This window comes from Drosophila suzukii, chromosome 2L (assembly GCF_043229965.1).
Source record: "Drosophila suzukii chromosome 2L, CBGP_Dsuzu_IsoJpt1.0, whole genome shotgun sequence".
NCBI lineage: Eukaryota > Metazoa > Arthropoda > Insecta > Diptera > Drosophilidae > Drosophila > Drosophila suzukii.
The window spans coordinates 14,505,613-14,781,012 of record NC_092080.1 but is presented as its reverse complement, the minus strand read 5'-3'; the positions used below and the strand labels follow the sequence as shown (position 1 = coordinate 14,781,012).

The 275,400-nt window shown below is 41.4% G+C and overlaps 42 protein-coding genes and 1 pseudogene across 60 annotated transcripts in view; 20 read left to right on the top strand and 23 right to left on the bottom strand.

Annotated features, from left to right (window-relative positions):
• Positions 1–42,430: 42,430 nt before the first annotated feature.
• On the bottom strand, positions 42,431–63,754 carry drl (derailed). Its single transcript, XM_017090438.4, has 4 exons — positions 63,288–63,754; positions 44,154–45,483; positions 43,539–43,835; positions 42,431–43,405 (listed from the first exon to the last, which is right to left on the bottom strand). Exons 1-4 carry the CDS (start codon positions 63,400–63,402, stop codon positions 43,294–43,296), a joined length of 1,854 nt encoding a protein of 617 aa, XP_016945927.3. The 5' UTR covers positions 63,403–63,754; the 3' UTR covers positions 42,431–43,293.
• Positions 63,755–65,807: 2,053 nt separating this feature from the next.
• pigeon (protein) lies at positions 65,808–69,755 on the bottom strand. 3 transcript variants are annotated; one of them, XR_011604292.1, is made up of 9 exons: positions 69,597–69,755; positions 69,128–69,532; positions 68,765–69,066; positions 67,518–68,681; positions 67,226–67,458; positions 66,952–67,166; positions 66,667–66,891; positions 66,137–66,328; positions 65,808–66,104 (listed from the first exon to the last, which is right to left on the bottom strand). XR_011604292.1 is itself a non-coding variant. In XM_017090472.4 (9 exons), exons 1-8 carry the CDS (start codon positions 69,658–69,660, stop codon positions 66,459–66,461), a joined length of 2,733 nt encoding a protein of 910 aa, XP_016945961.3. In that variant the 5' UTR covers positions 69,661–69,755; the 3' UTR covers positions 66,187–66,328; positions 66,435–66,458. The 3 variants fall into 3 exon arrangements, 2 of the variants coding, with proteins under 2 accessions (XP_016945960.3, XP_016945961.3); XM_017090472.4 differs by lacking the exon at positions 65,808–66,104 and adding an exon at positions 66,435–66,583 and having other exon boundaries at positions 66,187–66,328; XM_017090471.4 differs by having other exon boundaries at positions 65,808–66,328.
• Positions 69,756–70,173: 418 nt separating this feature from the next.
• gammaTub37C (gamma-Tubulin at 37C) lies at positions 70,174–72,477 on the top strand. The gene is made up of 4 exons (XM_017072073.4): positions 70,174–70,332; positions 70,388–70,590; positions 70,891–71,481; positions 71,902–72,477. The coding sequence occupies exons 1-4, from the start codon at positions 70,284–70,286 to the stop codon at positions 72,430–72,432; spliced, it is 1,374 nt and encodes a 457-aa protein (XP_016927562.1). The 5' UTR covers positions 70,174–70,283; the 3' UTR covers positions 72,433–72,477.
• Positions 72,478–72,726: 249 nt separating this feature from the next.
• On the top strand, positions 72,727–73,324 carry LOC108012909 (male-specific sperm protein Mst87F). Of its 2 annotated transcripts, none has more exons than XM_017078431.3 (3): positions 72,727–72,870; positions 72,927–73,006; positions 73,065–73,324. In XM_017078431.3, the coding sequence occupies exon 3, from the start codon at positions 73,068–73,070 to the stop codon at positions 73,209–73,211; it is 144 nt and encodes a 47-aa protein (XP_016933920.1). In that variant the 5' UTR covers positions 72,727–72,870; positions 72,927–73,006; positions 73,065–73,067; the 3' UTR covers positions 73,212–73,324. The 2 variants fall into 2 exon arrangements, with proteins under 2 accessions (XP_016933920.1, XP_065724315.1); XM_065868243.2 differs by having other exon boundaries at positions 72,756–72,870; positions 72,931–73,006.
• Positions 73,325–73,708: 384 nt separating this feature from the next.
• On the top strand, positions 73,709–74,271 carry LOC108012530 (uncharacterized). The gene is made up of 2 exons (XM_017077947.4): positions 73,709–73,866; positions 73,947–74,271. Exon 2 carries the CDS (start codon positions 74,046–74,048, stop codon positions 74,196–74,198), a length of 153 nt encoding a protein of 50 aa, XP_016933436.2. The 5' UTR covers positions 73,709–73,866; positions 73,947–74,045; the 3' UTR covers positions 74,199–74,271.
• Positions 74,272–74,513: 242 nt separating this feature from the next.
• On the top strand, positions 74,514–76,402 carry LOC108005944 (zinc finger protein weckle). The gene is made up of 3 exons (XM_017069373.4): positions 74,514–74,771; positions 74,831–76,188; positions 76,246–76,402. The coding sequence occupies exons 1-3, from the start codon at positions 74,625–74,627 to the stop codon at positions 76,274–76,276; spliced, it is 1,536 nt and encodes a 511-aa protein (XP_016924862.3). The 5' UTR covers positions 74,514–74,624; the 3' UTR covers positions 76,277–76,402.
• A 200-nt stretch (positions 76,403–76,602) lies between these two features.
• Positions 76,603–118,680, bottom strand: brat (brain tumor). 6 transcript variants are annotated; one of them, XM_017085109.4, is made up of 5 exons: positions 118,231–118,680; positions 104,368–104,429; positions 90,059–90,330; positions 84,897–88,089; positions 76,603–78,744 (listed from the first exon to the last, which is right to left on the bottom strand). In XM_017085109.4, the coding sequence occupies exons 4-5, from the start codon at positions 88,036–88,038 to the stop codon at positions 78,665–78,667; spliced, it is 3,222 nt and encodes a 1,073-aa protein (XP_016940598.3). In that variant the 5' UTR covers positions 88,039–88,089; positions 90,059–90,330; positions 104,368–104,429; positions 118,231–118,680; the 3' UTR covers positions 76,603–78,664. The 6 variants fall into 6 exon arrangements, with proteins under 6 accessions (XP_016940598.3, XP_016940628.3, XP_016940588.3 ...); XM_017085139.4 differs by lacking the exon at positions 104,368–104,429; XM_017085099.4 differs by lacking the exons at positions 104,368–104,429; positions 118,231–118,680 and adding an exon at positions 98,366–98,567.
• A 309-nt stretch (positions 118,681–118,989) lies between these two features.
• Polr1D (RNA polymerases I and III subunit AC2 l(2)37Cg) lies at positions 118,990–119,537 on the top strand. Its single transcript, XM_017085176.4, has 2 exons — positions 118,990–119,143; positions 119,201–119,537. Exons 1-2 carry the CDS (start codon positions 119,126–119,128, stop codon positions 119,501–119,503), a joined length of 321 nt encoding a protein of 106 aa, XP_016940665.3. The 5' UTR covers positions 118,990–119,125; the 3' UTR covers positions 119,504–119,537.
• Positions 119,448–120,259, bottom strand: DCTN6-p27 (dynactin subunit 6). The gene is made up of 2 exons (XM_017085164.4): positions 120,140–120,259; positions 119,448–120,070 (listed from the first exon to the last, which is right to left on the bottom strand). Exons 1-2 carry the CDS (start codon positions 120,154–120,156, stop codon positions 119,530–119,532), a joined length of 558 nt encoding a protein of 185 aa, XP_016940653.3. The 5' UTR covers positions 120,157–120,259; the 3' UTR covers positions 119,448–119,529.
• A 317-nt stretch (positions 120,260–120,576) lies between these two features.
• Positions 120,577–122,686, top strand: AsnRS (asparagine--tRNA ligase). Its single transcript, XM_017089922.4, has 2 exons — positions 120,577–120,735; positions 120,849–122,686. The coding sequence occupies exons 1-2, from the start codon at positions 120,702–120,704 to the stop codon at positions 122,489–122,491; spliced, it is 1,677 nt and encodes a 558-aa protein (XP_016945411.2). The 5' UTR covers positions 120,577–120,701; the 3' UTR covers positions 122,492–122,686.
• Positions 122,681–124,738, bottom strand: l(2)37Cd (general transcription factor IIIC subunit l(2)37Cd). Its single transcript, XM_017089923.4, has 4 exons — positions 124,568–124,738; positions 124,307–124,508; positions 124,117–124,246; positions 122,681–123,757 (listed from the first exon to the last, which is right to left on the bottom strand). Exons 1-4 carry the CDS (start codon positions 124,685–124,687, stop codon positions 122,767–122,769), a joined length of 1,443 nt encoding a protein of 480 aa, XP_016945412.2. The 5' UTR covers positions 124,688–124,738; the 3' UTR covers positions 122,681–122,766.
• A 280-nt stretch (positions 124,739–125,018) lies between these two features.
• l(2)37Cb (lethal (2) 37Cb) lies at positions 125,019–128,036 on the top strand. Its single transcript, XM_017090133.4, has 4 exons — positions 125,019–125,419; positions 125,476–125,612; positions 125,674–127,243; positions 127,312–128,036. Exons 1-4 carry the CDS (start codon positions 125,070–125,072, stop codon positions 127,937–127,939), a joined length of 2,685 nt encoding a protein of 894 aa, XP_016945622.2. The 5' UTR covers positions 125,019–125,069; the 3' UTR covers positions 127,940–128,036.
• Positions 128,037–128,126: 90 nt separating this feature from the next.
• Phb1 (prohibitin l(2)37Cc) lies at positions 128,127–130,141 on the top strand. Its single transcript, XM_017079260.4, has 3 exons — positions 128,127–128,280; positions 128,482–128,916; positions 129,368–130,141. Exons 2-3 carry the CDS (start codon positions 128,485–128,487, stop codon positions 129,764–129,766), a joined length of 831 nt encoding a protein of 276 aa, XP_016934749.1. The 5' UTR covers positions 128,127–128,280; positions 128,482–128,484; the 3' UTR covers positions 129,767–130,141.
• A 2,594-nt stretch (positions 130,142–132,735) lies between these two features.
• Ddc (aromatic-L-amino-acid decarboxylase) lies at positions 132,736–136,786 on the top strand. Of its 2 annotated transcripts, none has more exons than XM_017079235.4 (3): positions 132,736–132,898; positions 133,743–133,828; positions 135,078–136,786. In XM_017079235.4, the coding sequence occupies exons 2-3, from the start codon at positions 133,749–133,751 to the stop codon at positions 136,423–136,425; spliced, it is 1,428 nt and encodes a 475-aa protein (XP_016934724.3). In that variant the 5' UTR covers positions 132,736–132,898; positions 133,743–133,748; the 3' UTR covers positions 136,426–136,786. The 2 variants fall into 2 exon arrangements, with proteins under 2 accessions (XP_016934724.3, XP_070852650.1); XM_070996549.1 differs by lacking the exon at positions 132,736–132,898 and adding an exon at positions 133,546–133,669.
• LOC108013394 (protein anon-37Cs) lies at positions 136,690–138,615 on the bottom strand. Its single transcript, XM_017079249.4, has 2 exons — positions 138,474–138,615; positions 136,690–138,374 (listed from the first exon to the last, which is right to left on the bottom strand). Exons 1-2 carry the CDS (start codon positions 138,479–138,481, stop codon positions 136,856–136,858), a joined length of 1,527 nt encoding a protein of 508 aa, XP_016934738.3. The 5' UTR covers positions 138,482–138,615; the 3' UTR covers positions 136,690–136,855.
• Positions 138,616–138,917: 302 nt separating this feature from the next.
• amd (alpha methyl dopa-resistant) lies at positions 138,918–143,357 on the bottom strand. Of its 2 annotated transcripts, XM_017071632.4 has the most exons (3): positions 143,149–143,357; positions 142,851–143,085; positions 138,918–140,266 (listed from the first exon to the last, which is right to left on the bottom strand). In XM_017071632.4, exons 1-3 carry the CDS (start codon positions 143,226–143,228, stop codon positions 139,049–139,051), a joined length of 1,533 nt encoding a protein of 510 aa, XP_016927121.2. In that variant the 5' UTR covers positions 143,229–143,357; the 3' UTR covers positions 138,918–139,048. The 2 variants fall into 2 exon arrangements, with proteins under 2 accessions (XP_016927121.2, XP_016927129.3); XM_017071640.4 differs by lacking the exons at positions 142,851–143,085; positions 143,149–143,357 and adding an exon at positions 141,019–141,488.
• Positions 143,358–146,922: 3,565 nt separating this feature from the next.
• Positions 146,923–180,490, top strand: Lim3 (Lim3 homeobox protein). 3 transcript variants are annotated; one of them, XM_017090486.4, is made up of 7 exons: positions 146,923–147,844; positions 177,369–177,543; positions 177,662–177,864; positions 177,934–178,126; positions 178,195–178,346; positions 179,055–179,249; positions 179,317–180,490. In XM_017090486.4, exons 1-7 carry the CDS (start codon positions 147,472–147,474, stop codon positions 179,622–179,624), a joined length of 1,599 nt encoding a protein of 532 aa, XP_016945975.3. In that variant the 5' UTR covers positions 146,923–147,471; the 3' UTR covers positions 179,625–180,490. The 3 variants fall into 3 exon arrangements, with proteins under 3 accessions (XP_016945975.3, XP_016945977.2, XP_070852645.1); XM_017090488.4 differs by lacking the exon at positions 146,923–147,844 and adding an exon at positions 175,415–175,815; XM_070996544.1 differs by lacking the exon at positions 146,923–147,844 and adding an exon at positions 177,251–177,269.
• LOC108021673 (uncharacterized) lies at positions 151,601–152,261 on the bottom strand. The gene has a single exon (XM_017090489.4). It carries the CDS (start codon positions 152,259–152,261, stop codon positions 151,734–151,736), a length of 528 nt encoding a protein of 175 aa, XP_016945978.3. The 3' UTR covers positions 151,601–151,733.
• Positions 152,281–152,661, bottom strand: LOC108021674 (uncharacterized). Its single transcript, XM_017090490.4, has 2 exons — positions 152,541–152,661; positions 152,281–152,475 (listed from the first exon to the last, which is right to left on the bottom strand). Exon 2 carries the CDS (start codon positions 152,473–152,475, stop codon positions 152,293–152,295), a length of 183 nt encoding a protein of 60 aa, XP_016945979.1. The 5' UTR covers positions 152,541–152,661; the 3' UTR covers positions 152,281–152,292.
• A 256-nt stretch (positions 180,491–180,746) lies between the features above and the next one.
• Positions 180,747–182,730, top strand: LOC108013806 (apoptosis-inducing factor 3). Its single transcript, XM_017079820.3, has one exon. The coding sequence runs from the start codon at positions 180,839–180,841 to the stop codon at positions 182,441–182,443; it is 1,605 nt and encodes a 534-aa protein (XP_016935309.3). The 5' UTR covers positions 180,747–180,838; the 3' UTR covers positions 182,444–182,730.
• A 1,061-nt stretch (positions 182,731–183,791) lies between these two features.
• Positions 183,792–184,402, top strand: LOC108012348 (uncharacterized). The gene has a single exon (XM_017077701.4). The coding sequence runs from the start codon at positions 183,923–183,925 to the stop codon at positions 184,196–184,198; it is 276 nt and encodes a 91-aa protein (XP_016933190.2). The 5' UTR covers positions 183,792–183,922; the 3' UTR covers positions 184,199–184,402.
• An 889-nt stretch (positions 184,403–185,291) lies between these two features.
• On the top strand, positions 185,292–188,862 carry LOC108009280 (chymotrypsin-like protease CTRL-1). Its single transcript, XM_017073504.4, has 6 exons — positions 185,292–185,496; positions 185,798–186,172; positions 186,481–186,589; positions 186,667–186,851; positions 188,125–188,426; positions 188,672–188,862. Exons 1-6 carry the CDS (start codon positions 185,424–185,426, stop codon positions 188,783–188,785), a joined length of 1,158 nt encoding a protein of 385 aa, XP_016928993.2. The 5' UTR covers positions 185,292–185,423; the 3' UTR covers positions 188,786–188,862.
• A 1,307-nt stretch (positions 188,863–190,169) lies between these two features.
• Positions 190,170–195,615, bottom strand: LOC108021110 (uncharacterized). The gene is made up of 2 exons (XM_017089651.4): positions 195,252–195,615; positions 190,170–190,479 (listed from the first exon to the last, which is right to left on the bottom strand). The coding sequence occupies exon 1, from the start codon at positions 195,526–195,528 to the stop codon at positions 195,274–195,276; it is 255 nt and encodes an 84-aa protein (XP_016945140.3). The 5' UTR covers positions 195,529–195,615; the 3' UTR covers positions 190,170–190,479; positions 195,252–195,273.
• LOC108021109 (insulin-like peptide receptor) lies at positions 190,978–195,251 on the top strand. The gene is made up of 6 exons (XM_065862942.2): positions 190,978–191,987; positions 192,505–192,746; positions 192,831–192,956; positions 193,013–193,366; positions 193,424–193,727; positions 193,798–195,251. The coding sequence occupies exons 1-6, from the start codon at positions 191,613–191,615 to the stop codon at positions 195,223–195,225; spliced, it is 2,829 nt and encodes a 942-aa protein (XP_065719014.2). The 5' UTR covers positions 190,978–191,612; the 3' UTR covers positions 195,226–195,251.
• A 233-nt stretch (positions 195,616–195,848) lies between the features above and the next one.
• Dus4 (Dihydrouridine synthase 4) lies at positions 195,849–197,253 on the bottom strand. 2 transcript variants are annotated; one of them, XM_017072595.4, is made up of 2 exons: positions 197,086–197,253; positions 195,849–197,026 (listed from the first exon to the last, which is right to left on the bottom strand). In XM_017072595.4, exons 1-2 carry the CDS (start codon positions 197,174–197,176, stop codon positions 195,927–195,929), a joined length of 1,191 nt encoding a protein of 396 aa, XP_016928084.3. In that variant the 5' UTR covers positions 197,177–197,253; the 3' UTR covers positions 195,849–195,926. The 2 variants fall into 2 exon arrangements, with proteins under 2 accessions (XP_016928084.3, XP_065719017.2); XM_065862945.2 differs by having other exon boundaries at positions 197,099–197,232.
• A 233-nt stretch (positions 197,254–197,486) lies between these two features.
• On the bottom strand, positions 197,487–201,809 carry Phlpp (PH domain leucine-rich repeat protein phosphatase). The gene is made up of 5 exons (XM_017074956.4): positions 201,234–201,809; positions 200,980–201,133; positions 199,714–200,510; positions 198,858–199,484; positions 197,487–198,723 (listed from the first exon to the last, which is right to left on the bottom strand). Exons 1-5 carry the CDS (start codon positions 201,432–201,434, stop codon positions 197,635–197,637), a joined length of 2,868 nt encoding a protein of 955 aa, XP_016930445.3. The 5' UTR covers positions 201,435–201,809; the 3' UTR covers positions 197,487–197,634.
• A 643-nt stretch (positions 201,810–202,452) lies between these two features.
• On the bottom strand, positions 202,453–207,150 carry LOC108013718 (zinc finger CCHC domain-containing protein 2). The gene is made up of 3 exons (XM_036822780.3): positions 205,660–207,150; positions 205,158–205,601; positions 202,453–204,903 (listed from the first exon to the last, which is right to left on the bottom strand). Exons 1-3 carry the CDS (start codon positions 206,374–206,376, stop codon positions 203,662–203,664), a joined length of 2,403 nt encoding a protein of 800 aa, XP_036678675.2. The 5' UTR covers positions 206,377–207,150; the 3' UTR covers positions 202,453–203,661.
• A 346-nt stretch (positions 207,151–207,496) lies between these two features.
• On the bottom strand, positions 207,497–209,255 carry Rpn3 (regulatory particle non-ATPase 3). The gene is made up of 2 exons (XM_017089786.4): positions 208,962–209,255; positions 207,497–208,899 (listed from the first exon to the last, which is right to left on the bottom strand). The coding sequence occupies exons 1-2, from the start codon at positions 209,123–209,125 to the stop codon at positions 207,579–207,581; spliced, it is 1,485 nt and encodes a 494-aa protein (XP_016945275.3). The 5' UTR covers positions 209,126–209,255; the 3' UTR covers positions 207,497–207,578.
• Positions 209,256–209,520: 265 nt separating this feature from the next.
• l(2)37Bb (lethal (2) 37Bb) lies at positions 209,521–211,242 on the top strand. The gene is made up of 2 exons (XM_017089785.4): positions 209,521–210,001; positions 210,060–211,242. The coding sequence occupies exons 1-2, from the start codon at positions 209,603–209,605 to the stop codon at positions 211,203–211,205; spliced, it is 1,545 nt and encodes a 514-aa protein (XP_016945274.3). The 5' UTR covers positions 209,521–209,602; the 3' UTR covers positions 211,206–211,242.
• Positions 211,203–212,022, bottom strand: LOC108021198 (calcium load-activated calcium channel). The gene is made up of 3 exons (XM_017089787.4): positions 211,868–212,022; positions 211,739–211,816; positions 211,203–211,674 (listed from the first exon to the last, which is right to left on the bottom strand). Exons 1-3 carry the CDS (start codon positions 211,926–211,928, stop codon positions 211,262–211,264), a joined length of 552 nt encoding a protein of 183 aa, XP_016945276.1. The 5' UTR covers positions 211,929–212,022; the 3' UTR covers positions 211,203–211,261.
• A 407-nt stretch (positions 212,023–212,429) lies between these two features.
• Acn (apoptotic chromatin condensation inducer acinus) lies at positions 212,430–215,964 on the bottom strand. Of its 2 annotated transcripts, XM_017089867.4 has the most exons (6): positions 215,880–215,964; positions 214,230–215,794; positions 213,780–213,990; positions 213,485–213,719; positions 213,313–213,425; positions 212,430–213,251 (listed from the first exon to the last, which is right to left on the bottom strand). In XM_017089867.4, the coding sequence occupies exons 2-6, from the start codon at positions 215,747–215,749 to the stop codon at positions 213,069–213,071; spliced, it is 2,262 nt and encodes a 753-aa protein (XP_016945356.3). In that variant the 5' UTR covers positions 215,750–215,794; positions 215,880–215,964; the 3' UTR covers positions 212,430–213,068. The 2 variants fall into 2 exon arrangements, with proteins under 2 accessions (XP_016945356.3, XP_065725073.2); XM_065869001.2 differs by having other exon boundaries at positions 214,230–215,946.
• A 397-nt stretch (positions 215,965–216,361) lies between these two features.
• Ttc19 (tetratricopeptide repeat domain 19) lies at positions 216,362–217,815 on the top strand. 2 transcript variants are annotated; one of them, XM_017089901.4, is made up of 4 exons: positions 216,364–216,973; positions 217,026–217,189; positions 217,272–217,419; positions 217,471–217,815. In XM_017089901.4, the coding sequence occupies exons 1-4, from the start codon at positions 216,440–216,442 to the stop codon at positions 217,732–217,734; spliced, it is 1,110 nt and encodes a 369-aa protein (XP_016945390.3). In that variant the 5' UTR covers positions 216,364–216,439; the 3' UTR covers positions 217,735–217,815. The 2 variants fall into 2 exon arrangements, with proteins under 2 accessions (XP_016945391.3, XP_016945390.3); XM_017089902.4 differs by lacking the exon at positions 217,471–217,815 and having other exon boundaries at positions 216,362–216,973; positions 217,026–217,198; positions 217,272–217,401.
• Catsup (Catecholamines up) lies at positions 217,732–219,381 on the bottom strand. The gene is made up of 2 exons (XM_017089899.4): positions 218,951–219,381; positions 217,732–218,894 (listed from the first exon to the last, which is right to left on the bottom strand). The coding sequence occupies exons 1-2, from the start codon at positions 219,297–219,299 to the stop codon at positions 217,927–217,929; spliced, it is 1,317 nt and encodes a 438-aa protein (XP_016945388.3). The 5' UTR covers positions 219,300–219,381; the 3' UTR covers positions 217,732–217,926.
• A 593-nt stretch (positions 219,382–219,974) lies between these two features.
• On the bottom strand, positions 219,975–227,720 carry mib2 (mind bomb 2). Its single transcript, XM_017089425.4, has 6 exons — positions 227,385–227,720; positions 226,571–226,682; positions 223,760–223,927; positions 222,691–223,360; positions 222,469–222,631; positions 219,975–222,406 (listed from the first exon to the last, which is right to left on the bottom strand). Exons 2-6 carry the CDS (start codon positions 226,635–226,637, stop codon positions 220,325–220,327), a joined length of 3,150 nt encoding a protein of 1,049 aa, XP_016944914.2. The 5' UTR covers positions 226,638–226,682; positions 227,385–227,720; the 3' UTR covers positions 219,975–220,324.
• A 73-nt stretch (positions 227,721–227,793) lies between these two features.
• LOC108020976 (uncharacterized protein C1orf50 homolog) lies at positions 227,794–228,736 on the top strand. The gene is made up of 4 exons (XM_017089426.4): positions 227,794–227,967; positions 228,025–228,182; positions 228,237–228,398; positions 228,463–228,736. The coding sequence occupies exons 1-4, from the start codon at positions 227,913–227,915 to the stop codon at positions 228,652–228,654; spliced, it is 567 nt and encodes a 188-aa protein (XP_016944915.3). The 5' UTR covers positions 227,794–227,912; the 3' UTR covers positions 228,655–228,736.
• Positions 228,737–228,883: 147 nt separating this feature from the next.
• Positions 228,884–231,619, top strand: hook (hook microtubule tethering protein). Its single transcript, XM_017089851.4, has 6 exons — positions 228,884–229,886; positions 229,998–230,558; positions 230,618–230,736; positions 230,889–230,941; positions 231,004–231,180; positions 231,233–231,619. Exons 1-6 carry the CDS (start codon positions 228,996–228,998, stop codon positions 231,469–231,471), a joined length of 2,040 nt encoding a protein of 679 aa, XP_016945340.1. The 5' UTR covers positions 228,884–228,995; the 3' UTR covers positions 231,472–231,619.
• On the bottom strand, positions 231,515–235,275 carry Sidpn (similar to Deadpan). Its single transcript, XM_017089852.4, has 3 exons — positions 234,883–235,275; positions 233,836–234,147; positions 231,515–233,179 (listed from the first exon to the last, which is right to left on the bottom strand). The coding sequence occupies exons 1-3, from the start codon at positions 234,929–234,931 to the stop codon at positions 232,011–232,013; spliced, it is 1,530 nt and encodes a 509-aa protein (XP_016945341.3). The 5' UTR covers positions 234,932–235,275; the 3' UTR covers positions 231,515–232,010.
• A 19,387-nt stretch (positions 235,276–254,662) lies between these two features.
• robl37BC lies at positions 254,663–255,249 on the bottom strand. Its single transcript, XM_017077011.4, has one exon. The coding sequence runs from the start codon at positions 255,220–255,222 to the stop codon at positions 254,878–254,880; it is 345 nt and encodes a 114-aa protein (XP_016932500.3). The 5' UTR covers positions 255,223–255,249; the 3' UTR covers positions 254,663–254,877.
• Positions 255,250–257,283: 2,034 nt separating this feature from the next.
• RpL30 (ribosomal protein L30) lies at positions 257,284–258,305 on the top strand. Of its 3 annotated transcripts, XR_011604316.1 has the most exons (3): positions 257,284–257,376; positions 257,440–257,868; positions 258,051–258,305. XR_011604316.1 is itself a non-coding variant. In XM_017089720.4 (2 exons), exons 1-2 carry the CDS (start codon positions 257,464–257,466, stop codon positions 258,217–258,219), a joined length of 336 nt encoding a protein of 111 aa, XP_016945209.1. In that variant the 5' UTR covers positions 257,434–257,463; the 3' UTR covers positions 258,220–258,305. The 3 variants fall into 3 exon arrangements, 2 of the variants coding, with proteins under 2 accessions (XP_016945209.1, XP_036673525.2); XM_017089720.4 differs by lacking the exon at positions 257,284–257,376 and having other exon boundaries at positions 257,434–257,630; XM_036817630.3 differs by lacking the exon at positions 257,284–257,376 and having other exon boundaries at positions 257,602–257,868.
• Positions 258,306–258,441: 136 nt separating this feature from the next.
• On the bottom strand, positions 258,442–263,274 carry LOC108021147 (probable multidrug resistance-associated protein lethal(2)03659). The gene is made up of 6 exons (XM_017089718.4): positions 262,930–263,274; positions 262,487–262,741; positions 262,263–262,416; positions 260,396–262,200; positions 258,708–260,334; positions 258,442–258,648 (listed from the first exon to the last, which is right to left on the bottom strand). The coding sequence occupies exons 1-6, from the start codon at positions 262,995–262,997 to the stop codon at positions 258,628–258,630; spliced, it is 3,930 nt and encodes a 1,309-aa protein (XP_016945207.3). The 5' UTR covers positions 262,998–263,274; the 3' UTR covers positions 258,442–258,627.
• Positions 263,275–263,463: 189 nt separating this feature from the next.
• Positions 263,464–269,463, bottom strand: LOC108013616 (probable multidrug resistance-associated protein lethal(2)03659). 2 transcript variants are annotated; one of them, XM_065867577.2, is made up of 10 exons: positions 269,324–269,463; positions 269,042–269,142; positions 268,898–268,983; positions 268,541–268,830; positions 267,499–267,723; positions 265,881–267,439; positions 265,355–265,824; positions 265,037–265,302; positions 264,055–264,984; positions 263,464–263,997 (listed from the first exon to the last, which is right to left on the bottom strand). In XM_065867577.2, exons 2-10 carry the CDS (start codon positions 269,116–269,118, stop codon positions 263,953–263,955), a joined length of 3,948 nt encoding a protein of 1,315 aa, XP_065723649.2. In that variant the 5' UTR covers positions 269,119–269,142; positions 269,324–269,463; the 3' UTR covers positions 263,464–263,952. The 2 variants fall into 2 exon arrangements, with proteins under 2 accessions (XP_065723649.2, XP_036668598.3); XM_036812703.3 differs by lacking the exons at positions 268,541–268,830; positions 268,898–268,983; positions 269,042–269,142; positions 269,324–269,463 and having other exon boundaries at positions 263,466–263,997; positions 267,499–267,773.
• A 299-nt stretch (positions 269,464–269,762) lies between these two features.
• LOC118876803 (probable multidrug resistance-associated protein lethal(2)03659) lies at positions 269,763–271,083 on the bottom strand (annotated as a pseudogene).
• Positions 271,084–273,884: 2,801 nt separating this feature from the next.
• Positions 273,885–275,400, top strand: part of LOC108007181 (keratin-associated protein 10-6) — a 2,819-nt gene continuing 1,303 nt past the window's right edge. The window contains exons 1-3 of the mRNA XM_017070818.4: positions 273,885–274,010; positions 274,069–274,179; positions 275,181–275,400. The exon at positions 275,181–275,400 is cut by the window's right edge and continues 662 nt beyond it. Of these exons, the coding sequence (XP_016926307.3) occupies positions 273,935–274,010; positions 274,069–274,179; positions 275,181–275,400 (407 nt within the window). The 5' untranslated portion in view covers positions 273,885–273,934. The remainder of the gene's footprint in view (positions 274,011–274,068; positions 274,180–275,180) is intronic.

Genomic DNA, 275,400 nt, shown 5'->3' with positions numbered 1-275,400 from the left:
AATTGCACCATGGGACACTGCAGTCGATTAATTGATTGTCTAAATGCACTTGTAAGCAACTCGGCAAATCAATGAAGTGTGGAAGACAACCTAAAGTCTTTCGACCTCCCTCGCATATCAGGGATTTCATGGATGCGGAGGCCAGTGGAGCTGACGGCGACTCCCAGACGAGTAAATACATGAAAAAAAAGGCGAAAAGACAGCAATAAAAAAGGCGAACCTCGAGAAACAAAGAACTCTTGTCTGGGAATTGGATTTTGCGGTTTCACGTTTCAAATTACCATCGACAGCAGCTGACAGATATACCAGGGGATAACCGAGTGGGTAAGAGATTCCCGGGAATGCCGCACCAGAGTTAGCCACTGTTAATTGTCACTATCGTTGTCTGGTCGGATCTGGCTGGGCTGGTCTGGTTGGGTCTGGTCCCACCTCCGAGTGTCGCAATTATGCCGGATAGCATTTCAGAGGGCGTGTGTGGCGCTCTTTTTTTATAGGAATCGCTGGCACGTCACTGAAACTCCTCCATGCCGGCAACCAGCGAATGATTCCATGGTAATCGCTTGGAATTTGTCTGGAATTCATCCGCATCTAAGCCACGCTTCGTTGGCTCTTGAAAGTCTTGGGCAGTGAGAAGACGACTGCGAAGTTATGTTGGCGAGTTCATCAAGTTGTTAAATGTTTAAGAGTTGATATACCTGATACCCTTTGGCATTAAGGGTTAATTTGTTTGAATAGCCTAGGTGGTATTTTTATACAGACAGTAATTTTGATTATTTTTGATGATATGGAAATTAGGATTACAAATTATTTACTAAATATTACAACATTTATAAAAGTAAAATAAACGATGATAAATAATGCAAATACAACACTTTGAAAAATTCCTTAATCCTTTTACCTTAATTATGAACTTAACTAGGAATTATGTATTAAGCATAGCCTTAAATATATGACTACCATAATAATACAAAAGACGCCTCTTTAGTTTCTAAAATCTGCGAACTTTTATTTAAACAACCTTTGATTTGATGTTTAATTTAAGTAGAAAGTAATTTAATACAAGGTCCAAAAACCAAGCCGTTATTACCCATTCCTTGTCATCTTTCTTCGTTGTTTCACACTGCAGCAAAGCTGGTTTAATCATGTTAAACATTTTATGGACAAGGCTCGGTGAATCTGCTCCCGGGGCTGACTCTTTTTGTTGGTGCACCAGAAAAACCTTTTTGCGGTTGTCATAATTGTAATTTTGGTCACTGCAGGGCTGCGGCACAAAGTGCATAAATTTATGATGACCAGCCCGGAGCTGGGAGCCAGGATCCTAGGAGTCAGATGGAAAGCAGACCAACCATTCCCGGCTGCTACCCCTGACACAGATTCGGCAATGTCCGCATCATAAATGTCACAGGATGGCTTAAATAAATATGTATGTACGTAGCTTTACCCCATCTATATGCTAAGTTATGGACCAGTTCGTTCGCCGTACATTTCCATTTCCAAACTGGCCGGAGTCTAGTCAAAGTTGCCGGAGACTTGTGGTTAAGTGCATATTGAGCAGCCTTTTTTGATGGAAAGCAAAAGTTTTCAACATGATGTTGCTGTTGCTGTTACTGGTGCTCCAAGTTAAGTGCTTGACCGTTGGTAGGAGGATGATTCAAAGTTGGTTAATAGAATGGCCAAGTGAACTCGAGACTCGAGTCCACCAGGATCTTGAGTATCAATAGCCGCATCTTTAAACTTCCTCTCAATTGATTGGCCCCCCACATATAGGTATATATATTTACCTATATAAAACTTGGCAACTTGTTGGCCTGTGCAGTGAGGCAATAATTTTGGGGCCACACTTTGTTAGATCAAGTCCTCCCTGGTGCCGATTTTATTGTTGACTGAACATTTACACAATTTATACGTCAACGTTTATTCTATTTAAAATTGAAAACAATTTCCCCCGGCTTAGTGAAGAACAACACAGCCAAATGTAAGGCCACAAATAAAGGTCCATCAGATACGTAGTACGTACATCAACCGAAATTGTTATCCACATTCGGATGGCTGGATGGCTACTGGATGGCTGTTATCAATGCATATATGCATATGCAGCCGAAAATATATACATATCTAAGCCTGGCTGAATCGCTCTTAAATAACCAAACAATAACTACAAGTGGAAACACACAGCAGGCGATTGTCGTTGCTGCTGCTGCATTTTTTATTTACTCCAGCACACGCCACAAAAAGGATTGAATTCGGGGAAAAGGGCAGAAGTCGACAGAAGCCAAAAATTGAAAATGCATTCTGTTTGTTAGATTTTTATATACATATAGCTGGCAATTTTTGGCCAAAATAAACAAAGTAAGTATATTCAATCTCGGCAAGGGTTGGCTTCGAAAACAATCCCAAGTCACATTTGGCCTACATTCTATGAAACTTAATCAACAATCAAAAAAATCCTTAAAAAATTTATACATTTTCCCCATTTCAGAGCTTTGTTTTCTCTTCATGTAAAAACCTTTTAAGTTTTCCATACTTCTCATGATAAATAACCCTTTGTAAATATCACTTATTTTATAAAATAATACTTTTTTCTGCGAAACACAAACATCAGATTCATATTAATGATTATTCGAGCATGGGAAAAACATTTGCGAAACCTTTCTCATCGTTTTCATCCAATTAGAGTATTTTCCACTCCCGCCAACCTTCACGTGATCAATTTCATTTCCTGCATCGGCATCATATGCATCCAACCCCATAAAGTTGTAGAGCACACCGCCAATAAACATAACAATGGATGGTTTTTTCCGGGGGACCGGATAGGGGCCACGGCCCTCCCCATGTAGGACCCGCTTAGGAGTAGGACCTCAATTTGTTTTAGCGCTAAAAATACAAATAAAACACAACCTCCTCATGGCATCGCAAGTGGGATGGGGTGACCCTTGAAAAAACCACACCAATTTGCAGCTGCAGCCAACATTTTCAACGCCAAAAAACAACAAATGAAAAATCGTTAAAAACAGTAAAGAAATATCGCTGGAAGGGGCAGCAAATGGGGCGAGGGAAGCTGGCCGGCGAAAAAATATGTCTATTTAAATTTGTTTTGTGGTCTCGTTGTGTTCGTCTGCGGTTCTTTTAGGTAATTTGCACATTTTACACGCAGACAGGACGCAGGACGAGCCCAGGACATAGATACATATTGAACCGTAGACACGAGAGGGACCCAGCTATAACGTAAATATTGAAATGTATTTGGCAGCTGCGCTCGAATTTCGGCCAAAAGTAAATAAGTGACGACGCCGAGGGTCGGGCAAAACATATCTATGGGTATGGGATATACGTACGTATGTTGGTATATCCCCACTCCAAACCAAAATTGGGTAGCTAACATATGGGCTTGTCATACAACGGCACGTGATTTGCATTTTAAAGCGATTGCCTTCCGAAGCCTTTATAATGTGTAATATGTAATCATAATGCAGCGGGAATTAAAGACGATAAAAATATTTATCATACGCCGCGTGGCGCTCATTATGCGCCACTTGAGGAAAATTCCAAGACGCAGTCACCGGCAACGGGGCCAAATAAAGAAATAAAAGCCACTCCCCGAGGAGAAAAGCGATGGTAAGCTGGAAAAGAGTAAGCTCCCAGATTCGAGCTCCCAGTTCCCAGCTTTCAGCTCCCTGCTGAATGGAAAGTGAAAGGCACCACACCGAGTGGGGGCGTAACGGTCCAAAGAGTCCTAGTCCTTTCCCCAGCCCGAAACGGAAGTTGGAAAAATTTAATTAAAGCTGACTACGCTGTAGGCGCCCCACAAACACAAGGGCGTCGGCAGCATAGGCAAAGTGGGGAAAGTTCCTGGCCAAAAAGTTTATTTTATTTAAGACTTTTGAGAAAAAAAAGGGAAGATTGTGTTAGTCAAACGGAAGCAGAAAGATCGATGGGGAAGAAAATAATAAAAGAGATGACTTAATCGAATAGTGCACTAAGCCATGGCTTCAAAGAAGTTTGCAAGGGCCTAATTTTATCATTTTATGCAAGGCAAAAAAATATATGATTTTGTTCAAGTCCATACTACCATATTTAAGTCCAACGGAAACCAAAAGATTAAAGGAAAAGAAAATTCTTCTGAAGATACCTGTAGATAGGTTGTTATTTATTTGCTCTATTGTTTTTAAAGATAAGGTTTGTTTAAATAATCGATAACATTATCGATATTATCGATGATTTTTTAATTTATCAAACATCGATGGTTTTGGTCAACCATTGATAAGAACGTCTAGCAAAATAATTTATTTTTAAAGGTGACCCTTGGTACTACTAAAAACATAGTTGAATTTTTACTACAATTCTTTAGGTATCCTATTTATAGGGCGACTGAATTTTAATCGTTAAGTTTGAGTATTAAGCTTCGTTTCATTTTAACCTCAGTTAAATTTTAATATTTTTAAAATGTAGGGTTCTACAGTAAAGCGTTCAAGCTTTTCGTATTAAAATATGTTAGGTTTCCGTAATTTTTTTACATTTGTCATTTATATCCTGTGATGTAAAAGAACTTTGAATAGTATCGATAATATCGATGGTGGTCACTATCGATAGCCAAAACTTTCGATGGTTACCACTATCCATGTTTCCCCAACTCTACAACGGATGCAATAATAAAGTTATAGACTGGACAAACAATGTTTATTGCACAGTTTAGCTTCTTAAATAAAATGTTATTTTAACTGCGAAGATGCACTTTAAATTTATATAGAGCAACTGGTCGCCAGTTTTAGTGCCCAACTGCAGATAGGTTAGTGCTTTTTAAATTCGAGTCGATAAATGCAGCACATTTGTTGGGAATTCGCGGTACTGTCGCTCACTAAGCGAAGCGATGGTTTATGGAGTGGCCTCTTTTATGTCCAAACCAAATGCCTGGCCTGGCCGGGCGTCTTTATGTCCTGACATGTCCTGTTCTAGTCCCTGGTGGATGTGCATGTGCGAGTGTGCATGTGGGTTAATAACGTCATTTATTATGCACTTCTTTCCGGCATTTCCGGTATTTACCGCGCACGCGACACGACACATAAATGTTGCCATAAATTTTGCACTGCAGCGCCACAGGATCCCTGTGTGTGTGTGTGTGTGTGTGTGTGTGTAAGATGTCCTGCGATGTGCTGCTGTGTGTGTGAGTGTGAGTCGAATGCAGTTCACGTTTGCTCGGCATTCCTGGTTACGACTCCTCCGACGATGTCTTCACTGCGGTCTCGCGAGGTGGGTACTTCTGCTCAAATAACTCGCAATTTATTTGCCGTATATGTGTGTTGCGAAAAGCAACTTCCGCCGACGCCTCCGCCATTTTGTTGGGGCGCCGCAAACGCCATTTTGCAAGGGCAACAACATGGCGTCGAAAGAAATGCAAATGCAAACTGCAAACTGCACACTGCATGCCACCTGCCACCTGCCCAGAATCCTGTGGATCCTCTTTCCTCACCTGAGCTGTATTTTATTTTATTCCGTTGCCTTGGCGGTTTATAAATTTGTATTTCCCCCTTCTGCTTGTTTTTGCGATTTTACGGCGCAAAACTTTACGGTTTACGCGGTGAAAGTGGCTTCGGTTACCCCGGAGTTCTTTCGCTGCACATAAATTTCCATTTCGTTTCAGCCATTGGTTTTGCCCAGAAATTGAGTAGCTGCGAGTCCTCATAAATCTCAGCCAGTTCAATAAGGTAAACAGCGAAAGAAAAATAAAAATCCCCAAAGCTTGAACTTTGAAAGTTTTGGCCCTGCGTTACATGATTTGCATTTATATGCAGTTTGGCTTTCTACCGGAAGTATATTAAATGTACATGCATGGGGAGTGAATTGAGCAAGTTTGTTCTTGTCTGGTCCCTTGGCAGTCTTAAGTGCTTGGAATAAGCTGCTTTTGTGGTGGCAAGACATAATCTTATTATACCATCTTTACATTGTCCACATGCACATATAGGCACCAACCACATCGCGGACATAGCAGCTAATTAATATCAAGGGCGACCACCAAGAGTGTTGCTCAATTAGAGAACATCAATATATAGATGGGCTGGAGTTCCACCGCAATAAGCCCCAAGCCACCCACCACGAAGAAATTGACATAAATTAATAGCATCAACAGTGGCGTTGTAAGGGACACTCAAGGGGTTCTTCTTATGAAGAAGAATTTTATTACCCAGATACAAATATTTTTTATTACTCTTCTAACTACATATATAAGATATCCATTAAATACTTAATATGGGTTATAATTTTTTAAGATTTTAAAAATGTAAATATTATATTATAATAGATTTGATAAACAAAACATACCACTAATACTTTGTTTCTTATAAAATTTACTCATTTGATAAATCCTTGAAAACTATGCCCTAAAATCCGAATTCAAGAAATGAAATCCATAAAAGTACGGTGGGTAAGATACAAATTTTTTCTAAGTACTCGCATTGGTAACTTAACAATCCATGTATAACCTACATAATTAATAAAATATTAGATGGTATAGTAAATATAAACTCGATTAGTTCTTTTCTTTGGCCAAACTGATCGTCAAGATGTTGTGAATTTATTTTTTGACACCATCAAAAAATCTTAAAAATATACATTTTAAATGCTGAATTAAAAGATTTAAAGCCATAAAAGTATGGTAGATCCCCACAGAAATTTTCCATACCTACGCCCCTGAGCAAAATAGAAAACTTCGACAAGCTCGGCGCCATCCTCTGTTCGCCGGCTGCACTTGTCCTGTTTATTTATTGCCATAATTCAAACTCAATTTTTATCTTTCAATGCTCGTGTTCCTCGTAATTTGCTAGAATGCCGGAATGGGGGGGGGGGGGGGGGGGGTTTTCATGGGTGGGACTGGACAGGACGGACTGTAAAATATGCAAAAATAATTATGCGCAAAGTGCAACCAAACAGGCAGGACTGTACCGCCTCTCAATGAATCGCCGAATGCAGTTGTAAATGTGTCCGTTTATTTGTTCGCCTGTTTGTTTGTCTATTTGTTTGTTTGTTTGCCGCTCCTGACAAACCCGAATGGTGAGATGAAGTCTGTTTATTTGCTCGCCCGCCTGTTTTGCATAGTTTTGTTGGGCGCCTGCTGAAGGGCGGCGATTTCAAAAATTTAAAACTCATTTGATTTGCATGAAATTTCATTGGCTTTTCTCGGTTTATTTACCTCACTTTGATGTACATGCACAGTAACTAAAAAGTAACCAAATTTTCTAAGCTTAATAAGTAAAATAATATCAAATTATAGGGATATTCTTACCGCTAGTCTTTCCTAAATTTAATTTTCAAACCTTTTTCAATAATTTATCTTGTATACCTATTTTAATTCATTTTTATAGAGGTAATAATGAGCATTATAAAATTAGGTTTACTTGTATATCTTAAAATTTTAATTAGTTTAAATCGAAGTCCCTTCAATATTAGTATCACCTCCTTCCGGAAACATCATTCTACAAGTGTACTACCAATTCGGAACTATAACTACATAAATTGATGTGCATTTATAATTGTTTGGAATGCACACACAGAGTGTGTGCTTTCATTTTATCATCAGCAGAACAGAGCACGAGCCATGCCCGATTCCGAATGGGAATAATGAAAATGTAATTTCATTTCTGGCCAAAAGACCCATCACTTAAAATACCCCAGCCAGCTCCTCACCATTTTCCCCATGCTCCCACACCCATCAAATTGTTTGTCGTCTGTTTTTCCTGCCCGCGTTGTTGCTTTACGCTTATGAAATTAATTTTCATTGATTTGGCAAACGTTGAATTCATAATTTTGACGCATTATTTTTGCGTGAATTTCGAATTGTGTTTATCTGAATACATTTTCGCATTAAAAGATAATGAACCGGTTTGGGGGAAGTACTCGGATTTATCGTTTGGAGGTTGTCAGTCCTGGTTATTTGTTTGTGGCACTCGGGGAAAATTTGCACATTAAGAGGAGATGGGGCATGGACTCGATTCGATAATGAAGAACGTTCTAAAAATCAAACTGTGAAATGTGATAATCAATTACCCAAAATGAAATTTTCATTTATTAGAACCGAGTGCTTAGACTAAGAGTAATAAATAATGATGTTCGCTCATTATGGATAAAAATATAGCATTTTGGAAATTTTAAATAAAGGAATACCAAGATAATTGCATTGCTATTAAATAATTAACACTGTGCTACAAAATGAGGCATTTATTTATTTACCTTGCTAAAAATCAAGAATAATTGTTACCCCATCATTTTTAACTATCCCACTAAGTATGTAAGTAGTAAGATAAAAATCCCAAAATTCATATTGTTATTAATATTTAATAAAAAGTAGGGATTAATATTTGTTATTCAAAATAATTAAATTAAAATTAATGTTTAATTATTCTAGCAATATTATCATTTTTAAAGCCTTATTAATTTCCAGAAGTGTACAGAAATTGAATTTCCATTTTTTTAACACCATCAACAGCTAAGCCATCAGAGAAAAGTCCGTAATTATAAATGTAGCCACTTTGGGGCCACTTGCAGAAACAATAACCTTGACATCTTAATTAACCAACTTGCCATCCACAGAATTGGCACTCGAAAAGCCAAGTACGAATCCAACGAAAGCCAGCTGAAAATTTCAACAACATTTAACACATTGCCAAATCTAGCGAAACCCCCTTTTCTCTACCATTTCAGCCCCGGAAAAGTGCAAAGCCTTTGCCAGAGAGCTGGACTGGAAAATCTGGGGAGAAAACTACGAGGAACACCCACAGCAGAAGTTCATGAAAATTTTATTTACACGCTACCAAACGGTCCGAATTAATCTCTTGGCAAATTTATTTGAAAATGTGCCATAAAAATGCATGCAAAAAAAAAAAAGAAAAGAAAGAAAAGCCAGGCGAGCGGTGAGAGGGTGAGGGTTGAGCAAACAAGCTCTATACAATTTTCCCTCACTTGACGCTTTTTCCAATTTCCACCCAGCCTTCAAGGTGATCTCTTAGCAGATCCCACTCCAGTTTCTTCTGTGTGAGCTGCTTGATTTTCGATTTGTTTCTTAATTTCTGCGAATTTGTTCGCTGGCTCAACGATTTGGGCAAACACACACCCAGAAAAATAGAGGGAGTAAAGTCCCTGGAGCGTCCACCCAGTCGAACCATAAATACTTCCTACCCCTCTGTCAGCAACTGATTTCCCTCTGATTTATTTGCAAATGCGAAATTTGCTTTTTATGTTTTTATGTTTTTATTTACTTTATATTCGCACCACGAATTCGGTAAGCAGTCCGCACAAAAATCTCGAGGGGCGAATGTCGCCCCTGCCACGCCCACCCCATTGCCAACCGCCCCCTCAAACCCTCAACCCCTCGGAGGTGTGAACATGTTTTCTTTTCGACCCCCCACCCTCCAGAATCAGAATCCGAATCACCCACCTCCCCGCAGTTGGGTAATTTTTCTCTATTTTGTTCAGCACTTTCACTTGGCTTCACCGCATTTCGAGTTTTTTCCTAGCTGCCACCGTTTTCCCTCTTTTCCGGCTGCCTTCTCAGCGTTTTTTTGCTCTGTTCCCTTTCCTAGGGCTGCCATTTACTATACACACAATAATCATTGCAATTTTGATGCTCCAATAATTTGGAAATAAGTTGGCAGCGATGGAAGGGTTGTTGTTTACTTGGGAACCTCGAGCTGAAGCAGCTTGTAATTTTCGTCAGGGAAATTTGGGTCAAAGACACTTTATTTACTGGGGAACGCTTTAAAATTAGGTGCTTAAGGGTACAACTTAAGTAAACTTAAAGATATATTTAAATACGTTAGTCATTTCAAGGTAATTACTCAGTTTAAGCTCAAATACATCTTATTATTTGGCAAGTGCGGTAATTTTTAACATTAGGTAAAGACTATAAATAGTTTTAGACGGTTTATGAAATATAAAAATTTTGCTAAGATTTTTTATAAGCCCCTGTTCTACATTACTGTCTATCTGAGTCAGAACCAACACGTTCTGTAGAATCCTATAATAAATAAGTCAACGAATTGACTGCTCGTTTGGCTTCTTTTCACCCCAGTCGCCAGCACACCTAAACCAGTAACAAATCCCTCAGGAGCTCTTAGGCAACACCCACCAACAACTGGCAGCTTTTCCGGGACCATCCATACCCAGCTCACACCTAATGAATCAATTCACCTTTATCCACCACCGAGTTACTCCTCAAAGACCACCGCTCGCTTATCTGCCAGGCTCGAAATGAGTCATATGTGAGTTGGACCTGCCCACCGAGAGCGGAAATCACAGTTCCGTGGTAGAAGCACCCAAAATACCCGTAACATGCCCATATCTCCAACCCCGGGAATTAACCAAAAATCCCTCGCCAGGCCATGAATAAAAGCGACAAATGTCAGTTAACGCCTAACGCCTCGTCGCGATGTCTATATATAAATTTGCATTAGAGCCCGGCGAAGGGTCGCATTATATCGTTTCCTATCAGTTCGGTTCAGTTCGGTTTGTATCCCTCTAACCTCCTGGCGGCCTTCTTCATATGCATAAATTATCTGCAGAAAAGGAAGTGCGCAACGTTTTCATTGCTGTCAGAGAATCCGAAATGGCAGAGTGCGAGAACTTGTTTATATTTAAATTAGTAGGCAACGCAAACAAGGCTGCCAAGGACATCGGCCAAAAGGGTGATGGCACCATCAGCATCAGAGTCCTCGCACCACCATAACCACCATTATAAGCAGACCCCACTCCGCTGAAAGTCACCACCTCTAGAGAAAGGACCTTGAATTGTGACATCTGATTTGCTTTGGTTGGCGCGGTAATGAGCATTTTATGAAGATGCCACTGAACTGACAACTTAATTAAGTTGCTATTGTATGCATAGGCCTTGGTTGGGGGTGGACTTCGGATGTCCGGGAAAGGGGATTACCAAGGGGTGAGGGTGCTAAAGCCAGGGCTCTGTAGTCCCATTTCGAGAAACATAACCATAACCATTTCTTGGCAATCAGAGTTCATTGTGAACAAAGTGTCACAGCAAAATCAGAATAAACCGCTTCCAAACGCCCCAATATGATCGATCGAACCGAACCCAAGTCGAGCTGAAAATCAGACCGCTGACTGTGCAACAAATAACTGCAATTAATTTCAAGCGTTCCGCTTATTAATTAATAACTGGGCTGGCCAATGGTTCTACACTTTAATACATTTTTCAAGTTATTTAAAATGCAAATTTAATAAAGAGAAAATTACACAGGAATATTTTACCATGGGATATTATATGGTTTCTAGCAATAGTTAATCTATTTATAATATAAGGCTCAGTACATTTTTGAAATATATACTTTAAGTACAAATTGGCATGCCTTGTTTATCTTAGTGTAGGCGTTGGCATCGCAACTTTGGTCGATACTAAGACCAAACTTGTTCCCGGCTATCTTGAAGCTCAATAATCTAACCAGCCTCCTCCATTTGCCCCTGCTGACTAATTTGCGGTTGTTGCAACTCATTAGCGTGCAATTTTGGTGTGAAATTGATTGTTGGTCGCTGCAAGATTTTCAGTTAGTCGATCAATCAACAGGAAAACGAGTTTTCCGGCGGAGGTGAGCGCTTGATAAGTTGTTCGGCATGATTTAGATATGGCAACAGCCAGATTGCCTGACTTATGGATTGAGGAATTTATTTTGGGTATCAGCCTGAAGTGAGTGAGCAACTTATCTTCTAATTTCAAACTGGTTTTTCCTTTTTACCAGACTCTTCAAACTTTTCTGTTGGTAAGAACGTTACTAAAAATAGTTTATACTAAATGACATCTAAGTCATTTACAATAGTTTCTCTCATTTCCTGAGCCCTTCTCTCTGCAAACACCCCTTGCCGATTAAACATTGTCGTAACATTTTCATTGTCATACCCATTTCCCGTTGTGGTAACCCCAGCTTAATCCCAAACAGAAACCGCCTTCCAACAATGATTACCGGACTCATGGCCAGAGTCAAATATTTTAATAAAGTGCCCAAAAGCTGTCAGTGGCAAAAACTCAAATTACACTTCATTCCGCAGTAGATCCCCTCAGTTACCCAAAACTCAACTCAATGTTTTCCCATCTGCTGTTGTTGGGGGGGGGGGGGACTTTGTAAAATGCAAAGGACCCATTCCATGCCATTCTCAAAGGCATTGTTTGGTGCACGTTAGTCTCTGCTTGGAGTCGCCTGGTGGCATATTTATTTAAGCAATCAACAGACCGCTGCTGGAGCTCAACTCATGCCTCATTCCGCAAATCAAAAACACAGAACTAATTCCTTTGACAATGCCACACGCAGGAGCTGGGGAGTTTTGAGTGGGAAACTGGGTCCTAAAACTGAAAACCCCGACTGGGCCTTGGCTTAAATTCCCCCCTCTGCTCGCAGTCCGGACTGATGATGCTGTCAAAGATGCATTCAAGGATTAAATTAATGTCACTGCCACTGGACAATGGAACAGGATGAGGGGTCGGTTTTGGGGGGATGGCCATAGGAATAGGGTTCCGAAGAGCCTGCAGTGCCAACGCTTAATTGTTTGTAGGCAGCGCGGAGAACCTGCTACCGAAATGAAGTCATAAAGAACCTTTTAAATATGGAAATGTATTCCCAGGGCCAAGGGTCTTCATCTTCTCCATCTTCATCTTCATCTACATCTTGATTCTGGTCGGTTCTATTCTTTAAATCAAATCGCATTAACATTTCTATACAATTTTCTGGCCAGCTTCGTGACAAAGCAGTGGAAAAAAAAGAAGTATTCTCGTTGGAATATAAAGTGTTTTGTTGTTGGTCGGCCAGAAAGTGGCAGGGGCAAAGCGCATAAAAAGGATATTTGACACTTTTAAATGTGCGCTTATTGTGACTGCCTGCCGCCCTTCCTTTCCCTATTTTTTATATAGAAATATATTTCTCTTTTTTATTCCTTTTGTCTGTTGAACTATTTGCTGCTGGGCTGCCTTCAATTTTTGTTATATTTCTTGCGCTGCTTCCTTGTTTTTTATTGTTTGCTCTGTGTGTCTTGGGTCTTGACTGCCATCACGGCAGCAAGCAAAAGTCCCCGAGGTCCCCCTTTCCTCGCTGGTAAAATCAAATCTATTGTCATTTTGCCAGCTTCGTAGTAGTGTTTATCCATGCACTGAAGGAAAAAAGTTTAAAACTTCAATCATACAGCTGTCTTTAGAAAGTTAAAGTTACTTTTAAGTCTTACAACATTTTCTAAAATGTAATTTTCCATTAATAATGACCCTTGGTATTTATAGTTCTAATATTAAATCATTGCTTTATTATATGATCATAGAAAAAAGGTCAAACTGCAATATAATACATTACCTAAAATTTCTTTAAATTTCTTGTTACTTTTGTTAATCCAAAAAGTAATTGACTCTTATAAAAATATTTAATTGATGGAAAATAAGGACGACATATTATATTTTTTTAACGTGTGGCTCCTGAGGTCCTTCCATCGAAAGGGCCTGCTCTGCGCTTAGCACTTTGGCGGTGTCTCCATCCATCGCAACCTTCGTATCCTTGGGCTGTGTGGCATGGTTTAAAAGCCCCGAGCATTTGCTTTTATTGAGTTTTTATTGTTTTTTATACGCCCTGCCTCGAAATCGAATCCTGCCTGCCTGCTTGCTGCGGACTCGAGATGCGGTACGTCATTGCTGATAGTTTTATTATCAAGAATCAATGATCTATAAGTATTTTCTTGCCACGTTTCTCGTCGTTTCCGTTTCGTTTCTTGTTGGTTGCAAACTGTCAGCACGTACAGTGGAATCAAGAGTACAGGGTAGACCAACTATATGTACCAGTTTTTCGTAAATCCTTATATATTATTTGGAATTTAAAAAAATGATTTACTACACTGCAATGGAACACTTACTCATGGTGATGAAAATCAGGGTTAAGTGTTAGAAGTACACATTTTAAATCCTTACAATCTTTAAGTTATTTTAAAAAATTTAAGAGCTCTAGGGCTATCATGTCTCTAATTTAAAATATTACAGACATGACTTACAGTTAGCACACGTTCCCACTGTTGAGTTTATAATCGAAAAGAATTTACGTTGGTATTAGCGGGAAAATCCATTTCGAATAGATGAAAGTTGTAGGATGTTTTGGCCCCCTGCGAGACAGTTGGCAACATGCTCAGAACATCAAATGTATGTCAATAACACTGGCCAACACAATTCGCATTGCTGTCAGCACGACTAGCTACCTTGTCTACACATATTCCCCTTCCCAAGACATTCGGCAAATCGTATTTCAAAAATTCATTCTATTTCCCCGGAAGAGAATGGTAAAATAAAAGCAAAAAATGGCTGGATGGAATAAAGAAATATACACACAACGCAGTCGCAGCATGGAGCTCTAGAAAATTGAGAAATGGGAAGTATTTTCTGCAATCGCTCATTGAAATTATGACAAACGCATTTCTAAGCTGTCGCAATGATTGAATTTTCCGCCATCCACTGAATCCCTCTTTTCCGCATTCTATTCATTTCTCATCTATTGTGCGTTCGGAATTTTGCACCTTTTCATCAGCGCGCGACATTCATTCAGATTAAGAAGGGCTCAAAGCCGTACAATTCGATTTTCAGTACGGTTCGGTTTGGGGTAAAAATTAATTCTCACCTACAGTTGGCAATTGCATTTTCATTTGTGTCACCTTTGTCACCTTTGTCGACACCTTTTTCCCGTCTTTTGTTCGTCAATCAGTATGAGCGACAGCTACAAGCGCTTAGAAATCAATTAACCAAATCTCCTTAAGTCCAACAAAAGGCACCTGGTTTTCAGCAGTTCTTGGAATACGTTTTCCAGTATATCAAGGTGGTTTTAAATACATACAGAATGGAATGGAAGAGATCATATCGATTTGATTAGTATTTTCTTGAACATTAAATTGTCATTTTCTGATGATACTTACCTTTTGAAGAGGGATGGATTTTAAATACAGTATTTTGTATCATTTTATCCTATTGGCACTCTCCATCCATTACTGCATTTAATTGACTTTGACATTTGAGGGTTTTTTCGCTTCGCTTGAAGGCACCGAAATCAATTTTCATAAATATTGAGACAGGCGCATAATTGATGCCGGAAACCTCAAACAGTGCGAGAACTATTTTCGAGCTCTTTGCATAGTTTCGCAGTTGATTGATGGATGAAACCGAACCCGAAACCGAAATCGAGAAAACAAAATTGGAAAATGTATGTGTGGCTACCAAAGAAGCGCCACTGTCCAAGTGGTTATTTATTATCTATTGCAGAAGCATTTCCCCCATAAATTTCGACATTGCCCACTCCACTTGGCCGACAGATCTGCTTATCGGGAATGATTACTAATTGACTGATTTCCCCGCCCCTCGTCGTTTCGGCTAATATGGTTTGCCACTTTCCGGTTTCTTTTGTTTTATTAATGCCCCAACTAGGCGTCAGATCAAAATCTTCTGCCCACACTCAAATTGGATGCCAGGGGGAGGTAATCAAGTCGATCAATCATTTGATTGACGCCACACAGCACACAGCGTGAAGGATATATATGGTTGTATGCATGTGGCCGTCGGCTGGTGTGAGTGGGAAATCGGGAAAAGTGTGGAAAAGCGACGGCACAGCCTTCCACCTGTTTTCGATGTTTGGTTTTGTGTGGCGAAAAACAGGCAAAAAGTTGTTTGGTCAGCAAGCTGACGCTCGTTACAGTTGCGAAAAAGAAGGCATCGCTCATCTGCTAAAAAGCAGTCACTTTAACTCTCGCCCACCAATTGCAGTTTTCGATTTAACCCACCGCTCAGTGAAAAATAGTGCAGCCAAACATTTTCGAAACCTTTGCGGCTGACAGCTTTTGATGAGCTGCTGTTTTACGCTTTCGCAACTAATCATCAAACAAAACCCATTGACATGTAAACAACGTTTGATTAATTCTTTCATTTGTGGTTTCTTTTATTCTTTTTTGCCGGGTGGAGTAAATTATTGGCCAGAGTTTGGACACGCCATTTTGTTGTTAGCCTGTCGACATATTTTTTGCACTCCCTTCGCGGGGTAAGTTAGATCAGGTGGGTAAAAAATCAGATAAGGTCTTTACAAAAGGTAATATCAGCTACTTAAACAACAAAATATCGTTTCCCAATTTTTAACAAAAATCAGATATATTGATTAAAAATTTTCATTGGTGATAAATATAATAAATTGCTCTCTGGTCACACCATAAAACATCTTTCTAACGGTTACCCAAAAATAAATCAAAAAATTTTACAGTCTCTTAAAAATGTATATATATATGTATATATTTATATCTTAATAATAACTTTAGGAAATTCAATTTTAAGGAAAAAATACATTTTTTTATAAAAAGGGAACTACCTGTTATCACCCTTTCCTTACTTTTATCGATATGTTTTTAACACCATAGCATTCCAATCGAAATGTTAATTTTTGGTTCCAAATCCTTAAAAATTTTATGGTCCCTTAAAAACATCTGAATTATAAAATTATAGGCATTTATTTTTAAAGAAAAAATAAATAATTCTTAAAAGAAATATCCCTAAAATGACCATAAAGGAACTTTCCTTACTTCCCTCTCCCTTCCCTTGACCCCGTTCCATTCCAATTAAAAACTCAATTTTCTCCTTCTCGCAAAGCCAAGAAGAAGTAAAAATCTCTGAGTCACTTTTGGGTATCTTATAGTCGGTAGCGATAATTAAAGTCTTCCTTCTCCTTTGAGGCTTTTTGTTTGGTGCCAGTAACGACAACAAACCAGGCAGCAAACCAAACAAAGGCTTTTTTTTGGACTTACTTTTATTATTGAAAATCGCTGGCCAAACAAAAAGGAAGCAAAAAGACGGGGTAAGAAAAACAAAAACAAATGGCGGAGCCAAAAAATTCGCTGCTAATTGCTTTTAAAATGCAAAAGCTCAAAGGGAGGCGGACAGAGGGAGTTCGTCCTTACAAAGGACCAAACATTGACTTTGCCATTGGACCGACAGACTGACAGGCGAATAATAAAAACCGCAGCTGGCCGAACAGGCGGCACAGTGAGTGCAAAAAGTAAACGGTCCCCGTAATTGTTTATGGCAAGAGGCCCAAAAAACCAAAAGACCGGTGCTCCGGTTGTACCGCCGATGGATGTGTACCAGCAGGATACATACATAAATCAAGGATAATGGCCAGCGTCGTCGAGTCGTCGTCATCCGTGCGGTTTGAAATCCGTAATTCGATGCCGATGCTGCATTGGATTCAATTCGCTTCGATTCCCGGCTAGCCCAGCCGATCCGCTCGTTCATTTCTGCTTTATTAAAAATTGAAAACGCATTCAATTTATTCATTCGAGAGCAAGGTCGTCCCTGTACCTCCTCATCCAGCATCCCATTCAAATCGATTCAATGGCTTTGCCCCTCGGGGGGTGTGGATATATCTCGGATATATATGTGTATGTATATCGGGAAGGGGTGGGGTGTCCACCGCCGTGGACTTTTCCTAGGGATCCGGGATTAGGGCGTTGTCTGGCCTGACGTTTCGTGGCAGTTGTGTGAAATGCCGCCCCGCTCTGGGTTCCTTTTTTTTTCAACGGCACACCCCGAACCGCCTTGTCTTTAAATCAATGTTAAAGCAATTTGTCACGGCCGACGTTCCCGGTGACAATGAGACCAAGGAGCGTTGAGTGGTTGACAGGGCAAAGGGGTACCAGCACACTCTAAAAAAAACGGAGCCCTTTTGATTGAGGCATTTGGTCAAGGGATTCGCCCTCATGGAAAGCCAAGATGTGATTGACATTAATGAACTTGGTTCACAATTAAAAAGAAATGTAGTTCGTTGCTCTGTCAAATTAAAAATGTTGATTACATTGGTCTCTATTTGTTATATCAATGCAGTTATAAGCCCTCAAGAAAAGATTGGAATATTTTATACACCAAGTGATTAGATCATTATTATTCAGATGACGATTTTCAGAAGCCAAAGTTCCGATAATTTTTTCAAAATTACGATTTCCTTAATTTGAATTAAAAATGTATTCTTTATATCATAAGAATCTCTTTAAAGTCCTAATGGAATGTGACAGGAATAACATTTTTATTTCAACAAATTTCTGGAAAGGTATTTTTTGTGTGCCAAATTTTATTCCTGTCACATTCCCTTTGAACCAAAAAGAGGGCTTAATGCAAAAAGTGAAGGAAATTATAGAAAAACCAGCTGTAAAAAGATCTTGCAGAACTCTAAAATCATTTAAAATCACCGTTTAAAAATTCAATCCCTCTAACTAAGATCTTTATGGATATAATTCTGAATACAATTGTAATTTTAAGATTGGCAATTTTCAATCTTACTTTAAGGTCTACTATATATTCTATTCAATCTATCTATTCAGTAGCCTAGAATCTGTATCTTTTATATTTTTCCCGCAGTGCAACTTCAGCGGATGGCAGGGAACTTCCAGTGGGCTGCCATTACCTGTCAAGTGAGCTGAAAACAAATCGCAATGGGAATGTCAATAGGCCAGGACCAGTAGAGACGAGTCGAATCGAATCGAATCGCAATGCTCCCAATCGAGAATGCAAAGTGGCGGCAAAAAGGCCGACAACGTCGTCGGGTCAAGTCAATTGAGTTAGTGGTTGACGGATAAAATCAATTCGCATTGCTGAAATTCGAAAGTGAATTTGGCAAAGTTGAGTTTATGCATTTTGTGGACCGGGCTTACTTACCGCTCGTTCGATCGGGGCCTGCTCAATGGGGCTTAGTGCAACGCATTTAGTGCAACGCAACGCTCTCACCCAAAACTCGCCCCTCATGTGTAATGCGCATAATTGAGTTGGCTTTCGTCTAGTAGAAACATAACAACTCCATTAGAGTGCAGCGCAGGCGGCGCGGGGAAATACTACAGTAGTGTCCTGTACTCACAGATAATCCAATTAGAGCGGTCGGTAAACGAAAAGTTCAATTGAATAAAACTGTACAGACACAAAAGCCGTGCCATACAAAGCTAAACTGAACCACAGCTGGAAAATGCAAGAAAATTTGAGGTGGCTATCGGAAGCTATGGTTGGATGGATGGATGGATGCCACACATTTATCTGGTGAAAGCAGCAAACCATTCGATTGTATGACACCGGTTTAAATATCCTTTCAGATGTTTTTGACTCTTGAAGTCTTAAAAGGCCTAGATCTTAAACGTGTATGTTAAAAGATATGTATAATGTTGTGAATTAAAGATGCTTGCCGAATTTACAAAATTCTTTTAGTCTGTTAAGAAGGAATTAAACTTTGTATTTTTTGAATGGATGTTTTTATATTTAATTAAAAAAATTTTGTCTAGTAAAATTAATAGTTCTTTATAAATTCCTCCTATAAAAATGATCCATTTCATTTTCATGCTTGGTTTATATTCTGGGCAATTTTTTAGAAAACAACATTTGTATTTAAATTATTTAGAGACCTTTTAAATGTCACATTTACAAAGATATTGAATTAAAGACATATACATTTTAGCGGTCCTAATTATTAATATGTCCGTCCTTTAAAATAAAGAAAAACAATAGGTACTTGGAAAACAATTGTTTAGTATTTTTTTATACCCATTATATTTTTATTTTATTTTGAGACTTTTTAAATGTTATGTATACAAATACAAGGAACCAAAAATCATAGATCAACAAACAACAGAGGTTGTTAATTATTTAGAAAATAATACAAGTACGAAACATGTTACAACTGATAAACTACACAATGAATTTTCTTTAATCCACTGACAACAAAGTGAGAGTGTTCAGAGCCAGAGATGGGATTCGGGTTCAGGTTTTGGCGCGTGCAGGGGGGTCGAATCGAGTCGATAGCGATAATTATGTGGGCGTGTCGGTTGCCAAATAAAGCTATAGCCAAGGCTTCCCTGCTTCAAACGGGAAATGCCGCACGTGTCGTCCATGGTACACACACATATATCCTCCGTCGTATACCCTATGCCATACCCATGTACCATATACCAGGGCCCAACTTCATAACAACCTCCATTACCGGCGTGTGGGCGTACGACAATTGCTGATAATCGCGCCTGATCGGCGGCGGCCTTTTTGCAACACCCCCGCGGCACCTGCCACTTGCAACCCATCCCGGCTGCACTTCACTTAATTAAATTGCAACGCAGCAACGTTCGCCACGCGGATGTAAATGTGGATGTGCCGCATTCTGCTTGAAAGTCGCCGCACCATAATCGAATTATGCGGCAAGTCGGCACTGAAAAGAGAATTACGATGGCAAAAGGCGAACGACACAAAAAAAAAATGACAGAAAGTATAAGGAGTATAAAAAATATATAAGAAAGAAAGGCAGCGGCAGCAGAGGAAAAACATTATTAAAAGCTCATCAGCAATTGACATGCTGGGGAGTTGACGAGGCAAGCGGAAAGGTTAGACAGCCGCGACCCGCAATTAAACGGAAGCAGCAACTTAAAAATGACTTCATTAACTAACCTTTTAAGAGAACAATAAGTGGGCCCATCCCCTGCCATCATCTCCATTGGGAGGAAGTAATGAAGCAGTGCGAATATGGAAATCCAGCTTAACAAGGTTAACTTGGGTTCAGATCAATAATCAACCTCGATTGTAATGTAAATCCTTTTTTAATCAAGCGCGTGGAGAAAGAAAATTGCATTAGTTAAGACAGGACAAGTTGGTTTACAGTGAAGTGGATGGAATATTGAAAGCATGAATGTAAACAAGAATCAGCCAATATGTGAGAATATTGCGGTTGAAACAACCTTTACAGTGACTAGCAAACGATTTTATAAGTTCACATTTATACAACAAATATTCATCTTGTACTAAAAATTGTTAAACAATTTTCTTCGTTTTACCAATTTATTCTGGGATTCATGTTTATTTTTCATCTATTTTCCCTCTTCTACCTTCAATATCTCAGAAAATACTGCTTGCATGTAAATTCAAATGTCGCCATCCCATTTATTGTCCAGATATATCATCCACTTGCACTTCCATCGCCATTCCCAGCCAAATCGCCCTCATATCGCTCACATCGAGATCCCTGAGAAGTACTCAGCAAATGTTCAAATAACGTGTGCACATTGCCATGCCCATTATCGGCGACATCAGGACCCGAGTGCAACACTCTGAGGTTCTCCGGTCTCCGGACTCAAGACTCAGCACTCCTGCATCTGTGATGCAATCCACGTGCAAGTTTTTCAAGCTTGTTGTTTGTTTTTTGTGTGCGAGCATCTCATATTGAATGCGACAGGAAAATTATGTCCACACATTAAATTGACGCTGGTCGTTTTTGGGGCGACGAAGCACCCAAGAAGAAGGGCAGATATTCTGAAATTACAGGGCAATTCGACTGTAAGATACCTAGATTTTAAATAATAGCATTATCCGATGTATATAAAAAGTTAGAACAAGTACAAGTTTTAACCATCAACATTTAAGTTAATTTAAGGAAGAATATTCCAAATACTTTTAAAAAAGACATACACATATTAGAAATATTTCGATTATTTTGCATTGAGAAAATCTTAAGAACCACAAGTAATATTCTAAGTATTATTTTTTTAAGTTTTGGAATGTCTCATTACTATAAATATTATCTTAGATGGATTTTTGTTAAACTAGAAGTTAAAGTAAACTCAATAAAGAATATGAACCTCACTTAACTTGAGTTTTTAATTGGAAATGGAATTCTTCTTGATGTATCAAAACATTATAATCTTTTGAAATTCATGGAGACACTAACTACTTCATAACAACTAGTCTGATATACCCGTAGACTCTAAAGGCAAAACAAGGGGCATTTGAAGCAGAATGGAGTGTGGAACTACGAGTACTAGTACAGACACTCAGTCACTCGATGTGGCAGGGAGCGAATTCGAACGAGGGGCCTCCACATCTTGCAGCCCGGGCGCTTGTCAACTTAATTTATGCTCAATTCCGAAAGCAGGCAAACAGCCATCCCAGCCATCCTGCACACCTCCTTTCCTCCGATGTTCACTGCATTTGGCAAAGGCCATCGATCGACTCGAATCGGATCGGATCGGTTCGGTTTTGGTCTGGTCTGGCTGGCAGATCCAAGATCGGAGATCTCGGATCGTCATCTCATTGCTGTGGCAACTTGCGGCGACATTTTTCATGTCTTCATGTGATCGAAGGCATAAATTATCGCAGATCGCTCCGCGTTGTTTGTCTTCTTATGGCCTCCAGTCTGCGATTCTCCCTGCCGCAAGAGGCATTCAATCTTTGTGTCAACAGAAATTATTTTTAACAGCAACTACAACCAGAAGACGCGGGCAAACTCGAAGCAACGGAGAAACGAGTCTCCAGATTAATTGGACCTGATTACAAATGTTTTGTATGGCAAACTAGCTGCAACTGCCACTGCAAGTTGCCCACTTGGATGGGGGGTATTTAAGCATTGTAAAATAAACATTTGGATCCATTAAGGCTAAAATGTGATAATGGTTAATGGTTGGCATTGCAAGATATTCCCATTTTGTAGGGTGAATTTGCAATGCTAAAGTTTCGATCCGAAAGGTCCATATATGTATGTAAGTCCTTGGCAGCCTCCAATGTTGAGTGATGAGAACGTGATCTGAATGAGATATGTGAGGATGGCACCTGCAGAATGAAGGAATGAACGATTTCTTCTGGATCTTTTGATGATAAAGTGGAAATGTCGGTTTATGAATTCTTTGCAATCTTTCGGCTATCTTATTTTGATTGTGTTGATTGAATTATTTTTGGAATTTATGAAAAATTTCTGGGATTTCATTTTATCTTATTTTGAGGAAGTGATCGATTAAATATTTAAGCCGTCTGATTCATCTTATTTGATTTATTAAATAAATGAGATGTAAGGTTAACCCACTTTATTAATGACTTAATACCTACTATTTTTTCTAATAATAAAAGCTTGTTTGTAAAATGTTCCTCCTTACCAAACTTCATGAGTAATCCTCTTTAAAGGATTCCCTTAATTCTATAACTCCCGATTAATCTTCGCTTTAGCCAAAATTTTCGTTAAGCTTCAGAAAGCCCTCCTACCCAATTTTCATTCTTAATGGGGATATTTGTGGCTTCCTCTAGGAGATCAAAATTCCGACGTCTGCCGCGAAACTTTGCTCCGGGCTTCGAACTCGGGGAAATCCCAACCCAGGCCACTCCCAAAACTTCGCAGGGCGGGGAGAAATACCTTAATAGTTTATTAATGATTTTGCTGCTGTTGCCGTCGAGGGCTTTTGTTGCTCTAGGTGGAAGTTTATTATAAGCGGCTCGAGTAAAGTGGAGTGCAGCGAGGAGGGATTTATCTGCAAGTATCAAACCAGCCAACACTTTCTTTTCACGTTTTTAAACCAATTATAAAAGTATTCGGTGCAAGAAGTTGCAAATGGGGCGGTTAAGGGGGATTGGTTGGCTGGTTGGTTGGTTGGATGGTTGGGGCCAGAGTCTATGAAGCCATCATGTGGAAAAACACTTAATTACTTTAGAAGAGCTGCTATGTTGGCACAAAAGTGTAAAGTGCTTGGCCACGCCCCTTCCGATGCCCCTGCTAGTTCATAAACAGTTAACTAACTAAGGCAAACTGGTAACTCTGGTCGGGGCTGTCGGGAGCCGAAGCCATCAAAGGTTGCCCCTCGGATCCCGCCCCTTGGATCCTTAGTTCCTAGTACCAGCCTGACGTGTATTCGTATTTAAATTAGATTTGCCTGAAATCGTGCGTGATTGTCAGCGTTCCAAGGGGTTCGAGGGGAGTTCGCTGAGTTCGGAGTGGTAAGGAGTATGGTAGTATGGTGTAGGTAGAATACCTGAGCAAACACCATTACCTATTGCCAAGGAGTATTTCTGGGTGGGTGTGCGTGTGTGTGCCACTTGAGAAACTTGCAAATTGGATTTCGGTTTTTTCGCCCCACCCGACGCCCCTAAAAGTCGGCGCCAACTTTGAGTGTTAAAGTTCGTATTTTCCACGGCCCACGTGGGTGCCTCATAAGTGGCAAAAGGCCTTGAGCAGTGCTTTTTCACGTTCTTCCCAACTCTCGAGTCCAGTCTCCCGTTCCCTGAATTTAAATCATTTCTTTCGTTTGGCCCTGCTCTCGGCTGGTTTCTGGGTCAATTAAAGTGAAGCATTTGCTCTTGATCAATTAAATAAAGTCCAGTGACAGGCCGTTGTCTGAAGAGGCCCTCGCGAAGAGAACGCAGCATTGTTAATTTAATTCCCATTCCGAATTTGGCCCTAGATTTGGGGTATATTGTTTTAGTGTGGAATATTATTACTATCGGGTGTATTTTGTATGATATCTATATATAAGCATATATATAAAGTTAATTGTAATTGCCATTCCGAATTTTTCCTTAGGTCCGAGGTATGTGTTTTTAATTGGAATATCATTACCTCAAAAGGTACTTATGATATGCTATTTTATAGGAACTTAAATCTCTGAGTTGTACTTTTGTATATTGTTAATAATTTAAAAGTTAGAAAGAGGCGTTGGTACATCTAATAGTAGGTATGCTTTAGTCGTAAAACTTAATAAAACTTTCCTATATTTGTTCCTTCTTTTTGTTTATTTTATTTAAAGTTCTGTGTTGGAAAGGAAATGAATCATTTATGGGTCTTGAATGCTTGAAATGAATTGAGTATTTGTCTTAATCAGCGTTTGAGTGGTGGGAACTTCACTCCCCCTTCAAGAAAAAAAGTTCCAAATTCACCAGCCATTACAATATCACGTAAAGAAATACCCCCACTGCGTTAGATCCCAAAGCGGAAGTATAAATAATGAAATGAAATGGCTGACAATTAAAGCCGTTTTAACGCGCATTTGTAGCCCGAACACCGCAGGACATTTATCCCAGCCAAGGACAAGGATCCGGGGCAGAGCAGACCAAGTCCCTGCATAACATAGATAATAAATGAGCCTTGAGGGGCTGGGGGGCGGCGGCGGCGGCTAAACTGTTTTGACTTTGTTAATAAATTGAAAAATTATGATAATGCCAACGAGACCAGGACAACTGTGTGGGCACATTAAATTAAACAAAAGCAGCTCCTGGAGGACTCGGACTTGCAGACTCGTGCAATGCGCAACGCAACATTAAGCAGGCGACGCGTCGCTCCAGGACATTCAGGACATTAAGGCCACCGAGGCAATGATGCAACACATTCCGCCGACCGTTGAGGACTCCAAGACGCCGCAAATGCGCAATTACAATCTCCCCGTGTCCTGTGCCCTGAGTCCCGTGTCCTGAGACCCCAGCCCCCTCTTCGGATAGGGTTCTTATATATAGATACATATATACATTCGCATCCGTGTGCGAGGACGAGTGCGTGTGCATATCCTGCAGCCGTTGCCGGTGGCACTGCAATAAAGTGTCACTATAAATAAATAATAACGCCCTCAAAGAGAGGCCAACAGAGATCTGGCAAGCACCCTCCTTTGAAATATTGCAACTATTTGATACCTTGTTGTAATACCATAACGTGTATTTAATAATAATATTCGAAAAATATTTAGACCCTTAAAAAAAGTTTGATAAAATTAAGCAGAAATAATTTTTTCTAAGCACCTAATTAATCAATATTGCATGTCATGATAGGATATTTAATGTTTTGAGTTAATATTTATAGGTAATATTTTCAAAATATATAGATCAGAAAGAAGAAGGAAATTTAATTTACGAATAAGAATTTATATCCAAGAATTTTAAATAGTCATTTTTTCTCATTTAAAAAAACATTGTCAAATATAATTAATAATTTAAATTTTCAAAAAATGTTTCAAAGTTGGTTTTAATGATTTCATGTCTGACATTACATTTTCATTATTTTTTAAGAGGTAGGGACATATGTTTTCATCTTTATTTTAATGAAGATTATATGATGAGAAAGTGTTTCGATCGAAGATCATAGGGCCTTTAATTTTTCAAGTCTTGCATTCCTTAATAATTTATTTTAAAACAAATTTACATATAAAATATAATTCGGAAACAGCGGAATCATCTGTAGAATCAGGCATACCCCAAAACTATAACGAGTGCGCGGTACGAAACTGTCTCCCAGCGCACGCTCGTGCGGCAGGGCGCCCGCTGTGCGAAAATATTGAAAAATTGTAATTGTATCTATAAGATACAATTACAGAACGGAGCCTGACACGTGACCGTCGCATCGCGTCGGCGGATCGAGTGCGAAAAGTCACCAGCGGCGACGTCCTTCGACGGCACTTAATGGACCAGAGTTCCGAAAAGCAAACAAAAGTAACGCTTGATTGCGGGCGGATCGGTGAAAAGGGCAAATGGGCAGCGCGAACTGGAAACTGGGGGATTCGCTGGCGAAAAGGGCAATGCGTAAGCCCTTGGCGAATGCAAACAAACACATTCGAGGGCAAGGGGGAAAAGTGAAGGGGAATGAGGAAAGGGAAACTGGACAGGAAGACCGGAAGCGACTAACGTGCCACTGCAGATGAGAGATGCGATGTGATGAGTCGGCGGACGAGATGAAATGGGCTGCCATTGGACTGGGTTAAACACGCTCGAGGGCAGGACAACGAACGGCTCCTGCTAAATGCGAAATGTTCCGAGCCAGCGAAAGTGTGAAGCTGAAAGCAGATGTCAGTGGCAAGCACTGGGGAAAATTACAAAAAGGGTTTCGGGGCAGAACAGCAGCGTGCGCCTGGGTTTCACGGGGTTTCCCTTTAAAACTAGTGGTAATTTGGTGAAAAAATGCAAGTTTAAAATGCCAGTTTATTGCAGTTCAGAACAGTTAATGCTGGTTTATAAAAAATATTTCACTAGTTGTTGCTTCTATAACTTTACAGACCGAAAACCATTTATAATATTACCTTTAAATTGTAAAACATAAAAGGTAAAATAAGATATACCATATTATGTATACGGTATTCACAAAGGTGTCTTAAAAAAATTATAAACTTAAAACACTTTTACTAATAAATTCTTTATCCCATATATAGTAGATATGCTATTATTAAAACACATTCCTTACCTTTTTTTTCTATATGAATCATAAATCACTGACAATCAGAAGGCTTCACATTTCCAAACATAATCGTCTTAAATCTCAAAAAAAGTAATCATAATCTTCAACCCTGCGCCACAAAAAAACTCAAACTTAAAGTTGCAACCTCCCCTCGACACCACCGCCACTATTAGTTACCCCATTAGCAAATCTCATTATACAAAACGTTTGATTTATCATTGCAATCTATGAATGTGAGAAACGCACACAAAGCGTTTCCTGCTGTCTGTAAAGGCGGATCTGAAGGACTCTCGAGGAGGGACGCGTGTCCTTCACATGGAAGGCTCAAAGCCAGGCGCATAAGCAAAGGCGCAGGATCAACTTAAGTACAGGCCACAAGGACACACGAGAGACGCGTGTCCCTGGGCCAAAGTCGCATAAAGTATATATAATCTCTTATTACAAGTACGACAAAAGCGACCCGGCTGTGCCATATGCTGCCACGAAACCCCCTCCCCCCACCCACTGCCCCAACCCTCTTTATTCCGAACCATCCGCAATCCTGGTCTCCCATTCACTGCAGGCAGTCCGAATCTCTGGGCCCGAATTTATTGCCCCTGCAGTGCAATGCGAACTGGCAACTGGGAGTGCAACAAGCGGTGCGGCTCGGAAAAGTATTTATAACTAAGGCATAATGAACTCATATTTTATAACCGCGTTTATTAACCCATTGATAACCGGACGGACCAAAGAATTTATGCGTCTGTCCCTGGGCCAACCCATTTAAGGGGGTTGATAGATGGCACAGAAGGCGAGCTGCGACTTATCGGGGCAGTCCTAAGCAGGCGGGTCTTGTGACAAATAAATGTCATATTAATGTCACAAAACCCACAAGCAGAATTGATTCGCTGCGGTGCTTGGACCCCAGCATATATATATTCAAATCCCAGCGATGCCCAACTCAAGAAATGGGTCGGCAAACTTCGTTCAGAGGTGGAAACGTGAGGCATGTTTAAGGTTTGTTGGCTTAAAAAGCACACAGACCTTTTTTTATTAAAGTAAAATGTTTTTATATGTTAAAAAAGTTTTCAATTAAAAGAAAACTTAAGTTCATAACATTAAATAAATATAACAAAGTGTATAAACTTAGAAATACTATACAAAAAAATATAGTCATAGAAATGCAACTATTATTACAAAAATTCGAAACTATTAAGATAAGTACAATAATAGTTTAATATATTAAATGAGTACTATCCAAAGGATTAAAGTACAACTTTAAAGCCATTATTATTAATTATTTACTGAACTATTATGTGTAAATGGTTTTAAGATAATACCACAAATCCAAGTTTTTTTATAGGATTCTTTGATATATAAATGAAACTGTAAGGAATAGATTTCTTATAATATAGTCTTGAATTTATACTTCAATTTTAATACTCGGTATACTTTTAATAAAACCGGTATTAGATCTTAACCTTCTGTTTTTCTTTTGGTGTACTATACATATTCCATTTATAAATCAGCATCATAAAATGGCTTAAAATACTATCATAATCATACTATCATATCATAATTATGTTCTTATTTAAAGCTTTAATCGTGTCACGCTCTCATCTCCAAAAACCACCAGTACGTGTTTATCCTGCTTCAAAAATTTCATGCATGCCTCGAATGGCAGGCGTTTTATTTCGAGAATATCTGCGATAAGCATCCATTATGGCTTTGGGATAGCCATGAAAGGATGTCTTGTGTTCACTTGTTTTGCTGGGACTCGGGACTACTGGATTAAGGAAACTACTGGCTATCGCAAAACAAATTGTTCGCAGATATTATAAAAGAAATTAGGGGATAATACGAGTATAGAACAGGAAATTGGAAACGTCTTCATTCAGCCATCGATGACTCGCATTACCCATTGTTTCTTTTTGTGCATTTTGTATTATGCCAATTGTTTCAGGTGCTACTTGTGTGGCTTCGTGGGACGGCTTCTTCAGTTCGTGTTACCCAATTTCTCAATAACCGAAACAAGGGAAAACCGAGACCTATTGACCGCCTGCCAATTTCACGTTAATAATACCCGTAAAACGAGCCAATCCCCTAATGAAGCCGTCTGGTCCCAACCCACCTGCTCTTTAGCCGCTTCTAACTGTGATTCTGCAAAATAGGAGAGAATAACTAAGCCGTGACCGGGATGACCAGATAGAACCGTATTGTTTCTGGATGAACGCGTGTGGTCGAACCGAAACGTCGGCCCTCAGACAAAAGAAAAGCAAACAGGGCAACAGACAATAAATAAACAATAGATCTGTTTAAGGATTGCTACCTCATGTTCCTCGCTACCCGTACTACCCCTACTACCACCACAAGACCCTCTGACTTTTCTTTGCCCAGGACATGCGTTTTAAATTTGTCGCCTGCATAAATTTTCCATCCGCCTTCGATTATTCTTTCGCATCCATTGTTGTCCTTTCTTGAGTGCGTGTTTGGCCTAACAAATTTCTAGCTAATGCCTATTTCCTTTCCCTGGGCTCGGTCTTATCCTATCCAATATCCAATATTGTGTAAACAAATGATGGCTGTAGGTGTCACCTTACAGTTTCCTCTGTCATACCATCCTTTTTCCCTCTAGCCAGTGTGTGTGTCTCATTGATCATGTCTCAGTGGCAGCAGCCTGTTGGATTCGGTTCCGCCCATATCTTTTCGTATCCTGTTTATTGAATATTTGTAGGGATAAACACATTTTATGCCCATTTTAAATTCAATTAATTTAAATATTACCTTTATAAGGTTTTTTTTTTATAAATTAAAATTTGTATCTAAAATTAAAATTGAAAATTGCATTATCTTATGTTACTCATATTAAATTTGCTGGTCTAAAGGTCTTTAAAAATTTTAAAAACTCTACATCAATTATACTTTATATTTACTTTAAATAAATCACCTACGATTAGACTAAATGTTATTGTTTTTAGTAAAACACATTTTAAAATTTCATTTTAAAAACCTATGATGCATATATAAACGGTGTAAAGGGTACTTAATATTCCATACCTTCTGTGCACTTTGAAATTTCCAACTTATTTGAGTCAGTTGACAGTTGCCAGCAGCTGTTCATGACCATTATCATTTTGTGTTTATCTGTCTCCGAATGCGGGCGAACCTATTGACACAATTGTTTTTGCCCAGAAGAGACCAGGGGTTGGACCTTCTTCCTTGGGATACTTGACAGTCGTACAATTTGCGCCATTGTCTCTCCCTGGGCTATTTTTAATTATTTGTATTATGTTTCAGTTGTTTACGTTGATGCATTTCGAGTGTAGCTATAACCTCAACCTCTCTCCATTTCCCCATAAATTTCTCCTCTTTAATGGCATAAGAAATTAATGTTCTGCTCGTTGAGGATAGATAGATGGTTAGTGTGCGGCAGCTTTTTCAATATTTGCGCCTGGTTTGGGTTTGGTTTCACTGACATGGTGGTCTGTCACAGATATAGGGGACATAATGCGGTTACCGTGTTAGGTCAGTTGGGTCAAGCACTTTTCCGAATGACTTTCACTACGATTCCAGCTGCCTGAATCTGAAACCTTAAATTTCAATTATCCAAACTCCCCCCGAATCATCATCCATCATTATCCACGGGCGTCTGGGAGGCTTAATATCAAGTTAATACCTTCAAAATGACCAAGAGCCATGGGAAGGTATTACGCTTTATTGCCAGATAATTTCATTATTTAGCCAAAACATAATCAAATGTGCCCATATCCATATCCATCACCGCATCTACCCCTGCACACACACACACACAATTAATTTCATAAGCCTGTAAAAACGTGCCAAGGCAAAGGCGAAAAAATCACACACAAAAAAAGTATATACCTAGCGGATCTGATAAACCGGGAGGTGCTAAAAAGGCAGAGGGTTGGGTTTTACTGAGGACCGAAAAACCGAAGAGAAATTATACATAATCCCGTCGTGCAATCAGCGTGTAAATTATAAGGGACGAAGTCTGTGCCAAAGGACCGCAAAACTTGCTAGCGGTTCTGAAAATAAAGTAATGCGAAATAATCCTTGGTCTGTTATCACACACACACCCGTGCACAGAGAGAAAATCCTGGCCCAGCACGACATTCGCCGTGTGCCACACAAAAGCCTAATATCACCGTTTCCACAGGCTTCGGGGGGAAAACTGGAAAATGCAAAGTGGAAAGCGGAAAGCGCAGCCCACGATATGGAGACAGGATATTTACACAACGTACAATATTTGCTTGCCGTATGTGGGCGCCTCCTTTAATCTGATGTGTGTAATTCGACCAAGGCAATAGATATAGCACAGTACAGTTCGTAATCGTAAGGAGAGAAAATGTTACAAAAAAAAGACATAGTTATTCCTAAGGGCACAAACCTTTTACAGTAATCTAATAATACTAGTTTCGGATCTATACTATAAATTCTATACTATTATCATACAATGATACAACCTATTATATTTTTCATTTCGGTCGTTTGTCTATCTTATCCTATTATTCATAACTCTTGTAAAAGATTTAAATGATACATCGCCATTGAACAATTTTATCATGTATCCATAAATTTAACTGTACATTTTTGAAACGCACTGTAAGCCCGTACACATTGAATACATTGTGTCCTCCCATCCAAAGGGGATGATATATGGGATATACGATCCGATGTGGGCGGAGTTCGATAACAGGCAAAGATATTTATTGAGTACCAAGTTTAATTGGTGGTTAGAAACGGTTTATCTTCAATAAAATGCCGTAACCGATATCTACCGAATTAAATTGATTTAAATGGAAGAGATCCTTCTTGTGATAAGCAAATCGATTGCCATTGATTGAGGCCAAGTTTCAATTGGGGATTAGGAAAGCTTACGTTGAAGATGAAACAATTAAAAAGATAGGGTTGAATTTCGTTCACCAACGATCAACGGTACGACTCGTGGTTACATTTAATAAAAAATTTAAATACATCTTTTTAAATACTTTATTTAATACCCTCCAAACCGGAAGTTAACAAGGAGTTCTCAGTATGGATTTCTTCAAAGGATCCCCTCATTATCCGGTTAAGTGTAGAGTTTGATAGGCGTCGAATGGAGGAGGTCTGCTCTTTCACTTGGCCCGCTCAAATTGTAAGCCCTCTTTCATATTCCCTTTTTATTTTTTGCCTGCAACAAAATCAGTTTATAATGGTTTTAATGAAAATTTTTATCTTTTGTTCAGCAAACACACACACACAAACTGAAGGCTGGCGAGGCGATGAAAAGCCGCATTGTCATCAATTTTGCCTTTGAAAGGAAAAACACAGTGGAGTGGATGGAAAGAGATGGCTGACAAGGCAATCTCCTTTGGCAGGGCGGCTTTGGCACCCGTTTTTATGGCTCTATAGTTTATGTTATGAACCAATTTTTTAATTTATGCACAATTTTGCTCAGTCGTAAATGTTTAGGATACGGTGTTTGTGTGTGTGCGACCAACAAGTAGGTCATTGTCACTAAATAGTTGCGGCAGCACAGGCAATTGCCCAAGGGTAGAACCTCTAAAAAATAAACCCATCCGGCCCTTTAAATCCGATTATGTGCTCATGCAACAATTTGGTGACCCTGCTGCTGTGGACCAAAAATGGATTAACGCTTCAATGGAAATTCATTTTCGGAGAGGGGAACAAAAAGTGAGCCATATACCGAATCCTTTTCCAATCAATTGTTCACAATGGCCCCTGGCAAAGTTTCGTGTTACTGGGCTGTCTGAAATTTGAGCTCGAGTAATTCTTCAAAACATCCCAAGATACAAGATTCGAGATACCAGATACCAGATACGAACTTCAGGGCCCCCGAATTCTCTTCGTATTTATTCGAGCTCGCAAAATCTGTTCATAATTCGTGGAAGTAACATGTTAATTGAGTTATCTGAATGCACACACACCTCACAATGGACCTCTAAAAATTAATCTTTCATTCGAGTGTCGTTTTCCGCACTCGTTTGTATTGAATTACATGGGATGTGACAGCTGTGTGTTTTATCGCCACTGATTGATTTATTGGATCTCAGTTCTCCTCTTACGGCTGCAAAAGGTTAAACGGAGTATTCCTCTGCCGTGACCCAAAACATATTTTTTATTAAGATACAAAAATATATACTTGGCGTACCATGACCATTCAGTCGAAGAGCATGAATATATTTGCCCACACACAAATAGCTTTCAGAGCCGAGAAGTCAAGCGTATCGGGCAACCGACTACCCATTGTACTCCTTACCAATCTATCTGCTTATCCATCTATGCAAAAGAAATAACTCGTGTACCGCAGCATTTTATTGATAAACTTCTGCCCACACTCCTCGGGAAACTCCTCTATCCCCCACAGAAAAAAAGGCACACTTCACTGGGCACAAACCAGCTCCATTCGGAACATGACGGCCAGACTAGGACTTCCAACTTTTTCATCATTGCATTGGCCAGACCAGGAAATGCCACCTCCAGTCCCCAGCCCCAAGATAAAATGAAAAAATAAAATAATATATAAATCTGGTAGAGCAATGCGTTGTGGAAGTTTAAATTGGCAACGTAAGCCACCGTTTATGAAATCAATATCAATCTTTTAATAAAATAATTAAATTGTGAGGCAGTGTGCTAAATTATATACATTTACAGATTAAAAGAAAAGTGATTTATAAACCTAAATACTTTCTAAAAAATTCCTAAGTCATTTATCTCCCATAAAGATTCTCTATCCCAACTCTTAGGAGTATTTCGAATACTTTTTCCCCTTAAATATTCTACTGATAGTATAGAATAAAATTGAAATGAGGAGTAAATTTAAAAAACACACAAAACGGTTAGCTTCATTTTATATTTCCGAGATGCCCCGTAAATTTCTGCAATAAGTGCCGAGCTCAAAGTTTATGGCTGTGGGTCGAGGAGCAGCTGGAGGAGAGCCAAAAACGGAAGACACCTTTTTGGAAATTGATTCGGACGTGAGCCAAAAAACTGCAACAACCATATAAATACCATGGGGAAGTGTTTCGGGGCGAAAAGACCAGGGGGCATAAATGATTAACTGCTCAACTGCAAGCTGGGTGAGAACGAGTAATGCGAATAATGTTGTCGCAGTCGGGTAGCTGGAAAAGAAAAATGAATTTAAATCAATAAAATAAAATATACACATACCATTACCAACCCCGTTGAATGTGTCTCAAGGAGTTTCGATTCAATACCCCCCTTCTTTGCACATAGCTGGGAAAAACTAATGAGAAGTGCCTACACGTTTATGGCCAAAAGCCAGAGGCAACTGGCAGGTGGAAGTTGCCTCGCCGGTACGTGAGCCAGTTCGTTCTCCTCGGCACCGAAGGAGTGTTTAATTTATGCGCCGCATATGTCGCCATACGACAGACTTACCAGGTATTCCGTATACCATATACCATATACCATACTTGTGTGTGCAGAGAAGAACTCGCCGCTCGCTCCTCCATTTCTGGGCACGTAGTCTGGACCAAAGTCGGGCAACTCGTACCCCAAAACTAGACCAGAGCAACAGCAAACAAACATACACTGGCCCGGGCCAAAAAATTTAATTAAATTGCCCGTTGCGACCGACACCATTACAAGTATTATTGTTTGCTATTGGAGCTTCCTGGCCACGGTTTCTCCTCTTGGCTATCTGAATCTAGTTTGCTAAGTTGCCATAAACAAGTTGCCAGAATTAAATGCAAGCCTGGCCATTTGGCTCAGATTACTGGGGTGGCGAAAAAGTTAAGCCTTTAATTCATTATGATTAAAAAATGTAGCTTATAAATAAATAATAAACTTTAAATGAAATAAAACATATATTTAAGGTCTTATGACACTTGCTTAAGTTTTGATAAATTTAATGGATTTATTCCCACCACTAAACAATTTATGATAAAGACAAATGCCTTGACTTTTTAAAAATATTTTAGGTAGCAAGTTGAGAGTTAATCAAGTTTTTTAATATATGATAATAAATAGAGGCCTAACCTAATTTACAAAAATATGAAACTCATATGCATTACAAAATTAGAGCTAATTTGGGGTAATTGCTAAATACTCGTATATGAGATAATACATTACTTCAGTTTTAAAAAATCATACATTCCAGTAAGAAACATTTCAAGACTTTTTTAAAGATCTAAAGGGAGAAACAAGTGTTTATATAAATGTAGAATATTGTGCACTTAAAGAAGAGTTAACATTAACCTTTATAAAATCAGTAGCTATACGAAAATTAATTACGAAACCCTAAAGACAAAATCATATCATCCCTTTACGACTTTGCTTCCCTCTAAACCTTCAATCGAATGAGATTACGAAAAATTATTCAACTTTACCTTACGGATTTGCACAATTTAAAAAGCCAAACATCAGTTGCTATTCGTTCCACAGCCAAAAGGAAGAGTAGGAAAATTTAATCCGGTTTATACTCCGCAAGCAGACTGTACGACACAACATTTATGGTCTGGATGGTCTGGGGCAGCAATCGAAGATGGGGCAGAAGCCTCATTAATCTCCGACCACATTCAATAATCATGCAGAGTACGGGAAATGGAAATGAAGCTGGGGAACTGAGGAAGCCAGAGATACGGATACCGATACTGGTCCGAGAATCCCAGTCATGCATGGCACTTAACCCCTTGCTGCCCCATGGCCAGCTAGCAGAAGGCCCAAAAAGTGCGGGAGAAGGAGAGGGGTGCCTTAAATTATGCCAATGATTTGTTGCATAAAACCAAGTGGCAAGTGGCAATATGGCAGCAAGTGGATGCCCCAAAAACGGAACCCCCAGCCGGCAAATTGTGCAACTGCAGTCAGCCAAAAGCCAAAGCCAGAGATGAAGCTGAATCTTTGGCCAAAAATCCAGAGTCAGAGTCATAGCCATAGCCAAGTCAAGTAGAGTTAGGCCCCAACTCCTGTCCCTTTTTTGGGCTGTGCTGATTTTGGCAGCAAGTGGCATTGCCACATTTGTCGGTTGAATGAAGCTACACACCCATTGCCACCACCCACTGCCTGCTGCCTGCTGCCCATCGTCCTTGTTTCGAGTCTGCATAATTTTTATTCGAAGCCTTGGCAACGTTTCTGTTCCATTTCGAGTTCGGCCATCTGCCGGCCATCCTCCTCGGGGCTCTCAAGTTCGGTTCCAGCTTCCAGTTCCGGCCATCCCATCCTGACATTGCATCGAAATCTCTATCCCATTCCCATTCCCAACCCCATTTCGGCCTTTCAGGCAACAGCATCGAATCGGTAATGGCCAAAAGGCAGCCGCATTGCATTGACAATGGCAAATGATTAAGTTGCTTATTCGACAAATTGATGTAGCGCTCGCTGCATCCCAAAGAGATGTGGCTTTGTGTGTTTGAATGTTTGAATGTTTGTCTCTGGGAGTCCGTATTTCGCCGATATAATGGCTCCACTGTCGCTGCTTTGTGCAATTGTTTCAAGCTGATGCCAACGGGGAAATCTGTTTTGCAGAATTGGATATAGAGCAGAGCTAAAATGGAAAACATGCATATAGATCAGAGCTAGAGTGGAGAATCTCACCCGAAAATGGACTTTAAGAATGGCACAAAAAAGTGGAAAACATTTTGCTTGGAAACATTAATGTGATTAAGCATTGGATGAACTAAAATATGGTAAAATACAAATGACAAAAAATTATTTTGAACAAATCCATTGCTTTTTTCTTCCTTTATGTGTTTAACCTAAAATAACTGAATTATAAAATAATTTAACAAAAAATCATCTACTTCAGCAATCAGCAGTTTCCTACGCTGCAGGCATAGCTGTTAGCACTGCTCATTCTCTGCCGCCACACGCACCGTATGCCCCAGCAGTTTGAAAGATGGTGTATCTCCCACTTATTTACTTAGGTTTCCACTAACATTAAAAAAAAAACCTAATACTTTTATTGATATATAAAATTCTAAATAAATGACTAAAAAAAATATGCCAAGACCAAAACAAGAAACCAATTTATCGAGTTTGACAGAGACAGCAATTCGAGTAACACCAGTTCGACAGCGCTTGATTAGCCAAGTTTATAAATCACACGAGTGAAACTTGTCACTGCCCGCTTAAAGTACAGACATTCGATCCCAATTCCCCCCAACCAATCGCAAGTTCAGCCTGTGTTTTATGAGCCCTGACTGCAGAATTTAGCGTCAACACAAATAACCAGCAGTAACCCACAAACTCACTTGATTCTCGCAGAAACTCGTACATAGGCAGCCTGCCATACTTGCGACAATTAATCACACCGTGTCCGGCATATGTGGGAAATTTTCGGCCAACTTGCTGAAGGGAAACTCACAGTCCTTGCCGAAGTGGAAAGTGGAAATGAAGGTGGGGAAGCTCGCAAACAGTTTGCGATGAATAATGACAATTGGCAGAAAGTCAAAGGCAAAGTCAAAGGCGCCAAGCGACGAAAAGTGGCGGTGCAAAATGATAAATGAATGCAGGTGGTGTCGTTTTTTCCTTTTTTTTTGTAAGCTTGAAAAAGGAAGGCAGGAAGGCTAATCGATTGACAACGTCGGCAAAAAGTGGGAAAAAAAAGTTTTTAATGAATTTTCAAAAGGCGTTATAATCAAAAGGAAGACGAACTTCCTACACAGTTCGGTTCGGCGAAAATCCTCCAACCACTCGAACAGATAGACAGTCTGCGACTGGAGGCACGCCCGAGTAATTCAATAAAACTTTGCGACAAATGAAGCGGGAGCTGGAGTTGGAGCTGCACACTGAAAATAAAAGTGTTATTGATAAAAACAGTTCTACGAAGACTTCTGGAAAGGTTTATAGGAGTTAGCTTAAAATTAAAAGCATAAAATTTGATATTTTTGTAAAATCAGTAAAGAGATATTGAATATATTTATCAATTCAGGTGGCTATAAATGACTTAAATTTGAAACAGATCAAAATATTATACTCTTGTAAAAGTAACAAAAATGTAATAAATATATATATCAATACAGGTTACTATAAACAACTAAAATTTGAAACCGAAAACAATGATTTTATTTTTTTTAAAACAAATAGAACATGACACATATTAGGGTTGTCATAATCAAGCTTAAATTAAAAAAAATTACATTTTAGTTAAGGTATTCATTCTAAAAAACTTACCCCTTAAAAAACATTTTGTTTTTAAAAATATTTATTCATCTAACACTTATTTTCTAAGTGCAGCTAAAGTTGGGTAACCGTAACTCCAATCAAGCGATGGCTGGCAAATGAAAATCATTTCCTTCCATGTCATTATTATGTATTTTAAGCCAACTCGCGATGGTTTTCACTTTTCAACCATTGGCTTTGACTCATCGACACAGCGCCAGATCCGGTGCTACAGATACAGATAGAGCTACAGATATAGATGCAAAATACTGAGATACATCCCTTCGTTACACCACCGAGCAAACGAAATTTTCCTTTGGCGTTTGTCTGGCGTTGTATGCTTTCCGTTTCCGCTTCCTTGGCCGTTTGCAGTTTTGTTGCTGACGGTGCTCCCCCTCTCCCCCTCACTCGCTCTTTTCACAACCCGAAACTCCTTTCCCATTTCCCATTTCCCAGCGACGGCGGCAATTTGGAGAATTTTTCACATAAAAAATAATAAGAAAAGTTGTATGCTAATGTTGTTCTCTGTTCTGTTCGCTCTCCACTCCTTCGGCTTCGTTCCGCTGCGTGTATTGAAAAAAGAAAAGAATAGAAATTGAAAAACAATTTTTGCATTTGGCATTTTCACAGCGGGCGGGAAAATCGGTTGGGGTCGCGTGGAGAAAGTGGCTAGAGCAGCTCTCAGTTTAGAACTTAAGAACTGTCTATGAACGCTTACTAACCCTGGAGGAAGATGCTTTTAGTTAAATAAAAATCAATTTTTACCAAAGGCAATTTTGTTAACGCTGTTAATTTATATAAGAGAGATTAGAAGACTTTCTTGGAAATAGAGCGATATTAAATTCGTTGTATTAAATGATAAAATAGGCTAAGAAGCCTGATAAAAAGCGTAGATATTTTCCTAAAACAAATATTAAAAACATGAAACTTAATATTTTGTAATATTATATTACTTAAAGGTTAGTTTAATTTATTTCTCATTATAATTTCTCTGATTCTGACATTGCCAATGACAACCTTTGAAGAAATTAACCCTAACTCTTTCAAAGAGTCCACTAACTTCCATTCTCCCACAAGGAACGAATTAAATCTTTAAAAGTAATTTCGAGCGGCGAACTTCATCAACTTTTTAATTAGTTTTGCAATCGAAAAAAAAAACTTGTTGAAGCGAACCGAGCTGATGCAACAATCATAGGATTCATACCAGAAGCTGGCAAACTTTGCTTCATAATTTCAAAGGTAAATATTTATTTTTCAGCTAATGCCCCGTGGCCATAATCAACAGCTTGAAAACGCCAACCGAACCGCACTGAACCAAACTGGACCGCGTCGCGCTCTCAACAAAGTAATCAATTTTTTGAGGACATGCCTGGCCCCCGACCGACCGACTTTGGCAAAAGTTGGGTTGCAGTTAGCAAAACCATCAGCAGAACCGATGCCTATCAACCTACCAATCAGTGCCGCCCATTCTGGCTATCAATAAAAAATAAAAAAATATCAAAGTAATAATAAATTAAACTTAACAAATGGTAAATCAACTCATCTCATAAATAATCACCACACAATTAGGTATTTATACAATCATCAAGAAATTATAGCTGAAATATATATCCTTCGGTTGTGAAAACATAACGTATTTTTAATCCAAGTCTTAAACAAAGTTAGCAAAAAATTCAAGAGACCCATGAATGATTTTTCATTACCTGATTTGTTTTAAAATTCTGAAAACTTGGCACTACTACTTACAATATTTTATTAATTTATATAGAAAGCCATGTTTATAAAAAAATCCAGTCAGTTTGTTAAAAATCAAGTCTTAAAATGAATTTTACTGTATAAAATAATCTCAGGAACTTGTTGTTTCAATTACCTTTGATTCTAGTTAAATGAATTTATATTTGAAAATGATTAAAAACATGTTACTTGCTACTTTTAAATATAAATAAACATTGAAAATCCTTACATCAAGAAAAAAAAAGAAAAATTAGAACAGATGTTTATCTTGTTGAATTTGTTTAGTTAGCTGTTTTTGGTTGGCCTGCAAAAGTTGTCATCACTGGCAGTTACTCATCAGCCCACGCCAGCTCATCCAGCGAAAAAGTTCAGACATCAGGCAGCCGCAGGGAGAAAGGTGGGGATCTCGGGAACCCAGGAACCCAGGAACTGAGGAACTCGGGGGCAGTATCCAGAATGGGGCATGCCCGATGGCCTCCCAAATGGCACCCAACGGACTCCACTCTCGCTGACTGACGACCAAAATGTCGCCCCACTCTCACTCACTCTTGTTTTCCCGCTTTTCCACTTTTTCCGCTCACCGGTTGCTGGTGTTTTATGGTAGCGGTGGCGGGGGGGTTTTCCCCCCAGAAAACTTTCAGTGCGCTAAAAAATTGAAATGCTGCCTCACGTGCCACGAAATTTTTTATATTTGTTGATTTTTGGCTTAGAGTGTTGACCGAAAACAAAGTTCCAGTTGGCTTTTGTTTTTCAATTTCAAGTTTTTTTTTTTTTGCCGCACTCACTTTTGCGATGGTTTCCTTTTTCCGCCCATTTCTGGGCTTCGGTTTCACTGCGACCTCTTTGACGTTTTGGATTGTGGGTGCGTACATACCTCTGTGGCTTCCATTTATTTGGCCATGCTGCCAGCGTTTTTAATAACTTAATATCCTTTGTACTCCCCCGCGGGCAGTTCTCTAGTTTAATTTGATTGAAACGCAACTATTCGAGTTCACCGATTTTGTGCCCTTTGATTGGGGGTCCTTTGACTCCATAAATCTTTGTCGACCGCAAGGCGATTTTTATGGATATTAACTGACTACTGGCAATTTGTTCGAAAAGTCAAAGGGATGCCCTTTTTTTCCATCGGTGTCACTTGAGTCACGAGTTCGCTGCTCTTTCATCGATATCACTTTGAAGTTTTGAACTTTTAAGAGTTAGTAGAAAGTTTTTTGTTGGATTTGACTGTCTTGCAGATTGGCCACAAAGTACTTTTTTGAAACATTTTAAATTTCTACTTGGTATTTGCTTTGGTGTCTATAAAAATTTGAAGAAGTTATGCAAGAAGTATGCAAAATTTAAGTCCAACGAGGTGTGTGTTTTATGTTTGCTTACTTTTAATAAACAAATTGTAATGAATTCTGGTTTAGAAAAAGACTAAAAGTAATCAAAGCTTCTTTTTAAAAAATTTTTTCTTTAATATGTATATAATAAGACCAAAGCTGGCTCTATAAATGAGAAAATATAAGCAGGAACCACTTTTTTAAATGAACTGAATTTATGCATAAAGCTGCAGATTTGTGACTCTGTATAAGCCACTTTCGTGGAGGACTCGAGTTGAGTCCTCGGTGGCATCGCTCTTATTAGCTTTCGATTTGCGTAGTGGCTTTAGCTAAATGCCTGGGTTGCGGGCACGTGCCAAGCGAGCAGCCCACTCGGAGCGTTTTTTAAAGGATCTGGGGAGGTGACAGCGGAAGTGGAGGTGGCGGTGGTGGCCGACAAAAACTAGTCTCCCTCGTTGATGGTGTGACGGGCATATTAAAAAGGACGCTGCCAACATCATGTCCCCAGCATGACGTGCCAAAAACTAAGTAGTGTCAGCATGGCAATCAAAAGGCATGCCATGACCTGGGCTTTTCCCTTGTCCCTCTGCAATTCACGTGCAGGTGTGCGGGAAAGGACCTTACCAATGTAGGTACAGTAGGTGCTCTCTAAAATGGAAATTCGTTTTAGAACATTTGTTTTTTCAGGGATTTCCAAATTTTATTTTACAGAAATAAAAAAAAATAGACAATAATTAATTTAAAATATTTCAACTCACGAACTTCTTAAATATATTACAAAAATGTTCAAGGAAAAAAGTTCAAGACCCTTATTTTTGGTCTAGTAGAAAAAAAACCTCAAAATTACTACAAACTTTGTTTCCCCCTTTATAACAAATGTAGAAAATAAGAAACTCACCAAATCAGTTATGTTACCACAATAAAATTGAGTTTAGAAAATGTCTAAATGATAGTTCTTTCAATCGAGCAATGCCTGTAGCAGAAGGTAGGGGTATCGTCTGCTCTCAAATAGGCAGTTGGTATTACATGCCTTTTGTGTTGCAAAGAGATTGGTTCGGCTGCGTTGGGTTTTGGTTAGGTTCACTTGGGGTTGGGGGCTTGGTTTTGAATGGTTTAGGGAGGTTTGCGGAGGCGGGTAGCCAAACAACACATTGCTCTTAGAGTGCGTTGTTTTAGGCTAAGTGACGGGCGTGGCCGGGCTCAATGAGAATGCCTTACTTACCAGGAGCCTTCATAGAGCGCTTCTCGTTCCATTTCCCATTTGCCAACTTGAATAAAAAGCCACCATTTAGTTTTGTTTTTAAATATTATGCACGGACGTTTATTGAAATCGTTTTTCTTTTGTGTCTTTGCCATAGAAAACCATAAGAGTAACTTAAGAACTAATGCAAACTGCTTAAGTATATTACACAAAAACTTACAACTCGAGACTGTAAGGGGCAGTAAACTTAGGGTTAAGGATTTCGGGTCGCTGGTGCTCTAACATTAGATAAATATTTCGAGTTCTTACTAGCACTACGGTTCTTAGACATAAACACACACGTGAATACATTTACATAGATATATGTTTCGGTATCGTATTGTAATCCCATTATAATGACAAACTTGCAACGCTCTCTTGGAAACTACGACATATTTTTTTTGGGTACCTATCCTAGCACTGGTTTTTTGTGGGACTCTGATTTTATTGGATCTGCTTTAGCTACGATTAGTATATCAATATTTTCTATTTCTTTCTATTTTATGATGGAGTCTCCTCTTAAGATAACTTTTTACTGGGTTTTAGCTCATCTCATTGTGAGAACGTGTGTGTGTGTCTTAACAGGGGTTTTCAGTAGGTGTTTATGTTCTGTTTATAATCCTAATTCTTGCATTGAAATGTCACATGTCCTTACTGACTAATCATATTACTAGGAGTTATGCGGATAGAAGGTATCAGGCCGTTTCACCCTCTCTCTCTCTCTGTTGAATCCATGTTATCTCATAAGTCATTCATATATACTTCTGGGGATCTCGTACTAACCCCAATATCTAGGCGCTACCATTTAATATGTCTTTGGGAACAGAGTGGACGACGTGGTCTGCTGGAAAATCTTGCGACGTCGCCTCTTGTTGTATTTACAGGTCTTGGCATGCTTCAGCACCGCTGGTTAAACATATCTGGTAATCTGGGTGTGGAACTCCGATAGGCAGATCTGTAGTTGACTAAACGAGGGTCGCTCGGTGGGCATGGAAGCCCAGCAATAAGCCATAATGGTAAAGCTGTAAATGAGAAAGATTTACATGAGCAACATGATTTATTATACAAAACAAAAATAAAATACGAAAAGGTTTAAATAACAAAGTATAACAATCTTAAAAGTAATGAAAAAAATATAAGGTTAATACTACTTACAGCTCATCTGGGCAGTTAAAAGGCTGGGCCAATCGATAGCCATCCTTTAGATAGTGTTCCATCTCATAAGGATCGATCTCGGCATAGGGTAGTTTACCCAGTGTGCACATTTCCCACATGAGAACCCCGAAGGACCAGACATCACTGCCCTCGTTATAATGTGACTTTTGTAAGGCCTCCAAGGAAAGCCACTTGATGGGTCGGTACTCGCCATCGCCGAGAGAATTATAGTCACCCGGGAAGAGATCGCGACTTAGGGCACTATCAGTGAGTTTAACACGCAACTGATCGTCAATCCTGAAAGAGAGAAATAAGTTACGAAATTAATTAAATTTTAAGTACAAGTTTGCAAGGTATATTGTATTACCATAAGCAATATGCAAATATAAACTGATAACAATTATACGATTTTAAACTTGGATGAAAAATGAAATTCTTTTTCTTGTGCCTGAACTCGTATATCATATTTTGTATTTTGATTCAAGTTATTTTAGTTTAACCATGTAAATCGAACCCATTACTGAATATTTCTAGAAGTCTTTTTACTTTGGGTATTTATAAAAAAAAACCTTAATTAAAATGGATGTTCTTGTTCCATTTCAGAGTAATACTTACACACAGTTTCTGGCCGCAATGTCCTTGTGGATGACGCCGTGGTTGTGCAGATGCTCCATGGCCATGGCCAGCTGGGAGCCCATAAGCACCGTCTGGATGGTGGTGACGCTCCTGGCGTACGACGGATCCTGCAGGAAGCTCTTCAGGTTCCTCACACTTCCGGTGGCAGCATAGAGCACAAATGGCGTGGCATAGTCCTCGATGGAGATGCCCAGAACGGAGAGGACATTCGGATGCGAGGCCTCGTAGAGCATCATGGACTCCTGGAGCAGGAGATTCACTTGCAACTGGCTGGCGTGCTGGGCCACAGTCTTGACCAATACCTCCTGGCAGTCGTTATAAGTGCCGCGATAGATTCGCCCAAAGTTTCCCTCCTGGACGAGGCAGGAGAGCCGGACGCGGCACTTCTGGACTGTCAGCTCTTGGAGACGGCGGTTGAACTCCTCAGGCTCATGCTCATATTCGCGAAAGGGCCGCGTCAGTGTGGCATATGTGGGTGTGATGGTCGATGGGCAGACATAAATCGAATTGTGGGCAGTGGAGGATATGGTGGGAAGTCTCTGAAAGCTGGAGGTCTTGATCAGATGCACCCCGTTCGAGGGATGTCGCTTGGAGGGACCCTTGGCACAGTAGGCGATCAGGATGAGTGTGGAGACCAGCACCAGGGCCAGAATACCACCCACAATGAGAGTGACCAGTCCGCTGGCGGGTGGAACCAGGTTCTCCCTTAACATGGGATCAAAGTCCCGCTTAGATCCTCCCGAGTTTCCACGGCCAACATTCACCGGCGACTCGGTGACCACCGGGCGCTGCTTCTCCTTCTCCGGCGACTGGTGTCCATTGGCCACCACATGCTCATCGTTGCGATCCACATAGTGTACATCGCTACCATGTCCCTTCCGCGCCGTCTGCATCAGGTCCACATCGTCATCGTCGTACTCCTCATGCGCACTATCCTGCTCCTCTCTCAAACAGATCTTTTTCCGCTTAAAGATCAGGTTCGTATTGTTGTTCGTGGCCCGGTCCAGGATGACCTCCACATTGATGGTGACCGTAACCTCGGCATTTCTGGTGCCCGAGCACTTGAGGGCAATGCCCCAGGTCTGCGGCTCCATGGGCACATCCCCGATACGGGATATATTCAGGATGGGCCGGGGCAGCACCTCCGTATCCGAAGTGGCGATATTGATGCTGTAGGGCAGCGGGTGGTCCACCAGCGATTGCCACGTGAAGGTCACGTCGCTAATGTTTGCCGGCACGGGTACGGCAAAGTTCAGGGCGTAGTCGTTAATGGCACCCTCCCGCACGTAGTAGAGTTCCGCCGAGACTCCTGTGAATAAATGGAAAAAAGGGTTAACATATTTAGTACACTCGGAAAAATTATTTTAAAATGTATCCCTCCACTTATATTTAAAAAAAGTTTTTTTTTTTAATTTTTACATATAACTATTTATAAAAACCTTAATTGAAAGAAAAAAAATGTATACAAATAATAATGCACATTTTAAGATATGGTTTTGATACTCTTCTTTATCATGAGCTTGGAATTTGTAATTCAAACAGAATTTTAAAAAAATATACGTATGTTTCTCAAAGAAGTATCTACAATCGCATTTATCATGAGAATTGAGTTTTATATATGTATCTGTTTCACCCAACACATTAAATTTCCTTAATGTCCAGGGGTATTATGTGTCCAAGTTTCTCTAAGTGCACTGCTTGTTGCACATCACCTTACGGGCCATGCCAATGATAATCCCATTCAGCCGAGGCGAAATTAATGATATATTTGTGGGCCAAGTGAATTGAAGAAAAACTTTTCGCTCAGTCACTCGACGCGACTGCATAATCAATCACAGGGGATAACAGTTTTCTTCTGCTCATTGGGGGCGTGGAAAATTGATTTTCCTGGAACTGAATCGGGACTCGGGAAATATCTGTCCTTCGAGACACTTTAGTGACATATTGAAGGAGTTAAATGGCATGCTGCGCGCTCCTAAAGTGATTGTCAATTTTCTTGGCCCGCCTTGGTCCTTTTTTTCCTTCATTGTAGACAATCATCAAATAAGTTGGCTAACAATGACGGAATGATGGACGGACTTAAAGACATTGAGTCGGTAAGGAGTAAGGAGAGTTTTAAATTTTCCACCTAAAATGAGGCCTATTTAGGGGCTTACCCACGTCACACCTGCTGGCACCTGTCCAGGGTTTTCCCCGTGCCTACCCCTCTGTGCATTCTTATCTGTAAATTGATCAGATAGTTTTGACAGCCCGTGTGTTTGTTCAACCTGCAACTGTTACCTGTCCAAGAATGCATTTTTAATTAAATTAGCCATGCGTTTTGTAGGAAAAAAGGGATCCCCCGCACCCTCGTTTTATTGCATCTGCGAGGCGCCTCCATGGGATACACAATAAATCAATCAAATTATAAAAACCGAAGGTGGACCCTTGGCTAAGACACGCGACTCCCTCTAGAGGTGGTATGAAGGGGGCGTGGCCGAGTGGGCAGGCTAAATGTTCATGCTTAATTAATGCTGATGTTGCTGCTGCTGCTGTTGTGTGCGTTGCATGTTGCTGCTGCAGCGTGTTTATTTTAGATTTTTATCGCAGTCGTATCCCGGCCGCAGTTACATTTCATACTTGTACGTTTTATTTTAATTTATGCCACTTATTCCTCGGTCTATTCATGCCACCGGGAGCCAGAGGAGCGCATAAAGCGGTCCGCATTATAAGCACATATATATCGTACTAATTAGTGGGGCAAACCCCCAGACAAACCCCCGCCATCGCCGCTCGCACGCTTCGTTTGCACTCTTGAAAATGTAATTAGTAAGCCCAGCGAGTTTATAGGGGAAATCGGGGAAAGGGAAGGGACTTCGAGGTCTAAGGGTAGCAGATATGGGAAACTGTCGCATAATGAACCCAGCTAAGTTAGATAGAGAGCTTGTGATAACTGCAACGCCAACATGGGTAGGGGGTCAAAGGGTTAATGGGTCTGCGACATGTGAGGTGCAGCTCATTAAACAGAAAAAGAAATGCCCGTTTATACAAAAATATGAGCTAACTGTAAGCTTTTAATTCCTTCATTCTGAATTTATGCAGCCCCAAAATTAATGGTTTGGAAACAACATTTAATAATGCCAGCTTGATTTCACTTACTATTCAAGTACCCTTAAAGTTTCCAAAGACATTCATTCTATTTTTTTTTCTTCAAATTCCAGCAGTCACTCATTCTAACATTCAACTTTGAAAACAATTACAATTAAAATTCCGCAGATGCAAAACTTTCACCCAACTCCTAACACAATTATAGACAAGTAATAGCAATTTACTTTGAACAACCCATCTCACCCAGCCACCTTCAAACCCCTCAAACTCCCCTCGCGACGCGTTTTGCATTTCAACTTGGTCTAGTGCTAATTAGAGCTGATTGCCCAACAAATGAAGTAGATGCTGTGGATGTGGGGATGCTGGGATGTTGGGATGCTGGGTGCCAGGTGCCTTGAAGGAAAATCGATTTGGCCAACATCAATCAGAGGGGGGACTAAAAGACGAAGGGGAAAAGCCGGGTAGACGGCGCCCAAAAACTTCCACTTCAAGTGCCAGTGACACATAAATTCAACGCTTGGAGAAAAGTAAAAGTTGTTCAAGCTGTGCGAAAATAGTTACCCAAGTGCAGGAAATAAGTCTGTAGGGGAGGAAAAAGCAATTGCTTTTCTCGCTGGGCGTTGATAAAAAAATATAAAATTCTAGGGGAAAGAGTTCAGTTTAAGTACACACATTTCTGCTGCAAATGACGGAAAAAGGAGAAATTTCGGTTAAAAGCATATTTTACTATCTAGCTGAGAACTTTCGCCACTTCTAGACTAAAATTTAATATTTCTTTAAGACTTCCAGTTTAATCTTCAATTTTGCAAAAAAAAAATATATCATCTTTAACTCTTTAAGACCCCCATTTTGCAGGCCAAACGAGGGCGATTTGAATTCATAGCACGACATCTATTTAATTTCAATTACAACCCTAAAAATGCCATAGCAAACGCATCAACGCAAAAAAAGAGGAAAACTCTTCCACACACGCAGGCAGCTTTGGTATGTGAAAAAAAGCAAATGGCCATTTTTTTGCGCCACCAACTGAATATTTTCCCCGCCCAAACTTCCTTTTCCTTTCAGCAACCCGTCCAGATCCTAATTTATGCAAACCCAAGGCAGACATGAGCGAGATTTCCAAACCAGACCAGACTCAAAACCCCGACCAGATCATAGTGGGTAGTTCGGATATCATTTTATGCTTTCTTAACATATTTTTTGTCATTGTTGGGTTGTTGGTTGTTCGCCCACATTGCGTCATTCGTTGGTTCTCGTTTCGTTTCTGGGGGGGATTTCGCAGGCCATAAATCCGAAATTGTCTTTTGACACATGAATATGTTGTGCATTAAACCCAGACAGAGGGACCCAAAGTCGGGCGGCGAGAACCCCAGACGTAGACAACCCCCATTCGAAAGTCAGACGACATTTTTATTACGATCTGGGTATGGGGTTATCTGCTGAAAGTCCCGCGGCCGATGATGACATTCAGTTGGTTGGGCATTTGGCCTAGAAGTTGATGCTGATTTAGGGTCATTACCGCGGGCTTTTCGGGCATCTAATGGGCTCTGCCATTTCAATCTGCATACTAGGGCGGCGGTGCTGAAATTTATCTAAGCCAAAGGCAAGTACATCATAACCCAAGCGGATTCAATTTGCTGGCCTCCTTTGAAAAGGAGATTGCTTTTCAGCCTGGGAACTATGTGCATGCCCATTGTCCCTATCATGCAGCTTGCAATTCACAAAATTATATGTTAGCCGGCGAGGCTGATTAAATCGGAGGCGAGTCGAGTGGCAAGACGAGAAACTGAGACTCCAGCTAACCATAAAAGGTCAAGAGGAGTCTGCAAGAGGCTGCACTGAGAAAAATAATAATATTAGCCAAATATAGATATGAAACAATTGTAAATAATTTAAATACCTAAATAATGTTTTTAGAGATTATAAAAAGTAACTAATAATACAGGCAACAAAATTGTTAATATTTTAAGATAACCCCTATATAAGAGCTATACAATACTATAAATAATATTGACAAACTGAATATATTTATTAAGAAGGAATATAGAATATTTGTAGGCAGACCATATTCATTATAAAAATCTTTTAACAACCAATAGAATATCTGTAACTCCCTTTATAAAATATTTTCGAGATGCTCTTTAAAATGAATTTTAAGCAAGTGATATACGATCAAAAGAGTAAAGAATTTAAAATATTTTATTTTAATTTTAACACTGTTTGATAAACAATTTGTAAGACATTTCTTTCAGTGAACAATTGGCTAAGGAAAGGTAATTTTTATGCCCGAATGGTCATGATTCGTGCCCGGCTGCGTTGGCCCGACATTTGGCCAAGTCTTGTCTGGCCAAACAACTTTACTTCACCCGGCTGCGATCCACGGAGCGTCAGAGTGTAAGACAAACAAGCCAAAGGACATGTGAAGTGACTGCGACTGACAGTGTGACTCCCATCCCGAGTACCCCCCATCCTGCAAATCCACCAAGTCTGTGGCGACTTCATCCAACGTCCAGTAGCTGCCAAGTATTTCTATTTGTATTTCATCGCCCCGCTCGAGCAGCTGCAATTTATTTGCCTTGGTCTTTGAGTCTGTTCTGTTTCGTTCTGTTCTGTTCCTTTCTGGCCTGGTCTTTATACCATGGATGCTGTGGCTCTTCTTATAGTTATGGCCTTATATTCAGCCTGCAGCTCAAACGCAATCCCATCGTGTGTTTTCCCTTAACATTATCACCTCGACGAGGCCCGGCGATGGATGCTCTCCTCGGGCCAAGACCATAAATTCCGCGCAGGAAGGCGGGCTGCGGTGCATAAATTATGTTGCCAACTGTTGGTGGATTTCTATGACAAAGCCCATAAAAGAAACGCATTACATTTATGGCGTTTGCCTGGCCTTGGCCATCGGCATTGGTAATGGGTATAGGAATGTACTGCAGCCTGTCTTACCATAAGCTTCGTTAGCTGATTCTCGTTCTTCAATTAAAAATGTAAATTTCCCATGTATTGCAGCAAAGTTCTTAACTAGTTAAGAGAGGGTAATGCCTTAAAAACATGTGCTCCTTAAAAAAGCCTTTAATGATTTTTGAGCTATCTTCAGGGTAAGTGTTAATTAGCACATCCTAGCTCTAAAAATGTTAAAGAAAGGTATAACATTGAAAACTATTAAATTTAATTGCTTTAAATAGCTAGAAGTTTTTTAATGAACTGAATTTTAAAAACCATAAACATTTTTTAAGACAAAAATAAAAAGAAATTCGTGTCTAGAAACTTTTTTATGTCGAAGGAAAAAAGTAAGATTTCAATATTTTTAGATCCTTTTAATTTTAAATGATATTATATAGTTTTAAATTTAATTATTTCATTAAAAATTCTACAATTATTCCCATGGAAATGACCTCCATCGCTTTCAAGTTATTTTATCTTAGGAGCCCCGTGAAGGAAATTCTGAAGCACACTTAAAAGGACCTCTCCTGACTGAAACCCATTTGGGTCAAGGCAATTAAACAGCTTAATTATTCCGCCACTAATCGGTAATTAATCTAATGCCTGAGCTACTTGGCTGATATCCAGGAGTAATAAGCCCTTCGGTGAGCACTTGGCCAGGTGCGCAGTAGAACCGCAAATGTGAAGTTGGTACATGGCTGAAGTACCCTTTCTCCTTTCACCTCCATTAAAGGAGTGATTGGGAGTGAACTGAACTGAACTGGAGTGTAGTCTTATTGACTCATAAAAAATCAAAAGGAGCATTAACTGGCGAGCTCTTAAATTTAATGTGATTATCTGGAGAAGTTAATGTGATTATTATCCGACCGATAGCAACCGACACCTGGCAAAGACAACGGGGAATCAGGGTATAGATGTGGCAACACCCACCTACATCCATCAGTCCTGCCTCCGGGCACCGCCCTCGACAGGGATTTCTGCCACAGTGTTGGCCATTAAGTTGCCACTGGTGCCAAGTTTTCTTTCAATTTCTCAGGGACTACACTGAGGGAAAAAATCGTATATTTCTAAATCCTTTTTATACCATAAAATACTAAACAAATAATACTAATTTAAATTGATTTGAATCAGTTCTTAACAAAAACTGAATTTATTGCAATGTGTATATTATATATATATATTTGTACTACTTTTTTAGAGTCTACTTAGAGTACATTTTTCTAATATCTATAGTTCTAAATGCTTTTAAGAAAATACTAAAAAGGCTAAAAATATACTAATTGAAATAGATTTAAATAATGACAAATTGGAATGACATTATAAATTTAGATTTAAATCAGAAAACCAATACAAATTTTTCTATGAATATATATTTTTTAACTCCCCTACTTTTCTCTGTGTTAGCTTTTTGCCCTGGCTGCATTGCGTGACGTAATGAAATTTTTATCACCTCTGGTTGAGGGATCTCCGAATCCGTCTGTATATCGGTGTCTAGGCGCTGTCATAAAATTTATGGTAAGTCATAAAGCGAGGGCGGTGGGTCGACCACCACGAGACAGGGACTGTTAAAATGGTTAGAAATGGCTGGGTTGGGTTTTTGGGGGACAGGTGGCACCACCTTCACCTGAAAGACGGAGCCCCAAGCTCTGCCCTGCGGTTTACGGCTGGGTCTGCTTGGGTCAGCTCCTAATGTGCGTTGTGGATTTGGATATGCATGCAGCTTCCTCCATGGGTGGCCAACAGCCAACTGCCCGCAGTCAAAAGACAAAGTCACATGTGTCTGTGTTTGTGTGTTAAGTAAACAGCAACTTCCTGTGCTGAAATTTCAGTTCAGCCACTCGGGTGGAGCCAACAATTTATGAACAATTTTTGACAAGGCAGTCGAGAAGCAGCCCAAAATTTTGGCCAACGGCGGAGCCTCCTCGGGGCATCGTTGAGGGCCGGTTCTCGAGCCCCGGTCCCAAACAAACAGGCAAAGAGGCGGATCGTCAGGGAGCGAAACGCACATATTTTTCAATAGCACCCCAGGGATGCGGTAATTTATGACTCTGACCGAGTGAGCTGCTACGTAGTCCTTGGCTCTCGGACCCGTACTATTGACTTTTTTGTGTATTTTGCCGAGCAGCTGGCGGCAAGGCAAGGCAACAAACAAATAAACAAAAAACAAAAAAACACAGAGCAGAAAGGCAGCAGGAAGAGCAGATTAGCATTGTTGCATTGGCGTAGGCGTTGGTCCCACTGAAGTGGACATTGTCACCCATGCCCCCCCCCCCAAAATAAAAAAAAATCGCACCGAAAAAAAGTAACACCCCAAAAAGTTTTCAGCTTTTGTTTGTTTCAAGTGTTTTTTGGGTCAGGCAAATATATCTACATATGTATATTTGGGGTTTTGTTTTCATTCGCCGTTGAAAAGTGGTTGAGGCTTTATCATCTTGTAAACGTGACGATGCAGAAGGGGTCGAAAAATAAAACAGAAAATCCAACCGAAAAAAGTGTAAACTTTACCACACACGAAGCTGAAGCTTTTGTACGCTTTTTCCCAGTACTTTTCTTTATTCTCTTTGGCGGTTTGTTTTACTCATCAAGTCCGGTGGATAAGTGGAATACGGAAAAAATACATATATATGTTAAGATCTGTGTAATTAACACAGCTTAGCGGTGGGATAATTGTGTGTGGGGGTTTGTAAGTAATTTACAGGATGTTAAATAAATGTTTATTTAAGTGGTTAAATGGTAAGCATTATAATGATGTACCATTTAAACAAGAACTGGAAAAATATAGCGAATTAGGTAATTGGGTATACAATACAAAGTATACAAAAAATATTTAGAACCCTAATTAAATGAGTAAATTATTTGCTTGGGAATGCAATATAATGGGTCCTATTTTATTTACAAATTTAAAAAAGGAAACCATATCAAATTCATTCATAAGACTGCTACTTTAACGCTCACTTAATATATTTCCATTTGAATACATTCATTCACTTATTTATTCATTGGTCGACACCCCCGGCTTATCCCACATTTAAATATGTTAATGACAATGTTGCCAATGGCCACTCACCCTCCAGCTAGCCAACATTTCACGCTCCACACCGAAGAAAACCCAGTCTATAAGCATTGTACAATGTAGATACATAAATATTATAAACGAAGAGGGGAACAGACATGATAATAACCGCGACTAATTCACGGAAGAACGCAGAGCGAATTGCATTCGCCGTGGAACGAATCTGGCAAAAACCCCTCGCCATTCCCCATTCGCCACCATATTTTACCCTCGTGGTAAATGAAATTTATAAATATTCCATATCATCGCTTAATTAAACTTAAAATAAACCGCAGAATAATCAGGATTCTGCTGTAGCTGTCCCCTTTTTCCACTCTTTACGTGCCATGTGGACTTTTCATTGGGCGTGACAGGAAAATTACAAACGCAGATGGAAAAAGATCTCTCTTCACTGTCGTCGGATTGCAGACATAAATTATATGGCTATGGTCAAATAATACCCGAGAGAGGGGTACACATAATGTTTGGGTTATTTCGATTAGCGCGAAATTGTTGGGGAATGATTGGCGGCACATGTCCGAGGGTGTTGAGTTCCATCATCAGTGACTGACAAGGCGGGTCCAAAAAAAAAATAGAAACGAGAATTGGGTCAATCGAACGCACTGCAATTTCGGAATTTTCGTCGAGAGTGTTTTGTATGAGTTATGGGATTTAGTTTGTGCACGCTTTTGGACGAAAGTTTGTTTTTTATGATGCTGAAGAAATACGCTTGGAAGTTTAAGCTGCTTTGCAAAACTTTTGTTAAACGTGTTAAACTTTGCAAATAAAATGGTTTTATTCATGCTTCAACTTTTGTTTAAGGAATTTTTAAAAATATTTTATAAAATGCAGAATGCTATGCATATTAAACAATCCAGATCTCTGTATTTTCTGGATTATAAAGCATTTAAAATCGCTAGACACAGTTTTATCGATTATTAAGAATCAGATTATCCAGAACTAGATAATATTATATTATATTAGATTTTCTTGCTGGATGGCAGACTTTGGTATATATTTAATCTTAGCTGGGGATTGCATTAAATATTTTCGTATGGGCTTTCCCCGGAGTGGTTCCCCCTCCCATCTGTTAGTTTAAGTTTGGGATTATCCCCCCCGAAAAGAAACTCATTACGAGGCCCCACATGTATATCGTTTTTTTCGGCACTTAAGTGCTCCAGAAAATGGTTAATTGCCATCTATGTTATCAGGACACAAGCAAACACACACACACACACTCTCGCCCAGATGTGTTGTCATAGAGGGAAAGTCCCCCACTTTCCCATATTTTCCTATCTTTTCCCTGTGCGTGGGAAGCTGGTGCCACTGCATCTGTGGAAGCTGACTTGCTGTGCGGGCGTGTGAAATTTTCCAATAAGCTGCATTCGTGAAATATGTGCTTATGGATTTTTGTGCTGGAAGCAGATAATTTTGCGGAAAGTAATTAGCATTTTGTTAATGGATCCCTGACAGACCCCATAATACGCTTAATTTAGGCAACTTTAGTGCTGAATTGTGCCTTGGCATCTCGTTGATTATCGATTGGCCGTGGCTCCCTTCTTCTTTTTATACATACATATATTTATCAGACCCATCAGATTCGATTCCCACAATCAATTCCGAATATCAAATGGATGCCACACACGCGCCGTCATTTTTTCCCTCTTCCTGTCGGTGTCCTGAATGTAAAGGAGTAGCGCGAAGGAACAATAGCGGCCAATGAAAAAATTAAATACGAAATAATAAAAAATAATTTACGGGCTCATTACGAGAGTCAGCTCGAGATGGCGAGGGGTGGTGGGTAATCAAGGGAAAAGGGAGGTTCGCAAGGCGCCCGCCGGAATTTGCCAGCAATAAAAACATGGGAAGTACGACAGTGGTACTGGTGGTATCGGAAATACAGGAGAGAAAAAATATGGGAATAAAAAAAGGTTTTAGGATAGCTAACTAAAATATCACTTTCGATTTTGTACTCTTCAGAAACTTTAGAACAATATTAGAAACGTAATTTGTATTTATTATTAATGAATGGTAGTCTTAACTATAAAATAACATTAGATAATAAGAATTAATGACTGACATTGAATTTAATAAAAGCATGCTTGTTTTAATTATATTATGGTGAACCTTTTAAAAAATAATCTACTTATTTTTTTACCTTAATTTTAGGAATTTTGTAAACGGAATATATTACATTTTTATCAAAAGGCTTACACTGAATTTTATGTCATGCATATACATTTTAGGAAGTGCTACAAGGAAGCTAAATATAAGATCAATGGTTAGACATTATTAGAAATTTGTGCAAAACCATAGTACAGATAAATTAAAACTATAAAATATTTATTTCATATTTTATTTGTTAAATGTTTTTATGACAGATTAATAATATATAATAATAATAACATAATATGCTATTATATTTATATTACAATGTAAAGATACTTCAAAGAACGAATTTTTTTGAATATTAACCCGTTGAGATAAATTTTCATTGGGGCATTCAAGAAGGTATTTTTTTAAAAGGGATAATAGAATAATATACTTATTTATCTTCCATAAATAATAACTTATAAAACTCTATTACTGAGTTCAGATGTATTGTGTTAGGTGCATTATAAACCTGGTTATTTCCTATTGAACACCACTGTGCCACTGTCATCATTGGTAATGTCGGCCTGCAGTTTGCCTGCAGGCGAAGGCTTCTGGCCCTGCTATGCACAACCACATCCCCATCCACATCCACATCTACCCCTGCCACCAGTGGTTCGAAATAAAGCACTCAACGCGGGTAGCTGGCAGGGATGAAAGGAGGAGGAGCAGGAGGAGGAGATGCCCTCCCTGGCCAGGGGTGGCTGTCTGCCGGGGAACTGGCTTTGAGACCCTGCTTCAACACCGGGAGTGGAGGCCACGGCGTGCTCAAGTGCCGGGTCCGCCTGCTTTTCATTCAGGCCGTAGTGCCGGCGTTTTCCCTGCCTGCAATCCTGGCTGGCATTTCGCTTCCGGGCGAACGTATTCCCCCGCCACCCGTTTGTTTGCATACGCAGGACGCAGGACGCAGGGACGAGGATCAGGGACGAGGGTCAGGGACAGGGACACCGAATTGTGATTGTGGGGGAGCTGCTGTTTGCACCACGCATTTCTGGTCCATTAAGTAGCGAAGGTAGAAGGCCATACCCCATCCTCCTACATTTGACATTGTTGTGTGCGACTTTTCTCACTTTGGATTAAAGAGGTGGAGGGTTGGGATGCGTACCTTCGTAGGTATCCACTAGATACAATTGCTTTTTGGCCAGCACGCGTCGCGTGCATTGGCCTTTGTTTGTTTAGACATTTTATTTGCAGCTTAGCTGATGCATTTGCCGAATGAAAAGACAACCCTCTGCTAATCACCCATCATGATTGTGGGAAAGTGATTTTGCCAGCAGCTTTGCCTTAATTACCCTTGAGCGGTATTTTTTTTTCGTTTTTTTTTTGGTTTGCCCTTAGGTTATTTGATTAGCTTTTCGTGCAAAGGGTAAGATGATTTGGGCATTTTCCCAAGGATTAACATAAATCCAAGAGGCTTTTTCTTTGATTTAATCCCCGCACGCAATCAAAATTCGCTTTTGTGAAAACTCATGAATTATTTCCAGCTGCCCACATGTGTTTGCCATCAAAATCCGCCGCATAATGGACGCAACAATTTGTCTAGGCAGATAATTACCGGAAAAAGAAAAAAAACACGAAATCATAAAAACCAAATGATATAAACTCCAAACGTAATAAGGGGAAAAAAGCTCAAGTCGACTGGAAGTTGTGCAACTCATTCACAATCCGCTTTTTGGGGGTGTGGAAATTGGGCGGCAACGGAAAACTCTCCCATTTCGTGTCTGACCGCCACCAATCATGCAAAAATCCAAAAAGAAGAAAGTGCAACCGAAAATGGAACCCCCAGTAAGAAGTCCAAAAGAACATAAACAATTGAAACTGATTAAATTAATTTGATAACAAGTCCGGACTGACTGACAGACCGAGCATTGAAGCACTTTAGATATGACTGGGGAAACTCAATTTTTCTCTGAGGGGGTGAAAATGGACTTGATATGTGAAGCACTTTGGGGAATTCGTGGCGTTGCTAAATTGGAATGTGAAATATGATTTTAATTTAAATAAATTTAGTTTAATTGAAAGCCGGATAAATGGGCTGGCCCAAAGCAATTACAGATAGTTTAATTTGGTTTCGTTTTTTCTTGGCCTTTTTTGGGGGCAGTTGATTGCCATAAATTATAAAGATTGACATGGAAGTGGGCACTTGAAAGAGTTTATATTTTTACTCATCTTAATTTCTTTAAATTTCTAGCTTCCTAACCTTTTCACTTTTTTGCCAATTTCCTGCTTTTAAATTGTTTAAATATTCAGGACTAACTTTTCTATAAGCTCTTTAAAAACTAGTGGCCTTAAAAGCTTCTCTTGAATTATGCGTATTTCAGAGGGATAAATCAAAAACATCATTAAATGTTTATGGCCACTGGCGACGATTAAGTTTGCATAGCCAATAAATTGTAATAAACATACAAGATAATAAACGATTTATTTATATGTCGGTATAAAATCCGATTATATAATATATGTAGTACGCTTTAAAACTAAAACATTAAAGCTTTTAAGAGTTTACACTGAGAATTAACTCAATTTATGTATATGTATATTTAAAATAAATTTAATCTCAAAAATTAGATTATATAAAAAACTTTCACAACTTTGGGATTGGGAAATCTATTTGTAGGTGTGGAAGCGTGATGATTATGATTTCTTGTTATTATTGTCACCCATAATAGCTCCTGAACCATAATTAAACAAACATCAACATCCGCAAATCATTTAGTGATTTAATTAAGCGCAAGTGGTGGCTTCAATTACGTAGGCGTGGTCACCTAACCATAACCGATTTTTTTTTGTTAATGTTGCATAGCGATGTTTATGCAACACACGGGGGTGAAAGCCTATAACGGCACAATGACTCGTCAATAATAAGGGGATAGAGATCAAAATGCACACAGAAAAAGTAGTATACAATGTGGTATCTAATATTATCACAAAAATGGATTCTTTATATGATTCATAATTACCTAATCTAAACCTCAAAAATAATATATAAACATGAGAATTAAGTTCTTATTAAATAAGTAATACTTTTTTCTTTCTTATATACTTTTATAGCAATGCAATATTTGTGACACATAACCCTAGTTTAAAGACCTATAGATGTAATGCCAGTGACACGTGAGTAGCATTCCCAGCTGGATTTCGAGTGGCAACAGATATTTCTGGCCAACTCGCAAATAGCTGCACATGCTGTTGCCACAAAGTTGCTGCCGCTGTTGTTGCAGCATTGGATGTTGCTGCTGCTGTTGCCACCGCGGCTGCGTCATCGTCCTTGTCACTGCAACAGCAGCATCGACTTTTCTGCCTTCCGTCCGTGTTGTTCATTTGCCAATTACGCGTTTAACTCTGCATGAAGCCAGACATAACAACCTGGCAACTGGATGGATCAGTACACCCAGAGAAAGTATCTCAAAATGTTGTGAACTTACGATCTTTAACTTTAAATTATAAAAGACGCATTCCGACTAAAGATTTACCAAGAAAATATAATAATCAATAATTCTATATGCCAGTGATAAATAACAGGCAGATAATAAATACGAAAAACTGACAAGTTATTTAAATGTTTAGATTTCTGTTTGATCCTTGATGGTCATAACACGTTAAAAAGTCATGGGAACCTCGAAATGGGATACATCTCCACAACATTTTTACATTTTTATGTAAAATAGTAAACAAACATGGTATGTTGCCATGGCTTTTAAAATAAATAAAACCCATCCAATTAGTAGAAGTTTTAGCAAGTTTCACGCGGCTATTCCAAACAATTTCAGTATTAGTCCCAAACCACAATTTAACTTTTAAAAGTAATTTTTTTCTTAGATGAATTTATTTTGGTGATTTTTTTTCTCCGTGTAGACAGGAGACAGGTGGCAGGGGGCAACGACAACCGCTTGTTTATGGTGTCGTGGCAAGTTGGCAACACATGCCGCATGCTCGGGCAAATCTAATGCCTTCGATTCCAACTGCAGCATTAATTATTCCGAGGGTGAAACATTTTTGGCCACGCACACAGAGATTTCCCTTAAGTTCTGAGCTCCCCAGGCTTCCCGGGGATGCTGATGATGCGGCTGCTGCTGCTGCTCTCTAATTGAGTTCACATTACTTGCCGAAAATATGTTTTGTATTTCGGCCAAATGTTCTTTGCTTTTATTAGCCAAACGTGAGTTGGCAACAATTTCCATTGTGCGCCGGAAAATCATGTTCAATTCGAGATGATGAATCTTTTGGCCCGCGCCAGTTGAAAGTGTCAAACCATTTAGAGAGATGGGGTTGAGATTAGCAAGTGTTGATAGACAGACCCGAAACGTGACTGGCAATGTCCGTGGGTTACGTGGATCTAAGGATCTGCTCAGACAGCTGCCAGGGATACAAAGTTGGGCAACCCTGAAAGCCTCGGTGAGCCAAGTTAGAGGGAAAAGTTTTTCAACTGTGAAAATTGGTATGGTGTTATGCGAACAATTTTTGGTGGCTCTGGGAGTACAATTTTAATTGGTTTTCTAGGTTTTAGATCCATTTGTTTCATACATCTATGCGGAAATTTATAGATTATTATTATATATAGGGTTTTTTAAAACAAAACATTAAATTTATTTTTAAAGTCCACAGAAAATTTAATTTATATAAATATAAATTATATAAATCTTAAAACATTAGGGATAGAATAATGATGATAATAATAATAATGATAAAGGATATTTTTAGTAAAATACTAGTTTACCATATGGATACGTTGAAAAAGTCTTCTTTGTTATCTATTTAGTACAAAGCTATCGAGTACAACTGGACTGTCTAAGATGCTCTAAAAATAAGGGGTCATAATCTTACGGAATTGTATTATCTGAACAAGACTACCAAAAATAAAAGTTAAATGAGTTGTAATACCTATAAATTTGAATTAGTTATTTCTATCTCAAATGAATTTTCCAATCAAATCATACTGTCTACCATCTTTCCTTTCATTATCTCATGGTGTTCCCAACTTGTAACCATCATAATTTTTGCCGACACTTGGCAACTTTTAAGCGTCTTTCAACCAGACCCTTCTGGTCACTCATTGCAACCGCAAAATCCATCAACTGCACCGACTTTACATATCCGCTCATTTCGCTAACGAGCTGAGCCACAGAACCACCGAACCAAGAAGACAGCACCACGCCCCCTTTTTTGATCCACACCTGACATGGTTTACATAGAGCCCAGCAATTTGGGGCGCACTTTGGGATGAAAAAAAAAGTGGGTGGCAATACGGGTATGTGGTGTGGTATTTTATGGCTTACTATGCTATATGGTGTGGATGTTAACCTAACGAACAGTGAATGCCATGCCGCAGCTGCAAGTGCATAAAACTCTTCTTCGGGCGATTCTCCTTCACTTTGCTAGTGCTGCTGCTGCTGCTGCCCGGGTTGACAATTTAATTGATGTGCACTCACACAAAGGCTTTTGAAGCGACCGCTAAAAAAATAAAATAAAATAAAATAAAGGTGACACCTAGCTGGCGGATCGAAAAGTAGGTCAGGCATGCAACCCGCTGTCAGTGTTGAATAATTGGAGAGGGTGTCGTCGTCACCCGAAACCCACCCAGCACCCATTTTCCACATTCTAAAATCCCGAAAAAAAAACCCCCGAAGGGGAAAGTGCAATTGGAGGAGTCAGGAGAAAAAAAATGAATAGCGGCCACCGCTTAATGGGTTTTAATTCTGATTTCGTTTGACATACGGCTGACACAACTAATAAATTTCCCGGGGCCATGTCAAGTGGAAAGCCTCAACTAGCCATCCATCCCCATTCCAACCCAAAACCCATCACACCCACTTGCCATATCACCTTTGATTGATTGTCTGCTGGCGCTTTTAACTGATGATAAGGTGCAAGTTGGAGTAGTGAAGAAGTCAGAACCTGGTATATAGAACCCATAACCCAGAACTCGAATCAAACATGAATTACGACGAGTGGCAAGCGGTGATAAGCGACTAGATAAGCGCCTGATTAGCCCTGCACTATAGAGCAAATATTTACCCAGTTATTCACAAGTGACGCGATGCAATCTGTGGACCCACTCCAGAACTCCAGAACTCCCGAACTCTAGAACCCCTGACGCCCATCAATCACCCAGCCTGTTTGCACACTCACAAACACGCGAGTGTTGTAAATTTTACAACATAATTTTTGATAATTTTTACCCTATCTCCAGCTCCCGAACCCACCTTGTACTCCCTGTTTATATATATAAACAAACACTTTGCATGTGTTTTACGATTCCACATGGATTTTGTCCCAACACGACGGCCACCCTTTCCTTGGGCTACTGATTTATTTTTTATATTCACTGGGTTGTAAATTCTTTGTCTGTGCTTGTGACACATTGTAAAACAATCTTCCTCACTTTTATTAGCTTGGCAATCTTTTCTATGGGATTATGTGTGTTTTTTTTCTGGTTGAAAATAGCTTGAGCTGAATGAGCTGTGGTAGAGGGAGGTGAAGAGGCATAAACTGAGAAGTAGATTAAAGGTACTTGGGTTTTGGTTTGAGGCTATCTTAAAGCCGATTAGTTTGCTCAAGTGGAAACTTCGTTATTAGCTGGAGATTAACAAATCAGTTTCGATAAGAACAAGAAATCAGTCAGTCGAATAAAAAGATTAAAATAGGGGAAAATTAAAGTTAAAAATAACAGCGTGTTATTATTTTCCCTAAGTTTACGATAACATTCAGCATCAGTACTTTAGTACTAATTATGAAACTACACACAAAATATCTTTTAGGTAAGTTTTACCAATATAATAATTAAATGGTCCCAAGCCATCAAATTGCCAATTGGACCATAATACACGTCCCTATTTTTAATAGTTTTTAACCTTTTTTTACGGTGACCTAACTATCCTTATTGGTCCATTTTACCCATACAATTTTTAGGTGTGTAGGTTTAAGGCTATCTTAAGCCGATTAGTTTGCTCAAGTGGAAACTTGGTAATCAGCTGGAGGATAAACAAACCAGTTATGCTAAGAATACAAAATCCATCTTAAATATTTTTTTAAATAGTTGAAATTAAAGTTAATAATAACAGCGTTTAAATAATTTTACTTTACTACTAATTAAAAAACTAGTATGACTATAATGTATCAATAGATATACTATGGTAATGCTTAAGGGAAAACTTTTAAATTTTAGTTTTCTTATATTAAAAAAAAAACACAATTTTAATAGTGCTATAAAATTAAAATAAGATATAAATTGTTATTAAAAATTAACTTGTTTATTTTAAAGAATTATTGAATTCCTTAATATGAATATGTAATTTTTTGTTAGACATGTTTCTTGGCTTAGAAATAAAGTTTTTCATAGAAAGAGGAGAAACCTGCATGATAACTAAATAAAATTATTGGCGAATTTGTTTTCGGAATTTCTATTCGGTTTAAGTAAATTGACCGTTTAAGAAAATCTGTCTTCCAAAAACGAAAACACTTAAATATTAATTGACAGAAATAAAACTCAATTTTTGATGAAAAATCTACAAATTAAATTAACTTGGCTTTCTTATTTATCGAGTTAAATTTACCAATAAATTAAAACAAAGAACAAGGCAACCAACTTAGACAAATATCAACATTTCCGAATAAACTGTCCAATTTGGCAAAAGAAAATGCGAAAGAAAATTCTTAGCTGGAGGCCAAGAAACAATTAAAAGCATATATTATTTACAGGAAAAATGAGTAAATAATCCAGGCAAATCTCTGCCTATTTGCCCAAAAGCCAAAAAGGAAAGCTTGTCTTGCCATAAATCAAATTCAATTTTAAGTCGGACGCACACAAAAGTGGCAAATAATTGGCCAGTTAATTGAAAAACCATGGAGCGACTTAAGCTTAGAGAATTTCCCTGCCAACTTACCGATTAAACGCAACACCTCGTGCAGATTGAGGAAAATGTTTAGATGAGCCTGACCGCTGGCGATCAGGGTCAAAAGTAATCCGATTGTCAGGAAATTGCCACGGCTGTTGGCCATTTTTAGATTGGATTTCTAACGATTTAATCGCAATAAGAGTTTGAACAGTGTTTCGTTTTTCTCCGATTTGGTTTCCCTTCTTTTTTTTGTTGATTGGCACTCGAAAAACAATTAAATTTTTACTACACTTTTCTCGTTGGTTTAAATGCCGCTGATTATTATTACAAGAATTATCAGAATTATTTGTCAGAGCATTTGGCACTTTGCCTTCTGGCCGGGAAACTCAGGCGCACATATTTCCCAATCAGCCTCTGCACCCGTTTTTCCTCGCTTTTCTCGCAGTTTTCCGCGTTCGAGTCCGTTTGATCCGCGCACCGTGACGATTTTCCACATAGTGTCAACTGGATAAACAAACAGTTTGCCAAGAAGCGAATGGGTTCCGCCGCGTGTGGGTTCTGTGGATCTTGTGGACCCATTTGTTCCCGAATGGTTATGCGCTCTCGCATGGATTTCAGAGAGTCGAGAGAGCCCGTGAAAACGCAATCCACAAGAGAGAAAATTTAAGGGGAACACGCCAGTAATGGCCAGTACTCTTTTTATTATTTCTTAACCATTAAAATATATAACCTAACAAAAATCCTGGTGTTATCGTATTTCAAGTTTTTGGATGGGCCCGAGAATAACATTTCTCTGGTATCATTCTCGAAACGCCCTAGGCAGTCCCACTGATCATCAAGAGTGAGAACTCCTCAGAGCTTATAGCAAATCTTCGCTTGAGAGGTTCCCTCGCCAATAGGTCGGCTTCGGATTTTGATATCACGTTTTTTTTTCTCTAGCCAGCTATCGTCTCTGTTTTCAATTTTTTCCAAGCAATTTGTCGGATATTGTAAATATCTTTAAAACTTGATCTGCCCGCAAATATTGCATAAGAAATGTGAAATTTATTCTGTATTTAATCCCTGAGTCCTTTAAAAAATTAGTTATCGAACATAACAATTTAAATTTTTTTTAATAAATAATTCAACTTGTCTCGCTTCATAACGATCAACGATGTGAATCCGTTGACTGTGAACTTGTGACCCCAATATATATTGAAGTTAAAAAAAGGTTTAAATGGTTTTTAATGTATTATAAAATATTTATTATTTACTATCCATTGCAGTAGTAAATAAAAGCTTACGAATTAAAAAATTTATTTTTTATTTTTAGACCTTAATTCACTTAACTCACTGTTACACGAAGACAAAACACACTTTTACTTTCTATCTTTTTTTAAATGACCGAAATAGAATGACTTCCTATTTCTAAAACTTAAACTTAAATGTTTATAAAAGTTTTGTTTAATTCTCCACGGTTTTGCTCGAACATATTGACGACTACGCCAAAATGAGTGGCGGTTCGGTGAACTCCTAAATTCTTCTGCAGAATGCTCCAGCTTTAAAAGAGGAGTCCTCAAACACGCCGTTCATCATCATGCTATCACATTTTCTGTTCTCAATTGTATTTTTGCAATAAAAAATTGATAACTTCTTGCAATTTAGTCTACCACTGTCAACATCACATCAGTGCCAAATTGATCGCAATGAAGTTGAACCCATTCATAAGCTCCTGGCAGAATTTGGAATAGAATTAATTATTTTGGTTAAATTATATATATTTATAATATTATTTTATAAAATATCTTGCATATAAATATGTAAGCCCTGTCGAATTTATTAGAAACATATTTTAAAAGTCCCGCGTAGACATCGTGGTCATGATGTCCACATGTTGCAGCCAGATTGGATTCCATCAGGGTCCACACAGCAGCTGATTCAGGCGTATAACAGTTCGCTTGGGAACTCCCACGAGTTGCAGTTGCAGTTTGATGTTTGGTAGTTCTCAGCGGTTCAATGTCGACCGCAATCCCCCTCGAACACAATCCAACAAGCGGGCTTTAACAATCCCAATCAGAATAATATCAAAGTAGGCTAAGTATTGTTTTTTAAATGTTTATAATTTTTTTTTAGCCTTCTACATAATTTTTTTGAAATAAAGATACTTTAAACTAAATATCTATAGGTAAAATATATCTTGCAAAGCTGAACTTAGCTAACTGAAGCATACATTTTATCGAATGGAAAATTCGTTTTCGTTTTCTCGTTCTCCCTTTAAAACTTTAAGTGACTCTATTACTAATCCACGTTCAGCAGCTGAAAACCTCTATAATGCATTTCAAATTTGCACTCGAATTTTTAAAAAGCGTTGTATTGGTGTTTGGAAAAGGAGATTCCCAGTTCTATGTTTTTCTGTTCCACAAAAATTCGTGAAATTGACCCAAATTCTACTTTGGTACACAAAAATAAAAACATTTTTATTAGTTTAAGACTCTTTTTCCTTAAGAAAGTCTTAAATTCAATTTGCAATTAAAGCTACACTTTTTAAAAAGCACCCTGTCCAAAATCCAGAAATTGAATTCATACACATATTTAATAAATCGTTAGTTTATTTAAGCCAGAAGCTCTCATTGGTTTTGCACAAACATAAAATAAATACAGTATAAATAAACACGTACACGATTGTGTGGGTACATTAACTTATAACATAAATTACATAATAATAGACATGGAATGTGTATATATGTAAGCCTCTACATATAATAGGAACCGGAAAGTGATACAAAAAAGCACACTGAACATTAAATACATTTAGCTGCACGTGGAAAATCTTAGTGCATAAACTTGACACATCAAATCTTTGGAATATCTGTGAACTGGCCTCAACTTAACAAAACAGAAAACTGGATGGCCCTCACGTATATAATACCATACTCCTCTTAATTCTACTTAAAATAAATTGCAAGCACGTTAACCCTCCACCTTCAGCTGATCGATGGAGCTCAAAGTCGTTTCAATAAGCAGATTGTAGTCCAATTCGTTGAGACTAGCCTTGGCAGTCAGCAAGTCAAGAAAGGAGTCCAGTGGCGTCAGGGCTTCGGCAGTAAGATCTTGAACAATAAATGTGATAGTTAGAAAAGTGAATTGATTTTTATTGAAAAATACAAATTGTGCAAATGGGACAATGACAGGCGAACACTGATCAGCGATTCTTACCGGTCAGTGGTGGGGGTATTCGTTCTACCAAGTGAGCGCACGATGCCTGAACACAAATCTCAATATGCTCAGGACCATCGTGATCAAAATGATAAGCAGAAAAACCAAAAGCAGCGAGTGGCAAACAACAGTGTTGGGCTTGCCCAAAGCTGGACGAGATGTGTGTGTGTGGGTGAAGAGTGTGTAAATTAAAAATGATGAAGTTTGTGGGGATAATCCAACTAGTTCTTACCGCTACGCGCATTGTTCCGCGATTGGTTCCCACAGGCCGATGGTCTCTGCTGGTGCAGCACCTCCTGCTGCTGGCCAGAAAGAATATTGGCCGCATGCTCACGGCCTCGAATCATAAGGCTATCCGGATGCTGCCAGCACTTGAGCAACCGTTGAGCCCTCTGTTTCGGAAGAGCTGATAAAAGAGACAGCTTTCGCTCAATACCTAGTGGAGAGTCTTCAATATCTGTAAGGGAATAGTCAATTATTAAACAATCCTCCAAATGAATCACTTCAAAAAACTCACCAAAAACAATGGCCTTCATCACATCCACTTGCAGTTCGAACACATGATTCTCCACATACTGCAGGAACATGTCATAGCCCAAGGCCCGATAGCCCAAGTAGGTGAAGAACGAGGAGAACCCCTCTGGCAGGGGAAAGGCAATCGACTCCACAGCCAGACAATAACGTTCAAGGATGAGGAACAGCGAGTGCTGCTGGTTGGCAGCCATCTGGTCACTGCAATTATCACGTATTTGAGTTACAAATGATCCGATTGAAAGGCAAAACCAACCCACATTAACTGAAAGCCCCGCAAGGTTTCCATGCGAGCATCCAACCCCACAGCTCGACAAACCAGGGAGCACAGAGCCCTCGACAGCTCCAGCTGCGACGAAACAAACTGTGAGGCCACCGCATGGACATGAGCCGGAGCCTGAGATCGCTCGAAGAAGGTCTCCTTCAGCCAACGGAATCCAGTGTGAGGTTTCGAGGAGTGCTTCACCAAGTGGACGCTCAGCTCGCGCAGATACTGAAAGATAGATCCGTCCTTCAATAAAACTAATATCTTAGGTTTGTATACCAACTCACCACAGAGATGACATGCTCCTGCTTGCTGGCCGTGCATCCCTCCAATTCGATGAAGGGCAGAACCTCGTTACTGAACGGAAAGGCACTTCCGCTGCTATAGTCGCCAAAGCCACCAGTGCCCGCATCCGGTGAAAGTGGCGTGGTGCATCTGGAAAGTGCCTCCGGCTGATAGCAGGCCAGGCTAAAGATTAACTTCTCGGTTACCTGCTCAGCACTGAATCTGGGCTGCTCCTGCTTGGCGGACTCGTTGAGCAGATCCCATAATCTGGTCCAGATATCCGTGCGATATGGCGAGAGTCGCTGCTGTGGCGAAAGCAGCATCATGCTGGTGTTATGCAGCGTTTCAAGTGACAGACCCACGCTTATATCAGCTACTTTGGCGTGAATTGGTCGTGAGGCTACAGCCGTAGTCAATGGTAGCAGTCTCATCAGTGGCTTGGCCTCCTCTGGCAATCCGCGAACAGCAGCTGCATAGCTGCCCGCCACAAGGGCTTCTTTCAGCAGGGCCACCGTATCCAGGGAGAGTGGTCGTTCCAGGATACTATTCAGTAACTCGGCCAGCACATCCATGTCATTCGAGTGCAGCAAGAAGTAGTGAATTATGCTAATTCGATTATCCAGCGAACTGTCATTCCGAAAGGCCTCGATCAAATGGGATTTGGGCACGGACAAGGAGACAAGATCCAAGGTGGCCACATCATAGGCCAGGGCTCCCCACTTTCGCAAAGGCACTAGGTGGGTGATATCGGGGCTTCGATTGTGGGCTGCACAAACGATGTGGCAGTTGGGTTCGTGCTGTAGTCCCACGTCCAGTAAATGCACAAAAAAGGCGGAAGACACCAGCAGATGATGCTGACCATGAAGCGCGAAAGTGGGCCTGAGCAGACGAGCCTTTTGCCAGGGCACTCCTGGCATGACGCAGTGCACCACACAGCCGTGGTGAAGTAAAGTCACCGAATAGGCAAAGTGCACGTCCTTCTGCTCCGACTGCATCGGCTGGTATAGATAGTAGTGGCACACGAAAAACATTCCCGAGGTGTCTGCCAGAATGATGAGATTCAGCGAACTATCGTGCACGCGCAGGGGAACCGCATCGTCATCATAGCTTGGATTTTCTTCTTTAGAGCCATTTGGCAGCTTCGGCAAATTGAGGGGTATGTTCAGCTAGAAAGGGAAAGGGTAGGCACATTAGATTTTAGCATAGATATCGGTAGGGATTGGGATTTCACAGCATCTTAAGCACCCACCACAGTTTCCGTGGGTTGTTTCTCGTTGAACTGGAAGGCCGAGAGAGTGGGACTCAAAGTGGGGGCAACCTCCTCGCCAGACTCCTCCCTTTCGTCCAGCAAACTAAGGCTCTTGGCCTTCGGCTTCAGGTGGATGTAGTAGAGCGCCTGACATTCGGGATCCCACTGGGCCCAGCTAAAGTTCTTGGCCAGAGTTTCGTGGGTGAGAATGCTGGTGTCAAGCCGCCAGGCACTGCCCTCGCCGCCGCCAGTCGAAGATGTGGTGGAGCTCTGTTTCACCACGCAGCTATACTGCTTGATGGCTGGGGAAAGAGACAGGATGTGGGTTATACAGGTAGGGTTACTAATGATTGGAACACCTACATTCCTCATGTGTGAGTACCAAGAGCTTGTCCTGCCAGCAGGTGCGCGTTGCGCTCTCCACGCGCCACAGAAACTGGGTCATCACCTGACGGGGAGTGGGCTCCGGGTTGAGGGGCGTGGCCGTGCCGCCCTCAGAGCTGCGCACCTCCACAATAAATGCCTGATATAGTTTTCCCTCGGTTTTCTCCACAAAGGATAGCAATGTGACACTACTATTGATCGTTGCCTGGACAATTTCACAGCATTTGTCCAGGGTCCAAAGGAGTCGCAACTGCTTTTTGGTGGCATGAAAGTGGCCGATGCAAGTCTCCTTCCGCTGATCCTCATCCGAGTACTCGAATATCCAGGACGTGAGCAGGGATCCATCCTGCTCCTGACCCAAAATGCGCCACTCGTTTGCCTTCTCTGCAATTTGAACGGAACTGTCTGTCATGATATCTTTAGTAAATAGAGTGTCAAATCAGCTTACCTTTGTAGCCCTGGGTGGCCAACAGACCGCAGAAGTTGGCCGCCAAGTTCTCCTGCCGCAACATTTCGGTTTTTATTTAATATTCTTAAAATAACATTGGGTAGGACTTTTCCAAAACTTTTCGCAATTTTGCAATTTTAGTATGAACGTTGCGTGGTTCTTCAAAAATACCAACCTCTTAAGAACCGTTACACTAGGGCACAGGGTGTGCTGTGCAATTTAGGCGCCAAATCAAAAAATTAAATGAAATTATTTTGGTACCAAAAATATAATACAAATTACTTGCTAAACAATATATTCATAAATTATCATGTTTTCGTTGTTGAATTACAAAATGTATAAGTGGAAGAGGATATAAACTAATCTAGTAGAATATTAAAAAACAAAAAGTTTTGTTTTACTTGAGGCCAGAGCTAGTTTGACTAATAATAACACTAAAAAAATAAACATTTCTTGTTATTCTGTAAAAAATTAAAGACTAGAACCGAACACCCATATAGCAATACTAATCAAATATAATTGACTATAAATTACTTTAAGAAATCCATAGATCTTTATAACAGTTTCGATCCTTATCGATACCAAAGTGATCTTTTACCATCCTCAGTTGGCATTTATTAAACAGTTAGAATTCGGTGGAAGAAAAGATCAAAGATAACGAAAAAAGGCGGCTTAAACTTAAACGAAATGCCAAGTGAAATTATTACCCTTCAGTTGGGCCAATGCGGCAATCAAAGTAAGTTTATAAAATCATGAAAACTAAAGCTTTAACAGAGATCACTTTCACGCAGTTGGCTTTGAGTTCTGGAAGAGATTGTGCCTGGAGCACGGGATCTCACCAGATGGCGTCCTCGAAGATTTCGCAACCGATGGACAGGATCGAAAGGATGTGTTCTTCTACCAGGCGGACGACAATCACTATATACCGAGGGCTGTGCTTATTGACTTGGAGCCGCGAGTCATAAACAATATCATGACCTCTCCGTATTCCAAGGTTAGTAAAAAATTTGACCTTTTTAACCTGGTATTAAATTTAACCCAATGTGGACTGAAAAAAAGCTAATATGGATGTGCAAATGTCTATAACTTGATCTTATCTAACTTCTTTCTAAGCCAACTTATTTTTATAACCAGTACAAGCTATTTTACAAAATTCTATTCCATTTCTTATTTTCCTATGACTCGTTTTAATAACTTAAATCTTCAAAAAAATCAAAAATATTAATTTTTAATTTTGAAAAAACATTAAATATATGATGCATATTCAATTAACTGATTTTTTCCTTACTCCCAGCTGTACAATCAGGAAAATGTGTATCTTTCAAAACATGGTGGCGGTGCAGGCAATAACTGGGCCTCTGGTTTCAGCCAGGGCGAGAAGGTTCAGGAGGAGGTTTTCGACATCCTGGATCGCGAGGCAGATGGCAGTGATTCGCTGGAGGGATTTGTTTTGTGCCACTCGATTGCAGGCGGAACAGGCTCCGGAATGGGATCGTATGTTCTGGAACGGCTTTCGGATCGCTTTCCCAAGAAGCTTATCCAGACGTACAGCGTGTTCCCCAATCAAGACGAGATCAGCGACGTGGTTGTCCAGCCATATAACTCGATCCTCACCCTAAAGCGACTAACCAAGTGCGCTGATAGCGTGGTTGTGCTGGATAATACCGCCTTGAATCGCATCGCCACCGAGAGACTGCACATCCAGACGCCCACTTTCACACAGATCAATAATCTGGTTTCCACCATTATGAGCTTGAGCACTACCACGCTAAGGTATCCCTCTTATATGAACAACAATCTTATTGGACTGACGGCTTCACTTATTCCAACGCCCCAGCTGCACTTTCTGATGACTGGATATACACCACTGATCACTGATTATGAGGTAAGATCCTGAAGCTTTTAAATAGAGGTGTGCTTAGAAGTTATATGTTAAATATCTCCTAAGCGATACTTACTGTTTCAAAATATTCTTTGGCGTCAAACAATTTCTAAAAAATCTTACATTTAGAAAAAATATATTCTCAGAACCGTTTTGTCGATCTTATAAATAACCCGAGATCGAGACTACTTTCATCTTTATTATATAATCGCTCTACGTAGAAAAACAAACTAGAGCAGACTTTGCTCTTGTTTTTAAGAAGATTGATTCTCAAATAATTGAGAAGACGAATTCTCAAATTGATATAATTCGATCTTTTTTTAGTTCTCCTTTTTTTAAAAAAGTTTTTTCTTGGTGATCTCTTAAAATCTCTTAATGATCTTTATGATCTGAAAAAAATATGTTTTTTTATATTATTTGCAGACCAAAACAAACGTTCGAAAGACCACTGTGTTGGATGTGATGCGTCGCCTTCTGCAGCCCAAGAATATGATGGTCTCCGCCACGAGTGACAAACAGAACCGCCACTGCTTCGTCTCCATACTGAACATCATCCAGGGCGAGGTTGATCCTTCGCAGGTGCACAAGTCGCTGCAGCGCATCCGTGAGCGAAAACTGGCCAACTTTATACCATGGGGTCCGGCCAGCATCCAAGTGGCTCTGCCGCGTAGTTCACCGTATGTGCAATCGGCCCATAAGGTGTCCGGACTGATGATGGCCAATCACACGGGAATCAGTGCTCTCTTCAAGAGGGCCCTAGCCCAGTATGATAAGCTGAGGAAACGCAACGCCTTCCTGGACAATTTCCGGCGCGAGTCCATGTTTAAGGAGGACCTGACCGAATTGGACTTCGCACGGGACACGGTCGACTGCCTGGTGCAGGAATACGAGGCGGCCACCCAGATCGACTATCCCCAGTGGAGTCCGCGCATCGAAGCTTCCAAAGCCGGTTAATTTTCTACGTATTTCAAAATTTTTCTGTTCAAAATATATTTTAAAGTGTTTCTTACCTAATTAGAAAAAACTTTATTTACTTTTTGATTGGGGAAGTTAAAGGGGATATTTAGGAAAGACATTTAGATAACCAAATATGTATTGCCAGGAATAGCATCAAAGTTTGATTACCCTCTTTTTTCACCACAATGGGAAGTTCCAATTGCAATAGATTTGTTAAATATTTCAACTTCTTGTTTCTGTTCCTTAATGATTTTTAAATCATATAAGCCATGATTTTTACTGTCAATTTAGATTTCTCAGCAACCCAAAGAAAACGTTTTCCTCATTCGTTTTTTAAAATTCGTTGTGTGAACACCTCTGAAAACAGTTTTTGTCCAACTTTTTTCAGTACATCTTTTGTTGGTGTTAGATCCTGTTTCTGTAATTAAGCTTAATGTAAGTTTTGATGTGGTTTTTAATTTTTAAAACACAAAATTCAAATGTTTTTGTAGCCAGTTCGAGTGGCTTTTTTAGAAGGAAACCAGGATTTACAGGGACTTTTGGCAAAAGGCTAAATAACTTTCAAAAAATCGTAAGTATGGAAATTTGTAATGATTATATTCAGACTACTGATATGTTTTATTCCTCAGATCATGTGCTGCGGACCCTGTGGACCTCGATGCTGCGATCCTTGTGGCGGATGCTACAACTGCTGCGTTGAACTTTGCTGTGTGCCGTGTACTCCAGCCTATATTCAATCCACTTGGATGCCCTGCGGTCCCAGAGGTTGTTGCTAAATACTAGTTTGCCAAAAGGACGAAATGAAGTTTAGAACCTGTGCTATCTCCAACAAGATTATAACCTCTTAGGTTCTAACATGTCTTAATAAACGAATTTAATTGTAAAACAACGCCATTTGATTTCAATTTCAACGTTGACTTTTATTTATCATGAATCTCTATTTAGTAAAGAATCTTTAAAATGATTCTTTTTATACGTTTTGAGATTGTATGCAAACTTTTATTGTTTAGTTACTAGAACTAGTTATTTTGTATGAAAACATAGGAAAATGTGAACTCCAAGAGGCATAGCGTTTGATAGGCAGGTATAGATTTTTATTTGGCAGAAAAAAACGAAAAAATTATTTAAAAAATTAAGTATTTTCTATACATTTTGTAAACGGAGATCCTTGTGATAGTGACTGTTCAAATCATTAATTCCTAGAAAAATTCTGTAATCTGAGTACCAACGAAATACCCTTCGGAACCCATCACTAATTTTTACTTCATCTAGTAGTTTCTGGTTTTGGTTATCTGTCAACAGTTTAGAAGCTGTTTATTTTCCACAGGGTATATCATCATTCCATCTTCGAGCACCGTTGTGAACACAACAAAAATAAAACAAAGAAAATTCCGATGAAAAACACCTATTGGAAATCGCTTTTTTGTTGTAGTGAGTATCTAAAAAAAAACTGTGTTAAATATTTTTGAAAAAATAATTTTGTTCGTTTCGTAATGATATCTTATTTGCAGTACACACGTAAATTGGCTCCCCGTAGTTTTTCTTTCTTCCTCTCTTCCATCCTACCTTTGGTTTAATTTAATTCGATCCGACCCGTCAACGGCTCCAAAATGTGCTGCAATCCCGGAGGCTGCTGTAATCTGCCAACTTGCATCCAGTGCACCAACTTTTGTTTTAACTGCTGGACTGGAACTGCTGCCGTGCCATGTTGCCGAAGAAGTTGCATTCCTGGATGCTGTGGCAGTCCAAGTTGTCGTTGCTAAAAAAAAAACCCTACATAAATTTCTGTGACTAAACTTTTAATAACAAATAAAACAAGACTAAAAGAAAATTAAATCTTTTACTGTAGTTTTTTAATTTCCAAATTTGTTTTTTTAACCGTAAAAGGAAGTTATTTTGATATTTTAAAACCATTCAAACCGCAATCCCTATTTTACATAAGGGCTAAGTAAAAATACCATTTAGTATTTTTGGCAGCCAGGCTTTGACAAATGAGAACTGGTCACATCACGCCATGGGAAAATACTAGAAAATACTAATTTAATGGTATATTTTAAAGGTAAATAACGTTTGATATCGAAGAAGAAGAGTCCCCGATAGGTTTGCTAAAAGTAAACAATCTGATATTATTTTAGGGTGATAAGTGATAAGAACTCACTGTTCTGCACTGGATTTTACTCCATTCCAAAATGGAGGGCAGCCACTGGCTGAACTGGTGTCGCCTGTGCGCTAAGGACGACGCCCGTGGCAATGTGAAGGTGCAAATGAGTGGGAATTCGCAGGGAGCCTGGGACAATGTACTTATAATGGCAATTCGAAAGTACTTTGAGGTGCACGTAAGTTCTCCAGGAATAAGATATATGTTTGTACTGATACCAATCCATATTACACCCAGATGGCAATGGAGGACGAGCTGAGCAACGTACTGTGCACCGAGTGCTATACCCTCATCAGCGAACTAATCGATTTCGCCGAGCATGTTCAAAAAGTCCAGGCCATTTTCCAGGTTCTGCGACGCACGGAGTCGGAACCCGGGAAGTATCTGAATGCGGCTGAGCTGCGTCAGCAGTATGGCCTTTGCGAGGGCGACTGGACGCACATCATCAAGCCCATGCAGGTTCAAGAAATTGACTCCGGCCAGGATGCCAGCGAAACCCTCCAGAAACAAGCCAAAGTATTAAACGAATCTCCTTTAGCGGAGGAAACATGCTTGGAAAGCGAAATATCTGGGAAGGAAGCTACTTCTCACCCAATTGAAATCCAAAACAGCCTGCCAACTGAGATACCCAAACAGGAATTCATTGACATCGGTCCCAATCTGTTAGAGAAGAACACAAATCAACTGGATATGGACGACGTGCTAGTTGAAATGCCAGAAGGGGAACTATCCGAATCCCGCGTAGATAGCACAGCGTCTTCCGTTTTCCAGGAGCAGGATGTCAAACCAGAAATGTTAGACAGCTTTGAAGAATTCCTGCCGGAAGGAAGCCAGCAAATGAATCTCGTCATTTTGACAGCCTCACCAAATACCCCAGACTCCAGAGCAGAGGAAAAGACCAAGCGGGGACGCATGAACTGCGAGAGATGTGGCAAGGTATACAGGAATCGCGCCTCCTACGAGAAACACTTGGAACGCTCGTGCCGCAGGATCGAGCGGCGGGTGAAAGTGGAGAAGGGAACAACCACCTGTGATATCTGCGACAAGAAACTGTCCTCCGCCACCGCCCTAAAGCACCACAAGGAGGGTATACACCAGAATGTTAAGCCATATATATGCGATGGTTGCGGCAAACAATTGAAGACAATTACAGCGCTAAATGAGCACAAGCTTGTGCACACGGACAACCGTCCATTCGAGTGCTCCGTTTGCAAGGCGGGCTTCAAGAACCGGTCTCGTCTGAAGGCCCACCATCAAATCCATGCGGAGCCCAGTTTTGTCTGCAACATTTGCGGCAAGAAGTTGCAAACGCGTCGCACCTGGAACATGCACAAGCTGGTGCACAGCGAGGAGCGGCGCCTGAAGTGCGATGTTTGCGGAGCTCTCTTCAAGCGCTCCAAGACCCTCAAGACCCACCTGCTAAGTCACACGGGATTGCGACCTTACGTTTGCAACTACTGCGGCAAGTCCTTCGCCTGCAACGCCAACTGCAGGTCGCACAAGCTCAAAAAACATCCGCAGGAAGTTCAGCAGGAGGATGGCGCAAAGCTCTCCTCGCGCTTGAATGTACCCACGCTGGACGAACTTCGTGTCATGTGAGTACCGATTCGTAAAACTTTTTTATGGGATTCATTTCAATATTTTGCTTTCAGGACCCAAAAACTACCGAAGGGAACAGTCTAAGATGGTTTATTTTAAGAAACAAAAGTTTTTAAATATTTTTTAACTTTACACTAATGAAATCTCAGTATGAGATTAAACAGAAGATGTATAATAAGGATCATAAAGTAACCTTACGGACTTATTTTACTTGTGCTGCTGTTTCATTTTAGTCAAGTGTCAGGGAGGGTGTTTAAAATTATACCAGGCAGATGAAGAAACATTTCGCTCCATCCTTAACAATCCCTGGAACCCATTTGGCGCCTTTTTATGTACTTTACCATTTTTAAATTAATAAAACACCATTGATTTATTTAAAAACAAAATAATTTTATTGTGGTTTAATGGAAATAGAAATTCTTACAATACAATTGTTGTTGCTGGTTGTTCTTTTTGGTTGGTTTAATATTAATGTTACACAACATTTTTTAAATGTTAATTAATACCATATTTTAATATAATAATAATTTAATGTTTTTTTTTTCATTTTTTAATTACTTCGAAAATTGTGGCCCCTAAGCATTAAAAAGACTTTCATTTGTTTCTATTATTATTTCCCAAGTTCTCGCTGACGCTCTTGACTTTGCTATTCGATTTTTGGGTAGAGTTCAAAATCTGTTATATCAAATTCAAATAGGTGTTCCCGAACTCGTCACTTTAGCAAATTGCAGCTTTTAATAAATTATTATGATTTTATCTTTGTTTTACGTTTTCCACATGTATAAAAATATTTATATATAATTTACGTAATTATTTTTGGTTTTCTCTTACACATTACATTAATGAGTTGTTATCTTGGGTTCTCCCTATTTTTATATATAAGTGTATATATATAAAATGCGCATACAGTTGGAATCTTAGTTAATAATAATAGTTAATGAGTTAATAACGTTCACATTCAATTACATCGTATTCGATTTAGTTACGACTATGATTACATTTTAATTTGCTGTTTGTTTTTCCTTGTTCTTGACGAATTCAAATGTAATACAAAAAAAAACAGTTGGTGTTAATTAAAAATATAGAAGATTCAAGTTAAATGCGTATTTGGTTTCGTTTTTCTCAAGAAAATTGCCACGGTTTATTGGTTTATTACATGAAATTGTGCTCGAGTTGTGGGTAATATTGGTAGAGTGTTGAATGACTGATTGAATGGTTGAATGACTGACTGAGTGAGTATCATGCAGGGTGTCTGAGGAGCTGAGCTGAGCTGATCCTGGCAGTAAGTTGAGTCAGTTGCAAACTTGAACCAAATTGTAATTGTTCTGTACTGTGGTTAAATCTTTGTATGCATATTAGAAACAGTATATAGCATATAGTATGCATTTGGTGGGCGTGTATATATTTTTTATTTTCCTTTTCATTTCAACGCAAAAAGTTAACAATTTCCTCGTTCGAAACAGCTGAGAATGGCCTGCCTGACAAAGTCTACATGTAATATAGATTTATATATATATGTATTTATAGAATAAAAATGCCAACCCTCAATGATATACATTATTTGCTTGTCAGTCCATATTTTCCACATTTTCTTGTCCTTTACTTTAACATTTTTTTTTTTTTTTTTTGGTTTTAGTTTTCCTTTGTATTTCTTAAATGTAAAACAAAATTTGAGCGAAATATACGAGTTGTAACTGAACGTACAGTGTAAACAATTAACCATAATGAAAACATATTACTTTAGCTGATTACATTCCTTATTTTCATATGACTATTTAGTATATGAAAGCCATTTAAGCAACACCCTGTATACAGTATACTTGTTTTTTTTATTTTCAAATTCAACTTGGCTTTAGCAGAGAAATTCAAATTGCGGGAGACGTTAAAATCAATCCTTACACAGAAAATATATAAATCGTTCGCTAAAACATAATATATATGTGTATATAAAGAAAACTTAATTATAACGACATTTAACATTAGATTGGTGTTATTTTTCGGTTTCGTTTTTGTTTTGGTTTTTTTTTTTTTAATATTAATTATTATAAAAATACATATATGTATGCATGATGACTAGATGATGATTCCATGATCGGCTTAGTTGCACTATATAGCTTTATAAATATTAAAATCTATATTGAATGCGTGATTATGAGTAAGATGAGCTAACATTTATGCATATTCAATGATTTAGCAACGTTGATTCATGTCTGTGTGTATTTGTTTGTGTGCGGTTCGACCGTAGAGACTCATTTCCACTAATTGCAAATATAGTAATATTTATATAATTTTTTGAGTCCCAAAATTGATTTAAAATAATTGCGTAACGTAAACTTGTCCATGCATTGCCATCAAAATGAATGCGTACCATTCATTAAATATTACATCTTCCTTTCTTCAATAACAATTTTAACATAACACAATTGAATGGGGAATGTTTGGTTATTAAAAATATTTCTTTTGTTTTCGCTTTCAAATGAAATGTTGCTGTATTCTGTCTGCCAAGTAGCTCTTGTTGTTGTCATTGATGTTGCTGTGCAATTTGTGCAATACTGTAAGAAATAAAATTAAAAATTAAATAAATCAAATGGTTTTTCTTACAAAATAATATTAAGTATAAATTTTCAATAGTAGAAAATTAAATTTTAAATCAAATGCAAAAAACAGTTATTCTTTGTTAAAAAAAAAATGGAAAGTAAAAAGAAATTTAAGTTTAATCATCCTATTTAGTTATTGCATAATACATTGCCCATTTGGTTCTCATTTAAAGTTAGATTAACTTTTGCCTTAAAATGTTCGACTTAAAAAATTATTTTTTTTTGTTTTTGCTTGTTTTTTTTTATATTTTTAGTGTTAGTTTCAATATGTTGCTTTGCTTTAAAAATTACAAAAATGCTTGGGATATGAATGTGTTTTTTTTTTTAGTTTTTATTTTTGATAATCTTCAATAGGAAGAATAAGCAGCTAACAACAAACAGTTAATATGCCTTATATTTTGTATATGCATTATAATTATAGATTATATTCACGGATGTATATAAATATTTTATTTTGCAGCTAGAAAAATTAGCGAAAATATTCATTTTCCTTGTTCTTGTTGTTTGTCTTGCGCGCTTAGAGTTTTGTTTTTAGTTCATCAAAGAGTGAAAATCAGTTTTTAGCTTAAAGTCAGTTAATTTCTCAGTTTAAACAAGTGCATAGGGAGAAAAAAAGCGGAAACGGAAAAATCTGTTCAGAAAAATTCCCTAAACGAGTCTTATGTTCATTTTATTTCACAAGAGTTTTTTTTATATATATTTTTTTTTTTTAGTTTCACGTTTACGTTTTCGAAGCAGTCTAAGATTTTGTTGTTTTTGAGTGTTAAAAAACTGTTGAGTTCACTACTAAGTGGTTGGTTTTCTTGCCTTTAAACACACACATAAATATATTTTTATTTACTCGTAGATTTATAAGTATGTAGCGTTAAGTAGCCTAATGTGTAAAATGTATTACAGATGGAGAGGTCCAGGACTTTATCCGGGGCTTCAACTTCAACTTGATTTATTTTAATATAGTAGCAACATTATAAATATAAATATTCATATATATTTATGTATATGTGTATAATTTGTTGTGTAAATCTTTTTTTCAATTCGTGTATAAAATCAGTCATAGTTAATTATTTTGTTTGGTATTTATCATTTATGTTAGTTGTGGTTTGGATTGCTACTTGAATGTTCGGTGAAGTTCTTAACCAAGCGGTAAAAATGTCTATATAAATTATTTATCGAATGAATTGATCTTGTTCCTCAATTTCTAATCTAATAGATGTATCTTACTCCTAGTGAGAAAAAAGGGAAATCAAAAGGGGAATGAACCGATCATTAGACATTAATTCTACATTGAGTTACATACAAATTACAGACATTCAAACAGACACTACTCAAGCATGCATATTAAATATATTTTTTATTTCTCATAATTTTTCGTATTATTCTGTTAAAACATTTGACGGACTATAAGAATTAAAATCCTACTTATTGAAAGGGTCCAGCCACGAAGGCAAAACGATTTCGAATCGGTTTATATGGATTGTTACCTCTGATCTGATATCGTTTTGCATTGGATGCTGGCCGAAACATAGACACACACACTTAATGATTATTCAGTTAGCTGCATATATCTATATGTTATATCCATAATAATTTAGTGGTTCAAGCATTTTGTTCAGAGCTTTCTTTATGCATAATCTAATAATACTTAAAAACACTTCTACGAAGCCAGTTTGAATTTTAATTACTTTTTGGATTTGGTTTACACTCATTCATAGTTCGCTGCTATTTTGCCATTCCTCTATCGTTTTCCAATCCGAACTGCCGCCGATCTACTAGAACTTGTACAAAATTTAAATTCCATACAAATATGCTCAACAATGCCGACAAATGACTTTGATTTACGTTTTTGTTTTTGTTCCGTTCCTTAATAACATTTATCAAAAATATAAACTACAATTAAAATGATTTTTTAGATATGACATACAAACACCAATATGCTTGTATCTATATATCCTAACATCTAGTTCTGTTCTGTGTAACTTGTGCCTGACAGTCTCTTAACCAACCCCAAAAAGAGAGAGAGACCGATCCGTAGATGGATCGATCTCGTTTCGATTTCGCTTCGATTCCGTTCAACATTCATAGAGAGCTCCTAACAATCACAAAAAATAATAGTAGCAATATAATATAATATGATTAATAGATGTTTATGTGCTGTTTTTCCAGCACCAGCATGCATTGCCATTTATTAAACAACACTTACACTTAGCACTACTCAAAATGTCTTAATGGTTTCCGACTTCCTAAATGGTTTACCTTTACCTTTTCACGTCTGGTGGTGTTACTTTACTTTTGAATTTCCTTTCAGAATTTTCATTACATTTTTTTGGCGTCTTTTCTTCTGGGTTGCACGAGACTTTGCCCCAAAAAAAAAACTAATCACAAATGGCGACACACGCAAAATGCCCAACTACATATACTATATCGGCAATGTTAACATACATAAATCGGTTCATATATATATAGAGCAAGATATACCAAAGCAAGTGCCAAAGGGCATTGACGCCTATTTTTGGTTATTTAGAGGGTTAGAGCACAGTTAATTGGCGGTATAAATCGTTTACATATCGATCTGGAATATCGGAAATAAAACTGCTAATATATAGTTAGTTTTGATAGCTCACTGTGCTTAGTTACACAATTTATCTTATGAGTATATATAAATATTTCTTGTTGTTCATTTTTCCTCTAGGGTTGTGTTGTGTTGCTCCTTAACCGATGGTTCAAATATATAGAAATATATATATTTAAAAAACTTTCTATCGGTTTTCCATTTTTCTTTGTTGTTGCACAGTCTATTAGATTCTCAATTCATCAATTTGTTTATCAACATACATTCACATATATATCCATATAAAGATTAAATAGTTTACCACTACTATATATAGATGTCAGAGACGGAGAAAGGGGGACGGGGCGGGAAGAAGGGGGTTAAGGAAAAGCGGAAGGTTCTGCATCAGGGGGTTAACAACATCGCATCTGTTCAAACCAATATACAAATCTAAAAATGCTAAGAAAATAAAAGAAAATAATCAAAACAAGTAAATAATAAATAAATCAAACAGTTGGTTGGTTTTTTTTTTTATCAGAATATGTATAAAAATCTTTAATTGTTTTTCAGTTGGTTTTTGTGGCATTTGTTGGTTTGTGTTTTTGTGTAGGCTTTACAACATTTTCGTAGAGCAGAGTTTGCTTGTCTATTGTTTAGTTGTAGTTTATATTATTTGTTATCATATTTGTTGTGTCCCACGTTGTGTGTTTGTAGTTCGTTTGTTTCATAACATTTAAAAATGTAATAATAATAATAATAGTTGATAAACATAAAAACAAATTTATGCAAGCACAAAATACAAATAAGGGTCCTTGTCAGAAACTATTTGTGCTAAAATGCTAATAATAAATACAATTAAATAGTATGCATTAGGCCATAATAAATACCATCAATTAGCAGTTTCTTTTGTGTTTTAGGTTTTTTTTTCAACAATTTTTATATAAAAAATTTTCAACAGTTTTTGTATGTTTTTTTTTTGTTGTATTTTTTGGTTGTCAAGTAAAAAGTGTTTCTCACACAGAAAACGTACAATACTTTTGTTTAAATCCTTCATCGTTATTACAGCTACCATATTACATCGATACATCGTCTTCAATACAATAAGTCAATTAAAGACAATTAAGTTTACAACAAGAAAGAACTAAAAAATATATTTTCGTATATTTAATAATCTCACTTAAGTAAATACACACAAAACATAATTAATTATAGAATAATTCAAATAATAAATCAAACCAAATCAAAAATTACACAAAGCAAAGCGTTTTTTCAAAACAAACAAAGAGGAAACTATTTTAGTTAAATACTACGTTTTTAATACAATAAAGTAAAATTATATTCAAGAAATCTAATACCTGCTTATGTGTGGGTGTGTTAATGGGGGGGGACGACATGGGTTTTAGGGGGCGGGGTTCGCGTCGCGTTCCAAGCAAAACCAACAAAAATAGTTATTACTTTTAAAATTACAAAATAAACATTTTTTAAATGCTGTTCCTGTTAATGTTGCGTTTGTAGTCTCAAAAAGTTTTATTTCCTTGCCTTAATAGTACATTAAATATTCACTTTAAATGTCTAACTTTTTATTTTCCTTTTTTAACTAACCCTTAAAGAACACTTTCGTTAGGTTTGCAATCATTTGAGGCCTATCAAAATAAATGCTTTTAATTAAAATCATTGCAAGCAAAAAAGTCCAAGAGCATACAGTGGGTAACAGAAAGAAAAGAGATTAGGAATCCAGCAAATTGTTTAAGCAACTTATTAGATCTCAATATCAGATCATTCTGTTTCCCACTGCATGGGTTTCATATTTAATACCTATTTCTCTCGAAGAACAAAACAAAAAAGCGATTGGTCTGGCTTGGCTTGGTATGTTTTTCCCTCAGTTTCTTCTTTATAACTATTAAATTATTTGAGATTTGTATGTTTTACTCATTTAAGTGTTTATCGTACTTTAATATATAAATACATATGCGTATGTGGGGACATAGACATATTTAATTGTATAATTATAATAGTTATAAATGTTTTAAGTCTTCTGCGCTGATTGCCAACTTTTAGTTAAATGTTACTTTTGAATTTTTCAATTAGATTTATGCACACTCTCTATATAATTCGATTTCGTTCTCGAAATTGCCACTAGGCTTGGGGGCCAGAGGCACAGCATCAAAAACATTTGGATGATGTACATAAATATCGCTTTGTTTTTAGTTGATATACACATTTCAATATTTATTTAAATTCAATTTGACAACAAATAATTTTTTGCATATAATATAGTAATATAGTTTTGGGCAAAACAACAAATTCGTCCGTGTTGCTTTCAAAACAAAGATATTATTTTAAAAAATAAATGCCTAAACAAAAAATAGTTCAACAATTAAGAACACAAATTTCAACTATATTCAGTGCTTTTAGTTGGTTTTGTTTAATATTAAGAAACGGCAAAATGATTTTTCGTCTGCATTATTATTAGGGTTAATTCATCTTTTCTTTCTCCTGTCGTGGTACAATAAAACAATGAAAAAACATAAAAACTAAGCGAGTATAAAAATTGTGAATTGTTGTTTGTGTCGCGGTTCGGTTTTGGGATCGGTTGATTTCGTATAAAAGTAGCAAACATGTCTTAGAAGATAATTAATTAATGTATACATATAAATAATCAGTAATCAATAAGTGGTATAATCAAAAATAATTTATAAACGTAAAAAACAGTTATATAATATATAATGTATCAAATGTTTATGCAATCAAAAATAATAATAACAAACAATTTGCGCAATCATATATCTAAGAATTACAATCAATTATTAATTAATTAATGCTCGATACGCGGCTATCCTTCCTTTTCGACATTGTGTAAGCAGTTAAATGTTAAATTTATATTATATTAACTTCTTTTTTCTTTTTTTGTTAATTTTTTAAAAGTATTTTTTATTTGTTTGCAGTCTGCAACGAACATAAAAAAGTGGAGGGATTTCTTCTGGTATTTATATAGTTAAAAGTGTCATTTCTTTTGTTTGTTTCTGGTGTGTTTTGTTTTTTGTCTGGTGCGCTTTTAATCGACAGCCAAAACGAATGAGAGACTTGCACGCGAGGGAGGAGGGTTTTGAAGTGAGAAGTGTGCAAAGATATAGAGAGGCGGCGGCACTATCCGATTTGAACATGAACATGAATACACAATATATATATTTATCATAAACAAATACACACAAAATAAAAACTAAGCTTAACAGTGTAAATATATATATAAAAAAAAATAAAACAAAATTCAACAATAATTTAAAAGATAATAAAAATTATTCCAACAGTGTGCGTGTGTGTTATTACATAGCGAGCAAAGTCTAAGGCTATGAGAGATGACAGATCGGGGGAGATAAGGGGCTTATAGATTTCGCTTTCGATTTCGATTTTGTAGATTTAGAATTAGAGCTGGAGAGACCGCGCAAGTCAGACTATTGAGAACTTAGCTTAGAGCAGTAGTGAGAGCCGGACCACAGATCCTCCTCCATTCCGGACTCCCATCCATGGAGTGTGTGTCTGTGTGTTTCTGTTTACATACCCACTGGCGCCAGTTGGACATAGCGATAAATGTAGAGCCGGTAGTCCTTGCTGGCCAGCACCACACTGCCGTCGTCCATGAGCGCCACATCGAAGCACTGGGCGTGCTTCACCTTCGACTCGAGCGCCGAGATCAGCTGCCCGTCCTGCGTGAAGATCGTCAGGTTGAAGTTGTTGTGGTTGTCCGCGATGAGGATCTCCCCGTTCGAGTTGATCCCGACGCCAATTGGGTAGTTGGTAATGCCCTCGCCGCCAATCTGCCGTAGATACTGCCCCTCGTAGTTGAACACCTTGACGCAGTGCGCCCGATTGTCGCTGATGAAGATCTCCTGCTTGTCGTTGACCACCACGCCATTGGGGAACTCCAGATGCTTGGAGCACCCGAACTTGTGCAGCACATTGCCGTTCTGATCGAAGATAATCACCCGCATCACCTTGCACTCCACCACAATGATGCGTCCCTTGTTGTCCACGGTCACGCCGCGAGGATGCTGCAGAATGGTGGCCCCGAACTTCCTCACAAACTGGCCGTACTGGTTGTAGATCTGTATTTGGTGTGTGGGCGAACGCTCGGTGACGATAATATCGCCGGAATTGCGCACCACAGCCACACGATTCGGGTACAGCAGCTGGGAGTCACGCTTGCCGCACTCGCCAAACTGGAACTTGAAGCGTCCCTCCTTGTCGAAGATCTGGATGCGATGGTTGTTCGTGTCCGCAACAATGATGTCGTTTTGTGCATTCACAGCCACACCGCTGGGCTCCGTGAACTGGCCCTCCATCACGCCGAATTCGCCAAACTTGCAATGGTAAATCATCTTTTGGCGCTTGATTTGCGACTTGGGCGGATAGATAGTGGCCGATAGAAGTTTGTTGGTCAGGTCAAGCAGGGACTCAGAGCTGACGGTACTTCCGCCGGCTCCACCGCCACTCACCACGGTTCCTCCGACCGAAGACAGGCTGGCAAAGGCATCGGCCACTGCAGAGCTACTAGCTCCTCCGCTTGTAACAGACGAAAAGAGATTATCGCTGCCGCCGTTGCTCCACTTCTCGTATGGGTTGTAGTGAAGCGCCACGGTACTGGCGGCTGATCCATTGCTACCGCTGTAGTTACCGCCTCCTCGCTTGGGCATCAGTTCGCCGAAGTGCTGTTCCACGGCCAGGGCGTTGCGATCACGTCCGCTTAGCAGGAGTCCTCCGTTGCTGAAAGCTCCTCCAGCTCCGCTTCCGTTAGAGCTGCTATCCAATAAACTGGCACCACTCAATCCAAGACCCAAGCCATGCAGCGATGATTGCGCCTGCAGTTGTTGATGATGTGCCGTCTGGTGATGGTTGTGGTGGCCATGGTGATGTGACTGTTGGTGGTGACCATGGTGGCCACTGCCCGCGCTGCTGGCGCTACTGTTGCTGGCGCTCTGTGTGGGTCGGGCAATCGGGGGCTGCTTTCCATGTCCATTGCTGGTCAGGCTCAGACCAGCATGTCCTCCATCCGAGGTGCTTGCCCGAATGTATCCAAAGGTGTTGCGTACTCCGGCCTGAATCGACTGGTAGTTGGACATGAACTCCATCTCGAAGGGAAGCTGCATCTCCTGGATGCCGGTCTGTAGCTGCTGCTCCAGGGATTTGCGCAGGAGCAGGGCCTCTGCCAGCAAAGAGGATGGCGGAGCTGGACTCCGCTCAACCGCCTCGCAGGTGGCCAGTCCCTTGTCGATCAAGTCACGGGAGCGTTGCTGCCACGAACTATTGCTGTTCACCTTGGCCGAGTACAGAGTCTCCAATTCCTTTAGCAGTTCAGTCTTGCGCTCATCCAGCATGGAGGCGAAGAACTGGTGCGTCTCGTTCAGCTCGTTGTGCGCCTTCTGGTACTGCAGCTTCACCTTGGTGAGAATCTGGTCCGAGTTTCCGGCAATGCCGACAATCTCGCCAATCTTGCCGCGCATGTCGGCGAGCAGAGTCTGCAAAGCGGTGTCATTGGCCGTGGATCCCGTCGAGGTTGTCGTCAATCCGGGTGACTGCACATTCTCCAGTTCATGGAGACCTGTAGAGTGCTCCAACACAATGCACTCTTTGCACACAAGGATGCAGCAGGTGCGGCAACTGAACTTGAGCAGCTCCTGTTTGTGTCGTGGGCAGAAGAGTTGCCTCTGCTGTTGCTGCTGCTGCTGCTGTTGTTGCTGCTGCTGCTGCTGCTGCTGTGGGTGCAGTGAGCCATAGATGCTCTCCTCTCGCTGCTGCTCCTGGGAATTTGCCTGAGCGGCAGCTGCTAGTACAATCTTCGAGAGTTGCGACATAGGCTGCGCCGGCAGCAATTGTTGCTGCTGCTGTTGCTGTTGTTGCGAGTCCAACTGTTGCTGCTGCTGCTGCAGCATCATGGTCAGCGAACTGGCGTACTTGAACTCATTCGAGGCCGGATTGTTGCTGGGCGAACCCACGGACAGAGGAGTCCCAGTGGTGCTCGCCTCGAAACCCTTGATCAAGCACACATTGTGCCCGTTGAAGCAGTGCATAAACTCGTGAGCAGTCACACAATTGGCGCACAGATAGCTCTGGCAATCGAAGCACTTGGCCACCGCATCGCTGCACTTGCTCTTGCAGGCGGTGCAACGCGGCGGTGATCCATTGGCGGATGTGTTGCTTGAGGAGCTGTTGCTGCTGCTGCTGTTGCTTCCCTTGCCGGCTCCCACGACCAGGCTGCTGATGCCTGAGTTGCTGCCATTGTTCGAGCCCTGAAGATTGCTACCAATCACGCCCGGTCCATTGCTGCTGGCCACGTTGTTCGCGCTGATCACACTGCTGCTAGTACTGCCGCAACCGCTGAGGCCGCTGGTCGAGGAGCTGGACGAGGACGATGACGAGGATGAGGATGAGGACGACGACGAGCAGGAGGAGGAGCTGGCCGAGGAGCTGGACGAGACGGAGGCCGAGATGGGATGGTGGCCATTGATCACCGTCACCTCGGAACGCGACTTTACGCTGCTGCCGCCCGTGTACTCATCACTGCAGATTGCCGAATCGCTGGCCGGTGGCGAAGAGCCGCTCAACGTGAGCGGGGAGTCTGATAGATAGCCGGCGTGTTCGTACGATTCAATCGAGTTCGCCCCGCCCCGCATCGAGTCCAGAGATGGTGTCGGTGAGGACGCCATCTTTGTGCTATAATTGCCGTCGGTGGCTCCGTTTACCTTTAGGAGTAACAGCTGCAAGGAAAGAGAGGAAGTAAAGACATGGATTAGATTCGGTTTTACTAAGTTATGTACTTATTACCACTTATTAATTACAAAATAATGTATAGCACGTGCTCCCGTTCCCTCCTGACTTTTTTGCCTTGTTTTTTGCTTTATAGCAATCTCGTCTTTTATTTTTATGCTGCCTGTAGCACCGCATTTTTCTTCCTAAGCCGACCGACTGCCTCCATTTCCGCCCCTTAAATCGACTGACCCATGAGTCACCTGCGGTCCTTGTCTTTTATCCTCATGAGTCAGCAGCTCCTCCACTTGAACCGAAACGTTTGGCATTTCCATGGCCCCGCAAACAAACGAATATATGCCACACCCCACAAACGGCCGCCTCTTTCTTAGTCATCCCCCTTTGTTTTCATAATTTGTAGTTAATTGCCTCCTTCCAACTGGCTTGGCCCATCTAATCCCCTAAAGCGCGACAGCTGTGACCCGTGTTCTTATTAAACATCTTCGAAGACAGTTGAAAGGTATGTGTTTTTCCCCCCAGCTTTACTATATCCCACTCCCCCAACGACAGAATCGAATCAAACTAGGATACGCGCCCCCATGGAATGCTTTTAAGGCACAATTCCAATTTCTTACGGCAGAGTGGAGAAGCGAAGCTAAAAGGGAAGCTGTACTGTTGGGTGCGGGATGAAAGGACTTTGACCGGGAGAGAAGTCCCACAGCCCCTGTCCTTCCATTTCGACTACCCCCTAACCTTTATCCTTCGCTCAGGAGACGGACACAAATGCAATAAACGCACGCACAGACAGAAGGACACCCCGTAATAATAATTTTACTTCCCCTTTTTGCTGCCATCGCGGTTCGTTGCCTTCGAGAAAGGTACAGGAGTTGGGTGAAATGGCAATGGCAGGCAAAAACAGGATAAATAAACGGGGAGTTTCACAACAAACCCTCGGTCGCTGGAAAAAGTAAACAAAAAAAAAACAAAAACGGGGAGCCCTGTAGAAACTTCTCTAGATTTCCAGAGCAGGCGAAACTTCCGTCAACAAGAAAATCAACGTAAAAGGCAATAACCAAGTGAAAGCCAAGAGAGCCCAGCGAAACGAAACGAAACTCAAAATCAACCCCGAAAAATGCGCCCAAGGGGGGAAAATGTTGTATGCCAGGGGGATGTATTTATGGGGAAGGGGGGACTGCAACTGTCTAGACTGGATGTACATTTATCATGCACACACACACACACACCCACCAAACCAATAGCCATTCACAGAGCTCCCTAGAAAATCCTTTCTAATTTCAAAAAACATTCTCATTTTCGTTGTGAAGGAAACTAATTTGGTATTCCTAAACATGGTTATTGGGTGGTCCAAAAATAAAGTATACAAAATAAGACAGATTCGGGTAAACTATGAATTCCTGTTTACAAAGTACTGAATCTAATACATTTGTACAAAACAAGTTATGAGTAATGTTAATATTTGACAATGGAGTGATCATTTTTTAAGGATACCAAATATAACACTTTGTTTATTACATTTATTGTAATCCTTACTTTTATCTTCCACATTACTTTCTATGAATTCCTGTTTACAAAGTACTGAATCTAATACATTTGTACAAAACAAGTTGAATAATGTTAATATTTGACATTGGAGTGATCATTTTTTAAATATACCAAATATAACACTTTGTTTATTACATTTATTGTGATCCTTACTTTTATCTTCCATATTACTTTCTATTTTTTCGAACTTTAAGTTGTTTTTTTTAAGATTAACCAGATATTGTGAAATACTATTATATTTAACAACTTTATTTTGCACCCGCCTTATCTGAATTGCTTCAACCTCTGTAGGCTCCCGTAATCCCTGATAAATACCCAATATCTCTACCGGTGATTTTCCCAGCAAAGGGAACACTGTGAAACAATAAAAAGTAAAACAAAAGGTAAAACTCATTAAATGGAGATAAGCCGACTTACCTTTACTGCTTTGTTGTTATATTTTGTTGTAGAATTTTCTATATATTCCAGTTTTGTTTCCTTGTTTTTTGTAGTGGTTGTTGTTGTTGTTGCTTCTTGTTGCTAGTTGCTGTTGCCTTCTCGCTCGCTCTCACACTACGCAGGTCTATATAATAAAGTGCGTGGGATGGTTGCCGTTGTTGTTGTCTTTGTTGTTGCAGTAACAAGTTGAAACAAATTTGTGTAGCATACTTTCAAGTGCTGTCAGTTAATTGCGTTGCGCGCACAAAAGGCTGCAATGAAAAAATATCACAAATTTATGATTAGTAAGGATAATAATGAAAGGCAAGGTTAATTGTGGGGGCTTTGTTGTTTTAATTAATTATTACAATGACGTCGTCGTGCGCGTTGCTCTTTTTCCCGGCAAGGACACTGCAAACTTAAGTAATGGTAAAATGTTCGCTATTTATATGTACAAATCGCGTGTGACGTGAATGCGACGCGGCTCCCTGCAAAACTAACTCTGCGCATAATGCAGCGACCCGGGTAAAGCTCAGGTCCCCGAGAAAGCAGCGACGCCGGCAGAGGCAGAGGCGGAGGCAGCGACTGCGTCAGAGGGGCAGCAGAGAGCGGCAAAATGTCCTGGGAATTTTGCTGCTCCAAAAACACCAACAACTCCGCAAAAGTTGCAGCAATGCAAGGCTACACACACTCCAGTCCGTGATTTTTTGTCTGTCTGCCTTTTAACCAACAAACTGCCAGAATAATAGAGGAAAAGGCACTACAGGAAAATCCGGGAAAAATCAATATATCCTATTTACATTCACAAAGCAAGAGAGAGCGACGACGACAACGACGAGTGCCCAAAAGAGCGCTCATTTCGCCGAACTGTTGAATGCCGGCTGCAAAAGCAACAATACAACTGCACATCACATCACCACCCCCTCGATGCTTATGTTTTAGCCACCCCTAAAACAATATGGCGGCCACTCACCCACAACAAAATAAATAAAAGTAAAATAAGGAAACCACCACCCCCAGAAAGAGCAACAATTTTCCACGGCAAAAAACATTTTTTGCGCGCGCTACAGGTTGCGTGTGAGAACCAAAGAAAGAGAGGCGGAAGAGAGTGGTCGAGAAAGAGAGTTACCCGGAGAGAAGCGCAACAAAAACAGGAAGCGATAAACGATAAATACACTGAGCCAAATAATTAAAACGAAATGTTGTTAAGCTTGGTGTTAATAAATATTTGCTATCATTTTTGAATTAACTAAACACGCTTTTATAATTTCTAAAAGAAAAATAATTTGAATATCCTATTTCAAATAATATCTGTATAATCATATGTCTATCATAAAGGTGTCAATATTGTTTCATGCTAATCATTTCTTTCTGTGTACGCTATGCGCATGTTTTTTTCCCAGTTTGGGCAACGACCGCATCCAAAAGCAATAAAAACAAAAAGTTCTCTCGTTCTCCCTCTGCCCCTCTCTTTCTCCCTTTCTTTTTCTCTCTCCATTCCATTCCATTTCCCTGTTCTATGTTGCCGCGGAACTTTCGAGAGGAAGAGAAGAGACAACTATGCTTGAAATGACGTTGCAGCAGCAGCAGCATCATCATCATCATCGCATTCGCATCTCATCAACATAACTGCATAGCGAAAATTTCTGTACACCGGCAGATAAGGCGGCGGGAAAGAGACAAAAGACAGCAGGGGGCGGCAAGCGGAAGAACTGAGAGGAAAATAGCCAGACGACAGGCACATAAATCCGCACACATACACACCACCACACATGCAAAATACAGATTTACACGTGTAAAATAGCGGCATTTTTTTTTTTTTTTTGCAACATTACCAACTGTTGCGAAACGAGAAGAATGAGAGAGGGCAACAAAAAAGAAGCGGAGATCTTCAAAAGGAATCGATCACTCACTCACTTTAGCACTTTCCGTTCACACCTGGCACGCACACAAACACATGCACGTAGAAAAAAAAAACCTGACTCATAAATTTATCACCGTCGATTTCAACAAATTAGTTAATAAATACAAGAATAGCACCAAAACGTCACCTTTCAAAGGGAAAACCTGATTTGTTGTATCTGGAAATTAGTAATACCCTTCCAATCCATGTATTTCGATTATTTTTCAATATAAAATCAAATATATAGGTATTTAACTAAGTAGTACATAGCATTTTTAAGACAATACTATTTTTTAGTTCCGTAATAATCTCTATAAACATTTGATAATATTATCTTTAAATTGGTTTCTAACGAATTTCCAATTAACCACTTGACTACGAGAGAGAACCACTTCTAAACCCAAATTAAAACAATCTATACAGATAACTTGTCTTAAGTAAATAACCTCCCATATCTTTAAATGATACTTGATAGAAAATATGTTAAAAGTGCAGTACCCTCAGTTAGAGCATTAAAACCCACAATTAAGCCTTGCTAGGCAGGGGGACTGAAGAGGAATTGATAATAATCAAGTTGTCTATCGATTAGATTAGCAAATTTCGGAGATAGTTGACGGAAAGCAGGCGGAAGGTTATTAAAGTGGTTCGGAACAAATCAAACTGACAGTTGGATTCTATATCATGACAAGATTAATATCATTTGGGGCCACAGGCCCGTCAGAAGAATTGTATCGTCTCCGCTTTTCGAGAAGAGGGTGTGGAGCTCAATGTCTGTGCCATATGTTTTACTTAGGATTATTTGGGAGGGTATAAAGAGGGGTGTACGAACAAATTCCAGACCGCTTGTAAAAGTGTTTAAAAATAGAGCGGGCTAATAATCAGAAATGCGAGTGCAGTGCACTGAGGGCGTGCCCGAGCCCCCCCCTCTATCCCAAATCCCCCTTCTTCCATAATTAAGCACAAAAAAAAGAAGAGTCGAGGGAGGGCGGAAGAAAGAACAAGAACAAGAAAGGGAGCAAAGCAAAGCGGAGCAAAAGAATCGACGTGGACGTGGTTACCCCATGTGAGAAGTGGAACAAACTGCGCACAGGCATTACTAATGCAAAACAATTTGTACAAGATTATAAATTTCATGGCTCAGGAGAAGTGGAAAGAAAACAAAACAAGGCATTGCGATGTGCTGCTGATGACGATGATTATGGAAAATATAATGATCAAGAACAAGAGCGGACAGCACCAAGTTCAAGCCAAATCTAGATGGTGTGTGGGAGCAAAAAAAACACAGGGGGATACCTATAAATTAAAGACAGTCGAGCCTCCCTAACTGAAACTCAAAACCAGTTTTAGACGCTTCATATTATACTGTTCAAACGGAATTTATTAATACAAATCTTTTGATTTTACTGTACTTGAGTCTGGTGATTTATTTGATTTAAATGAAATATTTTTTCTTATCGCTAAATACATACATTTTAGTACTAGCGTTACAAACGGCCATTTCCTTTAAAAATTATAATTTTGATAAGGAGATTGGTATTGTAGCGATATAAACACTAATATCAAATATAAATTGTAGAAATATTTAACAAAACATACAAAAACATTTCAATTATAAAAGTGTTATTCAAATTAGTACCCACTGTAATTCCGCAAAAATGCATAAAGAGAGGAAGAGGAAGCAGGAGGGAATACGTTCTGGTTGTGCAGCAAAATAAACAAGGCTGTGTTCAACTTCCATGCATTCCCCTGCGGAATGAATGCTTTTGGGGTTGCAACTGCAGCAGAGAGTTCAATGGTACCAAAAGCAGCAATAGCAGCAACAAAAACAAAGGCAATTACCATAACACATACACCCACAGACAGTGGTGGTAAATAAAATTGGGCACTGCCTAAATCTAAACACCAAAAAACTTATTCCAGATAAATATTGTTAATGATTTATTGATAATTCGATTAGCTGTATGCATATGCATCTTTCAAATTAAATAATTATGAAAGAGAAACCCGTTTTGTTTGCTTAATAATTATGTATTTGCATTTAAGCCTCTTATAAGCATGCTACTGTGTATAAATTAGTTTATTGACGCCTTCTCCATTTTACGATTTTCCGTTCAATACCCAAGTGCTATAAAGCCATTCATGTTATTAAAATTAAAATTCTATTAAAACAAAAACTATAAAATTAAAACCAGTTACGTTCATGTCGTCTTTTAGTGATTAGTGATTAAAGCATCAATAAAAAGCTTAGAGCTATTATTTTGACCGCAACTATATGCAGAGGATACAGACACTCAAACTGCAGCGAAAAATAAAAGAGACGCCCAGCACAAAGAGCAAGCCATAAAACAGAACAAAGAAAACTACCTTTACCTGCTTGCCACACACACACACACACACACACACACACACAAACAGATACACGACTTCTTCTAACCGAGACAACAACAAAAAATGCTGTCAGTTGGCAGATAAAATATCCGTCCCGATCCCAATTCCAATCCTCTTGCCATCCCATAGCAACCAGCCCATTCGCATCCTCAATTTCATCGCAAAGGCACCGCCAACATCACGACCGCTGTCTTGGCTCGATGCAAATTTCAGATACAGTGGATATTGGCGCAGAGCAACTGCGTGAATTCTACAGAGAAACGATCTGCACATTCATCTCATTATTTTCATTATCTCACAGCTATTCAACCGTAAACATTTAATATCGATTAAATGATTACAACGTAATACAGCATAGTCATTTACCAAGTAAAACCAATTATTCAAAAGATACATATCTATTATATTAAGTTCAGGAAATTGTTATCAAGTTGTTAAATTTATACATTTTTTGGATCGGGTTCTTATTTCTTGACAGCAATCTTATAAACTAAGAAAGGACCTAAATATTTAAAGAATCTTTGAAGTTTTTGGAAGTATCTTTAATATCCTTTTGCAAATAGTAAGTTAAAAATCCATGAGTTTAATATCTATAGAACTTATAATTTTTAGCTCAGCACCAAAATTATTGGCATATCTCTCTTAACCATCCCAAAATATTTTAGGGTAGCGTGACAAGAATATATGTATGAATGGTTTTCTCGTAGACATTGGTCTGTTTAACCGATCTTCACTGTAATCCCCCAGTGAAATTCGGCGAATTCTGCGACGTTTGCTCCTCCCGCATTTTTTGTAGTTTTTTGTTAATTTTTTCTCCTTTTTTTTCAGACGACGCCAGCTATGCGTCAGCAGCGAAGCGACCCCCAAAGCAGCAGCTGCTGCTCAATGAAATTGACTTGACGCATTTTATTGAAGGAGACAATGGACAAAAAAAAGGGAAGAACAAGAAAAAAATCTGCACAAGGGAGTTTTATTGTTGCCGACGAGAGAAAGAGGAAGAAAGAAGAACGGCAGCATCCAATTTAGCAGAGGGTCCCGAGATCCCAATCCCAATCCCAGACGCTCTTCCTCCTCTCCCTCGTTCACCTTCTTCCTTCATTCGCTCTTCTTCGCGGGTCGTTCTCCCACGACCATCTCCCTCTCTTTCCCACTCGCTTCAAAGGCCCCGCAGGTCAACGGCGTCGTTGCAGTTCTTGTTCTTTATTTTCTGTTGTCTCCTCATTTTTTCTCCTTTTTTCCTATTCTGCACAACATTTTTCTTTCTTACTGCGCTTTGTAGTGTCTGTGGTTCGTTAGCTGCTGCTTATTTCACTGCTCTCCTGCGAGAGCGAGCGAGAGGCCAAGTGTCTGTGTGTCCTGCACAGTGGTGGTAGGAAATATCGAGACAACCTTGCACAGGTACAGTGTCGGCCGGGAATATTCCATTCCATTCAGAAGTTGAACATTCCAATGACAAATTTGGGATAACCCCAAAAATTACCCCTACATGGCCTTTTTCGATCTGATTACTTTAAAATCTAGAACCTATGTACAATACAACCATAAGTTACAGAAGCGCCTTAGTTCCTTAGTTTTGACTATCACAAAACAAAACAAAAACATAAATAATCTTTAAATAGAAATCCCAAAGTGCGCACTATCTCACAAAAGAAAAGACAGACAAGAATCTAAACGTGTAAATAGAAGCCCCATTTGAGTTAATACGAAATTAATATTTTTATAACTTACTATAATTTCCTATTATAAAGGAATTTCAGCCGTAGATGCACATGCTATCTTTTAGAGCTGCAACACCACATCATCCAATCAAGTGGAACGTGTTCTCAGTTCGCCTCGTTTGCGTGTTAACTTTCGATAAATATTTACTATCTGCTTTAACATTTTCAATTAGAGATGTACCAATTTCGGGTTCCCTGCGTTATCTATTACGTGGTGGTGGCGAAGCCGACGCTCTCTGATAATGGAAACTCAGAAAACACAACGCAAAGCAGGGGAAAACACAAAATTGGTACAGCCAAAGAAGACCTAGCAAAGACTGGCGGGAACAAACGAGGGAACGACCCCGACCGAGTTCTAGAAAATCTCAGAAAGTAACAAAACAGTACAGGAAATGCATTTTACATAAGACATTGGGTGGCGATGGCGAATCGATTGGAGATGGCCCAAATCGCTGCTGATGAAAGGATCGTATCTGAATTGTAAATCAGAAAATCTTCGAAACAGCAGACAGCTTACAGTGTTCACTGGTTGAATGATAATGATTTATCGATGGTCTGTTGTTGTCTGTTTTGAAATTCTGTAGGTTCTTTAACCCGACGAATAGCCATAAACAATTTCAATGTTTCAATCCCCAGTAGGTACAGTTGTACTTATTTTTAAATTTTGAGTTGTGGAAACGATATCGAGCTGAAACACACATTTAGATGTTGTTTATACTTTAATCAATCCGTTGGTCAACATTAGTAATATACGTTTTTTGTTACTAGGGGCACAATTTGTGGATTTTGAAATATAATATCTGGCTTTTTTTCTAATTCCCGCTTCCGAGTGCCCACTGCAATCAGTTCGACACAAAATAAAGCCCAGCGGCAACAGCTTTTTTAATCAGTAAGCGTAGATTTTAGGTCCGCTGGCGTCACCAAATCGAGCGTGAAACAAGACACATGGAATTATATATATGTTATATGTTTTGGCTTTCCGTTCTGAACGTATTTATGTTTGTACACCAAATACTGGACGCAGAGATAGGAACAAATTTTAAACACGTTTTTCCATTTTTTTTTTATTCATATCATTTTTGTAGTCTTGTATTTTTGCTTTCGGCGTAAATAAAACAGGCATCACTCCACACAGACCGGCAGTTTGTATATTAATGAGAAGCCCCAAGCGTGGTTTGCACGTCGATCAGTCTGTCAGTCTACAGTGATTAAATTTTAAGAACATTGCCGTAATAATTTCTGTTTAAAATACACACAGAAACAAGAAAACAAACTCGTGTTTTATTCTTCCGCATCGCAGCGGCGGCTGCAACAACAAAAACAATAACGATATCGACATCAACATCAACAACAAAATGAAACAACAAAAACCCATGAACAAAGTCGCCAAGAGTTGAATGTTGGGGAATTGTTTAAACAGTTGGGTCGCGATAAATAGGCTCGACTCTCGGACTTTTTGGACGGGGGAAGGTCGTCGCGCATTGAGTTGAAGGAAGTGCGCACCCTCTGGGCTTAAAAGGTTGTTAAACCGTTTCATCATTATGGGATATTGTTTGCTTGGCAATTACAGTGGGTATTGGCCAAGAGAAATGGCGAAACAAAGGAGATATACATGGTTAGATAAAAGTGGTATGATTTAAAAATTTGTAAGACTCCTGATATGGACCGTTTTCATTTGATAAAAATGTTATACAATAAACACTGATAAAGAATAAACTTGTTTTTTTAGTAAATGATTTTACGGAAATCGACTGTTTTTATTTAGTGTTCTTTCCATACCTTTCTCATCTGGACTCAATCGTCTGGCCGGGAGTGTAGAAAGCATACAGTGGCGCAAAACGAAATAAGAAATGAGATAATAATAACAAAAAGCGTAGAAACGTAAAAAGTTAATGCAAACAACAACAATGCGCGCGGCCGTTGAAAAGAACAAACACAGATACACATAAACAGACGCCAAAGGAAGCGAAGAGCCGGAGGTGGGGGAATAGGCAAGAAAAAAATGTTTTGTTGCATTGCAACAAACAGCAGCAATGCAAGTGATGCGCCGCCAGAAAGAGATAGACAGCTCCGAACAAGAAGCGCAGCAGGAAAAGGCAACACTAACACACAATCATCATTAACGCATACATACAGTCGAGCAGCACTCACGTACGCGATTCTAAACAAGTTGATGAACTCTACGGCATCGGTGGAAGAAGAAGAGTGTGCAGCAGAACTAAACAATTTGTTCGTTATTTTCCTGCTGTTTTGAGAAATGCAAATATTTTTTTCATATTCATTGCGTTGCATACGTACATAGGCTAGGTATGTGTATGTTTCGGTTGCACTTAGATTTACTTATTATTCCACTAGTATTAATACTTTTTATTGCTTTTTTTCGCACAGTTCACACGCACACACTCTCGCAGCAGTAGCAGTAGTATATTCTCTCTGGACGCGACGGGAAATGAACGCGAGCGAGCGCCAACGTTGTTTATCCGGCGAAGTTTTTTTAAGAACTGAATTTCAAAAAGACCAGAATATCAGAAAGTAAATCGGGCTTGTTTCTTGGCGGAACGAGAGAGCTGGAGGAGAGCGAAACCGACTGAGAATGGACCAGCGTGGCAAAGAAGAATTTTTACAAGAAGCGGAACGACGGAACGAACGGCAACGGAACGAAACGAGCCAAGCCGACAAAAGCGGACAACAACAAAAAAAAAACTCACTCAACCAGTTATCGCCAGCGGGAGAGAGACAAAGAACCAGCCAGCGACTGGCAGAGAGAGAGGGTAAGAGAGCGGCAAATCTAGTTTCTGCAGAACGCCAAAGGGAATGGAGTGGCAATTGGAACGGCTACGCACAAACATACATACTGCGATGAGACTGACCTCTGACAACCTCCTACACTGGCACACGTACATATGTATTGCATTGTATGTTTGTATGTACTTGAACAGAACATAAATTGCGCGAGGGAGCAGTGCACTCCAAGTATTCCGGGCTCTGTATGTACATATGTACATGTGAGTGGGAGTGAGCTGCACTTCCAAAGAGAGTGGCAAGGGAGAGGACGATGACGGCGAAGAAGAAGAAGCAGAGGAGCTCGAAAAAAGGGCTGCGAAGAGCGGAAGCAGCGGAGAATGCAGAAAATAACACTGGTCGTGGGGCAATTGGTAGTATCTCTCGATTTTTGGTAAAACCCCATGCATAGAACCATTCCAGTGAGTCAAAAGATTATCATAAACATTTATTTTTGGGCTTGTTTCGCAATAAACGATTATACGGTTTTAAATTTGCATGAACTCAGATTTCGCGAAAAAGTGTCATAATACTTATGAAAGGAACCAGAACTGGAAATAATTACAGGTCTTTCGGTGTGGTGTGTTATGGAGCGTTTCCAAAAATGTTAATTCTTTGAAAATTCAAATTAGTTGTATGTTTTCCAATGAATTTCAGAACGGGTATGATTTATACTTAATTTTGATTTAAATATGCCTCTAATAAAAACAACATTAAAAAGTATCTTAAGGTTCTATAAATAAGTTGAATCTTTAAATCTATAAAATAGGAATCTAAAGAGATCATTAAGCTCAAACTCGAATAAAACATACTAATTTCGGTGTCCAAATAATAACACCCCACTTTACAGTAAACACCCATCAAACTAACTACATTTTAAACCCAACCGAACCGAACTACTTCATTCTCCTGCTCCAGAGAAAGGAAGAACCAACGATCAAGACCAGAAATGCTGGGTCCGTAGTAAATGGACGTCAAAACCTGTGTATAAGCAAGTTTAGCTCTTTATGGTCATTACCAACTTGGCTAGTTTACAACTGGTGACTTTTCTTATACCGCTGATGCAATAGAAATATGTGAAAGATAGAAGGGGGGATTAAAAAAGGAGGGGAGGGGAGGGTGAAAGGCAAGGTAAAAGTCTGCGCGCTTGCGTCATGTGCGTTGCCAACGTTTTCTGATCAAAAGAAAAGAATAACGTGGAATGGCAACCGCAGACGTCGACTTCGCTGCCACAGAGCTCTACGTCCGGGGACTTTGGAGAATAAACCAGTCTAGAAACGCCGCTCGGCTCTATAATTATGCTGCTTGTTCGAGTATGTATACATGAATACAAACACATCGAAATACACCTATATACTGGCGGCTACAAAGGGCCTTAAACTTTGTTTAAAGTCAAGGTCAGTGATTTCTTGTGCGCCAATTGCGATGGTATCGTATCGCACGTGAAGCTGCGTGACTAACGCACCGACCCACGGATTTACAATCATTGTTTATATCATCAGAATTTTTAATTCGCCCTGTTCCCAAAGGGATTTCTAATTATCATGGGCAGATGGTTAGTTACTATAGTAACAATAATTATTTGTTTCAATGTATGTATTTTTCTTAGAAATATCTAATCCGATCTTTTTTTAAATACATACATAAATTGAATGGATTAATAGAAAGGCAATAGCACATACTTGACCATACTAAAACTATACTCTGAGTTTTTATTTATCAATATTCTTTTGATCCCTAAATGGGACCTTGGATCCTCTAGGGTATTTTAGAGCTTCCATACCCGAATATAACCTTCCCTCTTTTTTTGCATTCATTCTTGTTTATCCCGCCTGAATTCCACGAATTGATGGGTTCAAGTGGCTTTCTGGGATGGGAAGATAATGCCGCCGCTGCAGGGAAACAAGTGGAATAGTGGGATATGGTACGGGCATCAGTATGTGATCGATATGTCCATATATTTGTATAGCCCTCTCTGTCCCACCACCAGAGCCGCAACTTTTGTCCTTGCCGGCGGTTCATGAACCTTCGACTTTACTCCTCTGACGAACGACGTGCTTAAAGTAGCAAAAAAAAGATACGGCCGCAAAAAATCCAGCAAATACAAAAAAAAAAAAAAGAGCCAGCCGCCAATGGCAAAGAAAAAACAATTACGCCAAGCGTTGAAATATTTTCGCTACGGCCAGAAATACAGTCGTACCTCGCAAAACTGTAATACATCTGCCACAAGAAGCATTTGCTAACGAACCGACCATAAAAATACAGAATATTACCCGCATTAAAGAGCCATTTTTAAGTTGTTCTTAACAAACAAGCACATGTAAGACATAAAAACGTTGGACTTGTAGTAAAATTTGTATGCCAACTGAAATATTTAGGTTTACATAACTTAATGACAATTGGAAAAATATGCGTTTAACATCTTAAATAAACCTTGACACAACCAAACAAACATAAAGGTTTTCAAGTCATTGAGTCATATTTGCTAACAAATAAATAATAAAATAAATAAAAGAAAAAATCTTTATTATTGAAAAAATGTACATTAAAATCAGAGAGCCTGCAAATATTGAATTAATACGATTAATATAAAACTTACAATTATATTGATAAGAAACTGTGATAAGATTCTTTATAGGAAAAAAAAAAAACGTCATTGAAGACTGTAAATCGAAAAAAAGTACAGAAACCATAAATGCTTTAAAGATGTTTTCTTAAAAAACAAATAAATTCATTACAATATTATGATTATAATGAAAATGTGTTGACATGTGAAATACGTAGAATGAGTTGAAGAAATGCCAAATGCTGTATTTTTCTACCGTTGGAGGGGGGATTATGTTAGACCCCGACACGGCAACGTTCATTAGCCCACCGACCTCAGCCTCAAATGTTTTATTGCCATATTGACAGACAATTCAATCGAGATCGTTTCAATAACCCAGCCAGGCTAATAATTTCCATGGGTGAGAGTGAGAGGAACAAAAAAAAAAAAAGAAATGAGGGAGGGGGATGGCGATCGAGCGATCCCTTTAGCAGCTGTCACACTCAACTACCGCCGCCAGATGTTTCCCTTGATCGGAGGGGGAAAAACCCAACCCATAAACCATATAAAATACAACGATCACATATTTGTTATGGCTCTTTCAATAATTTTTGGAAAAGACGTTGGGCTGGAACAAAATGTGACACTTGAAACCGGAAATTAGCAGCAGCAGGCGATGCAGCTGTCGCTCCCTCTCTTTCCCTCGTTCACTCTCCATCCCTTTCGCTCTTTCGAATGCCAGGTGAAGCCGTGTTTTAAGAGCTCTCTATATGAACAATGCATTCAGTCATTCGATCGAGCCTCTCTTACAAGCAGGAAGTGGTGAAAATTCAGAAAGTGTTGCATGTTCTCTTCCCATCTATGGACACTCATTTGTCAGTTCTTATGTCACTAATGGATCGGCGCATTGGTATTATAAGCAGTTAGTTACACCTTTTTGTTCCGGAACACGAGCGTTTTATGCATGGTATAATCAAGAAAAACAAAAACGGGGATTAAAAAAAATGGAACTAATTTCCTTCATAAGCTCTCTTGATTGTCGATTTTATAACCTAGATAGAGACAATGTTTTGGGCTAAAGACATTATTTATAAATTGTTAACCACAATTTGAGATACAATTATTTCTTAAATCGACCTTAAATCAGTCAAGATATATGAGTTAAAAATATTTACAAATCTTCTAAGTGATCTATATACATATGATATATAGTTATTATGGAATTCATATAACATGATTCTCTAGCAAAGACAGAAGAATCTGAAAAGACAACATTTATAAGATTTTTTATAGTCTTTTTTTAAATATTTTTCAACAAATTAAGTGGACAACAGAATACTAAGAATAGGAATTCGATGAAAGGCGGTTTTTTCAATTTAAATTTTGTGGAGTACGTAACTTTAGCCACTTGGCCCGCATACGGTTGGGGGATCCGTTTTTTTGAGACACTATTAAAAGGTTCGAGGCCGATGGTTCTCGGTTTTCAACGCCCACCATATCCCATTACATTAAAGCTAATGAGGGCACTTTATTGAACTCTCTTCTGTTGTCTTTCTTCATTTTTCGGTGTCTTCCCGCTGCGAATGTGCACTGACCTCATAATTCGCATTAAACTAATAAGCGAAGAAGACGCCCCCTCAGGAAATTTCAATCAGCTTGTTGAAATCCGAACTTAAGTCTGAGCTTTTTTCATACTGTTCTCCAATTCGTATTTTTTTTCCTTTTCTTTATTTTGTGATTCTCGGAAAGTTCACGGGTTGGTCAAAATGTTGCGAAAATATTGTTGCGAAGGGGCGAGAGACTTTTTAACTAGAATGGCGAATGGCGAAACTGAAACCGAAAAAAAGAGATGGGGTCTCTAACACAGAGACACAGCCTTTAAATGACATTAGTTTGGACATAATAAATAAAACGTTAACAGACATAGAAAAACAACAGCGGCAAGAGTCAACGAACGGCTAAAAAATTCACGAACTTGAAAAAAGTGTGTGGCTAACGCTAACGTCGACGCAGGCAGAACGGCGATGTCAATAAACCAACTAACCAGCGACCTGCGGACCATGAATAGGCAAAAAAAAAAACAAAAACCAAAAATAAACCCACAAAAAACGCACAAACTTGTTGCTCTTGCACAGCAACAAGTAATTTGGCTTTAATACAAATATAAAAAAATGAGAAATAAATCTGTGATTCCATCAACCAAATCTCTTGATAAATGTCCTGTGGTGAAATGTATCACGTATACCACAAACTTCGGGCGGAAGTTGAAACAACAAGCTAGAACTATATTATCAAGTGACTCGACTAACAAGATATCCTTCCTTCAGTTCGTAATATTTTTCCAAATAATATAAATTAAGGAAAAAGTTTTGCCTTCAGAGCGTAAATACCTTTAAAACTCTTGGTTCTACAGACTTTTGTGCATATATTATAGGTTCGTAATCCCATTCATAATAATCCCGTTACGTATTTTTCTCCGAATACAATATACCCTTTAAGTTTACGATTGCCGGGTATAAAAAGATAAATAACAACAGCATTAGCACATGTTTCGCCTTCGGTATGTGGGGTCCTATATCTTCTGCCATCTCATTCACTCTTTCCCTCTGTCTCGCTCTAAAGGGGACCCGCATGGCATATCAATGAGAAGAAGAGGAGCTACTCCAGACATCCGACGCGTACGTGAGATATGATGAATAAGCCAACGTCCGTCCCCTTTTCCGGCGTCCCCATCATATCTCACTCCATTGAGCTTCACTTCACATGCTGGCAGGTATTGGGTTTCTAGTACGAAGGACACACGGCGGCGAAAAAGAGAGAGGGATTTGCCAAAGCGGTCTCAAGATAGATTTATTGTCTATGCGGATGCATAAAAGAACCCCAAAAAAACATAGACTATAACGAAAACTTGAATACCCTTAAACAGAATAGAACAACTTAATGATGTTCTGATGTCAAGTTTTCCAAAACTTACCTCATAATCATTCCAATGTCAGCCGTGAGATTACGATCTTAGGTCAAGTCTAACAGGTTTTTCTAAAAGTAGATAAAAATCAATCATGTTTTACTACAAGAATCATATTTTGTCTTAACTATAGGCAATAAAAATCTTAATTTGCTTGGAGCTTACGAAAACTCATGTTATAAAGATATAAAGTTGTTATAAAATACTACGTGTGTTGGTTATACCGACTTCCAACTTGTTGGCAAGATAATGAAGACATTTGCTAGGGTATAAAAGCCCTTAAGTACACGCATTATTTCCAACATGTCCTTTGGATCTCTTGTACCTACTCCCCCACTTTTTTTATTTGGTTTGCCCTGCGAAACACTTTACGTTAATTATGCACTGTACACAAAAAAGAAGCTTCCCTGCGGGGTACGGTGGTTGGGAGTTGATGGGAGGTGGGTGGATGAGAGACCACATTTAAAAGCTTTGTCACTGAGGTCTGTTGTTAAAGGTGGGATTTTCTTTGTGTGTGGGCGGTTCTCATCTAATTGATGAACGCTGTTAATTATGACCGGCTTTAACTGTCACTTTTTGGGCAATTTCTCAGCTCAAGTGGTTTAATGAAAATGGGGTGGTGGGTGGCTGGTTTCCTGCCTAGTGGAATGAGGCATAAAAGTCAACTTTGCCACCTGAATTCAACGCTAAGCTTAAATTTGACTTTGTAAAGGGTGTCTTCCCACGGAAGCTTGAAACAGCAAAAGTTTATAGGTAGATCTTTGATTTTCTTGACCTTAGAATTTAAAACGGTTTAACGACCAAAATTTAAAAGACAATGAAATTAAAGCGGGTATAGGAGAAGTCTTAAAAAGACAAGATTATTAGTGTTTTGGAAACAATCTTTTAAACAAATTAAAGCAGTTCCAAGTAATTTTGTAACGCTTCGATAGTTTAAGAAACCGAAACGGAAATTTAATAACTACATTTTAATACTGGCTTATTTTAATAGTCAATAGTAAAGTCTAAACTCAAAAAGTTAAAGTTAAGTGTTGGTTGGTTTTGTTTTCTTTTCTTTGAAAAGATTAATTTAACGTTTAACATAAGGAAGACTATCCTGAACATTGGTTAGGACTCCTAAAAAATAGTTTTCCCAATGAATTATTTAATTGATTTAAACGTGTTTCAAGTTGCAAGTTATGATGGATCCATTTCAGATCAGCAATATCATCATAACCTGTGAAGAGGAGATGGCGGAGGAGGATAATTGGTGCCCGGAGCTTAATAGCCTTCCTTTCTGGTTTTCTACACGACTCGGTTCAATGCCGCAGCGTCTGTTCCAGTTACCATTCCGTTCCACAGTTCGCGATCTTCACACGCGCAAAAAAAACAAAAAGGGGGTGGAGAGGTCAGGGAGGGGGAGACTGGGGAACGGGGGGTGGTAGATAGGTTAGCTAAGCGTCTGTTTCTGTTCTTTTGTTTCAAACTCGTTTATTGGCTCTACCTAGGCAAGCATTTCAACTTTCAAAAAGAGCCAAAGTCAGCGACCAGGTTATAGTACCCACATCTATGTATATAATATGGTATTGTGGTATATAGTATATGTATGTGCTTTAGACCCCGTGACTCCGGCGAAGAGTCTTTTGTGTCTGCGCTGTTGGCCAAAAATTCGCTTTGTTTTGCACTCGACAGCGCGCGCCTTCTTTATTATTATCTGCCTCTCCTTTGCCTGTTTGCTTTTGAGAACTTTTTGTTTTTCTGGCCTGGCGCATTTTCATCTTGGTATTCTTGGTTCTTAACTCACGGGTTCTTGGCTCTTGGTTCTGGGGTTATTCTCCGTCCCCCCAGCTGTCGTTAGGTTTTCTCCACATTTCGCTGTCACTGCTAATGTCTTTGTTACCTTCATTTTTGGGGTCTCCGGCCGAGTGTGTGTTCTTTCACCTTTTTCGGGTAGTGGAAACTTTTTTTTGGCAGAAGGTCAACGTTCATAATTGCTTGTGATACACTCTTAAAGCCAACGAACCGCATGCTTTTAGACCAACGACTCCTTCTCACAACATCCAAATTGCGAAATTAGCTGCGGCAAATTATTATACTTCGTACAGTCAAAGCTCGCTAGGGAGAAAAATGAAGGTTCCATAACATGATTTAATCAGGGTTAAGGAATTTAATCTATAAAACCCCAGAGTATCGTTATAATTAATATTATTATTTGTTTCAGAATATTATATTTTTAGAATTCTTAGCCATATGTTAAGTAAATTTGTATTATTTTTCATGACTTAAGTTGAAAGATTTAAAATAATTTATTTAAAATTAATATGCCACAAACTTAACTTGTTTAAGCTCTAATTTTTTAAGTCCGTCTGTGTATAATTTTTTTGCTGTTCCAACGGAAATGGCACTTTAGGGTCGGTTCAGAAGTTTTCTTTGCTTTTTAATTTCGCCTTACCCCTTCCTCCGTAATCCACTCACCATATTTTGCACGCCCCTTGATTATTTCTTTAATCAGATGTAGGAAGTTCTTTGAACTGAACTTGGCAAAAGCGACCTCCCTTTCTCTCAGGGGCATTTGAACGTTTCCTTTGCCGATTCGAGTGGGTTATTCCCCACTAATTTCCCCAAAGAACTTTTTGACGGAGACCCGCGTTCTCTGGGGAGAGTTATGTACTCAGGACAATCAGAGGGTTAGGGTTAGGTCGGTCAAAGGTCCCGCCAGATTACCGATGGGGCCAGGCCCGGAAAACATTAGTTTTAGAGGGGTGCCCCAGTGCAGTCATCAGGCTCAAAATTGAAACAATTAAATTATTCCATAATTATATGGATGGTCTAATGCTGTATGAAGAATTAAATGAACGGAACTCCAGCTGAGAGCCACGCCTGCACAAAACATCAAGTATCATTAACCAACTTTATGGGTTGTATTTCATTTGGAGTTGTTTGTACTTAAATGAACTCGAATTGGTCAAGAAAAAGGGGAGATGGAGAAAAGTCATCAACTCAAAAAGAAACATAAACAAGTAATAGAAAAAATTTAATGAAATGAAGACTATGCTTTACTTGCTAACATTTTTAAATAAAAATTTGGTTTAATAATGAAAGTAAACTATTAAACAAAAGTTTAAAAAAAAATGTAAAAGGTTTAATTATGATAGAAAAATCGCGTTTTTTTAAGAAAAACAATTTTAGAATTAAGCGCGGCAAACCTTTTCGGTTGACTTTAGTTATACTTATCCATTTACTTTAGCGGTCGGCAACTTCTTATAAAGCGGGCATAGGGAATTGCTCTGCTCGATCTCTGCCGCCACACAAACAGTGTAGAACAGCGGTCGATAACGACGATAAGCTCTTCCGTGTTAATTATTTACACAAATAAAACAGATAATATCATTGTATTAAGTGTTTTACTTTGATAAGGTGAAAAAATATTAAAAAAAATAATTTTCTTAGCTTTTCTTCAAGCAATTATGCTAGCCTTTTGCATTTTAATTTAACAAGAAACATTAAAATGAAAAAACAAAGGTAGAACTTGATTTTTAAACTGTTGTAACATTCTCAAATTTATTTTACTTCTTTTTAAAGTGTAAGCCAAAAGCTGAACAAAAACAACAAAGACAATGGCCAATAATCAAGAAACATCGACAATAAAGCAGCTGAAGAATCAGAGAAGAACGTCGACATCAACTGAAGAATCGGAATCGGTGAAGAACGTCGACAGCGGCGTTGGCGTACGAACATTGACCTTCATTAAGAAAGAAGAAGCAGAAGAGGTAGAACCCACTGACGGCAGCAACAACACTTCAAGCTCGCTCTCTCAATCTCCGCTTGTTGCTGTTTTTTATTGTTGTTTTGGCCATCAATCAGTCAGTCATCTCGCTCTCTCACTCACTCGAATGCAGTTTCCTTTAAGTTCAGGCTTTCTTTCTCTCTCTCTCTCTCTTTGCTGCTCCCCCCCTTCTCCATCAACTGCATCTATCGCTTACTCACCGCCGACAACGGTAAATTTGCTTACGTTTTTCTGGTTTAATAAACATAATATTATTTAACACTGACATTTTACAACCAAGGAACTTAAACGCCAAATGCAAAATAAATTACACTGTGATTAAAAAGTGGTTCTGTTGGTAATCATTTTGAAATATTGAACATTGATATATTTTTAAAGACCAAAAATAATTTTCCTTCGATTTGTACATTTTGAAGATATTGTTTTTGGAAGATTTAAATATTTCTCCTCAGTAAATTTAGATTGTGTGATGAAACAAATTCTAAGAGTTCTATACCTCCTAAGAATCTATCTATATGATCAGAGTGGTACAAACCCAACTCCCAATTTGTTCTGGTATTTTTCAAATAATAACTCCAAGCCCTGATTTATAAGCAAGCTTTATACTTACTATTTTTTTCCAAAACCGAACCCCATTACTGAACCGCTGAATAAGACGATACAAAACTAATTATTGGGTATAAATGTATGTTCCATTGAGTTTTACTTATTTGAAAGTGTCTTCATCTTGATTAAAAGTTACTCCTCATTAAATTTAGATAGTCTGGTGAAAAAATGTTTGAAGATTTGAAAACCTCTCAAAATTTAAATGGTTAGAGTGACACAAAACCTAAACCTAGTTTCATTTTTTTTTCATTAATATGTTTAAGCAACTTATATAAGTAGGTGTTCCAAAACCGACCCCATTACTGAATCGTTGAATAAGACGATACGAAACTAATTTTTGGGTATAAATGCATGTTTTTTTGAGTTTTACTTAATTGAAAGTGTCTTCAGCTTGATTAAAAGTTGCTCCTCATTAAATTTAGATGGTATGGTGAAAAAATGTTTAAGGATTTGAATACCTCTTAAAATTTATCTGGTTAGAGTGACACAAAACCGAACCCGAATTTCATTTTTTCCCTTAATATGTTTAAGCAACTTATATAAATAGGTGTTCCGAAACCGACCCCATTACTGAACCGCTGAATAGGAAAACCTCAGTAAGTGTATATTTAAAAAAAATATTTTTTGAAGTGTCAACTGGCGTCGCTGTCGACGCCTACTGCTCTGCCAGCGTTAAATGAGCTTTGGGAGGCGGGACCGGGGGGCGGGGGCACATTCACTTCTCGTTTTGAGCTGAATCACCATAAACCAAAAGCCACGAGTTGCGGGCCAGCGAAAGAATAAATAATAAGTGTCTTTGGGGCGCGAGAGAGTGAGCGAGACGGAGTGCTGGCTGGGGAGACCGGGCCAGGCAACACAAGAATATCTAATAAGAAATCAGCAAAACCGAGTCTGGAAAAAAAACGTGTTTTTGTGTTTTTCGTTGTTATTCCTTATTTTTATTATTTTTAGTTTTTTTTTTTGTATGTTGTTTTATTTCTTTCTTTTCGCTGGATTTAAATGGGTGGTGTGCTAGCGGGGGGAAAAACCGGGAGGTGGTTCGGGGAGGTTGGCTGAACAGAACGAAACGGTCAACTGAAGCTCTAAGCGCGACACCAAAAATAAAAAAAAGTACATTGTGAAATCATTTCTATTTCCAAACAACAACAAGCAGAAGCAACAATAAAAACCACAGAAGAATTTGATAGGCTGGTCATACATACATAGGTCTATCGGAAACGCCTGGTTGGCGAAATCCGGAATCGCACTTCTATATACCTAGTGGTACATGAATCATCTTATCAGCAAGTCTATTTGGTTTGTAACTAAAAAACAATAGATCAGTTTAAAACTTCCACATTAAGGAACTCTGCTATTGTATTAATCTTATGACCTCAAGATACAGCTAATCTTAGATCAAATAAGGTTTATGAAATATTTGAATATTCCGATCTAAAATTACACAAAGTTCCGGTTCTGAACCGGAAACAACCCAAATTTTTATAGATATCAAGTGAGTTCCATCAATAATTGTATCAACAAATTTTAAAACATTTATTAGAGCGTTTACTGTACATGTGTGCAACTGGCTGTTCACAAAGACAGCATTTGCTTTGTTTTATCAGCAATTTCAGTTTCAGCTGAACTATACTCTGAATATTTCTACATACAATGTTTCAATATGGAATCGAGTCGTCGGCGGGCTGTGAATTCTCGTGCTGTTCTTTTTGCCCGCTCTGTTTCTTCTGGCTCGCTGTTATTGTTATTGTAGGTAGATTAATTTGCTTTAACAGCTGTCTTGTCGTCTGGTCTGCGAACATACAAATATACTCGAAAGCCAAACAAAGTCAAAGACAATCCCGAAGACTCCAAAAGCGAGCAGCGTGTGAACTTTTTGTGGGGTGGAGAACCCAATGCGAGAAGAAAGGAGGGGAAGCTTCCAACACCAAGTGCAAGAAGACTCGAGGCGGTGAAGAATTTAAGTTGAGGGGAAGAAAGAAAGGAAAACAGAGCTCTGGGGGAATCCAAAATATGGCTACAGTAAAAACACGCTAATTGCTTAAATGTAATATTTTTTTAACGATACAGAAAACCTTCCAAAATTTTAAAAATGGTAAAGCTTTAAGTGAAAAAAACTTTACTTTTAACAATTCATCTTTCCATTTAGATTCTCTTAACTTTACCTTGTACCCTTTGTACCCCGTATTGCAGTAATCTATAACCGAAGTTTACTGTAGTCCCTTAGTGGAAAACTTTACATTTTCGAACAAAACAGCAAGAACAGCGAAAAAGCCAGAAACATCACATTAAATAAAGAAACACATGCTGCTCTTTGTATTCCAAGAAAATCACACAAATGGAGCTTGAAGGAGACAAAATTCTCCTAAAAGATTTCTGCCCCTCATCCTACCCACCTCTAAAAACTAAAGATCCCGGGCAGACCTATTATGATAATGGAATCTAACTTAATAACAAAGGCCAACCTGTTCAAGCAAAACGGAAACATAGGTCTGAACCCATTCCAAAGACATTTCAAAACAAAAGTTTTGACAAAATTCCCACGAACCCTGACTTGCCTGATACCCCTCGCCCAGCCATTTCCAACCCTCTTTACAAGACCCATAAAGATTCATTTACAAGACAGTTTTCTTGGGACAATTTCCCATTTGCATGCATATTTTCGCATATTCATGAGGACGCAAGGAAACAGGACACGGAGAAGGGAATGATTCGAACCTGAAACTAGAGAGAAAACTACCCCTTACGGTTAACAAAAGTAAATGACCTTTAATAATGTTGTTCGGCAAATTTCACGGACAGAACGAAAAACGGGAAACAAAGACAGAATGGTTACAGGAACTGGAGAACCGGTCGTCCTCTCAAATCATTCAACTAAAAACCATCAATCTGTATACAAGAACCACACCCAAAATAACTTTGCGGAGGCGGGGAAGGCAATAAAACCGTTTTATATGCCATACCCCCCAAAGGTAAAATAACACTAAAACAAAAGCCTGGGGGAGACCCTCTACATAGAGGGTGCAATTAGAGGTGCTTCTTGACTTTATGCTGTCATAAACTTGTAATCGAAGATGCCGCGCCTACACAGGTAAAAACTATAGCAAAAACGGTGGAAATTCTTGAAGGAATTAATTTAAAATATAATAAAATTAGGTCTTATGTTAAATTGTAGAACAATGGCAAAAAAAAACACTTTTAAGAATCTGATATATTGTTATCTTTATAAAAACATTGTTTAAAACCATATTTTAATATTAATAATAGTATAATATGTTTGTATAAGTTTAAGTAGATAAATATGTACTAAATATCATACGCACATGTCAAACAGAAGGTTGGCTTAAAATACCTTTTTTTTCTCACTGTAAACATACTTTGCAGCATGCATATTTCAATATATAAAATCGTAAAATATAATATACCAAAATTCATAAAACTCCTATAAAGGTGTACACCAACGAGCAGAGGGCGTTGAATCCGAATCCATTCCACCCTCAAATTCCGTTCAGCATATGAAAATCAAATCAGCGAGGGTTGCCATTGTACTATGCAAACAAACAGATGTGCGTGTGTATGTGTGTGTGTGAAGGGGAGGAAAACCTGTATGTGTCTGTGTGAGGGTGGCCTGGGGGCAGGGGGAGGGGCATGGTTTGGGAGTCTTCCGTCTGTCTGGGGTCAATGCACAAAAATGCGTAGAACGTGCTAGTGTCCGCCGTTTTCAACAGGGGGGTTCTGCGTTGAACTCTGCTGGAAAATCGTTCACTTTTCGCACTCACCAATACGCTCCCGCACGCACACACACACACACACACACGCACGCAGAATTGATGCTGGGGGCTGGCCCAAAAGTTTGTTGACCCCAAAGCGAACAGACAGCAATGCGTAGATGAATATATATTCCGTACAGTGAACGCCCGCCAATTGTTCTCGGCGCTGATTTCTTTCTAGAGGTGATTCTCGATTACCTTTTAAAATAATCTGATTTTGAAATTCAAACAAAGCTATCAAGGCTAAAATTCAAACCCACACCCATTAATGATTGAACATATAATAGAAACTTTAGATCTTTGTTTTAGGAATTAGGAGAAGTACACAATTTGGTTTTTGGTACATTTGAAAAGCTTAGGCCAAAAAATAATCAGGGTATTCCCTGAATTGTTGAATTGTTGAAAATTCAACAGAAAATTTCAGCAATTAAGGGAACGACCCTAAAAGTTCCCTGTTGAATTTTAAATTTTAAGATGTCTGCTGTTTGTCAGATTGTCAAATTGCCAGGCTGTGTTTACCAAAGATTATGTTTAAAATTAAGGAAAGCGCCGAGAATAAGCCAGAAAACTAAACTATTAGAACTGCTAACAGGCAGCATCCTATCAGATATCCTTTACTTGCATATTTTCTACGATTGCAATTCCTCCATGTTTACAAGTGACCAGAGTTACCTCTAACTTTGAGTCGAGAACAGCGGCAACTCTGGTTTTCAGCAACTAAACTAAATTTTTTCTGACTGTTGACTTTGTATGGAACAGCTGATTAACAGCTGATCAGAATTCAACAAATAGCAATTTAACAGTTTAGGGAATACCCAGATTGTTATACGTTGGGTTTGTGAAAACAAAGTTCTTTAAATAACCATATATTTTATGATATACTTATAAAGAACAGTTTTTAACTTTAGCAATCTTAATTATGATCCAATTTAACTGAAACGGGGTTGTTTTTCAAATATTTTTAACCATTAAGACCTCGTATCAATGAACCTATATCTATTTTGGATAACCCCCATTGACAAATCTAAAATTCTTAAATCAGAGTGCCTACTGTATTTGGTGTTCCTGTATTTCGGAGTAAGATGCGTTCCCCTTTTCTTCGCCGGCAGCCCAAGAGGGTTGATTAGGCCACCCCCTCGTCACCCACCACCCAGCCGCCCATGTGAAGGCAGACCTTAAGCTACCTACCTTCCTTCCTTCCTTCCTACCTTCCATCCATCCATCCATTCAACCATCCGGGGCATTAATAATATGGCTGACATGACTATTTATTTATTTGCAAGACACTTTCCCTAATGTTGCCGAGGGGGTGGCCAGACGACAGAGGGCCCGAACCGGTCCCACCCCCCGGAAAAGGGATCAAAGTCAGACGCATACACAATGCTGTTGTAAGTTCCATATAAGTTAAAACCACCCCTGCCAAAAATAAAGCCACAACGAGAGGGGAAAAATGCAAGTTGGACAAAAAAAAAAGAAACGATGAAGTAAAATATAAAATGAAAGCGGCAGCTGTAAAGTTCAACAATAAAAGTGGAAAGCAACAGAGCAAAAGGGAAAAAAGTGAAACGAAAATGAAATGAAACTAGGCACAGGACACACAGGACACACAGGGGATGTGATGTGAGGCGAGTCCTTTGAGGCCAACAGCAACCACCACCGAAAGCAACAGCAGCAACATCAACACCCATCAGCAATATGTGCGATGTGCGATGGCAACAGACGGCATCGGACACATTTTACGGCTGCTCTACGGCGTATTATGCAAATCCCTTCGAGCGTACTGCTAAAAAATGTACAGATAATACACGACTAAAATGTGCATTTCAATTGAGAACCACAAGGAAAGCTGCTGGTTTTCCCTTTTCCCTTTGGCATTTCCCTTTCTATTCACCTGAAACTACGGGCCGGAAATCAAAAGCAACTCTTTGAATTCCGGAATTAAACATATATCTTGGGACCAAGGCTCAAAACAAAGGAGTAAGGATTTTTTATTTTAGCCAGACTCTTCAGGGCTTTAGCTTCTTTAATGACTCTAACAATTTTATGTTAAATATTCGTAACAGGTAAAAATAAAGTTTATTTTAATAAACTAATCGCTGGTCCGAAGCCGATGCCCTTAGTTACTAAATTGTATCTATACTAACTAAATAAAAAGCTATATTTTTCCTTCGTTTGTATTATAATTTACCTGATAAATAAATTTTTTAGGACTGGTTAATCATATTTACTAAATATTTAAAAACCATAAAATATGATTAGTTCTGTTATCTCAAGATGCATATTTGAATATAAAAAAACCTCTGTTGATATAATATACTCTTTACAACGGCAGCTGTATAGCAAAGAATATATGATTTATAATACCGATTTCCCTGATTGGCAATTACTGCTGAAATATCTACGGCCTGGTATCCTTTTTAAACATTGCAAAATTCTGATACCATATCGAAGGCGATAAACAAGGAAACCCAAACAAAGGCGAAACAAGAGAAGAATGCATGCGAAGGTTTTGTTTGTTTTATGGCTCTCTGCCGGCGTCGCTGCTGCTGCGTCTGGGCTGCGATCACGAATACATAGAAATTCAGAAAGAGAGGAATGGGAGGGGGAGGCGCTAGCCTCAGCTTCCTTTTGACTTGCTCTTCTGACACTGAAACAAATAGTCATTTTAATATTAACCATTTTTAAAAAACTCTTTCCAAAATTGAAAAAAAAATTTTAAATTTAAATTAAATTACAACAATATTGTCAATATAATTTTCCATTTTAATTGTTAAACTGAATTTCATCTTTATAGTTTTAAAAAATTATTTGTTGTGTATTTTGTCTGGCTATCATCGTTCATTTACTTGGTTTTTTATGTTGATTTTGGGAATTCTAAAAATGCAGTTTCATCCTTTAGCGTCTGTGTCTCCTCTTCTTCTCTCCACCTCCTCCTCCCCCTATTCGTGGCCCGTATCGAATGCAGCCGGCAGCAGATGACAGGTTTTTGCTCTCCTCCGCCTCCTGCTTCGCCGTCTTCTCCGGCTTTATGGCGCTCCCCACCTCCTTCGTGACCCGCTGCACAGGATGTTGGAATATCACGTTGTCGTGTCCGTGTTTCCGTCTGTTCCTTGTTCTCTGTTCTCCGTTCAGTGCTCTGTGCTCTCCATCTTCTTCGTCTTGTGGCATTGCCACTTTGCCTTTTTTGTCTGCTGTTGAACCCGGCTCCCCTTTGCCCCCTCCTTCTCGTGCTCCACCTTCCATTTCCTTTGGCCCCCCCAAACTGTCTGTGTATTTTATTTTATTTCATTTCGTTTGGCTTTCGATGTCTGCAGCATCCTTGGAAATTTCTAGCACAGTGGGCAGTTCCAAAAAGAAAAGCGAGCATTTTTAATATTGTTTTATAATTTCAGTTACCAATTTTTTTTAACAGTGTTATTATAATTGCCTAAAAACCTATGTGTTTTTATGGAAACACCCTCTGAATATCTTATTTTCAATTTCCTTTACAAATCTTATACATATGCTTGCTTATTTTAGAACGTTTTCTCTTAATACGACACCACTGTAGCTCTGGGTTTCAGCATCCCGACAGGTATTTTGTATCTTAGTAGATTTGTGCAATATTCATGGGACAATGTGAAAGATATTCCACTCTAGGGAGAACTCACAACTTCGTTTCCCAATCCACCTTTGCCATTTATGTATTTGTGCGTACACAGAAAGAAAACATAGGCGTAGAAAACTTAACTTTGGTAACCAAAAGAGGCAATAATCCACTACTTTAATAAAATGCCATACATCATATTTTTATATTAACATTAGGTTATAATAACATTAACAGATCCAAAAGGATGTGCTATCAAATAGATCATATGTTCATACATATACATAAATATTTTTTGGTTTGTGTATTATTATTATGTGAATTTTCTGCTGGGTTGGCTCTTTTCAGTTTATTGTAAGTTAGAGTACAATATTACACACGCGTGCGGAAATTGTTTACGAATCAGTTTCGCGAGTAAATGCTAGGGAAGTTATTTTTCCTATATACAGGGCCTTATATCGGTGTATGTTTGTGTTTATTTACACGGGCCCAACGAGACTCCCTCTTGTATCGTATTCCCAGAACCATTTCGCACTTCTCTTTCCTCCTTTTCTTCTCCTTTTTTTTTTTTGCAACGATCGTGACGATTAAATGCATTTGTTGTAACCACTACAAAGCCAAAATAATTGCCATCTCAAAAAAAAACATAAAAATAAGAATAGAGTTGCCCCAGGAGAGAGAGAGAGGGGGAGAGAGCGAACCCCTTTTTCGGCCAGGAGAGAGCAGCTGCCTCACTCTCACACACACACACAAGTATGTCTGTAAAACGCCGGCACTGAAATGTACATACATACATTGCAGCCCATGTAAAAACAAAAACAACCAGCAAAAAAGGGCGCCCAGGGGAAACGAAATGGAATCGGAACGCAGCCTAGACCAAATTGCAACAACTGCAAATTGGGGGGAACGCATGGCGCCAAACGAAACGTGAGCCACACTCGCACACACACACACACACGTGTACCCAAAAAGCGATTATTACAACACAAGCTTGAAAGCGCGTGGGCGCAGGGAGGGGGAACGCATGAGATAACGGAACATGCTGCCGCATTAGTCACCACCGAAAGACAACAACAAATGTGTGTGCGAGCAACCACCAAACAAATGAGCGCAAAGGAGCCAGCAGGATGCCAAAAAGGAGGGGGAGGGGGAGAAGAGGGAGCATAGCAACCAGTGGAAATAAAATACAGTGTTCACCGGCTAACAGCTATGGCAAAGGTGTGACCGAAAAAAACATACAAGTTCTGCGAGGTGAAGATTACAAATATAAGGTCCTAATAAGATCTTCCATAAAAACAGACTTGCCTTGTTAACTTTACATATACTGGCCAAGATTCCAGTTTTTCCTTTAAAATAAATAAAATCTTATTTTCAAACTCTTGATTTATTTAAACAGTAATACTACTGTTTTAATAATTTCAAATAAAAATCCAACAACTATGTATATCTACTTCCAAATTTATCAAAGTGAAAAAAGTATTGTTCTTTTTTATTTACAGTATTTTTTTTTTTATTTCTAATCTGACGTTTGTTTATTCAGTTTGAACGAAAAGCTGTGCAAATAATATTTGATTTTTTCATTGGAAAAAAAAGTTATGGAATTTTTGTTCAAAAATGTATTTTACACTAGACACTATACATTTGCGACAAATTGAAATTAAAAGCTGTGTCTATTTTAAGACAGTAAATCACTGTTTTCAAAATTTCTTAAAACAGATTGGGTTCAAAAATACCAACTGTCATACAATCCAAAAACGGGTAATTGTTTGTATCGACTGTCAACGCAAATGCAGTGTGCTAATTAGGTTTTTCAGCCATTGCTTGTGTACCAAAGTTAAATGTATCGGCAATATCTACAGCAAAAAAAGAGAACAGCTGGCGAAGTTACGATAAAGCTAAAGCTTAAGCCTCCGAACTGGTATTTTTTAGCCATCACTTCCGCCTTCGCGGGCAGCGACGTCGACTGCGCAGCGGCAGAGGCAGCTGCCTTTTTTGCGCCTGTGTGTGTTCAAAAGTGATGGATGAATTTGCATAATTTTCGGGACCGAAAGGGGGCGTGGCCAATAATAAAAATTGAAATGACATTTAGGTGCTTTTCATAAAGGTTATTTTTATGTGGTATTATTAATAAGCACATTGAAACAAACCTGTATTGCAGTTTATTCCTGATGCAAAAGAGCATGAAACGTGAAGTGCCGTTTCTTCGTTGTATGCGTTTTTTTTTGGCCGAGTGTCGGTGTTTTTGGAGCAACTTCACGTTGAATGCATTGCAAAAATTATTATGTTTGCCGTTGCAGTTTTTTTTTTTTTTTGTTTTCTTCCCTCCTCTTTGTGCCACTCTTTTTTGCCGCCTTTTCTGCTGATGCTTTCAAACAAACCAGCGCACACACACTTAAGCAAAAGGCGGCATGCAATTATGCTAATGCGGCTGTTTGCGACACTTTTTCTCTTTTTGGCCCACACCGCACAAAACTGATTTCGCAGCTGGCCCCCAATAAAATTGGCCACAGAACGAGGCGAATTAACAAACAACACACACAAATTCAATACTGTGAGTCAAAAACCGCGTCCGTGTCAGAACGCGTCAAGAACTAGGGCTGGTGGAAAGACCGCGGCGGTATCGATAGCTCGATGAGATTTTCTGACATCGATAGTTTTTGCGGTGATAAGATAATTTAAATTTAAAATTGATTAAGAGTTGTTGAAAATAACAAAGGTATTGTTGGGTTTGCTCTCAATTTATAAAAATATTTAAAATGTTCACAAAGCGTGTGAAATAAATAAAGCAGAATTACACAACAAATATTTAATTTAAATTAATCCTTTATCACTTTTTCTCTAAGCTCTCAAATTTAAAAATTGAATAAGAAAACATTTTTAGCCATTTCTAGCTATCAGCCATTTGTATTAATTTTTTATTTAAGCTATTTCCAGCTATTTGATAGACAGACAATCGATAGGCCAACCATCGATTGTAACGGCATGTGCCTTGCACGTTTTTTGTAAACAAACCAAACGAAGAAACATTAATTTATATTTAAAATGGGAGCATTGGCAGAGGTTCCTATAAGAAGAGTATATAAGCTCACTGTTTATTAACAATTAATATTTCACCAGCTGGCTGGCGATGAGAAGAACGGCGAAGGATCCCGGACGTTTGTCTTTACCAACGAGGGCCACACGCTGGGAAATGCGCTGAAAACCATTATAGCCCGCTACCCGGAGGTGGATTTCTGTGGCTACACCATTCCTCATCCCACCGAGCAGAAGCTGCACTTCCGCATCCAATCCCATCGAGATAGGGCCATAGATATTCTCAAACGGGGACTGGAGGATCTGGAGGGACTATGCGATCATACAATCGTTACTTTTGAAAAGGAGATGTCTAACTTTAATGCCGTGAAGGTGGAGAATACATGAAGGTTGATATTAATATAGACTACTAACTAGACAACGCTGCGCGCCTTTTTGGGATCGTAGTTGGGCTTGCGGAGATGATGGTAGTTTGGCAGGACCTTCCGGAGAAAGTCTATTTGCAGGGTCTGCGATCCCTGTTTATCAATCGCCTCGCGCTGTAGTCCCTGCTCGCCATATACAATGGTGTTCTCCGGCAGTAGCTGACTGGTATGGATCTTGATTCCAGCCCCCACCACGCAGCCACTGGAAATGGTAACTCCACGACCCACAAAGCACTTGCTTTCGAATACGTTCTTGTCGCCAATCCTGGAGGCTTCCACTTGGCAACCCACTTCGAAGACATTGTGGGTGCCAATGCTTAGGATATTGTTTACGTCCCACACTGCTCCTGGTTCCAAGCGATGGGCTATGGTCGCATACTCCTCGATGATGCAGTTTTCCCCAATTATCACAGGTCCAGCGTCGGCAATAACAGTGGCACTCGGATGAACCACACAGCCCGACGAGAAGGTGATGTCACCGCGCAGGTTGCTTTCCTCGCAAACCACCGCTTTGGGAAGGATTTTGATCCTATAGGGACAGGTTGTACTTTAAGATATAAAGTTTTCTTATTTTCGGGCTCTCTGTAGGGAAAATCACCTGTTTTCCGGGGCCATTTTCCTATTTTCCAAATTGTTTACGTTTTTCTCCCAAGGTGAAATGTACTAAATAATACCACCCACAAATATCGATTGCCAGGAAGAACTCTGAAGCTTGACGATATTTTATAGCTAGAACTGGCTATTTTTTAACAACAAAGATAAATCTTAAATCAAAAACAGCACAAAAGTGATGTGAAAAATGTTATAGGATAAATTCTGTCTAAATATCTTACATTTAATTATTTGTTTTAATAAAAAACCCCCTACTACGGGCAAGAGTAAATTAAGTGTTATTATTCAAATTTGTATTATTAATTACATAATAATTAAAATATACTTTCTTTAATTTGTAGATGTTTAAAATTGGCGCACGAGCCTAAAAGTCTAGCTATTTATAGCCTTTGCTGACAATCGGTGTTTTGCAGCACTGTGTTCCAATCGGTCAATCGAGTATCCGGCACAAGGTATCGTTTGGCATAGTTGTCTGATGCAATTTTGTGCGTATATTTACGGGATTTAAGGCCTATTCTCAGAAAAATCTTAGTCACAAATCAACAAAGATGCCTGCCGACCAGTTGGCTGAGTTAACCTTGGGTAAGAATGTCGCTTATCACTAAAATAATGGGACAACTGTTTCGTCCACGTTGCCAGTCGGCTGAAAGTATCGATCTATAATGTGCAATATTTATATGTACGACCATGTGCAGGTGCTATCTTCACGTCGGAGAAGAAGGGCAGCGATGAGTCGGGCGATGGCAGTGAGTCAAAGCCCTTCAAGACCATCCTGCAGGCGATGCGTCATGCGGGCAAGGAGCCCTTTCCTACCATCTACGTGGACAGCAAGGATCCCAATGCAGTGGAGCAGTTCGAAGTGGCTGCCAAGTCGCAGCTGAAGAAAATCCAGAAACTGTTCGTACGGGAGTCGCACAAGAACGCGGAGAAGCAGCAACGCGAGGCCGATGATGCGGAGAAGCGCCAGCAGAATCTCGAGGAGGCTCGCAAGGTGAAGATCACGGAGGACGCCAGCCTGCCGGTGGCCCGCAAAATTCGCATCCTCGAGGGCACCGCCAACCGGGACTCGCGTGTCAAGATCTACGGCTGGGTGCATCGCCTGCGTCGTCAGGGCAAATCCCTGATCTTCATCACTCTGCGCGACGGCACCGGTTTTCTGCAGTGTGTCCTCAACGATCAGCTTTGCCAGACCTACGATGCCCTCACTCTGAGCACGGAGAGCTCTGTGGTGCTGTTCGGCACACTGAAATTGGTGCCAGAAGGCAAGACCGCTCCTGGGGGCCATGAGCTCAACGTGGACTACTGGGAGCTGATTGGTTTGGCTCCGCCCGGCGGTGCCGATGCCATTCTCAACGAGGAAGCCCAGCCTGATGTCCAATTGGACAACAGGCATATCATGATCCGTGGCGAGAACACCTCGAAGGTGCTCAAGATGCGATCCGTGGTGACGCAAGCATTCCGTGCCCACTACGAGGCGCGAGGTTACAACGAGGTGACGCCCCCCACTCTGGTGCAGACCCAGGTGGAAGGTGGCTCAACACTCTTCAAGCTGCAGTACTTCGGCGAGGAGGCCTACCTCACCCAGAGCTCGCAGCTGTATCTGGAGACCTGCTTGCCGGCCTTGGGCGATGTCTTCACCATTTCCCAGAGCTACCGAGCGGAGCAGAGTCGCACCCGTCGGCATTTGGCTGAATATTCTCACGTCGAAGCCGAGTGTCCCTTCATCACGTTCGATGATCTACTGGATCGACTGGAGGATCTGGTCTGCGATGTGGTGGATCGTGTTCTGAAGTCCCCCTGGGGCTATTTGGTCAAGGAGCTTAACCCTGACTTCAAGCCGCCGCAAAAGCCATTCCGTCGCATGAACTACGAGGATGCCATCAAATGGCTGAAGGAGAACAACGTGACCAAAGACGACGGCACCTTTTACGAGTTCGGCGAGGACATTCCCGAGGCTCCGGAGCGCAAGATGACCGATACCATCAACGAACCCATTATGCTGTGCCGTTTCCCGGCGGAGATCAAGTCCTTCTACATGCAGCGTTGCAAGGAGGATCAGCGTCTGACCGAAAGCGTGGATGTTCTACTGCCTAATGTGGGCGAGATTGTGGGTGGATCGATGAGGATCTACGACAGCGAGGAGCTGCTCAAGGGTTATGCACGCGAAGGCATTGATCCTAAGCCCTACTATTGGTACACTGACCAGCGCATCTATGGAACTTTGCCCCATGGCGGCTATGGTTTGGGATTGGAGCGCTTCCTCTGCTGGCTGCTCAACCGCTACCACATCCGAGAGGTCTGCCTGTATCCCCGATTCCTCGACAGATGCAAGCCCTAAGCAGTGGAGGAGTAGCTTTTCCATCAGCCAGCATTTACTACAGTTGAACAACATCCTGCAACGCATAATTTTAGCTTCTGCTATTACGAATGAAATTTATTACACTTATCTGTATAACAACTATCCAAGATAAAGGCCGCGCCTAAGCTTCATTTAAATGAATAAAAATTCTTAAAGAGCTACATAACATCGAAAGACTAGAGTTGATTTTATTTTTTATTAAAAGTAGTAAGTATATTAACAATCTTATGCTACAATCATTTCAGTCAGTGTGATCAGCTTGTGATATTATCAAATAGCTGCTCGATGTCGTTGTCTACGAATTGCTCCGAGTTGTTCATGACCTGCGATTCCTCCAGCTCCATATCCTCCTCCTGCGTTTCCTCGTCCTCGGGGTCGTCTTCCTCCTCTTCGTCGGCTTGGGTAACCGCTTCCACCTCGGCCGTGAGATTCTCCTTGCGATAATGATTGCGCAAGAGTTCGCTTATGCTGGCACAGACAATCTGCCGCACCTGAGCATCGAATCCTGGTGGCAGCCACCCTGTGCGCTCATTACACACGGCACCGGTAAGCGGTGTGGGAATCTTCTCCAGCATTTCCTGGATCTTTGCCATTCGGACGTCGCAGTAACGCAGCATGCACTGCCGAGAACGTGGCAATTTATGCTCATCTAGGTAGGGATAGTCAATATCCTGTACCAAATCGGAGACGCGATCTTCGATAGGAGCAAAGGGAACATTCGCTGCCCTTCGTTGCTTCACGAATTTCTTGGCATACACAAATTCCGAGAGTCCAGTGCTGAAACGCAGCCGAAAGTCGAAGGTCTGGTAATAGCGACTATTGAAATCCTTGCGAGGATCGTAGCCAAAGCGTACATATAAAGTCCGCCACGGACCGTTGCTAAAGTAAAACGCCAGGGAAGGTGTGATGCACTTAAGTTTGTCGTTGGTCAACCCGGATTCATACTGCAGGGCAATCCGGGTCCAAATTGGGCAGTCATCGAACAGCTTTTTCACCAAGGCCAACTGCTCATCGGAAACGTACTTCACTTTGAGGCGCTTAAGGTTTTGGGAGTCCGCCTGGGTGGGAAAACTGTCTACCATATTGAACGAGACCACGCCCTGGTTGTCGTAAGTGGACTTGGACTGCACGCCCAGCACCTCGTGTTGACCATCCTCCGAGCCATCGATGCGATAGGTGCCCGAGTAGACCACGTCCACGTGGGTGAACAATTCGGGCAGGGCAAACACCTGATTATGTCGTCGTCTGTGGGAAGATATTCCGAGTTTTTAATGAGCGATTAAAAACAGAATTCAAAAGAAGGCTTTGCTAAATATGAATATAATCCTATACTTAGTTTATAAGATCTATTACATAGATAGACCAAGAGTAATAATTAAGAATTCCAAAGGAGGCTTTGCTAAATATGAATATAATCCTATACTTAATTTATAGAATCTATAATATAGATAGACCAAGAGTAATAATTAATAATTGGTTCCGATTGATCTGAAGAATTCACGACTTTGGATTAAGAATAACAGCCGGAATTGGAAAACGTAATTGAAAACATTGATTTAAAGAACTATATTTAATTTCCTTAGTTGCTTATAGAAGTTACTCACTTGAAAAAGTCCAAATCGGAGGTGTCCTTTGGTTTTAACTGATCCAAGGCGTAGGTGAGCTCCTGGGCAGCATTTGCATTGTCACTTCTGGGTGTCGACCAAAGAGGCAAGTATTGAAAATCACAAAGCGCTGAGGATGAACAATACATTAGCATAGTTATCCTGTCTTAAATCCCGAACTGCAACTCACTTTCGAAGGTAAAACTCCTGCTGCAGTGTCCCAAAACGCGGACAAAATATTCCGGAGGTCGTTGCTTGTCCTTTTTGTGACGCCTCACGGTTATCGAGAGCAGGACACCTGTTTTATCCGTGCAGTCCCCAAAAGTGGGTTTGTTGTAGGGATTCTCCGGGTGGAAGTGCAAAGCCAAACGCTTTACTTCATCGCCAAGCACCTGGGGAAATGGATTAAGTTGATCAGCACAAGTGGCCAGAACAAGATGGCAATATTTACCTTGGACACGTTGATAATGCCGCCCAAAGTGGCTATCATCCGATCAGGATTTACCACCCTGCCGGGATACTCAATCAACTCGTATTCCTTTCGCGGATTAAAACTCAACTGGCGCGACATGGTCGGAAATTGAGGTGAATTCAATTCAGTTTACAATTCACTGAATTGTAAACCAAAAACAGCTGTTAAGCGAACAGTGGCAGTTAGAGTTTTAGCTAGAAGCGGTCAAACGGTTAAAAATAGCTAGATTTGTGTACCAGCTTTAAATTAAAAATTAAAATAAAAGTGTGATTTAATTACGTGTAATTTATTTGTTTCGAAAACCCCTTTGACTATTATATATTGCTAAGAAATTAGCTGTAATTTGTAATTCAATATTATTTATTGATTTCCTCTCCTAAAAACAGCTAGATTACTAGCTAGAGCTGGCAGTACTATAAGTTATCGAATTATCTATCGGAGCCGGTTTCATTTGTTTATTTATTACTGCAATTTTTGTAAAATGTCGGGTAAAAACCGGAAACGCACGGCCAGCAGCAGCAGCAGCGCCGAGGAGCCAGACAGCGAGGAGGAGTCGCGCCTGAAGGATCTGCAGGAGCGCGATGCGTTTGCCAACAGGCTCAAGCAGCGGGATGATGATCGCACGCGCAAGGTGGTGGAGTCCACCGGCGGTCGCAAGGCCATCGATGAGGCCACCAAGCGCCTGAAGCTGGAGCATGAGGATCGGGACAAGATCGTGCCCCACCTGCGTGTCCAGTCGCGTCGGCAGTACTTGGAGAAGCGCAAGGACGACAAGGTGGCCGAGCTGGAGGCGGACATCCTGGACGATGAATATCTCTTTGATGAGAGCGTGTAGGATGATGGCTTAATCACCTTTTTGTAATCAACTAATCCTGGTTTTCTTGTAGACTAACCAAGCGGGAGAAGGAAGAGCGCCAGTACAAGAAGCAACTGTTGAACATTGCCAAGGAGCATGAAAAGGCGAGGGAATTGGAGCGCGTTCAACGTTATCATATGCCACAGGACTTGAAGAAGGGCGAGCGATGTAAGTGAGCAATGCCTTTTGCCCCACATTGGTAAAATTGTGATCATATTTTATTCTTTAGCCGAGTATGTGGAGGTGGATGACTTTGAGAAGCAACCCAATTCAGAGCAGAAGAAATGGGAGGCGGAGCAGTTGGCCTCGGCTCGTTTTCAGTTCGGTGCCAAGGATGTAAAGGCGGAGGAGGAGTACGAGTTGCTCCTCGACGATCAGATTGATTTCATCCAAGCTCTCACTCTGGACGGAAGTCGCGAAAAATCCTCTAGCCGGCAGCCAGAACTTACGGAGAAGGAGCGCAAACGTCTGACGTTAGATGAGACCAGACGATCACTGCCCGTATATCCCTTCAAGGACGATCTAATAGCTGCTGTGAAGGAGCACCAGGTGCTCATCATCGAAGGTGAAACGGGATCAGGCAAAACAACGCAGGTGCCGCAGTATCTGGTCGATGCTGGTTTTACCAAGGACAAGAAGATGATCGGGTGCACACAACCACGTCGAGTGGCCGCCATGTCGGTGGCAGCGCGTGTGGCCGAGGAAATGGGCGTGAAGCTTGGCAACGAGGTGGGCTACAGCATTCGTTTCGAGGACTGCACCTCAGATCGTACGATTCTCAAGTACATGACTGATGGTACGCTGCATCGAGAGTTCCTCTCGGAACCGGATCTGGCCTCCTACAGTGTGATGATCATCGACGAGGCTCACGAGCGCACATTGCACACGGACATTTTGTTCGGCCTGGTCAAGGATATTGCTCGATTTAGACCCGAGCTTAAGCTGCTTATTTCCAGTGCCACTCTGGATGCAGATAAGTTCTCCGCTTTCTTCGATGATGCCCCCATCTTTCGGATACCCGGTCGCCGCTATCCAGTGGATATCTTCTACACTAAGGCCCCGGAAGCAGACTACATCGATGCGTGTTGCGTTTCAGTTTTGCAGATTCATGCCACTCAACCATTGGGCGATATATTGGTGTTCCTTACGGGCCAGGATGAGATCGAAACTTGCCAAGAGGTTTTGCAGGATCGCGTTAAGCGACTGGGCTCTAAAATACGCGAGCTGATTGTTATTCCCGTCTATGCCAATCTTCCGAGTGATATGCAGGCCAAAATCTTTGAACCCACGCCTCCGAACGCCCGGAAAGTTATCCTGGCCACCAATATCGCAGAGACCTCGCTGACCATCGATAATATCATATATGTGATTGATCCTGGATTCGCCAAGCAGAATAATTTCAACTCCCGTACCGGCATGGAATCGCTGATGGTGGTGCCAATTTCAAAGGCCTCTGCAAATCAGCGAGCGGGCAGAGCGGGACGCACTGCACCAGGAAAGTGTTTCCGTTTGTACACGGCATGGGCATACAAGCACGAACTGGAGGATAACACAGTTCCAGAGATACAGCGTATTAATCTGGGCAATGCGGTGCTGATGCTTAAGGCTCTGGGTATCAACGATCTAATACACTTTGACTTTCTGGATCCTCCGCCGCACGAGACGCTGGTACTGGCTTTGGAGCAACTGTATGCCCTGGGTGCACTGAATCACCATGGAGAGCTGACCAAGCTAGGTCGTCGAATGGCCGAGTTTCCAGTGGATCCCATGATGGGCAAGATGCTGCTAGCAAGCGAAAAGTGAGTATTTTTAAATTAACCTAGATGTTCTTTGTATAATAGCTTGCATATTTTTGTGCCCTTTTAAGATACAAATGCTCGGAGGAAATGGTCACCATTGCAGCCATGCTCTCCGTGAACAGCGCCATCTTCTATAGACCCAAGGACAAAATCATTCACGCAGACACCGCCCGCAAGAACTTCAATCACATGCACGGCGATCACCTGAGTCTGCTGCAGGTGTACAATCAGTGGGCGGAGACGGATTACAGCACCCAGTGGTGCTACGAGAACTTCATCCAGTACAGGTCTATGAAGCGGGCTCGAGATGTGCGTGAACAGCTGGTTGGACTCATGCAGCGTGTGGAAATCGACATGGTCAGCTGCCTGCCAGAGACTGTAAATGTTCGCAAGGCTGCCACCGCTGGATACTTTTACCATGTGGCGCGTCTCTCAAAGGGAGGTCACTACAAGACGATCAAGCACAACCAGACGGTGATGATACATCCAAATTCTTCGCTTTTTGAGGAGCTGCCTCGGTGGGTGCTCTACCATGAGCTGGTATTCACCTCCAAGGAGTACATGCGTCAGGTCATCGAGATCGAGAGCAAGTGGCTGCTGGAGGTGGCACCGCATTATTATAAGGCCAAGGAACTGGAGGATTCAACGAATAAAAAGATGCCAAAGGTCACTGGGCGGGCCGAAATGGCGCACTAATTTGGGGTTTATTAGATTCAAATTAAAAAAAATGTATGTTCCCAAATTTAGGAATGGTTTTTATATTTTACAAAACAGAAAATATTTGTTGATTACATTTGATATTCAAATGTTGGCGCTAAGATAAATTTTTTATTGATAATCTAAAGAAGTGCTCGGTGGTGCCATCTATGTGTCATATTCAAAGCCATTACATAGCAATGTAATCGATAAGTGGTGGCGCCCTGTCAACTCTGTTTTATCGATAACAGTTGCCGTGCGGTTGGATTTTCGTGTTTTGTATTTCAAAGGGCATAATTGCACAATATTTCGATTTAATTGAAACCAAAAAGCTTTAACAAGTAAGTGTGAAGGCGGGGCGAACCATCTGCATTGAAAATTCCACTGAACTGTCTATAGAAACACACAAACAGCACGTTGTCCTCTAGTCATGACGATCTAACCTAAAAAGCTGATGAAATTTCCAAGTCCAGTCGGCTTTTTATTTACATACATAGTTATAAGGCAGTGACAAAATACTTAACGTTTTGTTCTTCCATTAGATAATGGCTGCTCAGTTCTTCAATCGCATCGGCCAAATGGGCCTTGGAGTGGCCGTTTTGGGTGGCGTTGTCAACTCGGCGTTATATAATGTTGAGGGCGGCCACCGGGCGGTCATCTTCGATCGCTTCACCGGCATCAAGGAGAACGTGGTTGGCGAGGGCACCCACTTCTTCATCCCTTGGGTGCAGCGGCCCATCATCTTCGACATCCGCTCGCAGCCCCGCAACGTTCCCGTGATCACCGGCAGCAAGGATCTACAGAATGTCAACATCACGCTCCGCATCCTGTACCGTCCCATTCCCGACCAGCTGCCCAAGATCTACACGATCCTCGGCCAGGACTACGATGAGCGTGTCCTGCCCTCCATTGCTCCCGAGGTGCTGAAGGCTGTGGTCGCCCAATTCGATGCCGGCGAGCTGATCACCCAGCGTGAGGTGGGTAGCACCAGAGAAGATTCCTTCGTTGGTTGGCAGAAATCTGGGTTCTTAGAGCAGAGGAATTGGTTGTATAATATATATAACTTCCAGCAGTACCAGCTTATAAGAATAGGAACCTTAAGATATAGATGTCCGTTGCTATGCCGTATAATTTGTATATACCTACCCAGCATATTCTGAAATTGTTACATAGGACCCATTTGTCTGTTTATACTCGTAGATCTTAATATTTGGATTGAATTTGTCTACATATTTTGAAGAATTATTACCATTTTTTCCGTTATATTTTGTTAATCAGAACATAGAGATAATCAAGTAATCGAATCAAGCTAAGTATTCTATTTACCTCTTGAACTAGTGAGAATCAGTCGGTCAAATCAACATCTTATAGATAATCAAACTGCTTTAATTTCTTTAACACCTATTAAATACATTTACCCCCTTGCAGATGGTGTCCCAGCGTGTTTCCCAGGAGCTGACCATCCGTGCCAAGCAGTTCGGCTTCATTCTGGACGACATCTCGCTCACACACTTGACCTTTGGTCGGGAGTTTACGCTGGCCGTCGAGATGAAGCAGGTGGCCCAGCAGGAGGCTGAGAAGGCTCGTTTCGTCGTGGAGAAGGCCGAGCAGCAGAAGCTGGCCTCGATCATTTCCGCGGAGGGTGACGCCGAAGCCGCTGGCCTGCTGGCCAAGTCGTTCGGCGAGGCCGGCGACGGTCTGGTGGAGCTGCGACGTATCGAGGCCGCCGAGGATATCGCCTACCAGCTATCCAGGTCTCGCGGAGTAGCCTACTTGCCCAGCGGACAGAGCACGCTGCTCAATCTGCCATCCACCATCGCGCAGTAGCTGGGTGCATCTAGTTCCGTTAAGTTGTAACTACCTATAGCATTTACTAAGTACTTTTCGATTTTGTTTCTGCTGAAATATGCACTACTCTAATGCGTTCGCCCGACTGACTGGAGAATATTAAGCGAAACAACCAAAATTTGTCTCATGTAATCGGTTTTTCCATTATCTTCCCGATCGGGTTTAAAATCCGGTCACAGTGCGCGCTCCAAATGCGTCTCAACTTTTGTTGTTTCCGTTTGAGTCGTTGGTGTGCGCGTCCTGCTGAATTGGTCCTTAAGATCTGCATCTGGCTAAGACAACTCCAGTGTATAAAAGAAACACAGACCACAAGAAAATTTCATTATGAGAAAACACAATAAATAATAAACCCTACTTGAGCTGCCTTTCTAATTCGGGATGATTATTTTGTAATTAGGTTACTAAATAATTAAGATGAAATAATGAGAAAAGGGAAACAGGGCCGTTGTATAATTAACTCGATTATATTTTTAGAAAGCTACCAGTTTTGGATGTAATCGTTTATGACATTGGATTACAACATATTTGAATTGGTTTATATATATATTTGTATTCCCGTTACTCGTAGAGTAAGAAGGGTATATGAGATTCGTCGGAAAGTACGTAAAAGGTAAAAGAAAGAGTTTCCGACCCTTTAAGGGGTATATATTCTTGATCGGTATAACTAGTCGAGTCGAACTAGCCGCAGATTCCAGAGATTCTTGCGCTGCGCAAGTTGATTTAATCTGGCGCCCACATTTGTGAAGATGTGGTTACACTTTTACAATGGGATTTTGTTTTAATTATGTTCAAATACCCATCTACATATAGTTAATATCAAACGATTCATTATGAAGTTATGAAAAAATTAGGAAAAAGCTCTAGCTGGCGCTTTTCAATCTCGGAAAAAGTAGCTTTTCTGCTGGGATTACTCCCTTTAGCAGAGTAACAGGTATTCGATAGTCGAGAGTCAGTTTTTTTTCAATTTAATTTAATTCATAAACAAATTAAATCTTGCTGTACTTTCAATTTTTATGAATTTATACATGTAAACTATGGTTTCAAAGACCTTATACCCAGTTAATAGTTATCGCTTTACAGAGGCGTCGCCTTGAATGTCAAAAATCTTGATAAAGCCGAAAACAATTCTTGTGTACCATGATTTTTACTAGCCAAATTGATTATTATCAGTCGTATCGCTCACTATTAAATACGTGCCCCTTTAAAGCTCCGCTATTTGATACGGACCAAATATTCCATGGCCTATCTCCACTCTCTTTCACCTCTTCTGCTTTGTTATGCAATCCCCCTCTTCAAGGCGCCATTCGACCCCCATAAACGCCATGGTCTACTATTCATTCGCAACTCAAGTCAGCCATAAATCAAATTGTAGTATTCTATGCCCCAATCCTACCGAACTTCAGCCACCCGTAAAGAAGCACAATGTGGGTGGCTGGGTGTTTTGGGAGGCTGGATGGTTAGGTGGTTGGGTGGTTGGGTGGTGCACCCAACGCATTAAAATCGAAAGCAGAGCCGTTGGCATGGCATATAAATCTGTTGATTCAGTCAAGTGATTTGCCAAAGTGGCTTCGTTGAAATGTCAGGCACACACACTTCTTTCGCACTCAGCAACAGTTGGTCCACCCGCAGGACTCCCATCAACCCCAAACGAAAAAAAAAATGGTATGATATAATAATTAAATTTAATGACGTAAAATCATTTTGGTGCTGATACTTATTTTCAATTTTTAAATAACACTTGTGAGTGGGTGACATTTTCAACACTAACTCAAAAAAAAAAAATATTTTTTTTCAGGATAGGGATTTGAATTTGCATTTTTGCCACAATTAAAAAATATTCTGCTTTATGTAAAAAGTGGTAAGTTCATCTCATCTTCATTTAATTTTTTTAAATACATATACAAATGAATTGAAAGTAATCAAGTTTCCTCTTTTTTCTCTGTGCAATTCCTACTCCTACTTCCATTTAAAAGGCTCAACCTAGCCCACTTCCCCTAGTACAATGGGAAAGTGAGTGAGGATGCGATTATTTGACGTCACAAACCCATGAGCGGTTCAAAATCACGTCATACGTATATGATGCTTTGAAAACCGGTTCCGCAGATGCGCGTAAAGCGTGCCATTCGCAGTATAATCCATTTCTTGCCTCTTCTATGAATTTTAATTTGTTTATCTTATTTTGTGTGATTTTTTATTTTCTGCGGAGCTCAAGAAAAACCCTGCTTTCAGTGACTCATGAAGGGGGATTCCTGCCGCGATCGCTCTCTTTTTCTTAAGGTGGAGTTGAGCAGCACGTAAGGAGAATACAAATCAATGTGCTTTAATGGCTTTATAAAGAAGATTTAAATTGTTTTACATTTTTTATCCCAGCGTTCAGAATTTTAAAAACTTAATAATAATATTAGGCTTGTTACCAATATTTTATTAGTTTTTTTTATAAGCTGTAAAATAATTTTGTGGTTAAAAGGAAGTAGTACAAATTGATGAAGGTTTCTTAAAAATGGTTTATTTTCAACAAAAAAAAACATATTAAGTATTGTTGCAGTTTTGTAGGCTCTTTGAGCATTAAGCTAATAAATAATATATAATAATGTGGAAGAAATTATTATAAGCCCGGAAAAATATTTTATATATTTAAAACTACCAAAATATTTAAGGATATCTTTTTGAAGCTGATATAGGTAGAATTCAAAACTTCAGGGGATCCTGTACAGTAAACACCACCTTTTCTGATAACAAGTTTACTTCCCAGTTTACTGAGTCACCCACAAATTAATGCATGTTCCTTAAAAATCACCCAAAATCACCTGTAGAACGTGCAGAATGTATTTTAACAACCCGCCGCCGAAGTTCAGCGGCAGTGGATGTGGATTGAAATTGAACCGGTCCTGCGGAACTCGCAGCGCAGCTGGCCGGGCTTTAAAAGCCTTGGCCAAGAGCGAGCAGCGCTCAGTTAAGAGGCGAACGTCGAGCGCACAGCAGCCCATTTAAGCGATTCCACACAGAATATACTATAAATAGTTGCAGCTGAAAAACACCAAGGCAAACTCAAGTTGGGCAAAGATTTAGTTCGAAACGGAAACAAAGCTCGACAAGTGCAAATAATTAAAGGTAGTTAGTTAAAGTGTACACGTGTGTGCCTTTGGGTTTTTAAATACCCGGAGTGCTTGGCCAACATAATGAGTGCATGCAAAAAAATTCATTTCGGGGCTAACGCTGCGTATACTTAATGTGGTTTAAGATTATGTACATTTTATATATGTATCTAAAACTGGGCATCTAGCCTTGCTTTACTTTAATTTCCACTCTCGTCTCAGCATTCTTAAATGCCTAATTTTTCCAACTTTTGGTATCTGCATGTTTGTGTATCTATTAAAATTTGTTTTTGTGTGCTTATTTGCTGGCAACAAGTCTCTATCTCAATGCCAACTTGTTTAAGTTGATAAAATGTGAATTGAGAAAAAATAATCCAGTAATAATTAATGCAAGAATGCATTAAACATTCTAATTATCATATTCATTAACAGTTCATACTTAATCAAAGCATCCAAGCAAAACAAAAACACTTTCTAGTATTTGTTAAAGGAATTAACTTCATTTTCATTCTATGTAATTAAAAGCTTAGTTCATTATTAAGTAATCACTAACTTACAAATCGCAACTGCTAATGATAAGCATTATCTACAAATAACCCATAAGCACCATTTTAATAATCGCACATGTTCCCTTCTATCAGCACTAATCTCTTGAATCCATTATAAAAAAAACTTCACCAATCTAAAAATGAGCAAATTGCCCACTAATAACATTAGCCCATCAAAACAAAGTAATGGTAATGGTAAAGCTAACATTTTGGAAGATAAGCTGGATCCCAAGGTTTCGGTATGTCTATAGGGTTTTCCAAGCCCCAACCAAAAATCCATATTGACCTATTTATTTTACCCCGCACCAAAAGATCGACATGGAGGCACCAGAGTTCAAAGATTTTGCCAAAACAATGGTGGATTTTATAGCCGAGTATTTGGAGAACATACGCGAAAGGTAAGCAATTAACTTAAATTACATTTGATTTGTCTCACTCGGTGATACATATAGAATTTATTTATATGGAATCTGTTGCTTGACCTCAACGCTTTCCGTTCAATTTGAAAGTTCGTTCTGTTCGATTCCGGGCAAGTGAATGACATTTAGCACACGTTTGAGCATTAGTCATGGGAAAGTCGCGCCAATCGGACCTTTGCATTGTTAAATATATATATTATAAATATTTTTTAAGCGGCCTTCTCACTTAGCTCTAATGCCAATTACTTTCACAGTTTTTTTGCCATTGCTTTTGAGCCTAAAACTAATTAATTATTGCGGCAGTAAAAAGGTTTTTTAAAGTTGGCGTGTCAAGGTCGATTTTTATGTAGATATAATTGTACTATACTACAAACACCTTGGCCAAAAACGACTGGGGTTTCATAATTCTTGGGCAATTCTAACGGTTTCGTTTCCATCACCTTGAAAATCCGAGTCGGTAAAGTAATCAATTTTATTACATTGTATTATAAAGAGCACCTGCTGAGATTGCTCGCCCATTTGCAGTCGCTGAAATTATAAATTTATAAACTGGTTATCTTAAAATCAACTTTTACTAATGACAATGACTATATATTTTTATTGAATTTATTTATAAAGGAAAGTTGTATAACTTTTGATTCTTTGAGACTATATTATTTTTAGGTTGTAGTATCTTAAAATTTCAAAGAATTTTATATTTCCATTTATTTTTTCTTATCGCCTGAGATTTTAACGTGATTTGAAACAGAAGACAAACTAAATTATGTCAATATCAGCTTTTGCTATCTTTAACGGTAAAATTATTAATTTATAAACAGGTTATTTTAAAATCAACTTTTACTAATGACAATGACTAATTATTATGATTGAACTTATTTATAAAGGAGAATATATTTTTGGGTTTTTTGGCGTTTTATATTATATATTTTTCATAATTTTTTCTTTTTTATTAATTTTTTCTAAGCCCCAGAGATTTCCCCTTGAATTGGTATAGAAATCCTGTCGTTATCAGCTTTTGCTATCTTTATCCTTTCCATTAACACTTTGTTACATATTCCTATTGATTTTTACTCCCACTGGCAACAAGTGGGGGATGCTTCTCCCACTCCTACTCGCCCGATTCCTGATTGCTTTGTGGGCTAACTGAGTTTCACAGTCAATTAGCAAGAAGCTTTTCCTGAATGGGCCAAATGAAATCAAGAGGCTAATGCAATTATCCTTTTTACAGGCGCGTTCTGCCGGAAGTGAAGCCCGGGTACCTGAAGCCCTTGATTCCGGATGAGGCGCCCGAGAAGCCGGAGAAGTGGCAGGATGTGATGGAGGACATCGAGCGCGTCATCATGCCGGGAGTGACCCACTGGCACAGTCCCAAGTTCCACGCCTACTTCCCCACGGCCAACTCGTATCCAGCGATTGTGGCCGATATGCTGAGTGGTGCTATTGCCTGTATAGGATTCACGTGGATCGCCAGTCCAGCGTGCACGGAACTGGAAGTGGTCATGATGGATTGGCTGGGCAAGATGCTGGATTTGCCCGCCGAATTCTTGGCCTGTTCGGGTGGCAAGGGAGGCGGTGTCATCCAGGGAACGGCCAGTGAGTCCACACTGGTAGCTCTCCTGGGAGCCAAGGCCAAAAAGGTGAAGGAAGTGAAGGAGGAGCATCCGGAGTGGGATGAGCACACCATCTTGGGCAAGCTGGTGGGCTATTGTTCGGACCAAGCTCACTCTTCCGTGGAAAGGGCTGGTCTTCTGGGAGGTGTAAGGCTTCGTTCGGTGCCCTCGGAAAATCACCGGATGCGTGGTGATGCTTTGGATGCGGCCATCAAAGAGGATCTGGCCAAGGGTTTGATTCCCTTCTACGCCGTCGTTACCCTGGGCACCACCAACTCCTGTGCCTTCGACTACCTGGACGAGTGTGGACCCGTGGGCAACAAGCACAATGTGTGGATCCATGTGGATGCCGCCTATGCCGGTTCCGCTTTCATCTGTCCCGAGTATCGCCACCTGATGAAGGGCATCGAATCAGCAGACTCCTTCAACTTCAACCCACACAAATGGATGCTGGTGAACTTTGACTGCTCGGCCATGTGGCTTAAGGATCCCAGTTGGGTGGTCAACGCCTTCAATGTAGATCCCCTTTACCTGAAGCACGATATGCAGGGATCAGCTCCGGATTACCGCCACTGGCAAATCCCATTGGGACGTCGTTTCCGCGCCTTGAAGCTCTGGTTCGTCCTGCGACTCTACGGCGTGGAGAATCTCCAGGCACACATCCGTAGGCATTGCAATTTTGCCAAGCAATTCGGTGATCTCTGTGTGGCGGACTCCAGATTCGAACTGGCCGCCGAGGTGAATATGGGGCTGGTCTGTTTCCGTTTGAAGGGCAACAACGAGCAGAATGAAGTTCTGCTGAAGCGTATCAATGGACGCGGCAACATCCACATGGTTCCTGCCAAAATCAAGGATGTGTACTTCCTGCGTATGGCCATTTGCTCACGTTTTACCCAGTCCGAGGATATGGAGTACTCCTGGAAGGAGGTCAGTGCCGCTGCTGATGAATTGGAAAAGGAGAAGTAATGTGGTTGTAAAAGGGTCTGTTTCGGGTTTTCTATAAAAGAAAATAGAACAATTTCATTATTACAAAATGTTAACGAATGGACCAAGCTACCACAAGTATTTCGACTTTAAAGTTAAGTATTGTAATGGTAACATTATGTGAAATTAATAACGAAACAGACCTTTAACTCATTTGCGACATGTTTAGGGAATTTACATCGCAATAAAAGATGGCAGGCTTACTCTCCTCCATCGCTTCATTAGTATTTAAGTGTCCTATCATCGTATTGTTGATGTTGTTAATGCTTTTATTGTTAACGTTCTACGCCTATTTAAGACATATTGTATTCTGCTTAAAAATACAAACGATTGTAACTATAAATTTTGACTAGTTTGATTCTATGCCGATACTTTGTACAATTTTGGAGCCAATTTGGATTTTCGATTGCATTTAAACACATTGCATGCTCTTGAAATAAAAGTCAATGATGCGTTGGGCCTCTCGGATGCCACTGGAGCGGGCAGCATCGATGGTTCCAAAGCCTTTGAGAGAGGTTGCATCCCCAGCAAAGAGTAGACTTGGCGATTTCTCTCCCAGCGGGGCAGCCAGTCGCTGGACATCACGGGCACTGCTGCTGGTGGAGAAGTAGGGACGTCCGCCTAGGTAGCAAGCCGATGTGCTCCAGTTGGAGCGAAGCAGTTCCTGTGGGTACGGCACTAGGTGATTGCTTATGCAGCGCCTTAGCAGTCCAGTAATTTGCTCCAAGAGCTTGTCGTCGGGCAGCTTCTCAATCTCCTCGTAGTAGCCGCCACCCACATGGACCTCCAGCACATGCTGACTGCTGGGCACCTGGCTGATCTCCACCACTTGCTGCGTCCAGTTGCGTTCCGCTTGCTGTTCCAGGGCGGGATTGAGGACGGTACCCAGTGGCCGCAGGTTGCTCTTTAGCCAGCGGCTAATGGGCTTTTTGTACGAGAGATATATCTTTAGGGGATTGCCAAAGCCAAGGTTGCGTATGGCCTGCATCTTGTCCAGCGGTAGCGTGGGTCGGAACAGGATGCCCGCAAAGTTTTTTAACACGCCAAGCGGCAAAGTACAAATGATGTGATCCGCGCTGTACAGGCTCCCATCCAAACAGCCCACACTCTTCAGCGGCGCAGGCGTCCACTGAATCTGGCCAACTGGCTTGCCGGTCTGCAGTTGTTCCTTGCCCAGATGCTGTATGAGATCATCTACCACATTATCCAGCCCGGTGGGCACAAATAGCGGACGCAGATCCTGCTGCACTGGACACTTGGTAATGTGCTCGATGTTTACGTACTCTAGACAGCAGCCCAGGATGCTGCCGAACTCCTTAAACAGCGACTGAAAGATCTTGCGTGCCGCCAGCTGATCCTCCGGCTTTGGAAAGGAGGCGCCAATAATGCGATCACTTTCCGTCCTAAAGTAGTTCATCACATTGTCCAGAGAGTGCAGGTCACCGCCAGACTTAACTCGATCGGAGAGCTTAAAGCCACGGCAGAGCTGCCGGAACATGGCGTCGATAAGCTCCACCATGGCTGGCTTGATGTGAGCACCTTCTTGCTCCACCTCGACATATGTGGGACGCTCCGGCTGCTTTATCTGCTTGCCCAAGCCTTCGGTGTTGCGCAGTAGTTCGTATATCGAGTCCTGGGACCCATCGATCTTGACCCACTTGGCCCCCAGCTCACAGTAGGTGTCGCCAAAGCGCTTGGTGTTTATCCGGCCGCCATAGCGATCGGTGGCCTCCAGGACCATGGTGCGCCGGAAACCGTGGGACAAGAGATGTTGGGCGGCCGAGAGACCGGCGAGTCCAGCGCCGATTACCACTATCCGGGCATTCTGGCGAGCAGCCTCGAGATCCGGACTGCGGCATTGGTGGTCCCCGAGGTGATCCGCCTGGAGCACCCGTGCATTGTATAAGCTGCGCCTGCTGGCCAGTTTATAACTACGGGTAACAAGAAAAGGTGGTTTTAGTTTGTGGTGCACTCCGCCTGTGTCATCTGCATAGAAAACCTGTAGAGCGTCACAGCGGAATTTCACTTACCATTGCATGGCAAGCGGCTGGTTTCCTGACGTTCCGAATTTTGTTTTAAATTTGGTTTGTTTACAATTTTGTCGTTTTTCAAAATTTCGTTGTGAGAACTAGAGGTGGCATGCTAAACTATCGATTTCTGACCTTGGCGTGCCTATCGATAGGCCCGTAGGAATAGTATCGATATTTGGTCGTAATGTTTTTGAGAAAAGGCAGCCACCCTTAGGCGCCAAAAAATTTGATTTGAATTTTATTTAAAATAATTTCCATATTGGTCTTCCGCGGGATAAGACCGTAATACAATCAATACTTAGTGGAAAGTTTTACCCTAAACTGAGTTCAACTACGAATAGTTGTTATTAAAATAAAATAATGATCGTTGAACATTATAAAGTTAAGTCCATTATATTTTGCAGAAATAACTTTAAAAAGTTTTTAGTAAAAACTCCACAGACATTACATTATTCAAGAAATTTTATTTAATGATACAAAAACTTCATTAAACTTTATTTATAAAAATGTGTTAAACTAACTACTACAAAGTGAACTAAGGACAAACTAAACATAAATAGTTAAAACGTTTTTTCTCACTGATACTTCTCAAGCGTTGTATTTTCGTTGGTCAAATGGATTTGGAAGTGTTGCGTAAGATCGGCCACGTTTCCTGCCTTGCGAATGACCAGTGATTGCTCCCTCTGCAGATCTGTCAGTTGGGACTCGATCTCCTCCCAGGCAAAATCAATGTCGGATGCTTTGGAATCCATCCCGCATACAACGAATCTGAGGAACTGACGACCCGCATGCTCGGCCTTAACCATGTAGATCTTCTTGCGATCCATGAGACGCTGCAAGAGCTGGGTCGTAATCTCATTATCTCCTTTTGGACGGAAGCAAACCAATCCCAGAGCTCGGGGAGCCACCATCTCGAAGCGGGAATCCTTAACCACCAGTTGTTCAAATTGCTTGGCCAACTCGATGTGCTTGCGGACATGGTTCCTCAAGCCCTCGGCACCCAAAGTCCGGAATGTGATCCAAACTTTCAGAGCTCGGAAGCGACGACCCAGGGGGATTTGCCAATGCCGGAAATCGGGAATTTGAGACTGACCCTCGTGCTTGTGCTTCAGATAGATACGATCCACATTGAAGCTATCGACCACTTTGTTGGCATCCCGCAGCCACATGGCCGAGCAATCAAAGTTGACCAGCATGAACTTGTGCAGGTTGAAGTTCAGCGAGTCCACACGATCCAAACCCTTTCGCAGATCCGAACATTCGTCCAGGGCAAAGGCTCCGCCGGCATAGGCGGCATCCACATGGAGCCACACTTTGAATTCCTCGCAGACGGCGGACAAGCTTTCGACATCGTCGTAGGCACAAGTGCCCGTGGTGCCCAGTGTGGCAACGCAGATCACCGGAATCTTGCCAGCCGCCACATCCTCCTCGATGGCCTGTTTCAGGGTCTCGCCTCTAAGTACGAAATCCTCTCCAGCTGGCAGCAGCCTAATGGGTATGGCTGCCAAAACACCAGCCTTCTCAATGCAGCTGTTACTCTGATCCGAGGAGTAGGCCACCAAGCGACCTCGTACCTCGCTTTCGCTGACCTCCGGATGCGATTCCCTGTAGCTGACCACAGCCTGTTCCCTGGCAGCCAGGACAGCCACCAGAACCGCTTCGCTGGCCGATCCTTGGATTACACCGCCTCCGGGTCCCTCGCTGGCGTGAAGGAAGTGGGCGGGCAGCTTCAGGAACTTGGCCAGCCAGTCCATGACCACCACTTCCAGTTCCGTGCAGGCGGGACTGCAGATCTATAAGGAGGGGGAACATTAGATTCGGAATATATTATAATAACATAATAATAGCTATTTAAAGCGAGAATATTAAATTTATCCATTTAGTATATCATTATACATTATATGGGGTACAAAAAGCAGAAACACTGAAAAGTAATAAAAAAAATTAGGGGTGAGTTTTTAACCCTTAAAACATATGCAAAACTTGGAACTAAGTTTTATTGGGAATGTAAAGCGTAATATCACCTAATTCTAGATTAACATGCAGACGATAAATAGACTCTATATTTTAAAACCTGATTTTAGATTTACATGAGGGTAAGAAAAGGTAAGGTACTAAGTCAAGACTCTTCCTAAAGTTAGGGACTGAATTTAACGTATTCTAAAACTCTCCTATACAACAGTTTGTCAAATATAATTTCTACAATCTAATTTCGACATTTTTCCTTAATTTCTATTTTCATATGCTTCTTACTAGCCCGTAAATTATTATTAAGCTTTTGGAACTGCTTATAAATTTGCCTAAAAAATTCAATATAAATTTAAATTTGTATATAGGCCTGGCTCAGGTGAGATGCTTCAGCACAATATGTTTATATCATGACAATTGCCGATTGATTTGTGTGAAAACTCTCTTCGAAGTGGTGCATTGGTAACCTGTTTGTCGAGTTCTTGGATTCACTTTCACCCACTGCGCACAATGGGCGCCCATTCAGCCGGCCAAAACAATAGGCCAAAAGCGAGATTTCACCGACGATCTGACCTACCCAGCTGAATCCGATGACTCCGAAACCACTGGCCAACATCTCACCCACAATGGAGGGATATGATGTGCTAGTGGGATAATATGCATGCATATTGGGCGACTGCCAGTGGGTGAGACCCGGCTTGATCACGCGATTTATGTCCCCAAGGACTTCTTTCCACGACTCGGGCTTATCCGGCATCTCCGTGGGCAGCAGGTCAAGAAGATAGCCCGGCTCCACTGCGGGCAGCACTTCGTCATCCCGAATATTCTCCAAATAGTCGGCTATAAAGTCAAGTGCCGCCCTGCCAAATTCCCGAAACTCCTTGGCATCCATTTCGCTGACAATGTTTCGATATTGTTTTCTATTTGCACTTTTCACGTTCTGTTTGTTTTGTTTTACTTTTCCGTTTTCGATTTGTTTAAACAACACAATTCCCAATTCGATCCGTTGATGCTACTCCAAGTCGCCTGAGGTTAACTCTGAAACCGATCGTCGGTGACGACCGGCTTTTATACACCGACTTCTCTGGACAGCCTCCAGAACTGCCAGTTCAGCCGTTTTCCAAAATCTGGCTATTTTAGTTTTTAAAAGCGAAACAAGTTGTTTTTAAAGAGCAGAGACCTAACCGAACTATACAATAAGCTCCTTAACGGTTCTAAAGTTTTTAGAGGTATTTGACCTAATAACAAAAACGTTTATAATTTTTATTATTTATTTAATACAGCTATTTTTCGAAATTATATCTAAGTTTTCCCTACACAGTGGCACACCAAGCGTGTAAAATCTTTAAGTTACGTGAAGTAAACAAGCACCGTAAGTATAGTCCAAACGATCATATAATTCCTGGCATATAATTATGGTAAATTAATTACTTGGCAATTGTCTTAATCGTTAAGTGGATATTTACCAAACATACTGATTGCTTTGTTCCTTACACCAAGTTATTGGATTGTTCATTGATTTGGCCCAAAGATATTGTTACCAACTAAAAGAGTTACTGATGTCTACTAACTGTTCCCACTTTTTTGTTGAGTCGTTAGTATAGCTCTTTACTCTTTTTTAGTGCTCTCTTTGACTTTTCTCTTAATAAAACTGTTTGACCAAATTATAGTTTTTAAAGTTAGTTAGAGTTGTTTGTCAAGATTGGCCATAATGAACTATAATATGAAATTAGATAGATTAATCTTTCATATTTTCCATATTTTGTGGTATTTATTTTCTAGCTATTTATTTCATCATAACAAGTAAACTATGAATTAAATATGCATAGTGATATTAAAATCAATGAGCTATAATCAAAGTACATCAGTACATTTTCACTTTCGTTGTTTTGATACCATTATTTCTGTAGTTAATAATTTATTTTTTATATAATGCTAACAACTAATTGTAAACTACTTGCTACTACTTCCTGTAGTTAATAATAGATTACAATATTTATAGCATTTAAAATTTTTTGGAAGTGATCTAATTACTAAAAGGGCCATAATATCTATTTTACTAAATATATTATGGAACCTTAAGTGCAAATCTATAATGGGGAATATAAGATACTTATTGATAAAGTGTGTACCTACTGTCGAAAATATCTTCTATCGAAACATTTAATGTTCCCATATGTTTTAATCCGCGATATCAAAAATACCATGATTTAAAAACAAGAACTAAATAAGAGTATAAAAATATCCTTGGTTGTATTTTTATAGGAAATGAATTTACAATTTAAAAAATTTTTAAACGGACTTAAACTTATAGAAAATTATACCTATATACTTTACTTTATACATTTGAGTTAATGTATAAAGTAAACTACCTACACATATGTTCCCTACCAAGTATTTTCCACTTACCCAACTGAATCCAAGGACACCGATACCCGCGATCAGGAGTTCACCAATGATGGAACCCGCCGATGATGAGGAAGGGTAGAAGGCATTGAAATACGGCGATTGCCAGTGGGTCAGTCCCGGCAGGATAATGTTCTCCAGATCCTTAAGGACTTCCCTCCAGTGCTCCGGCTGTTCGGGGATCTCCTTGGGCAGTTGATTGATCACCGCGTAGGGAGTCGTAGTAGGCAGGACATCTCTGTAAGGAGAGATAGATGTTTATAAGCAGGTCTTTAAGGACTATACTTCATTCGCCACCCACCTCTCACGAATGCCACTCAGATAGTTGATGAGAAACTCTATAGAGGCATGGCCAAATTCACGAAACTCATCAAAGTCCATGGCAACAAATCTTGATCCTGATCTTTTTTAATCCAAGGAAACGCACGATTTTTGGGGGAATTTCGGTGATTATCCGCTCGGTTAGTTCCGCACTTGTTCACCGCTGACAATCGAATATACAAATGAGCTGGCTGCGCTTTAACCAAGTCTCAATGAGCTCCGAATCTCAAGTCGTAGTCGCGTAGGCCCCCCAATAAAAAGTTCAGAGGGGAAAAACAAAAATCCGGCTATGTGTGAAAATGTGCAGTGACAGCAACATTTTTTGTCTGTGACCCATTGCCAAGATTTATGTTTATGTAACTATCAACAACAACCAAAAAAAGAGATCGCCAGACAAAAGTGAAAAATGTCGAAGAAGAAAATTTAAATAAACTGCTTGTTAATTGTCTATTAAAATGTGTTATCCAAACATTTGCACTGCTTACTAAAAACCCGAACCGCATTTCTATCTTACTCACTGTCAATCCGGTTCCATATCATCGCATCATCAGCAATTAACTGTCCCAAGTCGAGCCCATTTGGCAAAATACTTCATGTGTTTAACCATTAACGACTCCATTAGATTCCAGCCGCAACAAAGCGTTGGAAAATTTGAAAGTCAAAGTCGATTTGGTAACCGCGGAAGTGAAGCTTCGTATGGGGCACACCATAGATTGGGATCGGATTGGATTGGGTTGTATTGGATCGGTCTTCGTTGAGTGCGCATTTCATCAGCCATTTCCATTGGGGATCAGTTTCAGGGTCATGCTGCATTTCTACGCTCTTAGCCTATATTTTTATTATACCCGGTACTCGTTGGGTTCAAGGGTATACTGCGTTTTTGTTTATGGTTGGAAGTTGCACATTGTTAATGGGAACCAGAAATGCTTAGCTAAGACATTTTGGGAAGTTGAAAATAGAGTACAAACATTAATTCACGATTAAGTTTATTTTTACTTTATTTACTGACTTATGTTAAACAAACTTGTAAACATTTTTGTAAAAATTTTAAATTTTGAAAAAAAATTTAATTTTATAAAAATTTTAAATTTTGTAAAAAAAATTTAATTTTATAAAAATTATGTTTTTTTATTTATATTAAAAAACAGTTAGTGATTCTTGTTCATGAAATGTTAAAAAGTTAAAAGTTAAGTTCCCCAAAATTAAAAATATTATAAACATTTGTTCCTTGCTTTTCTTTTATATGATATTATATTATATATATATATAATATAAAATAAAGTCTCTTAAACTGCGACATACTATTGAAGCGACCCATGCACTCCAGCTGTTCGCGGTTCTTTATTCCCCCGTACCGCGTAACCCAACCCATAAACGACCTTCTTCTAGCGTCCACTTTTGTGGGTGGGTTCAACCATTGGGAACCATTGGGACTGGGGTCTTTTGAGGATGGCGTTGGGGTTTTTCGGGGGTTCAAAGTGTTTGGCAAAGTATTTGGCGCGCTCTAAGCGGCTCATAAATAAATGCGAAAACAAAATCGTTTTCGCAGACGCAACGCATTTGAGGGGACCTGGAATGGGATGGGGTGTCGTTGGGATATACTATAGATATCGGGGGGAACTGAAACTATAGACAGACAAAACCTTATGCAGATACAGCAATAGCATGGATATCGGGTGATTCGGGCAATGGAATTCGCTAACTAAGCCCCCCCCCCAATGGATTTCCAACTGCGTCGGCGCTGGAACGAAGTCGAACCCTAGAAATAGAATAGCCACCCACCCACTTTAATGGCGACGCTGGGGCGATAAGATAATGCCACTACATGCGCATGCCTGGAAACTCTTGGTGCTTTTCTTGTTCTTGTTGCTTTGGCTATCAACCGATTTCCAACGATTTTCAATATAAAGGGGCGGTGCCTGTTTTCCCCTGGAAGCCCTGCTTTTTTGGCGACCGCGTCGCGTATTGACTTGGACTTTTGAGTTAAGTTTCTCATATTTGTTTCGCCTCTGCCGACGTCGCTGCTGACTTTTAAGTGCTGTTTACTGTTGTTTTGGGGCCAACGAAGGTGTCGCTCGACGTTGGTTGGCTTTTTGTTCTACCCACTTTTCTTTTCTGTTTTTTTTTTTAGGTATTTTTTGCCTTCTCCTGCACTTTTGCAGCTAGAAATTCTTGAGGCAGAGGGAAACAAAAGTTATCTGTTTTACTTTTTTTTTGGGTCTAAAGTTTTTACGTTTTACAAATATTGTAATGCTTGGGGAATTTCTTTTTGGGAGGGGGTAAATGGTATGGGTCAGAGAGATAGAGAGAGATACACATGCGCATGGCCAAAAAAGAAGCATAAAAATGTCGTCGCTGTTGGCGTTGTCGCCTTGTTGCCATTGTTGTCCTGCCATTCAGGGCTGGCTGTATGCATTTTACCATATCATTTGTGTCACATTAAGATCAATTGGTAAACACACACCCAAAACGGCAGTACGCTTTCAATACGTGTATACGCATAGCATACCCATATGGGCGGCCAAATGGCAACGCACCGTTAAAAGCTCCGCAGAAGGAGACCAACAAAAGTGGGCAAAAAAGTGCGCAAAAAACAAAATGGAACAACAAAATACAAAAAAAAAGGGAAAGACGACAGTTCGGCGAAGAACATAAATAAAGATGCAGCACGGCAAATAGGGGATTCCCACCAGCAACAATAACAACGGACCACCACTGTCAGCCGCCTGCCAGTGTTGCCATGTCCAGGGTTGTCGCTGGTACTTTCACCGTTACCGTGCCGTACCGTTAGCCGTTCGCCGTTCGCCGTTCACCGTTAGCCATGCCGTCGCCATTTTGCCGCATTCGGTTCGCATTTGCCGTCGTCGTTTCCGTTAACAAAACCGTTACCTTCGCCATTGCCGTCGCCAAAATGGCGTTCGCTTAAAATCGTGCTCGAGTGCCATTGTAAATGGAATGAATAAAATAATCAAATTTTTAAATTTAAAAATAAACGAAAATCTAAGTAATACTGAAATTATAAAAAGTTAAAGTGCCGAAATAAAACTCAAAAAGGGTAAACGCAGCTCAGTTCGATTGGTTTTCCATTTTCCGTCGCAATACTTGCCAGCTCCACAAAACAATTACAGGCCAATAATTTTTTACCATCTTAAACACTTATTGAGAAATACTTTTTAATAATTAAATGTTATTGCTGTAAAATACTTTAACCTTTTCAAGACTGACTTAAAGATTTTAGTGTTTTTTATATGTTGTTATTTCTGTTCAATGTACATGCAGATGACTACGTCTATTTTTTTACATTTAACAGTAATAAAGTTAAGGCTACTTGAGGTGAAGCTAAAACATAATTTAAAACACGACTTGTTTAGTAAAGATAACATCTTAAAATAGTTAGTAAAGTCCAGACAATACTTTTAGTGAAACGGGAAAGAAATTAAAGACCTTTCCGCCTTTAGTTATCGAACTTAGCTAAATTCTAACTAGTTTTATGACCTCAGTAGTAACTAAATGTTTTTATAATTACCACTCTTTATGAATATCAGTTCTGTAATATATAATGAACTAATATATTTCGTATGAATTTATATAAAATGTATCAATATTATAGTTCATGTTAAAAATATTTAACTAGAGATTTTATTGTGTTGATTTCCGGAATGAAATTATTTCCCACTTAATAGTTTCTTCTTAGCAACTACTTGGACCTTGACTCTATATCAATCGATAATAATGACAATTTGCCTCTGCTCGAGAACCCACCTCGAGCCAGACAATGAATAGATATGCGGTGATCATATTTATAGCTAGTGATCAGTTTGACCCTTACCGACTTACATAAAAATTCACCTGACTTTCGCCTGGTCGAAAGCACCCCAACGATAGATGGTCTAGTGTCCCCCTGGTGTCGCAAACAAATTCAAATTGTTCAAGTCCCTGGCTACTTTAACTGATAGAGCAGCCGAACGCGTTGGGCACGATTCGAAACCGAACCGCAAGAACCGTAGAATCTATGAACCGAAAGACCCAAAGAGACCGCCGCGATAAGGTGAAAACAAAAAAAGAAACCAGTCAACGGGGCAGTTGGGCACGAACCAATGCCAGTTATCGAGCAGACAGCGATCCCGCCGAGCGGAGTCTCGTTAACGTTTTGTTAAACGGGACGCGAGTGCGCAAAAACACTAACAAACAGAAGCGTTTCTCTATACTTTATAGGGGCTGTAAAAAAACCGTGTGCTAATTGAAATAACCTAACTGAAATATAACTCATACGACGCGTGTACAAATCGCCGGCCCCATTGCAATGATGCAAACCCTGAAACCACCGCCACCGCTACATCATCACCACCAGCACCAACTCCAGCATCCGCATCAGCAGCAGCCACATCAACATCAGCAGCATTCGCAGTTGCAACATCCCCAGTTGCAGCAGCAGCAGCAACAGCAACAGCACCTGACAGTCATGGATAATCACCAGCAGAATCAGCCGCATATCCATCAGCAGCAGCAGCAGCAGCAACAATTGCCACCCACGCCGCAGGCATCTCACCTGGTCGGTGGGCAGCAGCAGCAGCAGCAGCAACAGCATCCGCACCACAATCACCTGGCTGTCGACCAGGATGACCCAAATCCCGAACTGGTGCTCGCCTTAATTTCCAGGAACCGTGCGCTCGAGGGTAAGTGGCCAAGTCATGCCATCTTTGATTCAGCCATGTCCACCTGAGCGCTGCCTAGGAGATTTTTCTGCACAGAGAACAATTTGTGGCACGAAAATATAGTAGGTTTTCAATTTTCACGGCTGTTCTAGCCTAGTTATTTTCGATACAAAAACTATAGAGCTATGAATGAATCTATTACTTTGAAGATTGCCTTGTGACAAGACATTTACTACTACTACATTAAATTAAAAACGAATAATATTCGATATACAAATCTATTTTAATAACAAGTTTTCAGATTTAGGGAACATATATATTTGAGAAATTTTTACTTAACCAATAATAACAAAATGAAAACTCTGAATTTAAGACCTACAATGTTTTAATGTTGTTCGAATCCATATCATTCTTTTTTTAAATTATACATTTAAATAAGTTCAAATAAAGTTAAACCTAAAACAAAAATTGTTTTTATATGGATAGTTAAAATATTTCAGTAACATAATCTAGCTAAAAGAAACATTAACATTTAAGATTACAATATTCACCGTGAAAACTCTATTTTGTGTGTCACCAATGTAAGACATGAGATTGCATATTTTTTCGTTGTGTGTTCCGCGTTTTAATTATGCAAAGTTTTTGTTTGCCGCTCGCCCTTTGTTTTTATGAAACACCAGAAGAAAGGTCTTGCCATGAAGATGAGTTGGGGTCATAGGGTCGGTCTTTTAGGGTCATATGAGAGCCTTGCGGTTGGCCTGACTGCGGTATTACCATTTCCATTTCCCATCTCCGACCCGGACCGCCAGCTTAAGTGTTTTTCAATTAAATACGAAAGCTTTCCCGGTGGCCGACCGCCATCTTCACATCTCCGAGGAGCTCATTTCGAATGCCCTTTTAGGATGGCTCAATGTTGTGGCTGCTCGGTTTGCCCTGACCCCCTCCCCCCCAACTTTTTATGCACTTGCCTCGAAATATATGTATGTATATAGGTTCCAACGGGGATGGCCAATATATAACTGGCAAAAGTTTTCTTCCTTAAGGAAATATGCTGAAGAACTTATGATTTATTACTGCCTGGTTTTGGGCTGCTGGTCAAAGGGATTTCTCTATTTGGAGTGGCTAAGACCGCCACAACTAAGATCCTGGCTTGTCACATTTATGATTTCGTTTCATGTCTCCCACACACGAGTACGTACACATCCCTCTCGAAAATCCCACGCCAAATCAATCGGCAATCCCCCGGACTAAAAGCCAGTCCAGAAAGTTGACAACTGACTGCGGATTGGAGTCGAGTAGAGTAGAGTAGAGTCGAGTGGGGAAGATGACATCGGACAGAGACACGCGCCGCTGACAAGGACAAAAGCCGTAACCAAATCCGAAGGCGAAACTGTTGACAAACTCCAAATGTCTCCGGCATTGTTGCTAATGCGTTGGGAATACCCGGCAACCAGGAGGGCCGGTCCAAAGCACGTGTCTCCGCGACAATTCGGGCATTGAAAAGAGCAGGCTCAGCCGATTCTTTCATTTTTCCCTTATTCACATTTTCCCGGCTTCAAGTGCGGCGGGATTTCGTTTTTAGAACACGCGTAATTACAAACAAATAATATATATCCACTGGGCTGGAGGGGCAGATCCCGGAAACCGCATGTGCTGGGACCTTCAGATCGCCTTGGTCGAGCCTTCGCCACGTGTCGCTAATATCCACTGCATCCCTGGCAAAGTGCGTGCACTCAGGAAAAATCTGGGAAATATCTGAAAAACCCATCCGCTGCACTAATAAAATATATATATATAATTTAATTATAAAGAATTCTAGCTTGGTGTATTCACAAGCTTATCGCAAGGAAGCTATCTATATTAAATATTATTTTATGATGAGTTTTGGTGACCTGTGTATCTGATGTTTTTTCAATCTCAAGTTCTAAGGTGTTTTATGAGCCTTAAAAAGACTTAAAACACAGTATTTCGTATCTTTCCCTCCCAAAATATTTTAAAAACCCTCCGGTTATCGCCAGGGCTATAGAATACTTTTTAAAGATTTATTTTAAATATGTGAAAATGTAACATTTTTAAAATAATATTTATTGGATATGATATCATGAAAAAACTTTCTGCGTATTTTTAATGGTCTGAAAGTAGTGGATCTATTTATCGAAAAATATGTATGATCAACTACTAAAATACACTTATAAAAACAGGGACATCAAACATTTTTAAATGAAATGATAAAATAAACCTTTGCCATTTTTAAAAAAATGTAAGAAAATATTATTGGCTTATAATAACACAAAAAAAGAAATTCGTATTCATTAGTTAGGAGACTACCTATAGGTTCATTTTCTCGCCCCAATGTTAAACTAAAACTTAATAAACATTTAATTTCCATACTCCAATTTTCTAAGTTTTAAACCATTAGGGCTTACTTCTGAACTTAATCCCTCCCGTAAAATATGTTTTATCACTTAACTTATTTTTTCCTGTGTAATTCTCTTATTATTTTGCTTTATATATTTTTCCCAGTGCTGCTGGGCAGGGTTTAGCTGGTGTAGCGTGGCAGTTCGCTGTCCCAAAGGATTCGACTGACGTGTGCCGAGCGACGTGCAAAAACGAGCAGAAAAATTGAATTATGCGCTTGCGGTGCTTCCTGGCACCCCCCGCCAACACCCCCCCAGTATTTCAGATCCTGCCCTACCCTGAACCCGAAAGTCCCACCCCTTCCATCACTCCGTTTCGGGCAATCGACAAATATTTTGTTATTTGCCCATAAACATATTTATCGAGTTTGGGTTTGGTTTTCTTTTCGCTTGTTTCAAGTGCGTACCAGAAAAAGTGGAAAAGGGCTGGAGAGCAGGAGGACTGGAGGACTGCACCCACGGGTGTTTTGTTTCACCCGTTCGCCTGTCAAAAATTGTGTAAATATGTTTATCATTTCCACTTGCCCGGGGACTCGGTGCACTTAGCGCTGAGCAAACAGACGATCCACCCCGCCGCAAGGACCTCAGTGTCCTGTGCCCATATCCTCGGTCTCTTTTCCCAAACGCACTTGTCGCTCAACCGCTGGCCGCGTGTCCTTCGTTAGCAGTTCTTGTGTGGCTTTCCTATTAAGGGTCCTATAGCCCGAACCACCCCGCAAAACCCACTCCATAAACCCTCCTAAGCGTATCCGTTTTAGGTTTGTTCTTTCCTTCCTTCCTTCCTTCCTTTTCCCTCCCCTCGATTCCGGAATGGGTTTCGGCAATTGTTGCCTTTAGCTTATGTAATTTGTCATAATGTCAACAGGCGCAGATCACGCAGTAAGAGCAAACACTTCATTCAAGAACTGATTGTCCATTGAAATGGCTGAATAATGTTAGCGAACCCATTTGTAGCTGGAAAAAGTGATTAAATAGATGACTTTAAAAGAAGGGCGCAATTCCCTTTGAAGATGAGTCTACAAATGTTTGTTTGGCCTGAGGTTAATAATTATTTTGCTATCAAAGACTTTTACTTAAAAGTTAATATGTTTTATTAAAATGTACTAACCATAACATCAAATTAAATTGTAATTGTAAAATGTATTTAAAATAATATTAAATGAAATGTTGCTTATAGCTTTTCCCTATATAAGAGTCTATAAATGTGTTTTGGCTGAGGGTTTTATTCTTGAAATTCGAAAAAAATATAGGTAACATGTATTGCGTATTTCATTTGCTTAAAGAACTAATAAATATTAATAAAAGTGTATGTAATATTCAATTTAACACTGCTTATAGCGTATTTATTTTTGATACCGTGTGTATTGTCTTAGTTGTAAGGCATCAAATAGGTTCTATTGAACAAAGTTATATCCGCATTGATCAAGATTTAAAAATACATTTCTAAAAATTGCTTAATTAAAATTTTGAATTTGGAAAGTATTTAAAACCGACTACATATAGTTATATGCTATTAGATAGATGACTGGACCATTTGTGCCTCTGATCAGTGCCATCTCATTGGTCAGCAATTCCCTCAGATCCCTATGAATGGACTGAATCTCCTCTTGATTGGCCAAAGCATCAATGGCCACGTGAATCTCCCGGAGATAGTCCGTAGTCGTAGAATTCTGGATACTGGCATAGGAACTAGTTTGTGGAAGGCGCTCGTATCCAGGGGCCGTTTGATAACTGCTCTCGGTCGTATAACCAGAAGTTTCAGAGTCGGATTCAGATAGATTAGCACTGCCGATGGTGGTGATGGAACTTCTTCTTGATTGCAACTCCTCCAGAACTGTTTGCGATGAGGTTTCCGTAAGTGAATCAGATTGATTATGTGGAGACTCCCTGGTAACTTGTCTACTTTCCTGGGATCTAGAGCGCATCGGTTTCAGAAGTCTGGTTCGACTGCAGTCTGTGTTGGTTTCAGACTGCGATCGTATAAGTCTCTTTCTGTTTACCATCCACTCCATCTCACTCATATAACTAGGACTCTTCCTTGAATTTAATGAACTAATCCAGTTCCAGATCGTAAATTTGCGAAAGGTTTGGTTCCAAATCGGATTTGTAATCGAGGTCGGTGTTTGTGCTTATTTCATCAGTAAAATCGGTTTGTGTAGATGAGTTGAATGTCTTGAATATTCTGGCCAGATCGCGTCGGAAGACGTTATAGGCAGTCAAGTTGATATCAGACATCTGTGTAGAAACAAATCCATAGGAACAGTAAAGTAAAACAAATTTCAAATTGTTTTCGTACTTACCTTATTTTTTGGATTTTGAAATTCCGACCGAAATGGGTGCCCTTGATGAGGCAAAAAGGGGGAATGGAGTTTTTTTTAAATATTACCTTAACTTTGGCAAAGATGTCAAGGCAAGGTTTCCTTTGTTTGTTGTTAAAACATGTACCCATATGGGGGATCCTTCAAGCATCTATAAATATTTAAATTTTCCAAAGATAAGAACATTATTTCTATCCCATTAATATAAATAATAGCGTCACGCAAATCATTAATTTCTGGTATATCCCCAATTTTTTAGGGCTTGAAAATTTAGAGCTTCCGATGAGCATTAATAACCCATACACCTTCTGTAGGGAATTCGTTATTTTTCTAAAGGTTCGGATAAAAAAAAGCAGCTTCCCCTGGGTACATCAATATCTTATACCTTTTCGGTGACCCCAATACCATTGGAGTCCGCTGTCTGCGAAGCACACTTTCAGCATTTTTCATTGCTGGAAAAACAAGAATGAAGTCCCGAAAGGAAGGTAAAATTGTGGGTCTATCAGAGGGCCCCCCCCCGCTAAAGTCTGGCAAACAAAAGCAGGCCCAGAGCCAAGTTGAGAAATCAGTTGATTCTGTTATTTTTCCCGGTTATTGTTGGCTTTTCGTTTCCGTCCGCTCGCTCCTTCCTTTATGGCGTCCACATAAATCATTTTTTCGCCATTTTTCCGGATTCTGGTAGAGGGGTTGGGTTGGGCAATGGCGATGGTGACGGGGAATTGTGGAGCCCTCCTGCACATTTCCACCTCCTGCATATTTGATGGCTTTCTGGGTCTGCGCTTAGCATCGACGACAGCTTTTTGACTAGCCAACTGCCGACTGGCAGGTAAGCCAAGCGACTACCTCACCACCACCCACCTTTTTTCCACCATTTCCACCCACTGGCTGTTCCTTATTTTTCTTTCTATTTTTTTTTTGGCCACGTCTGATGCTCCCCCCGTGGAGGACTCTTTTTTTTGTCAGGGGGTTGAAGGCGAATGTTCAAGTTATGTTAAGTAAATAATGGGGCGTTCATATGACGCTGGAAACGTGTGGGCGTGGGTTTTTTGTGGGGTGAAGGCCCGTCTTTTTCTTTACTTTTTTCTACTTTTAGCAGGAGGGTGTACACAGTCATGTGTGTTTTCGCAGTCAACTGTTTACTTTTATATTTCTTCGCTGCTTAATAAAATAAAATAGGAATTTCGCTTGGTAAAAAATGAAGGGAACACAAATGGCTGGGGATGTCAGTTGAGTATAGCGGGACATCTGGGACTAGCTTTAAAAGAGGACAATGTTCTAGAAACTAGATAAAATAATGCTTAAAATAAATATCACCTGGTACTTGCTTTAAAACGATGTATTATTTTTGGAACTGGAATATTAGGTGTTTTAATAAATTAAAAGAGCTATATAAATATTTTTGGCGATAAGATCCTAATAAAATTTTACTTTTAATTGTATTAAAGTCAGACAACAAAATAAACATAAATGGAGAGTAAAGATCACCTATTTTTGTTTAGTTAAGGAAACTAAAGTTTTTTTACCTAGAACTATTTGAGTAAGTAATTATAATTGATTTTTAATAGATTCTTCAAATATCTTAGACTTTATTTATTGTTAAAAGAGGCTAACTTTTTCTTATATTTTTTTATAAATAAATTATATAAAAATAGTGGTTTAAAATTCTTGAAAGCAAACCTTGGAGTAATATTTATTTAGATTTTGTCTCCTTTCTGGAATTGCCTCCCCTTCGCCGCAACCCACAAGTTCTGTATATTTTGCAAAGTAAAAACTTTTTTCGCTACTTTGGAGTAAACAAGTGAGCTGTACGAAAACATTGCACAGCTATGCTTATATGTGCGGATATATATATAGTTATATTCATATATATACGTAGGGTATTCTACCCCCCCTCGAGTGTGTTTGCAGAGTGCCTGTGGCGGGCCAACAAGACAACATTGCGTTGTTGCAATGCTGTATGTATTTGAAGTGAACTGAATATTTTTGTATTTGTGCAGCACACTTTGAGGAGCCACATTTCAACTTCCCCCCAAAAAAACACCAGCCACAATTTTCCAGCCACTCCCCATTTGGCAGCTGGCAAAAGCTGTCTCAATGCTGCTCTGGCTTCTATAAAAAACAATATCCCGCAGCGAACTTTATTAAATTACACGATTTTGACAGTTAAGCAACAGCCAGCCCCTCAGCTCCTCGCCCCCCCCGAAAATCTACACTCAAAAAAAAAATCACCCTAAATATTAGAAAATCGCCCGTGATTTCAAAACGCCATTGAATCAAGAAATATTTTCTTGATTATAGAAAAAATGCCTACAATTTAAGGAATTCGCCATAATTTTTTTTTTTTTTGTAATGAAGAAGAGGAAGAATCGCACTTTTTTCTTAAACTAATGGCGAATTTTTCTTGATTTTTTTTCTTGAAATAATGGTAAATTCTTACTTAAATTTAGGAAAGAAATACCCATATTTTAAGAGAAAGTGACTTTTTTTTATACATTTTGATGGTGGTCTAGCTGGTAAAGACGTCCGGTCAATAAACAATCGAACAAAAGTACCTGGTTCGAGCCCACGCCACGGCAAGTGTACCCTTTGTTTATTTTTTTTTTTTTTTTTTTTAATTTATGTAATTGTTATTCTTATTAGTTTCACTTTTCTATTTACGAAATTGTTTAAACGGTTGTTAAAAAGGTTTAGATTAGAATAAACGTTAATGGTATGCGTAAAGCTGGACCAAAAACACCCTAGCCCTCTTTAGTCATTGTATGACAAGAAGCACGCGTGGCCGAATGGTTAAGACGTCTGGCTATGGTGTGAGCAGTGGCGGGTTCGAGTTCACGCCGGGGTTGTCTAAGGTAAGGATTTTTCCATTTGTTATATTTATTTATATGTTTATAAAAAGTATTTATATAAAATAAATCTTTAATAAATTCAGGTAAATAAATTTTCAGACTGTATTCCCATGTAATAATTGCCATTAAAATTAGAAACGGTTTTATCCATTTAAAATCCAACCAAATTCCTCAAATGTAAGGTGTAAAATGTATAATGTAAAATGTAATGTAATCTTACATTATACATTTTTTTTTTCTTATTTTAATCAATTTTTCCTTCATTTTAAGGTTTTTTACCATACATTTAAGAAAAATTTGTCATTATTTCCAGAAATGGCAAACCATAAATTCAAGAAAATTATTTATTTAAAATAAAGGTGAGTCGCCGTTGGATGAAAATCATAGGCGATTTTCTTGATTTAAAGGCGAATTTCTTGATTTAAGGGCGATTTTTTTTTTGGGTGTACCACTTCCTTCCCTCTTGTGGAAATCATAATTTTTCTTATTTTATGTAATACGCTCGAAGCTGCCAACAACCCGGAGAGATAAGAACATCCTTGTACCCACCTCAATGCCATCCCATTCTCATCCTCATTCTGGATTGTACACCCCATCCACCGAGGAACTGTCTAGCAACGTGTTGGGGTTCAGGAGCTTCTTGGTATTCCTTGGGGGCCGGTTTAGGCAAATACGAGTCGAAAATGCTGGCAATAACAAAACGAACAGAGATACGAATTCTTATTTTATTTAATTGTCATACCCTTGCAAAGAGATTCTTGGTTTTTCAAAAGCTTTGCTTTGTATGGAACGCAATATATATAATATATTCCTGCCCTAATGCAAAACATCGAATTTATTTCTTTACTTATTTAAGATTTGGCCACCTAGTTCCCAATTTACATTAATAATATTGTGAGCTACAAACTTTAAAAATGTGGAATTTTTATTCGAGTTTTTACAGTCACTTAGTTGTTAAAAAAATTAACATTTTTAAAATTTTAACGAGCTGTATCTCAGTATAAACTTAATGTAGCCTGTTCATGTGTTATGACATTATACAATTAAATAAATAATAATAATATAAATTAAAATATATATCACAAAAATTGGTTAAGCGCAAATCAAAATAAATTTAAAAATTAAAAAAAATTAAAAACTCAAACAACATTGTTTTCTAAAGTAATTTAAAAAATTGTTGAATCCGTTTTTGCCATTTGACGGTTCAACTCAACATCGAACTACCATCAAACTTCTTGGAGCATTGTCAAAATATTATTTTTTAAGATAGTGTTTTGTATTTAAAATCAAATTATATTTTTTGTTTAAATAAAATAGTTTCTGTATTAAAAAATGAATACCATTTCTTAAAAAAACGTCATTAAAACAATTAACTGCTTGTTAACACTTAATAACATATAGCCAGGGTATTTGTATTTTGGACTGTTATACAACAGCAACCTCCCTGGCGCTTTTATTATTTAAACGAATCCAAAATCCCGGGCAATGGCAACCGAGTTGATGAAACATTTGCGTAGTTTTTGCCCTGGGGCAGTTGCCTTTGGAAGGGGCTGGTAGTTCCGAAGGGGGGGAGTGGCCATGGTAGCCGCCTCGGTTAGCTACTTTCTGTTTTTTATCATTCCGCAATTAGCGCACCCATGTCCGCTCCCGCTTATCATCGTCTCCGGACTCTGGAGCAGTAGCTCCGGGTTGGGGGTAAATGGGGGTAGTACCCCATTGCTGCTGGGTGTAAATATTTGAACGGCATTTCAGTCGATACCTTGAACATTGATAAGGCTTTACCCGCGGTATCTAAGTATCTGGGTATCTATAAATACGCAACGTATGCATTCTTCTTGTTTTATATTTTCATGTGCCCGTTGTAGGAGTATCTTCCTAGGGTTATGTTATCGTCTGGTACAAGATTTGCCCATTGAGGAGGCAACACTGTTGTTGACACTCTGTTTCACCGGTTACAAGGTGCCCCTCGAGCGAAGGTAAAAAAGAAAACACAGAATGTACCAATTGATAAGGCCAGACCAAAAACATGAAACAGAAACTGTGTTTCGAGAGAAGTACGAGTACTAGTATCTGGTTCTGCTTACCGATATGTTTGTTCGGTGGAAAAGGAGTGATTTTTATGGTTTTATTGGTATTGCAGGTCTTCCAAAAAAAAAAAAGGGGAAGCCATCTACCCCAACAGCGTTAAATGAGGCCTATTAACATGAATCCGCTGGATAATGCACACAATTTTTCTTTTCATACCGCTCAACCCCTCGGAAGTGCCACCCCCACTCCAACTTCCGAATTTAATTCAACCACCCCTTTTTGGTGGCAGTCCTTTTATGCTCTTATTTTATCACTGATTATTTTCCACATCGCTATGCTCTTTGTCTCGATTCCCGGACTCTTTTGTCCGAGGCATATCTTAACAGGTGGTCCCAGCAGGTGGCTATAAAGCCAGGATCCTTTGTCCATGGACCACCATCCATCACTCCTGCCCATTTATGCAGTATTTACCTTTCAATCAAGTCGGGATATAGTTGTTTGCATTTTTGATTCCATCTTTTTGTGTTTGTGCTTTCTGTGGCCAGCCAAGTCAACAAAACATTATTAGCCACAGAATCTTTAACAACTCTTATGATACAAGATAACCCTAATGTGAGGTAACCCAAGGTAACCACAGATCATAATAATTTGGAAGAATTTTAAAAAATCGGTTTATTAGATATGTTTCATTTAAATGCCTGCTAGTTACCTTTAATTACATGTTAAAATATTTCCAGTTTCTATAAATTGTGTGGCCAGACGAATTACAGCTGGAATGAGTCACGATCTGTGAACGAGTAAGCCCCTAATTTTTGCTAAAATTATCTCTTGGGTTTTTTCGCTAGTTGTAGATAATCACGGCACAGACAATGCTAAACAATCAATGTGTTATTATTTTATATATATTCTGGAAGCTATTCACGTGGGGTTCCACTTCTGTATATGCTGGAAATGTTGTCATTATAAAGCAATCTAATTCCCGATATGTCATTTTCAACAATAATAGCCGCGATTAGTTAACTTATCAACAGTTCCAAGGAAAGTCTGAATTTACTCCAATCAGAACACCCGGCGGAAACTCGTCTATAAGTCGAAATAAAAAGAGTTAAAACCATTGATTTGGCCACTGAACTCACCCACACGGAAATAGCGAAGAATGATTGCAGATTCGGACTATTGTTTTGATTTTTGAACAGAAAACAGTCGGCAGTCAATCCTACGAGTATAGCCACTTATAGGGGCTTATCGGGCTTACGGCACGATAAGTTAAGTTTTGCCTAACCCTTACCGATCTCACTGAACCGATCACAGAACAGATAAGTGTCACTCGAGACCTATATAAACAGAATCGAGTATGGAGCGCTAAGCAGGATTGTACCGATTATATAATACCCTCTAGGTGATCCATAAATAATTATATTACCTAGCAAATCCAAGGAAAATCCTATAAAACATATTGATCGAATTTTATAACACTAATTTATTACTCATAATATAAATTGTTAACCATTTAGGTATAGTGATTGATATTGCTGAGTCACAACTATAAGTTCACATATTCATGGGTTATTTTTCAAACACATAGAAAATGAAATAATGAAATCAGAAATAAACGTCTTCTGGAAATAAGATCTTTCGTTGGGCTCTACTGAGTTAGTATAATGGGAGTTAAAGATGTTCCTACTAGAACTAAACCTTTTCTATAAATAATATCTATCTTTGGACTCCGTTGAGTTGTTATAATGGGAATCGAAAGTTTAGACCTACATTTTCTCAGTTTCCCCTGGTCTTCTTCAGTGGTTTGTTTGTCCGGACATCTAAGAAGTGCCGCTGGAGGTTCTGCTCCGGGTTCTGTAGCTATATCTGTATCTTTAACTGTTTCGGTTTCTGTTTTAGTTTGCCGTAATATTTACACAGATTGCTGAACTACTTTCCAACGAAGTCAGCGAGCACTTGAAAGTGTCAAACAAATGTTGTATAACTAGCGATGGCCTAACCCTCAGTTGGCCCCGGGGCACGATGGCTATCTCTTGGGTGCGGGGACACTGGGGTAAAAGAGAGAGGACCCCCATCTGGCTTACGAGGCACTCCAAAACCTGAGCTCCGTCGAGTGGCCATATAAATATATATTTGTATGTGCGGCACTGATTGCGCCTCGAGTAGCTGATTGGGCCAATTGAAAAGCAGCATAAAGCCCATAGAGTACAAATACTGGCTACTTGGATTTAAGTCCAATATAATCGTTTATTAAATCTAGAGTAAAGTTATTTATAAGCTTTGAAGTTACCGCAGTGCAGTCGCTATCGGATGTTTGTCTAAAAGGTGGATTGCAGTTGACCCAGTAATCCGAAATGTGGGGGAAGGGCAATAATCTTGCACAGCCAACCGATAAGAGCCACAAAACGAAAATCTCAAGCTGGCAAATAGATAAATGGGTTTATTACCCAAAGACACACGACATCCAAAGTCTTGGATTTGCAACCATTTTGACCTGTCCATTGACTTGAGCGTATGTCGCAAATTATTCGATGCTCGCTGAAAGCGTTCACTGAACAAAATGATTTTATTGCATGAGAGCCTGGGTCCTTGGCCACTTGAAACCATTCGGCCATATGTTGCCATTTGTGACAAAACTGCACCAGACACGCCAACGACAACAAAATAAGGGGGATGGTATAATATGGTATGGGATCGGGAAAGTCGGTGAAAAGCGGAAAAATCGGAAAGTCGGGGGGTGGAAGCTGCTAGCTGGTGCGGCTGTCGTTTGTTGTCGTTAATGCCCAATGGGTGGCAAATTGTTTTTTATTATCGCTCGGGCCGTGGCGAGACAAGTTGGGTGGGATTGTGGGCTGGTCTTCGGATTGAGTTTCTCCGGCGGAAAGGAGTAAAGCCCACTCCCACTCCCCCCCATTCTCCCTTGTCGATTGCGTGAATAAAACTTTAATGGAACGACACAAATCCCTGTTTTGCCGGCGACCCTCGCATCCCCACATCTTTGGTGTCTCTAATGCAAAGTAATTGAGTGCGAAAATGCCGTCAGTTTTGTCAGAGGTTTTTGTGGCCTGGCGCTTGAATTTTTGATACTTTATATGTCCCCGGCACATCTACACGGATATGGGCAGGCATAAAGAATGCACTTCAAGTGCACTCCACTCCCAGTTGCCAGCACATTGGGGAATCGCTCAGCGAGGGATAATAAAAACTGAAAGCCCAGAATGGTGCAGAGAACTTCTCCAAATGGTCAAACTACTTTTAAAAGAGCACAGGGGAAAAAATACTCCAAAACTGTAGTATTTTGTAGTATTTTAAATTAATTGAATTTCAATTGTCTTTAAGTATGTAGTATGAAGGTTCAGGCAAGATCTTAAAAAATGTGTTATGAGAAAAACAAACCTTTGGTATTATATTTTTTGTTCAAAAGTGATTTTGTTTTAATTGTATTTTCCTGGTGTTTAAAATATTTTCCAAAACATTTTGTTTTTGAAATCAATGAAGAGCATGGTTATATATTTTGCCATGTGTACTTCGTTAGGGGTTGTTCTGGTGGGTGTTGTGGCAATGTTGTGATGACCTCTGGGTAGACATGCAGTTGGGTCACCATTGTGGGCGTGTCAGGACATTTCGGGTCCTTTGCCGCACAGGGAGCTCACGTAAACTGGTGATTGCAGCGGGCCATTGCACGTCTCAATTTTTGTTTTGCCGAATCTCAACTGAGAACTTGCAGCTAAGTTGAGTTTATGGCCGCAACTTCAAGCAGAGGGCGGTGGGTGGAAAAATGAAGGGCGTGGCCCTGTGGACGTGACCATGCAGTTACGACAGCCAAAGGGGCACAGATTGCGAGTTTGTCCCTGGTTGGCGAGAGAATTTCGAGAGCCAAGAACTACAATTTATTTGTCACCTGAAGGAACGTCCATAAAAATAACTCATAAATCGCAGACCAGTTTTATGTTTGCGAAGAAATAATCAAATAGTAACACAAATGTAATTTAGGGAGGACCAAAACTTAATTTCTGCTTAGTTAAATATCTGACTACACCCGAATTTAAAACAACACGAATAACATACAAAAAATAAAGAAAAAATTGGAGAAATATAATATCTTAAATAATTAGATAATAATGGATAAGTTTGTTCTTTTGTAAATAATTTAATTGCATCACAAAAAGGTTGAGGAATTCCTATTAACCCAACTTTATTAGGACCCTTACGAATTTGAATATAACCTAAAACTTTACGTTCTAATGAGCATTAACTTACAAAAATCATTTTGAAAATCAAATCCTTTTTTAATTTAACTCTTCCTTTGGAAGAGTCTTTTGTTATTTAGCTTTCTAAAAATGTATTTAAAAAATGGTTGTTCCTTTTTTTATATTTCATAATGATAAATATTGATAACTTATTGTAATATTGGTAGATTTGTTAGGGAACACTATATGTCGTAATATCTACCTGTATTTTTTACTTAATTAAAGAAAGCTCCAGAAGTATAAGCAGTAAAAAAGTAAAATGCTTTTCCTTAAAGAGAGGCGCATAAATTTCAGTCAAAATTGAATCCAGATCCCAATGTTTTCACTCCTTGCACAGAGATTTCTTGGGTTCCCTTTCGAGCGCACACTTTGCGTTTTTGCCTCCTTTATAAACATGGCGACGTCCATTTTTGTGGCTGATAATTCAACAACAGTCGAGCAGGCTGGGTGAAATGGCTCTTTGCTCCCTGCTCCCTGCTTCCCCCAGTTACCCATCCAACATTCTCTGGAGTTCCCACCCAGCTTCCCCACATTCAGACCCTGGCCAACCATTTTCTGCGCCATCTTGGCTTCATCAAACGCACACAAAAGACCATAAAGGCAAAGCCAAGATAATGGAGCACAGCACAGTCGAGTAGTCGAGTAGTCGAGTTCCCGGAGCAGGCAAATAAAATGGGCACCAAAACGAAGTCGTTAGAGCAGACGTACCGAGCAGAACCACCTACCCACCTAACCCCCAACAATACGGGGCTAACCCAACCCAACCCAAACGATTCCATGCCAAACAATATACCATACCATCCCACCCACACCTAGGACGTTTTGTGCCAGCTTCAAAGGAGGAAATCACCCCAAGTGTGTATTTTTATAGAGACCGCAATAAACCTTTTTCTTCTGCCATTTTTTTTTGTCTGCTGCTTATACTTTGGGTTCTGATACACTCAAAAATTAACATTTTTTGTATTTTCAAGTAGTTTGGACTTAAGTGTTCCTAAATTATGCCAAGAGTAAAAGAAATGAAGATGGTATTAGAATAAGAGAAGCGTAATTTTCTGCCCAAAGTTGTATTTTATTTTATTTTAATCTTTAGTCATCGTTTTTGAAGATTATTTTTAGGTCTTCTATATAAAAAATATATGGTTATAAATTGAAAGAAGTAGATATTTAATTTTTTTGAATGCTAAGGATACTACTATCAGTGTAAAATGTCTGCTAAGAAGGAAAGTACTTTATTTGATTTTAAAAATGCCAAGATATATGCCTAGAAGGAATGCTTTATATATAAGTTTAAAAATACTCAGATATATGTCAAGAAAGAAATTATTTTATTATATTTTTAAAATGTCAAATGATTTGCTTGAGTGCAGGAAGAAGTTGTGGGGTTGTGGGAGCTGACATGCCCGATGGTTTCTGCCAGCTTGATGAAGTTGCCATTGGGACACAATACGAACTGGTCCAAGACCACGACGCAGTGGAGGAGGAGGCGGAAAAGTGCCGTCCATAACCATAAAGGCGGCTCAACGAGGCGGAGGCGAACCCGATTGATGATGGGTCCCGAGCCGGGGAGCACTCAAAATTGGAAATGCGAGAGGACCAATGGTCCACTGCCCAGCCTCCCAACTTCTTCACCATCGGACATCAGCCGACATGGGCTTGGCATGTCGTCGTTGTCGCCTATTCCTCGGATCTCCAGCACTTTTCCGACCGTAAACCTCTTTTTTTTGTGACGTTTTACAGCTACGGTCAAGGGTGCCGGTGGTCGTTTGGTCAGCTTGCAGCTCGGACTTGACGCTTCAATGGCTGCCAACGGGCGTGCGCCTTTTGTTTGCCAGTACAAAAAAAAAAAACATAATAAAAAAACAAACAAAAAAAGTAGAGAAATAACAGCCAGCGAACAAAATGTTTTTTTGCAAAGTAGCCGAAAGCCAAGCGTACTACAAAAGATTCAGAAAAAAAACCAACAACTGAAAAGAAAAAGAATGAAAAGTACTGAAAATGGGAAAATGTGTGTGGCGAGTGGATCCCATTGTTTAATGGCCGTCAGATGGAATGTGCGCCATAAATTGAAAAGTTATTGTGTTGCACGGCCCGCAGTGCGCCCTGCCACGCCCCCGCCCTCGTTAGCCGCCCACTGCCACACCCACTGCTCCCTTTTTTCCTGGTCCAATTGTCCCGACAAGCAGTTTTTGCTCTCAAATTGTTGAACTAACATATTTGACAGTTAATTTTTGGTTAAAGCTAGGCATTCAATGCAGTTTTTTTGTTGGTTGCAGATTTTAGCGGTTTATGACTGAGGTTGGATATTTAGGAAACTTTTTAAATGGTCCAAAAATTCATGAAATACATAAAGTATAATGCCGCGGAGTTGTAAAATTGGTTTCCGTATAAAAAAAAAAATATATTGTATTATTACAAACTATTAAAGATATATACAGATATTTATTGTTTTAAAATTGAGATTACAAACAAATAATATTGGATACATAGATTATATTTTTTTTGTTTTGCTGGTCTGTATTACATCCAGAGATAAAAGTATTCATATAAAACAAAACCCTTCTAGAAGGAAAGCACCATAACAACCCATTTAGAAGACAATGGAACCACAATTAACAAATTGCATAAATGCCAAAGAAAAACACAACCAGCTCCGGAACTCCCCCACAAAATATCCTGTCCTAGAAAACCCTTCCACAAGGACTTAATCAGACTACCGGAGTGCTTGGAAGGAAAACGGAATATGAAACAAATGCATAAAGTAAATTATAATAGGCATAATAAAAAAGGACCTGGTGAAAGGCGAGGTAAACATGTCGCAACGCTTTGTTGCCACTTACTTTGAATGACCAAGAATGGTATGGGGTTATAGAATGGTGTTGTAAGAATGGTGGGGCAAGGCCATAAGTGCTCACGGCCCGGAATTAAAAGCAAACGCATTAAAAGGTGCCCAAAAAGACTTTCACCTTGGCAAATGGCGGCAAAACAGGCGACAAAATGGCCCAGCTGCAGATGGGCCTTTCCGTCTTGGGGGTTTGGGTCCTGTGCGTCCCCATGACTTAATATTGCATGAGCTGATGGCATGGGATGGTATGGTATCTGGTATCTGGTAGCCGGTGTAACCGGAGAGCATGGCGACCACACGACACCGGCAACATTTTTAATTATGAAACACTAAAAGTGGCAAAGCCAAAGTGCAACACGCCGTCGGTTGAGGCACGGCACGCGCTAATGGAGGGGAGTCCGTGAGTCCGTACTCCTTGCTCAGTGTTCCGTACCCCCCGGAATCCCAGAAACGATGGACCGGAGTGGCGGGTGGAGTTCTGGGGGCCATTGCTATTAACTTAAACGCCTCTTTGCCGGTTAATGGAAATGAACCTGCTCTGCTCGTCGTCGCAGTTGTCGGAGATGGGCAGTTATCTGGTTAAGACAGCTTTGGGGTGCTGAGCACACGCACTTCAGGTACACTGTCGAAGAAATAGCGACTCAATTGGGATTGGAGATATGATACAAAATGATTAAATTGTAGAAAAATTATACAGTTATCTCGAATTTCAAGGGATTCATAGTTCAATAAGTAAATATAAGCATTAATACATAAAAAAAACAGATAACATGGACTCATAGGTTCATAAATTTAAATTAATATACCATTTTACTCTACAACTAATGGGAATAAATACTATTATGTCTGATCCAATCACGTTTTTTTTCAATATACAAAAAACCTGTTTGGTATATTTTTTTATGTCCAAGGAAAACACAATATTTTGTAAAGTTAGTCTAGGTTATAAAAATAAATATATTTATCAGTCCAAAATGATAGTTCCTACTATCTCCAAACACACATTTGCTTTAATATTTATGTGTAGTTTCATTTTTGTACGATATACTCGTTAAAAACTAGTCAAATAATGGAAAATTCGGTGGTCGATACTTTTATGATTATAGGCCTTTATTATTCTGAAGTATAACCTTATAACTGCAATCACGAAATCATGCACATTATTTGGTTCCCACTTCATATCTCGAGAACAGATATAATTTTAAACTTTTGCAAGTGTACCGTTGAAAGAAGGCTTCGTGTTAACACGACTAAATGGCGGAGGAGACCTCAGACCTGTTTCCGTATCGAGTTACCATTTCAGCCTTAATTGCAGGCACGTGTGAGCCGCTTTTAACGTGGCTAACAAGTCAAGTGCGTGGCTCGCACCTACGAACTCTGAGCACTGAGCCCTCGTCACTTCAGTGCAACTCCAATTGGAAAAGTTAAAGGGAAACCTAAGTAGCGACTAAGCCGCACGCGTTTTTCCCGGAGTTTCCACGCGGCTAGAATTTCCATATGACGATGATAACTATCCGAGGAGGGTTGGGCCCCGGTTTCGAGTCGCGTGTTCGGGATGATGAGTCCACTTAGCGAGTCGGGTCGAGGGTTGCTCCTCGCCCAGACCAAAACTGACTCATCTCCAGTTACACTTACAGGAGGTCCGCAGTATTCTGTTTTATTTTTTTATTGCTCCGTTTGCCTTAGCTCAATATATCGATGACTCCCTCTGGGTTAAGCGATTCCCATCTCCGGGTAGACATACGAGTGTATCTACATGCAACAGTTGAAGTTGAAGTGCTGCTGAAAACTCTGCAACGAACCGCTTTTCTCGGGGGTTGCTGGGCAAATTGATTAAGGTCATTATGCAGTTGGGTAGACGGCAGCGAACCGACTGACACTTAATCCCAGCGGCATAATCAGCAACATATTGCAGCAAAAAGCTTCGCCATGAAGAGTGGCAAGTTTTTGTTTTCACTTTACCAAAAAATAAAGTTTAGCACCCTTGTTCGAAGTTGAGAGTTTGGAGAGTTCGGAGGGGTTCAAAAGGTTAAGCACCAAGCCGTTCTTTTTACGGCTTACCCATTTTAGTTTCACAATAAACTTGCCTGCCTGTCTTCACCTGGCCGAATAGAGGGGGAGTGTCCTGAAAACCCGTTTTTCTCCAGACTTGACGCTCCCTTTTGCCGGAAACCGGATTATTCATGAGGTCAGTGGTCATTGGAGGTGGATATAAATATATCCAAAATCCTTGGACTACTATCTTGCTGAAAATGTTCCGATGTCTACTGCATTTTACTTGCTGACAAGTGACATAAACGATCGTGGCAACAAGTGAGAACAAACCGAAAACCTGTCCAATTTTCAGACCAAGAACCAACCACTCAACCCATGCTGATACGCCCCTTAAACGCTGCAAATGCTTTTATTACATTAAAAGCATTAACATTAACGGTATGTAGAGCAAAGTACCCCCGAGTTTCGCCAATATGTCATCAATGCGCCCGTCGAGTTTACGCTAACATTAACCCACTACCGACTGGTGGTGCTACGCTTTGTTAACACCCAGCGACATTCGGGGCGATGTCCTTAAATATGGAGAGGCAATGAATATTTTCTGTGTGCGGAGCGGTCCTCTGAAAACAAACAGCGGGATTTTGTCATAAACGAGAGCTCAACGGCGGTCGCCAGGATATTCCATTCTTATTTGTATTTCCGTAGTGGGGTGAACACTTGGTCCAGGCTGTTTGATATTGCATTTTACTTGGCTTTGGACCAACTTTTCTCTAACTTTTTTATGAATATATATATATACTGGGAAAAAGAGAAGCGAAAGATTTCCGTCCATAGATAACAAAAGTTATGAAAAAATATACTCGTTTTGATAATACTTCGTATAATTTAAAATTTATTAAGTATTTCCAAGGGATAGAAATACAAGTCCAATATTATTATATCCAATACTTAAATTTATTCAATGGTTTCAATTAGTGGCAATTCCAAAAATTGCTTATGGAGGATAAAAAAAAATGTTGAGCAAAAATAAAAATGTGGAATAAAATAAATATACATATTCTTTTTTACCTGTGTGTGGGGATCTATACCCTATATCCCGGTGGACCCGCGCATGGGTCCAATCATAGGTGTACTGTTGTCCTGTTGATATGAACTTGTTTCCGACAATAATAGTTTCCGTGTGGTAATGTTTCTTAAGAACTTCACATTAAACATATTACCTTATGATTGTATTTTTTAAGTATCAAAAAAAATTGCAAATTTACATACTTTATGTTGGCTTTGAAATGAGATAACCATTTTGTTTCGTTTACCTTCATAAATTTATATCTACAAAAGTCTGAACCCATTTATTATATTTACCATTTTATTAAAAAAATTTGCATAAATAAAATTTAAAATATAAAAAACTACCTAATTCGGAATCATTATCATCAGCATCATTACTATGTAAAATAATATGAAACTTGTAAATATAAACTAGTGCCTTAATTGACAATATATCAAACAAAATTTGTATAATCTTGATTTCCTTATATGGTGATTTCTACCCACTGTGCCGCGCTCGCTTGAAGTCCTTTCCACTCGGAACTTGACTTTGTCAATGAGGCAGCTCCGAGTCAGTCACGATCCGAGCCTGGGCGAGTCCTTTTGTCCGCCACCCTTCGTTTCGTCTTTATTTAACTTTGTCGAATTGATTTCGTTAGGGCAACAACAACAACAGCGGTGGCAGGATATGGAGTGCGGGGAGGGGGGGAAGGATGAGGATGAGGGTCAGGATAGCGGCAACACCCTCGAACAAGAGCGCTTTTCCTTTGGCTGGTGATGTTTCCATTTGTACAAAATAGAGCACTTAACGGGGAAAACTGCAAACAAATTATTGCACTTGCTGTCACCAGACTGACTTTGCGTCTCTGTGTGTGTAAGTGTGTGTGTGTGCGACTGCCCCGCCCCCTGGAATCCGCCACAGCACCCGCCCCCTTTTCCCTATCCATCCATATCCATGACTGGCGCTGCATACACTTAAAGGATTACAAGCGGATCTGTCGCTTGTTTGCCGCTAAATGGACGCATTTACCCGTTTGCCCATGGTTTCCTCGGTTTCCTCGGTGGGTGGGTGGTTGGCTGGGTGGTTGGGTGGGTGGTTGGGTGGGTGGTTGGGCTGTGGATCACAATAGCCGGCGCTTTTTATGGCCAATGAATAGATGAATGAATGCATGGCAAACTGACTGGATGACGAACTGGCTGACTGGCTGACTGAACGAGTGCGGCTGCGGATGCGGATGAGGAGGCTAAAGCGAAGTTACTTAATGGATTTGGTTAAGTGCTGCATTGACATTTTGATAAATGCTTTGGAACAGATGCGTTGCCAGTTTCGTCGCGTTTCGTTCAAGGAGTCCCAGTCCCAGTCCCTGAAAGCTTAAAAGGGGGCGTTGCCAGGCCGGCGCTCCCATCTCCTTCCATTTTTTTTTGTCCTGGACACCGTCGCTGCTTTATGATAAATAGTTTCCCACTCAAGAAGAGAGCACCACCCATCCACCCAATGTCTTTCTTTAGTCAAATCTATTGACCGGAAAAATGTTTTAGTGGTGGAGACATTAACCAAAGGAATGGAAACTCCTTTTTTGGTTTTTCTATTTTATTGAGATAGGCAGAAAAGCATTAAAGAACTAAATATGATTGACTGTTATATTCATTATTTGCTAAAATGATTATCATTCTTACTTAATCAAAACTGGTTTAACTATTATTATTATTATAATTATTGTTATTTATTTTTCATTAATATTTTCTTTAACACAGAATTAATCAACTTGTATTCTCTTTTTGCAATAAAACAACCTCAAGTTGGCTGTTTTCTTGGTGATGCTCAAGCCATTTATTATCCTTGGAGCCTACTTCCTCGCAACTCTTTTCAAGGACTCACCATTAGAACGTCTTCATTGACTTCTATAGTCTTTAGCAGCCTTTATTACTTTCTTAATGTCGTCTCTTGTCCAACTCCACTTAATTTTTCAAGCCCTCAGTCAAATCATTTTATATCCCGCCCCCAAATCAACCCTGACCAAAGTTGAGTGTCAATTTTTTTGTACATTGTTGCCCCCAAATGGCGAAACTTTTTGTTTCGTAATGTTGTTTTTAAAGTAGCGCCTAATTAGATAATATGCGGCGGCCATTCCGCTTGTGTTTTTTGCTTGGACAACGAGTCCTTGCAGATGACGCACTGCTTTTCCTATGCAAAGTGACGACGCGTGCAACTACTCAGCTCCCGAATTATAACCATTGTAACCAAAGTCAGACCCAGCCCAATTTTAACTCTGGTTCTATTGTATAATGGCAGTGGATATACCCTTAAATAAGTAGAACAATGATCACATTTAATTAGCTCATTACCTATTGCAAGGTACTGAATTAGTTCATTCTTATGCAATTATAATTATGAAATACTTTTATGTATATAGAAGATCATTAAAAAGTTTCGGAGTGAAAATTAAAATAATTATTGAGTAGAGCTCATTTAATTTAATTAAACATTTTTTTGAATTAATTTTTTTTAAATACTAAATTACCTGAAGGGATTCTAGCCTAAAAAGCCTAAAACAGAAAAACTCACAATAATTTGGTCCAAGCAACATGTATTTATATAAAAGGCTCTTTTAGATATTTATTAATAATATTTAAAAAGCTGTAGATCATTTGGTATTTTGGGTATTGTTCTTTTATAGTTTCTTGTTATTTAATAGAAAATACCCTGTTGTTTTTTGCTAAGAGTTCTTTTATACTACCTTACCTATATAAATATTTATTATTGGATAGAAAATACCAAGTGAAAGGGATAACTTATTCTTGTAAGACTATTCATTTATTTTAAATAATGAGTTTTTTTAACAAGTTACTTCTGCACTTAACTATACAAACTATACAAAACATTTATACTACTTCTGTATTCTATACCCAGTGAAAGGGTATACAAAATAAAAAAGGCAAAGTCAAAGGGGCCGGCGCATAAAAATGACGGCGAGGACGACGCCACCGCGCACAATTTGAATCCTAATGGATGCGTGCCGCGGCAAACGAGTGGCACGCACGCGATGAGGGCACAGCTGGCGGGGATTGCCGTGTCCTGGAGTGCTCGAGTCCCGACTCCTTTCCTCCTCTTTTTTTTCCTGACCCGGGCCATGGCGGAGGTGTAAGGTTCACGTGTGCCCACTTACCCAACCCACCGAGCGATGCCGTTTTTATTAATGCCTTTCGAGTGCTTTCAATATTTTATCGCATTTTGCTCTATGACTTGGGTCTGTTCGGTGCCTTCTGGCAGGACGATATCTATCGCTTCTGGTCGTTGCTCATTCATTTTTTTTTACCCCTTTCAAAGTGCATCGGGCGTTGCGTAATAACTTTTAGTTGGTCACTTTGTGGGAGGTGGACTTCGGATAGAACTGTGCTTCGTGGGGCATATAAATAGTGGACGAACCTCAACCCGCTACCGTCCGCTATTATGATTATGACTTCGAGCTGCGGACTCTTTATCTAAATGGGTCTTTTGTTTGTCTATGCGCGGGGTCTAATGGAGGAGGTGGACCTATATAGCCTAGCCATACATCCATACTATTCATGTTGATTATGGTCATTTGCTGTTTGGAGTTGTCGACTGGCAATTGGCGAGCACTCTTACAAACCTAACTTTTGAGGTGGAGAGGCTCAATTAAGTTGTCAATCTAATTACTTCGAAAGGATCTGAACAGATGTCAGCAACGGCCAAAAACAAAATTGCGGCCTGAAATCGATCAGAAGCGAGTTATATATAGAAATAAAATGGTATCTAGAGAGGTTATGACAGACAGATCTAACAGATCAATCAAATAAACATAAAAAAAAGATAAGCTTTAGGTAAGATTTTGGATAAATTATTATTTTACATTGCGTTGCAGACCTATGTTTATATATAGAATTTGTTTAAATAGGTCAAGGCATAAAAAATGTTTTTTTACAATCCTCAATTCAATCCTTTTGTTTGTATACAACTTTTTTGGAAGAAAAGTTTATTCTATGCTAAAGGTTAAGCATTTTCTGCCCAACAATTTTCTAAGCTTTCCCAAAGATCTAAAATAGCTAAAAGGAAAAAGTATATATAAGTTTTAAACCTAACCATATGGAAGTGTAAGCTCAAAGCATTAAGGTGGTGGCAAGTTTTAACGTTGAGGCAACACGACAGGCTAAAGTCGCCAAGGGACTTTTGGCCCACGCGTTGCAACGTCAACTACGAAAGCCAGGAGCGTGGATCGGAAAATGGTGAGCAGGATATAGCCAAAGGTACACTTTAAAAAGAATAATGTAATATAGAGTGTCGGAAAATCGTTAACGAGTGACGCCATCGTGATAATCAATAAAATGGTACAAAGTTGGGTGTTTCGTTAATTATGGATCCTTAAAATATGTTGATGCTTGGGGGTATATGTGTTAGATTGCAGCACTAAACCCTATATAAGTCTGTTATCCCACTCTGAATATGAATGAATAGCTGTTGAATTGCTGTGTTGTTGAAAGTTCAATAGAAAATTTCGGCACTAAACGACCCTTAATGGTTTTTGTTGATTTTTTTAACAGCTGTGATCAGTTGTCAACTTTTCGGAAGTAAAAAAAGGTATTGTTTTATTTTTTTCTTATAAGTCAATGTCTAAAAAATTATTCAGAAGGTACAAGGAACTCCAGGTATAAATTCAACAATTCAGCAATTCAACAGTTTAAGGAATACCATAACTGTTAAAGGCCAAGTAAAATCTTACAATTTCATTATTTCTTTCGAAATTATAAAAGTATAATTTAAGTATTCAAAGCTCAGTTGTTTTTTGTTGGTTGGAGAAAATATTTTAAAGTGTAAAATATTCATTTTAAAGAGCTTGAAGTTTATAGCACCAATTGACCAATTTGGCTATTTTTAGAACTTTCTTTTTGTTTGAATATGAATGTCTTTTCTTAATTGTTATATGTTCCTGAGAAGAATTGGTTTTGCCTATTCTTTTAAGCGCTATTTTCGGTGATTTTGCTGCAGGCCAGACATATTACAGGGCGTGCCCGCAACCCTCAGAGCCTTTTGTAGTTGTTGTGGCTGGTGTTTGGGTGTATCCTTGCACCCACTCCATTACCACCTTCAAAGGCCCCCAGGGTTGATGAGCATTTTGTCCTTCGTCCGCTGCAATTAAGCAACAAGCTTGGTCGAAAAGAAAGCCAGTCGTAAAGTTGCGTGTGTCCAGTTTTGGAAGCAGGAATGAAGAGCTTGCCCGGTCTTTTGGCTATATGAATTTTTGAAAACCCCGTCTCTGCACGCTTAATACCTGCTCTTATACCTAGGATATCGGGGGTGTGCGATATGCTTACACGGAAAAGAACTGCTTTTTGGGTTCGGCGGGACGTAATCCCAGCTTTGGCTGCCTTTTCCCCGTTGCTAGCACATTTAAGCTCCCCTCAGGACTTCGCTAAACTTTCTGTCCCGCTGCCCAGATAATGCTTAGCGACATGGATAAATGTTGGTACGTATATTTTGTATGTAGGAATATACTTGTTTGCCTGCGTATCGCTCAATTTCGATTGGGATGCCGCCATTTTACCCAGGGCAGCCATTCAAAAAATTCCCTTTTCTTTTTCGCTCGTTTTGTTGTGTATCCTGTTGAGAATCCTGTTGTGAATCCTGTTGTCGTGTCCTGACAACGTCGCTGTCGGCTATGAATTTGTATCGGTTTTCTTTCATTTGAAGAACACAATTGTATTATTCAATTCATGGGCTGTTTTCCATAAGGTCTGGAAAATCCCCAAGAAGTAGACTACAAATATTAAAGCTGCTGTTGGGTTTCATGAGACTTGTCTTCTAAAAAAGTGGGCTTAAGAAAAGTTTTCCCCATTCGATTATGATAAAATAATGTCCTATTTAATGCATACTAGTTTTACGAAAATGGCATATGATTTATGATGATGATTTATAAGTTCCAAAAAATAAATGTAAAAAAATTGTATGGGACATGACTAAAATGCTTAGTATTTCATTGTCCAGTGTAACATGCCAAGAAGAATAAAATCACAAATGCCATAAAGAACTTAAAACCGAAAAAAAGTCAAAAAATTATACAGCCAGACTGTCAAGTCAAATTACAAAGAAGAGCCTTTAAAACGTTCCAAAGTCCGAATGCGAAATGCCAGTGTGTGGGGTTTCTCGTTTCAATGCGAGGGTGTAGGTGTCGGTCCTTTGGCTACGCATATTTTGGCTTTTGGAAAATGGCCGAGACCAAAGAGGCCGAGAGCGCCGACCACTTGGCAGCTCATGGGCGTTCGTCTCGTTTCACCAACCGACTGACTGTTTGACTGACGGACAGACGGATGGTCGAAAGCGTTCGAGTGTGCTTTATTGCACTGAGAAAAATTTCAAAATTATATACATATACGTAGTATTCATTTTTGTAAAACATGCGGTTGAGATTTTTCTTCTTCCTACAAATATAGTCGAAACAGGAGGTCTGTCCGTATTTTTCAGACAATCTATAGTTACACAACAATGTTCCAAACACTTTTATAAACTATATTATACTCTATATAACAGCTAATTAGTAATCTTGACTTCGGATTTGTTTCTTAGTAGCGATATATTTTATTTAAAATATTATTAGATCATTAATATTGCCTGTGTCTAACAAAATAAATAGTACGTTCCATAAGGAGGCTATTTTTGTTAATTCCTTATTAAAATAATCAAAGTAAGCTATCTTATAGAATAGATCAGATACAATAGTTTCTGAATCAATAGCCTTACGAATAAATTTATTTTAAAATACACCTATAATTCAGAACATTTCACAGCAAACAACACAGAATTATCTATGATTTTGAAGTTAAAAGCCGATAAAATCATAATACAATCGTGATTTTATATTATTAATATGAATTGTACAGCTGATTTATTTAAATTTCTCTGTGTGGGGCTGTGGAGGGGCTGAGGTGTTGAGGGGTCAGGGGTCAGGGGTTCCTGGGCGGCAGGTGCGCAGACGTTGCTCTCGATCAGCCGGTCGGTCGGAGTCAGTCAGTCAGCTATTTAACGGCTTTAAGGTCATTTTAACAGTTACGAAACAATGACACAACAATAAGCAATGGCAGCCAAGTGCGCACACACACACACACTAACACATGAACAACTACTACCACACACACATGCTGGCAGGATATGGCAGGGAAGAAGAAGAATCAAGCAAACTGCAGTGCAGAACAATGCAAACATATTTATGTGTATTTTTAGTACCCCCAGTGTGTTTTCCAACCGAATTTGCCCACAAAACGAGAGAGAAAGAGTCGCAGTGCTCTGTAAAGTGCAAAAGAGATGGGTCGAATGCGAGAAAGAGAGGGCTGGTGGGCAAAAAAGCCGAGTTGAGAAGAGCTTTTTCGAGAGACCACTCCCCGAAAACTGCAGGCGACGTCGACGCACACAAAACAACCAATCCCAGGCACAAACACACAAAAAAGCCAAAAGAAAACCCCCTCCCCCCACTCGCTCACACACACGCACGCATGTCAGTGGAAAATGGAATGTGGCAAAGTGTTACAATGCAATTTCCCCGCTTTTTTGTTTTTCTTGTTGTTTTTTTTTTTATTTTGGCGACCAACCCAAACTCAATTGTTGAGGGCAAAATAGCGAAAAAGGCCAGTCTGGAAAACTGGCACAGTCGGAACAACAACAACAAACATTTGGCACAGGGTGCAGCTGAATCAGCTTTCCAATTGGAAGTGCTAAGGGTTGGGTTTCCCATTCCAGCTGTGATTATGTCAGCCCCTGTCTGTATGTGTGTGTGTGTTTGTGTGCATTCCAGACCACCCCCTTCCCCAACAAGCAACGGCATCGTGTGCCGTTAGTCGTCAGTTGCTTTCCAAGCCTCGAAGTTGCCGCTCGGTTTTTTCCTCGGTCATTCGTGCAGCTAAAATTCTGTGATAACGGTAGACAACAACAAGCCAGACCGAAAAAGAAATATAAAAAAAATATATAAAAATCGTATATCGAAAAGAACAAATATCGCTTAACTTGAAAGCAAGTAAAATGTGGATTAGATCAACCAAAACCACAATGTGAAATAGTGAAAGTGATGTTTGATTACTTCGCATAAAGAATATATATCCAATACCAAGGAGCGTCGGGATTTCCACCGCCAACAGTATGGAACTTTTGAAGCTAATGATGTTCAAAAGTGACTTTCTGTCCAATGGCAAATGTGATGATCGCGTACCGCCGATTAATTTGAGTCAATTGCCAGAGTTCTTACTATGTAAGTCGCAATTGGGAAAGGCCAAAAGGGTTACGACCTCGGTTTTCATCCGTATTGTCTTCTTAGTGGGTCATAGGGCCTGGAAAACTTAAGGCTTCGCAAGGTTTCCGACATGGCAGCACGAAACTTAAAGACCAAAATGACAAAGAAATCACATTTTACTGAAATTTAAAATATTATAATCATAATGAGATAGATAAAAAGTTAAGAAAGAATACTTGACAGGTTTATCATCTTAAAGGAACTGATAATTTAAGGAATTTTGAAAACACGATGCAGCGAGATGACTTTTGAATGAAATTAAATTGAATGATTTAAAAATACCTGAAAATATTTTGAAATTTTTTAAAGAGCTTAGTGTAATCAGATATCTTAAAAGTAATAAACATAAAATGCGATTTTGTTACAATACTTCTTCATAAAGTCAAACATACTTTTAACATTAATTCGATTATGGTCTTATACAATAAGTTTGAAATTGGTCAAGGATTGCCGAAAAACGAATATAAAAGAACTGATTTCACATGTTCTCATACGTCAAGTAAAAAACAATCAACTAACAATTAAAAAAATGTTACATCTTAAAGTGTAAATTTAAATGTGTTTCCAATATCCCATTATCCAATTTTAAACATCTTATGTAAAATTCTTTTTATTTATACTCTGAAAATGAAGACGTCGTTTAATACGACGTTTTGGGTCCAAAAGCAGAACTAAATTAATCGTTTTTTTAAAGATTAACTTTTTGAAATGTTTTTGACCTGTTTTTGCAAAAAAACATGATTGGCCTGTACAATGCGTAAAATTTTTAAGCAGAAACAACAAAGAAAATGTGCACAAACTAAATTAGTTAAAATATAAAACTTGTTAAACATTCAGAGAAAATAGTTTGATTGCTTCGAATTAAACCTTTAAAAGTCGTTAGTTGTTTTTAAATAAAATGTAACTCAAGTGGTTCCTCTCAGACTGAGTTTTACAATAGGAATATTTTCTATGTGCTTATGCTTATTGTGGCGCCAAACAATAAGTTTCATAATAAGTTTAAATCTTTTAGGCTAAATCCTACTTTCGAACACACTTTATCTATTTCATCATTAAATGTTAATAACACAAAGAAGATAATTTCGATTCCTTTATCTTAGAGTAAATAATTTAGCAAGAATAATTGATTTTAAGGGGAGAGTACAAAACTCTCGTTTTTTTTTAAATCTCCATCGTAAACTCTCTGGTGGGAAGCACTTGTTATTTTTCAAAAAGATAAAGGTATCAAAACTGTGTATGCTCAAATCAGATATTAATGTTTCTATATAGTGACTTTTTAAATAGACGACAAAAGCAAATTCAATTTAGAGTCAAATAGCTCAATTAAATATTGTCTTGATTTGATTCTGAGCACAAGGAAAAATATTTAGCTAAGCAAAGCGAAAAGGGAAAAATTTCTTTAATCGAAATGGGTAAAGAAAAACCATAGTCTGTAACCCTGAATGCAATACAGAAATGCAGCTTTGTAGGATCGATAGCAATTAACTGGATATTTTCTGGGTTTCTTATAGCTACGATCCCCAAGTGCGGTGGCTGTCACGAGCTGATCCTGGACCGCTTTATCCTTAAAGTGCTGGAAAGGACGTGGCACGCCAAGTGCCTGCAGTGCAGCGAGTGCCATAATCAGCTGAACGACAAGTGCTTTGCGCGGAATGGCCAGCTATTCTGCAAGGAGGACTTCTTCAAGTAAGTAAATTTCTCAAATGCCAAAAGGATGCATTTCTCGAGGGTTACCCAGAGGCCAAATTTGGTTTAATGAAAAATCTCCTTCCATGTCGCATTTGCCAATGTTCGGGTCGAACAGACGTTACGGTACAAAGTGTTCCGCTTGTGATATGGGCATACCGCCAACGCAGGTGGTGCGCCGAGCCCAGGATAACGTCTATCATCTCCAGTGCTTCCTGTGCGCCATGTGCTCCCGCACCCTGAACACCGGCGACGAGTTCTACCTGATGGAGGATCGCAAGCTGATCTGCAAGCGTGATTACGAAGAGGCCAAGGCCAAAGGTGAGTTATCCATTACGAAAGATTGGAAATATATGTATTTCGAACTTAAATTTCGAACCCCCTTTGCAGGCCTCTATTTGGATGGCTCTCTGGATGGCGATCAGCCGAATAAGAGACCGCGCACCACGATCACCGCCAAGCAGCTGGAGACCCTGAAAACCGCCTACAACAACAGCCCCAAGCCCGCCCGCCATGTACGTGAGCAGCTTTCGCAGGACACGGGCCTGGATATGCGGGTGGTGCAGGTCTGGTTCCAGAACAGGTGCGTCTGGGTGAACCTCCCCCCCCATGTAGCATCCACTTACTAACACCAATCGCATCCTTTCACAGGCGGGCCAAGGAGAAACGACTGAAAAAGGACGCGGGACGCACGCGATGGAGCCAGTACTTCCGCTCGATGAAGGGCAACTGCTCGCCGCGCACCGAGAAATTCCTCGACAAGGATGAGCTGAAGGTCGACTACGACAGCTTTAGTCACCATGGTGAGTGCCTAAGCCTATTTTGATTAGGGGGAAACCATCTTCAGACACTTGAATCTCAAGGAGAATAGAGAATAGAGGAATGCTATGTGAGGCATAAGTAACTTAATCGATTTGGGATTTGCTGTCTGTCAAATTTTAAAAACTCATTTTACTATATGGTATTTGGAGGGATAAACCTTTTAAAGTCAGCTAGTTATCAACATGCATTTTAAATTCAAAATACAAAGCCAACTTGTTTTTTCAAAAAAAAAAACAAAAAGGAATTTGATGCTCTGATTTTTGTTTAATTATGTTCAAATAAAGCCTGATACTCAGTATCAGAAAAAAGCAACGAAACAAAAATTTCATGAATCACATTTTGAAGGCTTTTTGATTTTAAGGAGTGCTAGTCCTAAAGAAATCATTGTAAAAAGGAAAATGTCTTTCATAACACGTTCTCCATTTTGAAAAAAAAATCAAATAGATATTATTGCAGTAAAAATGTTTGAGTTGACTGAAATATTATTTAAATTGATCTGTTTTATTTACCCAGAGGTTTTTGAAAGTATCTCAATATTCCCGATAAATAGTATATATTGTATATAAGTTAATTTTCCTAATTTAACTTAATTTATTTTAATTAAAAGCATTCCTCAGTCAGTCAGTATACAACTGAAAACATTACGAAGTTTAAGATTTGTTAATGATCTCCGTGTCTCCACTTTGCAGATCTGAGCAACGACAGCTACAGCACCGTCAATTTGGGCCTGGATGAGGGCGCCTCGCCGCACAGCATCCGTGGGTCCTACATGCACGGCAGTTCGAGTCCGTCGCAATATCCGCCGAGCAGTCGCTCGCCGCCGCCAGTTGGCCAGGGTCACACGTTCGGCACCTATCCGGATAATATTGTGTACACCAATATAGGTGAGTTCTGGAAATGGGTTTAATACTTCCAAGAGCAGAGTTCTCAAGAGTATTTTTCACTTTCTAGATCAAGCGGTGGGTTCCAGTTTGCATGCCAGCAAGACGCATCATCGCCTGCACAGTAGCAACAATGTCTCCGATTTGAGCAACGATTCTAGTCCCGATCAGGGATATCCCGACTTTCCGCCCAGTCCTGATTCCTGGCTGGGCGATTCGGGTAGCACCAATACAACCAGCGCCAACAACAACAACAACAATGCGAACAACAGCAGCAGCAGCAACAATAACAACAACAACGGCAGCAGCGGCGGTGGGAGTGGCAGTGTGAGCGTCAGCACCGCCCCAAATCCGTCAGCAACGGGCGTACATTACTGATACTCAAATCTGCTTTTGCGTTATTTTGAGATGCAGTCGCGAAGCCTGCTGCTGGCCGCTGCACAGCAGCAACATCAGCAACATTCGTCGCAACTATAGCAGCGACGCCATATTGAAAGCTCACAACAGTAGCAGCAGCAACAGCAGATGTTGCTGCCTCGACAGCAGCAACAGCAATATAAATACCAGCAGCAGAAAGACCTGCAACAGCAACAGAAGTAGAAGCAGCAACATCAATAGTTGCAGCAGCAACATCAGTAACAACAGCAGTAAAAGCTGCAGCAGCAACAACAGTAGAAGCAGCAACATCGACAGCAGCAACAGCAACTGAGAAAGCTTGGCTCTTGAGAAATATGGCAACGCTGTCGTGTGGGTTTCACACCCACAATCCATACCCTATTGTTTATGCACTAAGCCTTCTTAATTTCTAGAAATCCCACACCGCAAACATACAAAACAAAAACCAAAACCAAACACAATTTGCTCAAAATCCTTGATTTTAATTCGGTTTGCCAATTGGTGGGCTTAGCTTGAGATACACCAAAAACACGGCTTAAATGTTACTAAGCGTTATGATTACATCTGTTTTCTGAACGATTACTTCGCTCTATCATTTACATTCGTAACCCTGATATTTTAATGTAAATATTGTATATTTGTGTATAGTGAATGGAAACTAAAACTGAATTTTAAATTAATTAAGTCTGTATAGCGTCAAACAAATGCGGGGCAAATGCGAGCACAACATTGGTTAGGCCCTGCCCCAAAAACAAAAAAAAAAAAGAAATCAACAAGTTATTTATTGCTTTATATAGGAATACAACAAAATTGCATAGGAGAAATATCAATTACGAAAACGTGATGTCGTATTTATATCTAACGAAAAACAAAACAAAAACCAAAAAATATTTCAACCAAATAGAAATGTCAGTAAAAAAGCAACTACGTAAAATGATAAAAACGAATGCGATGAAATAAATTACTATTTGACACATAAGAATAAAAGACAACAAAAACTGTTAAGCCAGGAAGTTTTACTTATTGATTTCAGCTGTGTATACCTTTTTTTATGTTTTTAAGATCTTCTAGGAAAGTTTAAAAAAAGATAAACTGAAACACAAAGTTTCAACTGTATAACGTTAGGATTATTATGGTATGCAACTTTGTGTTTCAATAGAAGCCTGTCAATTTAAGTAAAAAATTCAGATTTGAAAATGATTTCATTTCCAGAAAAATGCGAATACACCGATCCGGTGGCTGTGTGTCACAGGTCTGATTTGCAGGAAAATGAGATGAGGCAGGTGGAAATCAATGGAAGCACCAGTATCCTTTTGGTCAAGCAAAATGACATCCTGCGGGCTGTTGGCGCCTATTGTCCTCATCGTGGAGCTCCACTGTCGAAAGGGGTCCTGTCCAGGAATCGGGTGCGATGTCCTTGGCACGGAGCTTGTTTTAATCTGGCAACTGGTGATATTGAGAACTTTCCAGGTCTGGATTCTTTGCCCTGCCATCAAGTTGATGTTGATTCCAGAGGACAGGTGTTAGTACGAATAAAGCGAACTGATTTAGGAAAGAAACAGGTGATCAAGAAAATGGTAAAGCGTAACTGGCAGGATCAAAGATGTTTTGTGGTAGTTGGAGGAGGTCCTTCAGGCGCCATCTGTGTGGAAACCCTACGGCAGGAGGGCTTCACTGGTCGCCTGATCCTTGTCTGTCAGGAAAAGCACCTGCCTTACGATCGTATAGAGATCATGAACTCCTTTAATAAGAATACCAATCACTTATGCCTTCGGGATGAGAAGTTTTACAAGTACTACGATATAGAGGTGTGTCTAGGAGTCTCTGCTGAAAAGCTGGATACATTTCGCAGCATTCTTCATTGCAGCAATGGCAAAAAGTTGCAGTATGACGAAATCTATATAGCCACTGGTTATTCAGCTATAAGACCAGACATACCTGGTGTGGAGTTGAAAAATGTAAGAACCATTCGAGATATCGCCGATGCCAGAAGCATTCTCAAAATGGTGGGGCGAACCACCCAAGTGGTGTGTTTGGGTTCCAGTTTTATGGCTGTGGAGGCTGCCGCCAATCTGGTTTCCAAAGCAGGCAGCGTAACCCTGGTAGCCCGCCAAAATGTACCATTTAAGACTACTTTGGGAGATATGATAGGAAAGCGGATACTGCAACTTCTAGAGGAGAATAACGTAAAGCTGCGCATGAGCAGTGGCATTACCCAGATCCTGGGAAACCATCGTGGTGAAGTGACTGCCGTGGAGCTATTGGATAAATCTCGAATACCATGCGATCTGCTTATCCTTGGAACAGGATGCCAATGCAATACGCACTTTCTGCAAGATTCTGGTGTGAAAATCAATCCCAATGGCTCCGTGGACGTCAACGACTTTCTGCAGACAAATGTACGCAATGTTTATGCGGGTGGGGATATAGCCAATGCATATATCCTAGGTGGGACCACAGGTCGTGTCAATATAAGCCACTATGGCTTGGCCCAATATCACGGACGCATTGCTGCGATGAACATGTGTGGCCACATCGCAAAACTGGAAGCTATACCCTTTTTCTATACCGTGATCTTTGGCAAGCCCTTTCGTTCCGCCGGCTTTGGTTCCTATAAGGATGTTATCATCGACGGAAGTCTCAAGGATCTGCAGTTCGTGGCCTACTTTGTGGACGATGGAGACAAGGTGACTTCGGTGGCCTCCTGTGGACGGGATCCCATTGTGGCGCAGTTTGCGGAACTGATATCACAGCATAAAGACTTGTGTCGGTGTCAAATTGCCAGTCTCAAGAGTAACTGAATAAGAAAGCTTATGTACTAAGAACTAGCACACACAAAAAATTGTACGACTAAGAATATACGATTTTTCCATTTATTTGAAATATAATTGTATAATTTATTTAAAAACTTGGTTAAGTAAAGTAAAGTTAAATTAGTCTGTTAAACTAGAAGGTTGGGAATCTGTTAAGTAAAATAACTCTGTTAAGTAAAAGCTTGGCAATAAAATTTGAATCAACTGTAAACCCAGTTTAGTGCTGTTAACAAAAGCTTTACTCTCTCCAAATAACAGACTACAAAAATGTTAAACACGAAATTATTAAAACCGAGCTTTAAAATTTAAAATAAGAACGAAATTTCTGGGAAACAGGTTTAAAAAGTGTTAAAGATTGTCACATTTTATAAAAACGAGTCCACACTAAAGCATATTAATTAAATTAACCGCTCTAATAACGTAAAATATGGATATAATACGCTTTCGTTTCCCAAACACCATAACATTCTGGAAAATGAAGCTGCTCGGAATCTTGGTCGGGGTTTTGCTTCTGAAGACAATTCAAGCCTATAAGGGTTGGTACTCCTATACCCCCGTTAAGGATCTTGGAAGAAAAAAACACTAAAATTCTTAGCTTTATCTTTTTAAGTTGTATATCTCAATACAGAAGTGCAACATAAATTGAAGCAGATGTATCTTTCTTTGTTTAAGAAATATTAGACTATTCCATAACGCTAAGTGCATTTATTTCATTTGGGAAATTCTACTTTTGTATATAGCAACGTAACCCTCTGTTGTTTGTATGACCCCAAACAATTATATTTTTTAAATGTATTATACATTATACAGGGCAATTCCCTATGTGAGATTGACATTAATGTTTCAGCAATTTACTGACAGTTTAAACACGTTAATGAGCACATCAAAACGGCCATAAGAGCCATATAACGGTAATTCGGATAGCAAAGCTTAGTGTTTTTTGCAACACAACTCAAATTTATTTATGTGCAGTGCCCATTGTACATATTGCACGTTTGTATTTATGTGAATATGATAGCTTCCGTTCATATTCAAAACTATTCCTTTGTTGGGCCTTTAATAGGCTATCAGTTTAGCAGGTAAATTATGCAATATGGGATGTAAAACGATTATTATAAAATGTCCAATAAATTAGTGCAACTTTGTTTTCTTGGTTAGCATTCTAAAGTTAACAATAGGTCATATATGTACATGGGCATGAATAGTGTTGAATGTATTTAGTTGAGCATTTGATTTGAATAATTGTAATGCAACTAAAACTAAAAGTAGAGATAATTAAAAAATAAAATGAATTATATAAATATTATTAAAGCCTTGATCGATCATAGGAAGTGGCTTGCCGTGTTTTTGCTTTCATAATATTTCGAGCTGAAGCTGGTACTTTCAAATTTCTTTATATTTTTAAAAACATTACTACTCACAAACCACTAACGGAAAGAAGATTGATCTAATCCCAAATCGAGCACCATGTGTTTCAATGAACTGGAGGGGCGTTCTCTGCTCCCTGATTGCCACATCGCAGACCGGGTGTTCCTCTTTTCGTTGCTGCATTCTCTGCAGGAACAGGATCGTCGACCGGAGGATGTAGATGCCGAGTTGCGGGATCGCTATAATGTATTCCGAGAGGTGCTGCCCAACTATCCGGTGCCAGAGGCGCGCATCTCCGGCATCCCATCTTATATTGAGGGTTATCAGGAGGAACAGGAACAGGTCTGGGTCTGCACGAACCCAGACTGCCCTTGAGAAAGGACCAGCGATTCCAGCCTGAAGAGTGATTCCGATCAGGATGCTATTTCCGCCAACCGGATAGACTAACTTAACTCGCTTTTCGTCATCACACGTCCAGATAAATTTGAATAGTGAAACTTTTGTTTTTCGTTAAATGTCTGCAAAATGCCGTTAAACGTAACGAAAGTAAAATTTTGGCCGTTAAATGTTTAACAATAAAAAAAGAAAATTCATCATAAAATTACAAAACAATTTGGGGGCCAGTGGTACTACCAACACACATATTAAGCAATTTAATGTGCGTTTGTCTCGCTTGTTTTCCAGCTTAAAAAACTGGAACCAGCTGGCCGTTTGTCCAGTGAAATGCGGCAAAGCTTATCAAATCTAAATGATCTCATTCAACATATTTTATTATAACTCGAAAAAAATGGAATGCGAGAAGCGTAAGCTAATCTCACTTAAATAATAACATACCCCACCAAACAGGGGAAAGTCTAGGCCAACTGGAGTTTAGTGTTCCCTACAAAAAAAATCTTAAAGATAAAGTATTTCAGGTTTTTATGAAATGTACCATCCTTTTTTAATTGTTAAGAATACTTTTTAAATAAAAGAACCGATTCAAATCTGTATTATTATTATTTCCAGTACCTACTTAAAATATTTAAAATTTAACCGAAAAAATTACTTTGAAACAATATCAAAAATGGTGTTTATAACTTACAGCGCACCAGAAAGCCGTGTAAGCCCAGCCCAACGAACCCAAACTCACTTTTACCAAAACGACCAGTAATGGCCAGAAAAACAGCATATAGTGCAACTGCGGACGGATTCATGAGATCGCTTGCAATGGACAGACAGACAGATCCGCATGTTCTGCTATCAAGTGCCATAGAAATGTGTATCTGCCCAGCAAATGGGTAAATTACAACCTGGAAATGGTCGCGAATCGAGACCAAACTGTCATAAAAATCAGTTAATAACCGCAGACCCCGCCAGACCAGTAGCAACCCAGTATATAGAAGTGGATATGTGTGTGGTATACTTATCTGCTTATGTGGATACGTATATTTTCATTTTCATTTGGCCAGATCGTTTGGGTATCGCTTCGTTTAGTTGACAAAGTTTTGTTCACCTGCACGGTTCAAATTACCGGAAACCGAAAGTTCTGAGCCCTTTCCCTGTAAAGGAAATCAAAACGTGTGAGCCGAAGTTCGGGAAAAGTGATCAAGTGTTCGAAAAAATGCTATCGTTTCCAATACTTTGCATAGTTTTGCAACTTTTGGTGATAGTTCAATCGGAATCGGGAGAATTCGGTAGGATATAGGTGCTAAAGTGTGTTTACTATTAACGCTTAAGGATAATACATCATATAAATTAAAGCCTTTGGGAAATTTCTTATAAAGTGGACTTAAGGCAATAAATTAAATTACAATGCTCTGCAAAAAAAAAACAGGTCCTCTTAATATAGAGGATTCGGTGAAACTTCTAGAATAGAAAAATGTTAGTGATTAATAAAGATAAATAACTAAAAAACCATCCAATAAAATTGAAAATTACCAACATTTTATGAAAGATTTAAATCAAAACACCCATCCTAACCCAAATTTATTCTAGAGAAACTGTTGATTCCTGTGAGCTATGCTAAACCGGGGCAAAAGAGTGAGATACAGAGCAATGAGACTGCTGGACATTCGGTTGCCGCCCGATCCTACTATGAAGTGGGTCAATCCGCCGGACAATCCGGCTGCTCCGTGGGCACGGAATGCACACCCCTTCACGACTGCACCGCGCTGATTTACGAGGTGGCCCGGAGTTGCTACTATGGCGATAAGTCGCTCTACTGCGGCGGAGCTAGCGAGGAGCTGCCCTATGTCTGTTGCCCCAGTAGTCCGCTGGAGAAAAACCAGGTTTGCGGAAAGTCCCTGGTTCAGGGACACTTCTACAAGGGATTAGGTTCCTATCCATTTGTCGCCCGCATCGGTTTCAAACGTAAGTTTTCTTTCTGATTTTTCGATGTATAATGTGTAATATAATATTAAAAGCAACCTTATGTAGGATACACTTTAACTTAAAAATTTAAAATATTTCAAAAAATAACGTATTACTCATTACCCTGTTATAATGCTTAGTGGATCTTAGACTATGAGTTTATTTAAGTGGGTAATATAGGCTCCAAGAAATCTATTACTTCATGAATAGCACCCAGTTAGTGCTTACAAAAAACCAAGTTCTTTTACTGTAACTACTACTAAAAATGTATCTCCTAGTCTTAACAATATATTTAACTAAAATTTCAGACGTCAATACGGGAGCCTTTGCTTATCCGTGTGCCGGGGCCGTAATCGCCCGCCGGGTCATCCTAACTGCCGCCCACTGTGCCTTGGCCAAGGCCGACGGACACCGACTGTAAGTGGGCCACTGGGTGCAGTGCATCCGAATCATATCGGACAACGGATCGACTTTCTCCTCCCTGACTTTTACAGGTCTTCAGTGCGCGTGGGCGAGTACGATACGAGTAGCGATCCGGATTGTGCCAACACCGGATTCTGTGCCCCCCGATCCGTCAACCACGCCATCAGCCATGTGATCGTCCATCCAGACTACAAACAGGGCCAGTACCACCACGACATTGCTCTGCTTGTGCTGAAAACGCCGCTAAACTATTCGGGTGAGTTCTGGGCGGGATGGGGGCGGTACCAGAGTACACACATATATATTGGAGTCCAACGTTGGTTACGCTTGGCGGTGTCGGCGTTAATTAAAAATCGTTTTGTACTGTCATCTTTCCAACCACCCCACTCGCTCCAAGTTCACAAATGTCAAATGTACCGACTGCCCTGCATGTCGCTAATTCGAGGTTGGGATCCCCACATCTCATCCCACTTAATTGGGCGGCGTTGGGCTTTGGTGCGTGTTTACTGTACCAGCTAATGAGTTGATCGAGACTTGACCACTGTTTTCGCTTTGATTTCTGGCTTTTGGCCTCAGTTCAATGGCTACGAACATTGGAATAATGATATGGCATGGTAAAATACCATATACTTACATATGCATGTTGAATATTTTTCAACATTAAAGATCCTCTTATGGGACGACCCGCGTATCCGCAATATCCGCAAAAAACGAAAACAAAACAAGGTCCATTCAGCATTTTGCTCCATTCAGGACTTCAGTTTTGTTTACGGTACTCGCAAATTGTTAGTTCCCAAGGAAATCGAAATCGATTCGGACGTGATTTTGATGGTTCCTTCATCATACGGAGGCCAGAAATTGAATTTCGGGGCGTTAGACCTTATTACAGAATCACCTCTGGCACATACCATATCATAAAGTTGTCATTACCAGGTAACGTACGGCCGATCGCTGAATCGGTGAGGAAATCGATTGGTTAATTGCAATTTGGCCAGCTCGTAAAGGGGGCGTATCCCAGGTGCTTGCCCAACTTGTTTACGATCCTCCTTATTGCTTTATAATGTCCAATAAAAACAGCGGCCAGATATAAATCATTGGGTCAGGCAAGGGCGTGTACAAAAGGGGAATCCATGTGACTTCCTTAAAATATATATATTATTTTTGGAATAACTTTAATAGAAATTAACAGTATTCAAAAACCATTTGTATAATTAAAATACTTATTTCTGCCAGATGTCAATGATATCAATTACGTTTTTTTAAATTTTTATACGGAAAATAGAAACCCTACTTATCTGCTATTGTTGCATAATATGTTCTATATAGGCTTACGGGAGTTATGTTTTTGATGCTTTTGTCAATAATATAATAATTTGATGATCATTTATGCGTTAAAATTTAAAATACCCCTTTAGATTATATGGGGGTACGCCCCTTTGGGCCAGGCAACAATGTAGCAGTTTTGCGCAGGTAGCGATAAGAAGTCGAACACAAGATTAATGGACCCATTTCCACTCTCGCACCGCCAGTGGCTACACAGCCCATCTGCCTGCAGAAGACACGCGCCAACCTGGTCGTGGGCAAACGGGCTACCATTGCCGGCTGGGGCAAGATGTCCACGTCGAGCGTCCGACAGCCGGAGATGTCGCACCTGGACGTACCACTGACCAGCTGGGATCTGTGCCTGCGCAACTACGGATCCACGGGCGCCCTGGAGTCCCCGAACTCCATCGAGGGCCAATGGATGTGCGCCGGCGGCGAGGGCAAGGACGTCTGCCAAGGATTCGGTGGAGCACCACTCTTCATACAAGAGAACGGCATCTTCTCACAGGTATTTATATTTATTCGATCCATTCGCTGATAATCCAAAACCATCTAATGTTATGTAAACAATGCACTAAAAAAGTCGAAAATACTTGATAAAGAAGACATAAAGAACTAAAGAATTCGCGGTATCAATCAAAATGAAAATCCATAGTAGAATCAAAATGTAATACCTAATAATGAAAAGCTTTAGCATAAACCGGGTTCAGGAAGGAATTTATTCCAACGTAGTAATATTTTATCATCCCACAGATTGGAATTATGTCCTTTGGATCGGATAACTGCGGCGGACTGCGTATCCCGAGTGTCTACACCTCTGTGGCCCACTTTTCCGAGTGGATTCACGACAACACGCCGCCGGAATAGGCTCACTAACTTAAGCTAGCCATTATCGTTATCTTGAATTAAAAATTGCATTGTATAAATATATATCTAAACAAATATGAACAACAGACTCTTATTCCAAGCTAATATAAAAACACACTGCGTATTTTCGCGCTTTCCATTGATCTGATATGTTGATCTGAGCATACACGCACCCAAAACTAATTGAATTAATTGAACTTTGACACGAAGCACTCGCAGGGGTTTGACAAATATGAAATGATCTTTTATACAAATAAGATGACGGTAGGAAAAGAAAACAAGTAGACTTTTGGACCCTTACCCTACCCAACGGTCATATTGGTTTCGTATCAAGCTTAAAAACATCTATAAAATAAATTGTTTTTCACATTTTTATTAGTTGTGAAATTAAAAATTTAATTTTAAACTATAAAAAAGTAAATTTAAACAGTGATTTTGAATTGTAAAGGTAAAAAAGGTAAAAAAGCCCAAATAACTTTCAGTTTTATTTTTTTAGATCAGTAAAAAGGAAGACATTATTAAATAACGTTTGAGCTTGAACACCAGTGCACAGAAAGAAAAATGTATATGCATTTCATATTTTGAATTAATGATTGATCATTTCAAAATGTTGTTTAGAACTTTCATGTTTTTATAGGCTAGTAATAAACGCTATGACATTGTACGTGAACAATTATTTTAGATTATATTTCGATTTAACATTGATACTGATCTGGAAATATCGTTTTGACATCGAGGCCCCATTATTTTTTTGTGTGCAATCTATGCTCTCCAAAACTTCTCATTGCCGGCTCGTTAAACTTAATCGCTTCTGAGTCTGCATGGGAATTCTCCTGACTTGATTTCGAGTTGTCCATGTGCGTGCGGAGAGAAGAATCCCATGCCAATGCCGATGCCGGTACCGGTGCCATGTGGCTAATTGGAGTCAGCTGTTTTTATGAGCCAGTGGGATCAGCTGGTGGTTTGGCAGGAGCTACAGTTCCATAAATGCAGCCATAAAAATACAATGGCTGCACTGAGCCAAAAACGGCCAAATAAATAGAATTTTCCACATTTCTCGACCGCATGCTATTGTATAAGTCATGCCGCTCAGATGACAAATTAACTGGTTCACATTCCCGCAGAAATCAAACGATCGCTTAATCAATTTACGGTCGTCACTGCGCAAAGGCCCCCTCGGAAGGCAGTGTATCTGGCGATTGGCGAGACCCCACGGTCGGAGGCTGGAGGCAGAAGACACTAAATGGAAAATCAATTTGTTTGCTCTCCACAGACGGACTAGGTCCCCAGACGGTCAGTCGGCAATCGATCGTCGGTAGGTGAGCATCGTCGACGCGCTCTCATATTAACATTGATTACATTCTTTGAACATTGCCCAAAACAATTTTAATTGCCTACCGCCCGTGTGTGTGGTCAGCTGTAGCCGCCCAATAATGAAATCTTGAAATATTTGTTATTTTTCGAGCTATTTCTTATATTTAACAGTCTGGCTGCTAAGCACTAATTAATTATAGTGCCCGATTAAATACACTTAATATACGTATAGTACTGAACTGCGTAGGTCGATTGAAATTTCGCTTGGATTACGCGAAACGCTTAAATTAACTAGACGGTGTAAATTGTGAATTATAATCTTTGTAAATCTTAAGTGTGCCATCCATTGAGGTAGTGACGATCAAAGTGATTGTAGTTCCCTGAAACATACAAAGAGACATACATTTTATATTACTTATAGAGTTGAGTCATAGAAAGATCAAGTTCTTAAACCTGATAATTAATTATAAAAAAAATGAAACAGAACACAAAATTATAATGTTGTTAATATTTTTCACCGCCGTAAGCATTAGATACCAATTATTCTAGTAACTACTTATTATATTACAAAAGTCAAAGGTCCCGGTATTGTTTCCATGTATTACATAATTTTAATTGAACCGTTCAAATTCGATATATCGCAGTCTTTTTTTTCTTCCTAGCCCTAAAAATGTAAGAATTAGAATATTTTAACTTTCGTTAAATTGATCTTTTTTATGACAGCTAACTTACGAATTATGGATCAGTACTTAGGGCAGAAGTGCTACATACATATATCATATCTAGAGGAGAATGAGTATTATCTAGTGGTTCCAAAGATTATATAAATTAATATCTTATGACCTCCTTTTTGTGCCTTTCGTTTCAATTCCTTAAAGAAATCTCATCATTCCAATAAACTCCACCGTTAACTTTGAAAATTGTATATTTTTCTAACAAACTCTATGCCGCGATCATCGTTCTCTCTATAAGAAATGTGATCTGAATATATGGCAACCCCCGAGAAGTGAATATGTGCCAAAAGAGACGAAAAACAGAAGAGCAGACGACTGCCCTCCACGAGGCCAAACTAATGCCTATAAAAAAACAAACAATAAACAAATTCGATTAAAGAAATTGCTTTTGACGTGCGTAATGTGCTTGTGTGATAGAGTATTTGTTTACGCTTCAGCTCTAGACGGTAAACGAAAATAATTAGCAAAGAATTAAAAACAAAAGGCAACCCTTCGCGAGTGATTTTTCGCCACCGATAGCGAGAGCTAAAGAAAAAAAAGCGGCGCGAAAAGCGCCCGAGTCATAAATATTGGGGCTAATCAGATGGCCGGAGGAGAGTCGGTGCGCTAATTGGGAGTGTTACATGTGCTACATATAACTGTAAGCTGATCGGATCGAAAAAAAACATAGGATCGGCAAAAGTGTCGCAATATGTTGGGGCGACATCGCTGCCGGCAGAAGAAGCTAAAGAGGAAAATCGCAAAATAAAGTTCAGATCACTTTTTAAGAACCCCCCAACATGATGTTCAGCCACTTATTGCTGGGAGTCAGCCTCATGTTGCTGGCGTTATATTTTCCCAGCGCCGAATCAAAATTTGAGCACGAATGTACCAGCATCGACATACGGAACGAGTGCAATCAGATGCATCTTCTGGACAACTGCACCGTGGTCACCGGCTACTTGATGATCACTCTGATCGCCAGCGATCAGCACTGCAACTTCTCGGAATACTCCTTCCCACTCCTCACCGAGATCACCGAGTTCATGATCTTCACCGAGGTGCGCGGCCTGGTCAACATCACGGAGATGTTCCCGCACCTGACGGTCATCCGTGGTCGCCGCCTGTTCCTCAACTACGCCCTCGGCGTGACCAACATGTACGACCTTGAAGAGGTGAGAGCCTAATCGAAGGAAAAACGATTGTTTCTTACATTTATCTTACAGTTTTAGTTCAAGCCTAGTTAGGTATCAAACAAAAAGACCTCTTAACTGGTTAAAAAACTAGTAACGATCACACCCTCAACATACAATTGTTCTCATGTCACTATCATTTTGTGCCGAAAATGTATTATACGATCCAATAAATAAATACACTTCATAAAAACTTTTTATTACACATTAGTAGTAGTAGTACACTTTAAGAGAATAGTAATACCTTTCAATTGGTGTACGACTTGTTTCGATCGGACTAGTAGTGAAATATCTTCTTCCTATGTTTTAGTCACTTCCACTTTTCGATAACTCAGACAAAAGCAGCCCCTTTTATTCGAAAAAGATTTTAAAACCGATATGATATTTGTAATATCGATCGATTAGCTTTCTTTGTATAGGACGTTCGTTTTATTGAACATATCAAAGTTTTCAATTTATTCGTTTGTAAATTCAATTTCTAAACCACGTACACTTCCAGTTAGCCTTCCCGCAATTAGTGGCCATACAACGCGGACAAGTCTACATCGGCAACAGTCCCAAGCTCTGCAACATTGACCAAGTCAATTGGGATCTGCTGACCCTCAGCAGAGGCGAGAACCACGTCACGATGGTCAGTAAAAACTGCAGTACACCGGTGTGCTCCGGATGCAGTTCCTCTCACTGCTGGTCAAATCGCTACTGCCAGCGATCCCTTAACGACAACGTCGCCGATTATTCGATGTGAGTAGAAAATGAAGTACTTGTAAAACAGGATGGTGCCCTTGAATTCGTATTACCTATTTCCCTAAATCTTAACCATCGTAGCAAAATTGAAACCTGCCATGAGGATTGTCTGGGCGGCTGCACCAAGCCGGTATCCGCTGCTGACTGCTCCGTCTGCCGTGGACTCAGCGATGCCGGCGTCTGTGTGAAGAGCTGTCCAAAAGACAAGTGAGTGGAAAACTTTAGATTAAACGAGGGGTATTCATTTCATTTTTTTTTTGCAGGTATATCATGGAGCATTTTCAGCGTTGCTATACCAGGGATGAGTGTGTTGTCAAGCATGGATATGTCATATCCGGATCACAGTGCGTGGCCTTCTGTCCCAGCGGCTACAGGACGGACAACACATCCGAGTGCGTGCTCTGTGACACCGATGAGGCTTGCATTAGCTTCTGCACTCCGGAGTTCCCTGGGAATACGTTCTACATTTACAACCTGGCCGATGCAGAGAAGTTGCGTGGCTGCCAGATCTACAACGGCAGCTTGGTCATCACCATTCGCAACAAGGTGAACGAGACGCAGCTCTACCAGAGTTTCACCAGTATTCGCGAGGTTAGGGGTCACGTGAAAGTCTATCGGTGGGTAGCAATACACTTGGTTTCCAACTTCCACTTCATGGTTTCTCCCTTTTTCAGTTCCTCACAGCTGCGAAGCTTAAATTTCCTTCGCAATCTGGAGCGCGTGCACGGTGATCCGCCAGAGAATCGCCACTACTCATTCATACTGTACGACAACAAGAAGCTTTCCGAGCTGTGGAAGCCCTCCCGGGAACTGCAGCTTGTGGAGGGCGGCATGTTTATGCATCGCAACAACAAGCTGTGCAACAAGCGGATGCGCGAGTTCCAGAACAATGTGAACCACGACAGAGCCCTGGACTCTCTGCAGACCAACGATCAGGAGGTCCAGTGCAGTCCTTTAAAGATGCAGCTGTTTGTGCAGGTGAGTTACACAATTCCGTAATGCTTCGATCTGTTTCTACCGACAAATCCTTTCTATATGTATCCGTTAGAGACGAACTCATCGGACAGTGAAGCTGAGCTGGCTGAAGTCTCAAACCAGCCAGAGGCTCGAACTGATACACCGACCACTGCCACCTGGGCAGCGGTACCATGAGGAGAGTGAACTGGAGGCCCCGATATGTACACGAATCAACTGGAAACGACGACTGCTCTTCCCTGACGATCTGGTCGACAATGGCACCCACTATATTTTCCAATTAGATGATCTTCAGCCGGACACGAGGTACGCCTGCCTGTTGCGAACTTTCGGCGATGAGTTGGCCCAGGAGGCGCGCAGCGAACTGATCTACTTTGAGACAGAGCTGGATATTCCTAAGCCACCTCTGCTGGAACTGGTCAAGAAGACGGACAGTTCGCTGACCGTGCGAATGGCTAGTCACGACCACGACAGGTTCCTGCTTACAGTTTTCGAACTAGAAGATGATCAGGCGTATATAGAGCAGCGGAACTACTGCCACCAGCTGTCGTTTGTGTGGCGGGACATGGACGGCCCCAACTGGATAGGGTTCGAGAACTACGAGGACTGCTGTGCCCACAAGGCAGAGCAATTGGACGACTCTCGCTTCATTGCCAATATGCGCGAGCAGTACCGCTGCACTCTGGATGATCGCAAGCAGTGCCGCCGACTGTCACTTGCCGCGGCCACTCTACCGCAGCTCCGGCTGCCGGGAAACACCACCGAATACGAGCATAAGTCACTGTCCCGATATCGCTTGTATGAACTGCAATTGCAGGCCTGCAATTCACTGGGATGCAGCAGCCACACAACGCTCTACGGACGCACAAACTACACACTGGGCGCTAATCTTCTCACCCAGCTGCATGCCTGCCACATTCCGAAAACGGAAAGGTACGTCCTGCGCTTCGAGGAGCCCGCGAATCCCAATGGGCTGGTGACCAATTATGTGATCCATTACCGCAACAACTTCAACCAGACCCACGTCGGCTGTGTTACGAGGGAGGATCACCAGAGTGCTGGCTATGTGTACGTCAAGCGGGTAAATATCACCTATACCGAGTGCGCTGTGCGGGTACACTCCCTGGCCGGGGATGAGATGACACCCTACATCCCAATCGTTCAGTGCAGCGAAGATGATCAGCGGCAGTTTGCCCACAGTCGAGAGGCCAAAGAACTGTCCCCAGAACTCTCAGAATTGCCAGTTACAGCGTCCCACGCTCGCGGCATTAGCATATTCCTCATCTGTTTCCTCTTTGGGTGCAGTGCATCGCTGGTTTGGGTTCTTTACAAGCGACGCTGTTGGAGAAAAATACCCGGACTACGTCGCTATGTGCCCGTGCGGGAGCAGTGGCTGCTGGACCGGCAGCAGACCGAAGATCGCGAAATCCTTGTCGACGGCTTCGAGACGGTTCGTTTCCAGAACAACAACGACAGCCAGGCGGACGATTATCCCATGTAAACGATAATATATGTATGTGAACCTACCGTGTGGGCCTTGATCCTAGTCCTAGGTGGAGGATGTGCTGGGCTTGGTTGTGGGCTCCGATTTGTCGGCGTCATCGTCCTGTTTCCTGCCGCTGGCCAGGAGAACAGCCGGTACGCTACTGGAGGTCACCGGCAGCACCTCGCTGTCGGACGGGGGCGTGGGCGTCCGGGGAGTCAGCAGCTGCTGGCGGCTCCTCAGGCGCTCCATCTTGGCCTGCTCGTACTCCTTGAGATCAGACAGCTTCAGCTGGATGGTTTGCAGTTCGCGGCGTCGCATTTTCACGGATGTGTTTGTTTCTTTTGGGGTGGGATGTATACAACTTGCATCTCCAGCTATCGACTACTCGACAGGCCTCAACCCCTCTATCGAATATAAATCTACCTACTATCGATAGCAGACGATTTCCCAGTATTTTACCCGCGATGATTTTATGTTATCAAATCATAATTTTCTTTAACTTTTAGACCGATGATAATAGACCAGATTTTTCCTAAGAATTAGTTATAAACAAATAGTATCCTATATATGTAGGTAGGGCCTTCTTTAACACTCCCATACTATTCCACTTAAATATTTGCATATATGTAAATTATAAATAAAATTAAAAGTGGGTTTATATTTAAATTTTTACAATCTTTATACCTGTCCAGCTAAGAATACATTTATACAAGAATTTACTCTTCGTTGCCAAAGAGTCCTCCCAGTTCCAGATCTTCTCCGCCAGTACCTGTCAACTGGTGCGCCCTGAATTCCGTAAAGAACTTGCCATCGCTTTGCGAACTCCAGGCCTGCTCATCCGATTCGGCGGCAATGTGCCTGGCGTGCTTTGGCGGCGTGAAGTGAGTGTAGGTGCAATCCGTATAGTTAGCCGGTGTTGGATCATTCTCATATTGCAGATTATAGTGTTCTTTCAGGAAGTCCACAACCTGCTCTTTGGTTCCCAAACTGTTAAATTGAACGCGCAGGTCTCGCTTCATTTGGGCGCTCCACATGAAGGTGAGGTGATGGTGAAAGCACTGAAACAGGAGGTTGTCTCCGGCAGCTGCTGCTATATCCAGCCACTGTTGCACACAGGACAGAGGCGTCGTTCTGCTCTCCGGATAGGAGCTATTAAAGAGCGCCGGATTGTCGAGCAAGCCACGGGCAGCCATCACACCAGCGGCTCCCGTCTGCTCATGCATATCGCAAGCATCCATGTAGCTCTCCACATTGCCATTGACTATCAGGGGGATCTGCAGTGATTTGCGTACTTCTGACATGGCTGGGATGTCCAGTGTGTCCTTCGAGTGCTTTTGCGCTGGTGTCCGGCCGTGGAGAGTGAGGAAGGTGACGCCAGCGTGCTCCAACTGGCGTGCCAGATCAATGGTGCGCTGCAAGGACTCATCTCCTCCCAGTAGACGCATTTTCACCGAGACACTGAAGTCGACGGGCAGCGTTTGTCTCACCTGCTGCACCACCTGACGTACTAGTTCCGGCTGGCGCAGCATTCCGCATCCATAGCCCTTTGCCATAGCCCAACTCTGCGGACATCCGCAATTTAAATCGATGCCATCCACATAGGGATATATGAGCTGGGCAGAGGTCACGAATTCCGTGGGATCCTTAGCCGCAAACTGGGCAATCACCGGCTGGTCATCGGATCCCGTGGAGAACTCGTTCTGGCGGGCCTTCTCGCTGTTGTTGATCGAGTCCGAGATCATCATCGGCGTAAAGGCGAGTTGTACTCCATTGAGTCGCACGAGCCTCCGGAATTCTAGTTTACTGTAGCGAACCACTGCAAAATTAAATATTCTGCTTTAGTATGCTAAAATGTTGAATCGTTTTTAAGCTTACTTGGAGCGCTCACCCGCAGAAAATCCGGATGTGCCTCCGCGAACAGCGCGGAGATGTCGTGGTGCGGTCTCTGTTGCGGCAAGTCAATCATTATTTAAATATTTTAAGGTAAATAAACATAAGCAATTGCCGAACGTTTAGAAGACTAGAAATGCCTATCGGAGTTACCACGTGAGAAGTTATCGATAGGTCGAGAATCGATTATTACTGGGTTATTGACGAGATTTAAAACAGGGGGAACTACAAAACGGATAAGTATATAGTAATATTAAGTAAGAAGATCAATTTATTCGAAATTATTTTATTACAGTATGTCTAAATGTTTGGAATATGAATACAAACGTTTAATTTAATAGGTTTATAATAAACTTTATATGTATATTTGATTTTTTTTAAAAGAATTTCAAACAACTTTGACTTTACTAAAACAAAAACTCGTTGTGGTCTGAAGACTTCCAACTCTGCTTATTAACGGTATAAAAACTAAGGAAAATTGTACAGTTGAACTTATAGTAAATACCCTGGTAAAAATATTCCTTATTCTACACTCTAGAGTTCCGTGGTGGCCACTCCCCAGTATTTTCGCATGCGACTCTCGTGCTCGTTGAACTCATCATCGTCCTGCTCCTCCTCGTCCAGGATGTTCCTCTCCCGCTCCTGGGTCACGGCAAAATCGTACTCAAAATTATAGGGCATAAGTCGCTGAAGGGATCCAAAGTAGGCGGAATTTGGTGCTCCGGAACGTTTTACATTGTTCCCGGAAAACTTGGGTCGCGGTTTGGCATCGAACAGATTGTACCCATAACTCTGGGCCTGCTGAAAGGACAGGGCACTGCCAAAGTGTCCGGGAACCGGCTGCTTCACCTGATGATACGATCCCAAGGGCACGGAATTCGCTATGGGGGAGCTCAGAGGCTGGGGCAATTGCGGCGTGCTAGACGAGATGAACTTGTTGGTGACACTGCGCATCAGATTCGAGGTGAAATCGTTGCGATCCGGAGCAGCAGGAGCTGCCATAATGGCATTGGGAACGGTTCGCTGTTTCGTGAATGACTTGGAAATGGTGTTCAGTTCCTTGTCGAACAACAGTTGAGTGTTCTGCTCAAGCATATACTCCCAGCATTTGAACTGTTCCTCGGATAGTACCGATTCCGTTTCGTCCAGCATCTCCAACTGTTGTTCCTCCTGCAGAACGCGGGCATGGGCCAGGACGAACTCATCGTCCTTGTCCTTGGCCAGAAGATCGCGATCGCTTTGACCACTTGGCGAAGATCGTCCTGCCAGCGGCTCCTGTTCGATGGCCCGGTGGCGACATGCGTTGCTCCGATCGCAGCAGGTGCGCTTGCAAACGGATCCACTAGACGAGACCAGGGAGACCGGCTGAGGCTTCTTGCGCACACTCTGCTTCAGCTCCCGGATGAGATGGTCCACGTCGGTGCCCAGATGCCGGAAGCGCACAACAATCACACTGAGATTCTCCGCCGCCGCAAAGCTCTGGGCAATGTCCACCAGTCGCTTGGCTGCCAGCAGGGCATTCTCCTCCTTCCGGATTTCTCGGGCAGCCCGGTCAATGTCCATGACTGACCAGAGCTGGGCATTGCCCACTACCAGGTACTCGTCATCGTTGCTGAGGGTGAGCTAGAACAATGAACAGGAAATCAGAAAAAAATCGTTGGATAGATGATAATGATAAGATTTTATAATTATTAGGGAAAGATAAGGTGAAACCGAAGGCGTTTCTATACGGGAAAATGTGAAAGTTACAAACCCACCTCTAAAACGTTGGGATCTGGCATTACCAAGGAAACACTCTGATCCTTTTGGATGGCTTCCGATTCAGTCAGACGCAACTGGGAGGTGCGGCGGATCAGGTAGGCGTCCAAACGTCCCGTGCTGGCCATGCGCAGCACATAACGCTTGCTCTTAAGCGGTCTCACCTTCGACGGAGCCCGTGTCCTAGTTAGATGGAACAAGGCGGCACTCCGCACACTGCCACATTGCTGCTGCGCCGCCAGCAGGGTAAACTTCATGTAATCCCTTACCGCCGAGTCCTTGACCAACTGCTCCTGCTTCATCAGTTCGGGCACGAGATGTGCCATTTCCTGAGCCACCCGGCTATGTCCTTCCATCGCCTCGAACATCCCGTAGAGGGCTTCATCGGCACCTCCGTAGTCGGTCGCTCGCAGTTGGCAGACCGAAAGCTTGCGGCAATCCCCAGATCCCGGAGTCTCTGCGAAACCCATGGACCAGGGACCCGTCGTCTTGCTCTGTCCCCGTTGGGCATTCACCTGCCGAAGGGTGGTGGTGGGCAGGGCGGCTCTGTTGTTGCCGGATACGTCTATTAGGCTCCAGTGTCGCTGGCTTTGGGTCTGACAGACCTTGAACTGCTGCTCGTCCACCTAAAAGATAATAACTTGATCAGTAATATTCTTAGAACCTAAAAGTCTAAAACATTAAACAAAATAAGGTCGCGAAGCTTAATAATCGTTGTTCAAACGGCTACGAAAAATGCGAATTCTTAAGCATCACGTTCGGTGCAAGGAAAGTATAGATTATATTCCAAAAGGCTAACATTTTTTATGATGTTTTTAGAAATAGCTTAAATACGTATTAAAAGCAAAATCTTACCTGCAACTGCAGATTGCCCGACAGGTCCAGGTACTTGAGATTCCTTGAGGGAACCAATGCCAGCAGATTGACTCGATCCAGATGATTATGCGAGAGATCCAGCACCTTAAGCATTCCCAATTTGGCCAGTTGCGGGGTGCAGAGCAGTAGATTGTTGCAGCAGCGGAGAACTCTCAGCTGTCCCAGAGTGGCCACCTCCTCGGGCAGCTGTTGCAGCATGTTGCCGGACATAACTAGGATCTCCAGTTCCGGCCAATTGCGGACACAGGCGGCGGGCAGGACCCCAATTCGATTGTAGGCCAGATGAAGTACTCTCAATTTGGCGGCATTGTGCAATGGCTCAAAGATACTGTCGTTAAGTTGATTCCCCGCCAGCGAGAGATTCACCAGGGCGGCATGGTTATTTTGTTCGTAGCGCGGCAGAGTGGCCAACTTGTTGCAGGAGGCATTCAGCGTTTCCAGTCGAGCATAGGTCACGGCGAAGAAGTTGTCCGGAAGATTCGGCAGCTCGTTGCTCTGCAGCTGGAGACTACGGAGGCTGGCAAAGGCCTCCGGCAACTGGTCCAGCTGCCTTAGATCGTTGTACGCCAGGTTCAAGGATACCAACTGACTGATCCTGTAGTTGCGCAGCAGGCCCGTCACATTGGCTAGACGATTGTTCGAAGCGTCCAGGGCGGACAAGGATGCACATGCTCCGATCCAGTTGGGCAGCTCAGCGAAGTTGTTGTGCGAGATATCGATGCGTTGCAGCTTCAGCGGAACCGGATGGGTGTTCGTTGTGGAGATGTTGTGCAGGTCTGGAATGAAGTACATATGACATTAGAAGATTACAAGTTCAAAATGGTTTAAAAATTGCTTTAAAAACATATGAAGATACATACTTTTCTATAGAAAACTAGATATAAATTGTTATATTCTTGATGGACTATATCACGGTGGATATTATTTATCTTAAGATTTCGAGCCCCAATTTAAATAATACAGATTCTTAAAATATTATTTCCAAATGTAATTATATTATAAGTTCCAATTACAATAGTTGGTAAGAAATATAATATATACATACTGGACTTTCAAATTTGGAAAATTTGTTGTGTTCGATTTGACCTTAAGAACGTTTGTGCAATGGAAAAACTTTTAGTCAATACTTATTTATCATATGAATGTTTATAAAATTAAAGAAAACACTTGAACCGACTAAATAGTAACAAAAAGAATTCGAGTAAAACAGACTTAATATATTTTATTTTAAAAGCCACCCCTTACAATTTTGGTCGGCTACAAGTGTCTGTAGATTGGTGGCATTGATGATCAGTTCCATCAGCTTGTTCCGACTGCACTTGAGCGTCTCCAGTTGAGCCAGTGAACTGAGATCCAAGACCTCCATTTCGTTTTCGCATACCTCCAGCTGGGTCAAGTACTGTGGGCGAAAAGAGAAAACGCCGAATGGGGGAAGACGTAGCAAGCGGATATGAAATACCGGATGCCGGATGCGGACAGCCGGAGTCGAGTCAACTCACGTTGTAGTTGCCAATGAAGATGCTGCCCCCCAGTTGGCTACCCTTCAGACTGAGCTTTTGGGGGGATGTCTGGCCACCGGTGGAGGCCTCCGCCTCCTCCTCCGCCAGCTTGACGGGCAGTGGATGCGGTCCACTGTGGCTGGCACTAACTTTCAGCTTCGATTTGTATGGATCCGCTGGCTTCCTCGTGGCTTTGAGCATTGTTTCGGACCTCTCGTCTCGGGGGTTTCTTGTTTTTTCGAGCTCTTGGTAAGACTACAACTTTGATATGCATCAACGAACACCCACCAACTGACGATCGTCTCGGATTTCATATGTTTTCAAGGGGTAATCCACTGCACTTTTAATTTTAAGAACTCAGACAATGGTAGATAATACCCTTATACCATTTATCGCTTGCAATTAATAGTTATTTTATGGGAACCCCCTGGGATGTTGCAACAGACACCTGTTTGAATTTGGTAATATTCCTACATGTTAGTGTAGGATCCACACCCGATAAATGCGACCGCTCAACTGAAGACGAACACGATAACTACGGCTATGACTCTGGGCCGTTACAGAAAGACGGACACGCTTGAGAGCGCCTCGGCCTTTCGGTTTCTGGTCGTATTGCCCAAATCCGAGTTGCGTTCAAGACATGGAAGTACAGTGGTACAAATCCTGATGAACCGATCCATAGATTGTTACTACCCAAATAATTTTGAAACTAACCAAAGCTGTTATCCACAAAGTATAAGAAACATGTTTTTTTCAAAAAAGTCGTATATTTATATTTACAAAATTAATATGGAATTTTCTACTGCATAAACCAGGTTTAATAAACCTTGTTTTGCTTTAACCCTAGAAGGGCTTAACTTCTTTTTAAACATTTATTGTTGTAAAAATTAACTTTTTTTTAGATGCAAACTTGTCGATTTGACAAAATACGTATTTTCATCTTAACATAAAAATCGATATATCAAATGTTACATTAAAATTATACATCAATTTATAAATATCTCTTCACAGTAAGGTTTACTGTACAGAAAGCTTATAAAGCAAAGAGAAGTCTTGGCAATACGAGGGTGCATTTCAGCAATCCGTGCTAAGAGCGCCGGCAAATCTCTTTCGCCTCTGTTGCACATCGCGCTCCTGCTGTGAAGAGATATTGTAGAAGATCGACTGAAAATAGTATAAAGTGGAGCGCAAGAAATAAAGGCAGTTGACTTTGTAGCTTTGTTTGTTACTCGAATTTTAGAAACAATTTGATTTTATTATTTCAATGAAATATAATAATTGTTTTGTCATGCCTACGCATTAGCAGCAAACTCAGAAAAGTGTGTATTTCATGTAAATCATTTGCTTCTCTTTTCATTGTCTTGCAGTTCGCCTGCTGACTTTACAAAATTTTTAACAACGTCTATACATCAGAAACTAAGGGCAGGCAATTGTATTTTGTGGTCAACCGTGGGCGGGTTTTGGCGTGACCTTAACGGTTATTTTCTATAACTTGGCCAGTTCATACATATACAGTTGCCCATCGGGGGTCAAGTTGTGAGTACATAAAATAATAATAATAATTAGACAGAGTGCTTAGCAATAATGTACGCCCTATCCACATAAGAGTGTATCATATACGATTGTTTGCTTTAAAATAATAGTTATATATATATATGTATATAAGTATGTTGGTATTTATATAAAGTACAAAAAAAACATTGCTAAAATACATGTTTAAACAAAGGAGCTGCAAATAAATAGATGAAGGATCAGTAACTAGAGTAAGGTGGTAATAAATCAGAAGGTTTGGTTGGAATAAGAAATCGGTTAACTATGCACATTGTGCTGCTACGCTCGTTTGTTTATACACATAATCAATTTTTATATATTTGCTAGGTATTCCGTATGCTACGTGTGTTCTGTTTTCCTAGGGTACTTCATCTCCTTCGTTACGTTTACGGTTTGGTTACGCCCCATCGTGGTCGCGTAATGGCGTACGTAATGGTTCTTTAGCTTAATTCGATCGTGGCATTTGTAACATCTGCCCGTGTGAGTGAGTGTACGGAACGCGGATTAGGATAATTACTTATTGCTGTTGTACAATCAACTTAACGTAGAAATATTAAGAGTGGCATATGACTAAAATTCGTTATCGACTATGTGTGTGGGTGTGGTTTGTGGCAGGGCAGGGCGCATCTAAATCATTCTTATTTACGGATAAGGGTTGTCAAGACTTAGGCAGCCGCCTGCCGATCCTCGAATCGAATTAACGCGAATTGAGAGGCTTACCGAACTAAGAGACGTGGCAAAGGCGAGAAATTTGATTTCCGCACTACACAATCATAATAAATGGTAAATCGTATAAGTAGGTAAGGATTATGCATAATCATTAATATAGCAGTAATTATATTTCCATATATGTAAGTGAACATATGGACCCTCCGTATTATTTCCCCGTACTGGCCACCGTCCCCGCAGTCGTCGCCGAACTGATCTGCATACCGCCCACATCCTTGTGGTGGTCGCCCGTGGAGTTGGTGTCCATGCTTGTCTCCGAGTAGTCCAACTTGTAGCTGGCACTCCGCGTCACATCCTCCATGGACGCCTCCTGACACTCGCGACCGCTGTGCGTCTGCGATCCGCAGTTATAGCAGGAGATGACCTTCTGACCGTTCCCGCCACCGCCCGCTCCCGTTATGGGGCAGACGGTGAGCGCGCTGTACGGCGTCGTGCTGGGAACCTGTTGCGGCTGAGGCGTGGGTACCGTCTGCACGGTTAACGCGTTCGTGCTGACCACGGCCGCCGGGTTCTGCAGCTGGGGCGGCGTCACCGCCGTGGGAGTGCCGCCCGCCGTCATCGGCAGGAAGGCCAGGCTCGTGGGGAAGGCCGGGTAGATGAGCTCACCGTTGTGCGGCGGACCCATCGGATAACGGAAGCCACCGCGTACCGTCTGCGGCGGCGGCGCACTGTGCGCCTGGAATATCTGCTGTGGCGGCGGGGGTCCTCGCTGGTGATATGGATAGCTCGTGTTGTAGGCTGTGGGCGGTGGTTGTTGCGTCTGGAGGAGCACCGTTGACGTCGGAGTGGTCACCGGGGACTGGCTGATGAGCTGCTGCTGTTGCTGTAGGCTGCCGCTACTGATAGTCTGCGCATCGCTGACGATACTTTGCGTGCCCGTTGTGTACACTTGCTGATAGCTCTTATCCATCCCATTGCGTCCGTTTAGCCGCTGATGCAAGTTGAGTTGCTGCTGCTGCTTGTAGCTAAGGTGGTGCTGCTTCGGCTGATAGCCGCCCAGGCCGGTGGGCAGTACCGTAGTGATCATGCCCATGCCCGCATCCACTGAACTGTGCAATGGCAGTGAGAGCTGCGTGGGCGTCGGCGTCTCCGAGGGCGACAGGTCGCCACAAGATCCATTCGAGCTGCCCGATTCGCTTCCCGTGGTGGCTGCACTCTTGGTGGAGTTCATGCCCATCATGCCACCGCTACCATCGTCGGTCAAGTTCATACTCTGCATCATAACGTTCATATTGTAGTTGGGGTTTTGAAAGTGCTGCTGCTGCTGGTGCTGTGGTATGAAAGTGTTCGCCTTGACTCGATGGTGGTGTCCTGGACGCGGGAAACCGTTACGAATGATGCTGTGCAGGCTGGTTCCACTGGAATTGCTGCTTCCGCCATCGTTGATACTCTGTAAAAATTATTATAATTACTTTAGTAATGCTCGCTGTTACTTGTCTTAAATAAGTGGCAATTTGTAAGTGTTTTAGTATGTAGTGTTTATAAACTTTTTTAAGAATTGTATTCATATTGACTTCAGGAGGAAATAACAGAAGTTCTACTAAGTCGATAATTATTATACTAAATAGTTGTGATTCCTGTAAGTTTTGTGATATCATAGCTGTATCGCAAATAAGACTAGTACTTAAGTTGTCTGATAATTACTTCATGTTGCTGCTCGCCGCCAATAGAGGTGGGCGGCGGCGTTGTCTCCGCCGAAGGACGACGCGCATTCTTCTGACCCGCCAGTCGCTGCGACATGCTCCTCATCGGCTGCTGCTGCTGATGCTGCGCCTGCAGTGGAACGTTGATGAGGGAACGGTCCCGCTGGGGACTCGTGGTGCGACTGCTCGAAGGCGATGACTGCTGGCTCAGCATGGGCGAACTGGCCGGTGGCACTTGATGGTCCAGACTCTGCGGCTGCTGCTGCTGCAGAGCGGGTTGTTGGTGGGGCGGTTGTGGGACGTAGTGGCGCATCGTCCACCCCGTGTTCTGGTGACCGATGATGGCACTCGTGTCCCCTGGAATGGTGATGTTCGGCTGCATGCACATCTGATGTGTCATGCCGTCGACACTGATCTGGTGCGTCCCATCAGAGCTGTTCAAAATCTGTAGATCGAACGAAAAAGTTAATCTGCCTTTTGTGGGTTTTTGTCAAAGGACTCACCTTGGGAAAGTGCTGGGGAAAGATCAATGGGATGTTGCCTTGCGGCGTCTGCAACATTTGCACCATCTGGTGATGCTGTGGATGAGGTGGCGGCTGCTGTGGTCCTGTCATCTGGTGGATCACATGCGGCGGTTGCTGAAGGATCAGGTCATGAGGGGACGGCGGGTGCGGATGCTGGGGCGCCGGCGTCTGTGTTTGTGCTTGCATCTGCGGCACAAATCGCTCTGACACCAGCTTATTCTCCTTGATCTTGGCCAGTATGCCGAAGATTTTCTTCTGCTCCTCCATGGAGAACACCGGGTGGATGGCTGCCATCGTGTATACGAGCAGCAGCTCCAAAAGCGTGTCCTGATCGTTGATACAGCCAAAATCACACTCTCCCCAGCATTCCAGAGTGCGGTAGATCTCACTAACGCAGTTCCGGTTGCAGGCGCGAATCAGCGCCAGATACAGGGCCATCTTGCGCCGGATCTTCCGGTCGGTGGGGTCGCCCTTCTGGCAGTTGACCATGTCGGCGGCCAGCTCGTGCGGATTGTTCGCCCGCAGCTCCATGCCGCGCAGCGTCTCCGAGTCGCACCTGCCCTGCTCCTCCAGCAGCGTGCCCAGGAAGCGCAACTCGAATGGCAGGCAGGCGGTGAGCAGGGCGTACATCGTTTCGATCCGATGGTAGCTCTCGAGTTTCTCAAACCACAGCAGCACGTCCTGTTTGCAAATCATCTCCACGTTTATCCCTGTTCCAGTCCCAGTTTTCACCTACCGATCCCGAATCCCTGCAAGCGGCTGCACTGCATCAATGGCCACACGCTAGTGTGCCCGTTCGCCACTTGGCCCGTGTTTTGTCGGTGTGTATGTGTGCACGCGTCGGTGTGAGTGCTCTAGTTACGTGTGGTGGGTGCAAAAGGCGTCCAGAATCTCGTTAGGTGGCAGCAGCTGCTGCATCACAGCCGGAATCGTCGAGGGCTGGCTGGTGGATCCGCTCCTGGACACCGGCCCAGCTTCCCGGGGCGCTGCTAATTGCCTTTTCGCACGCTTTTTCGCCACTAATCTGCCCACAAAGGCAGAGCCGATCTGCTGCTTCTGCTGCTGTTTCTCTGCTGCTTTTCTGCTGCCCACAACTACAACTAGTCGCGTATATTTTGCGCGTTAGCGGGGTAGGGGGTGCGCGGGCGGCGGGTGACGGGGGGGGCTGCACCACATTGGCCAGCACTCGCTCCTTCGCAAACACTCGCTGTTCGGCCGCTGTTATTCGGGGGAGACGGAGACTACTCGCCGCTGCCAAAAATTCTGCAATTTCCGCGAGATTCCTTGCAACGCGCGCGTCCGCTGCTTTCGGCGACAATTTATGATACGTCAGCGTGGGCGGAATCGCGGATTTAGGCATTCAAAGCGTGCGCACTCTGGTTTTCATTGTGTGCACTTTTTGTCAAAAATTTTCCCTTCCACTTTGGCTCGGTGTGACCGTGGCTTCTGTTGTGTTGTTTGCGCCAGTGTGGTCGTGCGTAGCAGTCGCCGAAATACTCCACGTAAAAAATGTGCGTTTTGTTAAATTCGTTTTCAAACGCTTATTTCTATTTTACGACAAATATGACAAATCAATAAATGGGTCTGCTTGTTTATAACTACTCCTTAATATAGCAACTCGGTTATTTTAAAAATATTTAAAACTGCTATATTGCCAGACTTTTTTGATTAAGCGCGCTAGGGCTGCCAGATAGGTGTAATTTTCAAATTTATATTCCACTTGATTTGTGTAGAACATTTTCTATCAAGCTAAATAACTGAAAGGACGGATAAAATGATATAGCCGATAAATCAGGAAACCTGTTTTGCGCCTTGCTTATAATTTTAAACCTTATTTAATTCCGGATTAGGTTTCTATAAAAAATGAATGCAAATACAAATTCAATTGCTGCAGCAGCTTAGAAACCATCCTCATCGTCCTCAGCCATCTCCTTGGCCAGCTCGAGGTCCTGTTGCTCACGCTCGCGTCGCTCCTCGGCGCTCTCCAGATCCTTGCCGTAGGACTTTGGGGGATAGCGCATGGCCTTCACACTCTGGTTGTGCAGGTTGAGGCAGAACGAGATGCGCTCGTGGAAGGCCAGCTGCGGCTCCCGGGTGCTGTAGATATCGGTGCTCTCCTTGCTACGCATGTAGTTCTGGGCCGGGTCCAGTGTGGCCTCAATCACTCCATCCCGTATAGCCTTCGAAACGATGAACTCAGCATCCTCGGCCGAGTCCAGCATCAGTCGCTTGGCAATGTCCTGCGGCGAGATGCGCGAGTACGAAAGACCAATAGACCGGATAGCCGTCTTGATCACATTGTGGCGCAGACGAATAATCAGAGTGAACGTGTGGTCCAGTTGGAACTTGGGTCCGTACTGGGATACCACGTCGCCGAAGCGTTTCAGGTTGCCCAGACGCACGGCTTGCGTGAGCTGGAAATATGCGCCCAGAGACTGGCGCAGACCGGCCTGCCGGAACACCACACGCTCCGGGATGTTGCCCAGCAGCAGCTCCACGACGATGATTAGCTTTTGCACCGTCTGGCGGAAGCCAATGGCCGCGTGTTGTGGCGATTTGCGCAGCGCCTGGACCAGATGCTTGTGGGCATCGCTGTACTCCAGTTTGGCGGCCTTGATGCGACCCAAATAGTAGAGGAAGCGGGCCCACTCGTTGTTGCTGGCCGACTCTGGGTACACGGACTTCTTCACCAGCTTGTCGGCCTGATCGTATAGAGCGTAGTGCAGATAGTTACGCAGCAGACAGTTTATCAGCACCGCCTGGCCTTCGAAATCGTTACGCAGCGTAGCCGTGCGCAGGCGGGCGTGCAGGAAGGCGCGGATGCCCTCCAGAGAGTTCTTCAGCTCTGCCACTCGAGAGAAGTAGAAATAGGACTTGGCTCCAATCAGATCCAGGGTGCGGCGGTTCTGGATGGAGATTTTGGCCATCAGAGCATCGGCGCAGGTTCCGGCGCGCTTTAAGTCGCTGGCGTCGATCAACTTGACCAGCAGGAGTAGGTAGAAGTACGCGTCGACCTCAGCAATTGGGGCCTTGCTGGCCACTTGCTTCTTGGGCACATCGGGCAGCTCGGTGGCGTCCTTCTCCACGGCAGGCATTAGAGCCACGGCGGCCTCACGATCGGCACCAGCAGGATAAATACTCTGGGCCAGATTCCGGAAGACGACGCCGTTCAGCTTGCGGCGGGTGTTGGGCAAATTGCGAAGGACGCGGAGGATGAAGCTGTCGGGGGTGAGAAAGATACCATGAATGCTGGGCGGGAATTTGAAGCGCTGAACACTCACCGCGACTCCTTGGAGGCCACCCCCTTCTCAATCTGGCGAATCTGCTCGCGAATCTCTTGCACTGCGGCCACATCTTGGTTCTTCTTCTCGTCCGCCAGCGTCTCGGCGGTGGGATCCACCTCCATCTCCACGTCGTGGGCACCGATGTCCGTTGCGTTGGTCATGTTGTAGAACTCTTAATTTGCTAATGTCACAGTTATGGCCGACTTTTCTTTTGTTTTTTCAATCCCAATCCAAATCAAAAATGCCTAGTAATGTTGCTTCTTCTTCTTTTTCGGCTCACAGAAAGTGTTGGAAAGTGCAGTTGGTTAACAGCTCTGCTAAGCTTATCGATTTAGATATATCGATTGCTGGTGCTTAATAATACACTGCAAGAAAGTTCAGGCATCTATTAAACGAATTAATATATTTTTCATTGAGTTCGTAATATTATTATGGTTTAACCATTATCAAAGATTATTTATTACTGTGTTAAGGCATTTTGACATTTATTGCATTTAACCAAATAAAAATGCCGGCAAGCTTTTTTTTATATCGGAATCGATAGCCCGATACATCACTTCGCACGTTATCACTGTTACAAAATAACACTTAAAATTCGGCAAAGATTATGAATTAAGTTATTGTAGATATAGGCTGAAATGTTGCGGTACAGACATGCAGTGAGACTTCTGCAGCGCCGAAATTACTCGGCCGGAGCAGCTAGCAATGGAAGTGGATCATCCGGCGGCGACAAATCCGGCGAAGATGATCGGCACCCCATAAGACGAACCCTTCGTTTGCTCGGCAACGATATGCGCAAAGTGAAAGACTTCTTTCTGCCAAAGGAAACGGAAACCGAGGAGGATCGTATCCCCACCCAAAGCAAGTTCCAGTTTACCGGAGAGAAGACAAGGGATCCAACAGTGCCAGATGATTTCCAGACCCACTGCGATGTGCTCATAATTGGCGGCGGAGGAGTAGGCAGCTCCATCGCCTACTGGCTGAAGGAGAAGGCCCGCGATGGCCTCAATGTGGTGGTGGTGGAAAAGGATGATACAGTAAGTGAAGCCTTTAATGCATGTATAAATATATCACTCACCTTTCTGCTTCTTACAGTACGCCCAGTCTGCCACCCGCGTTTCTGTGGGCGGTCTTTGCCAGCAGTTTTCGCTGCCCGAAAACATCCAAATGTCTCTCTTTGCCGCTGAATTCTTGCGGGGCGCCAAGCAACACTTTGGCCAGGATGTGCCCCTCCAGTTCACACCCTATGGCCACCTAATGCTCGCCGGCGAAGAGCACGCCGAAAGCCTGATGCGCTCCTCCCAGCTGCAAAACGAACTGGGTGCCCGGAACGAACTCCTCACGGCGGATCGACTGGCAGCCAGGTTTCCCTGGCTGAACACTAGCGGCATCGCCTTGGGCTGCATTGGACTGGAGAAGGAGGGCTGGTTCAATCCTTTGGCCCTGCTTAGCAACCTTCGTCGCTCTGCCAGCGGCTACGGAGCTCATTTCCTTAGTGGCCAGGTGGTGGACTTTGAATTCAAGTCACAAACAGACATATCTGTGGTCGGAGACGCAGGGTCCAACGAAGGAAACTACACGGGCCTGGACAAGGCGGTCATCCAACTGCCCGATGGCACGAGCCGCACATGCAAGTTTGCTCTGTGTGTGATAGCAGCCGGCGTCAGTTCCGGACAGGTGGCACGATTGGCGAAGATAGGTGTGGGTCCGGGAATGCTGCAGGTTCCGCTGCCTATCGATGCACGCAAGCGGCACATGTACGCCATAAATTCGCAGGCTCAAAGTGCACCTGGAATGTCGATGCCCATGACCATTGATCCCACGGGAATCTTTATCCGTAGAGATGGACTAAACGGCAACTACATATGCGGACAGGATTCCACTGAGGAGAGCAATGTCCCAGCGGCGGATGCGCAGTTCTTTGATCAGCACATCAGACCCAAGTTGGCAGAGCGAGTCCCCGCCCTTGGAGAGGCCCAAGTGCTGGATAGCTGGACGGGCAGCTACGATCAGAACATCTACGACGAGAACGGCATTTTGGGAGCCCATCCGTACTACCATAATCTGTATATAGCTACCGGGTTTAGCGGGCACGGAGTCCAGCAATCCCTTGCTATCGGTCGAGCCATATCCGAGTTGGTAATGGATGGCCAGTTTCGGACCATCGATCTCTCGCGTCTGAGCTTCGACAGGCTGATTGTGGACCAACCCATGTACGAGTTTAATAATGTGTTAAGCTAGGTTTCTTGATGGTGCATTATAAACTAAATGCAGCTAATTTAATGTGTGAATTTGAACTATTTGAACTGGCCGGGAGCGGGACCAAAGAGACCTACGCCCTGTTTACTGGCGGCGCGCGATGGAGCAAAGCCCAGAAGCTTCTGAATGTTCTGGCGAATGGACATGGTACACAGAATGTAGAGGAAGATGAAGGAGCAGTCCGTGTAGTCATCGCCGGAAAGATTCCTGTGGCTCAGACCCTGGATCCAGGAGATGGGCGTGAATGGCAGCTGGGCAACGACACGGCCGTCGAAGATGCTATTGAACATGCTAAGCAAGGCGGTGAAGGCGAAACCCGTGGCAAACATGGACTTCATCTTGACTAACGACAGATCGCGGTTGTTGTTCTTCAGTTTCTCCTCATCCCGCTCGATCTTCTTCTTCACCGCCTTGTCTAGAGAATCCCCATGGATCTCCTTGCGGCGCTCCACTGAAATTCACAACAAAATGCGGGTTACCTCGTGACCTTTTTATAGACCATTTGACCGACTTACGCTTTTTGCTCTGTTTTTCCACCTCGGTTTTCAGCTTTTGGTACTTCTCCGTCCGGTAAACCAGCACCCAGGTGAGACCTGAAGGCAGCAAAGGGTTAATTTGAATAAATTAACGGTGTTTTCACTCACCTTCGCCCAGGAAGGCGGTGCACACCGATATAAATACAATTAATATTGTGTCGGACCACATTTTTTCACTAAATTAATGTTAATAAAAATTAAAACTCATCGATGACACAAGTGACACATTTTCATAAGCTATATCGATATTTTGTTAACATCCACTATCGATACGTTTATGATAGCGGGATTCTGGTAATGGCTTTTAATTTTTTTGCAGGTTGGTCATTATACCCGTTACTCGTAGAGTAAAAGGTTATATTATATTCGTCGGAAAGTAAAAAATAAATTAAAATGGATTTTATTGCTAATTACATAAATAAATGTTGAGAATCGTAGCATTTGGAATTTTATTTTAAAAGTAATGACTAAGCTAAACAGGCCTTGGCATGGTCATTAGTACCGCTACCATCCGCTACTTGCCGTGGCGCTGGCATCGGTAGTAGTTAAGTTTTAAATTTATTTAATTTGTATATGAAATTCAAGAATAAATTCTTTTTTATTTTACAAAAATACGATTTTTTGTGAGTCGAGCGGAATTAAAGTTTATTTCTCAGACATTTAAAACACATTTATGGTTTTGGCATTGTCACAAGTTTGCCGACTGTTGGTAAATTGTATTTCTAAGTTCATTAAAATTTTAAGAAATATTGATTTTACAAATAATCAATCAATTATTTTCTGTTTGTTTAATATAAAGATGTAAGCATGGTAACTTGCTGCAAGAGTTTCTAGATTCCGATGGTAAGTTTCCAACGCGTTGATGCTGATGCCGGTCGCTTTTCTGGCGTTGCTGTGGCTGTTTTTGGGGTGAGGTGACGTTAGGCGCTGTAAAATGCTACATTTGAGGAAAGAAATCAAATCAGGTTATATATATATATATGGAAATATATATGCGGTATATATATATGAACAACAACAATGAGAAAAATAACTGAGAAAAGAGAGTTTGAAATCTCAAAATTAGAAAATGTATGGGACGTTGGCGGAAATATTCAAATCGAAGTGCGTTCGTTCACTTCAAGTTGAATATTACAACGTTGGTATTTTGGGAACGCAAAACGCTCGAAAATTAGAAAATATTCGGGTGATGATGGGACCCTGCAGAAGTTTTAGTTGCTGTTTTATCATTTTAGGTTTTGTTTTTTGGATGTTGACGTTAGTTTTTGAGATATTTTCAACATTTATTTGCTCAATCTCAAGCCTCCGCCTAGTAACGTCGTCGCTCCCGCTCGCGACTGCGGGATCGTCGCCGTTCATTGGAACGATTGCGACGCGTGTCCCGTTGGCGGTCACGTTCCTTCTCACGCTCCTTTTGCCGCTCCTCCCGCTCTTTGATGCGCAGATTATTCTCCTCGATGCGTTTCTGACGTATTGCCTCCTTTTCTGCGATCTGAATAAAGACATTTAATATTTTAGGTTTTAAATATATTTGCTTCTTAATGTTTACTTACCGCTTCCGGCGTTAGCGGCAGCCAGTAGATACAGGGCGAAACTTTAGTCTTTCGAAATAAGTCATCTAATAGCCTGATAGGCGGTTCATTCTCCTTCCTCTTGGATTTGGACACTATTCATGTAAATTAACATGTAATAATCTTAACTTCAAGCTATCTTTATTCGTATTACCTGGTGATCCACTGCGACTTCTTGCGTGTGCATTGCGATCGTTGCGCTCTCGTTCCCGTTCGCGTCCTCGGCCCTCCCTGTCCCTGGAACGTTTGCGGTCCTGTCCGGCGCGATCCGCGTCCCGAGATCTCGAGTCCAGTCGATCCTTGCTCCCTCGACGTCTGTCGTTACTGGATTTGTCGTGGTCAATCGGCTCCTTTTTGCCCACATCCCATTCGCGTACCGGGCGCACAGGCTGTACAAAAAAAAAACAAATTAGCTGCTTTGCTATGTTGCTATGACAATAATCCATTACCTTTTTGTCAGATGCTTCTAATCGGGACCAAGCATTGCCCGCCTGCTGGTTATCTCTAGTGTTTTCCTGGCCATACCTGGGAGCCTCGTCCTTCGTTGATAGTATTGCACGATCCATGTCTGTGCGACTGCCGAAATCGACGTTTAAACATTTGGGATTCGAGACAGGCCAGCGAACTCCGTGCAGGGCATGGCGGGTTTCAATAGCCTCGCTTAAAAGGTAAAACGAAAAATATTGTTATCAATTAAAATTAAAATAAATAAAAAATTTATATATAAATAAAAAATATAAGGCAACTGTTATTGTGAATTTGTTAAGCAAAATTCCATAGACACATTGTGCACTACATTTAATTGCTTTAATTCGAGATATGATGTAGAAAACATCCACATCCTGATAGTTTACGCTACATGTCTTACTCTACGTAATTCTTTTAAGTACAATACTTACTCTTCAGTGGAGTAGGCAACAAAGCACTTAGACTTGATGCGATCTATCCAGAAACCATCTTCCTCGACTATCTTTCCCGTCCGCGCCAGCAGTCCTTTCAACTGCAACACTGTGAAGGGGCGCACCAAATTGGTGATGTAAAGCACGTGGCTGGCGCGGTTTCGCGCAGGACTAGGATCACGGACAATGTGTGGTGCGGCTGTCGCGACTGTGGCTTTGCTCAGGGCGCCCTGTGCCGACACCGTGTCTGTGGCTGCCGTCGGAGTGGTCCGACCCGTGGCCTCAACTCCCTTGTCTTCCTTATCTGTCGGCGCTTCTGCGCCGGTATTGGTGGTGGTGACGGTAATGGCCTCGATGTCGCGATCCTTTCTCCCCTCGGAGGCGGACGCCGGCGAAGCGGAACGCTCAGAGTCGCGATCGCTGGTGACCAGACCCTCCTCTTCCGAAGAGGAATCGAGTTGCACATCGCTTAGAGGCACCGGCTGCACCACATCGGCTATTATGTTCTTTAGGGAATCCGTCGAAATGGCAAGCACGGGCGGGGCGCGGTCTGAGGACTTTTTATTCGTCAGCCACTTGCGCTTCCGCACCGATCGCTGTTGTTGAAGAACTGGAGCGGTTGTGGTGTTGCTTGCGCTGCTATTTACAGGTGCCTCGTGCTTGTCGTTGGGAAGATCTGCTGGTTCGTCCTGAGTATCTTCTGCTTTCTCCTTCTGCTGTTTTCGGTTCTCCTTCTGCTCCTCCTCCTCCGCGTCCTGCTGTTCCTGTTTCGGTTCCTTGTGCTTCTTTTTGGACTCCCTGCGTTCCGCAGGAGCAGGGGCTTCTTCGTCCCTTTCCTCGACCTCTTCTGTCTGAATGTCTAATACATCGCTAGACGTTTTTAGATGTTCCTCATCCTTACTGGAAGGAGAAGGAACCTTTACCTCTTGAACTGGCTCGCTCGGCTTGCTGCTGTCATCTTCGCCAGCTGGGGCATCCTGCTGCTGCTGCTGTTTTTCATCCTCTTTGTCATCCTCCTTGTCCTTGGCTTCAATCGCCTCTGGCTCGGATTCCTCTACGGGAGCCAGCTGATCCTCCTTCTTGGCAATGTCTTCGGACTCGCTCTCAAGAGCCGCGGGCGGCTCCACAGCCTTTTCCTCTTCTACGACTTCTTTGGCCGCATCCTGGCCGTTCTCCGGTTCCTCCTCAGGAATGGTGTCCACCTTTTTGTCGCCGCCCTTGGCCTCCGAACGCTTCTTGGGCGTCGTCCGGCTTCCGCGACTCTTGCGCACTGGCGACGATCCGGATCCGGCACGTTCTTCGCTGGAGGCGCGAGCCTCATTGATTTCTTCGCGCGCGACAGAGGCTTGCGGCAATTCCGGCACGTCGGTGTCCGGGATGTCCTTTTGGCCCGCGACCGGGGCCTCGTCCTCGGTCTTCTCGTTCTCGGACACCTTGCGGGAGCGGCGGCTTCGGCGTGCCACTGCCACCGGCACCGGAGCGGGCGACGATGACTTTTTTCGCTCGCTGCGCCGTCTCATGGCTGGCCAAAAAACGCTCGCAACGCGCTGCGACACTGGAAAGATCTGAAATAAAACGTAGGTAACGCCGGCGGACCCACAGCTATTTAATGCACTGGTCTTCGGGATCACTTCTCTTGCTTTCCTGCACCTTTTCTCGATAAAGAAAATTTATTTAGCCAGGCCAACGAAAGAGCGTCAATCCGCCATCAATATGCAGGGTTGCTTTGCTCCGGTCTATCGTCCGTGTGCCGGTTATCGATAGTTTCTTGAGGTTAAGTATCGTACGCGAATAGCGGATAATAAAAACTAATTTATTATTTTAATTTATCTTTATAAATAAAAAATGTAATTATTAAATAAATTTGGTTATAGATAGTTCTTAGGTATTTATTAAATAACCGTTAATCACCCTTATCGATGTTATGCCTGCCGGTATCATCTCTAAGCGATATAAAATAACTATAAATCTTTTTTAAAACCTTACCAAATGCCTCTATTTAGTGCCATGTGCGAGTAATAGCATACAGCATTAAATAAAAACTTTAAGCATTCATAAATATAATTTCGCGGGCGGTACAAAATGAATTTTCAAAACTCGACTACCGCACTTTGCAACACTGCACTGCATTTCATAATTTTCCATACCATACCTGCAAAGTACCTGCATACAATAGTTTTTAGCTAAAAAATGAAATAAGCCCAACAAATATGATTGTGAAAAATATTGTTAAATTGACCCAAGTCATGGGCAGGCTGCGGCTTGTCCCGAATCCCAGGGAGTACTGTCATATGGCTCCGCTGAAAAGGAGCAGTTATAGCCAACGGTTGGAATCGGGATCACGATCACTGTGTGCCTATGCTGCGGATCACCAAGTGGCCTGGACAGCTCAACCCGTCCCAAACTCTTCCGGCGGAATGTTTTGGGCCTTTTCCGCTGCCTTTACACTGAATCTGTTTGGAGGTGGTGATGAAAAGGAGGAGACTCCGGAGGACAAGCTGGTGAAGACCATCAAGCGATCGATCCTCTGCATCCAGCGGGAACAGTACGACAAGGCCGAACAGATGCTTCACCTGGCCCTCCGAATGGCCCAGGATATTCAGAGCAAGGACGGCATCACTTATGTTTTCGATCTGATGGCCAACTTGGCCATGGAACGGGAGCAGTTCAAGAAGGCGGAGAAGATCTTCACGGACGTGATGAAGCGCCTCTTTGCCGACGGCCACACCGAAGAAAGTCCCAAGGTAGGTGACACACTTAGACTCCTTCACCAGTTAAGATATCTTTCATCTTTAGATACTTCACATCAGCTCCAAAATAGCGCACATGTCCCAGCTGCAAGGTGATTTGGAGAAGAGCTTTCAAGGCTTCACCTGGACGCTTCAACAGTTGGCCAAACTCCTAGAGAAAATGCCCGACGACAAGGACATATTGGAGCTGTATGGCCTGACAAAGAATTGGTATTGAAGGTGTTTCCATTGCCGCCACCCAGATCACAATTGCAGTCACAATCAATGTGTTTCCGTGTGCCTATTTTTTCAGGTTCGGCCAGCTGCTGATGAAGCAGGGCAAGTATCTGGAGGCTAAAAACCTCTTCAAGGAGGCGTTCGACACTCTCATCGATGTTTATGGCGCCGTTAATGATGCCTCGGTTACCATCCTGAACAACATTAGTGTGGCGTATGTGAACGTAAGTCATGTCAGATATCCAATTTCCTTTAGATTAATAGGGGTTTTGCAGCTTGAGAAGTACCCCGAGGCCAGGGAGACCCTTGAGCAGGCCATGGAACTGGCCAAGGAGCTGAAGGACGCCACACAGGAAGGTATTTTGCAGGCCAACCTCGGCCTAGTGTATTTGCGAGAAGGTCTGATGTCGCAAGCGGAGAACGCCTGCCGGCTGGCGTGGAAGTTGGGCAAGCAGCACCAGAATCCGGATGCCGTTGAGCAGGCCGAGTATTGCCTGAACGAGATAAAAACCACCCTCAACGGGGAGAAGCGAAAGTGAGGTTTCTTTTTACAATGTATTTTTGACTATTTATAAAAATTTAATTTCGAAGTAAAGCGCAAATTGTAAAGGCTTAAATAACGCGGCCTCGATCACATTGAGAAATAATCGCGGGGCGTGAATTTTGGAATATTAGAAATTTGAATCGCCGCGCTATTATAACTTTTTTATTAACTTTTCGAACATTAAACACTACTCGAACTTCGCGATGACGATCATAAGTGCTACGCCGGTGAGAAGAGCAAATATTTCCTTCAGCGACTGTTTCAGCTTGGTGGACTCCTCGAGCAGCTCTGGCAGAACGCTCACTGTTGCGATGTAGATAAAACCGCCAGCGGTGAAGGGCAGAACCCACGGTGCGGAGCCGTCTCCGCTTCCAGCTCCCAGGAGAGCCAGCGCTGTGCCCGCCAGAGCTCCGAGGGCAGTGACCAGCTGCAGCAGCATTGCCTTTCGCCTGGAGCAGCCCGACTTGATCAGAATGGCAAAGTCGCCAATCTCGTGGGGTACTTCGTGCAGCAAAATGGTGACGGTGGTCACAATACCAATGCTGTTGCCCGCCAAGTATGAGGCGCCAATGGCCAGACCGTCGGTAAAGTTGTGGGCAAAATCGGCTGCCAGGTTCAAGTAGCCAGAAATCTCCACTTCGCCCTCCGGCTCGGCTTCTGGTTTCTTGGACTTGGTCTTAATTGGCTTAGCAGGTTTGTCTCCATCTCCGCTGTCTTCCTTGTCGGAAGACTTCTTTTTAGGAGCCACTGGTTTGGGCTTCGGGGCTCCATGGCTATGCCCATGTCCTCCTTGACCGCCCTTAAGGATGCGAACAAGTTTCTCCACCGACAAAAAGGCAATGATTCCACCAAGGACCCACAGGCCAACGCTCATGTCGTGACTGTGGGCGTGCTCGTGTTCCTCGCCCTCGTGATGATGATGATGGTGATCGTGGTCGTGATCATGTTCTCCATGGCTATGAGGATGCGTTGCATGAGGAATCAAGTGCAGGAAAGCGTCGCCCAGCAAGCCGCCGGAAGCGAAGGCCAGCAAAACTTTGAGACGCGGCTTCATTGCCTCACTGTTGTCGAGGGGAATGATGTACAGCAGCACAAAGGGAGCGGCACTGATAAGAAGCGTGGAGCCGATGGAGTGCAGCCAAATGGTGCTCATATCTAAAAGAAATAGGGGTCATTTCGGGTATTCTATGTATGGGTGACTGGTGGCTTGCCTAAAGCCGGCTTTGACTTGGTGTGACTTTCTCCGTGCCCGTGATGATGGTGTCCATGATCGTGGCCGTGATCATGATCGTGCTCGTGATGATGATGCCCATGATCGTGGTCGTGATGATGATGGTCGTGTCCATGGTCATGGTCGTGGTGATGATGGTGCCCCGCCTGCGGAGCGCTCTGCGGGTCGAAGTTTTCGTTGGCTTCCCGCGAGTATTTGAAACTGGGATTGCCCTGGCCGGCGCACAAAGCCGGCAGGGAGAGGAGCACGGCTCCCAGGATGATGCCCAACGCCACCTTCTGGTAGAACTGGAGCTTGCTGCCCTGAAAATCAGCCACTTGTTTAGCCATTTTGTCCTAGTCTCTGTTACGCGTGGGACTGCGGCTAAAGTGTTGTGACGTGTTTGCTTTTTTCTCGCTGCGTACTCACTGTAGTTATCGATAACAGAGAGATACATACGCTATCGATTGTTTTTTTTTTTTAGAATATAAAGACAGATGTTTTTGTTTTCCTTTGAATTGTTTAACCTTGGATATTTGTTTAACTTTATCTACAAAAGTTCTAAAGACAAGGCCAATGGTGATAAAAGTAAATGTTTACAAACATAAGTAGTACTTATTAAGTAGATAGTTAAATATTTGAAAATCATGCGCTGTTTACACTATCAAAATTAAACCGTTCACATCGCACTTTGTTGTAGAATCAAACATTTTAACCTGGGAACTAACTTTCAGTTAACCATCAATCAAAGCAAGCCCTGTGATTTCGCTTAACAGCTCAATAGACTCTGTGATTGTTTTAAGAAAACCGATTGTCTTTTACAAGTTTATCTGGTCCTTAACTTTTTCGGATAGATATGTACGTAGCTACCAGGGACCTTAGTCAGGGACTCGAGAAACCGGTCCTGGTAGATTCAAAACTTTAGTTAAATAATAAATATAAATAATTTTCTTTCTTAAAAAACCAACCTGTTAAAAACGTTTCCCATGCCAACTTAAACATTGGTTAAAATCCACTCATTTGAATAATTTTGTATTTGTATATTTGCAATTAAATGACTATTAAATATCTTTATGCTTTTAGTTTGTTTCCTATTTTTTTATCGTTACCAGACATGGTTAAACGAGGCTAATAACTAGACACGTGAAGGGTGCACAATAATTTGTTTATGTATACTATGCCGTTGATAATCCGCGTAAAATTCGACGGTGATCAATAAATTATTAGTTCGAGTTGCACATGACACGGCAATGTGGGTGTGTGTGTTCAGTGTTTGTTTTGCGTATGTATATATACAAGCCACTTTGGTTGCTGGTTGAATTGCTGCTGATCCTGCTGTCGTTTCCGGTTCCGGTTCCAGTTCCGTATCCTCCGCTCAGTACAGGTTGATCTTCTTGAGTATTGTCTTGCGACACATGTGGCACGTCCGGAGCGTTTCGGCACAATGGGAGCATGCTCCGTGGCCGCAGAGGAAGGCCACATCCCGCTTTCGTTCCATGCAGATGCCGCAGAAGTGCGACTCTTCAAACTCCTGCACCTTGTTCTCCAGGTAGCGCAACAGATCCCCGGACGGCAGGCGGGTGGGATCACTGGGTGACGACGTGGATGTTGGCAGGGCCACTATCCGGCCGCTGGCTGTAAGACGCCGTTCTATGACCACCCCGCAGCGGAGGCACTTCTTCATTCGGATGCCGCACTCCTCGCAGGCGATCTGGTGCTGACACGGCTCGAAGCGCACCAACTGCAGGATCTCATTACAGACAATGCACTCCAGAGGACCGGACACGATCACCGGACTAGGGCTAGGACCTGCCGCCCCGGCCTCCAGTACCGTATTGCTCGAGCATGAGGTCACCGGGGGCTTGGGCGCCTTCTTGCGCGGAGCTACTTGCGGCGAGACGTTCTGCTGCACTGCGTCGGAGTTTAGTTTCTTTACACCCGGCGAGGCGGAGGGCGTGGATGGAGCTGCACCTGCTGCAGCCGATGGTATCTCGTTTGGCTTTGGCATTAGATCTAATTGCTGGCGCTGCGGTGGTGGTGGTGCTGCTACACTTCCATTTCCAGCTCCATTGGATTCAGCTCCTGTTACAGCAGAAACTTCCTCGCCGGCGGCAGTTGGTGCGGACATTTCCAGAGCTTGGAGGTTTCTAGGCAGTGACTCCACTTCGCCCTGCTGCCCGAAGATTAGCTGCCTGATGTTGCGGTCCGTAATCCATTCGAAAATGCTTGCATTGGCGTTGTTAAGCTCCACTCGACAGCCGGCCCTCGAAAGATAGATCAGGATGCTGTACATCAGTCGATCCTCGGCACGAACGCTCGTCTGCACTAGACTCAGGTAAAACTTGTGGATCTCAGGTGCCTCCTCGGGGTGCGGTTCGGCGGCAGACTGCAGATTGGACTTCTTAATCACGCACAAGTGCATGGCATTGTCCCCATCTTCGTCCTTGGCGTTTACGTCGCAGGAGAGCCGCACGAGTCGCTCGATCACGCCGGCATGGCCCTGGGAGACGGCCAGCAAGAAAGGCGTCTGCCGGCGATTGTTGCGTATATCCAACTCCGCTTGACCCTCGGTGACCAACGTTTCCACCACCTGAGCATGTCCGTTGAGAGCAGCCAAATGAAGGGCCGCAAAGCCATCGTCCTTGCGCACATTGACCAGCTGGCGGGAGAGCAACAAGATGCGCCGGGCCGCCACCACGTTGCCCTTAAGCGCTGCATGATGGAGCACGTTGAAGCCGCGGTTATTCTTCACCGTAAAGTCTAGGTTGGGCGCATTGCATAGTAACTCTACGACCTCCGTGTTCTCCTTGCCGATTGCATCGTGGAGCGCCGTATCACCGTACGAGTCCTGGATATTCACGTTGGCGTTGTGCTGTAGCAACTCGCGGACGCAGTGCGGCGTTTTCTTGTGCGCGCAGATGTGCAGTGCGGAGCAGTGGCTCGAGTTGAGGAAGTTCACCTCGGCACCGTGCTGCAACAGCACACGCATCGTGGCCGGTTGATTGCCGAAGGCTGCGTAATGCAGGGCGGAGTCGCCCTCCTTGTCGACCGCATTCACGTTGGCACCCTTGGAGATGAGGTAGCTGACAAGGTCGACGTAACCCTGGTGCGAGGCAACCTGAATACAAGCTTTGCCACCACTCATTACGTCCACCTGGCCGGGATTCACGTCCAGGTACTGGCGGACGAAATCCAAATGGCCCTGGGCGGCCTCCCGAACCAGCTTGTCGGCAACCGAACTGCCCGATAGCCCCGAGAGCGGTGTCATCACATGGTCCGCTCGCCGGTGGCTCAGGTCCATCATGCTGTTGGAGCGCTCAGCTGCCGTTGCCAGGGGCGACCGTTCCAGTTTGACACATTTCGGATTCAACGTCCACTCGAAGCCGTCATCTAGTTGCTGGATGCGCAGATCGCCGTCAGAGTACACCTTCACAACCTTGCAAATTTTGCCCAGGGCCTGAAAGGGGATTTTATGTTAGAAATGATATAATTTTAAGGATCTTACAAAACTCCACTTACGTGTCGCATGATTTCGATCCATTCGCCGTGGCCCTTCTGCAGCTGCTGCACTTTGTTGGCATCATTGATAATGGTGACCAGATCACCGACGCGAAAAGAGACAACCTTTACAAGAGCGGCGGGATGGAAGGTCCAACGATTGGGACAGTTCTCATACTGGACACTGTTGGGATTACCATTGTTAGAGACTCAAATAAATGTAAAAGTATTGCGTATACCCACCGTATGTCGCCTTTGTCCGTGATGCGATGTACGGTGCCCAGTTTGGACAAGTGCTCGACCATGCGCGGATTCCATCCTCCGTGGCCCTGCTGCAACTTCATCAGGGCATCAACCTCCAGGCACACCTTGACGCGGTCGCCCACGGAGAAGCTTGGCTTCACCATCGGCGCCACCGGCTGCAACTCCTCCGGCTGACCCAAAACGGGCATGTGGTCCTTGTAGTAGTGACCGCCGCAAGTGGCAGTTATGTACTTGAGGTCCACGTTGCCCTTGTGGCCCAGACGGTAGACGTTCGTCGATCCGGTTACCCACGAAACGTTGGCTACGCTGCGACACGATTCGTTGTCCCAGCCCCGGATTTCCATTACCCGTCCCGTTTTACCCTCGCCGCCGTCCTGTTCGCTCCACTCCCAGTCAGGACCACGCACCACCTTGGCGCCCACGAAGATGCCGCGCAACTGGATGCGCTTGGAGCCCTTTCTCGTCGGTACTCGCACACCCAGCGAATTGGGAGAGGTGTAGCGGACGAAGGGGTGCTCCAGGTCGTGCAGATCCTCCGCGTAGCAGTAGGCGCACAGATGGTAGTTGGCACACTGAGCGCACTTAAATACTATGCCGGCGATGCCCGCCTTGGAACAGCCATCGCAGACGACATTCGAGTGACGAACTCCTGCGAATACATAATTAAGTGAAGATATGTTAAAAAATGTTTTTTAAGAATTTCAAGAATTTTCATGATAAACAATATTTTTAATTCTTTCCTTTTTTTATATTGAAAAAACAGTTCGAATTTTTTTACGCTTCTTCAGAACAAATAATGCAAGCAATTTAAAAATGGTTTAAGGAAATAAGAAATCTTTTATAGTGGATTTTAAAATAAATTTAATTAAGGTTAGCCTGCAGGACTACACTTTCGAATAATATAAGAAAATAATCCAATTATGACTCATTGATACTCTAAAATTATTAATTTTCGATCAAAAGCAAATAAATACTTATCAGTTGCCATTTTTCCTACGTAGTTCTTAAATTCCCAGAATAATTCCCTTAAAATCACATTGTCACTTACCAACTTGAGCATTATCCACAATTATCAAGTCGTACTGGTTCTGGTAGCCCACCCGGTAGTTGGTCCGGTGTCCGGAATCCCAGTTGACAACGACGGTGTTTTCCGGCGAGTGTGTCGATCCACAGCGTCCGATTTCGCAAACGGTTCCAACGTGACCTTCTCCGTCGTCTGTTGCGTAAGCAATGAAACAAAGTTGGAAGCGATGTGATGTTAGTTGGCGAGATGTGGTGGGGAATCTATAGAGCTGCAGCCAGGCTCCTCCTTGGGCTGCATTATGTGCATATCCACATCCACATCCGGTGGATATCAGACATATGCAACGCACACTTCCCCCTCATAAACAACGCGCCATGACTATAAATATCCACAATCATTGACTCGGGCTCGGGCTCCAAGCGGATTTTTGTTATGCACTCGAACTCGGACGTGCAGCTGCTCTATAATTACCCCAAAACACGGGTGTGGATGTGGAGACGTTCTCTAGAGGGTGACATTTGATGTTGGCTGGGGAGGAATGGGGGCACCGATGGCTCTGCTCTCAACTAAAACTTTTGTTTATGTCTATTTTCAACGCACCCCAGCAGAAGGAATACCAAGGCCCAAAAATAAACTCTCCACATTCTCCCCAATCTAAAGGCACGCTGGAACTAAGAACTCGCGCGATCCCCACCCGGTGACTAAAAATAAACACTCCAAAAAGGTTGGAGACAAAATGGCACGCGCCCTTGCCGCCTGATGCGATGGCCAGACATATGTATATAACACATGCTGCAGGCTTTTTGCCGTAGGGGAAAAACTGCGTTTCGAGAAGGAAGGAACACATACCATGACCTAATCCATGTGTGCATTCACTGCAGCCATGTGCAGCTGTAGTTGTAGCCTGTCCAATAGGCTCAAAGCATTACTCAACAAAAACTGTTTCTATAAACACCCAGTATTTCTCACTTTTTATATCGACTAGAGTTTAAAAGCCACAGTAGATAACAGGATAGCACTTAAGCATTTAAATTGATTCATGAAAGTCCTGACGTGTTTGATAAATATAATCGTACTTGTTATCTTGAATCCAAATTCTTGACCATTATGAATATAGCGATAAGACATTTTAAAAGTAACGCAGAAATATTTTAAATTGAAGTTTTTTGACATCCGGTTGCAGAAATAGAATCAACAAAGCTTTTGGGAATACAACGTTTATAAAGCCAGAAATAATTAGAAACTTAAAAATTGTACTTTTTATTTATCTAAGCCATATTGTAAAATAAAATTTTTCGATGTATTTTAGAAATTATAAATTATTGGACCATTTAAGAAACTAACTATTAAAATGTTATTAGATTATAATAATTATTGCATGGTTAAAAAACATGAATATATAAAGACCCTTTTTTCAAAGTGTTTAACTCTTTTTCAATTAAAATCTGATTACCAAGTATACGGCGGGCGGTTTTTCAAGCTTTTGAAATGGTAAAAGCATTACCAACTAATTGTTTGTAATAAGTACATATAATATGAATTTTTTCCAGCTAAAGACAATTAATTCAATTAAAAACTACGCAATATTATTGTTTGGTGGGCAGCTGCCTACGGGCGTGTTTACCTGCCACGTAGGGTGCCTTAGTGTATATGTACTATCGAGAACCGCACATCCCCGCCATATATGTATGAGCCATAAAACGAAGCGACGAAAGCAGAAGCAATTGGTAAGCGCAAGAATTTCGCTGCTGCGGCAGTGAGTGTTGCTAAAAATAGCGAGGCGCGTCCTCTTTACATACAACAACGCCCCGAGCAACACAAGCGGACACGGACGTACACCCCACCGTCCCGCCGCCCCCTAAAACCCACCCCCCCTCCCCTGCCGACCCTCCACGGGTGCCAATGCCAAGTGAGTTGAGTTTCGGGTATACAGTAAATATCGGTCACGAAATAATTTCCTTCAAAATCGCATTTTCATTTAGAGCTACATTGAATTTGTTAGAATTTTTGAATACTTTCTTTATGGGTTGTAAAATTATTATATCACAATTTATCAGCTTTGTTCGTATCGCTAATAAAAAAATTTACGGATTTTGAAGTTTCAAAATATGTACCAAGTTTTATCAGCTTTTAGAAACAGCCAATTGAAATAAGATCTGGAGGTCTGCATCCATTTTAAGATTAAACACCAATAGAGCATATTTTATAATGAACTTTATAAATGACTAGCGAATGGGGCAACTGGGGAGTCCCAATAAATTTTGGCAAATCAGTTTACAGATATCAAAATCGAATGATAAGGTATTTTAGTAGTGTCATTTGGTGGTGCGTTGATTCATTGTTTTTTGATGCTAGGTTTGGTTTACATATAGATATTAAGCATTTTGAAATTTTATAAAAATGTTATCTTTAAATTCAATCAAAGTCTTATAGTATAAACTCGCAATCTGAACTTTTATAATAAAAGTGTTTTATGTTTAAATTACATTAATGAAATTATGTTTAAATGAAAATATATCAATTATCCAAACATAAGAATGAGTTTTATCTCAAGAATGTGCTAATTAATCCCTCTTTTTTTCTGTCGAGCTGATAAGATCCATCTAAACCCAAGTAAATATGAGTAAGCATGGTAATTTCAAAATTAATTTCGGATTTATTTATGAGTAGCATAGTCTTCCCCCACTAATCTTCACGGTACGCCGATTTCAGTCTATACTGCCTAACAAAAACACACGTATCTATAAACAGAGAGCGGATGGCAAGTTAATTCGCCCCTTTGGAGGTGGGTAAAGGTAAACAAGTTGGCTTGTGGCTGCCTGAGTGCGTTCTTACCTTGATTCGACCAGATCCAATTGGGTCCGCGCACCACTCGAATGCCGGGCGGAATGGAGGCTCGCATGGCGTTTGGTTGGCTCACTTTATGTAATTCCGTTTCAGCCGTTTCCTGCAAGGAGGATAGCATAGATGTGACATTTGACATTACTCGGAACGCGGAGTTTGATGGGACCTGGCTGATAATTGGGTCAACTAAATGGCGGCCCCGTCAGCGCATGACTAAAATGGAAGGGGAGAGGAGCATAATGGGGGAGGTGCCACGGAAATCTTTGAAGGTCTGAAGCCACTTAAAAAGGTGTATTACTGGATATAGCCAACTTAAAAGCAATTGTTAGCTTCTCGAGATTTCTATGACACCATATGTACTGGGATATCCATGTCCATCTGCGGAGCCAATGCCATTCGAATGCCAGATATGTATTGCCTCCCGATCGCCACAGTGCTTCGGTTCCGGGGAGTCCGAGGTTTTGTGGTGCGGGTGCAGCCCAGTAGCTCGTATGACGCATGCCGATAAGACAGATGGATATTTGTACATATGTACCGCCTGGGATTCCGAATCCAATGACGATTCCTCATCAACCCGTTGATAAAAAACCCAGCGCTGGTGTCACTTTTTGGTCAAGTAACCAAGTCATTCAAGGAATTGACCCGCATGTGTTGTTTACGAAAGTCCAAGCACTCACACACTCACGCCCGTTTTGACATCGCATATATATTTATCTGTATGTACATAAGTATATATGCAAAATCGGGTATCGGGAACAGCGATTATTATTGAGGGCACGGCTTTGGCTTTGGTTTTGGGGCTTACCAATGCAATTTGTGATACTGTCGCTGTGCTCCAGCTGTTTGCAATGAAAAACTTTAAGTTCTCGGGCCTTTATTGGTGCATTTTATGCGCGCGTGCGCTTTTTATTGGGCATTTAGTGTTTCCTTTCGCTAAAATGCAGGGGCACCGTTGCTACGGTGAGCAAAAGGGGTCATAGTTCACTCGAACGCGATTCGTTTTTCGCACTTTTCTAACACGCCGAAACCGCACAATTCGTCCAAGCTCTCAAGCACATTACAATTTGATAGTTTATTGGCCAAAATTCCAATTTTGCTAGCACTAAAAAATACAACTACAATTTGGGTCTGCTTCTTCCTTCTTTCTAAAGGTGGCCGTGCAAAACTACAGCTGCAGTCGATAGTAATCGATAGGCAGTAGTGTAATCGATGGCCGAGACTGAAATATCAACAACACGAACACATGTTAATTTGTTTTTGGCCGTCTATAGATTAAATTTAGTTGTTTACTAAGGTCTGCTTGGTTGTTTTACTTTATGATCGTAGGCGTGTGATGAAAAGGGTTGCTGAAATGGACCAACTAACGTATCAAACAGCTGTTAAGAAGGGTAAATCGACGTTATACAAGACCTTGGTGGTATAAAATTAACATACAATTTTTGCAGCCCAACTGGTCGAGAGGAATCCCCAATTGCAGTTGGATCCATTGCGCGTTTCTATGCACCAGGAGGAGGATATCATAGCCTTGGCCCAACAGATCCAAAATGCAGACAAACAATTGAAAAACACTACTTGCCATAAGCTGGGGGTTATAATGGAGCAGGTTAGTCCATTACAGTCTTTAACTATACTTAAAGTACTAATACTACTTTAATAGATCAAGATGCTTCAGGCCCAGGCCATGGATATATTAAAAGAGTCCGGTCTCAACCAAGAACTGCATAGTGCGGCCTGCAACTTCACCAAAAAACCCGGGCAGATCTACCATCTTTATCAAAGGGCATCGGGTCAAAACTATTTCAGCATGCTATCACCGGAAGTACGTTTTGTTTTTAAAGATCTGTTGAAAAATCATTGTATTATATTCTATTATTCTATTATAGGAATGGAATCTATCGGTTGACCAGACGTTTAAAGGCAGCTACAGGTTGGAATTCGATTTGAGCTGGACCCCAGTGGATAAGATTAAGGAGCAGGATGAGAAACTCAAGTGGGCAGAGCAATGTATGCAAAAGGCTCTGGAAAGTGGGCGCGGTTCGGCTATGGCCATTGACTTTAATATAAGTAATGATTAAAATAATATAAATTAAATGAGTAAATGGTGATTATATTTCGAGTTTTTTAACAACCAAATATTACGTTATTTGCCAGACGATAGTATATAATTTTTATTAAGAAAAATACAATTTAAAAAATAAATGGTTTGTAAATATTTTTTAAATAAATTAAAATGATAAAAGCGTTCGATTATTTCCAATCGATAGGGCAAGTGCATCTCGTTGCCTATCGATAGCTGCAGTTCGATTTATGTTTCTGTTTTGCTTTCAGTGCAACAGCTGAGAGCTCTCTTTTTTGTGAAATTGTGCATATTTTTAGTTTGTTTTGTTTCGTTTAGCGTTTCGTTCCGACACGCAACATGTCCGCGCCCAAGAACGAGATGTACTACAGCCTGTTAGAGTGGTTCAAGACCCTCAATCTGAATGCTCCGCACGCAGATGCGGAATCTTTGGCCGACGGAGTAGCTCTGGCCCAGGCCCTGAATCAATTCGCCCCCGAATCTTTTACCGACGCCTGGCTGTCCAAGATCAAGGCCAGCGCCGTGGGCAGCAACTGGCGGCTGCGGATGAGCAACCTTAAGAAGGTGACGCAGTCGGTGTATGACTACTACAGCGAAGTGCTCAACCTCTCCCTGAGTGATTTCTCCAAGCCGGATCTGCAGAGGATTGCCGAGAAATGCGACCTGGGCGAACTGGAGCGCCTGTTGCAGCTGGTACTCGGGTGCGCCGTCAACTGTGCCAAGAAGCAGTCCTACATCACTGAGATCATGTGTCTGGAGGAGGAACTGCAGGCAAACATCATGCGAGCTCTACAGGAGCTGGAGACCACAAGGCAAGCCTCCTCGCCGGAGGGCGGTGTGGTCAGCTCCCTGTCGCGCAGCTCCCTTAGCGGAATTCTGGACACCAAGGCCGTGCAGGAGGAGCGCGACGCCATGGCTCAGAAATGCTTCGAGACCGAGAAGAAAATGCTGCTGCTTATTGACGAGAAAACAAACCTTCAGCAGGAGTTGCAAAAGCTGCAACAGGAGTTTGCCCGCCTGGAGCAACACTCCACGGTGATTGGAGATGATGGTGTCTCTTTGGGACCAGTCCAAGCCGGATCTGTACGCTACAACGAGCTGCGCCGCCAGCTGGACCTACTTAAGGAGGAACTGCTGCAGTCCGAAGGAGCCCGCGAAGACCTGAAACTCAAGGCCCAACAACAGGATACAGATCTGCTTCATATGCAAATGCGCATCGAGGAATTGATGGTACGGATTCCAAGAATCAATAAATTATTGTCCTATAGATCATCCTATATTTTCATGAATATGCAATATATTTCAAATTAAAATAATGTAAATGAAATTTTTTACCAACAGAAAAGCTCTGCTGAGGTAATCACTCTCAAGGACGAGGTCGACGTTCTACGGGAATCCAATGACAAACTTAAGATTTGTGAGGCCCAGCTTGACACGTACAAGAAGAAGCTAGAAGACTATAACGACCTGAAAAAGCAGGTCAAGATCCTGGAGGAGCGCAGCGCCGACTATGTACAACAGAATGCGCAGTTTGAGGAGGATGCCAAACGATATGCCAATACTAAAGGTCAGGTGGAATTGTTCAAGAAGGAGATCCAAGACCTGCATGCCAAGCTGGACGCCGAGAGCAGCAAGAACGTTAAACTCGAGTTTGACAACAAGAATCTGGAGGGCAAGAACCTAGCCCTGCAGCGGGCCAAGGACAGCCTGCTCAAGGAGCGCGATAATCTTCGCGAGACCGTCGACGAGCTGAAGTGCGGACAACTGTCCTCCAACTCGGCGCTGACTGGCACCACCGTTTCCCGGGAATTGCAGCCGTCTGCAACTGTGGAAAAACTACAGCGTCTGGAGGCGGAGAACAAGGCGCTACGCGAGGGGCAGGGTGGCCAGACAGCTTTGGCGGTGAGTCATGGCAGATAGTGTTATTTGGTAGCATTATAACCATATGTATTTTGTTGTAGCAACTTCTGGACGATGCCAACAAACGCTGCGAAAATTTGCGCGAGCAGCTTAAGACGGCCAATGAACGTATTCTTTCCCTATCGCATGCCTCCCAAAGCGATGATCCTATTTTAAAAGAGTAAGTTTAAATCACTCTTTAATACTCTTTAGTTCGATTTCTAAACATAAACCACTGTATTCTGAATGTGTTCTCATTTATTAATTTCATTCACTTATTAGTTCGCATTTTATATCATGATCTATTTCTCGTAAACCTTTCTTTTATCACAGGAGCGAGTTTGGCAAACAAATTAAACAGCTGATGGAGCTAAATGAGCAGAAGAGTGAGTCATAATTAAATTCCTATACGAAATAACAAAAGCCTATATTATTTTCATACACATAGCTCTTCAACTGGAGGAAGCCGTGACCCAGAGCACGTCTCTACAATGTAAGGTGACTCAGCTGGAAACGAATTTATCAGCACGTGAGCAAGAAATTCTGGTGTATGACGCCAAATACCGAAAATGCGTGGAGAAGGCCAAAGAGGTGATCAAGAGCATAGACCCGCGAATTGCCAGTGGTAAGTTATTGAACATACCACATAGATAAAATACTAAATGTTTATACCCTAGCACTAGATGCTAGTGTGCTGGAAAAGAGTGCTGATCTTGTCGAGGAGGAACCGAAGCCTAAGATGAGTGTGATGGAGGAGCAGCTGATGACCTCAGCCTTCTACAGGCTGGGTGTTAATGCCCAACGCGATGCAATCGACTCAAAGCTGGCCATCCTAATGGGCTCGGGCCAGACCTTCCTTGCCCGCCAGCGGCAGTCGGCACCTCGCAAATCCCTAAGTGCAATGAAATCAAAGTAGAAAGCATGAACCTGATGAGTAGCCTAAGTATCTTTCTTGTTTGAAATTTATATAAATAATATATATAATACAAGTATTTATTGGACCTCCGCATGGATCTATATCGTATTTATAGGATATACCTTAATAAAATAACTAAAATATTCAATCACTTATTTTTTGGTTTTTAGTGCAACCATAACTTAACTTCTTTCCCCAAGAAAAACCATTGCATTGTTTTGTAAATATTTTAGCTTTTAGTATTGAATTAAATACATTTAACGCAGAGTTGAGGGCGAAAACAAATGCACACATAAATGAAGGGGTCGCTCCACGTGGCTCTGGAACCCATCTTGTAGAGAGTCTCTTGGGCATTGGCACAGGTAGGAAATGCAATTCGGAAAGGAGCAGGAGCTACACAGACGAGCGGTAATAACAGTAGGTATCATCCTTTACTTGGCGATCAGTTGGGGTTGCGAACCGCCGGCTGCCGGCTGGATCTCGCTCAACTAACTGGTGCAGTCTACATACTTGGTACATAGGATCTCTGACCCACCGGTTCACCAGGGTCGCCACATGCTCTCATCCTGTCCAGCAGCTGCTGCCGCTGCAGCCGCCGCCGCCTGGGCCATGTAATGGTACTCCTCCTCCTGGCGTTGTCTTAAGGCCTGACGAGCTGCGTTGCTCGTCTGCGGGCGCGGACTGGTCACCGGAGCCTCGTTCTCATTCGAACCGATGCCACTCTCGGATCTGGGCGAGGATTGCTGCGTGGCGGGCATGGACTTGTGTTCCGACACAGAGACGCCGGAACTGACAGAGGCTGCCACAGAGGCGGGTCTCTCCTGGTGAACGGATGGCGTTCCCGCTCCGGAAGTGGCCATGGCGGAAACGTTGACACCGGCGGATGCGGCCACCGCCATGCTGTTGGCATAGGCTGCAGCCGCTGCGGCAGCCACATGAGCCGCCTCCAAGCCTCCAGGGAAATTGGGACTCAACTTGCCGGCCAAGTGGGGCTGAACCCTTTGCAACTCAATCAGCCGCTCGAAGTCCGTGCGAGTGGCTATCGGATCCACCAGGGGCTGGGCACTCAGGCCAAGGGCCGCCGCCAGTTGGACGTAGTGGGGCGGCAGGACCAGGACACCGTTGGCGGAGTCGGGTTGCTGCTGCACCTGCGCCTTCAGTTGCTGCTTGTACTGCTCCAGGACATTGGCGCACACCTTGTTGCGATCCTCCTCGTAGCTCAGCTCGCTGGGAACGGCTGCATCCTGCGGCGAAGGCTGACTTTGTGCCTGGCCCTGCACCTGAATCGGAATCGGAGTCTGCGCCTGCGCCTGGAGTCCACGATTGTTGTTTTCATCCTGCGGCGCCGGCGTGGGAGGTTGGGTTCTCTGCTCCATTGCCACCAACTTCAGGCCTTTGCTGTAGTCAAGGGGATTCGAGTCCTGACTGCTGTAGTCCAGCGAATGTTCCTCCGGTTGCGACTTCTTCGCGTGGTTCAGGTCAAAGCAGCTGCTGCTGCTGGGACTCTCCGCAAAGGTGGCCGTCGAGTGGGGACAGATCTCCACGTCGATCTCGGCGATGCACTGGTCCAAATGTCGCAGGAGTCGCGCCTTGGAGCCAGGCTCTGCCAAAGTGGGCATGGTGCCCAAAGGTGGCGGCTCCGGGGTGGCCAGGTATCGAGCCACCTCGCGAGCACAGTCCGTGTAACCCGCTCGGTATTTGTTAACCGCTGTAAGAAAGAAAAGATTCAAATATTACTACCCAAGTTTCTTTTTATGCATGTCCTCTCTGTAAATGTTAAAAAAAATTAACATTTTCTAGAGAATTAAAATAGGCTCTTGATTCTCTAAGCAAGTTATCATATCAGTACTCTTTGAAGTATGGGCGATATACAAAGGGACCATATATAATTAGGGGAAGGGAATATTTATTTTCGCTCAAAATATTATAGTTATTATCAAACGAAACAAAAAGAAAAATAATCAAATTGAGAATGCTGCTTAAGAGTAAATCGATCTTGAAATAAAAACTCGAACCAAGTTCGTACCAAGTTGAAACTTAACGTTTTTTCTCTGAGAGTTATTGTTCCTGATAAGATCTCCAGAATTTTCGAGTAAGGATATCTTAAAACCGTTTGACCACCTTACGTCCCGTAATAGTCCCGAGTATTAATCATTCCTTACAATATTCCTATAGAAATTCTGGTTTGAAGTTTTTTCTAAGACTCCACAATATATTTTTATTCGAAGAACATTTTATTTGTTGTAAAGATTTTTAAAGACGTATTCACAAGTTTTTTATAATAAAATGCTGAACCAATTAAATATAAATCCTTAAAACAACTTGGGGATAAAAGGATGTTCCCTAATCCTGGATTATACTCACTGGGATCATCGAGATTGCGATGCCGTTGAAAGTGACGGACGGTCAGTTCCAGGATGTCCGCCTTCTCCAGCTTGGTGTGCTTCGCCTGGCCCTCGCCGTTCTTGGCATTCTGGCTCTTGGTGGACTCGAGGATGAGGGCCTTCAGGATGGCCAGGCTCTGGTTGATGCGCGCCCGCCGACGCTTCTCCATGAGTGGTTTGTTTGTCCGCTTGCTGATGTCCTGCGACGAGGTCACATTCTGCGTGGAGCTGACCAGCCCGATGGATTTTATGCCGCTGCCATTGGTTGAGCCGGCGGCGGTGAATCCGATGCCTGGTCGAAGTATAAGTAGGGTAAATTTAATTAATAACTTGTAATCCAGGTGATTTTCCTTAGACAGCGGTGCAATAGATTTTAGCAAATGCAAGTTGCTGTAATTGGTTTATTTAGTTTAGTTTTTGAGAAACTTTGAAAATTGTACTATAATGTTTTTCCTTGTATTGCATTAAATTGGACTCATAGGAGCCCAATATTTTAGTTGGTAAATTGAATAAGGCCTTTAACGTGGTTAATTAATGAGCACATAGTGCGTGCTGGGGAATATATGAAAATGTTTTTAAAATTTATTTTTGGCTGGAAATAATTTCTCCTTACGTTTCTGTTGTTGGTTGATTAAATAATAATAACACTTATTCATGCTTTTCAAAAGTAGTGAACCAAAATGTTGTAATATTTAAGCACTGTTTAATAATGAAATTATACACATATTGGCCACAGGTGTCCTTTTTTTTTGCAGAAACAGTGATTTCAACTTTGTTTAACCGTCATATAATATAATATAGTGAGTCACTGACTGGTTGATTGACACGTGATATATTGTTCAATCACTGATAGACAGAATATTTATACTTCTCATTTAATTTTTGTAATAGTTCAATTAAATCTTTTTGTATTCTTTATTTTTAAATCACTTTAGAAGTTTATATATCGTACAGAAAATGTTTTTCAACAGTTTAAAGTTAAAATTGTTAAACTTATTTCTTTATTGGATAGAACATTGTATTTTACCAGGTGCTGATTTATTTTTCGAGTAATCCTTATCACGTTTTGCTGTCATTTTCTCATTTTTACGAAATCCAAAAGAAATCGTTGTCCGTTAGTTAGAAATAAATCGTTCTCCTTTTTTGATTTTATTTTAAATAATTTCGAGTTGTTTAGTTTTAGAGTCCGCGCCAACAATTACGTCTTTTGGGTGGTTGACAAAACGAAGAATTCCGCTCGACAAGGACACACGTCCGCACTGTTCGAGGATGCACGGCTAACTGAAGGCGAGGACCAAAAACAATTGCGACTTTTCACTTCGTCGCTTGTCGGCTGTCGTCTGACTGGCAACTGGGCTTTTCCCGATTTTCCGCTGCCGCGTGCGCTTGGTTTGTGCAAAATTTCCCGACTGAAATGCTTGGTTAGCTCATGTTGCTGCCGTTGCTGTTGCTGCTGTTGGTGTTGCTGTTGCTGCTGCTGATGTTGCTGCTGGCAGTGGCACGAGCCGTCGTCGTCGTCGTGTGGCGCAGCAACCAAAGCAGATTGGAGTCAACCGACAATAAAAGCAACAACAACAACAACAACAGCAGAAACAGCAACAGCAATCAGCAGGAGCGGCAGCAGCAACAAAGCCTGTGGATGTGGATGTGGCAGCAACAGCAACAGCAACGCCTGGCTGACTGCCACGTTAATGGTGGTTGTGGTAATGGTTGCCCCACCGACCTCCACACACACAAGCGCACACACACATTTGGCGAAGAGCTTAACGACGCAGCGCAGGCATGTTGCCAGTGGGCGGTGGGTGGTTGGGCGGTTGGGCGGAGGGATTGGTGGCGCGCTGGCTGCGGCAAATGTCAGGCAGCCCAAGCGACAAGCCGGATCGACGTGCCGCCACTTGGACGGACGGCGTGACCATGTCTGGCTTTCACACACACACACACACACACCCGTACTCAGTCATAGACACAGGAACCCACACACAGGCATACAAATCAATTCGCTTAGGCGCAAATAGGAAATCACCCAGCAAACATGGCGGATGAGTGTTATTTGGTTAGCGAATGCAGAGCATACTTTTGAGGGCAACATTTAGATTTTAGCTTGCAGTCTTACTGTTCGGTTTTATATTATATATTTAATTATAATTTATTACCATGGGGTAGGAGGCAATTAATATAAAACTTGCTTACAAAAAATCCTACCTTTTCACTTCTAAGAAAGCATCTTATGATACGTAATCTTAAAAGGAGCACTGATAAAAATGATATGTAATATCATATCAAATATAATGCTATCTCGGTTTTAACCAAACTTTCTTTTAACTCTTAACTTTCTTTTTTGATTTTAAGGAATCCCAAAAAAAAATTGAAACCCAAGGAATACAATTTCTCAATAAAATTGATTTTTAAAGTTATTGTGTGTACCTGTTTTTCAGCCAAACTTTCTTTTAACTCTTAACTTTCTTTTTTGATTTTAAGGAATCCCAAAAAAAAATTGAAACCCAAGGAATACAATTTCTCAATAAAATTGATTTTTAAAGTTATTGTGTGTACCTGTTTTTCAGCTTCTAATTTCGAACTGCACTTTGTTTTCCTTTTTTTTTAATTCTTTATTTCAAAATTAGTTAAAATAGAAGAATACATTCCTTGTCCTTGCCTTCAGTTATTTAATATTTACTTAAATAACAAATTTGCAATCTCATAATTTTAAAATCCCTTGAAAATACCTCGGACTTCGAATCGCACTTCGTTTTCTTTTTATTTTAATTCTTTGTTTATAAAACAGCTAAAATATATGATTAAGTTCCAAGTCCTTGCCTAGAGGAATTGAATAATCCTCTGAATATAATCAGTTGATTGAAAATCTCTTACACATTTTGTTCACTGGGTTGGCTGCGTCAACGGCGTCAGCAGGCGGGTTAGCCGGAGTTGTGGCCTGCGGGCGACGGAGCAGAATCCTGCTCCTCCGACCGACGAACCGTGGGTCGTGCGGGGTCAGTGGGGATGTGGGTGGGTTGGGGATGGATGAGCGGGTGTGTGGGTGTTTGCTGTCGCTGACTTTGCCATTCGGCTGCCCGCATCGAAATCATAACACCAACGAGGCGAAACTTCTGCGGCGCAGCAGTCGTGGCAAATAATAAGCCAGGCCAGCGGAAAGCGGGGGAGGAGGAGTGTGCCGGGGGCAGGAGCAGTGGCAGTGGCTGTGGCAGTGGCAGGAGCAAAAACAGGAGCGGTGGCAGGAACCAGACGAAGACAACTGTGACAGCGGCAGTAGAAAGGACTATTAGATAAATACGCTTGCTGGTGCGAGTTTTTGGGGGCGCAATGCCGTGGCAACAAAGTTGATGGCTACAAATTGCCAGGGATGTGGGGACAGAGCTACAGCCACAGCCACATCCACTTCCACATCAGCCGGGGCTTAACAAGGTGCGCAACGCATTCCCCGTCGATTCAAACAGTCCAAACAGCCAACAACAAGTGCCCCAAACTGCCAGCCATACAATATGGAAATTCCACATTGCTGCAGTGCCCCTCATCCTCATCCTGATCCTCATCCTCATCCTCGTGACGTGTGTCGGATTCACGGGACAGGGACTCCGACTCCGCGAATATCCAAAACCAATCGAATTTGTACGTAACATAATGCGTCACAAGGTTGGCAGGATAATCGGAGCTTAGCTTAGCTCTTTTTTTCAACCGACGATGAGTGGCACTCACATGGTTGTACCACATTGCGGGTTTTCATATATCAGGAGCTATTTCGAAGAATGTGGTTTAAAGAGTTAAGGTTCGGAACTATAAATTGGGATCATTAGATATTTCTTTGAATTGATTTCAATTCAAACAGTCAAATCATTTTAATTCTTTCAATATATCTAAGGGTTCTAATATTTAATTTTCAATATTTAGTTTCATATATAGATACACAGGGTTGTTATGATATCACTTTACTTTAGATAAAGATATCTATAGGTCTCCCTGAAAGCCGCATTTCTTTAGCTTTTCATCTTTAGATTTTAATCTTTATGAAACCCATTATGACACTTGCTTAATTTTTGACTAGCTAACTGGATTTATTTAAGGCCCTTGTCAACAATATTTAACCACAAGTTAAACTAGGGTTTCATTAGTTCAGTACTTAAACTTATGGAAGGCTTTGTTTTACTAAATATTAACAGAGTTATTAAAATATAACTTTGAAATAGGGTTTTTAGGTGAGAATATCTATTTGTCCCCCTTCATTAACAACCCTATTCCCTTGGCTTTTCGGTGATTTAATTAAAATGATAACGGGAAGCAAAGCCACCTTATGGTTACGCAGAATTTCAAGTTCCAACACCTGAGCAGAATTTCTTCCCATGGCGAACCCAACCAGATTTCTATGAAATTTTAAGCGCCAATTTTGAAGGGCGGCGAAAACTGGGGAGGATAATGAGCAATTAGCAGCCGCAGCTTAAAGCTGAGGAAAGGCCCCCACTCAGAGGGACTCCAAGTGTGAGTCTCCTGGGTCGTTGGCACTCGGCGTGTTGGGTTTTTTATGCGGCTTGGCCAGGTGCAATCAGAGTTGAGCGCACAAACATGGTCGGGGTACAAAGAGCTCTCCAAACTACGCACCATGGATCGGGCTAAACGGGTAAGGGTGGGGGGTTGGATAATGCCGAGGATATAGGATGAGAACTGGCTACCCAATCCACTTGGCGCATGTTGCCAGCTGCCGTTGCCGCCAGCCAAATTACTGAACTGAACCGAACTGAACGATGACTTGAATGCTGCCCTCGCGGGTGGAGATTGGGTGCATGTGGAATGGTGGGTCGTACGGTGGGTGGCTCGGCTGCTCCGTGGGTCTGGGCCAGTCATGTGGTGCTGGCACACACATAAATCGTTTATAGCCACACCGAGACCAGGCAGTCCGCCACCAGCGTCATCATCGTCATCGCTAAAAGCCCTGCCACGACCCTGGTTCTGGGCTCCAGTTGTACGGCTTTGCCTCTCCGGCTTTCCACGCCACTCCACCCCGGCCCTTTCCCATTCATGCCCATCCATTTCGCCTTCTGTTCTGCCGAACCCCACTAGCTGCCGATGTTTCTGGTCGACTTGACAGGCCCCACTGCCACTGCCACGTCCCCAGAGCCACCACCACCAGCACCACTTCCACCTCCACCACCTCGGATAACCTCCAACCACCACCCACCCAGACGTGCGGGAGAAGTGGCAGTGTAACAGCCGGCAGCAGGCCACATGCAACCTTCGGCCACGGCTCGCTGACTGTGGGAAATGCCCTACCCGAGATGAGAGGCTACACTGCACCAAAAGTACCCTACATAACTTATTTCACAGAATAATAAATATAGTATGTGAAATGGAGGTGTTTTATTTATTGTTTAAGTTTAAAGTTAAGATTACGTGTCAAACAAAATTAGAAATGTAATATTTTGAATTCCGGATACTATGTGGAAAATATGGAAATTAACAAAAAACTGAAAATTGTATAATACGAGTATGAAGTTAAAAAATAAATTGTACGGTAAAGAATATTTAAATGTTTTTGGATCATTAATAAAATAGTTAGTAAAGTTTCAAACAAATGAAAACTTTCTAATTCTACTTTCTAAGTACATAACATAAATATAAGTATCCTTTAACAATAAAGTATATCTTGTTCAATAGAATTACAAAAAATTAAGTAGGTGTTATGTGAAGAGTTATTGTATGATCAACATCCAAATATAATTATATGCTTAAAAATTAAATAAAATATTTATTTATATGGAATGATACCAAAAATGTTATGGTAAATAATTATAAATCACTTTATGATCAGTCACCAAATAAAATAGTTGATTTTTGATAAATCGTAAATTTTTAGTTCGACTCAGTTAAAATAAACAAAGAAATTAACATAAGGATAATAGTTTATATCACTAACACCTTAAAACTTTATTTTAAGCTACGGATTAAAGTTTTTGGTATTTTTAGATGCTTGTGATCTGCAATTAAACATTTTCCTTTACATTTTTGGATCATACAGATGATATGCTACTGATTGGGAAATCTTTAATAAATTGTATTAAGGCTTGTGGTCTACATTTTGCTCCTGTGTATTACCTCCGACTGGTAGCTGGAGTCAAAGGTATAAAAGGCAAGTTAAGCGCAGACAGCAGTGGCAACCGGAGACCGGTAGTCGAGGAGGAGGAGGAGGATGAGCAGGGGGAGCCGGAGCAGGTTGGAGACGGATCTCGTGCCCGGTCCCGGCAACAAAAACAACAATAACAATGCGAAAAGGTATTGGTGGCAAAACAGAACTGAAAATCAAACTGCGGGGAAAAAAGGGAGCAAAAGGACTCGCACACAGACAATCGCACTGGCGTACAGAAGGGAAAGCCCCACAGGAAAAGCTTCGGAAGTGCGCTCCATGCCGCAATGGCAACGGAAGCAGGACAGGACAGCAAGGACGAAAAGGGACGCGGTGGCGTGGCGGTGCGGTGGTTTGGTTGTTCAGTGGGTGTGCAAGGCAGTTTGTCAAGTGGCGAAGAGGAAAGGCAGGAGGAGGAGCAGGAGCAGCAGCATGGCAGAGGGCCATGACACGACCTGCTCCTGCCGTTGTGTCGGCTAAAGAGAGAAAAATGACTAAATCAAAAGGAAGTGCGCCACACTGTGCGGTGTAAGAGCACGTACAATACGTACGCCGGAGCTCCACTCCGCCTGTATTAGTCTGTGTCCGTGTCTGTGTCTGTGTCCGTGTGCGCCAGTGTGTGTGTGCTCAAGTGCGAGTGTCTGGGTGGGTGTGCGTGTGTGTGTGTGCTGGCGCGTGCTTCGAAGACCGAAAGCATGACGACCCGAAACAACCGACAAGATTGTCGATAACACTATTCCGGGCTTAGCTCAAAAAACATCTTACGGTTTCAAGAAAATATTGTTACATAAACTCAATATAGGTTTGGTAACATTTTGAAAGGTTTTTCTTTCCTTAATATATAATATATTGAAAGAGATATTTTCTAACCCCACACAGAGAAAACTATCTAAGAACTTTGTTCTTGAATTGAGAACATTGTTCTTGAATTGAAAACATTCGTTCATAAAAACCGTGTAAGTAAATTTTGGTATAAATATAAGAACGAAACTTTTTGATAAGTATACACTAAGGACTGAACTAATTGTTCATTTGTACATACAATTTACTTAAATACCGTCAATTCAACTTGATTCAAGCAAAATAAAAGAATTTTCAACTTAAAAATGTCGTTCAAGACAAGAACATTTTCAACTCAGATGAGAACGTCAGAATTTTCTCTCTGCAGGTATATTATAAATTTTTCAAATGATATTATAAAATATATGTTTTAAGATTTACGAACGATAAAAAAGTAGTTTTGGTTACTCTGTAAGTAGCTAGGATTGTTTCAAGGAACACTTTTTATCTTTTAAAAATCTTTTTATATAACATTTGCCAACAAAATCCTGGTGCAGTACAATATATTTTTTTTGAAAATTGATCTGTAGATAAAAATAAATTAATAGTATATAGTTGTGTGTAAATGTGTTTGGGGATATTAAAACCATTTTCATGTTTAGTAAAAAGGATTTAATTTTCGAAATCTTTGTCGCCTGAAGGCTTGGCCGCAATATGGCAGAGGACGAGCGTATCGGCAGGCGAGGGGCGCAAACAGAGCAGAGAGCAGTGGTGTGAAAAAAATTGAAATTTGCGTGAGTGCTCCAACTGCGGCACTGGATGGTTTGGTTTGGTATAGTATGGTATGGTATGGTATGGTATGCCATGGCTTGGCATGGCTTGGTTTGGCATGGAAGCTCGACAGCCGGGCATCCTGGCAGCCTGGCTGCCTGGCGCTTGGCTGCCTTCCAATCCCCCGATGTCCCAGTGGGTGTGAGTGGGTGCGGGGTGTGTCTATGTGGGCGGGCATCGTTTGCACTTCAATGCTAATGTTGGCTTGGCAGCGACGTCTGTCGTCGACATTTTCCATGCAGGGCGGAGGATTGGGGGTAAGGGACACAGGCCATGGCCAGGACGCGTGTCGCTTGTTCGTTTTGGGCATTTTTGGGATTGCCAATGGCAGTGGTGTAAGCTAAGTTTTTATAAGGGGGGTCTTGAAAGTCAGAAAGAAAAATATATTTATTTCCTATAGTTTTATTTGGCTTAGTACATAAAATTGATTTAAATTTTCTTAGGTATAAAGAGCAAAAAATGAACCGGATTTCTTTAAGACTATTCCCCTTACTTTATTTATTCTAATACTTAGAAAAATAAATTCGCTTTTTAAGAAGTTATGAAAACTTTGAATGCTTACTTACTGGAATTATTACTTATGGAAGAAGAATGTAAAGATAAAAATTATTTTATAAACTAAACTACACAAAATCCTTTGGCCTATGTACAATTTAAAGAAGATCTCTAGGCTTTTTGCCCAGATACTTTCCTCACCTCATAACGTCATTGTCATAATAATCATTAAACACCTTTTTAACATATAAATGGTTTCTAAATGGTCATTACTGACATTTTTTAATCTAGAAACTTTGAAAAAATTACAAAAATTTAAAAATAAATATAACGATTTTTTATTTAAATAACTTAAGAATTCTTTAATTGCTCCAGTTTCGCCAACTGATTGAATGTCTGATATAGCGAATTATGGGGGGGATTTCCCAAATTTTCGTACGCCACTTGGCGGGCATTTCGAGTGAGTCGTGTGTGCTCGAGTTCTACTTGTCAACGGCAACAATGGGCGCGCTGCTGGTCCGACCCTCGAATGTAGGCAACACTTTTTTTTATTTTTCCTGCCATCCTTTAAACAAAATTCCTGCAACTTGGCTAGCTGGCAAGAGTTGCATGCAAAAATCCGCAACGAAATAAGAGAAGTGCGACCAATTTTGTCGACTTAATCCCTAATGACACCAACGAACTCACTGTGCTGAAGTTTAGGGCAACAAAATTAAACCAATCACAAAGCACAGCCCCCAATCCAAACAGCGAGAGGATACAAAATTAAACTTTAAAAAAGGTTGCCAACCATTTTTTATTTGTGCAACTTTGACGGCAAGTGCCAAAAGTTTGCCACGTGGTACAGTGGTCTTTTTTCCGAAAAACAACTTAGGAGAATTGTAATTAATTGCCTCACTAATCGGAATACCCTAAGTAGCTAGCTAACATTTTTTAAGCATTAATACAAAGAGAATTCCTTATTCCTTAGGAAGGCAATTATTAACCTTGAACTATTTCAAAGTATACATTGAAAATTTAAAAACACAAAATTATAAATGAATGATAAAGTATTTCTTAAAAAAAGAAAGAATAAACCTAGTTTTCCGAGGAACCCGTTGATTACCAGATAGCCCAGATTTCTCAAGTTTAAACTGTGCTCCCTTTTGCCCGTTAAATTAAGTATAGTCACTAACTGATTAAAAAAACTGATGATACCACGGAGCTCTTTAGCTGCCGAGCTGCACCACTGTATGAGTAATTGCGAGTGTGTGGGCATGTGGGTTTTAAATGCCGTCGAGTTTTCCCAGTGTTTGTGTTGGTTCGGCGGCGCCCTTTTGCGCGTCAATGACTTGCTTCTGCTTTTGCTTTTCCTTTGCTGCCTCCGGCTGCCACATGTCAAGCCCAAGCCCACCTACCGGATGACCCACGAACCCTCGCCCACCGACCTCCATTCGCACCCCACCATTCACCAACCACCACCCACACAACCCACACCCACAGCTGCCTTTCCCATCGAGCACACCGCATTTCGCACACAACTTTTGCCGCATTAAATTTGACGCAAAAAGCACGCGCGCTGGCGGCGTCAAAAGCAGAAAAAAAAGGAAAATTGGGGAGGGCGAGAAAACGAATGAGCGAATATAAACGAGCAGCAGCGCCAGCAACAACAACAAGGACAGCCAGTGGGTCTGAGCTTGGACCCGCCGCCGTCTAAAGTCGTTGTCTGACACCCCCAACCTCGTGCCCACTTCCTGACCCACCACGCCCCATCATCAGCCGTCAGGCATCACCCATCACCCGACACCCAGCCACCCAGCCACCCACCAGACCCGCCGACTGCCGGCAAACAAGCGTGACCTGCCACGCAGCAGACCGACTTTGACGCACCGAAACTACACTCACAGAAAAGGTTTTAGTTATCAAAGATCGGAGAAGTTACATTTTTTAACAGATAGAAACGCACAGTTTTATGTTTAGTCATTATTGACATTGACATTACATGGTCCTTCGCGCCGGATACCTGTTGAAAATATAACATTGAATTTTGTGTCTACTACATCCTGAACTTATCGGAAACCAGTTATGAAATGATTCCGATTTGCCTTCCTGGCTTCCCAATTTTTCTCCAATACATTTTCGACCTGAGGTGACTACTTGGTCCCTCGAGCCGGATACCTTTTGAAAAGAAATCATTGCATTTTCCTATTTTCTATCTACTATGTCCTGAACTTATAAAAAAAAAACAAGGAAGAACGCTATAGTCGAGTACCTCGACTATCAGATACCCGTTACTCAAAGGGAAATGGAGATATGCAAGCAGCAAAGCGAGATTAAAATGCGCCACCTACCGGCGGTAGACAGATTTAAGCGTTATGGGCGTTAGAGTGGGCGTGGCAAATTTATTTTTGGATCAATCGATAGGTATTAACGACACCAATACATTTCAGTTAAAATTTTTTATCTAGCATGAAAAATGTGGGCGTCACAGGTTTTTGCGGTTTGTGGGCGTTTAAGTGGGCGTGGCAAACTTTTTTTTAGGTCAATCGATAGGTATTGATGAGAACAATACATTTCAGTTAAAATTTTCTATCTAGCATCAAAACTGTAGGAGTTACAGTTTTGGGTGGTTTGTGGGCGTTAGAGTGGGCGTGGCAGTCTACTGAAACAAACTTGCGCTGCGTAAGAAGATCACGAATCTGTACGCCAAATCTCAATAGCCTAGCTCTCATAGTTTCCGAGATCTCAGCGTTCATCCGGACAGACAGACGGACAGACGGACAGACGGACAGACGGACATGGCTAGATCGACTCGGCTAGTGATCCCGATCAAGAATATATATACTTTATGGGGTCGGAAACGCTTCCTTCTGCCTGTTACATACTTTCCGACGAATCTAGTATACCCTTTTACTCTACGAGTAACGGGTATAAAAACCAGTAGGAGAATAACTCTAATCTGCCTTTCTTACTTTCCGCACTTTTTTTAAATCATTTTGATGTTAAGATGTTTTTCTGGACCTTCGAGCCGGATAATATTTGAATCGGTAGATGATGTTGCCTAAAATACTTGTGTATTTTATAAAATTTTAAGATGTCTTATATGCTCCCAATACTTTTTTCAGTGCATCGCGTGAAGAGAATAAAGTGGGGAGCTCGCAGCTGTGGGATTCGAACTCGGGCTCGAGCTTGGGCGCCAGAGCCAATAGTCAGTCATCAAGGCTGTTTGCGGTCTGCTTTTCGGGGCGCTGTCTGGCTGTATGGGTCTGGATTATATACACACATATTCGTGTAGGAATAAACACCCATGTAAATGTAAAAGTGTGTCTCGTTGTGTGAGCATTTGTATAGAATGGTACCAAAAAAAAAAAAAAGAAAGGAAAGACAGAAAAGAAATGGAAAAGCAACAACCAGCTAACCAAAAAAAAAAAGGTTCAACTGACGACCGTCAGAAATATTTTATGGTTTCGCTTTTGGCACCTCTCTCTTCACCTTCATCGCGTTTCCATATTGATTTGCCACTTTTGCATTTACATTTTTCATTTTCATTTGCCACTTTTACATTCACATTTTTCAGAAAACCGCTTTGCCACAAGAATGGAATTCATAGAAACGATGGAGGCGCCATCATCCAGTGGTAATTGCGAAATAATTGCCGAGTCGTTGGAAACGTTGTCTCCCCCAATTTGTACTACTCCCTCTGCTCCTTTATGGGGCGTGGCGGCGTCTTTAAGTTGTTGACTTCGAGTTCAAACACAAATCCGCAAACATTCGTGCCGGTTCCCCCAGCCCCACCAGCTCACCCGGCTCCCCTTGGCCATTAATTGGTGGCGTGTTAGGAAGTTAAGCTCCTGCTGCTGCTGCTCCTCTGCTTCACTGAGTCCTGTCATTACCCCCGGAGCTAGATGTCGGAGCGTAGCAAGTAATACGTTGGCAAATACCCACACCCCCGGCCACCCACAGCCACCCACATCCTAGCACACCCACTTCCACTCCCACTCAGTTGGAGGCAAGCTAAGTGTACATTCAGCTGTCTGTCGCCGACGCCACTTAAATACATGCGCATACAAACACGACAAAAATCCTGGCACAGTGGGACAAAAGAAGGGAGAAGTCCTCTGAAAAGAACAACGCAGGCTCTTGATTGAATAGAAAACCAGAAAGTCCCAGAAGTGCTCCAATATTCAATGGAACTACAAGTAAACACATGTTTTGATGGAAAGAAAGTATATTTAATTTCGGAAAAAGAATAGAGAAACGCACCCTTCCTTATAAAAATAACTCATTTCAGGAGGCTAAATAGATAGCCTAGCGTAGGATATAAGTCCTATATCTTAAGGATTAATGTTTTCCTAGACTCATAAAGACAGAAAACATATCCTTTCTTATAATTCAAGAAAGTGTCACGTGGTTAAATAGATAACAAATCATTATCTGATACATATACTCAAATTAATACTTTTATAAAACAGTATAGTCTTAAAAAGGGTCTCAAAGATAAACATTCTTAGCTCCGGTTGGTATCCAATAATATCTATATCAATAAATGCACAAGCCTCTGTACTACGCCTCCCTTTTACTGTTGATATGGACAACCAATCAATGATTACAATCGGTTCCTGTTTAACCCATGGATTCGCAACCGAAAACCTCCCAAAATCCCCCCAGGCAGCACAATATCTGGGGCCTCAAAGTGAAATATTTAGCTTAATGAAGCAACGACTGCGTTTCCTGCCGCAGCCAATTTAGTGTGAGTGTGTAATTCTTTAGCTATTATGGCTACCCGGCAACCAACCGCCATAGTCATTCCTTTCATTCTCCCCCAACCATAATGTCCGCACCCTCCCCTCTTGCTTAGTCTCTACAGTTTCACCTTCAGCCTTGGAGTCGCGGCACCTGTGACACAGGATGGGTGGTTGGAATGGGTTGTATATGTATATGGGGTATTTTTCCCAACCCCCGGGCATAAAAAGTTACGCACGGACCCGCTGGATTACCACCCAATACTTAGGCAACGGTCGGTGCTTCCACATTTATCTCTGCTGAGGTGGTGGCGGCAATCAGATTCCCCCAAACACACACACACACTGGGAACCCACCATCATTTCCGCCAGACTGCTCCACCACTTTGGCAACAAAATGTCCCACAATTACCACTGAGGCCACATCCACATCTAACGAAGCCGATGATGATTCCTATGACAATTTTCTATAGCTGGCAAGTGGCAACTGCCCCCTGAACTCGGAATCCAGAGTTCCGAACCCAGAACACAGAACCCCCCACCGAATCCAACTGACAATCAGACATTGCCACCGCCACTCGTTGGGCCAGCGAGTCGCCACTGTCCGTGTTTGAGTCCTGGTCCTGGTCCAGGTCCTTGTCCGTCCGTCTGTCTGGCACCCATTCCATTCTTCCGACCGTTATCATGTCTCCAGTTGCAAAGTTTTCTCGTGTAACCAGGCTTTTGGGGCAAGGGGGGGATCAGAGGGATTGTGCTACCAGGGGGGACAGCAGACGGTGGCACGTAACGGATGAATGGACGGACGTGGAGCACCACACCATGGCAATAGCACTCGCACACACACAGTCGCACCACAGGAGAGGCATTGCGGCTAAAAAGCCATACTACTGCGTCGGTCCTGGCAAAGGCAAAAGCAGAAGCCTTCAAGGCAACCAGAACGTAGAACCATCCTCAGCACAGGCATGGAATGCCTAAAGACTGCAACAATGTTTTAATCCTAGGAGTTTGGTTCCTTACAATACCCTATGAAAGGTGATGTGGAAAATAAATGCAGGGTAGCACACAAATCTTTTAAATTTCATATCATATAATTTTAGTTATTAGCTATTACTATTAGTTAAATTAGAAACATATTTTTAAATCAGCGGTCGTCACACAATACAATGATATTTTGTTTTTCATTTTTATGAGTTGTTTGCTCGGGCAGCTTAACTGTATGTGCCGAACGCTGTTGTACACTGTACGTGTGGCGGCAGAGTTATGTGGTTAGTAGAGTTATTTCCTATTCCTACTTAAAAAGAGGCTCCAGGCAGATGCTTTCAATATGTCACTATATCATAATGATGCACCTGGTCATAAAAACAAAGTTTTCTTTCAAAGTAATGATATAATATCTTTTATAATAAGAACATCTCTAATATTAGATATTACTATAATATTACATGGTTAGAAAACTTTTCTTACAAAGTAATGATATAATTTCTTTAATAATAAGAACAGATATAATATTTAATGTTACTATAATATTTTATGGTTAGAAAACAAAAACTTGGAAGATATTTCTGTGGCACCCTTGAGTATAATTGTACAAAATAAAAGGTTAAAGTATTTCTGACTCACTAATCGAACACAGATCTATCGAGATAATGGGTAAGTGAACATCCACGCTCCAGACGACACTTGCCAAGCGCCATGGAAATGGAGAGCAACTGCTGCTGAAGCGCCCCCTTCCGCCGTCCATACGCCCACATTTTCATCCAAATCCCGGCAAAACAGCTCAAAGGACAACCACCCACCACCCCAGTCAACACCCACGTCCACAACAATAAGGCGTAAGCCCAGACTCGACCTCTGTCTGAGTGGGTTTTCGTTTTCGGTTGGGGTTTGGGTTTGGGTTTGGGTTTCGACCTAGGAGTGGGTATCTATGTGCGAAATCAGCCAACTCAGAAGCAGCCGCCTGTTCGTCTGGCTTCCGTTTGGAGTTGCCTGCAATTATTCCGTTAGTGTTGGGTCACCCACCCACTTGGCCGCCCATCCACCCATCCAACCATCCAGCCATCCGAAAACTCATCCATGCCCATCTTGCCTACCCTGAAAAAGGCGCGTCCGCATCGCTCGATACTCACACCAACAAGTGCAGCTGCTGTTTTCCTTGGGGCCCAAAGTCCTCCTGTTGCCGCTGCCGTTGCTGTTTTTGTCGACACTTTTTTCACGGCTTGCTCGCTTGGCTGCTCTTTCGTGCGTTGCCACTGCCAGGAGTCCTTTTTCCCCTACCCCCTGCCCTTCCCAGTCCCCCCAGTCCCCCAAATGCAAGCCAACCAAACCAACCGAACCATATCCTAGCCCCCAGAAACTCGCAACCTGCCAAACCAAACCAACCTCATCCCCGCCCAACCCGCAGGTCCTGCTGCTTGTTTTCCTTGTGGGGGTTCCATCCTCAACCTCCACTTCGTCCTTTTTTGCCTGAAAATCAAAACACACGTCTCGGCGTGCGGCGCACATCTGCATGGAATTTCTAAAGTACGTGCCGCGGACGAGCGGACGGAAGGCAGCCAACGAACGCCGTCGTCCTGGCCCGATGCCATCGCAATGCCACAGCCGGCAGCTTTGGCGTCCTCCTGCCAAAGCACTGGGCACATAGCACATCCGTGGATTACATAGCTGGCCGTACCAGGAGCAGCCAGCCATTCCTATTCCGCCGTCGTCGCCTGTCTGTTTGTATGTACTTGGCGGCATGGCGGCGAGAGCGTGAACCGAAACATGCAGAACCTTTAGTGAAAAGGTACACTGAGCGCAATTATTATACCTATACTTAACGATTTACTAATTTACTTAATTGACAAGTCGAAAACTTGAACTTTACATTTTTCAAGTCGCATTTTATGTTTTACTAAAATAGTATTCCATTGAAAAGATACCCATAAGCTTTAAAATTAAGGTATTGATTTACAGAAAAAGAGTGCTACTATTTTTTTGTGCATGGATATATAGATTTTAAAATTTAAAATTTAACGTAATTGAACAGAACTAACATTTTGAAAAATGAAAGCCCATCTAAGTTTTAAGATTTAACATTACAAATGTAATACTTTTTACAAATGAAATTTATTGGAAACACTTATATTTTGATACAAAAAAATTAAGGTTGCGTAATTATTTTAGTTTTCAGTTATTAAACAAAATTGGAATTGAAGAAATTTTTTTATTAAATTAAACATTTTTTTTAAGACTTAAAATTACAAAGTTATACTGTTTAAAAATGAAATTTATCGGCAACACTTAACTTTTCTCTTTTGAAATACAAAAATTAGGGTTCCGTAGTTATTTTAGTTTTCAGTTATTAGGATAATGTATATTCAAGAAATTTTTTTTAATTTCCATTTTTAGGAAAATATTATTTACTTCGGCATTTTTGATAAAAAAAATTTACAACTTTAAATATTTTTAAAACATCGCTGTATGTTTTTATAAAAAAGAAAAAAGTTATGGACTGAAGAAAATTTTCTTTCTAAACTGTATAAAAACCCAGATCCTTGAGGTGTAGTAGGAAAGTCCGAGTTCAAACCCTTTCTTAATGAAATGGTACTTTTAGTCTAATTCATAATATTTCAGTTTTGGTTTATTTGAGTGAACTAAAGACAAGTTCAAAATTATTTTTCAGTGCCCATTTGACACTGGCGTTGCGGAGCGCGCGTGCGGTGTTCAAGCCTGGCATTATAATTTCTTGCTTGGCACAGTGGCAACCACACGCACACACACCAACCCACACACACTCACACACCCAACGAGTGGGTCGCACACAGACAGTGGGAGAAACAGGATAAGGCGGGGAAACGGGCAACTCACACATACAGGGCGCACATTTTAACACTCTCGACAATAAACAGCATGTCACTTAGCTCAAACTTCAAAAGTGCGCCAGTCTGTGCACAGGACTTGGGCTTTGGCGGGATTTTGAGGGCGGGCAGGATCAGGAGAATTACGAGGGAGGTGAGGGTCTGGAAGGAGTCATCGCCGCAGTCACCGACATCGTTATGCGAATGCCGCCAGCAGGCTTCCGTGCCTTGCCAAAGTTTTTTATTTGTCATCCTCGTTCGGCGACAACGGCGAAACTTCCACCAGAGGAGGCGGTTTGGGTGGTCGCTGATGGGCGATAATAAACAGGCCCAGACCAGACCACACCCAAACCACTACCCACTAACCACCCACTTGCTACCCACTTACCACCCTCACCACCCTCCATTGCAGGCTGTTCAAGGCGCAACGGCATGAAAAAGGCGCTGGCTGAAGTGTGTCTCCTGGTTCTCGAGAGCATCGTCGTCGTCAGGAACAGACGCTTGTTGATATTGCCTCACAGTGTGGCATTAATTGGGGCTACTCGAGTCGGATAAAGCCATATCTACACCTGGAGCTGCCGTCGGGATATGATTATACCCGCAAACAAAGAACAAAAAAGTCAGACGAAATGCATTTGAAGGAGGTACTTTCAAATTGCACAAGCTTGCTATTTTTCTTAAATTTCAGATTAGTTTTACATTTTCGAGATATTAAACTGCGCTGCGATCGTCAAATACAACTCAGGAAAGATATGGTGCCTGACTTTTAAAACATGTTTCCTACTTTAAGGATTTAAGAACTGTTTTTTTATAAAACTTTCTTTATTGTTGCTGTTTCTGTTTTTCATATATAACCTGACTTTTTATACTTGTAAGTAACTAGCAGTTGCATCAGTCCAATATTAAATACCTGCCTTTAAAATAATAGGGTTTTTTAGGGAACAGTAAACAAAAATATGTAGTTGTATATGATACAAATATAAAGGTTCACAAAGAACATTAATCCGAAACATGTTCAGAAGTAAAATAAAACATTTTAAAACGTAAAAAACATGTGTATAAAGGGTTTTACTTTTTAAAATTGTTTCAGCCTGTCTGGGCATCAAAACTATTGGTTGTTTTCTGGGTAAACTCTATTAAATATAAAAATATAAGATGTTCAATGAAAAAGAAAGAGGTGCCTTTAAGAATGTGTGTTTTCCAAATTTCAGCATTAATTCAGAATATGTTTATATAACAGTTCTCTACTTCAGCGCCTTGTCAGTCGAAAAATAATGGAATGTGCCCCACTGTACGTGTAAGCGGTTTGATTGTCATGGCAATTCGAAAGCATTTGTCGGTCGCTCGCCCCCAGCACACACATTTGGAATGGAGGCAACGGCAACGGGAAAGGCAACTCGACGCAGACACAGGATTCCACATCCCTGCGAAGTCGTCTCCTGGCAAATACCATTCCCTATCGTCCTTCCTCTCCCCCAACCCCATTCTGTGAGCCAGCACAGGAGCAACATCAGCAACACCAACAGCAACAGCAGCGTCGGCACGGCAGCAACATCAGCCACTTGCCACATTTGGCTTTCTGCCAGGACCAGACTCCAGGACTCGTGCGGTGGGCGGAGGACTCGGGGTGGGTGTGGCAGCTCGTCGGCAACAACAAGGACATTTTACAGCAGCAACGACTGTGGCAGGAGCAGCAGCAACAGCAACTAAAAATGCGACGTGCGAGATTATCGTGTCGCTTGTTGTTGGTCGTCCCCGTCCGTAGTCTGCACTCCGTAGTCCCGTGGTCCGTAGTCCCCGGTCCGTAGTCCCAATCCCGCACAGACACACACTCTCTGTGGCTGCGCAAAAGCTCCCCCGCCACTCCGGCCATCCCGGCACCCTAAATCCCCCGCCCCGCCTCCTCGATGGCGACACCATCACCACCAGGCGGCACAACTTACTGGCGCTGACGGAGGCAACTGCTGACTGCTACTTATGGCGCTGATGATGGCACAATGACAACAACAACGATTTGAGACAAACGACTGCGGACTAAGGGATACCTGTTATATTAGAATTAATCTGTTGGATAATACAAAAGCAATACATATACACACAAACAATATAGTTAAGTTATGGATAAGATAAGCGTACAGTTACCCCCTCAGCTTTTTTCTTTTCTTTGGTCAAGTCGAGTTTAAGTTCTGGTTAAGTTAAGTTTAAAATTTGCTTGAATTATACTTAAATTGTGGTTAAGATATGGTTCAGTTATGGTTAAGCTATGGTTTAGATATGGTAAAGTTATCGTTAAGATATGTTTAAGTAATGGTTAGGCTATGTTTAAGGTGTGGATAAGTTATTGTTTAGCTATGTTGAAGTAATGGTTAGGCTATGTATAAGATATGGTGTACAGTCAAGTTAGTTATGGTTAGATACTTCCTTTGGTTGAGTTATGGTTAAGTTATGTATACAGTTAAAGCTTAAACTCTTTGAACTACAAAGCACAATAAAATCGTAAAATCGTAAAACTATATTGGAAGTAAGTTCAGAGTGCGGAATTTTAAGTTTGTTTTTTTAAATAAAATAGTTTAAGTATATATTTAGAACTCTCAAATTATATTTAATTAAATTACAAAGGAAAAATTTATTTTTTTTTTCACAGCAAGTAATGGTGCTTAATTGTTATTATTATAATTTAGGCAATATACTAAGGACGTATTATATATATATATCTGGTATTTATGGAGTGTACCCATATACCCGCTGATACCCCTTAGTCGGGCTCAGCCGGAAAGTATGCAGCGTGCGCACGCGAGGATAACGACTCGACTCTACTCGACTCGAGGGCGATGACGATGACGATGGCGAGGACGAGGACGAGGACGAGGACGACAAGCAGCCCGACAGAGTGTGCGTGGGCGGGACAAACGAGCAGGAGGCTTCGCCCTGATGTGGACGAGGATGTGGCTGTGGGGCAAGGGTAAGGGTAAGGGATATGCCAGTGTGGACGAGGATGTGGCTCTGGGTGAGGTGGGGGTGGTGGTGAGCTGTGTGCTGTGTGCGACTAATTGGGTGAGAGAATGTGGGTGCTTAAATTGGTTTCGTGCTTTCGTGTGACGCGTGCGGAGGCGTGTAAAGCCTGGCGTGTCGCTGTGTAAGTGTCCCTGGGTGTGGGTGTGTGCGTGTCCCAGAGTGTGTGTAAGTGTGCAAGCGACAGGCTGCTCTGTGGGTCCTCCTCCTTCTTCGACACCACCTCCCCCTCTCCCAGGATGTTTTTGTTGCTGTTGGCAGGAATGCTTGATGGCGTGACGGCAGCCGGTTGTTGCCAGCAATCGAAACGAACTAGGGAAAAAAGTGGGGGAACTACTCTGCAAAACGAATCCTAAAATACTCTACATAATCGGGGAAAGTGATATGATGTGATGGTCTATTTTGCCTTACATTATCATATTGCAATACAACAAATTTAAGCAGGTAATAAAATATCAAAATTACTTTTACTAAAATTAATAAAAAGGAATTGGACAGCTGTGGGGCTTGAACCCGTACCCTTAAAAATTTCATAAGTCTTATAATGCTTAAGATTCAAGTTAAATTGGTTGTGAAATATTAAATAAATTACATTTATTAATATTTAAAAAAATGAATTGGGTCTTGAACTCGAACCATTATCAATTTCATAAATCTTGTTTAAGATTCAAATTAAATTGATTGTGATAATTTAAATTAGTTTAATTTAATCCGACTAAAAATATTTTTTTAATAAACATTTTCTGGTCCGCATGGTAAAATAAAAGAGAAACGATCTCCAAACCTACTTTTAACTTATTAAAACCGAATACTATATTTTTGAGCAACAGATTAATAAAGGGATGCCTAAGGGTTTGTCTAATGCTTGACTTTGTATTTAAATTAATTTAGAACCAAATTGTATGAACGACTATCCTCTGTATCATTAATTAAAATCCAGTGTAATACTAAGCAAACCCTTTTCTTGGAAAAGTACGCGACCCTCGAGAAGGGTAAACAAACACAATTTACCCCGCCTGGATGTGGATTTTATTTTTGCGTGCTTTTTCCAGCACAGCAAGCCGACTCACAATTTCAGTTCTGTGCTCGGGAGTTGTGAGTTCGTCCGTGCAAGGACTCTTCACCCGGCCAACCCCCGCTGGCGCAGCTTGTTTATGTCATTTTGCTAAGGCCGCCCGCATGCATGACTAGAACTCGACTCCTTTAGCTGCACTTCAGCTCGACCACCTCCGCGAGGAGGCATTGCTCCGCCGGGATTCGTCCAGTGCCCGGTTGTCCTGAATGAGGATGATCGTGTGCTCATTCTCGGTGGCCACCATCAGCTCCTGGCGGCGGGTGCGCAGCCGCACGTAGCTCAACTGGTCCCCGGTCTCCATGTCCTGCACCATGGTGCGGGCCAACGCCACCAGCGGCCTCATCCGGTTGGCGTACATATGGGCAGCGTTCTCGGGCAAATTGGTCCGGACGGGCACGCCATCGCCGTCGACCAGGACGGCCCCAACCACTCCCGGCAGGAGGAGCAGCCGATCGAACGTGGCCTGCACATTGCTCGATGTCATGGCTTCCCAGGCCCAGGTGGAAAGGGGTCAGCTTAGTGGGGAAGAGTTTTGAATTTATTCTAGTCTCGTCTGAGTGTGTGACTTAAAAAAGGTGTACAAATCTGAATTTCTCTTTAAAATGTCAATACTTGTATCTCTCTTTTTACTTTCTTAGTTGAGGAACTGATTATAATAAATCGATTTATTTATTAAGTGAGTGTGAAAAGATTTAGTTGCTGCTCCAAATATTAAGATATGCAAATATTAAAAAAAACGGAACATTTTAAAGTCACTTTATAACTTTCTTTATAACTATGGTCCGGTACAATTTTTTTGTTCAATCATAATTAAAATAAGTTTAGATCGAATTTCGTATTTTTAAGAAAAATATACATTTAATCAAAGTTTGCTATTAATCGAATGTTTAGAATACTTACTTAGGCAATGCTTAGAGTAATGCTGTGTGTAGTGATTTTTGATACCCTTTGACAAAAGAAGTTAAAATATTCCACAAAATTAACTGATAAAGTAATTAGAACTTGGAAATTGTTGTACAAAAGAAGTCTGAATATTGAACCAAATTAACTGATATAGTAATTAACTTTAAAGCCAGCACTTGATTTTAACATGAATCATAGCCCTTAACATCCACTCCTAATAAAACTTCAAATCACGTAAGATGCCGCTGGGAAATGAATTGAGTCAATCCTCTAATTGAGTCTTTTATTATGTGTACTTATATTAGGGGACCAGTAGCCAACCCATGTCCATGGACTTGCACTTATTTTCGCCGAGGGAGTGCGGAGCTCCCGCGTGGCTATTGGCAAGGACAACCAGCCATCCTGCCAGCCATCCTTCCGGACGCCATGTCAAAGGTTGGACCCAATCCGTGGTGCAGCACGCGTCGTTCGGGGATGGGAAAGGAGGAAGTGGGACAAACAGCGAGACCAGACGAGGCGCCACCACCCACGGTGATGGTGCAGGCGGCAGTCGCAATCATTCCTGGCAGCATGCGGCCCCGGCTGGCGACAAAAACGGAGTGGGGGTCACGTAAATGGCGTTGAATTACGGCCCGACAATCGAAGCGTTGAAGTCTCAAACGAAAAGTTCACTCTTGCCCAGCAGCCCGTGGCCACGGCCTGTGCATCATTTATAAGCCGGGCTAGGCCACAGATTGTCTGGAATCGAGTCGAGTGCGCACGCACGCAACGAGGCCGATGATGATGAGCTCAGGACGAACAAACATGGAACTTTATGACTGTTGGATTGGTTGCCTTGGGTTGGGGTGTCGTCACGTGCCGGTCTGCTACTGACTCCCGGTTTGGGTTCAGGCACGAATCCGGGCCAACGCCTCCGTTCTTTCCTTTTCGCCCGCCAGATCCATGTTGTATAATTCATTTGGCGTTGCGGTCCCCTTCGCCGTGCGTAACTATTTATTCAATAATTCGACGTAAAAGCTTGACACGGCAATCCAGGGGTTGTGCAGCCAGACATCCAATGAGTCTCTCCCGAACATGCGGCTGTAGATACTTAAATTCACACACCAACTGTCAAATATTTCAAGCAAAATCCATTTTAAAATAATAGTAATCAACGCTGCTAAGGGTTCTGTAATGAGTTTCTGATCAATTTTGTGTCAAAGGTAATGTTTTCAATTTCAAATAATGCTGAAAAGCCAAATACATAATTACAATTAACGGTTTCATCGACTTATATCTAAACATAAAATTAAGGTTCAATTTAAGGCAAACATGTTTTTAAATGTTCAAAATTCCCATTCAGATATAAAAGTTTCACCCTTTCCGTAAACTTAACATTAAGTATAAGTTACCGATTTCCCAGGAGTTGGCAATTTAAATTTGGCGCGAATGTCCTAAGCAAGTTGGCATCCCCAAGTAATAGATATTATAAACAGCACTGCCAACTTTTTTACATAGCGAAGTCACAAACCCACGTAGCGGTGACACCGTTTCAATTAGCGGAGTTGCCCACCAAAAAGAGTTACCACACTTGCGATGTATCAATCACGACATAAATATTTACTTTATCGAAAGTATCGATATATTGATATTTTTATGTATTTTTAACTTCCCCAATTGCAACCCTGCGTTTCGGAACGTGCTACCTATTTCCGCTTGCCTTCCTCTTTCTTTTTGCAATTGTCAGCCGACGAAGGTGGGTGTTTTTCTTTCATCTCTCTAAGGAATACCTTAACTAATAGACCATTATTACTCGCAGTGCTCTTGAACTTGAACTATCAACATGGTTGCCGTCAAGAAACAAAAGAAGGCGCTGGAGAGCACCAATGCCCGTCTGGCTCTGGTGATGAAGTCCGGCAAGTACTGCCTGGGCTACAAGCAGACCCTCAAGACCCTGCGCCAGGGCAAGGCCAAACTGGTGCTCATCGCCAGCAACACCCCCGCCCTGAGGTGAGATCTGCAATGTGCTACTGAGAAGTAGATTTCCACTGCGCCCAAGTTGCCGTTTTTGTTGGAACCATATGGAGTCTGCCTTAAAGCTGACTGAGAAGTATGATTCCGAGCGGAGTAGTTGATGGAAACTATGGAGTAGTACAATCAATCGTCAATCTCAAGCTTCGGACCGGTTCGCTTTATATCTGCGCCTCCACATGGTTCCACCAACAACGGGTCCCACACACCACTTGGGGTAAGAAGTCTATACATAACCTTATTTTGCTACCATTTTATGATGATCCTTTTGATTCCGAATGCCTTGACGAATCCTTTTTATACTAGAGACTCTTTCTGACTGTAAAAACAGCCAGGAGATCATGATTACCATAAGTAAAGACTATTGCTAATGTACCATTTGTTCTTTCTCCATTTCAGGAAGTCTGAGATCGAGTACTACGCCATGTTGGCCAAGACTGAGGTCCAGCACTACAGCGGCACCAACATTGAGCTGGGAACCGCCTGCGGTAAATACTTCCGCGTGTGCACCCTGTCCATCACCGATCCTGGAGATTCGGACATCATCCGCTCGCTGGAGTCGGCCTAAACTTATTTTTAATCGAACAAGACGACACAATAAAGTTTTGTATGAGGAGAGATAATGTTAAAAATAAAAACTTATTATTTTGATAATTCACTATGGTTTGAGTAGGATTTTTGTTTGGTTCGATATAATCCAAATATCTATCATCACTTCATTGGGGCCACCTATTGCTGACAGTTCATTACATCCATTGCAAGTAAATTTCGAAAATATGATACAGGTCAATTTCGATTCGATTAATATAGTTTTATTTATTTTTTAAAATATATACATAGTTAAACATTTATTGTCATTTTCTCACTTTTTAAGTACAAACGGTTTAGATAGGACACATTTACCTATGAACTCTCCATATCCATTTACAATTGAGCCTGTCAACAGCCCTACACTTTAAAAATGTGGCTTTCAGCTTTAAATATTGTTTCCCTTGGCCTGCAAAATATAAGAAAAATTTAGATTTAAACCAACTACATTTTTTAGTTGGTACTTACATTTTCGGCAACTTTCAGTAGATGATCAAAACTGGCCTTCCCCGTCTGCATGACCATTCCGTGGAACACTTTGGTTTCCGACTGCGTTAACAGTTCGTAGGGAGAACCAAATTCGACCACTTGGCCAGCATCTAGAACCAGAACCTTGTCCGAGTCCATGATGGTGTTCAAACGATGGGCTATAGTAAGTACAGTGCAGTCCTTAAATTTGTTCCGAATGGTGGTCTGTATTAGGGCGTCCGTCTGGGGGTCAACATTGGCCGTAGCCTCGTCCATCACAAGGATTCGATTCTCGCGCAGAATGGCCCTTGCCAAGCATACCAACTGGCGCTGTCCCACGCTGAAATTGGTCCCACCCTCGGAGATGCTGCTCTGCAGACCCGTAGGCAATTCGGAAATTTCCTCCTTGAGGTGAACCTCCTCTAGAGCATTCCAAAGCTTTTCGTCCGGATATTGCTCGAAGGGATCCAAGTTGTAGCGCATGGTGCCCGAGAAGAGTACCGGTTCCTGCGGTATAATAGAGATTTTGCTGCGGAGGTCGTGGAGACCCATTTCTTTTGTGTCTCTTTTGTCGATGACTATTGCCCCTTCGTTGTAGGAAAGTCGGAAGAGCGCGTTAATCAGCGAGGATTTGCCTGCACCTGTGCGTCCCACGATGCCCACTTTCTCCCTGGGCTTAATCGTGAAGTTCAGACCCTTGAGCACGAAATCCGCATTGGGATCAGGCACATATCTCAAACATAGATCCTTTGTCTCCAGTTCACCCTCCTCAGGCCAACTCTTTGGCGGTTGCTTATCCGCCGGCGATGTAAATTCTCCTTCGGACTCCAGGTCCTTGTACTCGAGCACTCGCTCCACCGAGGTCATTGAGTTCTCCAGCTCGGCGGACTGTCGCATGCCCCACTGTACCATCCCAGTCATACCCAGCGCTTGGGTGATTGCCAGACCTATCTGGCCAGCGTTGTGCAGAGGGGGATTGAAGAAGCCGTGCAGTATCACCGATATCACGTAAGCCACACAGAAAAGATCCAAGTAATAGCCGAATGCACGACTAGTAGAGACAAAAGTGTAGTAGCCGGAGCTGTGTAGATCCTGATAGTTGTCGTACTGCCTAATAAGAGTTTTCTGAGCGCCCATGGCCCGTATGGTGGGAAGTCCATTGAGAGTGGCACTGAAGTGCGAGTACATTGGCGACCGAGCCACTGCCTCCAGACGCTTTACATCCCTCGAAGTGCTCAGGTAAAAGTCCCGCCAGTAGTAGAATGCCAGTACCATGGCTAAAGTGTTGATCAGGTACCAGGGGTTGGTCACGCACAGCACGCAAATGATGCCCGACAGGGTGAGGAAGATCTGTATGCAATCCAGCATAACGGCGGGCATCACCTCATCCACCTGTCCCAGGTCATTAGCGAATCGGTTTAGGATTCGGCCGGAAGGGTTCGTGTTGAAAAAATAGAGAGCCGTGCGAGACAGGCCGCGAAACATGGAGTTGTGCAGTTCGGTGGAGGAGTGCATTGTGATGTTGAAGAAGAGCAGGGTCCGGAGCAGGGCACAAATCACCAGGCCCACATTAATGGCAGTAAAATAGTAAATATCCAGTGATGAGGAAGTCGAGGTATTTTTTACCCTAGTAAGAAAGAGTCAATTAGTTGAGAAACAAAAATTTAAGTATTTTTTAATACACTCACCAGTACGATAGGAAGTAGTCACCGCCAGACGCCAGAAGTTGTGTGCCAGTGCACAGGAACACCAGCAATGCGAAAACCAGGACGCCGCAGCCTGCGCTGAAGTACTGCTTGTACATGCTCAGGCCAATTTCACCACCACTACGGGACTCTAGCACCGGCGCCGCGGTCTGATCTGGTTTCTCCTTTTCCGCCATGGACTCTAGAGAAGAAGAGCTTCCCTTGGCACTGCCACTGCTTAGAGTGCTGCTCTGGCGGGAATAGTTCGCAGAGTTTTCACCCACATCATCTCCGCCGCCATTTTGAGTGCTCTCCACTAAAAGCTGCGCAAAGTCCTGCCCGCTCTTCAGCATCTCATCGTAGGTGCCGCAGGCCGATACCTTTCCCTTGTCCATAATCACAATGAGATCAGCGTGCTCTAGAAACTGCAGCTGATGGGTGACCAGTATCACTAACTTTTTGCCCAGGAAGCCGCGCATGCATTCATCGAAGAGGTGTCTACCCACATGGGTGTCCACAGCGCTGAGGGGATCGTCCAAAAGGTAAACATCCGCCTGCCGGTAGACGGCTCTGGCCAAGCAGATTCTCGCTCTCTGACCACCGGACAACGAAGCTCCGCGCTCACCGACGATGGTGCTATCACCATGGAGCAACTCCAAGTCGCGCTCCAGGGCGCACTTCTTTAAGACTGTTCGATAGCGCTGCCTGTTCATTGGCAAGCCAAACAGGATATTGTCGCGCACAGAGGCATTAAAGAGCCAGGGCTCTTGCGAGGCGTAGGAGTACCGGCCTGACACTTTAACGTATCCAGATTCGGGCGGAAGCTCTCCTAGGATGGCCTGAACAAGGCTTGATTTTCCCGATCCCACGGGTCCTATCACAGCTACCAGTTGGCCACTACGCAGTGACATGTTGATGTTATCCAACACGGGATCATGCTGCTCCTGGCTCCACCGCGCTCTCAAGTCTTTGATATCCACTAGGACATCAGGTACTTTTCCATTTACAATGGGAAATGGATATGCCTTCTTTTCGACTCCTCCCAGCAAACGTTGCTCCTCTTCCGATTTTTCTTCCCGTTGCTCTGACATATCAATTACATTTGCTTCCTCACGCATCATAAAAGTTTCGATGCGACGCATGGAGACCAATAGTTCAGCGAACTGAGACATTCCACTGGGAAAGAACTTGCTCACAGTGCGCCGCAGGATGTTGTAGAAAGCAGTGACACAGAAGGCACGCTCTGCAGTCAGTTCGCCGCCCCCCAGGACGAAGCCCAGAAGGCTCACAAAGATGGCAATGCGACCCAGGGTGATCTCGAAGGAAAGCAAGATGCCGCGCAACAGGTTCATCTTGCGAATGGAGCTCATCTCGCTACGCCTCATCTGCTCGATTAGTTTGCCAAACGGCCGTTCCCATGTATACATTTTGATCACTTGTATGCCCGAGATGATCTCGTTCATCATGCGCACCCGCTGGTCTGTCCGGAGGGCCGTCTGCAGGCGCAGCTTTGATGTAACTCGGCTCAAGTAGGTTTGTAGCGGAAGATAGAGTATCAAGATGCTGATCCCGTAAAAGGAGGCCAATCCGATCTGCTGGTACAGAAAGTAGGCCGCAATCAGCAACTCCAAAGGTCCCAGCCAAAGGAAATGAAAGTGGATGAGGCATCGATCGAAGCGGTTGAGATCGTTAGAGAGCAGGTTCACCACCTGCCCGGTTGTGGTATCACCCAGCGAAGTGCGACTGAGGCGTAGAGCCTTTCTATAGATGGCACTGCTTACTGCCACCCGCATCTTCATGGCCAAGTGCTGGAAGGATTCGATGTTCGTTGATTAAAGTCATAAACTAGAAAAGTACATTGAGATCTTACCATCATGCCCATCATGTAGGGGTGTGTGAGAAGAACGCTGGCCAGGATGCAGGCTATGAGGAGCACGGCATAGAGCTGGGCATAGTAGCTACTACCGTTTCCATGCTCACTGAACTCCGATATGAGACCGGCCAGAAGAAGCGGCACCGTGGCCCTGTAAAGAAGTAAATTAAATTGTTATAATTATCAGTGACAAGTTGGATGATAAAGCCCAGGGCTCTTACCTGGTTCCCAGTTCCAAGATGGCAATTACTATGCCGGATATGATGAGCTGCCAGCCAAAGACGCGTCCGATGACCCGCAGGGCACTTGGATTCCGGCTGGAATCGCCTTTCAGCCGGCACCGGGCCACCTCATTCTCCCACTCCCGAAAGAACTCATCGCCCAGACTCTCGGCTCCATGCTCATCTAACGGTTGGTAAAGATCTTGGGGTTGGAGCGTCTGCTTGCGACCCTTGAACAGAATGGGCAGGGCAAAGCTGGAATTAGAGAAGCATTATGTAAATCGATTTCGCAACGGCGGGCAATTTATAATTGTGCTACGAACAATATGTGGTATCCGATAACGGTTGTCTTCGGATGTCACTTCACAGCGTCAGTTGAAATGTACTTATAAAGTACATACTTGATAACACTTTCTTAGCGGTATACTGAAAGTTGTGCGTACCAGAACATTAGCGAGGATATTATACCTGCCGACTCGCGCGGATTGGGTGGCAGTTTACTGGCCTGCATGATTATGTAAATTAGCCCGAAATTTCACAAGGTTTCATAAACAATTCAGTTGTATTTCACATTTGTTTTTATCAACATAAGCAACTTAGTCCATTGGCTTGCGACAGATGCTGCATCAGGATTGTCACACGTGATATCAACAATTGGTAATGAAAACTTTCCACTGCGTATGTATGTATGTATACGCAATAAACAAATCACTTGAGCCGTCCGCGACGCTCCGCTTTTCCAATCATTCTGTTCCAATGGTCGCAAAATAAATCGTTTCGATGTCAAATCAAAGACCCGTCGAGCCCGGAATCAGCTGTTCGACCGGCTGACGTCTGTATGTACTGCGCGGGTGTGCGTTTGTTTATAGGGAGAGCGCCGTTTTAGATACATACAGACATATATATATTTACTTACATGGTCACTTCACTCTTTGAAACATTAGAGTGGACCCCTCAACGATAAGATAACGGTATTTGTAATTACATTGCATTTATTTCCAAATCCACCAATGTAAGTCAGAATATTAGTTATCTTTATACCCTTGCAGGGGTTATTATGAATTTTGTCAGAACTTTGCAACGCGGTAAAGGAGACGTTTCCGACCCTTGATCAAAATCAATCAAACTAGTCTCTTAGCTTCAAAGAATTGATGTAAAACTTTCCCAAAAGTCTTTTTGATATTAGATAACTACAATAGTCGGCATAGGTATTTTGACTAAACAAAAGTTAAATATATACAAAATTTGAAATTAATTCATGTACATTTTGGCATCAATGGAAAGGTCATTATTCAGTTGATTGATACAAGACTTTTCTCAACAATTTAGCACTCATTGAATATTACGAATTTTTGTAACCCTCTGCAAGGGTATAATTATTTGAGATTTTAACATTTTTAGCCTATTATATTACCTTATGGTTACAACAAGAAAGCTCTAAGCTATTTTAAGTTCTTAAACAGTTACTAAAGAGGAAAGGATTTACCCAGATTATGTGCATTTTCAAAGGCCTGAAATAAACAGTAAGGTCAGGTAAGTGAATATTTTTAAAAAATAACAACTCTTACATTTTTAGCTATTGTCTGAAGAGAGTCGTATGAGGACTGTCCCGTCTGCATGACTATGTCGTGAAACACATTAGAATCTGCTGCCGTTAGAAGTTCATAGGGCGTCCCAAACTCCACAGCCCGTCCACCATCCATGACCAATATCTTGTCCGAGTCCATTACGGTGTGTATTCGATGGGCTATCGTGAGGACGGTGCAGTCCTTGAACTTCTTCCGAATGGTGCTTTGGATAAGTGCATCTGTCTGGGGATCCACGTTGGCCGTGGCCTCGTCCATCACGAGGATTCTATTATCCCGCAGTATAGCCCTTGCCAAGCAAACCAACTGGCGCTGACCCACGCTAAAGTTGGATCCTCCCTCGATGATTTTGGTCTCCAAGCCAGTAGCCATATTGGCCACCATTTCCCTAAGTTTCACCTCCTCCAAGGAGTTCCACAGCTTTTCATCCCCGTACTCATCGAAGGGGTCTAAGTTGTACCGCAAAGTGCCGGAGAACAGAACGGGTTCCTGGGGAACAATTGAGATCTTACTGCGTAGATCGTGCAGACCCATCTCACTTGTGTCCCTCTTGTCTATGAGGACGGATCCATCGTTGTAGGACAGTCGGAAAAGGGCGTTTATCAGCGAGGACTTGCCAGCCCCAGTACGTCCCACGATGCCTATCTTTTCCCTTGGCTTTATGACGAAGCTTAGGGACTTGAGAACGTTTTCCGCCTTTGGATCCGGCATGTAGCGCAGGCTCAGCTCATCAAACACTATTTTCCCCTCCTCTGGCCAGGATTGAGGTGGCTTCTTATCCGCCGGGGCTTCCAAGGCTCCCTCTGGCTCAATGTCCTCGTACTCATGAACCCTCTCCACGGAAATCATTGTGGTTTCCAACTCGGCCGACTGGCGGACAGCCCACTGGACTGCGCCCGTCAAGCTCATGGCCTGGAAAAGATTAAATAAATTAATGTCCTAAGTATGTTTTTAGCTCTTTTACCTGTGTTAACGCCAGACCAACATCAGCTCCGTTGGCAGGCGGAAAGATGAAGAAGCCGAGTGTGACAGTCGCTATATAGAGCATACAGAATACGTCCATCCAATAGCCAAAGGCGCGTGATATGCTGATGAACATATAGGCAGCGGAACTGTGCATGTCATGGCAACTATCAAACTCCGCCTCTAAAATGTTCTGAGCTCCGAAGGCTCGAATAGTGGGAAGTCCAGTGAGAGAAGCAGCAAAATGTGAGTACACCGGTGATCGAGCTGTTAAAGGAGGAGAGGTTTTAGAAGTGTTCTTTCCTTAACTACAACTTACTATTGGCTTCTAATCTCTTAACATCCCGAGAAGTTTTAAGGTAAAAAGTGCGCAGGTGATAAAATACTACACCAACTGCGATGGCGGGTATGATAAATAGAGGATTGACAACGGATATGACAAGGACATTCCCGGCAAGCGACAGGAAGTCCTGGATGACCGTCATCATCAGAGAGGGCAGCACCTCATCCACTTGACCCATGTCCTTGGAGAAGCGATTTAGGATACTCCCCGAAGGGTTCGTGTTGAAGAAGTACATGGAAGCTCGACAAACGCCACGAAACATGGAGTTGTGCAACCGAACAGAGGCCTTCATCGCCAAGTTGTAAAACAGAAAGGATCGTTTAACGGTCACAACAATGGTTAGCACTGTAATCAGCATAAACACGTAGGTGTCGTGCATTGCGTCATCTGTACCTTTTGAGTGAATTGTGTCTTCTTGGACAACCACCTCCCCTTTTTTTGAGACCCTGGATCAGAATGATATCATAATATGATATTTTATAATTATAAAATGACTGCTTACCACGGGGACAGAAAGTAATCTCCAAGCGAGGCTAGTCCTTGGGAGCCCAAAAAGAAGCTTATCATCACGACGAAGGGGATGAGTCCGCCTCCTGCTTTGAAGTAATCGGTGTACACTGCCAAGCCACTTCGACCCACCTCTTTTACCGGTTCCTCCGGGGTATCCCCTGGACAGGATTCCGCATTGGACAGCACTGATTTTACACTGCTCCGCCGCTGCTCTGTGATACTGGGGGTCCTTGATCGTTCCTCCGCTGGCTTCTCGTGACTCTCTGGTTCATTCAGTATGCTTCCAAAGTCGGCGCCCGATCTTTGAAGCTCCTCATAGGTGCCCACAGCACTAACCTGGCCCTTATCCATGATCACTATTTGATCGGCTTGCTGCAGGAACTGCAGCTGATGGGTGACCAGGATGACAATACGATCCCGCAGGTAGCCACGCATGCAATGCTCGAGGAGATGGCGGGCCACGTTGGAGTCTACCGCACTGAGTGGATCGTCCAGCAAGTAGATGGAGGCCTGCCGGTAGACAGCCCTGGCCAAACTGATTCTCGCCTTCTGGCCACCTGATAGGGAAGCTCCGCGGTCTCCCACAATGGTTTTGTCCTTGAGCGGAAGGAGATCAAAGTCTCGTTCCAGAGCGCATTCCTTCACCACCGCATCGTACCGCCGACGGTCCATGGGCTGGCCAAAGAGGATATTCTGGCGAACGGTGCCGGAAAAAAGCCACGGCTCTTGGGAGGCGTAGGACATCGTTCCACAGATTTTGATCTCGCCAGATTCGGCGCGCAGCTCTCCTAGAATGGCTTGAAGAAGGCTAGATTTTCCTGACCCAGTGTGACCCACAATCGCCACCAAAGTTCCAGGATGGACCTGCAAGTTTACTCCACTAAGTGTGTAATCCGGTGCACTGGAATCCCACCTGGCTTTAAGACCACTTATGGTCAAACACGACTTCGAACGAAGGGTGTCTTCAGTAGTAGTGACGTGGTGAGTCGTGGGTAGGAGTGTTTCTTTCTCCGGAAGATCTTTTCCTGCCTCCGTGAAATCTGCCTTGTTATCTGAGTCTTCTGCCTCTTCAGATTGCAAAAACTGCTGCACACGCTTGATGGAAACTATGGTCTCCGCCGTCTGCGTGATACCCAGTGGAAAGAGAGTGGCCATATTGGTGAGCAAGACGTTGTAATATGCAGTTATCAGAAAAGCCACTTCCGCCGTAAGAAACTGGCCCAAAACCACAAACCCCACCAAACTGAGGAAGATGGAAACGCGGGTAAGAAACTTGTTAAAGGACAAGAGGATGCCCTTTATGTAGGCCACGTGCCGGATGGTATTGATCTCCTTTCTGCGTGCGTAGGATACCAACCGCTCGAAGGGCAGCTCCCAGGCGTACATTTTTATCACCTGAATGCCGGAGATGATCTCAGTCATCATCCGCATTCTTTTGTCAGTCCGAAGGGACGTTTCTAGACGAAGCACCGAGATCTTGTGGCCCAGGTACATCTGCAGGGGTATAAACATTAGCATGAAGGACACGCCAAACACTGCAGCTATTCCAATCTGGAATGAAATTTGTGTACAACCTAACTTATTGGTAATAATCGATATAGGGAACTTACCTCTTGGTACATGAGATAGGTTACCAAAAGCGTCTGAAGTGGGCCCAACCAAAGAACGTGCGTAAACTGGACAATCGAGTCCACTCGGCCCAGATCGTTTGAAATTAAATTGACTATGTGCCCGGCAGATATTTTGGCCAAAGCCGTCGTGCTCAATCGAAGGCTCTTCCGGTAGATCATGGTGGTCAGACCCACACGAATTTTAAGGCCTGCCAAAACACAATACTATCAAAAAAGAAAGCTATAGCTTACACTGAAACAAAATCTTCAAAAATGTGAGCACCAAACAGCAAGTTAAATTTAGATAGTGTTTTCATTTTGTCACATGTGAAATCATTTTTCATCTCATAAGTTGAGATCAGAACTTTTGTATATTGAAGGTACGTTCGTGACTATTTTTACCTCTTAAGGAGGTGTTTTTGTCTGATATACTTTATAGGGTCGGAAACGTTACATAATTTCCGACGAACACATTGTCCTTTCACTCTACGAGTAAAATGATATACCTTATAATAGAAGAAAATATAATCATAAACAACAAAGCTATACTTTTTTCTTTGGGAGCTATACTTTACTTTATAGGTTCGGAAGTATCTTCTTAACAGCGTTGCAAATTGCTGAATGAACTTATAATAACCTCTGTTATGACATAACAAATGTGACAAAGATATTATAGAAACATGGTATATTTCACAAGATGTCGGCAAATAGGTATTTGTAAATATATAAACATTTTGCATACTTTTCCTATGGCAAGCTAATGTTTCCCGATCGGAAAGCTTTTTTATCTCTTCCCAATTTCGCTCAATACAATAAATTTATTTTCTAAAAGGCGTACATTTTGAAGATATATTCGATCGTTTCTATCCTATCAGGGCCCTTTTCAAAATTTATTTACGTACACATACTTTTCATACGAAAATGTACCTGGCGAGTTGTCTAGTCATTCTGATCACTATACAGTCAAAAAATGGTAATTTGCTTAAATTTTCTCTGTTGTAAATCACATAACAGTAATTAACTTTCCTAAATGAGTGAGGGCAAACACGTAAGGATGCAGGATTGCTACACAAAGGGCATTGCATAATATAACTCCGGCTGCATATGCATAGGCTGTCCCAATGGACTCCGAGTCGTGGGAGAAGGAAGACATCAGCTTCACCAGAAATGTAGGCTGCATCGTTAAAATACCTTCCAAGATAAAGATAACTACACCAAGGAACGCGAAATACCAGCCGAATACACGCAGGAGAGCCCTCATCAAGCTGGCGTTCTCCTTTTGGGTCTGCAGTTCTATCTCCCAGGCACTGCTCAATTTGTTGCCGAGGGTTTCTTTAAAATATGTGTCAACAAGGTAAAATTGTAAAATGCAATATCATCTAAAAATCGTCTGTCTCACCTGACTTATGTTCTTTCAAGGCCCTGTAAAGATCCCTCGTATTCAACGTGACTTTTCTCCCCTTTATAAAAATGGGCATGGTATACCTAATTTAAATTAAATTGTCATCGAAAGTATAATCGTCACATATTTGCACTGCCTTACCAATAAGTTAGTATTGAAAAAATGTTTGATCGTTCTCGCGGGTTCTCCGGGAGATCTTTCGCTTTTACCGACTGCATTTTAAGCACCTGCTAAAAACTGAACTAGAATTTAATTACAATATTAAAAGCTTTATTAAAACTACGAAGAACAACGTTTCAGATTTTTTTTTTAATTCGACTAAACGAAGTTTGTATACCCTTGCAAACACATTTGAGAAAGTTCTTTTAGTTTGCGGAAAGACGGACAGGGTTATATGGATGCTGATGAAGAATATATATATACATTCTTAGGGAAATGTTATTTTTACGGCTTTTCACACTTCTGACTTCAAAAATCACGTCAGTAAACTGTGGGGAATAAACCAAGAAGGCATATCTAATCAAATTAATTAGTCCGTAATCACACTTCATCAAACTATTAAAAATATTAATTAATACAATAAAGAAACACGTGCAAATTTATTAAATCTGCAACATTTATTAATACAATTATTATGGGTAAATTAAACAGTTATCCGTCCGCACACCGAAAAGTTCTACAAGGTACTAACCAGAGGTAAGAACTCAAGGTGCCGAATTCGCCGAAATCAAAAAGATAAGATTTTAAGATTATAACATTAAACTAGCACACGCATGTTTGCAATTAATGTGCTGATGTGGTCTACAAATGGTAAGTATTATAAATGAAAATGTAGTCGATGGTTAACAGTTAAAGAAATCCATTTTCTAAATCCTATTTATTTATTTTATTGAGAAATACTTAGGAAGAAATACTTTTACATCTGTGAACCGACAATGACCTAAAATTAAAATTGTGTAAATTATCCAAGTAAATAATAAGCATATCAAATAACAAACAAACCTTTTTTGCGGTTCTCAGCAGGTTGTCATAGGTGGCATGTCCCGACTGCATGACCATGTCGTAAAACACCTTGGTATCCTCCCGCCATCAGAAGCTCATAGGGCGTTCCAAATTCTACAGCTCGACCAGCGTCCATGATTAATATCTTGTCCGAGTCCATTACGGTGTGTAATCGATGGGCTATCGTGAGGTCGGTGCAGTGCTTGAAGTTCTTTCGAATGGTGGTTTGGATTTGTGGTCCAAGTTGTACCGCATAGTGCCGGAGAACAGAACGGGTTCCTGGGGAACAATTGAGATCTTACTGCGTAGATCGTGCATACCCATCTCACTTGTGTGCCTCTTGTCTATGAGGACGGATCCATCGGTGTAGGACAGTCGGAAGAGGGCGTTTATCAGCGAGGACTTGCCAGCCCCAGTACGTCCCACGATGCCTATCTTTTCCCTTGGCTTTATGACGAAGCTTAGGGACTTGAGAACGTTTTGCGCCTTTGGATCCGGCATGTAGCGCAGGCTCAGCTCATCAAGCACTATTTTACCCTCCTCTGGCCAGGACTGGGGTGGCTTCTTATCCGCCGGGGCTTCCAGGACTCCCTCTTCCTCAATGTCCTCGTACTCAAGCACTCTCTCCACGGAAATCATTGTGGTTTCCAACTCGGCCGACTGGCGGACAGTCCACTGGACGGTGCCCATCCATCCCATGGCCTGGGCTAAATGTCCTCAGCTAAGGCAACTTTCCAGGTCCCTTACCTGTGTTATCGCCAGACCAACATCAGCTCCATTACAAGAGTAATTCAGAAACCAGAAGTCAAATTCAGAGCAAGAAGTCACTCGCACTATTTGAAGAATCCGTCATCATCAGCAACATGTCTAACTTCGAAGATCAATGGAACGAGCTTGGAGATCGTCTCTCTACCCCCAATTAAGAGTGTTAAAGCTCTGCCGTTCAACACGCCGATCCCGATACAGAACGCAGAAGCAAAACGGACACGCTTCGGGGAAAAAATTATGCTTACGTGGGAAGACTTTGTGGTATTCCTTCCAGAACGGTTTAGTTCGCTGCCTCCGAAGCTGTGGAGCACATTGCGACGGGGGGCTACAAGCTAATCAAGCATCAATCGGAAGGAGATAATTATACTTAAAATGATACTCTACATTTTTATAACGAAGAAGAGAAATAAAACTAATGTTAGTTAATAATATTAGTTTTATTTCTCTTCTTCGTTATAAAAGCTTAGAGTATAATTATCTGTATCGGGATCGGCGTATTGAATGGCAGAGCTTTAACACTCTTTATTGGGGGTAGACAGACGGTCTCCAAGCTCGATCCACTGATCTTCAAAGTTAGACATGCTGCTGATGATGACGGATTCTTCAAATAGTGCGAGTGACTTCTTGCTCTGAATTTGACTTCTGGTTTCTGAATTACTCTTGTACTCTACATCTCGTATTTATACTGGTTTGCCAGACGAAAAGGTCTGAGAAAGTTTGCGATAAATACTTCTTTCCAACACAAAATTAGAGTTTTGCGATAACAATTTCCGTTCAACAAAAAAAAACAAATAAAATAAATATTTAAATAAAATAAATAATTGTGTTATGTGAGTTAGTGTGTGTGTGTGTGAATTATGTTTCACGATAACAATATATATATGTATAACCTTCAAACGAGAGTGGGAGGACAAGTGGGAGGGGAGGGGGAGTGGGCGCGATCGCAGAGCAGAGTATTCCAGAACATTCCAGAACACTCCAGAACACTCCAGAACATTCCGGGGCAGCAGCAGCAGCTACGACAGCCGCTGTCGATAGGCCCCTGATGTTTCTTAAGATAATTTCTTATATTTCTTGTTTAATATTTCTTTTCAACTCGATTGAGGTTTTCTTATAAATTAAGTAGTTCTTTAAAAGCTTAAAAGGTCGAAGCGGACAATTAAAAAGCAAAAACAGAACCACCAAGTCATTAGTCTTATTATGATCTCTCTGTTTGAAAATAGTAAGAAACTTACCCAAGTGGTTGATGGCAAACGAGAGAAAGTATCGCACAAAATGACTCCGGCCGCATATACATAAGCTGTCCCAATGGACTCCGAGCCGTGGGAGAAGGAAGACATCAGCTTAACCAGAAATGGAGGCTGCATCGTTAGTATACCATTCATAACGAAGAGAACAAGGCCAAGGAAACCAAAATACCAGCCGAACACCCGCAGGAGACACCTTAGCAAACTGGCGTTCTCCTTGTGAGCCTCTATTTAAATCTCCCAGGCACTGCTTAGCTTGTTGCCGAGGGTCTCTTAAATATGGCTATATGTAACATTAATTGTAAAGGTCCTTAGTACCCAATGTTACCATTCGGCCCTTAAGAAAAGTAGGTAAGGTATACCGAAAGGATTTTAAGTTTGTTATATGATCATCACAAATTCGCACAAATTCACAAAGACTTACCAAAAACATAATATCTCAAAAATGTTTGACCACTCTCGCGGATTCTCAGGGAGATCATCGGCTTTTAACGTCTGCGTTTTACGTACTTAGAACTAAGTCAGAAGAGGCCTATCTAACTAAATGAATCCGATTATGATCACACATTAACAAACTATTAAAAAGCTTAATTTGACTAACGCACCCAAAGGTTCTGAAAGTTAATGAACCTCGGTTTGGAGACTATCGGGTCAAGTGTCCGAATTCGCAGCAGATACACGAGATAAGATTTTATTTTTAAGTTATGTGGATTCTTAACAAAGAGCATGCTTTTATAGACCTTTCTAATCTAACAAAAATACAACTTTACCTTAAATATTATCTCAGGAGCAGAATAGTCTAGACATTATTAAGTCTTAGGTTTAGTTGTATAAAAAACGTTTCTTAACCACACGCACGAGAGAAATAATTATGCAGGCGTCTTGAATTCTCTCTCTCATTACTCTCATGAAAACACATAGGATTATTCCAATTCGTAAATTTTATAGAAGAATATGTGGTCAGAAAGATGAAAAGCTGTTTAAAAAATAATTTAATTGGACTTTAGGCAGTTTAGGTTACTCCAATGTTGGATGTTTGAAATGACAAACCTTTTGTACTATTTTCAGACGATCGGCGTAAAAAAGTCTGTCCCGTCTGCTTGACCCTGTCGTGAAACACACTTCCCAGCCCGTCCAGCATCTATGATCAATATTTTGTCTGAGTCAATACGGTGTGTAATCGATGGGCTATCGTCAGGACGGTGGAGTCTACTGACGAGTTGTAGGCATTTGGACAATGGCTCCAATATAGAGGTGAGATAACAGTGTGTTTTTTCTTTTATGTATTTATGCATACTTAAAAAGTTACGTTTAAATACTTTAATAAATAAACAAAAAAATTGAAATGTGCAGACTCAACAGAGCTATTGTGATTGGATCGTTTTTTGGGAAATCGTTTTTAACCATAAAATATATGTTTTTTTAAAACTTTGAAACCCTGGGAAACTCAAGTCAATACACAAACCATTATACAGCTTTTTGTGCTGCCAAAAATATGTTGAAAAGCTGAATGCTAAATATTTGAGGGTCTTAAAGGAATCAGAAGGGTTCTATATTTTTGGATTTACCCTTGTAGATGGTTCACAATTAGGATTTAGTTATTTATCATGTCTTTTAAAATTGATACTTTTATTTTCGTTAGCAATGGGTTAACTTTTAAAGTGGCTAAAAAGCTTTTGGCCATAGCAAATGCAAACTTCGTACGGCTATGGTAAGTACCCATCGCATGTGAATAGCGTTGCACACACCTACAATTGTTATCACACCGGGCCGGGGTATTGAAGTTATCACCAAAAAGAGAACTGAAATTCTCCGGGAATATAGTTATATGTATGTATAATTAAGATAAGCATTGCATACAGAGAGCTTGGCCAGTTACCAGTGAGTTCATTAGAAATTGACTAGGTAAGTGGGGGTAAAAAAAGTATTGCCAAACAGTAGGGCAGCCAGTTAGCCAACAGTGGTCGATCGAGCCAGTCGGAAGTTTCAATTGAGATCGTTACAAAAAGCGAGAGCCATGATAGGATATAACTTATGTGTCTTTCTGATAACAGCAGTCGTTTTCAGCCAGCTGGACAGTACTGTAGCCATACGTAAGCCGATAGTTTCCTAACACGATTTCCAACTGATTTCCCTCTTTAATTAACACAGCGTGCTATTCTTGCAATTCAACGGGAACTGACGCTGGGAACTGTCTTATGAGTCCATCTACCCAAAATTCAATAGATTGCGAGACTGGTTGTTCTACTTCGATATCCGAAGGTGAGTGTGTATGACTCATGACGGACTATTTCACATTCTTAGACAAAGGTAAATGCAGGCAGTGGCAGTGGCCCCCCTTATCGATCAGGTTAGCTACAAGCGATAAGCGATTATCTCTGTTATTGATAGCACTGATCCCTATTGTTCCGAGATCTTTAACACTAACTTATTAATTTCGAGCGATAAAAATATGCATTATTTAGTGAATCATGCACTGGCTGACTTTTACTATGAACTTTCTGTAGAATAATCAAATGGATAATAATGGGGGGGTTACGGATCGCATGAAATATGTAATTTGGGGTTTCATTATAACTGCCATAGAAATTACCACGCTGTGTTTGTCAATTACATACATAACTTATCTTCTGTAGATACTTTAATTTTGTTATCACATTTCTGCAGTAATCTATTATACATATATGGCGTATCAATGAATATCGTATTTAAGGTAGAACGCATAAGTATTAATAAGAAGTATAGTACAATTTTCTTACGTAGCGATTTAAAAACCGAGTATTAAAATAGAATTGTGAATTTTTGTATTACTTGTTATTAATTGCTTTTTCAAATACCTAACGACAAGTACTTTCACAGTAGATTAGATATCCTGATTTTAGGTACACAGAGAAAATTCTGACGTTCTCATCTGAGTTGAAAATGTTCTTAAAAATAGAACGACATTTGTAAGTTGAAAATGTTTTTTTTTTGCTCGAATCAAGTTGAATTGGCGGTATTTAAGTACATTGTACGTACAAATAAATTATTAGTTCAGTCCTTAGTGTATACGTATCAAATAGTTGTTAAATAAACTCTATTTTACTTTTCTCTTCTCACCATTTCGTTCTTATATTGATACCAAAATGTACTTACACGGTTTTTAAGAACGAATGTTCTCAATTCAAGAACAATGTTCTTAGACACTTCTCTCTGTGTACCCCAATATTGTTGGTCCATAACCCAAAGGCGTAGTGTGGTGAATACATTCTAATCTATTCCAGATGGAACACTAATTCGCGGCTGCCAATTAACAAGCTGCACTTCACCCTCCTGTTGGTCCTGCCAAACGGATAATTGCAATACCAACATTGTGTGCAAGGAATGCCTTGGGCTAGAGGATTGTGCCACGGCCAATGTGACGGATGCGAAATACAATGCGGTGTGCCCGTCCAGCGCGGGCCAGCAGTGTGTGAGCCAGGTGAATGGCAACAAGACGGTGAG

Bases quoted from the DNA above. Each gene is read 5' to 3' on its own strand.
- drl (XM_017090438.4), bottom strand. From the start codon at position 63,402: ATGGCCAACAGCCGTGGCAATTTCCTGACAATCGGATTACTTTTGACC. The intron at 43,836-44,153 runs GTAAGTATTACT...TCTCTCTTTCAG, and splicing joins ATTGCGGCCAGAAACTGTGT to GATTGACGATCAGTTGCGTG. The intron at 43,406-43,538 runs GTAAGTAGTATT...TCTCATTTACAG, and splicing joins TTTAACTGCCCAGATGAGCT to CTTTACCATTATGGCTTATT.
- pigeon (XM_017090471.4), bottom strand. From the start codon at position 69,660: ATGTTGCGGCAGGAGAACTTGGCGGCCAACTTCTGCGGTCTGTTGGCC. The intron at 68,682-68,764 runs GTGGGTGCTTAA...TTCCCTTTCTAG, and splicing joins AACAACCCACGGAAACTGTG to CTGAACATACCCCTCAATTT. The intron at 67,459-67,517 runs GTGAGTTGGTAT...TCTATCTTTCAG, and splicing joins AGGAGCATGTCATCTCTGTG to TATCTGCGCGAGCTGAGCGT.
- gammaTub37C (XM_017072073.4), top strand. From the start codon at position 70,284: ATGCCAAGTGAAATTATTACCCTTCAGTTGGGCCAATGCGGCAATCAA. The intron at 70,333-70,387 runs GTAAGTTTATAA...ACTTTCACGCAG, and splicing joins GGGCCAATGCGGCAATCAAA to TTGGCTTTGAGTTCTGGAAG. The intron at 71,482-71,901 runs GTAAGATCCTGA...TATTATTTGCAG, and splicing joins CACTGATCACTGATTATGAG to ACCAAAACAAACGTTCGAAA.
- LOC108012909 (XM_017078431.3), top strand. From the start codon at position 73,068: ATGTGCTGCGGACCCTGTGGACCTCGATGCTGCGATCCTTGTGGCGGA.
- LOC108012530 (XM_017077947.4), top strand. From the start codon at position 74,046: ATGTGCTGCAATCCCGGAGGCTGCTGTAATCTGCCAACTTGCATCCAG.
- LOC108005944 (XM_017069373.4), top strand. From the start codon at position 74,625: ATGGAGGGCAGCCACTGGCTGAACTGGTGTCGCCTGTGCGCTAAGGAC. The intron at 74,772-74,830 runs GTAAGTTCTCCA...TATTACACCCAG, and splicing joins GAAAGTACTTTGAGGTGCAC to ATGGCAATGGAGGACGAGCT. The intron at 76,189-76,245 runs GTGAGTACCGAT...TTTTGCTTTCAG, and splicing joins CTGGACGAACTTCGTGTCAT to GACCCAAAAACTACCGAAGG.
- brat (XM_017085109.4), bottom strand. From the start codon at position 88,038: ATGGCGTCCTCACCGACACCATCTCTGGACTCGATGCGGGGCGGGGCG. The intron at 78,745-84,896 runs GTATGTAAACAG...TATTTCTTACAG, and splicing joins TGTCCAACTGGCGCCAGTGG to TATTGCACAAATTGCACAGC.
- AsnRS (XM_017089922.4), top strand. From the start codon at position 120,702: ATGCCTGCCGACCAGTTGGCTGAGTTAACCTTGG. The intron at 120,736-120,848 runs GTAAGAATGTCG...GACCATGTGCAG, and splicing joins GTTGGCTGAGTTAACCTTGG to GTGCTATCTTCACGTCGGAG.
- Phb1 (XM_017079260.4), top strand. From the start codon at position 128,485: ATGGCTGCTCAGTTCTTCAATCGCATCGGCCAAATGGGCCTTGGAGTG. The intron at 128,917-129,367 runs GTGGGTAGCACC...ACCCCCTTGCAG, and splicing joins AGCTGATCACCCAGCGTGAG to ATGGTGTCCCAGCGTGTTTC.
- Ddc (XM_070996549.1), top strand. From the start codon at position 133,571: ATGAGCAAATTGCCCACTAATAACATTAGCCCATCAAAACAAAGTAAT. The intron at 133,670-133,742 runs GTATGTCTATAG...CCGCACCAAAAG, and splicing joins AGCTGGATCCCAAGGTTTCG to ATCGACATGGAGGCACCAGA. The intron at 133,829-135,077 runs GTAAGCAATTAA...TCCTTTTTACAG, and splicing joins TTGGAGAACATACGCGAAAG to GCGCGTTCTGCCGGAAGTGA.
- amd (XM_017071632.4), bottom strand. From the start codon at position 143,228: ATGGACTTTGATGAGTTTCGTGAATTTGGCCATGCCTCTATAGAGTTT. The intron at 143,086-143,148 runs GTGGGTGGCGAA...CTCTCCTTACAG, and splicing joins CTGAGTGGCATTCGTGAGAG to AGATGTCCTGCCTACTACGA. The intron at 140,267-142,850 runs GTAAGTGGAAAA...CCCTCCTTATAG, and splicing joins GTGTCCTTGGATTCAGTTGG to ATCTGCAGTCCCGCCTGCAC.
- Lim3 (XM_017090486.4), top strand. From the start codon at position 147,472: ATGATGCAAACCCTGAAACCACCGCCACCGCTACATCATCACCACCAG. The intron at 177,544-177,661 runs GTAAGTAAATTT...CGGGTCGAACAG, and splicing joins TGCAAGGAGGACTTCTTCAA to ACGTTACGGTACAAAGTGTT. The intron at 177,865-177,933 runs GTGAGTTATCCA...CCCCCTTTGCAG, and splicing joins CGAAGAGGCCAAGGCCAAAG to GCCTCTATTTGGATGGCTCT.
- LOC108021673 (XM_017090489.4), bottom strand. From the start codon at position 152,261: ATGAGTGAGATGGAGTGGATGGTAAACAGAAAGAGACTTATACGATCG.
- LOC108021674 (XM_017090490.4), bottom strand. From the start codon at position 152,475: ATGTCTGATATCAACTTGACTGCCTATAACGTCTTCCGACGCGATCTG.
- LOC108013806 (XM_017079820.3), top strand. From the start codon at position 180,839: ATGATTTCATTTCCAGAAAAATGCGAATACACCGATCCGGTGGCTGTG.
- LOC108012348 (XM_017077701.4), top strand. From the start codon at position 183,923: ATGTGTTTCAATGAACTGGAGGGGCGTTCTCTGCTCCCTGATTGCCAC.
- LOC108009280 (XM_017073504.4), top strand. From the start codon at position 185,424: ATGCTATCGTTTCCAATACTTTGCATAGTTTTGCAACTTTTGGTGATA. The intron at 186,173-186,480 runs GTAAGTTTTCTT...CTAAAATTTCAG, and splicing joins CGCCCGCATCGGTTTCAAAC to ACGTCAATACGGGAGCCTTT. The intron at 186,852-188,124 runs GTGAGTTCTGGG...TCGCACCGCCAG, and splicing joins AACGCCGCTAAACTATTCGG to TGGCTACACAGCCCATCTGC.
- LOC108021109 (XM_065862942.2), top strand. From the start codon at position 191,613: ATGATGTTCAGCCACTTATTGCTGGGAGTCAGCCTCATGTTGCTGGCG. The intron at 192,957-193,012 runs GTGAGTGGAAAA...TTTTTTTTGCAG, and splicing joins AAGAGCTGTCCAAAAGACAA to GTATATCATGGAGCATTTTC. The intron at 193,728-193,797 runs GTGAGTTACACA...TGTATCCGTTAG, and splicing joins AGATGCAGCTGTTTGTGCAG to AGACGAACTCATCGGACAGT.
- LOC108021110 (XM_017089651.4), bottom strand. From the start codon at position 195,528: ATGCGACGCCGCGAACTGCAAACCATCCAGCTGAAGCTGTCTGATCTC.
- Dus4 (XM_017072595.4), bottom strand. From the start codon at position 197,176: ATGATTGACTTGCCGCAACAGAGACCGCACCACGACATCTCCGCGCTG. The intron at 197,027-197,085 runs GTAAGCTTAAAA...TTAATTTTGCAG, and splicing joins TCTGCGGGTGAGCGCTCCAA to TGGTTCGCTACAGTAAACTA.
- Phlpp (XM_017074956.4), bottom strand. From the start codon at position 201,434: ATGCTCAAAGCCACGAGGAAGCCAGCGGATCCATACAAATCGAAGCTG. The intron at 199,485-199,713 runs GTAAGATTTTGC...ATTATCTTTTAG, and splicing joins CGGGCAATCTGCAGTTGCAG to GTGGACGAGCAGCAGTTCAA. The intron at 198,724-198,857 runs GTGGGTTTGTAA...TCATTGTTCTAG, and splicing joins CAGATCCCAACGTTTTAGAG to CTCACCCTCAGCAACGATGA.
- LOC108013718 (XM_036822780.3), bottom strand. From the start codon at position 206,376: ATGATTTGCAAACAGGACGTGCTGCTGTGGTTTGAGAAACTCGAGAGC. The intron at 205,602-205,659 runs GTGAGTCCTTTG...TTCGATCTACAG, and splicing joins TTCCCCAGCACTTTCCCAAG to ATTTTGAACAGCTCTGATGG. The intron at 204,904-205,157 runs GTAATTATCAGA...TAATTTTTACAG, and splicing joins GCGGCGAGCAGCAACATGAA to AGTATCAACGATGGCGGAAG.
- Rpn3 (XM_017089786.4), bottom strand. From the start codon at position 209,125: ATGACCAACGCAACGGACATCGGTGCCCACGACGTGGAGATGGAGGTG. The intron at 208,900-208,961 runs GTGAGTGTTCAG...CACCCCCGACAG, and splicing joins GTGGCCTCCAAGGAGTCGCG to CTTCATCCTCCGCGTCCTTC.
- LOC108021198 (XM_017089787.4), bottom strand. From the start codon at position 211,928: ATGTGGTCCGACACAATATTAATTGTATTTATATCGGTGTGCACCGCC. The intron at 211,817-211,867 runs GTGAGTGAAAAC...TGCTGCCTTCAG, and splicing joins CACCGCCTTCCTGGGCGAAG to GTCTCACCTGGGTGCTGGTT. The intron at 211,675-211,738 runs GTAAGTCGGTCA...TGTGAATTTCAG, and splicing joins GGAAAAACAGAGCAAAAAGC to TGGAGCGCCGCAAGGAGATC.
- Acn (XM_017089867.4), bottom strand. From the start codon at position 215,749: ATGAGACGGCGCAGCGAGCGAAAAAAGTCATCGTCGCCCGCTCCGGTG. The intron at 213,720-213,779 runs GTAATGGATTAT...TTTTTTGTACAG, and splicing joins TAGAAGCATCTGACAAAAAG to CCTGTGCGCCCGGTACGCGA. The intron at 213,426-213,484 runs GTAATACGAATA...TTACATGAATAG, and splicing joins AAGTCGCAGTGGATCACCAG to TGTCCAAATCCAAGAGGAAG.
- Ttc19 (XM_017089901.4), top strand. From the start codon at position 216,440: ATGATTGTGAAAAATATTGTTAAATTGACCCAAGTCATGGGCAGGCTG. The intron at 216,974-217,025 runs GTAGGTGACACA...TTTCATCTTTAG, and splicing joins ACACCGAAGAAAGTCCCAAG to ATACTTCACATCAGCTCCAA. The intron at 217,420-217,470 runs GTAAGTCATGTC...GGGGTTTTGCAG, and splicing joins TTAGTGTGGCGTATGTGAAC to CTTGAGAAGTACCCCGAGGC.
- Catsup (XM_017089899.4), bottom strand. From the start codon at position 219,299: ATGGCTAAACAAGTGGCTGATTTTCAGGGCAGCAAGCTCCAGTTCTAC. The intron at 218,895-218,950 runs GCAAGCCACCAG...TATTTCTTTTAG, and splicing joins CAAGTCAAAGCCGGCTTTAG to ATATGAGCACCATTTGGCTG.
- mib2 (XM_017089425.4), bottom strand. From the start codon at position 226,637: ATGCGAGCCTCCATTCCGCCCGGCATTCGAGTGGTGCGCGGACCCAAT. The intron at 223,928-226,570 runs GTAAGAACGCAC...CTTACGCAACAG, and splicing joins TTGGATCTGGTCGAATCAAG to ACGACGGAGAAGGTCACGTT. The intron at 222,407-222,468 runs GTAAGTGGAGTT...ATCCCCTTTCAG, and splicing joins GGATCGAAATCATGCGACAC to GCCCTGGGCAAAATTTGCAA.
- LOC108020976 (XM_017089426.4), top strand. From the start codon at position 227,913: ATGAAAAGGGTTGCTGAAATGGACCAACTAACGTATCAAACAGCTGTT. The intron at 227,968-228,024 runs GTAAATCGACGT...CAATTTTTGCAG, and splicing joins TCAAACAGCTGTTAAGAAGG to CCCAACTGGTCGAGAGGAAT. The intron at 228,183-228,236 runs GTTAGTCCATTA...CTACTTTAATAG, and splicing joins TGGGGGTTATAATGGAGCAG to ATCAAGATGCTTCAGGCCCA.
- hook (XM_017089851.4), top strand. From the start codon at position 228,996: ATGTCCGCGCCCAAGAACGAGATGTACTACAGCCTGTTAGAGTGGTTC. The intron at 230,559-230,617 runs GTGAGTCATGGC...ATTTTGTTGTAG, and splicing joins GTGGCCAGACAGCTTTGGCG to CAACTTCTGGACGATGCCAA. The intron at 230,737-230,888 runs GTAAGTTTAAAT...CTTTTATCACAG, and splicing joins GATGATCCTATTTTAAAAGA to GAGCGAGTTTGGCAAACAAA.
- Sidpn (XM_017089852.4), bottom strand. From the start codon at position 234,931: ATGACAGCAAAACGTGATAAGGATTACTCGAAAAATAAATCAGCACCT. The intron at 234,148-234,882 runs GTAAAATACAAT...TACTTCGACCAG, and splicing joins GAAAAATAAATCAGCACCTG to GCATCGGATTCACCGCCGCC. The intron at 233,180-233,835 runs GTGAGTATAATC...TCTTTCTTACAG, and splicing joins TCGCAATCTCGATGATCCCA to CGGTTAACAAATACCGAGCG.
- robl37BC (XM_017077011.4), bottom strand. From the start codon at position 255,222: ATGACATCGAGCAATGTGCAGGCCACGTTCGATCGGCTGCTCCTCCTG.
- RpL30 (XM_017089720.4), top strand. From the start codon at position 257,464: ATGGTTGCCGTCAAGAAACAAAAGAAGGCGCTGGAGAGCACCAATGCC. The intron at 257,631-258,050 runs GTGAGATCTGCA...TCTCCATTTCAG, and splicing joins AGCAACACCCCCGCCCTGAG to GAAGTCTGAGATCGAGTACT.
- LOC108021147 (XM_017089718.4), bottom strand. From the start codon at position 262,997: ATGCAGGCCAGTAAACTGCCACCCAATCCGCGCGAGTCGGCAGGTATA. The intron at 260,335-260,395 runs GTGAGTGTATTA...CTTTCTTACTAG, and splicing joins GACTACTTCCTATCGTACTG to GGTAAAAAATACCTCGACTT. The intron at 258,649-258,707 runs GTAAGTACCAAC...TATATTTTGCAG, and splicing joins TACTGAAAGTTGCCGAAAAT to GCCAAGGGAAACAATATTTA.
- LOC108013616 (XM_065867577.2), bottom strand. From the start codon at position 269,118: ATGCAGTCGGTAAAAGCGAAAGATCTCCCGGAGAACCCGCGAGAACGA. The intron at 267,440-267,498 runs GTAAGTTCCCTA...ATTTCATTCCAG, and splicing joins CCTATCTCATGTACCAAGAG to ATTGGAATAGCTGCAGTGTT. The intron at 264,985-265,036 runs GTAAAAGAGCTA...AATCTTTTCCAG, and splicing joins TTGGTCTGGCGTTAACACAG to GCCATGAGCTTGACGGGCGC.